Source organism: Styela clava, chromosome 4, assembly GCF_964204865.1.
Source record: "Styela clava chromosome 4, kaStyClav1.hap1.2, whole genome shotgun sequence".
Taxonomy (NCBI): Eukaryota; Metazoa; Chordata; class Ascidiacea; order Stolidobranchia; family Styelidae; genus Styela; species Styela clava.
The window spans coordinates 6,489,359-6,777,716 of NC_135253.1; the positions used below are offsets into that span (position 1 = coordinate 6,489,359).

At 34.4% G+C, this 288,358-nt stretch overlaps 28 protein-coding genes across 34 annotated transcripts; 17 read left to right on the plus strand and 11 right to left on the minus strand.

Annotated features, from left to right (window-relative positions):
- The first annotated feature begins 3,868 nt into the window (after positions 1-3,868).
- Positions 3,869-5,666, plus strand: LOC120326852 (GMP reductase 2-like). The gene has a single exon (XM_039393207.2). The coding sequence runs from the start codon at positions 3,941-3,943 to the stop codon at positions 4,979-4,981; it is 1,041 nt and encodes a 346-aa protein (XP_039249141.2). The 5' UTR covers positions 3,869-3,940; the 3' UTR covers positions 4,982-5,666.
- Positions 5,667-6,210: 544 nt separating this feature from the next.
- LOC120326071 (kelch domain-containing protein 8A-like) lies at positions 6,211-7,358 on the minus strand. The gene has a single exon (XM_039392296.2). The coding sequence runs from the start codon at positions 7,285-7,287 to the stop codon at positions 6,223-6,225; it is 1,065 nt and encodes a 354-aa protein (XP_039248230.1). The 5' UTR covers positions 7,288-7,358; the 3' UTR covers positions 6,211-6,222.
- A 7,860-nt stretch (positions 7,359-15,218) lies between these two features.
- Positions 15,219-21,530, minus strand: LOC120325843 (uncharacterized). 2 transcript variants are annotated; one of them, XM_078111533.1, is made up of 9 exons: positions 21,394-21,530; positions 18,617-19,862; positions 17,946-18,009; positions 17,684-17,855; positions 17,042-17,170; positions 16,479-16,637; positions 16,278-16,346; positions 16,067-16,195; positions 15,219-15,997 (listed from the first exon to the last, which is right to left on the minus strand). In XM_078111533.1, the coding sequence occupies exons 2-9, from the start codon at positions 19,845-19,847 to the stop codon at positions 15,902-15,904; spliced, it is 2,049 nt and encodes a 682-aa protein (XP_077967659.1). In that variant the 5' UTR covers positions 19,848-19,862; positions 21,394-21,530; the 3' UTR covers positions 15,219-15,901. The 2 variants fall into 2 exon arrangements, with proteins under 2 accessions (XP_077967659.1, XP_077967660.1); XM_078111534.1 differs by lacking the exon at positions 21,394-21,530 and adding an exon at positions 20,489-21,321.
- Positions 21,531-21,699: 169 nt separating this feature from the next.
- On the plus strand, positions 21,700-30,186 carry LOC144421930 (ATP-dependent RNA helicase DDX1-like). The gene is made up of 14 exons (XM_078111532.1): positions 21,700-21,930; positions 22,687-22,830; positions 23,329-23,473; positions 23,989-24,127; positions 24,519-24,825; positions 25,416-25,655; positions 25,932-26,036; positions 26,621-26,793; positions 27,209-27,342; positions 27,674-27,888; positions 28,373-28,555; positions 28,866-28,948; positions 29,093-29,198; positions 29,575-30,186. Exons 1-14 carry the CDS (start codon positions 21,844-21,846, stop codon positions 29,734-29,736), a joined length of 2,223 nt encoding a protein of 740 aa, XP_077967658.1. The 5' UTR covers positions 21,700-21,843; the 3' UTR covers positions 29,737-30,186.
- A 1,085-nt stretch (positions 30,187-31,271) lies between these two features.
- Positions 31,272-32,216, plus strand: LOC144421954 (uncharacterized). Its single transcript, XM_078111581.1, has one exon. The coding sequence runs from the start codon at positions 31,272-31,274 to the stop codon at positions 32,214-32,216; it is 945 nt and encodes a 314-aa protein (XP_077967707.1).
- Positions 32,217-48,390: 16,174 nt separating this feature from the next.
- On the plus strand, positions 48,391-51,057 carry LOC144422104 (U3 small nucleolar RNA-associated protein 25 homolog). The gene has a single exon (XM_078111914.1). The coding sequence runs from the start codon at positions 48,462-48,464 to the stop codon at positions 50,574-50,576; it is 2,115 nt and encodes a 704-aa protein (XP_077968040.1). The 5' UTR covers positions 48,391-48,461; the 3' UTR covers positions 50,577-51,057.
- Positions 50,897-51,998, plus strand: LOC144422105 (18S rRNA (guanine-N(7))-methyltransferase-like). Its single transcript, XM_078111915.1, has one exon. The coding sequence runs from the start codon at positions 51,019-51,021 to the stop codon at positions 51,922-51,924; it is 906 nt and encodes a 301-aa protein (XP_077968041.1). The 5' UTR covers positions 50,897-51,018; the 3' UTR covers positions 51,925-51,998.
- Positions 51,999-53,103: 1,105 nt separating this feature from the next.
- LOC144422106 (large ribosomal subunit protein mL49-like) lies at positions 53,104-54,848 on the minus strand. Of its 2 annotated transcripts, none has more exons than XM_078111917.1 (3): positions 54,342-54,848; positions 53,890-54,017; positions 53,104-53,502 (listed from the first exon to the last, which is right to left on the minus strand). In XM_078111917.1, exons 1-3 carry the CDS (start codon positions 54,601-54,603, stop codon positions 53,356-53,358), a joined length of 537 nt encoding a protein of 178 aa, XP_077968043.1. In that variant the 5' UTR covers positions 54,604-54,848; the 3' UTR covers positions 53,104-53,355. The 2 variants fall into 2 exon arrangements, with proteins under 2 accessions (XP_077968043.1, XP_077968042.1); XM_078111916.1 differs by having other exon boundaries at positions 53,890-54,020.
- A 240-nt stretch (positions 54,849-55,088) lies between these two features.
- On the plus strand, positions 55,089-60,177 carry LOC144422102 (transmembrane channel-like protein 5). The gene is made up of 2 exons (XM_078111912.1): positions 55,089-55,440; positions 56,385-60,177. The coding sequence occupies exon 2, from the start codon at positions 56,432-56,434 to the stop codon at positions 58,862-58,864; it is 2,433 nt and encodes an 810-aa protein (XP_077968038.1). The 5' UTR covers positions 55,089-55,440; positions 56,385-56,431; the 3' UTR covers positions 58,865-60,177.
- A 2,185-nt stretch (positions 60,178-62,362) lies between these two features.
- On the plus strand, positions 62,363-73,734 carry LOC144422103 (coiled-coil domain-containing protein 157-like). Its single transcript, XM_078111913.1, has 13 exons — positions 62,363-62,730; positions 63,602-63,747; positions 64,366-64,561; positions 64,789-64,927; positions 65,247-65,352; positions 65,610-65,714; positions 66,261-66,474; positions 66,854-66,995; positions 67,483-67,673; positions 70,024-70,200; positions 70,798-70,972; positions 71,965-72,194; positions 72,745-73,734. Exons 1-13 carry the CDS (start codon positions 62,629-62,631, stop codon positions 73,171-73,173), a joined length of 2,352 nt encoding a protein of 783 aa, XP_077968039.1. The 5' UTR covers positions 62,363-62,628; the 3' UTR covers positions 73,174-73,734.
- Positions 73,735-78,330: 4,596 nt separating this feature from the next.
- On the plus strand, positions 78,331-92,194 carry LOC144422018 (organic cation transporter protein-like). 2 transcript variants are annotated; one of them, XM_078111727.1, is made up of 13 exons: positions 78,331-78,667; positions 79,279-79,520; positions 79,841-79,896; positions 80,404-80,559; positions 82,706-82,809; positions 84,293-84,447; positions 84,743-84,911; positions 85,481-85,622; positions 86,100-86,260; positions 87,199-87,413; positions 87,764-87,946; positions 91,275-91,401; positions 91,746-92,194. In XM_078111727.1, the coding sequence occupies exons 1-13, from the start codon at positions 78,615-78,617 to the stop codon at positions 91,813-91,815; spliced, it is 1,833 nt and encodes a 610-aa protein (XP_077967853.1). In that variant the 5' UTR covers positions 78,331-78,614; the 3' UTR covers positions 91,816-92,194. The 2 variants fall into 2 exon arrangements, with proteins under 2 accessions (XP_077967853.1, XP_077967854.1); XM_078111728.1 differs by lacking the exon at positions 78,331-78,667 and having other exon boundaries at positions 78,674-79,520.
- A 2,424-nt stretch (positions 92,195-94,618) lies between these two features.
- On the minus strand, positions 94,619-96,214 carry LOC144422019 (uncharacterized). Its single transcript, XM_078111729.1, has 3 exons — positions 95,785-96,214; positions 95,334-95,464; positions 94,619-95,019 (listed from the first exon to the last, which is right to left on the minus strand). The coding sequence occupies exons 1-3, from the start codon at positions 96,045-96,047 to the stop codon at positions 94,916-94,918; spliced, it is 498 nt and encodes a 165-aa protein (XP_077967855.1). The 5' UTR covers positions 96,048-96,214; the 3' UTR covers positions 94,619-94,915.
- Positions 96,215-100,263: 4,049 nt separating this feature from the next.
- On the minus strand, positions 100,264-102,190 carry LOC144422278 (elongator complex protein 3). The gene has a single exon (XM_078112300.1). The coding sequence runs from the start codon at positions 102,181-102,183 to the stop codon at positions 100,540-100,542; it is 1,644 nt and encodes a 547-aa protein (XP_077968426.1). The 5' UTR covers positions 102,184-102,190; the 3' UTR covers positions 100,264-100,539.
- A 15-nt stretch (positions 102,191-102,205) lies between these two features.
- LOC144422279 (dehydrodolichyl diphosphate synthase complex subunit DHDDS-like) lies at positions 102,206-103,994 on the minus strand. Its single transcript, XM_078112301.1, has one exon. The coding sequence runs from the start codon at positions 103,778-103,780 to the stop codon at positions 102,842-102,844; it is 939 nt and encodes a 312-aa protein (XP_077968427.1). The 5' UTR covers positions 103,781-103,994; the 3' UTR covers positions 102,206-102,841.
- A 210-nt stretch (positions 103,995-104,204) lies between these two features.
- Positions 104,205-106,458, plus strand: LOC144422280 (coatomer subunit zeta-1-like). Its single transcript, XM_078112302.1, has one exon. It carries the CDS (start codon positions 105,137-105,139, stop codon positions 105,665-105,667), a length of 531 nt encoding a protein of 176 aa, XP_077968428.1. The 5' UTR covers positions 104,205-105,136; the 3' UTR covers positions 105,668-106,458.
- Positions 106,459-112,199: 5,741 nt separating this feature from the next.
- On the minus strand, positions 112,200-114,913 carry LOC144421921 (E2F-associated phosphoprotein-like). Its single transcript, XM_078111497.1, has 7 exons — positions 114,622-114,913; positions 114,365-114,450; positions 114,195-114,293; positions 113,774-113,869; positions 113,378-113,480; positions 113,193-113,303; positions 112,200-112,754 (listed from the first exon to the last, which is right to left on the minus strand). The coding sequence occupies exons 1-7, from the start codon at positions 114,696-114,698 to the stop codon at positions 112,448-112,450; spliced, it is 879 nt and encodes a 292-aa protein (XP_077967623.1). The 5' UTR covers positions 114,699-114,913; the 3' UTR covers positions 112,200-112,447.
- On the minus strand, positions 114,797-116,782 carry LOC120325892 (uncharacterized). The gene is made up of 2 exons (XM_039392068.2): positions 116,287-116,782; positions 114,797-115,733 (listed from the first exon to the last, which is right to left on the minus strand). Exon 2 carries the CDS (start codon positions 115,687-115,689, stop codon positions 114,970-114,972), a length of 720 nt encoding a protein of 239 aa, XP_039248002.2. The 5' UTR covers positions 115,690-115,733; positions 116,287-116,782; the 3' UTR covers positions 114,797-114,969.
- A 583-nt stretch (positions 116,783-117,365) lies between these two features.
- LOC120325894 (ER membrane protein complex subunit 8-like) lies at positions 117,366-118,590 on the plus strand. Its single transcript, XM_039392069.2, has one exon. The coding sequence runs from the start codon at positions 117,447-117,449 to the stop codon at positions 118,044-118,046; it is 600 nt and encodes a 199-aa protein (XP_039248003.2). The 5' UTR covers positions 117,366-117,446; the 3' UTR covers positions 118,047-118,590.
- A 33-nt stretch (positions 118,591-118,623) lies between these two features.
- On the plus strand, positions 118,624-119,355 carry LOC120325844 (ribonuclease P/MRP protein subunit POP5-like). The gene has a single exon (XM_039392008.2). The coding sequence runs from the start codon at positions 118,624-118,626 to the stop codon at positions 119,128-119,130; it is 507 nt and encodes a 168-aa protein (XP_039247942.2). The 3' UTR covers positions 119,131-119,355.
- On the plus strand, positions 119,021-121,222 carry LOC120325891 (putative proline--tRNA ligase, mitochondrial). Its single transcript, XM_039392067.2, has 2 exons — positions 119,021-119,161; positions 119,355-121,222. Exon 2 carries the CDS (start codon positions 119,388-119,390, stop codon positions 120,693-120,695), a length of 1,308 nt encoding a protein of 435 aa, XP_039248001.2. The 5' UTR covers positions 119,021-119,161; positions 119,355-119,387; the 3' UTR covers positions 120,696-121,222.
- A 4,232-nt stretch (positions 121,223-125,454) lies between these two features.
- Positions 125,455-193,975, plus strand: LOC120325845 (uncharacterized). Of its 2 annotated transcripts, XM_078111388.1 has the most exons (81): positions 125,455-125,594; positions 125,888-125,963; positions 126,498-126,634; positions 127,188-127,317; positions 127,760-127,911; positions 128,229-128,439; positions 129,156-129,271; positions 131,694-131,846; positions 132,315-132,429; positions 132,890-133,023; positions 133,438-133,569; positions 135,601-135,714; positions 136,298-136,498; positions 139,395-139,490; positions 139,895-140,092; positions 140,530-140,677; positions 141,191-141,354; positions 142,654-142,800; positions 143,367-143,556; positions 143,857-144,005; positions 144,765-144,922; positions 145,471-145,683; positions 146,124-146,480; positions 146,901-147,034; positions 148,019-148,131; positions 148,566-148,698; positions 149,049-149,247; positions 150,762-150,845; positions 150,925-151,027; positions 153,712-153,957; positions 154,644-154,811; positions 155,516-155,845; positions 156,334-156,474; positions 157,387-157,554; positions 158,272-158,406; positions 159,088-159,242; positions 160,173-160,272; positions 160,756-160,858; positions 161,963-162,186; positions 163,924-164,077; positions 164,488-164,679; positions 165,210-165,394; positions 165,627-165,794; positions 168,128-168,313; positions 169,236-169,388; positions 169,460-169,543; positions 169,992-170,135; positions 170,349-170,477; positions 170,665-170,868; positions 170,939-171,362; positions 171,618-171,784; positions 171,990-172,103; positions 173,073-173,311; positions 173,632-173,709; positions 174,035-174,197; positions 174,582-174,692; positions 175,074-175,223; positions 177,318-177,458; positions 178,150-178,287; positions 178,620-178,715; positions 179,016-179,135; positions 179,225-179,363; positions 179,556-179,713; positions 180,658-180,810; positions 181,116-181,241; positions 181,425-181,643; positions 183,127-183,234; positions 183,651-183,738; positions 184,148-184,361; positions 184,437-184,739; positions 185,152-185,336; positions 186,169-186,338; positions 186,911-187,099; positions 187,427-187,612; positions 188,352-188,546; positions 189,056-189,193; positions 189,484-189,623; positions 190,100-190,191; positions 190,880-191,064; positions 191,713-192,002; positions 192,657-193,975. In XM_078111388.1, exons 1-81 carry the CDS (start codon positions 125,547-125,549, stop codon positions 192,757-192,759), a joined length of 12,996 nt encoding a protein of 4,331 aa, XP_077967514.1. In that variant the 5' UTR covers positions 125,455-125,546; the 3' UTR covers positions 192,760-193,975. The 2 variants fall into 2 exon arrangements, with proteins under 2 accessions (XP_077967514.1, XP_077967515.1); XM_078111389.1 differs by lacking the exon at positions 168,128-168,313.
- A 516-nt stretch (positions 193,976-194,491) lies between these two features.
- On the minus strand, positions 194,492-198,294 carry LOC120326654 (uncharacterized). The gene is made up of 5 exons (XM_039392974.2): positions 197,693-198,294; positions 197,025-197,293; positions 196,630-196,806; positions 196,267-196,399; positions 194,492-195,557 (listed from the first exon to the last, which is right to left on the minus strand). The coding sequence occupies exons 1-5, from the start codon at positions 197,792-197,794 to the stop codon at positions 195,363-195,365; spliced, it is 876 nt and encodes a 291-aa protein (XP_039248908.2). The 5' UTR covers positions 197,795-198,294; the 3' UTR covers positions 194,492-195,362.
- Positions 198,295-204,496: 6,202 nt separating this feature from the next.
- On the plus strand, positions 204,497-214,207 carry LOC120326373 (coiled-coil domain-containing protein 154-like). 2 transcript variants are annotated; one of them, XM_078112242.1, is made up of 19 exons: positions 204,497-204,766; positions 205,358-205,454; positions 205,976-206,194; positions 206,518-206,691; positions 207,009-207,148; positions 207,502-207,604; positions 207,896-208,042; positions 208,195-208,352; positions 208,621-208,764; positions 209,008-209,188; positions 209,509-209,607; positions 210,075-210,210; positions 210,453-210,485; positions 210,937-211,172; positions 211,331-211,548; positions 211,689-211,843; positions 212,505-212,563; positions 212,827-213,151; positions 213,596-214,207. In XM_078112242.1, the coding sequence occupies exons 1-19, from the start codon at positions 204,549-204,551 to the stop codon at positions 213,898-213,900; spliced, it is 3,147 nt and encodes a 1,048-aa protein (XP_077968368.1). In that variant the 5' UTR covers positions 204,497-204,548; the 3' UTR covers positions 213,901-214,207. The 2 variants fall into 2 exon arrangements, with proteins under 2 accessions (XP_077968368.1, XP_039248578.2); XM_039392644.2 differs by lacking the exon at positions 210,453-210,485.
- Positions 214,208-214,463: 256 nt separating this feature from the next.
- On the minus strand, positions 214,464-231,044 carry LOC120326929 (uncharacterized). Of its 2 annotated transcripts, none has more exons than XM_039393284.2 (10): positions 230,890-231,044; positions 227,877-228,042; positions 226,788-226,935; positions 226,264-226,375; positions 221,116-221,360; positions 217,310-217,685; positions 216,944-217,194; positions 216,540-216,870; positions 216,004-216,348; positions 214,464-215,572 (listed from the first exon to the last, which is right to left on the minus strand). In XM_039393284.2, the coding sequence occupies exons 1-10, from the start codon at positions 230,933-230,935 to the stop codon at positions 215,448-215,450; spliced, it is 2,145 nt and encodes a 714-aa protein (XP_039249218.2). In that variant the 5' UTR covers positions 230,936-231,044; the 3' UTR covers positions 214,464-215,447. The 2 variants fall into 2 exon arrangements, with proteins under 2 accessions (XP_039249218.2, XP_039249219.2); XM_039393285.2 differs by having other exon boundaries at positions 215,518-215,649.
- Positions 231,045-252,547: 21,503 nt separating this feature from the next.
- Positions 252,548-263,133, minus strand: LOC120325846 (uncharacterized). The gene is made up of 17 exons (XM_039392010.2): positions 262,934-263,133; positions 262,428-262,537; positions 261,899-262,109; positions 261,517-261,707; positions 260,923-261,142; positions 260,435-260,561; positions 259,997-260,092; positions 258,128-258,354; positions 257,688-257,832; positions 257,299-257,488; positions 256,691-256,918; positions 256,147-256,316; positions 255,621-255,797; positions 255,264-255,434; positions 254,802-254,958; positions 253,999-254,162; positions 252,548-253,842 (listed from the first exon to the last, which is right to left on the minus strand). Exons 1-17 carry the CDS (start codon positions 263,121-263,123, stop codon positions 253,581-253,583), a joined length of 3,036 nt encoding a protein of 1,011 aa, XP_039247944.2. The 5' UTR covers positions 263,124-263,133; the 3' UTR covers positions 252,548-253,580.
- Positions 263,134-268,899: 5,766 nt separating this feature from the next.
- On the plus strand, positions 268,900-272,015 carry LOC120326257 (kynureninase-like). The gene is made up of 9 exons (XM_039392516.2): positions 268,900-269,214; positions 269,292-269,371; positions 269,469-269,591; positions 270,104-270,289; positions 270,557-270,712; positions 270,867-271,038; positions 271,108-271,294; positions 271,497-271,638; positions 271,839-272,015. Exons 1-9 carry the CDS (start codon positions 269,007-269,009, stop codon positions 271,980-271,982), a joined length of 1,398 nt encoding a protein of 465 aa, XP_039248450.2. The 5' UTR covers positions 268,900-269,006; the 3' UTR covers positions 271,983-272,015.
- A 3,016-nt stretch (positions 272,016-275,031) lies between these two features.
- On the plus strand, positions 275,032-278,392 carry LOC120326890 (peroxisomal sarcosine oxidase-like). The gene is made up of 8 exons (XM_039393251.2): positions 275,032-275,291; positions 275,527-275,675; positions 275,963-276,182; positions 276,335-276,523; positions 277,059-277,196; positions 277,434-277,607; positions 277,760-277,835; positions 278,065-278,392. The coding sequence occupies exons 1-8, from the start codon at positions 275,193-275,195 to the stop codon at positions 278,175-278,177; spliced, it is 1,158 nt and encodes a 385-aa protein (XP_039249185.2). The 5' UTR covers positions 275,032-275,192; the 3' UTR covers positions 278,178-278,392.
- Positions 278,393-279,130: 738 nt separating this feature from the next.
- On the plus strand, positions 279,131-284,154 carry LOC120325847 (uncharacterized). The gene is made up of 4 exons (XM_039392011.2): positions 279,131-281,011; positions 281,265-282,350; positions 282,756-282,872; positions 283,306-284,154. The coding sequence occupies exons 1-4, from the start codon at positions 279,161-279,163 to the stop codon at positions 283,972-283,974; spliced, it is 3,723 nt and encodes a 1,240-aa protein (XP_039247945.2). The 5' UTR covers positions 279,131-279,160; the 3' UTR covers positions 283,975-284,154.
- The last annotated feature ends 4,204 nt before the right edge of the window (positions 284,155-288,358 follow it).

Below are 288,358 nucleotides of genomic sequence, written 5' to 3' on the forward strand. Positions count from 1 at the left end.
TAAATTGGTACCAGACCGACCGGTTGAGGAGGGATAATTATATTGCTTCTATCACGTCATACAATGCAAAATTGCACAAATAGAATCCCATGTACAGCTATAGTCAGGGCTGCCATAACGTCCTTACTTCAAAGATTTGTCTATATTTTGAAGGTCTTTGTCTCAGAAAATATTTTTGCCCTTTTTTGAAAGAAACGTCCTCTTTTGACATGAGTCCTTATTTTTGTTTTATTTCAAGGGTAGAGGCTCTTATTCCGGGCCCTTAGGTTGGTCAATTCGAATGATTGATTTGACAAAAATTATATTAGAATCTTATTGATTGCTAGGCGCAATAATGGCAACAACAACAGCAAATTATTGCCACAATAGCCAAGATCAGTTCGTTTATATCGAACCAAAATACAACTTAGAAGTGAGATGGAACTAATAGTTTTATTAAGACTAAAGAACTCATGTAGCAAATCTTTGCTAGTGCTAAGTATGATTGGACCCTGGTCGCTCTGGCAAGAACACATTTTGGTTCATTACATTTCGTTCTTTGTTATCTTATGATTATGTTTCCCTGTTGTCCTTATGTTGGGGTTAATATCGATGGCAGCCCTGACTATAGGACTTAGGCCTGTAATTGTCCTGGTTTCAAAACATTTTCAATGTCGTATATGGATACGTGGTCCTCACGAAATAGTAGCACTGGCATTATTAATGGTATATTCTCTGAGAGTAAACTCCTTTGATTACGAATCTTATGAACTGACTTGCTCAGAGCTTATTTTGTTAGTCGGGTGAATACCTTTTTGGTAACATATTTGGAAAATACAGTATATTCCTTGAAATTCATATCCCTAAGTTGTACCGAAAAATAGACCTGAATTTAACGCTTATCGAGATGTAGAATTTTCCCCGTATTAAATTTAGGACTCGCCCATGTTTCACACTACCGCCCTTCACTGAACACAAACGAGAGATCACCGCACCACTACACAGCAATAGAAGAAGGCATGTGAGTCACTTCACAGCGGTACCGAAAAATTGGCATTTGATTACATTCGCGTGACCTTCCTCTATAAACACGTGTTTTCACTTTCGCCGCGAATTTGCGAAAACCAGCTGCGTCCTGCAGCTGTGTAAGCTGTTTTAGTGCCCAGGCCGCCATAGCTTTCGGTCGTTCGGAGTAGGGTCCACACATATATATATTAATCGAGGTATGGAATTTAGTGGGCATACAGAGTTTTAGACTATGATTTTTCAGGGGGGAAAAAAGTGTTAAGATGCCTTCATATGGCTGTGGAACAGCAAGATACAGTATCATAACGACATAACCTAATCATAATTCTGTAAGTCAGTAATTGCTATATACGGTATCCCCGTGGTTGAACATAATACCATAGATTATTAAGTTCAATTTCTAAAGTTGAGATGTGAAAGCTTTGTTTATTCAGTGATTAGCAATAGCCAATACTGCAATAGGAAGACGTTTTCAAGCCCAGTAGCTGCTGTTTTAGAAGCATCTACAATACTGCAATAGGTACGTCCTAAGCATCAACGTCGTCTTCTTCTGTTCTTGTTTCCTGCTGAGACAATATGACATTGCAGTTTTAAGTATCATTGTTATTTGGTTTATCTGGTACATATAGGCTACCATACAGAGATACAAATCAATCAAAACCAATTGTGCAATGCATTATAATATCCTGATTCGCATACAAATAATTTTTAAAGCTGGAGCTGGAGGACCTACAGGGGTGGTGACTCCTCTACGACCCATGGGCCGGGGCCACAGCCCATCTAATTGGGCCACATGGGCCGTGGCCCATCAAGCTATGGGCCGCGGCCTCGTCAGGAAAAATTCAATTATCTAATTCAACCAAAAAATAAACTCCTGTAGTATGTGTACCAGGTTAGGGTTAGGGCAAAATTTTGTTCAGATTCCTTACATTATAGTTCTATTATGAGTTTGGGGACTGTCTGTGTTAGCCAAGTGTAAAGGAACTAACTTAATGGGCCGCGGCCCATAGCCTGATGGGCCGAGGCCCCGGCCCATGGGCCGAAGAGGAGTCACCACTTCCACTCTGGAGGACTGTCACTATCTGATTATTGTATATTACCTATTAGGCTAAAGTTTGTCTTGAATTCAATCTTTAAATGGTATAAACAGTTCAGTTGGTTTTATAGAATGTGACAGCCGGGAAGTTCCAAACATTTTATTCACACTAAATTCGACTGTTATAAGTTTTACATCACTTTTTCATTAATTTTGAAATTCAAATTGAAGAATGATAGGCACCTTCTGAATCCGACAGTTTACTATCACAGCACATTTTCTCTAGTTACATAAGTTTGACTTGAGTTGTTTCAATTAAAAATTCTGAAACTTACATAGAACAAAGGAGGGGATTCCTGAACCTAAAGTATTCCTGTATTTAGTGATGTATAGCATAGGTTCTCAAAGTGCTCCGTACGGAGCCCCAGGGCTCCGCGAGAGAAACCCAGGGGCTCCGCGAGCTATTCGATTACTTTTCAAATACTGACTCAAAATTTTGTAACTGTTCAAAGAAGCGATAACAGCTCAGATAAAATCTGACAACAATATAGCCTCGAAATATGGTAAAGAGGCGAAATTGAAAAAATGACATTATTTATAATCAGGAACGTAGCCAGGATTTTTAAGAGGGAAATGGTTCAAAATTGGAATCGGAAATTTCCGCGCAACATTCTTCGCGATTAAAAAAACGGATAACGAGATTTCTGTTGCGTAAAATATTCAATCCATGACCGATGCGAGCATTTAACGTGTCTCGTCGTTATAATGTAATTGTGCTCATCGTTACTCACACTGTCGGTGCAAAACACGAACAATTGAAATTTATTTTATTGCATTCGGCTCTGTCGCTAGTTTCAGAATGAAAAAAGGTACATCGCGGATCACGTGCACAATTGACTGTGTGCGGCTCCGTCAGTAGTTTCAGAATGGGAAAAAGGTACATCGCGCGCACAATTGACTGTGTTTCGATTTCGCAGTTACAACGATGAAAACCTAACATAACACCAAATTTTGTAATTTACAATGTCTATAAAAACGTTTTCTATCTGAGATGAGTCTGCTGAAAACCAAATTTGTGATCTTCTCTTCTAAGTTTCAGTTTTAATATTTTAGAATGCCGTTTTTCAATCAAGAAATTTGAGTTGCGGATTTACCTCTTTATTAATTATTATTTTTAGCATTTCATCGCCGATGGCTATAATATGGTAACATAATTTTCACATTGAACTCATAATTCCCCACGAGAACAAAAAAGCAATTAACGTCGTCAATGTGTAACAATACATGTATATATATGCCGAGGGAAATTTTTGATTCACGGAGAATAAACACCGGCGGTAAAGATGTTTAAAGGTTCAAAGATACGCCATGCTGACGAAAAATATCGGCAATCGAACAAAATGCAATCGCGCACGTTATTAGCGGCCTTTTAGGTCTTCCAAAAATGTCGAAAGGGAAAAGATTCGACCACTTATTTATTAATGTTTGTCAAGTGTGAAATTTACAGCTTCAGTATATATATAATTTATGTTTGAAATTTAAATTTATGTATGACTTGTATTAACCCTAAGGTTCAGCATTTAAATTAAGTAAAGTACTTTTAACTTGCTCAGGAATATTAATCTGAAAGTAACAATTTTAACATTTATTTTTTGGGGCTCCGTGAATAATAGTAAACCTTTTCAAGGGCTCCGCAACACCAAAAGTTTGAGAACCCCTGATGTATAGAACTGATCAGATTGTATGAATTCCTTCAAACTGTTTAGCCAACCAATAGCATGTGGCATCTTGGAAGGGACAGCTTCAAGCATTAATGCACTGTTCGCTACATTTATATAACATATTCACTCTATGTTTCATAGTTTCAAAAAGTATTTGTAATAAACTGAGTCCGTCAACATGCCAAGAATTGATAATGACATCAAGTTGGATTTCAAGGACGTCTTGTTAAGACCAAAGAGAAGCACCTTGAAAAGTAGAAGTCAAGTCAATCTTAACCGGCACATTGTCTTCAGAAATTCAAAACAAACTTATGAAGGAGTTCCAGTCATAGCTGCTAACATGGATACCACTGGCACTTTTGAAATGGCAAAAACATTTGCTTCACATGGTATGTTTGTGGCAGTACACAAGCACTATGGAACAGAAGATTGGGCTAATTTTGCAAAGGAAAATCCTTCATGTTTGAACAATGTTGCGATAAGCTCTGGTACAAGTGATGCGGATTTTGAAAGAATCAGTGCTACAATAAAGTTGGTTCCAGAAATAAAATATATATGTTTGGATGTTGCCAATGGATACTCTGAATATTTTGTTGAATATGTCAAAAAAGTTAGACATGCTTTTCCTCAACACACAATATTCGCTGGGAATGTTGTAACTGGTGAGATGGTGGAAGAGTTGATACTGGCTGGTGCAGATGTCATAAAGGTTGGCATTGGTCCAGGATCTGTATGTACAACAAGAAAGAAAACTGGAGTTGGATATCCCCAAGTCAGTGCAGTAATTGAATGTGCTGATGCTGCTCATGGCCTTGGAGGTCACATCATTTCAGACGGTGGTTGCTCTTGTCCTGGAGATGTTGCCAAAGCATTTGGTGCAGGGGCAGACTTTGTGATGATTGGTGGTCTTTTTGCTGGGCATGACCAATCAGGTGGAGAAACTATAGAAAGGGAAGGTAAAAAATACAAATTGTTTTATGGAATGAGTTCCACTACTGCCATGCAAAAGCATGTTGGTGGTGTTGCGGAATATAGGGCTTCGGAAGGAAAGACTGTAGAAGTCCCATATAGGGGTGATGTAAATGACACTGTGAGAGACATTCTAGGTGGAATTCGTTCTACATGTACTTATGTTGGAGCTTCAAAGTTGAAAGAACTTGGTAGACGTACTACGTTTATAAGAGTCACACAACAGATAAATAACATGTATGGTAGTTGAAAAGTTGTTTTAGCTTAATTATTTGCAATACTGTGTACCAAAAATATCTTCAAGAATAATCAATAGTCCGGTCTTGATTCACAAAATTTTCATCGCTTTTCGTTGTGGTATTTTTGCCCTTAGTCTAGTTTTAATATTGTAGCTTGTTATTGCATATAATTCTACTACTACAAAAAAAACTTTGATTTCAGAATGTTTAATGTCTATCTAGATACACAAAACTTTGCATTGCTTTTGTTGTGCCATTTTTGCCGTTTGCCTATTGTTATTAATTATTGCATCTAATTCTACAATGATCAACTTGAAAAATTTTGATAGTTGGGACTTGATAAGAGCTAGGCATATGAAAATTTTGAATCACAGCCATCATTTTATTTTTTGTCTGCCGAGCGTTGAGGTAAATTCATCAATTTCATATGGAAGCAATATGTTTACAAAGCGATTCTGACTCCTTTACTCATTGATTACCGGTAAATATGTTTCTTATTGTGTGTGGATTGTGGAAGCTTAGTGAACTTTATGTTGGAGGACCCGTCAAAATAGAAAAATAACATACCATTCGACTTGCCCACTGTCAACAGTAACTAGCTTAATGCATGTAACATTCTATTCAATCACTCATTTGATAATCTTCATGCAATACATACTGTTTGTAATAATAAAATTGTATTGTAATATCAGGTTATTCGTATATGGACCCTGCTTGTAAGTAAACCCCTATTACACAAAAGATGAACGAGGTAGCGATCAGAAACCGCCGACTTAGTGTTCTAGCGGCAGCGACACCGCGTGTCCCATCACCAGTTAGTAACTTGTATCGTCCAAAATCAATAAATAGGCTTCTGGTCAGAGATATGATGAATGCAAAAGAAAGTTGGAGCAGATTCAACCTCGCTTTCGTGAGATATCGCACGTATCTAATAGACAAATACCTATCAACATACTTACTGATCAAGATCGATGTAACTGGCAGTGGCTTGCTATCAGATCTCACACCTGATAAAAAATTTCACGATTTAATATCATAACTGTGTACATTATAGAGTTCACAAGCCTATTTACACGAGTTGCATATTGTTAATAATGAAATTTCAAATTAATGTGAGAGTACTGTGGCACCATAAGTTGTTACAAGAGTTAAAAAAATTCATAATTCTGTGAAGAAAAAAATGGTTCTGGAGGCCACAAGAAAAATAGAAATAAACCATGCAAAGAAAGAAAACAAAATGTGCAATGAAATATCAACTCTTGAAAACAGCACATGCGCCACTTGGTCCTTCTGGACTGATTCCACCGAAAACGTACAACGCTCCTTGAAACACAATAGATGAACAAGTGCTGTGTGCTACAGGCATATCCGAAAGACGTTTCCATTTCTTTGAATCTGGATCGAACATTTCAGTAGAAGCAAGTGGCTTACCTTGGTTTCCCAGCCCGCCTGTAATAAAAACTTTGTTATCTATTGCCACAGCAGTGAAGTCACCCCGCTTGGTGGGAACATTCATCTTCTTAGTTGAGAACCATTCACCCTTGTCTTGCTGTTCTGTAGAATATATTTCACATGCATCTGAAAATCCTTGTTGTGCAGTTTCCTTCAAACCACCCAATGAAATCAAATATTTATCAGTCATAACATATGATGGAAATAATCTTTTGGTTATCATTTGGGGGTATGCAGTCCAACACCTTGAATCATAGTCGTATACCTCGAATGTAGAAACTGGCAATTTCCCTTGTCTTCCTCCAACAACATACACCTTGTTGTTTTTTAGAAAAGCGGACGATGCGTACCGTGCAGTCGGCATGGGTGGAAATGCTTGCCACCTCTCCCGATTCCCGCTAGAGCTCTCGACATCTAAGCATTTGAAATGATCTCTTGGGTTAGTATCGGAACCCATTCCACCGAAAATATGAATTTTTCCATCTTTTGTAATATGTGCCATTCCCATCAAAGCTTCTGACAGTGGCTGCAGGCGCTTCCATTTATTTTCATCAATTTTATAGAACTCTACAGCATCTACAGGAAGCTGGTCACACCCAATCCCTCCTATTGCTACAATTTTGTTGGATATAGCCACCGTGATGGGTGCAGCTCTTTTTGATGGCATATGTTTTAGACTTGTCCATTCATTTGAACTGGGATCGTAAACTTCCAATGTATTTACTGGTTGACCCATCTTGTCGCAACCACCCACTACATATATTTTCCCATCAATACTCACAGCACTAGAGTAAACCCGTGGGTCACACATGGGGTTTATGCTAGACCAACTAAAATTAGCCGCCATATTTTTTCTGTAAATCATTAAAATAATTTTGTCCTTGTTTCAACTATCGATTTTAAATGTTGCGAAAAATTAAACTGAAATATGGTAATCTGATAATCACTCAAAGCCAAGTTTGATGACATGGAACTAGTTACTCTTGTCTGTGGGTATTTTCATTTGTATTGCTCAAAGTAAGACCACTGGTCTGTACCTTATACAGACGCCCACACTATCTTTTCGGACCACAAGCAGACAAGACAGTTTGAGTTGTTATTTCAAAATTTTGTTTTACTTGGGAGTTGTTTGAAAATATGAGGACATTTGTCGGTTTTTGCATAGTTAGGGTCATACAGGAGCGTTACATGTATGTATGTTTATTCGTCTCGTAATAGGGATAAAAAAATAAATGAACGAATATTATTATGTAAGATGGGATGCATGCACAAGACCGTACTGGCCTAAAACACAAATGTGCGGCATGCACCCTTTTTAACAAATATAAAACAAAAAACATTAAATTAAATAATAGTATGGTCCCTTATATAGACAGTTGTGCAAGGTGGGGCAATGCGTCGTTTGGTGTGGTGAAAGTGGTAAGGGTGGAGTATACAAAACTGTTTTTACAGGGGAGTTTATAAGACAAGACAATATATATAAATAGAGACAACACAACAACAAATAAACATATACCATACATAACGCAACTCGTCATACAGTCATATGCTTACTGATGCCGTACTGCAGTGCTCTGTGCCTGCAGTGTGTTTATGTTACATTCAATTTAGACCCCGAATAATAAACGTCACTTGTGTTTTTTATATCTTTCTTTATACATGTTTGTGTGTGCTAGATGAGTAAACTGGCACATGTATTTCTACATGTTTTAAACTTTATTGAAGGTTTTCACGATTTTCCCAAACTTTTATGTGTTCATTGTTTTTGTATGGTTTTTTTTGCGGAAATCAAAATGAACTTCAATCAATCAATCAATTTTATTTGGTCACTCTGATACAAACAAAACACAAAACAACAACAAAGGGCAAGCAAAATACAGAGGACCTGGAGGACGGGCATAACTTAATAAAAAAGTTAAATGCGGAAAGCACTTACTGCCTGATATCGGCACTTCAAAAATTAAATGGAAAACGCTACCAGAGATAAAGTGATTGATTTAGGACCCTTCCGTTTTGCTGATTCAGGATAAAACGGAAAACACTTATACTAGCCATTCCTGAACTAATGCAGTAACCACAACTAATTTAATGAGTTATGTTCCGAAACTCTGAAGGCTACAGTTAGCTTTCATCATATTGCTCACTCTGTAACTTCACCAAGGGCATTTCACGTTTTCGTAGATCAACAATGCCGTTGATAAATGCTACCGGCCCAGCAGTGATCAACGTAAAAAGTGAGTAATGTACGGAGTCAAATACTAAATATAACTTTGATTACAGTACCAAGTGTAGCCGTAAATGGGTGTGACAATTTTTTTTATTTGTTTCCAGCTTTTTACTCGGATTTGCTGTTACCTTTGAGAAAATCGAGTTCTTTTTTTTCCAAATTTTGGTTTTGTAATAACAGGGGCGAGATTTCTCCAAAATCGAGTTTTTGTGAGAATTTGTAACATAAAACTTCCATTATAACTATAACCAAGATATCCGGGATCTTTCGTAGAAAGCCCCGCCAAAAAACACCCTTCCCCCCAACGCCTCAAAATAGAGGAAAATTAGTAATTATCCGGTTATTTCAAAACGTGGAAGGGGTGTTTTTCTCAAATGTCACATTTTTACACTGCTGGAGGCGGTCAGTGATGGGATTCAAATTTTTTTTGTCAGCCGGTTCCATCACAGAAGCCATATTTTTCAGCCGGTTCTGTTACAAATAGTCATATTTTTTCAGCAAATAAACTGATTAATGCTAACCGGTTCGCTGATCTCATAAAATTACGTGAGACGGTTCTATAGAACCAGTGCGAACCGACTGAATCCCACCACTGGAGGCGGTGCCATTCTACGAAAAATCCCAAACTGTACACGAGAAAACAGGTATCTCGGCACATGAAAAAAAAAGCAATTTAAGTTTTTGTTATCAGAATCACCATCTTGTTGGCGTATAACCTACTGATTAACACCTTCAATATGTATAATGAAATACAAAGCATAGTTTTATGATTTTAATATTTAGTAACAGGCCTATATCGGTATGGAAATATTCTATCAGTAGCACTACAAGTTGTATCAACTTGAGAGATCAGCAGCAATTTTCATAGATCGTGTTATTTTGTTCATGCCTGGTCGATAAAATAATCCTTGTACGCCGAATGCATTAAAAATTCCTACCAAAATAGTTTCCCTAACATTGCTTACGTAAATCGTTTCAATTTTCATTCCAACAACTGACATGCAATAATATAGGCCTACTGACATCTGCGTCATACAGTCAACGAACGATACAGTACGGTGAACGAACATGTTATTGCCCTCGTTCTTCAACTCTCTGGTTCGAAAAGAACAAGCAGCAGTTTAGAACATTGGGTGTTTAATCAATCACTCATGTTCACTTTCAACTCATTGCACGTTTAGTTGTCTCGCAACCCAGTGGCGGCGCGTGGTCATTTTGACAACCGGGGCAAGCTACTGCGGGACCAAGTCACCCCCATCTACGGGGACAGGGTGAGCGCTGTAAGTTCTCCCATCATTTTATGAGTATAAAAACCATTCCATCGGTAACAACCAATCGGCAAAAGCGACAATTTTTAACGATAAGAAAGTGTCTTTAAAACCGGTCCAAGTCAAGGGATTAATAAATATAGACATAGTTTATTTTGAAACCTCTTTCAAAAGGAAAGGCAATATTTACCCAGATAAATACAATGACATATTAAGTTTAACAGAAACTTCGGGAAAGCAGACAAAACCTAAAATAAGGTTTAAAACGTTACTATGAAGAAAGGAAAGGTAATGCAAAGATAAGGACATGTGTCGCTCACTCATAGATATATATGCTGCTAGACTTCTACTGCTTGAACATATATGCAACACGCCGCGGTATCTTGGAAGCAAAATGCTCAATAACGCGCTGATTAAAGTCATGCATCCCAGAAATAACGTCTCTGTGAATGGATAAAACAGCCAAGGAATTTAATCTATCTTGCTTCATTGTGTTTCTGAGATACGTTTTAATACGCTTCAGCGTGCTGAATGTTCGCTCTGCGTCGGCGGAAGAAATAGGTGTCGTCAAAATGATGTCCAGAAATTTTGCAGACGCCGCAAAGGTAGTTACTAGAGTGTTATCTATGAGGAAACCATAGAGCGCGCAAGTTGATGTGATGTTCAAAAAAGTTTGATTGGTGTATATGCATCGCAATTCATTTTCCAATTCACCCACGTTTATCATGGGGTAAAATTTGGAGACAGTAGCCAACAAATGGATGGGAAATTGACGTGCAAATTTTGAAAAATGTTTGGGGTTCATCAAAGAGAACGCGGCAAGGTGTTCAGTGCGCAGACGATCGCGTATTTGATTCACCAGAATGTCACAGCATTCCTTTGCAGACAAAATCAAACGCTGCGTTGTTTGCCCGCGGCGTAAAGAAGCACTCCATGTGTCGTCGTATTTTATTGTTTCCCGGATACGAGATAGCCTACAGCATCGCAGAAGTCTGAAATACACGACTGCACAGACGCTCCATCCATTCGCCTTGACTGCAATGCGCCGTATAATACATCCACGTGATAGAATATTGTGGAGAAAAAAGCGAGAAAAAATGAAAACTCACCATCTTCTAGCAGACGCTTTAGACCTGCCGCCTCCCTCACAGAGCGTTCGTCCCAAACCGGAGAGCTCTGAATGCCATTTAAACACTAAATGAGCTCAGACCTAATATCGGACACGCCCTGCACCACGCGTGATTGGAAGTTCCAACGTGTTGGTGCACAAGCTGGGAGACGGCGGCTGCATATCTGGCGAAGGAGGTCAGAGCACTTCGGCGAAACGGAAAAAAATGAAGAAAACCCCGAAACATTTGCAAAAAATATACGGACGAGAGGGGTATCAAGACACATATTTTTAATAACGAGGTTAAATTGGTGTGCATAACAATGCAAAAAATGCGCATGAGGAAAATCTTCTATTATATAAACTTGAACACCATGTTTCGACCCACTCATGACTGCCGCGCCATCATAAGTTTGAGCTATCAATTTTGACTTCGCGTTGTAAGGCTGTAACACTTCTTTCAGTACAGCCGATATCCCGCAAGCCGTGCGATCAACGATTGGTACAAAGCTGTGAAATCTCTCGGTAGGTTTACCATCTTTCACAAACCGAAAAATCACAGCCAGTTGGGAAACGCACGTGATGTCAGTTGTCTCGTCAGACTGAATCAAAAGGAACTGGCAATTCTCAATTTCCAGAGCCAAATGTTGTAAACAAATTTTATACATTGAGTCGAGCAAATCATTTTGGATATCCTTAGATGTCCCTTTCGAAACAGTTGCGGCATCAAGATGATCTCTCAATACTGTATCTAGGGATGCGGTGTATTCCACCATATCCGAAAATACTCCTCTATTAGAAGAGCCAGCCCGTTCATCGTGCCCACGGAGGGACAGCTCGTGACAACCAATGAACTTCAAAACATCTATCAATCGACCGAGAACATGGCGGTTTTTCTCGACGTTTTGGTTGTGCCGACGAATAGAAACCGCGCGTCCTTCATCCAACTGTGCTGCAATATTAACATTTCCGAATGTTCGGTATTTTACTGCATTGTCCAGATGCTCCATAGAAGATTGATGATCCCTGGCACGCTCGGAAAGATGTTTAAGATCTCTAAAACCAAATTTACACCAACGTGAGTCACGGGCGGTAGCAAAAAGTAGGCAATAAAAACAAAAAAGTGCATTTTTGTCCTCGCTGTAACACAACCATTCGTGTTTTTTATACCGAGTTTCTGCGCAGAATGTACGCCGACGCTTTCCTCCGTCATGGGATTGTTCCAGTGAACAATTTTTTGGTTGATAAGGCCCAAGACGTTGTACCTCTAATTTTTGTTCCAGCGGCAGCTGCGAAAACGGAGTGCGAAGTAGTGCATGAACCTTATTCATTATGAGGTCTAAGGCTAAGAAATGCGAAGCCGGAAAGAAGTGAGGAGCTCAAAAGGAATGTGGAAAATCGAAAGCAAATGGACTAAAGGTCTCTAACTGATTCAAATAGCGAAACAAGCGACAAAAACGAAGGCGAGGAAACTATCAACTCTTCAAGCAACCAACGAACGAGAAGGAATGCGTGAATATGTCAACACGTTGTTGTAAGAAACGTCGGCATTGTGTCGTCATAATTTCGGGGCTAGCCCCGATGATTTAGTAAAAGAAACAGAAAACAAACGCGGCGAGTGGAAGATAAAAGAGAGAATACGATATACAATGGGCAACCGGGGCAAAATCGGCGTCGCTCCGTCGACGTTCGGCGAAGGCTTTGCGAGCGAAAAATGAACCATGTCGGGAGAATATGGCTAGTGTAGACAGTCTGTGCAACCGATATTGAGGTATTTTTTATTATACCGAAAAAACAACCGGGGCACTGCCTCGGTTGGCCCTATTGACGCGCCGCCCCTGAGACGCAACCTATATTTGAGAAAACATTGGCGAAATATTTGTGCAATGGAAACGTCGGCCTGCACGCACTCAAAATTAAATATATTCCGTCATCTTCTAAGCCATTTAGGCCGTGAGACAAGGCCTTGAAAACGACTACAAAATGAATTTCGTAGCCCACACAAAGGAAATAATCCTAATATGTTCCTTAGAAATTTAGTAACAATTAATACCTTGTTCCCATTTCCAAAAGTTTCATGATTTACAAAAAAGACGTTTTTACTACAAGAAATGTGTGTAACAACATGCCCTATATCTCTACTTTTCCGGCAACATTGACCAATGAACGCAGACTTCTGCATGACGTAACAATTACAATTTTATCATCTGTGGGTGGTCGGATGAATCTCAGTTTGTACCGATCGATCTTGCACAGCATTTCCATCTTATTTTTTTAGTTCATTAGTTGGGTTATGCTAAGACGGTGTTAGCATAAAAAGTATATATGTCAGATTGATACAACCGAATTTGGAACAAGGCACAATAATCTGTTGCAATATGTGGACCAAAAGTTTGGATTTCCCTGTCTAAAAAATCAACACCACAATTCCATACAAAAGTTGAGCAATATACACTCATGTTAGCTAAATTGTCCATATTATTTTTTTTTCTGATTTAATATGGTTATTTTTTAAAATCCGCCATTCAGTTATATTAGCCAAACTAACTTGCTCTAAACCAGGGGTGTGCAATCTTTAATACAGGAGGGTCAGATACAAGGGACACTGGCTGGAACCACGGGCCGCACCTTTTTAACATAAGCTTTCTAGTAGTTGCAGGCACAACAATTTTGGTTATTGATCTTATGTAGGGTTACCATATTTTTGTGACTTCAAATCGGGACGCTTCGAAAGACAACGACCCCTTAGCTGTGATTTTATAACTTCACATTTTCCGATTTTACTACATAGGCCTACATTCAAAGCTGTCTCGGCTGTCTTTATTGCCCATATTGTTATCGAAATTTCACGCGCATATTCTCTGTCCAAATATCGGATTCAGTTCGAAAAATAGGGAGGAATTGACGTTAACGATACCGGTACAAACAATTCGAATTTAGACTAATTAGTATTGGTTTTACATGCGATACGTTTGCCATCAACGGGAAACGAACGCATTCACCGTCAGTAAGCAGGCTAACACTGCGCTACACAGAAACAACAGTAACGAGAACATGTTTGTGAATTATGCTGGAAAAGCGGGACTTTTGACTGACTTATCGGGACGGCGGGACTGTCCCGCCTAAAGCGGGACGTATGGTAAGCCAAATCTTATGACATTATTGTTTACTTATTGTCAATGAGATGTTGTTTGGATCGTGGCCAAGGGGTTAAAGTCAAATGGAAATTCGCTGCCCCGCACTACGTCGTCCAAATGACCATCCGACAAGCGAGCACGAAATTTATCTTAGTGTAACGCACTTTATATGAAGCTGCTCACAGCAAAATGTGCTTCCGAACGTGCACATTAAACGTTTTGCACTGTCGCACAGATGAGCAGTGGCTCAGTCCCCGGATCTCGGAGTCGAATTTTGCATTTGCAATGACACGTTTCGTAATGACGTTTACCATTAAAATTCCCTTAAATCAGGGGTCGGCAACCTACGGCCCGCGGGCCGGATCCGGCCCGCGACGCTTCACTAAATTATATAATAACAAAACATCTGTTTTGACGATTATATTCTTTAGACCAAATTATATTATAATCTTACAATTATATAATTCACAATTACTTGTTTAATTAATGAGCATATAATTTAATTATAATTAAACAAATAGCAACAAAACGCAGAAAAGTTGATGCTAAGTGCAAAGGGTTCAATGGCGCTGAAAATATTCAAATGGAATTTTATGAGATGCAATGAGGAAATAAATCTATACTCTATTCGAGAGATGTATCACTGCTTGATTTTTATTATAAAAAGTACCATCCGTCGGTTTTCCACCTTTCTAAAAATATGTGCGGCCCGCCAATGACTTGCAACCTTAATTTTGGCCCGCGAGCGACAAAAGGTTGCCGACCCCTGCCTTAAATGAGTGCGATGCTGACCTGGCATATCAAGCAAACTAGTTTTGAAAAGGCAAAAATGAAAAACATTTTCCTGTCCAAGCACTTTAGAATGTTCGGACCGTGTCGCAAACTCCCCTCCGTTTTCCCGACATTTTTATATTTTGAAAATCAACATAAATTTAACTTGTAATTACAACCAACGATGTTCATCAATTAAACGAAAGAAAACTGACGGCTACTTACTACAAAACAAGCGCCGTACAGCAGCACTCGTCACCACATAAACTCGCGTGGAGACAATAATAAATTTAGGATTAAATTTTGTTTTATGCATTAAAGGTCGGGCCGTTCGAGGGCCGCAAAAAAAAATAGTTCGACAACTCCCGGTTTATGGAGTTTTCAAAATAAATATAATCTGCCCATTTAATGCAGATTTCTCTTTAAAGATGTTTGTTGCATATTAGTAATTTTTAGGTATGGAAACCACTGATTGTCACTCTGTTTAAGTGCCAATTTAGGTTAAGATAACAAACTTCCACAGGATGCAGGATTATATGATCAAAAGGATAAATTGGAATGGATTCCATTTTGGTAGTAGGAAAATGGTAGTAATAAATTGAAACGTTGATAGTTGGCCGATGACTGAATGCCAAACCAAAGTACGGTAATTTGCTTACTTTGTTTATACATATTTTGAATAAAGTTGGGAATATAGAGTCATTAATTGTTTACAAATTCACATTAATTTCAATAGAATAAATATTTTAAATCACGGGTTAAAATTATCTAAAATTTTGCGGCAAATTAAAAAAAAATGTATTTGTTGGAAAAAATGAAATTTATTCTAAAACAGTGTTTATGTTTCACAACACTCTGTCATCGAGAGCATATTTGCCTTGCATCGAAAATTTTATAGTAGTATGGTTATAAAATGAAAGATTATAAAATTGAAACTGCATAATTATAAGGTATTCAATCAATTATGGTCACACAGACTTAGAACAATCCTGTTTCCTTTTATGATAAGATTCATATTCTTCTTTATATTTTGTCATTAAACTCTTCCTTGATAGTTGGTCAGCCTTTATAAAATATAATAATATTGTACAAGTTATCTTATATCTTTTATAACTTTCTATCTATATTTATACCTGTCGAATAGGTTCTGGCAATCTGTGCTTACAACATGCAAGTACAACATTCACCGCAGTATCGAGACTGCATCGATGACCTATAGACACATAAACAGGTTTTCGGCTTTCATCTGATGTTCTCAATGCCTGAAAAACAATTATAATTGCATAGCAAAGAGCAATCTAAATTAGAAAAAAATATTTTATTTTTACTGATTAATGTACATACCTTACCGAGTATTTCACCATTTTTAGTAGCAATATTAAATGCACTGCCTTTGCTTTCCATTTCTTTGATCTGAGGTAAAAATTGAGCGTTTATCATTAATACATTTATAAGATACATTTATACAGTGGAGTATTTGAAGAATCCCAGAACTACAACAGCAAAGCAAAAAAATTACCAGAATCACTGTCATGTATTACATACCTTTGCACTATGATCATCATCTCTCTCAATCCCTAGTTCTGGCATGACTAACAAATTCTTTGCGAGCCCGATACTTGGAATGTTGCAGTCTATACCAAATTTAACAGCACTACCATATTTACGCCAGTGCAGCAAACCATTGCCATCCACAATAACAATCTAGAATAGTATTTTCAAATTATTTTTAACAAAACTAATATTTATTGGGTTGGTGTAAAAATGGAGTTGGAGGAGAACACTTTCGAAATAGGGTCAATGTCATACACAAGGGGTAAAGGTGATATCCATGCTTATCCCGATTAAGGAGAAGAACGCCATTAAGGTGGTTTACTCATCTGGGAAACTACATATCATCGAAGTAATAGGAATGGTTATTTATTCACTTTACCAAAAAAAAATATGTGTACCAAAAACCATATATAGTGTTGTCACTGTTGTGTACCAAAAAAGATATATAACCTTGGGTGGTGAAGAAGACCGTAAAACACCAGTATTTACATGTAACAAGTTGCAAAGATGGAAGCAGCTAATCAGTGGCATATGTTAAAAACTTTCATGCTTACTTGAGGCATGAAATCAGTTTTTGCAACTTTCTCCAACTTCCCTTTAAAATACTGTGCTTCTCTATAGGCAAGATATCCAGAAATGTATGGCACATCAATATATTCCTCAGTGGTGTCTTCATATATGACCTGAAAATTTTATATTTACAACATTCAATGTTTTTGGCTTTGACTTTCAAAATCAAATACTTTAACAGTATGGCTGTGAGATTCAGGATGCATGTAGCATTTGAGTTTTAAAAATAGCTTGTTAAGTAGAGTATAATCCAGGTCATCTAATTGCTTTTTGGTTTCAGCAAATTTCGCTACTATATTACATCAGAAATCAATCTGCAAATGTGAACGGCGGTATTTCTTAAGATGTTTTAAGTTTTGAACACACTACTTTTGAGTGGTTATTGGGTACTGCCGTAGTATGTGTACCAGGTTAGGGTTTGGCCATAATTTTATCCCGATTTTCCTCAATTTAGTTCTATTACGAGTTCGGGGACTGTCTGTGTTAGCCAAGTGAATATACCCTCTGCCCATAGGTTTCACTCCCTTTATACAACTTGATGTAAAGTAGGCAAACGAAATTAGTTACCTCCAGACTGGTACACACACTTCTGGAGCACCAAATAAAGAATATCTACACATACTTACCTCTAAATCCGGGAACGACAAGACCACTAATGTAACACATGCTATGTTATTTCTGGTTATGTGATATGATACATCCAAGCCACCCACTCTTTCCAATTCAGAATAATTTCCACCACCTATTGCCCATGATTCTGTGTCTTTTGTTATAACTTGACCAGATTCCATCTCCATACTGCCAAAATGGTTGACAAATCTTAATATTTCCTTCATTTAAATTATTTACCATACTATGCTGTTTCCATGGCATGAGAATAATAATAACCTTCTAAACTTCTCTATCCACTCCATACGATTTTCATCAGAAAGAACAGTCTCTTGTTGAGTTTCTGAATTTATTGCAAAAAATTACAATTTGTAATATGGACCATGATGTTTACTTTTTGATGTGCAGTATATTTTAGAAGTATATTGATTGTCAATTTATCAAAAGTTGATACCGCTACTTACAGAAACAAAGAACAGGCAGAAATTACAGTGAGTGTGTGAATTATGAGAACCACAATATTGAAGAATAAAAATAAGAATAAATGTAAAAATTGTCAATACAACAGATTTGCAATATGCAAACAAACTTCTCCACACCATTTTCAAATATTAAAAATATATATTGCAGTGACAATGTTGAAGAATAAAAGTTCCAAATTTAGATTTATGTATGAGAACTTCAATAGAAGTATTTGAGCCAACTCAAATTTGACCGTTTCTAAATACTAGAGACAACTATTATGCTAACTATAGATTGCGGATTCATACAGAATGAACATAGGAAAATAAATATTTACATGTCTAAATTGTTGTGAACAGTTGTTTTGGATTTGGATTACCGTACTAATACAGTATTACAGAAATTAAAAGCATTCCTTACTAATGGGAGTATTATTTACAACCTTTGCAGCAATTAAAATTGCATTCATGTCAAACCACAGCATGTACCTTTAATATCTCCTTCGGTAGTTTTAGTTTCGAGATTCTTTTTTGGTTGCTCAACAACATCAGCCACCTGTTCCAGCACAGAAGCTTTTGTGTGCTGGTTATCAGTGGCGGAACTTTGCTTATTTTTTTTCTCGGTTGGCATACTAAAGTCTTCACAATCCTTATCAATTGCTTCTGGCATGGAGTCTTTATTTAAAGCTTTTACAGATTCATTGCTTTCAATATTAGCAGTTTTATCAGATGGGCTGTTGCCAGTATTGTCAGGGTCACTTGATCGCCTTTTCGTCCTGTTAGAAGCATGGAGTTCTGAAAAATCTCCTGTTAAGGATGAACTCATGACAGGAGGAACATCATCTTTAACCGTTTGAGTATCAGCACCAACTTCCATATTTTCTGGAACAGATTGCGGTTTGTCAACATCTTCATCCATTTTTTCTGATTGAGATTCAAGTGTTTGCCCTTGGGGGTGTGAGTCCGAGACTCCTTCAGTTGGGAAATTTTCCTCAACTGCAGGAGGAACATTATTTTTGACCATCTTCATATCAGAACCAACTTTTACATCTTGTGGGACAAATTGGGGTTTTTCTACATCCTCATCCATTTTTTCTGATTGAGATGTAACTGTTTGCTCTGGGGGCTGGGAATCAGAGACTCCTCCAGGAGGGAAATATTCTTCAACCAGACGGTTGTAGATTTCGACATCTTTTTGCATGAACAAACAAAACAATACAATATCAACATTTTTGTAATTTTTTTTCAACCAGTTTTTGGTAGTTTCCAGAGCAACATGAGCGGCAGATTCATTCGGATATCCATAGATACCCGTGGATATGCATGGAAATGCAATGCTTCTCAATTTGTGCTTTCGAACCAGACTCAGAGAATTCTCATAACAGCTGGATAAAAGTTCCGAAACTTCACCAATTGGGCCCACAGTGTGGATAACATGTTTAGAAGGCAGTTTATACCCTTTTGTAATTTTAGCTCCACCAGTTTCACAACCATTAAGACCTTTACATTCCTTTAGCAACTCTTTTCCTGCGGCCGCATGTATCGCCCCATCTACTCCTCCACCTCCAAGTAAACTTCTGTTTGCAGCATTTACAATGGCATCAAACCCAAGTCGCGTTATATCACCACGCCATAGGCCAATTCTAGATCGATAAATGTCTTTTCCTGGGGCCGCAAGAGTTTTAATTTCTTTAATAGTGACAATATGTCTAGAATTCATTTTGTCATTGCATGTCTACAATATAAAATAAATTATAATTTGAGATGTAGGTCCATTAGCAAATGAAACAATTTTGCAATATTTGATGCTGTACGATGGTTGATAACGCCGTTTATTTGAAAAATGTTTTTGAAATATTGAAAATGAAATAAAAATAACTTTCTAATTTCAAGTACAAATGTTCGATAGTCCTGTTATATCAAAAGTACAAAAATAAAGCATGTAACAATGCTGTGTTGGTAGATTATCGGGCCAATATTAGAGCTTTAGGAAGTCTTGAACCAAAATTTTTGTGTTCATACACTAGCAGGGGAAAATGCAGACTGCAGAGGATTAAAGCAGTGCTTCTGAACTGGGTGACTGCGGACCAATAGAGTCTGCAAACCTCGCAAAATCTTTCAGGGGGTCAATGAAAGCTAATGATTTTCATAATTTGTAAATCGGGTCAATAAGTCAGAATAAAAAAATCCTGATATGGAAAAGAGGTTCCAAGTTCCAAAATTAAAAGCTAAATATAAAATCACTCTACTTCTTGTAAAATGTTCACAGAAAAATCTCTGACGCAATTTTACACAAATTATTGACTCATATTCTTATATATGAGAGCAATATGTATTATTGTACTATTCACTTCCACATACCCTTGTATACCGGTAGTCATAAAACAAAAACCAGAAAACATTCACAAGTACGCTTTTCCATTGGTTTGATGTCTATTTCTGCATTTGCTTGTATACTGATATATGTTTACCATAGACGCTAATTTGTTATGCTAATCGTAAGTAATATTTATTCATCACTATGTAAAAATTGAAGACATATTTCTGTATTTACATACGGAAGCAAAAACATTCACAGGCAGACAGGTGAAGAGAGGCCCGGAAAAACCTCAAGAGGTTAATTAGCTGTGACACCCTACGAAGTATTACTGCTATTAAAAGATGATCAATAAATAGGAACAATGAAAAACTACATTAGTGAGGCATTGTTATTAAATTTCTAATGTCACAAGGCTGATGTTCAAATTGGGCACAAATAGTGACAAAAATTATTATGATACGAGGGCAAGTTAATCAAGATTTTGGCAAAATATTTTTTTTTTCCTCAAAGTTCTAAATACTAATATTAAAAGCAATAATATAGTAATAATACAACTCGAATATAAGGAATAACACATGGTCTCTGTTTTAACCTATTCATAGCCATTAAAAAGATGAATTTTTAATCGTTCACTGAATGTTGCCAGTATTCTTTCAAAGACTATATAATATACTATATAAGACTATATAATATACAATTTTTAATGCATAGATATTGAGGATTCATCGTGATTTATACAATATTTACATAGTCACAGACACAGGTGATCTATATGAAGCTTCCATGACAAGTTCTCATCCAGGGTTACACCCAAATACAGAAATACTTAATACATTTTGTTCTTTCTATTTTTTTATTGTCAATTTGAGATGGAACTGCCAAGAAATTTGCCTGGAACCAAAAACCTTGAATTTAGTTTTCGAAAGGTTTAGAGAAAATTTATTACCGGTTCTTTTCAGCCATAGGTTGACCATCTCGATTTTTTATTGATTGAAATACACAGTTCTTCACAGCGCGAACAGACTAATCATACCGGTGGGACTTAACTCAATAGTTCCCTTTTCTATGAAACGAGTCACTTCTTCTTTACTGAATTAATGCGGAAGTAGCGAAGGGTCAAAGGGTATGAATGTCGACAATTATCAAGCGAAATAGCCACAACTTAATAGCTTATGTCACAACTCACGTCAACTTTATTTTACTTTCTGAACTCGCAACCCAACAAGAGCGCTGAACTCGCGTAGACCAGGTGCGCGAGAACCTGGGTCCGAGAGTCTGCGTCGAACGTGTAGTCGGGAATCGGGATTGCATTGTCGCGAACGAGCTGCCATTTTTCATTTTCTATTGTTGCATCTCGGGAAACTGGAATAGATAAAGAACAAGCAATTGCTAAATCATGACGGCTTATGAAGAACTTGGTGTTATGCCAGAGATTGGGAAAGCTGTTGATGAGATGGGATGGATGCTACCGACCGATATCCAGGTGCTGTTCTCCTTTTATGTTTATTGCATCACATAATACAGTAATATACAGATATACATTTGCAGCTGGATTGCTTTACTTCTTGCCGCGTAGGGTGGTTGAAGTAACCGCTGGTCGGTTAAGGCTTCCTTCACCATCAAGTACATGCTTCCAAGAAAAAACTAATCCCATACCCGACATGGACTGGTAACCGGACGAGAGGTTGCGGTGCGCCATATGGTTAATCCTCTTATCGGCTTCCCTCTCCCCCGGGATAAATATGTAAATCCTATCCTATGTAACGATGTAAATCCTATCGATGTCTCAGACTTGATAATAAAGTTTACGGCCTTATTATTTATGGATTGCTTACTCCTTCAATGTTGCAACGTTATGTCTCTGTCCTCGTCACATACAAATGAAATACTATCTATTGCAGTGTTATTATGGACGAAAGAAAGACACTACTGTATAACATCATGTCATTTCACAGTTTCATAATTATTGGTATACAGTCATATACTTTGCTCTCATCAAGTCTTCGATAATTATGTTTCATGTCATATCTGCATATGACTAATCCTATCCATTAGAGATTTGCTAAAAGGGGTTATAGTTTTTGCGCATATTGTTCCCTTTCATCTAATTCTAAAATTAGACATATCATCTAATTCTAGAATATTTTCATACAGTTTAGGAATAGACGTCTGCCTGCTTGACAGTAAATGTTCATATGTTTTCTTAAAATTTCCAAAAAGTTTTTAACAATTTTTTCAGGCAGAATCCATTCCCCTCATTCTTGGAGGTGGCGATGTTCTGATGGCTGCTGAGACTGGATCTGGAAAAACTGGTGCATTTAGTATTCCTGTTATTCAAATTGTCCATGAGTCAAAATGTGAAACTGGAACGGGGGCATCACGGGTATGGTATTGATTAATTAACTTTTTTAAGCTGGTTGTGTTGTCATTGGTCACACCAGATCCAAATAACATGACTTGAATAAAAGGAATAACACATGGACTCTTCTATAAATAGCCATGGAGAAGATGAATTTTTAATCCTCCAATGAATTACTACATGCCTTGGTTTGTGGCAGCATACTTAATTACCTGCCAAGATTTTTATTTTGCTTCCGTGGTACCCCGTTTCACGCCATTGTTTGTGGCAGCGCAAAAGTCAGCGGCCATGGTTTGGAAATTCCGCCATGGTTTTGTGGCAGTCAGACGCCACAAAGTGGTCATAACTGCTTTGTTATGGGTACAATAGTAAACAACCTTACATGAAGCATGCTTTATTAATAACAACTATTGTCATCTTATGCATCATGATAATAAAAAGTGACTCAAAACAGGCTGAAGTCAATTCTGTGATAATATGAAGACTTAGGCATTTTACATTACCATTGATTACTATTTTTAGAAATATGGGGGGAACATCATCAAATGGCAAATGAATCCTCATGATCGTGGTAAATCTTTTGCTATCAACTCTGAGGGTTTGCTTTGTCAGTGTCGAGAATTTAAAGAGTGGCAAGGGTGCCGTTCATCGAAAGGAATAACTAGTGGTGAGATGACTGTGGAGTGGTATTGTTTTCATTTATCAATTTTTTGGATGTACACATAAGGTTTTAACATCAGCTATCCAAACTTTGATAGCTCCTCATCGAATCCATCTTCCGAAATCAAATAACTGGCTTACTAATACCGTACCCGACATAGACTGGTAACCGGAGGAGACGCCATATATGATTAAGCCGTCTTATCGACTTTTCTCTTCCCTGGGAGAGGCTTGTGCAAGGTCTTGTTTGGGGCACAAAAATGCCTAAATTCACTAATAGTTAGAGACTGGAGTTTGTCATGGCATATTATAGATATGTACAGCATTCACTCACATAAATAACTGATTTCATCAATGGAAAATGTCAATTTTCTTGAATCTGGCGCTGTTATTCTATTTGCCTGAGAATATTTGGATAGTAAAATAGATTATTAGCTGGAGTGAGGGAAATGCTTTCAAACTAAATGTTTGTAGAAAATTAATTACATTCTATAAAATGTCCAATAATATTTTTTTAATCAGGGAAATTCTATTATGAAGCCACCTGCAAAGATGAAGGATTATGCCGGATTGGATGGTCCACCATTGAAGCCGATTTAAATTTAGGAACTGATAAATATGGATTTGGTTTTGGTGGAACAGGAAAAAAATCATTTAATAGGTACATAGTTGTTCGTGGGAATTATTAGTCTCTTTTCATTTTTAATGAAATAATCCTTCCTTCATGTTATTATAGAGGAAAAGTATAGTATTCTTACAACGTAGATAATTTGCATATCGCCAGACTGAAATGCAAAATCTCTAACCTGTTTAAACAATACGAGCAACCAGTAAGCGATTTTAAACCATCAATGACGAGGTATTACATTGTCAAGTTATGTGCTGGTTAACTATTTTTGAAAATAATAACAATGTTGGACATGTGCCATTTACTATTGAAGGCTGGATGAACATTGAGTAAATACTTTTGAATATTTTTGAATTTGAAACCACTCTCTATTATTATAAAGCTCTGCTATCTGTTTTAATGAAGTTAATGTCACCTTATACAGGCAATTTGATGCATATGGAGAATCTTTTACAATGCATGATGTGATTGGATGTTACATTGATATGGATAATGGATTGATAAGTTTTTCAAAAAATGGGAATCATTTGGGACATGCATTTGACATTCCTGGACATTTGAGAAAACAAACTTTTTATGCTACATGTGTTGTGAAAAATGCAGAACTTGAGTTTAACTTTGGTGATACTTCATTCAAGAATAAACCAGAAGAAGGCTATATAGCTCTGACTTCAGCATCAGAGGAAAACTCAATGCCAAGTCCAAGATCAGGAGGTGCAAAATCTGGTCAGGTGTGTAAATGATCGTTTTTGTTTTTTGTTTCCATATTCCATATAATTTTTTGGGGGGTTTTAACTTTTAGCACACATAGGCATCGGGCCACTTGACTTTGTTTTTTTTTAATGGTGCTTGACCTGACCTTGAAGACCTCTACCGGATGACCAGGGTGATGCCTGATTTGCCATCTAAAATGTTCAACTTTATCCTGTTTGAAAACTATTTGTTCAGCATATAACGCTCATCACTTATACACCCATACTTGGAATTGATGATGCCTAATTTGCCCTATAAAATGCTCAACTTTATCCTGTTTGAAATCCATTTGTTTTGGATATAAGGCTCATCATTATTATGCCCGTAGTTTGAAAATTTAGTATCTTAGTATATGACTGTGAATGTGTGGCTGAGTTCGTTTCCGGCATGATCTTCAATAAGCTTTACTAAAGGCGCAATTTAAAATGAACCCAAACACATTTTTACTTGCTATTTTTATCTTATTATTTTTTCCTGGTTGAAATATGTTGGAGATAGATGTGCATGAGTTTGACTTGGATACAGCACCTGGTGCTGTTCAACTAACATTTTACTTTTTGTTTTACAGACAAAAAGGAAAGCTAACAATGCACCATATGCTGTAATCATTGAACCATCAAGAGAACTGGCTGAACAGACTTTTAATAATGTCAGAATGTTCAAAAAATATATCAAAAATCCTCCTATATCTGAAGTTTTAATTGTTGGTGGCGTGAGCCCCTCTGAACAACTCCAAATAATCGAAAATGGAGTGGATATTGTTGTTGCCACACCTGGAAGGATTGATGACTTCATATCATCGGGGAAAGTATGGCTGTTTCACCTGCTCTTGTATTATTTTTGACTGATGTCATATCTTGTGCATGTCAGAATATCCTACTGCTTATAAATTGGATTTTATATTAGGATTCTGTGAAAATATTTTATTTGCAAATTTGGGTTTAGGATGCATTTCGTAGTGAACCATTGAGTTTTTATGGAATTTACAATACGTAAGGTTGAAATTTTGGTTTAGATTTATCATTATTATTTTTTGGTGACCTGAAGACTTATTTAACTTTGCTGTCTGATTTTTATTTTTCAGCTCAATTTAGATCAAGTCCGATTTATTGTGTTGGATGAATGTGATGGACTGTTGTCTGCCGGTAATGGAGCAATGATTACAAGAATGCATGCAAAAATGCCACAGGTAAGACTTTTCTAATTGCAGACAGTTTTAGTACTGTGGAAAGATCACTTAATCAAAAACATTCACTGCATACTAATGCTTAAATAATGAAAATGGTAAGGGTAATTAATTTTGTTCGCCTGCTTTACATCAAGTTGTGTAAAGGGACTGAAACCTATGAGCAACGGGTACATTCACTTGGCTAACACAGCCGGTCCCAAAACTTGTAATAGAAATAAATTAAGGAAAATCCGAATAAAATTATAGCCTAAGCCTGGTACATACACTACGGGAGTACCATGGTAATTTGGATAACTCACCAACAACGTAAACATTATCTTATGCTGAAAACTATTCTGGACTGCTAATATTCAGTTGAGATGGAAGTACTAGCTTGTCCCTGTCGACTCCAAAACTACATGATGTGCAAATATTGAAAAAAGTGCACATTGTTAAAAATGAAATAAAAACCTTTATCTTTAAATTTCATCATGCTAGATTTCGAGCTTGTTTAAAAAATACTCCACTCTGCGAAAGAAATGTCCTGCAAAATTATGAGCCTAAATAATGTTACCATTTGTTGAATGTAAATTTTATAATTTCAGGTAACTGCTGATGGGAAACGTCTGCAGGTTATTGTTTGTTCAGCCACTCTTCATAGTTTCGATGTGAAAAAACTTGCGGAAAAAATAATGCATTTTCCAACTTGGGTAGATCTGAAAGGAGAGGATGCTGTTCCTGAGACAGTTCATCATGTTGTTGTTCCTGTCAATCCAAAGTATGCACTAATCATTGTGTATATATTCACCCAGTTATAATTCAATTTCAAATGTATGTATGGCCAACTGTGTTTTATAGCTTGTAAAAATTTGTGTGGATCTTCTTTCATGGTAAGGTATTTTGATAGGCTTCATTACTGCAAAATTGAAGTCAAAATATGCGAATAATCTCATCACAGTGAATGCTTTTCCTATAACTATGCTGAATATTATTGGTTGTACAGAAGTTTATTTTGCTTCAATTTAAGTTTGATTCTCATGAAAATATTCTTGGAATTGAGAACTTCAATTCTTGAAATGATTTTTGTGTGAAACCACTTTTTTGTGCATATGTGTGTTTGTGAATTGTCTCATTATGGAGTATTACCTGCTGAAGAGTTGATTGTCACTTTTGATTTTTTTATGTCATCATAGAACTGATAGGAGCTTTGAAATGCTGAAACCAAATGGGAGAATACAAACGGATGGTGTACATTACAATGATCGAGTTGGACCAAAAGACCGACCATCAGATGAAAAATTCTCAGAAGCAATCAAGATTTTAAAAGGTGTATTTTCTTGGTTCAAAAATCTCAAAGTAGCGCTACCTGAACATTGTGAAAACTTACATGTAAGAAGTCACTGAGATGTTGGTATAGGTTCCGAAAGGTTGTAGCACCACCCAAATTTGAAGCTTTGAATACTTGATTGCCCAAGCTGTGAAATACTGGGAATTGTGGAAATGGCAGAAGTTTGATTTTAAATAACAACAATTCACTCTGCACCAAAAATGGTGACAGTTTATGTGCTCTTGATGTCTGATTAAAATTTTGTTACATTTTAATATGCCCTTTTCATCTGTGAATCATCACATTCACGTTGCTCTTATTTTATTTACAGGAGAATATTGCATTAAGGCCATAAAGAAGCATAACATGGACCAGTGCATTGTTTTTTGTCGTACAAAATTAGACTGTGATAATATGGAAAGATATTTTTGTGCTCAAGGAGGCGGACCTAAGTCAAAAGGCCATTTGTTTTCTTGTGTTTGTCTGCATAGCGATAGGAAACCTCAAGAAAGAAGGGATAATTTAGAAAAGTTCAAACGGGGGGAAGTAAGTTACGAATAGGGTTGGAATTCAATGAAATTTTATAGTTTTGTTATATTTTATTTTTTTATACAATATTTTTAAAATATTTTTTAAGATGAAAATTATGGAAACCCGTTTCTTCTAGTTATTTTAGTATTGTGCAATTTTTCATTTATTAGTCATTTTTTTATATTGACCAATCTTACTCAGTGGGTGGAGAGGGAATTCATTTCTGAAAACCTTCGACCAGGTCTGAAAATTTAAAAGTTCTGGTATGTTTGAATGAAGAAAGTTGTATACAGAATTCTTTCAAGATATTACAATTTTGAAGTCATTTTTGCGACCTCATTTCTGTTATTTCACTTGGTAATTTCCATAGCTGATGCAGAATATCACCTATGTTTAGATTACAAGTTCATACATTTTACAAATTACAAATTACCGTACTTCTTCACACAATCTCCAAAATTTGAAATTTTTGTTTTTTTTGACATTGTGTTCTGTCCAGGTTCGTCACTTGATTTGTACTGATGTTGCAGCAAGAGGTCTTGATGTTAAAGGAATTCCATTTGTTATTAATGTTACTCTACCAGATGAAAAACAAAATTATGTTCATCGTATTGGTCGAGTTGGAAGAGCAGAGCGTATGGGACTTGCAATTTCTTTAGTAGCTATTGATCATAGGGAAAAAGTAAGTATGTTGTTTTGAATATTGCCATCAATCACCATCATATTTATGCAATGTTATTGTCATTAAAATACTTTTGCTTTAGGCATTGTCTGATACTAAATCTAAACCCCTATCTGTATATAATGTCACCAACATGATGGTGTATGTCTTTTGTTAAGGCAAATTCTATTGAATTTATACAAATATCACTAATTAACGGGTCAATTTCGTATTAATCTAGTTGAAAGGTATTATTAGTTATTCATCTCTTTAACGCATTACTAAATATGTAATTTTTCAGTGGTGTTATTGAACGAATATATTCATTTAGGTTTGGTATCATAGCAATTGCAATAACAGAGGCAAGGGCTGCTACAACACTGATCTGACTGACAGGGGAGGATGTTGCATATGGTAAACTGCATGATTTTGTTTAGGTTGGGCATCATAGCAATTTTAATAACGGAGACAAGGGACACAACAATAGTTTTTATTGGGTGTTGAGAGTAACAATTTTGTTCGTATCATTCTGCACTTGAACACGTATTCGTTTTTCAGGTACGATGAAGGCTCCTTACTTGCTGATGTTGAAGAACATTTGAAAATAACTATTGAGCAAGTATCTCAAGATTTGGAAATTCCTGTTAATGAATTTGATGGAAAGGTGTGTGTTATGTATTGGCAGATATACTATTTTTTACCATATGCAAAACTTAACATGTTTTACAAATAATATTTCTTTGTTTTGCCAACTTTCAGTTTTTAAGAAATTTATTATAAATAAATAAGTTTTAACTACCTGTTATGTTTGTAAGCATAGCGAAAAAACATCTAATGCTTTTCTTATGACCATTCTCCCATAAATTAAATGTATTTCTATTGGCGCTCTCGAAGTATGTGCACCTAAATGGCGCACAACCTGAACCTTAACCAGGTACACATACTTTGTTCAGGTTATACATACTTCGGGAGCGCCAATAGAAGTAGAAAGGTCCTTTCTATTTGAGGATTAAAATAATCCATAAATATCTTATATTCAGGTTGTTTACGGAAAGAAGCGATCTTCACAGAATAAATCATTATATCAAGGACATGCTGATGCTCTTGCACCAGCAGTCAAAGAGCTCCAAGAACTTGAAAAATCTGCGCAGACTTCGTTTTTAAAATTAGCACATGAGAAATTTTCCATGAAAGTTAAATGAAATCTCTACAAAGCATTTTGAAACGTTAAAAATGCGAAATTAGCAAATGTCGCCATTCACTTCATAGATTCTTAAGTTGGTGAATTTATAGAAATGTAGTAGGTATATGGAATAAATCCAAGCTTGTGTAATGGATCATGGGCGGGTGTACTTTATCCATCTGGCATCTGCTTGCTTATATGTGTCAGAATGGCTATGGAAATATTGACATTACACCCAAATTCACAGTAGAGAGTTGGGTACCGAGTCTCTTCATTTTGTTCCTGTGAAAAAAGGTCAATGTTTTTTATAATTTCAGAACACTTGGCTGCTCATCTCTGTCAAAATCTCTCAATAAGCTTCCCAATCAGTTTTTAGTAATTATTCACTCCTATTTTTTCTATTTCATGAACTCGTTCGGTAGAGGTTTTGACGCTCAAATCCTGAATTACACATTATACATCGGCCTCTATTCCTGAAGTATGGAAGTGAGCTTATCTTGGGGTAGCACTCGCGTTGAGAGGGAAAAGAGATTGACATGAAGATGAGTTGCAGCAAAGCAATATACTTGTATATATACTCCTTGAGGAGAGTAATAAACCTCTCTAATGTGACAAGGCAGGCATATATGCTGTATTTATCTGGTTAAATTAAGAGCGATAGATCGAAATTTAATGCAGTTGTGAAACCAAACGTGCAAATCTTTGGTCATTTGTGTTATTTTAATAATATGTTTTTGGTTGACGAATTAATGAAACTATCTCCGCACGACATGGACCGAAAACGTAACTGGCGTTTTACTATAATGAATTATAGGATCGTGGGCCAAAAAAATTGCATATCTAGACTGGCGGGCCGTGGAAGTGTGACGTAAAAGTTACATATTAGGAACAATATTCACAGTGTCACAAAAGCAACATCGGAAAACTAGGCCTATAAGCCTCGTGTCAAAACTAAATTTAATTGCAATCTTAACAAATTCCTTGAGTTGTTTCAGCTGAAACATCAAAATTCAGTTTGATTGTGGCAGCATCACACGGGCCAAATTGAATTACCCATCGTAATTTTTTTTATTGTATTTTTATAACATAAAATAATATTGCAACGAACAATATCAATCAAAAACAATACATAACAATGTCATTCCAACTAACCCTATGCATGCTTTTTTTTGGATTTCTATAAAATAAAACATTATTGCAGTAAACAATATTAATAAATACCAATTCTTCCTAAATACAAGAGAGGGATCTAGTGAAGTATACACCCGCCTGGATTATACAGGGCGGATAAGTTATTAGACGGATTATGGCACTAAACGAATAACCGCCCTGTACAAAGTAAATAACAAAACGAGAGTGACATGACAAACCGGAAAAACGTACTGCAAGCAGAGCATGAACTCACTAAAACGACAAGCTTGATGAATAACATGACTAACACGAAAAGCAACTAACTATTAACACAGACAATAGAATGTACTAGTATAAAAAGGGCTCGAATAAATGACAAAATATTTTGCAGAGAACGAAGACTGTTTGGATCGGGTGAGCAGTATGTCGAACGTAAGAAGATTAGCGGAGAAAGGAGTACTGTATGACGAAAGAGCGTGTATAGAATTTTTGCGGTATAGAGGGCTGTTAGCGACTCGGATGAAATGTGCGAAATGTGAAACAGAAATGAAAGAGGAAAATACCAAGTCGGCGAAACAGGACTCGTGTAGATGGAGGTGTCAGAAGAAAAACTGTAGGACTACCACCACAATAAGGAAGGGGTCATTTTTTGAAAATAGCAAGGCGGAATTGACGAAACTAGTTACGACAATGTATTTTTGGGCGGACGATGTGACCCAAGAGACGATGGCCAAGGAGAGCGAATTGTCGAAGAGAACTATGGTAGACTGGTGTAACTTCATTCGTGAAGTTTGTTCAGAAGACTTGATTGGTAGAAAGAAAAAGATAGGAGGAATGGATCACGTAGTGGCCATCGATGAAACGCACCTAGCAAGACGAAAACCAGCTACGAACGGACAAGGCAGGCCGGTGAAAGCTATGTGGCTTTTTGGAGGTATAGATTTAACGACAAAGGAGTTGTTTGTAGAGATAATCCCGCCGGAAGTAGGAAGTACAAAAGAAATGATGGAACAACTGATAGTGAACCATATAGCGGATGGAACGACAATCTGGTCAGATATGTTTCTATCGTACAATGACATAGAAAACCTTGGAAGAGGGTATACTCACAGAGCGATAAACCATTCGTACATGTACGTCACCCCCGAGGGCCATCACACCCAAAATATAGAATCAATTTGGGCGGATGTAAAAAGAAAATTTAAGCGTATGAATGGAGCACCACGACATTTAATTCCTTCATACCTCGACGAATATTTGTGGAAGAGGCAGTACCCAAAAAACGAACATTTCGACAGAATGTTAGAAGCCATAAGCATCAACCCAAGATACAATGTGAATCGAAAAGGAGAAGAAGACACTAACTGAATGTTTATGTCTTTTTACAGATGTTAACTAACAAATTAGGAAATTGTAAATATATGCATTCGAAAGAAGAAATAAATGGCCTGGTTGTCCGACGCTCCAGTGATCTTGGATTCGGATTGGTCAACGTTTTTCCTATTAATATTAAGTGTTGTTGCGTTGTTTTGGCATTGTTTGGTCACGTGCTACCGGTGTCGAAAGAAACGACCGCAGTTGGAAATGTGGGAACCGTAACAGCCGGTGTAGCGACAATAAATGATGCTTGGCTAACCAATGAAAACGAACTAAGGTCATCCCCTTGGAAAAGAATACAGAACACTACTTGGGAAAAACTTAGTTTGACATCCTGCTGGAACATAAGCAAAGAAAAACCGGTGTTTGAGAAACCAGGATTGTTTTTTTCCTCTAATTTTGGATATGTCGTCGCGGAAAAAAAGACATACCAAGAGAAAATATACCCGAAAGGAAGATTCTGGTCGAATCCGGACGAATTGGAAAGGAGTTGCCTATGCGAACGAACTATAAGTTATATTACGCCACCCCTAAACAGTGATAGGATGTGGAAATACGCAGAATATCGCCGCGGCACTGGACCCGATTTACGACACGTATGGAAATGGGAAGACGAATCAAGTTATAGACGATCGGAAAATTTCAAATATTTGACTGGAATGACGGTGTATAAAACTATGATAATTAAAATTTTGGCAAGCTATGCTACTGTGATTGCAAATTGTACGGACGTAAGGTATGAATATGAAAAAACTAATGTGATACCTATACTCGCAGAAGGATTGAGAGACGTTAGTTACGAACGGCAACAGATGAACACGACCTACATCTATGCGCAAGAGACTTGGGGAAACGAAAATGTGGTGACGTGGATACATACTACATGTAATTTCGCTGGAAAAATGCTGGCGTTTGAACCAACGTCAGGTGACTTCCTGATTCAAGAATGGGACCCATGGTATGAGAGAAAAAAAGTTTTAAAGTCTACAAAATATCAGGATTATGTCCAAAAATACATGATCAACGGACGAATAACGTATCCTAGGGCGACGAATGTATGGCAAAGACAAAACGCCTTCGAAGGTTTGCAGCCACTCGGACCTATAAGTGGATGGAGCCCTCGAATAAAATGGATAGAATCTACAAATAACGCGCTTAATTTAACTAGGGATGGATCAATAAAAATTAAACAAAGTTCGAGATCATATTATAGCCAGTACCCGTCGATGATGAAAGAAGACGAGAAATGTAAAAAAAGAATAAACCGGAAAAGGAATTGTGAATATCCAGTAGGCGGGGTACGAGCGAAACTCAGATTTTGGACAAAGGTGGAATACGACCCTGCGAACAACGTATCGAGATTTCCTGGAACACCCATGTGGTTGCATGGAACGGGAAATGGCGAATGGGACAATGACCAACTCAGATCGAAATCAATGTATCAAAGGATTGTAACACGAAGAATGAAAAGACAGTTCTTGGGAGCGGCGGCCTTGTCATTCGCATCTGCAAATAGGGTATCAATCAACAATCTTCGTAGTGAAATGAATCAAAGAATGTCAGAAATGACTAGTGAAATGAACGAAAGATTTACACAAGATGAAGGAAAGATGCAACTAATAGCGCAAAAATTGAACCAATTGTCTAGAACCAGTTATATTGAAGAAGAAAGATTAAATAATGTCATTGTGGCAATGATTAAAGAACAAGAAACGAGTGCCGAAAATCAAGAATGGCTCGCCGAGGAGATATCAAAAACCCAAGAAATCGAATTGGCCGAATTAGATACCTTCCTACACACTATAACAGATATAAGGGCTATGTCTTTGGCAGAATTGGCGTTGGACAAATTGATAATGCAGGTATTAAAGAATGCCACGGGAAAGCCCTTGTTTGATAAAACTAAAGGTTATTTAACACGAATACAAAACGGGCAATTGTACTTAAAGGAATACGCTCAACTGATTAGTGCACAAAAGATAGAAGTGAACGAGACGATCCAGAAAGAACTAAAGCAGGCCGAAACACAACGCGAGTCGTTGTATAATGCATCAATTAAGGAAGAAACGGCAAAGGGAGTCTGGGTACAAGCAGTGAACAATACAACGATTTTGCTCAATACGACGGGATGGAAGGAAAAGAACATAACTTTTGTACCAATAAATGACACGTTCGGTGGCGATATATTATCCGGACTGGGGACAATAACCAAAACCATAGGAGGCGTAATCACCAAAGGAGTAGAAGGGATCGGAAACATCTTAGGAAATGGTCTATATGCGATTATTAAGCCGTTTTTAAAGTTCCTGATACCCGTTGCAGTGGTTATAGTAGCAATGATTCTGGTTTGTTGTTTCTTGCAATATCACCCTAACTGTAGGAGAAATAAGCGACGATTGCCGGAAATATTGCAAATACCGGACAGGAGAGGAAAAAATTGGGCAAAAAACACTGCAAAGAAGGGGATTACGAAGACATTATTAGAAAACGATGCAAAAACCATGGCGGAATTGGCTATTTAACATGAAAATGCGAATCCAGTTGATCAAAGCTGAATTCAAGGAACCTATTTTAACTTACCAAGAATATATTTTATTTATTGAACTCTAATGTTTTGCAAACTCTATGCACATGTTTGCAGGAAGCACGGGTTTATGACCTGAGCAAACGCGAGTTGCACAATCCAATTCCCGGAAGCAATCAAAAATACTCCCTACAGACAGCTGCGCGCTCTCACGCAAACATTTCCTGAGTTCATGGGATGACTCCCGCGATGAATGATGAATGTGAGAGAGATATTTTTTTCTTTCTCGTGTACAACTATAATAAAATAACCAAGTGAGAGCAAATAAATGTGTGACTAGCGACACACCCATAGCCATATGGGAAAAGAAAGTGTGGAGAACAGACTGCACTACGTTGAAGCAGAAATTTATTAAAGGAACGAAGTTAGAAGTTGGATAAAATTAATTAGCAGTGCACTTGCGATGGGGAACAGTCTTCAAATTGAAAGAATCGAGGATACTGGAGAATATCAGAAAGTGACAGTACTTGTAAAAAAACCAAGGAACTTTACCAATGCCTTTACATCAACAGAAACTAATTTTGCAGAAAAATTAAAGGTTAATGATGAAGGAAGCCCGGCGCGAGTTGTTAATTTGGTAAATACAGCGTTAATACAAACACCAACCGTTCGATCACAGGAGTTGTCACCGGATAGAAGCAAGAAATCTGGCGTGTCGAGATCATCTGAAAGGAAAGGAGAGATTGACTACATAACTGAATGGTTGCGGACCAGTGATGATGAAGTGGCCAAATTACCGGAAACACCGAGTAATTCTCGCGCTTCTTCGAGATCGGGGAGGGAATCATCAAACAAGAGGGTTGTCGTGGCTACGAAGAGAAAAAATGAAGAACGGTCGAAACCTAAAATACAAATTAAACGAATACGAAGTCCATTGGCTGATAGGATAAGGTATCCCGAACAACCGAGTAAAATTTTAAAAATAATTAAAGAAGGAAAATGTGACAACCACTTGAGAAGAATATTTCTCTCTGAAGGAAGGAATTCAGAAAGGTGGGAAAGGTTCAAAAAATTAAAGAAAAGAGGGAGAGCAAATGACAACGAATGGAGATTAGAAAATGCGCCTCCATATCATGCCAAGAATGAAGAATATTATGAAGTAATCTCCTATGGGAAAGACTTCGTCGAACGAAAGTATGTAAGGACAGAAATCACTAGGGAAATCGGAGATTTTGGGGAACGAATAAAAAGGGACTTGTTAACGGGTGTAGTATACCCGGAACTGATAATAAGAGCATTGACGATAATTGAAGAAATTGGCAGACGGGAAGCAGAAGAGAAGTACTTAGGAGCCCCGAAAGTCATAAGCAATAAGATTATGGAATCAGAAAAACAGGATAAAGATATATTGTCATTAACTCTTGAAGACGAAATGAACATTGAATAAATCCCCTATTGTCAAAGGAACCCCTATTGTGTTACTAACGTCGTGCTCGTGGTTTAATTCGTAACTGGAATTATATTTTATTTTATTTTTTATTTTACGTAATAATATCGTGAGATTAATGGGAAAAGATTGATAAGGAACAGTGAAGTGTAATTGACTTGTATTTTATTTTTTTTGATTGCATGCCTATTATTATGTATACATATTGTTAAGTGTTTTTTTTGCAATACTTATATAATGGTGCATATCTCGACTTGTAAATTTAAAACCTTATATAAACAAAAAAATAAAAAAATGAGATATGAATAGAACGAAATGCAACCCTATACCCCGATGTTTTATTGTTAGATTAAAAGTCTTAAAATGTGTGACATATGTGAGATGAAACAGTGATATCTCGACTGATTTATATAATGTGATGTATATTGTTTTCAATACTTGATTATGACATTGATCGTGTTAAAACATGGTGGTGTTCTAGTTAAGTATTGGAGTATTTGGTTGTATTAAGATTTAAAACATAACTAAATAGATAAAAGTAGAGTAATAAAATGCAAACAAGATTGGATCAAGACTAAAAAGAACTGTTGTCGAAGTTCCGAACCAAGTGGAATCACCTGTAGACGACGAAGTCAAGCAGAGAAAACCACTTTAAAAAGTTGGCATCTCCGCTGGGACTCGAGACAACAGATACGAAGAAGCTGATAAGAAGACGCTGATAAGAAGACGCTGATACGAAAAAGCTGATAAGAAGACGCTGATACGAAGAAGCTGATAAGAAGACGCTGAAAAATGTTCAAGCGAATGTTCTCTAAGAAAAGGGAACCGGTGAGTCGCGATGAGGTGAAATTGAGGAAAAGAGTGGGACATTTAAAACTCATAAGTCAACAACACCAGGACGCGACGAAAAGCGAAGCCAAGCTAAAAAACAAAATGGCGACACAAAGCAAGTTGATAAAAGAATTACATACGGAAGCTAAACAACTCCAATCAGAACTACCCAAGCTAAAGAAAGAATTAAAAGAAGCCGAAACCGACGTCGAACGAACCCAGAAGGGGGTAGCCATCCTAACAAAGGCAGCGAAGCAAGCAGCAAAGAAAGTGTCGATACAGGACGTTGAAGCATTGGTGTCAGAGAAATATGCGTTGGGAAAAGCTCACGGCGAAGCAATGAGGCCAAGGGAAGAGCCGACGGTCATGCCTACGCTGACCACCCCAGCCGTCCTGCTGGCGAATGTTTACCCGACACTAAAAAAAGAGGCACATCAGGAAAACGGAGCAGCCTCCTTTGGAATCCAGACAAGCGACGTGAATAGTGACGAGGAAGAAGCGAGTTTCGGAAGGGAATTGAGTCACCTAAGGAAGAACAACGATAAACTACGCCAAGAAATAGAACAAACAACAAGGGAGTCGATAAGGAAAATAGAAGAGATGACGCGAAGAGTGCGGGGTGAAACACCTAATGAAAGAACTGAAGAAGAGCCTCCCGGGTATCCAGGCAATGAACGACTCAACGTCCAACCGACGGCCCCGTTAGACTGTGCGGTCGCGCTAAAAACAGACATGATGGTGAGGCCAATCGAATACGGGAGGGTGAGAGAGAACCCAAACCTTCCTTCTGGTCCTATGATGCTGGTGGAACCGGGCATGGACCACCAAGTTGTGCGAATGGTGCGCCCAGAACGATTAACCTCGACACCAAAGGGCCAAAGCATACCAACCGCGTGTTTTCCCACTGGAATACCGGGACGAGACGCAGTCACCAACGAAAGAATAAAAAATGGAATGTTAACGGGATTTTCCCGGGAATCCAACACGTAACGCCTTATCAAAAGTCAACCCTAATTCCGCGTCCACTCATCTTAACCCCCCAGTCAAGACAACAGGAAGAATTGAACCAGACGAGGGCTCAAGAAAACGAAAATTATGTTGCGGGTGAAGGACGAAGGTTAAATTCCATAGAAATTGATAATCCACAGATCATCGTCCCAAGACCAGACGAAGAGCTTGAGCCCGGGCAACCAGCAATGAAAATGTCCGAGATGTTACAGTTAATGCCCCCTCCTGGAAACCAAAATTTACTAAGATGGATGACTAAAAGCATGCAAAAGATTCCCCATGGGGAAGGGAATTTGGCAGCAGACATAATCCTGGCTAATGCGCTGCAGACGAAGTTAAAGGAGGCCAATCGAAATAAAGACGCGGAGCAAATCGCCTTGGCGTTCTCCGACCCCGACCCAAATTGGGAAGAAATTATGACATCGCTAGCGATAACGAACCCCCAGGGATTAGCTAACAATGATTTGGTAATCAATGAAGTAGGAAGAACTTATAATTGGGCAACCCAGAAACCGTGGACGGTTATAACAAAGGCGCTACAAGAAATGGATATAAGTAAAAATAGCGTAGTGGCGGCAAATGCAGATGGAAGAAGGTTCTTTCAAGTACTGAGGAACAGACTGCCGAGTGCGTTAAAATTCTTGCTTCAAGGTGCGGAGAGACTGACTTGGGCTGAAGTAACAACACAGTTACAAACATATTGGAACTCAGAAACGATGGATCGAAAGGTCGCGGATTTGACGACCGATGGTCGCAAGAGGTGGGGACGAGAAAGAACCCCGCCTGTGTTTGTAATAAACCAGGTGCCCAAGACCGTGACCTATCCGGCGATGCATCAAACTGACCAACTTGAGGTCGGGTCGCAAATGCCAAGACCGCTGAATGATAGCCAAAACAGGAGATATCCTGTAAGGGACAACAGGGGGGTGCCCCCGCAAAGGCTCCAAGAAAGAGCGAACACCAGACCACCGCGGCCGGCAGGAGGGATGGAAAATACTAGGCGACCGAGATCAACACCACGAGAAGTAGGCGCAGGACGAAGAAATACAACCCCTGGCCGACCACCCAGGGCGGAGAGTCTGCCCCCGCGCCCCGTACCACGAAATACGGAAGATGCACGAAGAATCAGCCAACAAGAAGGTAAAAAATATGATTTTTGGGGAAACCCAAATATCTATGCACCTCTAGGCCTATACTTAACACCACAGACTGGCCAAGCTTTCACTGTATGCTTCACTTGCAAATCACCTGGGCACTTAAGTCGAGATTGCATCGCAGGGGCCATATTAAGAATGAACGAGCAAATAGTGCGAGACGGCATAATTATGCCGAGATTGAGAGAACAACCGGAGAACGTTCTACGAGCTATCGGGGATAAGTGGTCTTCATTTATGAGTGGAAACAACGTGTTAAGGCGCCGGATATCGACGATAGAAGAATTGGATGATTACTTTCGATCCCAGAATTCGCCGACGCTGCAAGAAAGAATCACCTTGTGTGATGAATACTACGGAAAAAGACCACAGCGAACCTCGGATCGCCCGAATTGGATGCCGCCAATAGGAGAAACGGGGGAACCAGAGGAAAGGAGGAGATCGGCTACCTTTGCAGCTCCGGGATGGACAGAACATGACCTTGTGGCCGCTCTTTCCTTGGCGGGGGAAGAGTACGAGGGTTGAGTGACCCGACCATTCAGCTCTCAAAAGAAATATTACCTTGTAAATATGTAAATAATATATCAGAATCATTGTTACCAGTTTTCACGGATCTCATAGAAGTCGGAAGTGAGACCTTGAAGTTAAAAAACGTATTCGGAGGAGAACTAATGTTTTTAATAGATAGAAGAACCGGAGCCACCTTTTTAGCGGATACAGGTTCCGTACCAAACTTGATGAAATTAGAAACGGCGCAAAGACACTATCCCGAGGAATGGAAAAATAGGAAACCATTGGAAGGATACTTGACCGGAGTCGGAGGGGAATCCAAAGTCGACTCGCTGGTAATAATAGAAAGAGAGGACGAGAAAATCCCATTTGCAGTGGGAAAGAAAATACCGTTGAATATAATAGGATTCCAGTGGATAGGAAGGCTCCAACAAATGAACTCCATCGAAACCCGAATGGATGATCCAAATTCTTATTTGAGCAGTGCAGCATTGGCCATCGAACACGAAGGTGACGATCTTCAAGACGATGGGAGACAAAGACATCCGACGCCAGAGCCCCAGGCGGAAAAAATGGGACTGCCAAATTTCTGGGCTGACAATACAGAATCGCCGGAGTCTCAGGCGAACGTGGGACTGCCGTGGCTTTGGGCTGAAAATACAGAGTCAGAGTGGCCTTGGGCTCTTGACAACCAAGATGAGAGGATGTCTCGACAACAGGGAAATCGATCAAAAACAAAAGCGCCGGTGTTTCGGGCAGAAACGAAACAGTTAATGTCCCAGGGCAAAAGTACGGGACCAGAATTCTTACGATCGACGGACCCAAAAACCAAATCTCGAGGTAAAGTGGATGCTTCACATTTATCTCCCAATGCCGAACTAAATCAAAAGAAAAACGTGCCTGCGAAACCTAAATACTGGTACCTGTCACAACCGATAAAAGAATATGTGTTGTCAAAAGAAACTCCAGGATGGGTGAAAAGGGCATTACAGGAACTAGAGGGAGAAGCTATTGCGTTGGCCAAAGAAGAATATACGCCGACCGACTTGGGAACAAAAAAAAACGAGCTGATCCCTGAAGACGAATGGAAAAAGATTTACGAACCCTACGCAGGAGAATTGGAAAATCTCCAAAAACACTTGAATGAACCACAAGTAATGAAATATAAGTGCTCAATAGAGTTAAAGGACCCAGATACCAAACCGTTCGTGTCAGGACCTTATAACCTCAAGGGAGAAAAGCAGCAAAAGGCGTTAGAAAACGGAATCCAACTCATGAAGAATCTGGGAGTTGTGGAAACGGGATTTGCGCAATGAAAACTGGCCATTTTCGTTGTACCGCAAAAAATGAACGAACGTCAGAAACAAGACCCAAACTGTGAACAAGCATGGCGTGTAGTACAGAACCTGCAACCCTTAAATGCTGCAATCAAGGGAATAGAAATGGCCCCTCCATTGATACCAGACGTGCTCACAATGGCGCAAGGACGGCCGGTTCTGAGTCTGCTGGACCTAAAGAAAGCCTACTACCATATTGAGGTACCCGAGGAATCTAGAGAATTTCTGGGCATTGCAGTAAAGAATGAGCTGCTCAGATTTCGAAAGATGCCGTTTGGAATAAAAACGGGACCGGCGTTGTGGTCTGCAAACATGTTAGAATGCATAGAAAAACCAGTGACGAAAAACTATAGAGATCGAATTCGAGAAATGGGGAGGATGGACGAAGAAAATGCTGAGCCAATCAAAGTATACATAGACGACATGGTACTAGCGACCAAAACTATAGCAGACCACCTCGTCTTGTTAAAAGTATTGTTCGAACAAATGGTAGAAATGCGACTAACGATAAGCATAAACAAGTGTTGGATTGGAAAGAAACGGATAAACGTCCTTGGTGTAACCGTGACAGAACACGAAGTGTTGGTACAACCTGATAGAATACGAGCACTTCGAGAGATACCACCCCCGAAAAACATAAACGAGCTGCGCGGATGGATTGGCGCGCTACGATACCTGGCCAACCACATCCCAAGATTAAGCTTGATATTGACACGGTTTGACGAAAAGACGGGAAATGTTCCCTCTACGAGAGGAAAAGTCACGCCACTGGAATGGACGGAAGAATTGTTGGACGACTTTAAAATCGCCCAACAGGCGGTCAGTAATCCAGAGAAATTGTATCATTTCAAACCCGAGTACAAAACGTATCTGGAAACGGATGCAAGCGAAAAAGGATTTGGCGCCATATTACTTCAAACCAAACCGGAAACAACGATTGAGGAAATTGGACCCCATTCAAAAAACGTTTATCCTCTAGCCTATTACAGCCAAAAGTGGAAGACTCAATGCCAGAAGGCTTATGACCCTTGCAAAAAGGAGTTGAAGGCCCTGCGCGAATCGGTGCGAAAGTTTAAAGAGGTACTGATAGGGACTTCGTTTACGATACTGACGGATAACATGGGAGTCCTGGGGTTATTAAAAAAGATGCAACAACCGAAACAGCCCAGCCAAGATTTTCTTGTACTGCGTTGGTTGAATGAATTATCAGTATACCCAATCGAACAAGCAATACATAGGACTACTCACGAAGTATTCACGTCAGATGGACTGTCAAGATCGGGTTGGATGGAAATGGCCGTGGATGACGAAGACCCGGGAGTTTGGCCCGTCGCAGTAACGATCCTACCTGGACAAAAACTAAAAAAGAATGACGAAATATCCCGTTTCATAGTCTATCATCTTCGACACAAGACTTGTGAACATGATCAAAAGGGAATCCACCCGTGGACTGACATTCAATACATAGTGTGGAAACAGTTCGGAGAGTGGTTTCCCCCAAAGGAAACTCCAAGAAATTCTTAAAGAAGGAGGAAGAGTAACGATGTCAGACGAAGGCGTAGGAGCAATCTGTGGACACTCAAAGGGCGAAAACCCCGAGTATGAAAGGTACGAAGGAAACGAACCGTTATACCACATGACACAAAAGAATAAAATTATCAGTATACTGACCAACGGACTGAAGAAAAAACAGCGAAAATTTATACATCTCACCAACGACCCGAAGAAAATTCGTGGAAAAAGGACGGAGCGGTTGGAAATATGGCCGACGGAAGACCTGGGAATCATGAAAACACCGAATTCAAAGATATTCTTGGCTCCGGATACGATACCGATGGACAGGATAAGACTATTGACTCATAAACACCCGATCGGATACAATAAGCAGTAAAGCATAAAAGTGGGCGGTTAATTCATTAGACCCCAAGAGAGCTACGCACAAATATATGGACACGTCAGACCAGAGCGAATCAGTCCTTACCGGTACCTTTGACGCTACCGGTACCCTCAAAAAAGTTCTGAATTTCCAGTAGCAAGAATTTTGCAGAATCAAAACGTACAGCCAGTCATGACACTGACTAAAATCCGTGTTCCCATGGATAAAAAATAATACATCAAAATTTTAGACGAAATATCAAATTTCATAGAATTCACGCAAAATTTTGAAATAAATAAAAGTAATAGCCTTCTAGCGAAAAAATTAATCTTCAACCACTGAAAATTTCAAAGCAATTGGTCCAGTATTCGAAGAGAAAAGCGACTTTTCAAAAACGTGTCAAAGAACAAGAACAACAACATAATATTGAAACGATCGTTATGTCCATTTCGTGTCCAATAAATCAGTAACAATGTCATCCAAGAGGACTCTGTACATATATGAAATTAGTAGTTAACACAATAGTTGTAGTAACAATTATCTGTTTATGACAACGACTAACATACCGGTTTATGATAATAACATTACCGCAATCATTAAATTCAGATTCGAATATTTATTTTCGTCATGCAAAAACACTGCGCGATATGAAAAATATAATGTAACAAAATGACAAACAGATACCGGCTTGTTTAGTTGCAGTTAACGCGGGGTCGTGAAAAGACTCAGAGAGTCATCTAGTACAGGGGTCACCAAACTACGTCGTCATTTTATTCGGCCCCCCAATAACACACAAAAGTGAACAAATATTTTTCCAAGAAAAATTTTCTCGAGCATCGTCCTCCTTGTTTATTTCGTAACATTGGCCTATCAGCAAGATGCAAAAAAAAATGACGTAATAGTGGGCCTTTTGGCATCCGCTCTCTACAGACCCCGATTTGGTTTCAGAGTTCTATTTTTCATCCTTTGTTAATTAATGATATTAGTTATTTAGATATTTGATTACAAACCCCCTTCTTGTACTTTGAAAGATCCCTTTCAGTAGTCATTGAAATTGACCTCCATATTCATATTGTGTTTCAATTGTTTTTCATAAACCAAAGTTAATCCTATCTTCGTAAATCCAATATTTTAATTTTTTATTTTTTTCACTTATATTCCTTTTCATTTACCATAATAATTATCCAAATACGCTCATTGGGTATAACTACCACAATTTGTTCACCATATTAGTAATTCTCCAGACCCCTAGTAATTAATATGCATGGATCAATGATCATATGAGCGTGATAACTAACTTAAATCAATAGCCCCTTGTAATTGTGCTTTTTACAATTATTTAAGTGTATATTACTCTATAATTAGCCGTTACACTCATAGTCATCCATTACCTGGGAATCTTATGCATAACAGTGAATTTGGGGGGAGCTGACTTGGATGACCGTATGGTCGTATCGCTCCCTCCAGTCTTTACCATAAACAGTGTTTATTTATTTGTATTTATGCTTTCATATTTATATTTGTTGTGGTTGACGAATCAATAAATCTCTCTCGCTCAGACACTTTCGTCACCCTGACAGATTTTCAGTCGTGGTTGTAAAAAATACTTCGTTTTTGCGATTCTGAATGCTATTCGTTAGTTTTTGGTTGTGTTTGGGAAATTTAAGTATCAATCAAATAAGTCAATCATCATTTGCCTCTTTAGGAGTTGTAGTTTTAATAGTAGTAATGAAAAATTAGTCTAAGAAATAGCTGTGACAAAATAGGCTAAAATTTTCTACCGGGAGGCAACGTTTTCTGCGAAAGATGCACTCGCCGAAACTGTTTACGTCTTCGTGCTAAAATGAACGTCGAATGTGCATTTTGCGCTAACAGTACTGTAATCCCTCGCGTATTGCTCCAATTTCACAAGGCACACTAATTTTTGTACTGCTTAAATGCGGATATTCATGTAGGTAAGTTACAAAAAAAAAATAAAGTTCATCCGATTTGAATGAAAACTGCGCCAGTGGATAGATCTGAGTGAAAATAAGAAAACAATATCCAGTTTATAAAAAGCTTTTTTAATAAGAACTGTAATAAATATGAAAAAAACACATATCAATCACTAACCTTTCAATCTGCGCCACATCTATGGAATATTGAGACTATTTCATGATTTTATTCTGGCAACGGTCTTGACACCGCCGAAAGTTCGTCGCAAATAAACGCTGGAGTTGTGCATGATGTTTGACGGTGGTTCATTATGGGTAAAATTTAACGATGTTCTGGTTGTACAAACTCCATAAAAATTGGTAAGTATCATGTATCAAGTCAGGAAAGAAATACACACGTCCACATAATTTTTATTGGTGTCCATAGACAATATCATTAATTTGCACCACGTATAACTTGAGCGTAATTTTAAAAGCTCCGAATGTTGGGAAATTTATGCTCTAATGAATAAAAATCAAATACCAGATAATAGTTGTTTATTTTATCTAAATTATGTCGAAATTTCATGGAATTCCATGCTACAGCAGGCAGTCCGTAGTCGTGCAACGTTTTGATAACAGCTAAACTCAGGGTTGTCGTCTATATATAGAAATCTTGTATATTTGTTTTCCTAGGATGTTCTCGATCTATATTCTGCGATATATATAGAATTTAATATTCAAGTCTTCAGAAATGTAGAATATATATTGTTGAATAGATTTCCCAATTTTTGTGAATTTATTGTATTGCATTGACAAAAATATTTGTCCGGCCCGTTTCAACACAGTTTGAGTCATACCCGACCCGCGGTCAAAAAAGTTTGGTGCCCCCTGATCTAGTACATAGGTTCTTAAAGTGCTCCGTACGAAGCCCCAGGGCTCCGCGAGAAAAACCCAAAGGCTCCGCGAGAAAAACCCAAAGGCTCCGCGAGCTATTCGATTACTCCTCAAAATACTGACTCAAAATTTTGTAACTGTTCAAAGAAGCAATAACAGCTTTGATAAAATCTGACAACGATATAGCTTCGAAATATGGTAAAGAGGCGGAATTAAAAAATGACATTATTTATAAGCAGGAGCGCAGCCAGGATTCTTAAGAGGGAGGTGGTTCAAAATTGGAATCGGAAATTTCCGCGCAACATTCTTCGCGATTAAAAAAACGGATAACAAGATTTCTGTTGCGTAAAATATTCAATTCATGACCGATTCGAGCATTTAACGTGTCTCGTCGTTATATAATGTAATTGTGCTCATCATTACTCACGTTTGATTCGAGATTACCATTAGGATTGCTAAAAGGAAAAAATACTATTCTAAAATAACATAAAATATGTGATAAACTGCCAACTATATATAAATTGGAGTCGTATTTTTGCGATCTTGGGATTTGTCAAACTTGATTTGTTCTTTTGCACTTGAGATTATTTTTAAGCAAGATATCGCCGTTTAAAAAATCACAATGTCTGGGCAAAATACGAACAATTGAAATTTATTTTATTGCATTCGGCTCCGTCGGTAGTTTCAGAATGGGAAAAAAGGTACATCGAGCGCACAATTGACTGTGTTTCGATTCCGCAGGTACTACGATGAAAACCTAACATAACACCAAATTTTGAGATTTACAATGTCTATAAAAGCGTTTTCAATCTGAGGTGAGTCTGCTGAAACCAAACGTGTGATCTTCCATTTAAAGTTTCAGTTTTATTATTTTAGAATGCCGTTTTTCTATCAAGAAATTTGAGTTGCGGATTTATCTCTTTATTATTTTTAGCATTCCGTCGCCGATGACTACAATATGGTAACATGTTTTCACATTGAACTCCCCACGAGAACAAAAAAGCAATTAACGTCGTCATTGTGTAACAATACATGTATATGCCGAGGAAAATTTTTGATTTAGGGAGAATAAACACCGGCGTAAAGACGTTTGAAACTGACGAAAAAATCGGCGATTGTAACAAAATGAAATTGCGCACATTATTAGCGGCCTTTTAAGTCTTCCAAAAATGTCAAAAGGGAAAAGATTCGACCCCTAATTTATTAATATGTTTGTCAAGTGTCAAATTTACAGCTTTAGTATAAAATTTAAATTTATTTATGACTAGTGAAGTAAAGTACTTTTACCTTGCTCAGGAATATTAATCTAAAAGTAACAATTTTAACATTTATTTTGGGGCTCCGCGAATAATATTCAACCTTTCAAGTGCTCCGCAACACCAAGAGTTTGAGAACTCCTGATCTAGTAAACTCCACTTTTTTCTATGTACCGTATGTGAAATTGTGAAGTTTGCCAGATGTCCACGCGCGCCTTCTGTGTTTGTTTTTCCAGCATGTGCAACGCAGTGATATAGCGCATAGCGTACCGTAGCAGATGCTGTAGATTCGTAGATTTGCTGGTTGTGTGAGTGGGCTGCATGCACCGGTATGGTTTGGTCATAAATGAACAAGTTCAAAGTTAGTGCCATAACACCGGTATTCTGATCAGTGCCCAAATACAGAAATACCGGTACTGCGACGATTCCCAAATGCAGAAATGCGTGAGTACAGGTACCCATAGTTTGAATGGAGCACGTTTAACAACAAACTACGGACTGAACTGCGAAAGCCATATGGTTATCTTTTGTCGAGACCCATTCATTTATTTTTATCTTTTGCTGCCATGCAGCCATGAGTGGTAACTGACTCAGATGACCGTAAATGGTCGTATCCGTATTTTGTTATTATTATGTGTTTTCTGGTTGATTCTTTCTCTCTATATCAGGGTCGTCCAACCCGTGGCCTGCGGGCCACATGTGGCCCGTCGAGGAGTTTTGAGTGGCCCGCGCTGTATTTTCGAAATAAAAAAAAATTGAGTAAAACTTCTATTTTTCGAGTGATGTAGTTAATATGAAGATTTGATACAAACAATTTGTTTATTTTCCTGAAATGCGCTCTGCTAGCCCATCCCCAACTGGAAGAAATCGATACATAAATAGTAGCTTACACACTTGGGCAGAATGGCAGTTTTAATGACCTCATATTTGGCAGCACGTACTCGTACAAGCAAGTTTTTTCACAGATAAACCATGTCAAATTCCCTCTGAGATCACTAATTTCTGACAGTCATATGGAAAATTGGCTTCGCATTGCTACATCGTCCTTTTCAGTGAAAAACAGTGCCAAACTTCACACTAAAATGTCTACGTGTAGAAAAAACTTTGTTGACTTTACTGTATCTTCGTTTTCTTCATTGTTCTTATTATTGAGAAAGTTTGGTGCGAGGGTTTTGTTTGTTTTTTTATAAATTTTTGGTCAGTGTAGCAAAACTAGAATATAATTACTATGTTAAGTGGCCCGCGCAATTATTAGTAAACTAAATATGGCCCGTGGGCCAAAAAGGTTGGCCGACTCTGCTCTATATATAGTCTATATACCCCTGTACCCTAACCTATGTAGTGTTACCTACGTAACATGTGGATTTTGTTGTTATATTAGTATGCTGAATCACGGACTGTTATTATGTAATCCTACCATTAACACCAAATTTAATGAGTGATTTTTCCATGGCATGTAGATATTAAATGTTTTAAGCCTAAAATGTCAGAATCTTCATCAGAGGATGAATCTTCACATCCATATGTGGATTTGATTTCTTTGGTTAAAACGAATAATCACCAAGAAGAAATAGAAACTGATTCTGAAGATGACAATGTTATCCCTAAAAGGCAGAAGTTAGAAGAAGGAATCCTTGAAAAGAAATCATCAAGCCAGCCACAGGATGACAGTTCTAATGAATCTGAGGACAACGAAGATGTAACTGATGTTCTTATGGAAAACAGTGATTCTGAAAATGAAGATGACAATAACGACTCTGCTGAAATATTGATATTTGGTGAGTCTGATGATGAAGACAATTTTGATAAATCTAAGAATCTCAGTTGTGATTATTACAAACAACATCTTGAGACAAATATTGATTATTTTGTACAACATATAGAAAAGAACAAACCTCAAAGGAGAGATACTTTGGAATGGCCCATGCTAGGGAAGATTCAGTTTATGAATCGATCTGAAGATCCAGCAACAAATGAATTTCTTCCCAAAGTTCCAATCAAGAAAAACACAAACATTGAAACTTATAGACAAACATATCATATCAGAAAAATTGTAATTGATAATTGGATGCAATTTGATAAAAGAAATAAAACAAAGTCGAAAAAAGATAAACACAATGATTTGTTTAACTTGCAGCAAAAAGAGCTATTCACGCTATTGAGTTCATATGTTGATGTGTCTTATACAGATACAAATCTTCTTAATACGTCATCATCTATTCAAGGTGTATATTGTTTTCATGCTGTAAATCATGTCATTAGATCTCGTGCCAAAGTATTACTCAACACATCCAGATTAAGGAAAATGACTCCGGAACAACGTGAACAATCTGAATATCGAGACCAAGGTATCACAAGACCAAAAGTTTTAATCTTAGTTCCTTTCAAGGAAACTGCATTGAGAGTGATTAATATCATGTTGGAATTATTCAAGCAAGGCGATAAATTTGAAGTCAGTTATAAGAAAAGATTTCGCGATGAATTTAGCCAGAGTGAAGATGATATCGATGGAGGTTTTTCAAAAAAGCCGGAAGATTATCAATGCTTATTTGCTGGAAATACAGATGAACATTTTCGAATTGGAATAGCACTGTTACGAAACTCAGTTCGCCTTTACTCACCATTCTATTCCTCTGATATTATTGTGGCATCACCACTTGGACTCAGAACAGTAATTGGTTCTGAAGGAGAAAAACACCATGAACATGATTTCTTGTCATCTATTGAACTTGTTATTATGGACCAAACTGATGTGTTCTTAATGCAGAATTGGGAACATGTTTTACATATATTTGAGCATTTGAATATTACACCAAAAGATTCACATGGTGTAGACTTTTCAAGAGTTAGAAATTTTTCGTTGGATGGTAGAAACAAATTTTACAGACAAACTGTAGTAATATCGAATGTACACTTGCCACAGATATCATCTATCTTTACTAAATGGTGTTGCAACTATAAGGGCTTTGTTAAAACAGAGAATATTCCAGAAAAGGGTAATATATGTGCTATTGCTAAGCAACTTCCACAAGTATTCCACAAGCTTTCCGCACCAAGTTTGGTCGAGTCTTCAGAAGCACGCTTTCGTTTCTTTGTTGATAAATTATATAAGCAGTACAAGGACCCAAGCATGTCACATACCCTGATTTATGTACCACAATATTTTGATTTTGTCCGTCTTCGTAATTTTATGAGAAAACAAAAAAAAGAGGGGTCTGGACCCATATTTGGTCATATAAATGACTACAGCACACCATCCGCTGCTAACAAGACCAAACGTCGGTTTTATACGGGAAAATGCCCATTAATGCTTTATACTGAAAGATTTCATTTTTATAACAGGGCAAGAATTCGGGGAATGCGGCATCTTATTTTTTATGAATTGCCAACTTATCCTTTGTTCTATGTAGAATTGTGTAACATGGTGAGAGATTCACACCAAGGAGATGGAGTTACTTCATCTAGTTCAGTAAATGTTATGTATACAAAATTCGATACCCAAAAACTTGCTTCCACAGTTGGAATGTCCCGTTGTCGTCAATTGCAAACTTCAACAAGAACTGTTCATATGTTTGTTGCTGGGACAAATGACGATTAATATATAATTAATTATGTTGGCAATTTGTTGATTTTCCAATAATGGGCTATATTCAATGTGTTTTTTGACTCTCTTTCTCCCAAAGTTATGAAATTTTGTGTTATTTGGTGCCTTCCACACCTTCAATGAAGCCTCTTACTCATGTCCCTAGTTGGAACACGGTTTCATCCAAGCTATCCAACATCACCCGCTACTTAATTCTCAAGTCACATTGAGCATATACATTTTATTCCTGTCTGGGGAGTATATCAATGTGTTGGCTGGTGTAATAATTAAATAAAACCTTATGACCGTTGATTTTTGTGAATAAAGGCTAAAGCCACTTGTCTTAAGCAAATATTCATCAACTTAATAGGCCATATCATCTATGAGAATATATGTCATAAAATGTGTATAGAAGTGTCAATACTTAAAGTTAAACTTGGATGGACCTAATTCATTCATGGGATTCAGTAATTTCATATTTTCTGTTTTATTTAGATTTCATATATTTAATGTAAATATAAAAATGTCATCTCACAAAAGGCCTGAACTTCAGGCTCCTCCCGAGATATTTTACAATGAAAATGAGGCACAAAAATATACTACAAACTCAAGAATGATGGAGATCCAGGCAAAGATGACAGAACGTGCTCTGGAGTTACTCAATTTGCCAGAGGATAGTTCATGTTTTATTTTAGATGTTGGATGTGGTTCTGGATTAAGTGGGGAAACTATAACAGAAATGGGACATTGTTGGATTGGTTTTGATATCAGTACAGCAATGCTCAATGTTGCTGTCGAACGTGAAGTGGAAGGTGATATAATAAATGCCGATGCTGGTGAAGGCTTGTTTTTTAAACCTGGAACATTTGATGGTGTAATCAGTATATCAGCGATTCAGTGGTTATGTTATTCAAATGTAAAATCCCATAATCCTCCCAAAAGGCTTTATAATTTTTTCTCCACTTTATATTCTGCTATGAGACAAGGTAGCAGAGCAGTGTTTCAATTATACCCAGAAAACCCCAGTCAACTGGAACTTATTACAACACAAGCAACGAGAGCTGGGTTTAGTGGTGGTGTTATCATTGACTATCCTAACAGCACAAAAGCGAAGAAAATATTTTTGTGCTTATTTTGTGGAGTTCCCACTCCTGAAATGCCATCAGCATTGGGTACTGGGGATGCTTCTAATACGCAAATACACTATAACCAACAAAGAATTTCGTACAAGCAAATGAAAGGTAAAAGCGTGAAAAAGTCCAAGGACTGGATAACTGCAAAGAAAGAAAGGTTAAAGAGGCAGGGAAAGCAAGTTAAACCGAACACTAAATACACAGGAAGGAAAAGAAGATCAAAGTTTTAAAAGCTCTTTTAGCATGCATGTGAGCTTTGAAAATTTGGCTTGTTGGATAAGGCTTAATGGAATGGGAGACACAAGTGTATTTATACCCGAGTATTTTCATAGCTATATTCGAATCCTAGATGTGGTAATGAAATACCCTTTGAAATTGTTCTAATTTGCATCTGAGAGTAATTTATCTTATGTGGACAAGCCGTGTACAATAAGGCTGCTATGGCTGAGATCGACTAAATTTTTTCAGTATATCTTGCGATCGACTGAACAATAAATTTGTCACACATAAAAAAATATACGAGTATCAGGTCTTCAAATAAACCTCAAAACAGTGCCCTCTTTTGGATCACCAAACTAGAGCTGCAGGCCATACTAATTTCACCCCACTTTAACCAAAACATATTTCCCGCTAGATTCTAGGTTGTGAAACTAATTATTTAATAATAACTGTGAAATAAATGTGGGTGACCACAAAACATATGGTATGACTTCGCGATAGGATTTGTCTTGAAAATTTGACAATACCGGTCCAGACAGGTTTTAATTCGAGCAGTGCTTCGAACTCAAAGAGAAAAACACAAGTTCTTTTCCAGGCATGTTGTTTAAAGTTCACTCAAAATCAGATGCGGTCGACAAATTGGTCACCCTTGTGCTATTTCAAGGTTATGCTTAGAGGGGTTTCAAATTTTGTTATTTGTGTACATTCAGGAGCATATTTTCTTACACTAATACAGTTATGAAAAGGGCTGCAGAGCTTGAAAAAAATTATACAATGAAAGAACTAGTATTCGGTTGGAAACCGAAGACTTATCATGGGAAGTTAGGGGATCCCCTCAAAACAGTGGTCTTACTCCATAGTGACACCGTGTGTCCCATCACTAATTAATACGAAAAAAAATTTGGAGCAGATTCAACCTCGCTTTCGTGAGATATCGCGTGTATCTAACAGACAAGCAAACAAACAGACCAATACGGTGCAATCTTAATTACAGATCTTAATAAGATCGATAATTAATTAAGATTGCACCCAAATGCATACTTTCTGAATTGGTGCTATTTCTTCAAAATGCGTATACCAGTTCTGGTGAATAAGCTGTTGCGTACTTGGTCAATAGATATCATCTTGTGACTGAAATGCATCACTATCAAAAAATTACCTACCCCCTTACACTAGGCGTTTTAAACACATTCTTATGCTTCACGTTTTTTAATTTTTATTCAACATATCAGAAATATTTGCTCCAAAATTTATGCAGCATATTGTGATGATAAAAAGGCATCTTGTAACACTGGGCATGATCCTGTGCGTGTGCATACTTTGTAATTTCATTCAACCATTCTATCCAGGTTCATAAACATATTTCTCCTCTGCACAATTTTTGCGCAGGGGTGTGCGCGTCACCATTGACACTTCATAGTACAGTCGTTGATCTCTATCATTTAGAAACCCAAGTCATATAGATACTTAGTTATAATATCTTCATGTACACCTTTGATCCATATAGACTGTGTCAGTTCATGCACTCTTGTTGCGGGATCATAATCCAATTGTGGCTGTACCAGTTCAATGAGTTCTTTTTCCAGAGCCTGCAGAAGAATGGCAAAAAATGGAATAAGACTCTATGATTATGCTAAGGTGCTGTTGAGTGTCTTTTACATACATAGTAGTTTTCACTGATGCCGGATGTGCTTAATTTGATGACTTCAAATACAATGAAGCAACCATATCTGAGAGTTCTTGTAATGCAAGTTTAACAGAGTTATAGTGGCAGGTTTGAAAAACATTGATATATAAATATGCTTGTGCCCGGATGGATTTCATGCATACATTTACAAAACCTCAGCAGGCGTCACTGAAAATTTAATAAGCACATAAATGAAGCCTGAACGATGTGCATTCAGTTTGTTCAGGGAGATGATTTGATCACACTAACACTAACTAGCACAGAGAAATTGTTAGAATGTATACTTTACCCAAATATCCCCTTCAACATAACGCACTACTGTCATCCATCTTGTGCTATTTTTTGGTTTTCGCATTTCCATAACAGGCAGTATATGATATCGGTCTCTTCGAACAAAGTATGGCTTGTTTGGGGGATCTTCTGAGAAAATAAATTTTATGAACAAATTATATATAACAGTGTAAATATTAAATTAAAACATTCCAAGCCGATAATCTTATGTCATATAAAAAATAAAACAGGTTCTATCAAACAGATAAAATGGACAATAACAGATAAAATGGACAATTGCCTTACATATTCTCTGATTCCCTATCAGTAACATAAACAAGTGCAGATGTTTGAAAAGTTTCGCTATATCCCTACTTCTGTACTTGGTACCATACTGCCATATGAGCAGACTTAATTTTTGCAATTATTATGTGGAACAAATATTGTAACTCATACTGGCAATTCACTTACTTGAAGGGGCTATCCACCCACTTGGTGTGGGGTAGGTCGCATGCTCTGGTGGGGAAGGAACGATGGATGGTGGCAAAAGTCTTTCAACCCATTTAAAATCATCCTTAGAAATTTTGTAGTTTATACTGTGGTTCTCATTTGATTCAGTTGCACTTTCTACTCCACTTAAAAACCTGCTTTGGTAGGGACAGTTTGTGTGCACTTTCGTTTTCCAATTTCTGGCTGCCAAGAATTGACGCATAAAAAGATTTCTTGAGGACATTTCTTGTAAGCTCCCGATTCAGCGATTGTATAAACAGCAGCAATACGTCTCACTTTGCTGAATGCAGATTTACCCACTAACTTAGTTACCAGTCGTATGTCCGTATGTGTTGCCCAGCTATTAGAAGAAGTACCATATATATCTGTATATCCTGGTCAGCAGATCCTTGACAGATAAAATACGCGCTACCATTCACTTTGAGCCGCACAAGTAAACGGCTCGTATTTACTGCATGTATCACTAAAACGAGCAAGTGCAGTTTTAAGTATTCTGTGGCATCTGCAGCTGCCGCAAACCATGGCGGTATTTCCATACCATGGCCGCTACGGCCAAACTCATGGCAACTGACTTTTTAGCTGCCACAAACCAATATCGAGCTGCCGTTACCGCGGCAGCAAATTGAAAACCAATGGCAGGTAAAATTTTGCTGCCGTAACCGCGGCAGGTGGGCCGTAAAGACAGGGCTGTCTATTATGGTGACAAATATTGGGTAAGTTGGAACGTTTTTCCTATGGATACAGTTTTGATTGATTTGGGGTTAGGGTTAGGGTTTAAGTAGATATAATTCCACATGATCAATTAAAATCTGGTACATTAATTTGTGAATATACCGTTAATACTGATTACTGAATACTGAATAGCGCTATAAAACCATGGCAAGAGCTGCCGCGGTTCGTTCGTGGCAGGAGCTGCCATGAAGTGGTAAGAACTGCGCCTCAAAACGAGAGAGCGTTGATTGTGACCACTCCGAGTGTCGATGACTTCATGAAGAGCAGGTATTGATAACAAAGGGAGGCAGTGCTTCGGGGAAACGCAGGTTTACAAAGACGGAGAGAGGTGAGTGACGTGATTTGATATACAGATTTTACTTAGAAAATTAAAATCTATGTCTCTTATGTAAGGTAAATCCTAATGGAAGAGCATATATGTGCTCCACTGTGTTGTTAAAGTTGTTCGCTTAGATTAGATTCTGGTATTACCGTACTATTATTGGACCGATCAATTTTCTCTCTAACGTATGGCTACAGACAGACAGATAGTCTAATTCTTTGAGTAAATATGGTACCCTATACAGTGACGTATCTAGAGTGTGGCAGTTATGGCTCGTGCCATGGGCGCCGTTTGAACAGGGGCGCAAAAACGGCAAAAAGTATCAATAATAAAATGTTTCAATGAAATAATTTTAAATTGGGAATAACTGAAACTCGTATTTTTATTCAAATAATAACGTAGGAGTATTCTAAATCATAATCATTTCAAATTATCAAACAACTATCAAGGCAGCGCATTTTTAGACTTTGCCATGGGCGCCATTTTAAACCGATACGCCACTGACCCTATAAAGTGAAAGAATTCTTGGTAGTCTATAAAATCGACATTGTTTGGCAACAGATTTCATCAGAATTACCGCAAAACTTGTTTGTTGTAGTTACTGAATCATAAATTATTTTTTATTATAGGCCTACATAGTAGAAATAAAGAAAACTGATTTCACAAAGTAAACTGAAAGCTAAAACAGCAGTATATGCTTGTAAGCACTCATTCAGAGATTGAATGTACCATAATCCGGTAGTCGTATACCTGTATACAGTAACTGTATTAACGCACTAGTCTGAATGTATACATGATTGATGATACAGTAATAACAGTGTCTGCATTGCTTGTTTCATTGACTTGGTTATTTCTTCAGTTCATTCTGTACATTCTAAAAGTAGTCTGTACATAATAAGAACAATTGTTTTATATCAAATTATTGAGAGATTTTCCTTTTTATTTTGCAGGTACTATGTCTGAATATTGATAGAAATTTTGTCTTTATCACTTAAGTATGGAGGTGAATGATGAGCGTGAGTTGGATCAGTCATTTAGTCAACTGATAGCTGAACAAGAAAATGAAATTGGTTTTATTAACTATGGTGCCACAATTGAATCAGCTGGTAATGGGGCATTCGAAACTTATGAAAATCCAGCCCACGATTCTGCAGCTACAAAATCTAATAGCATTGAAGAAATTGAACTGAACGTAATTAGTCGAAATGGGGCTTCTAACGCTCAACATGAGGGCACATCTCTTGTCAGAAGACGAGTTAAAAGTGTTAAAGAATCTTCTGTTGGAATTGAACACATTCTCGATAACATGCCAAGCAGGACAGTTGGTCGAAAACATGGTGCAAAAGTGGCTGCTAATGTTAGCACTCTTGGGAAGTTTGGCTCTTTATATAGGCACAATCGCCTGGCTTCCATGTCCCCGGATGATGTAGATGCTACTGATGAATTATACAATGAAATTGCTACAACTGATGGTGATATTGATAATAGTGAACTCAGAGAGCTCCCTGTCAACATGACATTGAAGAAGAAAGTGAGAAGCAAGGCAAAGGAAAAAGTGGAAGACGCAGAAGCAATGACTTTTAGTTGGTACTCTCTCTGGAAGTTCAAAATGGCTCTTAAATGGAGACATTTCAAGGATGATGTACACAAGTTTTTATCTTCTGGCAAACTTTGGAGCTACCATTTAAAGCAGGTGGAGGGATACTTCGGAACAGGAGTTCTATCCTACTTTACTTTCCTACGGGGTATTTTTCTACTCTCGCTACCTTCCTTCCTTTTGAGTTTCCTATTCATAAGTGTTCCCCAGCTGCTTGACCGTCCTACAAAACCACAATGCCAATTTACTGGTGAAGGTTTCCTGACCGGAGCTAATTGCTTGACCAACACTATCATGTACCAAGGATATTATGTGAATGGAACAATAAACAAAGTTGGAAATACTACATACAATATGCCGCTTGCATACCTTTTTGCAACATTTGGGTATTTTATATTTTGCCTAATATGGCTTGTTCGTGTGACGGGAATATTGTTTCGTGAGAATTATATCGATGCTAAAGAGGATAGTTCGAATTTTGTGAATAAAATCTTCTGCTCTTGGGATTTTGGAACGACTTCTCAGAGCACTGCAGATATATGTCACAAAACTATTACGACCGATTTGAAAGAAGTTTTATCTGAACAAAGACGTGGCTCAGATCATAGTACCAAATGTCAGAAGTTCGAGGTTTTCTTGATGAGATCAGTCTCTTGGATTTTCTATCTTGCGATTGTTGCTGGAGCTGTTGCTTTGATTTACTTTGTCAATAAGATCTTCATCTGCGAAATCAAATCTCACACTGAAAATAACCCAATCTTCCAGGATCTCGCACTGCCATTAATAGTTTCAACTATCAATCTGATTCTTCCGTACATTATTACACTTATCACCCATTTGGAGAGGTATAAGTATAGACGCCATGAATTATATATGAATGTTTTGAGAAATTTTCTCTTCAAAATGTCCATACTTGCTGTTGTTTGTGCATTTTGGACATCCAACAATGTCCAAAGCTGTGCCAAGCAATCTAATGAAACTTCTATTTGTTGGGAAACAGAGCTTGGTCAAGAGATCTATCGACTTGTTATAGTAGATTTCATTTTTTCGATGATCTTCTCAACATTCTGTGCAGAATTTTTGGTGAAACATTTGTCGAAGCTTATCGGACGAAAAGGACCAGAGTTTTCTATTGCAAATAATGTTATGGATCTGATTTATGGGCAAACACTCTGCTGGATAGGAGTTTACTTCAGTCCATTGCTTGCGTTCATCAACATGATAAAATATTTTCTATTGTTCTATGTCAAGAAAATAAGTGTGATGCGGAACTGCAGACCGTCGACAAAAAGATGGAGGGCAGCACAGAGTCAGACGCTATTCAACATGGTTCAACTTATTAGCTTCATTTTGTCGACTGCATTTCTCGCCTATGTCATTTTTAATGAAATCCCATCAAAGTCTTGTGGTCCGTTCAGAGGCCAAAGTCGTGCTTATGACATCGTAGTAACTTTGCTAGATAACTTGGCACAATCCAATGGTTGGCAATGGCTTGCAACACTTCTAAGAATAATAACGAACGTGTGGGTTTTGGATGCTATAGTCATTGTAATATTGATTCTTGTAATTTTTGCTCGAAATAAAGCACATGGTCTCAGTAATTTGGCTGGTACTCTGGAAGAACAAATTTCATTAGAAGGGAAAGACAAGTCCTTGCTTTTCAAGTGGTTGCAGAAACTGTCGAAAAAGAGTGGATTCTCAGATGCACCCGGTCCATCAAGTAAACCACCGGGAGATGTGTTAATGGCATCCGCTGTATACAATAATGATGATCTTGATGTAATTAATGATTCTGCTTTCAAAGAAAGCTTGCCACCTACAACATCTTTGTGATAGATCGAGATATCCAACATGCTGTATATAAGTGATTGTACGACTGTTCATATTGGAGATGGATATATGAATATGTAGGATTGTTCATTTCAATGTACTCTCTGGTTGTCATACACTAGTTTTTATGTTTTCTTCTTGGGTGGGAATTTCATTTATAACAATAATCATGTAACAGCTGCCTTGTATTGAGTTACCTTTGACTGCAATTACTTCTCAAGATTCGTAGCTTTTTTCTTTGCATCATCAATTCATAATCACACTATATAAAGGTTTTCTAACATGTGCATTCTCTGCTATTAATAAGGGAATAAATTAGTAGGAAATAGAAAATTTCACAATGTGAAAGTTGAATGTCCCACGTTAGAAACATTTGTTACTAATGTTTTTTATATTATGGGTAAACGGCAATTTTAATATATGAATAACTAACTACTCTGTAATGTATAATATGTGTGCATGGTACTGTAATTTTGTGCAATCCTTCAATATGTTTTAATAATAACCCTCATTATAACATTAACATTCATAAATGATTTGTTAATAATCATTGTATCTAATATTTGCTTTGGTTAAAATAGGTCACACATCCTTGCCTTATAGATTTTGTCATTCAATCATTGAGATAACACTGCTATGATATCCCTTCAAAAATATGACTCATTTAGGTTACCTCTATATTCAGATGGTTTTAAATAGATATTTATGTTGCAGTTTGATCTGATATTCAACTTCCTGACATTATTGTAACTGCAGAATGAGCCAGTCATTAGCTGCAAATGATATACCTTATATTTTTGTAACCTGCAAATGGCGTCTTTGACATAGCACAGTCATTGTGATTATTGTTTATTATATAGCATTACCTGCAATACATTTGTTACAATTCCAAAGTTTCAATTCCCAAAGCGTAAAAAGTACTTGTCCCTTTAATTTTTGTGTTTCAAATTTATGCCCAACTTCTTGCTTCCTAATACAAGCTAACATTTCCTTGATATGAAATCATTACTAACTGTATATTAATAATAATATTATCATGTTTCACACTATAATTATGTCTTCTTGCCACTGCACTATATATCTTCCACATACTATTTGCAATATTTAGCTTGTAATTTTTGTGTTGTTGCTCGTCTTCCACTGCAAACTATTTTAATCTGCTGTGTCTTCAATTTGTATTTCAATAGTATTTCCATATTGTTTCAATAATGATAAATTGTAATCAACACTGTAGTAAAGAAATATATATACAGTTATGTAGTTGTGTAATATAGTATTAATGTAATGTGAAGATGTTGAATTTATCATTGTATGATATAGAAATAAATAATAGATTAATATCCGTTGTTTGCTATCAACGGAAGGAAAAAGACACCAGTAGGAACATAAAACAGTAGAAATGCAGGTCCGTGCGTTTTTAGGATAGGATAGGATTTACATATTTATCCCGGGGGAGAGGAAAGCCGATAAGACGGCTTATCCATATGGCGGCCATAACCACGGCCTCTCGTCCGGTTATCATTCCAAGTCGGGTAGGGGATTAGTTATATTGTTTGTTTTCGAAAGCATGGACTTGGTGGTGGAGGAAACCGTAACCGACCAGCGGTTATGTGAACCACCCAACGACGGCGAGGAGTCCAGCAAATTCAATGTTCCCTCTTATTTTTTGTAGTATGTGTGCGCAGAAATTTTGGTGTGTGCGCACTTTTTTGGAAATGACTAATATTTGTGCAAAAACCAATGAAGAAATTTTGGCGTTCTAACCGGGTAATAAGTGGGCCAACAACAAACTTTCTCAACCCGCCAACCAGGCACATTGTTACATTACATCGAAATACGTCTGTGCGCAGTAAAAGTATGCGTGTGCGCAGCCTCTGAAAGCACACCTTAGAGCAGTGGTTCTTAAACTTTTTCGAGCGCGACCCAAATCTGAGTTTTATGAATACTCGCGACCCAATCCTAAATAACGCAAAATGTGTTTTTAATGTTAGTACAGTTTGACTCAAATACAGACAACTATTTATTAGAAACAGTCCATTGACTCAGTGAGATTGATGAAACTGAAATTTCCTTTTCATTATATCTTCAATACACAGCTCTATTTTACTTAACGCAATACGCAAGTTGTCACGGGTATCGAGGCGATTGCGAGCTTAGTTTTGATAACCGTCAGTGCCAAATATCCTCGCTCGCACAAGTGCCTTGTCGCGAATTGTGGCAGAAAAGGCGTCCGCTGTCCGTCGCAAACACGACATCCTAGCTGGCCTTCGGTATCTCTCGCAATATACAACTTTTTACTCATCAAATGTGCACACACTGCTTCGTTCGCGGTAAATGGTGCCTCGAGATGAAGTCACATTTTCTCTAGATATTGAATAATCTAATGTCGAGAAGCGAGCTTTTTTATTGCGTCGTCTATTACAATTTACATTACCAAAAAGACACCCATTTTTGGTTATTTTAATCCACTAAGACGACATTCCACGCGGTCGACACAACGACAAGCGACGTGCATGGTTACCGATACCATAAAAATAATACACGTGACTGGCATATCAGAATTGTGATGTAACAATGAGCTCAAGACAGTTCTTTCCGTGAATGAAATTTTATATTTCATTATTTGCAAATATCCCAGAGTTTAAAAGCTAAATTGAAACATTGGGAAAGCTGAAAATTCGTCCTTCTCCTCTTAGATTGCCCTTGCATTGACGACCTTGTCGCGACCCATTTTTAAACCTTCCGCGACCCATGTTTGGGTCGCGACCCATACTTTAAGAACCACTGCCTTAGAGGGAACACTGCCAGCAATCCTCTCGCACTTAACCATCCCTGCATGGGATTCGAACCTGCGAACCGACGCAGAGTAATTACAGGTGCGGTGGCGAGCGTATTCCTAACGCTTAGCCCGTTGAGCCACACCGCTGCCCCTTTTCATAGCGCATTTTCAATCAACCAATTTTGTTTTGGTCGCTCGGTATAAAACAACACAAACTACCTGCAGCAATTTTGCGAGCTGCAGTTTATTTATCTGCTGAATCGAGTTTAGTGAACATGAGTGATTTTTTTCAGCATTTCAAAGTAAAATCTGGCAGTAGTGAAATAGAAAAAGAGTTGACTTTGTTCCTTAGGCCTACATGTTTACAAACTTTGAAAGGCATGAAGTACACATCAGCGATCACGATACTGAGTTTTATTTAAAAGGAGAATTTTTTTCGTGAAAGTGCGCCTTGATTTTTTTCCATGATAATTTGGAGCCGCACGAACAAAAAGTTTGGGAGCCGCGTGACAAGCTATGATTCCACGAAATAAAGTGATTCTATATTTTACAAGCGCAAGGTGGCAGCCCCGAGACGAATATCTGCAGCAAGTTCCGTGTTTTTGTTTACATCCGTCGCCATGACGTCTTTATGATCGACGTTGGTTGTGTTTGCTGGCTTCACCGTTCGCGTTACGGTATATAAGCAGTCGCGGCACTCATTCACATCAGAGTTTTGTTTGGCGTTATTTTAAGAAGTCACGGCGTTTACTCAAGTGTACTTTGCGTTTACTCATGAGTATTTGTAGCGGAATAATAAGATTTTAAATGCAAAATCAACAAGGAGTTATGTTTACTGATTGGATAGATGATTCATATATCTGTATATTGAACTAAACAGTTTTATATAAAAAATAACTACACAATCTTTTTTCAAACCTAAATAACAGAAAAAAGATAGTTGCCAAGTTGTGAAAAGTGTTTAAAATTTGATAAAACGTTAAAAGGAATGGCCAGTTTACTTGGTGGAGAGTATTGCATCCATAGTTTAAGACAGGATGTGAGTGATTTACAAACGATTCTCGATGATGTGCATTCTCGTGTTGGATTGGTAAGTTTGTGTGAACTAAATGTCTGTTTGTGATATTATTGCCAAATTCTCGATAGTTGCCAACTAATTTAATGGCAACCTTAAAATGGACTTGAATTTGTCATTTATTAGGTAGGCCTAATCATGAATCATCATCAATGACTTACAAGTTACAATATATTATTATATACCCAGTCGTCAGAATTTTTCACATTGTCACCAGATTTTGCCTATACAGGCATTGTCACTGTCCAATGTAAAATTATTGATGAATTTGAACATATGATGACTATTCTTATTCTTTGACAAGATTTCCTTGATTTAGTTTCAAGTTAGGCTCATGATAGATTATTATTTCAGGAATGATATAAATTGTATGTTCAAATTTTTTTAGTATACACGTGTTATAACACTATAGTATATGTTGTTACTTGTTAATTGTCAAGTCCGTCCTTCGGAAAACAAATAATTGGCTATCTAATTCCATACCCGACTTGGACTGGTAACCGGACGAAAAGCTGTGGTTCGCCATATGATTGGGCCTTAGCGACTTTCCTCTCCCCCAGGATAAATATGTAAATCCTATCCTAATTTGTTCTGTAGTTGCATTTCAGTACCTCATTTTTACAATATCGGCTTAAATACGAATCAAATTTGCATTGATAAATTGTTTCTACTGACATATAGCTCAATATTTCTCAACGTGGCTAAATAATATTCATATGAATAAAACGAGGCGTCAAATACAAACAAGCTCAACCATTAAATGACTTAATCACAAGCCAGATGGTTTCGAGTTAGCCAATGAGAACTTTGTAGTTCAACTATTCTAATGCCCTCGTTTCGTTGGGTTTAAGCCATTATTTTTGTTGATATACCTTGATTTTCTTAGGTTCGGTATCAATCATGGAAGTTTCCGGATAAATCATCTTGTGATGTAGATATCAAGAATCTTCTTGATAGATGTCAACACAACAAGGATGATGACGAGGAATGTCAAATGTCTCATATCATGCTATACGATTTAGTAATTGACAGGTAGGCCTACCATTAAATATATATATATACAGGTTGTTCACAAGAATCTGTTACAATCAAAGTTTTGTTATCAGGTCAGTTCTCAATATATATTTCAAACAGGTTTGTTTTATTGTAATGAGTGTTTATATAAGTTTTTTTTACATTTAATACACCTTCATAATTATGCCCATCATTATTTGTATGAACATTCTATATATATATCCACATTCAGTGATTTGTATTTTTGATAAATTTCTTCCTAATTCAATGATGCTATAATGCCAAACTTACTTGGAACATTCTGCTGTAAATTATTTCTACAACTTGTTAAATGCTTGATAGGGAGAAAATTAGGTCTAATAAGTTGCCAAGTTTCCTATTACGAATAATTATCTACTTCTATAAAACTGTTTCTTGTTTTTGAAGTCATAACATTTGTGCAATTCAATTATTGCTTTTATGTTAGCCTGGTATCCATTTATTTGCATCATTTATTCAAGAAAAAAACATACTAAAAATACTATTGAAGAAAACTAAATGTACCTCTTCTCCATCTTGATGGAATACATAATAACTAGCAATCAATTAAAAATATATACTGTATTAACAGTTAATCTTGTTTCTGTGTTATTTTAGATTGGTGTATCTTCTACAAAGTTTCATGCATTTTAATGAAATATTGTTGAATGTTAAAAATGAGGCATCACAAAATATCAGTCCAGTTTCAAGAAGAGGAAAATCTCTGAAATCGATGTCAATTGGTTTAACAACAAAGCAATGCTGGGAAAGAATAACACAAATTGCTGTGTTGTTACAAAGGCTTGCAAAAGAGGTTTGTCTATTATTTGTGTTGCATGAGTTCGAATTACACATTATATGCGGTAATACAAAGAAATTCATATCCATAGTGGTATTGTAAGAATACCCTATCATGAATCCACAATTTTTTCTTACTTTGACGTACCCATAACTGTCATACAGTAAGTCAGTTTAGTATTTTCATTATCAAGTAATATTTTCTTATCTCCTTCAATCTACTATCTTATCTCTTTCATTTAGGTGAGTGCAAAGCCTTCGAGCGCTATCAAACAAGAAGAGGCAAAGATAAGACATCATGTGAAACCAGAATCAAAAAGCGTCAAAGAACTAGACCCAGTTCATGTTAAACACAAAGAACCTGATAATTTTTCAGATAAAGGTATTATTATATCAATATGCAAATAACTAGCAGATTTGATGACAAATTGATATTTTAACCATACCACTAGGGTTTTCTCATAAATCATCTTGTTAAACCAATTTAAATTTTGTTCACGTTTTAATATCAATGAGGCATTTGAAAACTTTTCTCAGGGAAAAATTATTTATGCATGTAGTTTACATGATATAGTTACTTGTCTTCTTGTTTATCTTCCATCAAGATAAATAGGAAATTTTTATTCATGGAAATATTTAATTAATGATATTCCTTGTACCAATTGTTTATGAAAGTTTCCTTTTATATTATCTCATTTAAGATATATCCCGAGATGTTCGAACAATAAGTTGTCAAACTTATGAAACGGCGTATTCTACTTGTGAAATATGTTCTCGAACACAAAACTGTTTGAATGATGTTGGGAGGTTAGTTAGAATAACTTTAGAATGATTGTTTTGTATTGGTAAAAATATAAAAAAAAGTTTTTTTTAAAGCAAATATTGTCTACCTCATTACTTTTTATTTTTTCCAAATGGTTCAATTAATATCAATATCAATTCAAGTTGATTCTAATCCAACAGTCCAAAATCTATGTTTGAATCTGATTTTTTGAGAAATTTGAATTTTTTTTCAATTATATCCAGTTCAATAATAAGCATACTATACTGGTATATGTTTTCAGGACAATCATCGATCTTTGTAAATCTCAGAACCTTCCTACTGCTTTGGAAGATTATCAAGCAAGATATAAAGAGTCTGTTCCCATGTCACTTGCTGACTTAGTCAGGTATGGTATATGAATAAAAAAAATTGTAAGTATTGTTGTTTGTCAGTAGTCAAACACAGAGCAATTTTGATCTTAAACATTGTATTTGCAGTAGATAGTGTTATGGAAAATAAAACAAGTCAGCAACATATTATAAGTTACATTTCAAATTTTACAAAAAGCTCATTAATTTAATATGAGAGTCGAAGGTGACTTGCTATCTTTATATTGCAGAAGTTGATATAAAATTTAATCTCCAAATGGAAGTGCAAAATTTATTGTAGAAATTGGCAATTTCCATCTTTATCAGTGTACATTTATCTTAATCTAAACTATTATTATTCTTTATGAATGATTCTGCAGATAAAATATTCCATCACCAGATCATTTTTCAAATATTTATATTTTATTATTTTCGAAATTATTTACGAAATATTGCAATACTCTGTATTTTTTACTATTAGAACCAAATTTAGAGCTTCTTAGTTTTAACACATGGAATGAATGGAAAAATCCCACTTTCAAGTGATTTTGAAGCCATTGCCATTTACACTGTTTATTTCTAAGATGGGGAAAGCATCAATCAAAAGACCTATCAAGAATATGCAGGCATATGTCTCACTTGGTAAACCAAGTAACACCATTAAAAGCAGATCTGGCAACCCTGAAAAAGAGTGAACAACAAGCAAGATCAGAACTCAAGCAATGTCAATCTGTTTATGAAAGAAAAGAAGAAGAACTGAGGGAAGAATTTAGAAGAAAGGAATACATATTGAAAGAGGTAATGCAATTACATTAAAGACATTTTAACATTAATTTGAGAACTTGGTGGAATAAAATTTTAGGCTCTTTGACAGTCATGGAAATATCTTCATCTCAATTTCTTCTTCTGTTTAATCTATTTAATTTGATATTGTGGGGCATGCTTTTCCATCACAAAATCATTGTTCTCATATCATCACAGTGGTTGGCTAAGCATCAAGTACACACATACAATCGCACCTTTGCAGGTTTCAAATCATCTGAAATCCATTTGATCATTTGAATATACATTACAGTATATTTAATTCACAAGCTATATATGCTACAATAATAACACACTGTTGAGTTTTAAATCTATATATAGCCTACTTTCATGGTTTTAAACTTGAACTGTTCAGAATGAAAAAGATTTGAAAAGGAAGATCTCAACATTAGAAAGCATCAGGACAGGAATGCAAGAAGAAATTGACAAATGTCATTGGCAAATATCAGAATTGAAAGATGAATTACTGCAAAAACATAGAAATCAATTAACAATGGGTCAGTAGTCAACAGTATTTCTTTATCTTCCATATTTTTGATAATATTGTTTGCTATCTGTACTCGACTTGTATAACCCACTAAATATAATATTGCAAAATCTTGTGAACAAAAGTGGTGTCCCTGTTTAATTCAATCTAATTCTTAAATAAGATCGGGAGCAATAAAAAAGATCTAAATAAGATAGGGTGGTTCACCTAACTGCTGGTTGATTAAGGCTTCCTCCACCATCAAGTTCATTTATCTGAAAACAAGTAACTGGCTAACTGTCCCATACCCTACATGAACGGGCAACTGGACAAGAGGCCATGGTTCGCCATATGATTAGGTCGTCTTATAGACTTTCCTCTCCCCAGAATAAAAGTGTAAATTCTAACTTATCCTAAGCAAACTTTTTCATCTTGAAAGTTACACATCGTGAAAGTTACTTACCAGTCCAAAAGTTTTTCTGCATAAAAATATCCTGAATTTGCCACATTTCTAACAGAAACTGGAATGTCTCAGCTCAAAGAAGAAGCGATAGAAGGTCAACAATATAAAAAGGATGCTTTAAAATTCAAAACTGAATTGTCTAGAGTTCAGGAGGAACTCGATGAGACAAAGAACTTTCTCAATCATAACAAACAGCTGTACGAAAGAGAATTAACAAAGAATGAAAATGTTTTGCAGCATGAAAAAGTACTGTAGCTTGTTTTTGTGCATCTAATCTATAGAATATCTATTTTCTATATTTGTCTCTCTTTGTGAAAGCTATCGAATTAATTGGTGGTATTTTTCTTGAATTCTTGATGTTAAACAGTGGTTCCCAACCTTTCTACCCTGGCGGACCGGTAGAATTAAATTAAATATACTCGCGGACCGGCAAAAATTGACATGACCGGAACAGAAAAGAATAACATAAATTTGCGTAATATAATGCAGTGTCGGGCACTCAATATGCTTCTAGACAAAAAGGCACACTCGAACAAATTTCACACGAAGAAAAACTATCAAATAATGTAGCCAAAAATTGAAATGGGTGAAACAGAAAACAACCCCATATGTTTGCGTAATGAAATGCAGTGTTGGGCACCCATTATGCGTAGGAAAGGCACACATAAAACATCTGACATAAACAACATGTACAAGCCAAATCATGAACAAACACAATTAACTCTAGCGATAAATTTGCTGCTGTTTCGTTTCCAATATAGGATTGCAAACGAGGCCTCAAAGAAGTTTCTGCAACACGTAGCTCTTCACCGGCGTGCGACCGATTTCTTTGCTTTGTTTTAATTAAAGCTAGTGATGAAAATGTTTGCTCGATTACTAAGCGATGCGTATTCGTTATCAAAAGATATCCCAAATTGGGGCAGTGATTCTTTTTTTTAAATCTGGACTGTAAAGTAGAATCACAAATATTAATCAAGCTTTTTCTTTTTTATCGGGTTTATCATATTAATCCCTCTGCAGTTGATCGACGTCTCAAATGAAATGAAATTACAATGACAAGTCGTCGGTAACTTGACACCAGGATCAAAATTCTACTGTGCCTGCTCAAAATACTGGGAAAAATCTCTGCAGTCGATGCTTTTTGCGCGTCTCGTGACTACCTGCAGGGCTGCAACAAGTTCCTGTCTTACTGGAATATTATACTGTTCTTGACAGTTTTCTGGTTTAAACAAAGATATATGCATAACGTTTTATGTGGATGGTCATATTAATCAGGAAAAGGACGCAGAACAGAAAAAGCATGCGTGCCGATTTTTAGGTTTCTAAATCTTGCGAGATTCGAATGAGCGCATTTGCAATGAATTGGAGCCGAAAAAGCGAAAAGTGTGATTACTCGGCGCCAAGATGTCGCGGAAGACGTCGCCACGATGTCGCGAAAGACGTCGTAATATGACGGCGGAAGAGAACTTGCGTAATAAACCAACGCAAACTCGTCTTCGGTACAGCGATTGAGACGACATAAAAACAACTAAATTTTCTCGCGGATCGAAAAAAAAGCTTCGCGGACCTGCACCGGTCCGCGGACCGGCGGTTGAGAACCACTGTTATAAAACACTGTTTCTTCATTGCAACAGCTCTTGAAGATAAGATTGGGTAATTGATATGATAATACATATTCAATGTATTAAATCATATAGCTATCATAACTAGGGCTGGGAATGGTTAACCGATTTCAGATGGTTAACGGTTATGATTTATTTTAACTGTTAACTGACATCTCAGGTACAAATCAAATCTTCATGCCGTACAATATCGTCAAATATGATTACGTCATCGCAAATTTATCTCTTGCGGCGTTTAATTAAAAAAAATATTACTATCTGTGTGGGAAAGGAATCAATAAATGTGAAAAATATTAATAATGGAAAAATAAATAAAGTATCAAGGTTGCTGATAATGAAAATTTACAATGATAAATTCAGATTCAGTTTTCGGTCGATTTCGAAATATATTGTTCACGACTTCATTGCAAAATCGGATATTCAATGTCATACAACAAGTGTGCAGTTGATGCCGTTTTTCTTTATGATATATATCTCGAAGTAGAATTTGCACATCGAACACTAAAAATTTGTCACATAAATGATGTTTAACAACAGAATCGGGTTTTCTAAGATATTTACACATGCCCGAACCACGCTGCCTATCTTTTGCAGCAGAGGAATCATGAAACTATCTCGATTCGTGAATAATTTTGAGCGATACCGATGAGAACACGCGAAATTGCTTTATAACCATTGTGACGTAACAAGCTGAAATTATAATTATTACGTGAAACGTCACGCTGCGGTTAACCGGTTAATTTTACCCGGTTAACGGTTAAAGTGTTTTTCCTGAAATTCCCAGCCCTAATCATAACACAATTGAATAAAACCAGGAATGAAAGTTTAGTGATCAAATCTTTATTTACCTCAAATCAGCATGATAGAAATTTCTTTGGTTGTTCGAAGTCACCACTTACTACTTCAATAGTTTTCATGGATAAAAATATTATTTTGATAAAAATCCCAACGAATAACACTGTTGCTGTGTTTAGATGCTTCAAGAGAAACAGAAAAATTTGTTGAGTAGAATGGAGAATATCACTGAAGATTGTGAAAAATTAAGAGAACAGATTCTTACACTCGAGGAAGAAAGAGATGTTGCAATAATCAATTTGGAGGAATTTGAAAAAAATCGAAATGATGAAAAAATGGCATCTGTGCACAATAATGTATGTGGTTCAATCATTTTTGTTTGTTATAGACAATGCTTGCAATAGCTTTGGTTCGGTAAGCTCCAATAAAACCCGTTCGGTAAGCTTCAATAAAACCCACTTCTACCATGGTATGCCTGGCAGTTTAGTTTAATTTTAATTTAGTGTCTTTTTCCGGATGCATTTGAAGCATGACCTTTAGCATCTTTCCTATATCAATCCATCTGGCCGGATCTAATAACTTCAAGCTATATAATCATATTATTTTGAAAACAGCATATTATTCTTATACTTTGAATAGTGACATAATCAGATCATTTTATTTGTTTTTGTCTGTTATTTATTGATCAGTTTGATTGTACCGACTTTTTTCTCAAAAACCACTTGAATTCATTATGAGCAAAGGTAAAGTAGTCATAGACTATTCATTGTTAATTGATTGCAAGCCCTCCCTTATGCATGAATGTGTTTAGAAGTTAGAATTTATGTATATAACTTCAGTCCTTCAATACCCACACTTAAACATCCATCATATTGGTGGATTTTAGTCTACATTTGGGTGGATTTCACAGATTTAGATTGACTTGAGTACTATCACAGACTTTTATTTCACAGGCCATGGAACATGTACAAACTGATGAGGTCAAGTCCTTGCAACAAAGTTTAGAAATACTGCGTTCAGAGAACGAAGAGTTGAGATCAACTGTGAATCATTATATTGAGAGAGAGAGATTGATTGTTGCTTATCCTGATCTTAATCAGGCAAACGTTTCATCACCTATGGTACAAGGTAATTAATAAGCAATGTTTTGCATTTATTATCTGAGAAAATATTAGACACATAAAGCATTTACCCTGGATAAATGTGCAAGTCCTATCCTATTTAACATATTGCCATGAGGCTTTTATTTTCAATATGATAGGGCAGTGGTTTCCAATCTCTTATGGCTTGTGGCCCCCTTCCAGAGCACCCGTGCACTTTTAGCACATTCTAGAGAACTTTTAGCACTCATGGCATTTGGAGTGTTATTTCTATGGGTAGATTCCAAATGCCATTATGTTCAAGCAACCTATGCTCAACAAAAAATCAAATCCCTAGCATTTTGGCCCATTTCCAACTGCTCTGTGGCCCCCTTGGTGAGCCACAGGCCCCCGGTTGAGAACCGTTGTGATAGGGATATATAGATTGGAAAAATGGATTTGTAATTTGTGCTTCGTTTTAACCACTATGCTCTTCAAATAATTAATACAGATATGTAATTATATGCGTAGTAATAGTATGTTCACCTCGATTATAGGAAATTAACAATATGGAATTATATTCTCCATGATGGGGAGATTTATAATGCTTGGAAACCATAATTTTCTTTTTGATTTGATATGTTCATCCCTAAAAGTGCTTTTTTCTTTATTTTTAATATTGTTTCACAATCTCGATTGTTTATAAGCGATATTAGGCATATATAATTATAGCAATTTTCTGTTTTAAATTACTTCTCTATTTAAGTGATTGACGTACTACTGTCTGTCGGTCTTGTAGTTATAATTCATGAACAGAACTTAAGACAATTTACTTCTGAGCCAAAGCTTCAGCTTTTTTAAATTATGGATGAAATAGACAACAGGTCAAAATCTTACTGATGCAATGACTTTGCAGTTTTTCAAAAAAAATGAATTAAAGTAAAATCTATTTATTAAAAACATATTGAAAATACCTTAAATTTTGCCCTACAAAATTTCATTAGATTAGAGTTGAAATAAACATCTTGTTTTTTTAAACAGGGAGTGGGGACATTTTTCTTGACATGCAGAAACAAATAGAAGCGAATGATATTCGAAAGCAAATCCTTGAAAAGGAGAATGAAGCTCTTCAAAAAACGCTTCAAAAAGTTACAAATCTACCAGATGATAGCTATGCCAATTCGTCAAGAGAATCTACCTTAGAGACAACAACCTATCGCAGTGATTCTGGTATTCATATCGGCGCTCTACAAGAAAATCTCTCCACACAGGTGGTTCTATTTTTTTGGTGATGTACCAATCATACTTCTATTGCATAATTGTGTTGATTGAATTCGCCTACCATGTCTGCTATAACATAACACTAGGTAGGTAGACCACTTTTTGACGTTAAATACCCTGCCTCTTTGAATCCATGCCTGAGTGTTGTTTCGCAATTGCTGCCACCTCGCCACTAAGGATGGACATCTCTGCTTTCCATTCCATCAACTTGCAACACCAAGGTTAATTTCATGTTTAATGAACGGGTCCACATAACACAACAGAAATTCAGGCAATAATGGTGTTCAATAAGTATGCCAAAGTGTTAATAGTGAATTGATGTGGTAACTCAGTCATAACAATAACACTGACATAAGCTTGAAAATGCATGTGATTGTTTACACCAAAATGTTAACTGCTCCGTTCGTGTTGTGTGCCCGTTGGTTTGAAATCAATTCTCAAACTCTATTGATGCAGTGACTGTTTTCTCTGCTCACAGTTGTTGAATAAGTAAAAATGTGTAAATTTTTTGTTTCATTGCTCATCATTATATATATACAGCCTATTCAGCTATGGAAACGATCAGATCTTTCGACCCTTGACAGCAATAGTACTGATGGAACTGAAAACAGTCCTGAAGCAATATGGTATCGGAATCGAAAATCAAGATCTCCGTCAGACAGAGTTTCTGCCAGGTCACAAACTTCCAAACCACCATCTGGTCGACAAAAAACAATGGTATTAGGTCTGACAAACGAAGCAAACAAACATGAAGATGTTCCAAATAGGAATGGTGTACGTATGGACAGTGGAATGGACTATTCCTGTAATAGTTTAGAAGCCTACAAGAAAATGAAGCAGCAGCAGCACAGAATAGGTTCAGCATCGGCCACAACTGTAAAATCATCATTTACGGTTGGTTCAGGTAAACGCCCTACGTCAGGAAGACCATCATCTGCAAAAAGTGCCATGTTCAAGCCATGGACTTGAATTGAAAGAACTCCTTACTCTTCATAGTTTTATACAAAGAATACAGTGATACCTCGATAGTCAAACTTATTTCGTTCAGGATTAGTGTTCGACTACCGATTTGTTCGATTACCGAAACTTTTTTTGCCTTAAGAAAGAAACAATGGTAATTATTTTAATTCGGTCAAATGCTCTCCAAAATACCCAAATATTAACAAAACGTGTAATACTTATTTAAATGTGTACATAATGAAGATAAAAATATAAATAGTTTTGTGAAGATTGTCGTACCGTTATTCTGCATACATTGCATATACGTACTACTTCGTTTTGGCTTTCGTGTCCATATATTTAATTAAACATCGCTCTCTTGTTGAATGCTCAAGATGCAGCAGAGATCCGCAGATCGGGTGACGTCATTTCACTCGGTGACGCTCGGGTGTTTGAGCACCGAATTTCCGTTCGAGCACGGCAGCACCGAGGTATTACTGTATATTGAGGAGATAGCACTATAATATTTAAAACGTAATGGACTTGAAAATAAATGCTTTCTTTATATTCACTTCATTCATTCAAACATTTTTGTACATGAGGTAAAAAAATTTTTTAAATAAAAAAAATATTTACAAATAGCTTTGTTAATATTGACATGTGCAGACCAAAGTGACTATAAACCAAGCGAGAACATGCATTGGTAACGTTATAAGCGCTCGTGTGACGCCACACCAGCCATTTTGTGTCCAGAATTCTATGGCTGTATGATCCCAACTAAATGATTTAAACCTGCGATCGTTAAACAGCTGAATAAAAAAAACGATGCTCAATAATTTGGACCAAACTTTCGCAGCGGCAAAACGAATGAACATTCTCCTGAAAAATTAATTATTCGCAGATGTTTCTCGGATGACTCGGCTCGGCGGTATGGTCAGCATATACGAAGTTAAGGTTAAAGTCATCCAACTTCACTCGATAAATCAACACCCAATCAGACCTAAATATTAAACAAAAGATACATATTTTATTATAAAATTCCTGATGTAAGTATCGCTACTTGCACAAAACATATTTAAACAAACTGACAGAACTACAATACAAATTATACTACATAAACTTGCACTATTTTTGCGGTACATGTCATGATATTAAAATATGCGTATCGCAAATTTTTAACAAGGTGTACATTGCCAAAATAATATTAAAAAAATATACTACATGCATGGAATGGAGGATAACGGCGTATATCAAGTGTACAAGAACATCTTATAATCTGGAGTATATAAAATAATATATTTTCTATTTGACTTGAGCTCTTGCCGCAGGTCTACTAGCATACGGTTTTTCAATAATTTTATTTGTCTCCTATTTCGCGTGAATATTTAACCTTAAATTGAGAAAACGTTTCAAAGTTTTAAAAGCGATATTGTGGCAAGATGGGATATTATATTTCAAGCAACTTTATCTGTCAAAAAAGTAACAGGCGAACATATATTATGACAGGCATTAATATTGGTGCGAAATATAGTTTATGCTTTGCGCAAAAATACTATTGCTTTTTTTGGATGGGTGGCATAAATATTGGGTAAAACTATCAATTTTCAAATATTTATCATGTGTGTAAGACCTAAAAAGAGTTAGTTACGATTGTGGGCATTCGTCGGGATTGACACTTACCATAGGAGCAAACAAACAATTTGAACCCCGTGTCTTTATAGCAGTGGTTCTTAAACTGGAAGGGGGGGGGGGGGGGCGCAAGAGGTCACAATATGGAATCGGAAATTTACATGTAACGGCTCTTGAAACGGTCTCCGCGTTCATTAAAAATACCAGCTTTTTCGTGTTATAATAAATTTTTCTGTCTCGTAATAACTACAATAATTTAAAATGTCTCTCTATTTTAATTCATTTGTGTTCAAGGTAACTCGTGGTTGCGGCGACTCACGACAAAATAAACTCATTACCTATCTAAAATACCACGCCAATCCGCGTACATAATAAAGTGTGATCAACTGCCCAGGAAGAAACCCAGGAAACACATTTGTGCGTGTAGGATTAAGCCTAACAATGTTGGTCCCAAGCAGCATCAAATTTCCTAAAAATAAAAACGCGTGACAACGATGGGCCACAAGGCGGACCATCGTTGTTAACCTTTTTTATTTTCTTTCTATCCAATTTTTTTTTTAATTTTTTTTTTTTATTTTTTTTTTTTTTCAGTTCTTTTTTTTTTTCGTTTTAATTTTCAACTTTTTTTTTTCAGTTCTTTTTTTTCAATTATTTTTATGTTTTTTCACAACTTTTTTTTATTTTCGCTTTTTCATTTCATTTTTTCATTTTTTTTTTAAATTTAACGCGTGACAACGATGGGCCACCATAGATCTGGTATAATATCCAAGAAAGTATAATTAATTTAGTACAATTAAAATACATGTAAAGTATATTAGTAGATGAAAAATACATATTCATCGAAACGAAATCCCCGCGGTACGGCTTCTGAGTCAGTCCTCGAGATTACGCCAGTCGTTAAAAGAGCCGACTTTTTCAACGGATATGTAATGGTTTTTCTGTTAAATAAAATATTCAATCCATGATTGATATACTTATCTAAAATGGTTGCTTTATTCATTTAATTGTGATAAATTAAAACTGCGATTGCGTCGATAAAATAAAAGCACCAGTACTTCAAAATAACACGGTAATCCGCAACCATAAAAATGTCGATTACATTTTGTTTTGATTTGTATTCTTGCCAATTTCACCAATATGAGCTGTCCCTGCAACTCTTACTTCGCTCTATCTCAATAACGCCACTCGATTAATTTCAAGATATCACCGTTACAGATAGTCCTAAGTCTGCGATCACACGAAGTAAAATTTATACGCGGGGCGCGGCTCAAAAAGTTTAAGAACCACTGCTTTATAGGATTACCCCGGAAACATCAAGGCTACTTTTAAAAAAATCGAAATATCCAGCCAATAATAAGTTGATAAGAGCTGCAACACCAGTCGCGGCGGCTGGTTTTTAAATTTTATACCTTATAATGTACATGCTTCGATGAAATTCATGAGGCCGCACAATGTGCTAGCCATGAGATCGTTTACATTGTAGTCGCTTTTTCAGATTCCTGTTCCGGGAGAATGTATCCTCATATTTGTACAAGATCGAGTACTTAGTTGATACCTTTTAGTAATTACTTGTACAGGGTATTTGTATTTGAATAATTGAGTATTAGATAGTTATAACTTGCAACTCGTTTCGAATATTCTAAACGAGATCCCTGTGCAGTAGTTGTTTGTACAGTGCTTATTCGTAGCAAATGTGTGGATTCATAAACTACACTGTTCAGTACTTGCGCAGAGACTAATTCGGAGCGAATACGTTGATGAACAAAATTCTAGGTTGGGTATAGGATTTATAGCCATTTCGTGTTTAATGTAACGGAGAAGGTTTGTAAATCTTGTCTCAAATATTTTCCGTGTAAAGGGTTGAAAAAATGAAATACGGCACAATATAGGAATTTGTTTAAATTTGAAAAACTCTAGTCTTACGCTGATTTCATTTAATTTTTCATTTTTGGGGGAAAAAAGAAAATATCGATATATCTACATATTTAATAATTTATCTAAGAAAACAACGAGCGAGACTTTATATTTACTTTTTTCAATCCCCTTTTTCACTGGTTCATTTATTTGAAAAAATGGTACGAATTTCATTTATGAATAAAAGTAATCGATGCTTCTCGACTTGAAACGGTTATTATGACGTCCGATATTCTGGTGTCATATTACTACAGTCTTGAGTTTATCAAGTGTCGTTAAATTCAATTTACTGTCCACTCCAATCTACCTAGGTGATTTGCGTACTTATATTAAATAAAATTTCGTATTTTACACATTTAAAAATGTACTCATGACGTCACAATATATTTCACAACCGTGCAACATTTCCCAAGCGGGGACGAATTTGCAAATTTTTCGGGAGAAAATTTGACTTTGTATGTGCGTGAAGTATTACTAATATTTTTAGATATTTAGTATTATTTTAATACATATATATGTATACATTATAAACTCTTCAAAATGTACAAAAGTCATAGTACAAGTTGGACGTATCTCCAGCAAATGTTCTATTAAAGGTGAATAACAAATGTAAGTAGAGTTTTTATGCGTAGTTGGGAAGTAGAAGTTCAAAAATAGGCCAAGTGTGAATGTGTCAAAAAGGTTGGGAACCACTGCTGTAATGGAGTCCATAAAGCAATATTAGGTAATTAATAAAAGAATGCCCACAAATGACATAACCTAGGGGTCTCATCGTCCGAATCTGGCTCTGCATGCAAACCATTTGATAAACGGAAAAGCATCTGAAGTACTGAGTACCGAACACATTAGAAGCATTAAAATCCAAAACAGTCCATTGACCATATGTCCATTATGAAATCTTTAATACACTGTTTAAATTAAATATCGTAATTGTGTTTCCACGGAATTGGATTACACATACCGTAGATCGGAATATTATTAACAGTGAAAAAACAACGCTAAATTAACTTTGACAAGGAGACGACTTCTCTGATCTGTCTCTTCCAATTTTGAGAAACGATTAACACCATTGTTTAGCTTTGACTTTAATTGCTGGACATAAAACAGAGAAATACTCATCAATGACCTTCTATTAGCATCCCACTGTTAATTGATTACAAAATCACTGACCCTATTGATTCTTCAGCATGGTAGGACACTCATTGTTTTTGTATGAATACAATCGCTTTACTAGTTGTAGTTAAATTATGTATGTTTGAGGAAGTCTGACCTTGGTCCAAGAAACGTTACATAAATAAATATATTTGTGTTAGAGTGCAGCAAGACTCTTGAATCACTTAAATAAGTTTGTTTATTTGTCCTTTATTTCTATCGCGTATGTATTTGTTTTGTTGGATCGAATTGAAATGAACTCATTTCTTATCTATCCAACTCATAGCATTGACCTACTGAAAGACGTAACCAACGGGTCAAGCTTAATTAATGACTTTAATTTTAGAAATTGTAATTTCAAAGTGTTTTATTTTATTGATATCCGAGTATATATGAAAGTCTCGTACTTCCATTAAAATATATGGTTTACCAGGGGCAGCATGTATACTATTCCTGTATAATTCGCGAAAATGCGAGAAGTGCAAAATAAAAGATAATAAAACGGCTTAACTTTACAGCAAACCAATTCATTGACTTGTGTGCGGTATATTTGTGGTCGTGTCCAACAGCTGTTTCGTCCATAGCTACATGCATGTTTAACTAGCTTCCAATCATGTTTATTTAATTTGGTCGTGAACTCTCTTCTATCATATCCTATATATACCATGTTCTCAAATGAGTTATCGCATTTCCAAAGGTGATGAGTGAGTTAATGTTTTTGTCGCTACGCTTCGTTTCCTATCGATAGATTGTTGAAATGCGACCATGTGCTGTGGATGAATGTAAACCGCCTCCGCTACCGCGGTTTCGCACTCTGGGGAGAGATATGGTAAGAGATGTAGTGCACAGAGTTTAACTATGTCAGATCGTGCTCTTCTGACTTTTTTTTATACGAATCAGCTTTTGACAAACTATTATTGAGCAAGCTAGCAATAGGATTATTATAGTTTTATCGTCGATAGGAACGTGTTTGCCGTCGGACATGCATGCGATCACATTTTTTGCCTTCAGGCCTGAATCCTGCGGATTATCTGCCAAGTAATTACTTTACCTCCCATGGGTGGTGACCGCTGGTCGGTTACAGCCTTTTCCCTATCGAATCCATGCTTCTTAAACGAATTTTGGTAGCCTGGTGGAACAATGGTTAATCATATTTTCGAGCCCGTATCAGCTTTCCTCTTCCTAGATAAATATCAAATTCCAGGGAGGTCAAATGAGTTAATATTACACCACGAATCTAGAAATGTTAGAAAATCTGTGTAACCTAATCAGACGTGTTCTCCCGGTCGCTGTTAAATTTTTATTTTATATCACGGTGCTAGCATGGGAGCCAGGTATATATAATTAATTTCTACTAATTCACCATTTCAACGCGTTTACCTTTTCAACAATTGCTTATTTATAAGAAGTAGGTTAATCTCGAATAATCAGATTTTAAAGTGCAGATACGTTTTCTCGGGACATGTCTCCTTCAGCTTCTGGCAACGAAAGATATGAGGAGCTAATGAGACAAGTCGGAGAATTTGGACGATTCCAAAAGAAGCAATTTTTGTTAATGGCGTTGAGTTGTGTCCCGAATGGTTACTTTGCATTAATAATGGTATTTGTTGGTCGTTCACCAAAGTTCGAATGCTTTCATCCCGGAAATGATTCTGCGGGAAATATTACAGCAACTGATGCACGTGAGACCATAATCATAATAATTACGTTATTTATGATTTCGCATACGTGAGTTCACTTGCTCTTTGTGGACATTTGTCGTTATTTAAAGAAAAAAGTGTTTTGGTTATTTTGTAGGGCTGTATGCACTTATCTGACAGTGTATAATAGCTATTGGGGGTTTCTACAATTTCTCTGTAATATGTGGGCCAATCGCAAATTCAGACACCTCACCATGTTGATTCATGCAAACGATCATAGATTATTGTTGACATGTCAGTATTCTGTTCGTGGCAAATTTCCATTTTGTTTTTTCCGACTTTGATGTTTACCTTTTTTTCAGTTCCAGTTACATTTCCAACTACAGAAAGCTATGTACCTTCATCTACCTCCAATCAGGTTGGCAAATTATTTTACAGGATGAACCATAAAAGCGGAACACATACAATATGTTCCAAATTGACTGGGTTCCTTCCGTTTTTGGGCAACCCTGTATCTAGAAGAAGTTAATCCTATTATGATATAATATGCCATTATTATATGATTATATATATCATTATTTTTGAACCTTCAATGGTGATTCTTTTTATTTTGATGGCGAATCTTTTATTTTGAATATCAACGCCCAAAAATGTTTGACGTTGTTAGAGGGTTATTATTTTGTTTTTAAACCGTTTTCCTGCATGACTCAGCATTATACACGATGCCTTTCCGTTGTCCTGGGCAAAACAAAAGCCGGGTCGTCGGGTCGTGTTGCAATATCATTGAATACTGAAGGAACGTTATTATCAACAAATTTTGTTGATAAAACAAATTGCTTTTTGCAATGCCATCTCATCAAGCATGAAAATCCGATGAAAATGTTTTTTCTTAGCAAGGTCGTCAACAATGTGTTTTTTGTTCCAGAGTCTTTCATTACCGCCATCGTATGATACATACGATAATTGCGGGGTTTTCGAGAATATTACCAGCAATAGGACGTCCAACGGCACTGACGAGAAGTCTTGTCCTTTTGGATATGTCTATGACTTTGAAGAAGGGAGGAGCAGCATTGTCACTGAGGTTCGTATTAGGGTTGTTGGGTACTTTCTGGCATGCCAGTTAACTGAATTTATATTGCCAACATAGCTGCCCGCATTGGATCCGAATCAATCAATTTCACATTTGAAAATGTGTATGTGGTGTGAATCTTTTAATAACGCCAATAGATAAATGATTCAAATGTTATTATTGCAGGTCCGAGTACTAAAGCTAGTAATTCTTTTTTCATTGACGATATAAAACTTGAACAGGAATTCAAATTTTTCCTAAATTTCAGATGGGCCCTACAATATAGGATACATCTTAAATTATTTAAAATCACTCTTGTCCATCTTTACTCCGTTCCAAGAATATTCGATTTTGTGTGGGTTAATTTATGACCTCAAATAGTTAAACGCACTTAACGTTTGTGAATTATTTATATCATCTACGGTTTTGTTGTGGTTATCTGACTGTTAAATCTATCAACACATAGCTTATTATTCAATGGGAATTATAAATATGTGAGAAGGCTACAATGCAATGTCTTTTCTACATTAATAGTTGAATCTTCGTGATTTTCAAATGTGCTTTGTTGCTCGATGAGCTGAGTCGATATAAACGTTCCAGCAGGTTGTTATTGTTCGAATGATTTCGTTAACAATAAACAAAGTTTCGCGTCTGAAATTTAAGTCCACGTTCACAAACAATCTGTGTCAACAACTGTCAGTGGAGACTTGTATACATTTGAATCATAACTCTACTACCTAAGAATTGCAACGTTTTTCAATCTAAAATTTACATTCATTTTGGAGTGTTATACGACATATTCGTAATTTTTCAGGCGGGAATTTATTGTAGTTTTAATTATATGCCTATATGTCAGACTCCATTTAAATCTGTTTAAACTGGACTTATGTTTATTTGTTAAAATGATCCAATCTGTATTCTTCTCTGGTCAAGGTCGTTGATCAGTTTAATAATTTGATGGTATATTCCTAGCGGTGTCTCAAAAATGTCGTTGCCCATTTACTACCCCCCTTTTTAGCACACTTGTCGTATCTGTCACATATATCCTACACTTATCCCACTGTTCCGAATTCGTTGTAGGGCAAATGATTAAGGTAAGCATATGAAATAGAATTAATGCTGTGTTTTGGGTTAGAATAGCAATAATACTTAGAATGTTTGACACATGTACACATGACATTTGATACATGTAGCTCAGGGATCGGCAACCTTTTGACACTTGCAGGCCAAAATTAAGGGTTGCAAGTCATTGGCGGGCCGCACATATGTTTAGAAAGCTGAAAACCGAACAGATGATACTTTTTATAATAAAAATCAAGCAGTGATAAATTGCATCTTAAAAAATTCCATTTGAATATTTTCGGCACCATTGAACCGTTTGCACTTAGCATCAACTTTTCTGCGTTTTGTTGCCATTTGTTATAATTAAATTATAAGCTAATTAAACGAGTAATTGTCAATTTTATACTTGTTAGGTTTTATTAAAATTTAGTCTACACGCGTCTCGCAATAAATTCTGTTACGTAAAGAATATAATCGTCAAAACAGCTGCTTTGTGACTATAATTCAGTGAAGCGTCGCGGGCCGGATTATATTACTCCGCGGGCCGTAGGTTGCCGACCCCTGATGTAGCTGTATCTAATGTCTAATAGGCGTGTCCGGAATATTTTCGTTTCCTATAGATATTTTAATGTCCTTTCAAATAAGAATCGTTTTTGTCTGTCCGAGCATCCCCGCGAGAACCTGTTATCCACTTTTAAATAAAATGGTACGTTATTGACAATAAATCATCTACCAGCTTATCTTTCATTGTCATATTGACTGGTATTTGTTTGAATGTAATCGAATGTAGAAGCGATTTGAGATTTCAAATTATGGGAGTTTTCCGCTTATTTTTGAGATAAATACTGAAGAAAGTCTATGTAAAATATCCCCCAAATCAATAAGAATTTCAATAATTGTATTCACCATTATCATATGACCCGTTGGTTCATTTTTAATTTTAATTGGAATATCAGTTTTAGAAGAGAAGAACTGTTAGTACCCATACAGCCTTTGACCAATGAATTGTGAACTTGATCACCATACATTAATGCCAACCGATGTATAATTTTTTTTTACGTAATTGGATATAACATTAGCACGTTTGAAATTCCAGTGGGATCTCGTATGCGACCGAGCATGGATATTGCCTCTTATTACAATGTTATACATGAGTGGAGTTCTTGTTGGTTCACTTATGGGAGGATCGTTATCTGACAGGTTCGTAACTGTAATGACTATTTATGTAATCCTAGTTTGAATACTTTGCAATATTAACATAAGCGTAAGAAAGATATTACTATCTAAAAATTTGAAATGAACGGCGTTCCACTTACTCCCGAACAAGCATCATAAATTCCTGCGGATAATATAATTTGACTTTCTCTCGTGAGAAGGATTGTTTTTAGATTCAATGAAGTATGCTTAGATAACGGTCGTAACGTATGAATAGTAATGAATAAAACGCTTTTCTTCCTGTAAATAATTGGCCGATAAAAACCTTTGAATGTTTAAAATGCAAAAGAAAAGGTACATTCACGATGGGCAAATATTAGCCTTATCGTGTCGTTTTTGTGCGAATTCCTGTTTGAAAGATTAAACTAGGCTTAAGATCACTAATATTTTAACCCTGTGACCCCAGCGTGAATATCCTGTGAAAATATTTTTTAAATTTGCTCAAATGGTACCAAGATGGTGAATTTTGTAGTAAATTCTGACGGTCGTTCCATTATTTTAAAATGCCTAGATCAGTGGTTCTCAACCTGTGGTACGCGTACCTCTAGTGGTACACGGGAGCTTTTCAAGCGGTGCGCGAGCAGATTTGAATTATTGCAACAATTAACCTTTCAGTTGGCTAAAATATGCCGGCAACGCTTTATCTTCCTTACTGTATGTATTCGCTGAACAGCGTTTATGTATGTTTCCCTGAGCATCAGTTTTCTTGTTTATTTCCGTAACTATAACCAATCAGCAATAAGTCAATAATGACGCAAAACGTAACAATTACAATTTCTGCACTCAGCCGCTTAGACACTTCTGTCGCTCAAACAGATATTCAAGCATGGTTGCAAACATTGCCTCGTTTTTGTAGTTTTGAGTGATATTTGTCAGTTTTCAGTTGTGTTTCAAGAAAATAATAGTGAATTTATTAAATTAATTGTCATTATGTCCTCCGCGGAGCTTCACTTTAGTTGCAGTGATCGAAAGTGAATCTCGCAAATGCTGCGATGGACAGGGTTAAACTTAGCTATATCAGTACCTGCAAACGGCACATGATTGATTAATTTTAATAAAAATTATGGTTTTAAACACGTGTTCCAGTTTATATGCGCCAAAATACCAAAACACTCTCAGAATAAGCATAAAGTTTGCAATAGTAAAGTATAGTAATTTTTCCGGGGTCAATAGTCGGGAAACGTCCATGGCACTGGTGTGCTGTCGGTGCTCTATTGCCCACTTTAAGCGATATGGGCATGTTTTTGTTTGTTTTGCGTGTTACGCCACAAACGATTTAGTGCCACATTATAAAATACACACATAGCATAATAGCATGTTTCTTGTGTCTCTTTCCCCACGCCAAAAAGGAGCTTTGTCGGTGGTACGCGGCCATAGTAAAAAAACAGTAAAGTGGTACGCGGTCGGTAAAAGGTTGAGAACCACTGGCCTAGAGGATTGCCCCAACCTGTTTAATCTTATATTTCAGGTTTGGACGAAAGCCTACATTTCTCTTCGGTACGTTGTTTATGTTCGTCTTTCTCGGATTGTGTGGCGTTTCAACTTCCCCACAAATGTTTGCAGGGTTTTTATTCTGTGCAGGCGCAACAGGATTCATCAATTATCTTACGGCATTCACTATATGTAAGTGGTTAAGTAAGCTAGGTTGAAATGTATTTATTTTCTATACGTGATGCGTGTCTTGCACAATAAAGACAGGAAAAACATTTAGTAGCTTCTCATCCATGATAGTACAGAGCCATCTTGCAAGTGTATAAAATGCCGCATAATTAATTTATATAGTATGTATCTGAAGTGAATATCGAATTATATCAAATACTGTAGTAATGTTTATGCCCACACTAGCTTGCGCGAATTTGGAAATACTAATTTTGCCTGTTTCAGATATATATATATTTATATGTGTCGTTTTTTCCAGCTGCCGAAATCATAAGCACAAAAGATCGAGTAGTCACTGGTACGCTAACTGTTGGTGGTTTTGCGATTGGTTACATGATCCTACCTGTCTTTGCATATTACATCGGGAATTGGAGAGTGCTCTGTTATGTACTGGCATCTCTTGGTGTTGTATTTATTCCGTATATTTGGTGAGATGATGTTTATACTATTCGTTAGGCCCGCGTTCGCATTTCTGTATCAAGCAGTACTTCTCCAAATTATCATCGACAAAAATATAAATATGTGTTCCCTTCCCGATTCAGAGGGGTGGGATTTATTTTGGAAACTTCATGATATACAAAGTTTGTCTGACTGAGTAAGGAAATGACTGACAGTTTTTGCAACACAATAGAAATGAACAGTTTATTGGTGAAAGTAACACCAGGTCGCTTTTCCAGTACAACAACAGACAGATCTGGTTTACTTGCCAAATGTCTCAATTTAACCCGATTTGAACAAAATTCATCTCTGACAGATAAATTTTATTCACTTTCATTTTGTCTCACTAAATAGCTCACCTGAGATATTGTATTGATCATATTATTTTACCCTGTCCTGCATTTGATTTACTGTTGCTATACTTACGCAATGAGTTGAGGAGTATTCAAAACATATTTGAACGACCAAAATCGTTTCTCGGTAGTATTACCAGTATAAAAGTAGTGAATTTTTCTAATCTTTCCAATCTAATAAGTTACCAATATAAATCATGTTTCAGGTTAGCAAGCGAGTCTCCCCGTTGGCTGTTTACCAGGGGACGAAGAGAGGAATTCATTGCCCTTTTCATGAAAATTGCTGAAACAAATGGACTCGGCAAAGACAAGGCCAAAAGTCTGATACAGAATTTCTTTTCTGCAGAGGTGAATTAGACCAACTGTATCTAAAAACAGATAGATGTGTTAGTGCTCAAACGACTTATATATGAAGGTGGCGGATACGAGCTTCTGCATAAGGAGAACTACGGTTGATTTGATGATGCGTTGGTGGCGGAGGGGGGAAGTTGTAATGCGCATCAAACAAGCGTGGTTCGGTGGCTCAACTAAACATAGTTCAAAGGGTGTTTCGTTATTTCAGGCGTCTGTCACGACAAGCCGTTGTAGCCTTGCTATTAAAGAAATACTTAATAATCCAATTGGACGGACGGACGGACACATACGAGAAAAAATTCTTTAAAAAATATTTGGTTGCTTTTCATATTGTTTTGTCCACCGGAGTATGATTCTGAGCGTTGTTGGTAATAGAAAGTGTTTACTTATCTCCCTATTTGTAGTGTAATTATTGCTGTATTATTGCATTATCGATAGGCTTATCTCCATACTCATGTTCACGTTTTGCAGGATTCGATGCAAGAATGTGGTCTGCTCAGCGAAAACGAGATCAAAAAAAAAGATGAACCAGATCGCGTAGTAATTCGATCGAAACAAGAATCTTTTACATACATCGATCTGTTTCGCACCGGTGTTGTACGATCAAGAACTCTAACAATGTGGTTTACCTGGTGTGTATTTAATTTTTAAATCAGTAGTAGTGTTTCAGTTAATATGAAGTTGAATTTTTGTTCTTTCGCGTTTTGTATATTGGAGGTGATTTTCGTCATTGATACCTAACTCCGAGCCCAATCAGCACACAAATATAATCGCTATTACTTTTTGTCGACATTATGGGGCATAAAAAGAAATTTCATTCACTATTGAAATGAATACTGAACAAACAGAAAAACTAACAACGAAACTGTGGAAAGCCTGCTGTAAATTTTCCAGTATTTTACGGTGACTCTGTAGGTCCTCATGACATTGTCTTTTATGTAATTGAGCAAAATGCCAAGCATATGTCTGGTCCATATTAGATGTGTTCAAAAAAGCTTACAAATTGGATCAAACTGAATTGGAAATACAATACTTGACAAAACCCCTTTTCTCTGTATCGTTTCTACTGCGTAGTTGTTTTAGTCTGGTAAATATTATGTTGAGTAGAATGTTTAGTTGCAGTCCATCGATGAATATAGATGCAAGAAAGCTTGATAATTTTACAATAATGAATGAAAATACAAAAGGTATGCAAAGGTGAGACTAGTCGTGTGTGATTTGGACACAATAAACCACTCGTCTCCATTCTCTCTACCTTCAAAAGAGCAATAATTATGCATTTAGATCACTAAAATTTGACGAAACAAAAATTCTAATTTACTCATTCATTCAAATCAAAAGTCGCAACATACCACACAATGAATATCCCAAACATTATCAATAGTTATTCAATCCTTGCGTTGGATCTCAAGTCCCATGATTTTTATTTTTGTATGAATTAGTAACTCTGTATACTGTATTTTGGAGGCGTTTTTGTAGTACGGGCTTTTATTAAAAGTTATTGCTGCTTCATAATTTACTGCATGACTTAGATAACTGCATATAGTGCTTCAACCAAACCCGTTTTTAGGTTCGTGTGTTCAGTTGTGTATTACGGTGTGGCGTTCAACACTTCAAACATGGGAGGGAACCCCTATATCAACTGCTTCGTGGCCGCCGCTGTGGAGATACCGGCGTACGCCATGGTCATCGGTCTCCTGAAATGGCGCGGTCGGAAACCAATCCTCATCTCTACTCTACTGGTGGCAGGCCTGTCATGTTCAGCAGTTCCCTACCTGAAACAGAGTACATACCTTCCTCTGAGTTTTATTGTTTTAGTTACATTATTTATTATCGGAGCGATATTCCCATCCACCGGACAAGCAAAGATAGCTTTTTAGTCATCTATTTTGAGCACACCAATAACGAATTTTTCTGTGATTTGACGTAGTTTAGTTATAGCATTCGCTTTTGCTTCAAACAGGTAAGTTCCTGTTTGCCCCAGTCAACGTTCAAGCGTTGCACACTAAAACACTCTTATTTAAACGCCAGTGTTCCATTTAATGGCCAATTTTTTATTAACTATGATTACCTATTATTTTGAAGTGCATTAAACTATGGTATACTATATCTTTACCTGTTTATTTATTTCTCAGTTAACCAAGATATGGCAATCACGTTTGCGATGATTGGAAAATTATCAGTGTCTGGAGCATTCGGCATTATCTTCATTGTCTGTTCAGAACTCTTTCCCACGCTCATGCGCAGTATGGGAGTTGGTTCGTCGTCCATGGCGGCGAGAGTTGGAGGAATGGTTGCGCCTTATATACTTTATCTAGGTAAACTTTTTATTTTCTTGTCTACTAAAATACATAGTTGTTGATCTTTTGCTATTCGGTTATAAATATGATAAACTTTCTTCACTTTCTGTACTATCGTTTTCAATCACCACGAGCCAATCGTTTGTTATTGAAACATAAGAAAAATATACAGGGTTGTGCTGTGTTTAACTTCGCAGTGCCCCGTTATTTTACTGTGGAACATTTCGTTATAGTATAAAGCAGACATGGGCAAAGTACGACCCGCGGGCCAATTCCGCCCCCCTGGGTAATTCAATCTGGCTCGCTGGATGCTGGCACAACCAAACTGAAACCAAATTATGATGTTTTAGTTAAAAATAGCTCAAGGAATTTGTTGAGATTGCGGTTAAATTTAGCTTTGGCAGGTTTATTGTTTTCATCTGTTGCTTTTGTAACAATGTAAACCTTGTTCATAAAACATGGCTCTTTACGTCATACTTACATGGCTTGCCAGTTTAAGTGGGAATTTTTTTTGGCCCGTGATCCCAAAACCGTACCCACCCCTGATATAAATTCAATTTAACGAATACTCCCAATGTGCATTGGTATTCAGCAAAACTATTTATCATCTACGTCATAGGTTCTCAAAGTGCTCCGTACGGAGCCCCAGGGCTCCGCGAGAGAAACCCAGGGGCTCCGCGAGCTATTCGATTACTTTTCAAAATACTGACTAATTTTGTAACTGTTCAAAGAAGCAATAACAGCTTTGATAAAATCTGACAACAATATAGCCTCGAAATATGGCACAGAGGCGGAATTTAAAAATGACATTATTTATAAGCAGGAGCGCAGCCAGGATTCTTAAGAGGGAGGTGGTTCAAAATTAGAATCGAAAATTTCCGCGCAACATTCGCGATTAAAAAACGGATAACGGGATTTCTGTTGCGTAAAATATTCAATCCATGACCGATGCCAGCATTTAAAGTGTCACGTCGTTATAATGTAATTGTGTTCATCTTTACTCACCTTTGATTCGAAATTACTATTAGGATTACTAAAATGAAAGAATACTATTCTAAAATAACATAAAATATGTGATAAACTGCCAACTATAAATAAATTGGAGTCGTATTTTTGCGATCTTGGGATTTGTCAAACTTGATTTGTTCTTTCGCACTTGAGATTATATTTAAGCAAGATATCGCCGTTTGAAAAATCACAATGTCTGGTCAAAATACGAACAATTGAAATATATTTTATTGCATTCGGCTCCATCGGTAGTTTTAGAATGAAAATGGTACATCGCGGATCGCGCGCACAATTGATTGCGTACGGTTCCGTCGGCAGTTTCAAATTGGGAAAAAAAAATACATCGCACGCACAATTGACTGTGTTTCGATTTTGCAGTTACTACGATGAAAATCTAACATAACAGCAAATTTTGTGATTTACAATGTCTATAAAAGCGTTTTCAATCTACGGTGAGTCTGCTGAAACCAAACGTGTAATCTTCCATTTTAAGTTTTAGTATTAATATTTTAGAATGCCGCTTTTCAATCAAGAAATTTGAGTTGCGGATCTACCTCTTCATTAATTATTATTTTTAGCAGTTCGTCGCCGATGACTATAAAATGGTAACATATTTTTCACATTGAACTCATAATTCCCCACGAGAACAAAAAAGCAATTAACGTCGTCATTGTGTAACAATACATGTATATATATGCCGAGGGAAATTTTTGATTTAGGGAGAATAAACAACGGCGTAAAGATGTAGGTTCAAAAACACGCCGCCATGCTGAGGAAAAAAATCGGCGATTGTAACAAAATGCAATCGCGCACATTATTAGCGGCATTTTGGGTCTTCCAAAAATGTCAAAAGGGAGAAGATTCGACCCCTAATTTATTAGTATGTTTGTCAAGTGTCAAATTTACAGCTTTAGTATATATAATTTATGTTTGAAATTTAGATTTATTTATAACTTGTATTAACCCTATCAAAAAAGGTTCAGCATTTAAATTGAGTAAAGTACTTTTAACTTGCTCAGGAATATTAATCAGAAAGTAACAATTTTAACATTTATTTTGGGGCTCCGTGAATAATAGTCAACAATTTCAAGGGCTCCGCGACACAAAAAGTTTGAGAACCCCTGATCTACGTTATTATTCACCACTTGATTTTCCCACGTGTATTGGCTTAATGACCATGCGAATAACTCCCAAATACCGCCTTGTTATCTTGAACGACGATGTTCACATTTTTGAGATAACATTATAAACATGACCATATTTTCAACTCTGTGCCAATATAGATTTACAATCAAAATAACGTGAATTCGGTCAAACAATTGGCTATATGCTATTCGACTGACATTCTATTAAATGGTATATGATAAAGAATACTCGATGGAATGTAACAGTGAGCGATATTTACTTGTTTTGGAACTCCTTAAATCAGGGGTCGGCAACCTTTTGTCGCTGCGGGCCAAAATTAAGGTTGCAAGTCATTGGCGGCCGCACATATTTTAATTAAGAAAGTTGAAAAACCGAACGGATGGTACTTTTCATAATAAAAATGAAGCAGTGATACATCTCTCGAATAGAGTATAGATTTATTTCCTCATTGCATCTCATAAAATTCCATTTGAATATTTTCAGCGCCATTGAACCATTTGCACTTAGCATAAACTTTTCTGCGTTTTGCTGCCATTTGCTTATTAATTTGCTTATTATATGCTCATTAAACGAGTAATTGTAAATTATATAATTGTTAGGTTATAATTAGGGCTGGGCATTTAGAATCGAATATTCGAATCGAATAGTAAATTATTCGAATCGGTTCAGAGCGAAATTTCGAATCGCCGCCATCTTGTTTTTTTCCTCTCCGTCAATTGTCGAGGTAAATTTCTCAATTTTTTTTTATGAAGTCATATTTTTTCAACGCAATTCTGACATAGGACTCTTTTCTGTAGTGAGTTATTGATAAAAACGTGTTTTTTATCGTGTGTGAACGCTCAGCAATCAGTCTGAGTGATGTATTTTACGTTTCTAGTAATTTTTGTGTATAGAGGACCAAATACAAGAAGAAAGTTACATACGATTATATATATCCCAAGTATTCGAGATTCGATTCGATTCGAAAAAAATATTCGATTCGATTCTGAAATCATCAGGTATTCGAAAATGCCCAGCCCTAGTTATAATATAATTTAGTCTGAAGTATATATTCGTCAAAACGGATGTTTTGTTACTATGGGTTAGTGAAGCGTCACGGGCCGGATTATAGTGCTCCGCGGGACGGATGCGGCCCGCGGGCCGTAGGTTGCCGACCCCTGCCTTGAATGAACGAAAAATTTTATATTTACAGGAAAGACATATCCAAGTGCACCATACCTCATAATGGGCTTGCTGTCGTTATGTGCAGCCATAACTAACACCCTTCTACCTGAAACTAAAGACGCTGTGTTGCCAGAAAAAATTGAAGATCTAGAGCCGTTAGTATATTCTAAATCATTTTGTATAATACAACTCGATCCAATATATTCAAAGTTCTGTTGAATAAAGATTTTATAAATTGACATTTTGAGCAACTATTTAAATCTCTATTTTTCTGAAGTATATTATGTATTTTACATTGTCAATGGTAAAATACGCCGTACCAGAGCGCATTGTCGACTTAATCACATCAACTACACTTAGGTATTTTTTTAAATCTCTAAATTAAAAGGATTCATGATTTTGTCAACATATTATGGAATGGTCTTTCTTCCGCGATCACTACAATTTAACCATGAAGTGGCGATTTTCCCCGGGTCAAGACAGCATTTTTTTTGTTTAGGATTCATTTTCTGCCTTGCGTCAAACTCAAAAAGCTGAGGAAAAGAAAATTAGAATCAAATCTATGTTGACAACTACGTCATCCGGAAAAGACATTCATTTTTTTATTATTTCTCCTTCTTTCCTTTTTTATTGAGATTTAGCAGTGTAGACAATTTTGGTGAGGCAATTTTGACAGGAAAATGCAGTGGACGGGCGCAGTGGTACTCGTCATACTTCTCAAAGGTTCGCATGTGGTCAAACCATGCTTGGGAAAATTTCTATGTTATTCTATTTTTATCATCCTTTTTTGTGAAGTTTTAATTGTGATAAAACCGTGACCTAGCAATATCAAATATTGAAGGATTATGTTTGACTGTGAATGTTTATATTACAAAAGTAAGGTGAAATTTTTATTATACCTCTTTACAATTCTTAAGGGAATGGTGTTTATACACAGTTTTCACAAGATTTTTTGTCTGTTCAATTTCAGGGTTAACCGATCAGAGTTAGGCTATTGCTATTTCATATGCCCATGCCATGTTTAAATTGCGCTCATCTGTAATTAAACTGAACTCCATAATTACTTTATCGTACTTGTGTAGACAGTTCAAACATTATTTCACTTTAGATATCTTCATACTACATGTAGTTTTTGTACCAAAATTTCAACCATGCACATCTGTACGAAATGTTTGGTGTCAGTATCGGCCTACTTGGTGCTGTTTAGAAGTATCCTGCAGTTTGGGAAATTTGGCCTTTGCACGTGCTTGCAGGACTGACTTATACATTCCAACGTCGGGCGCTAGTGTGGCGAAGTGGAACTATCTTGAGTTAGGGTTAGATATTAGTTTGTTCCTGTGAATTAGCCATGAGTTACGAACTACAAATATATATATATCGCGTATTTGGTTTTGATACCTCATTAACACAGAAAAGTTCGGTGAAATACGCAAGTGGATATTTGCTGCAGACTAAATTAAATTTACATTCGTATACTTATTAGTGATTTGACACTAAATGAGGATATGGATGATTGGCTAAAGCGTTGTTGTTATTCCGGTTGTTGGTGCGTGCGCAAAAACTAGTTTTCTCTGTAACTAATGGATCAGTCTGTTTTCATTTATCAGTACTGCGTATTTTTTCACTTTTCCTATGAGATCCTATTTTAATTCACGTGGGCACTGTTTTTATCTCGTTTATCTACATTTCGACGTGGCTATCAGCACTGCAGTAAGTTTTGACTCTTTCGTGTCTGTATATTTGATTGCGAATGCATTTCCATATTCCGTATGGGCCGCACAGACACCGGCACAGCAGTTAGTTAGGACACCCTCGTGTCTGCATATTTGAGAATTGCTCCCTTTTTTTTTATAAATTCAGCGAACAAGAGAGCTTATTCCGGCATTTGCAAAGACAGTCGAGTGAGAAATTATACGACAGCGTAGTAAATCTCTAATTATCACTCATTATTTAATCATTATGTGCTTGAAGTTAGTCGCGATCTGTGGAAAGTTTTAATTCTAGGCATGTTTATGACATTTTGTGGTGAAAAGCATTTCTGTTTTGCTAAACTTCCAGGCAGAAATATTCCCCGACCGGTAATGTCTCGGATCGTTATCTATCAATTGCCTATACGGTACTCGTTTTTGCAAATGAACGGAGTAAAACAGCTTTGTAGGCGGTCCGGTCCTTATTGTTGAAATTTGTTCAATCGCATTCACGGATTTATTGTTTCATTTGTTTTTAACAGATGTCTAGAAAAGAACAACGCGCTTACGTCGTCCGGGTCAATAAAAATTCACAAATATTAGTTACCATCTACATGCAATGTAACTATCTCAATATTATTCTTTGCTTGGCAATTGTGAAAAAAAGAAATGCCGTGTTGATTTTATTATATGTCTATACATAATAAACAAACTCACTTGTTTATTTTGGGTTTCTTTTTAGGATAAAAAAAAATATCGCGTAATTCTTTTAAAAGGGCCTCTGTTGTTGAATATCGTACGGATATTATGATAATCACAGAAAAGATCTTTGTTTGTTGTACTTGTGTATACAATAGAATATTATATACACATGCACTCATTCCTAGCAATTTGCGGCTAAACGATTGTGTGGCTGGCATTATCATAACAAAATAGGAACCGAGGAAGGGGTGAAACAAAATAAATCGTGATTGTATTTAAATATATAAAAATAAAAAACCGTTTTGGTTATACTTCAGCAAGTTCATTTACGGGCGTTTACCAGGAACTGTTTCGATAATTGTGTCTTGTAAATAAAAGATTATATATACATGCGCGCACGATACAGAAACTACTTTAACAGCGAAAGCCAGGTTAACCACAAAAGAAAGTATACTCATATATATCACAATTATCAGTTGGGCCATCACGTATCCAACGATTTCTGAGTTTGATAGGAGAGGGTTTAAAAAATATATGAGAGTTATGTATTAGGTTTGGAAAAATTAACATTTTAAAAATATGACAAATATAATGATAAACAATAATACAATAACTGTTACGACACGTTGTTTAAATGTAGCGCAAATAACTTTATTCTATGCAAATAGTTCAGCTTGATTTACTGTTGATATCATTATGAGCCTGACTAAGTATTGTGAACCTGGGGACTCGTGTTCATACAAAAAATGTGAACGGAATGCAAATTAGGGGAACACTGCTAATCTCAGGTCGAAATGCATTTACTCGAAACTCTTGTCGAGGAGCAACGCCAATCACCATCCACAGACAAGGTGACATATGATCGTCGTCCAAATAATCTCTTTTTAAATAGCTGTATTTTATTGCCCGCTAAGACCTTTTTATATTTACGTTTTCTTATTACTGCAGAACAACATTCTATTAAGTGATGACGATGCTTAAATAATACAAAATTTGATATATTCAAAGTATTTCCAACGTAATGATAGCAACAACACAAAAGTGAATATTATAACTAAAATTTAAAAAAATGTCAAGGTTTCCACTAATAATTGAGCAATATACTTATCAGATAAAATCAAACAAGTTGCCCGAATCATTCAGAGCTCCTCAATTCTTTATTTTTTGCCGTCACTACCTACACCTTTTCCAATGCCAGCCCAGATTCTTTGAAAATCTTTGATTTGCCATAACTGATGACTTTGAATAAATGTCACTGCAATGAATCTACCTCATTATCCTACGGCCAGCAGTTTTTCTCGCACAGTTTGCAGGATACGTGTAGCCTCATCATACTTTTTGCTCTTTTTCGTCCTGTTTCATACCAAGGAGCCGATCGTTTGTCTAGAAATATATATACAATGTAAATACTAAAAAGAAGGGATCTTATACAGAACCTACAAAAAATTATGAATGGAACAAAGTTTTATGAATGGAAAATGCGTTATCAAATAATTTTCAGCTCAAAGCCATAATAGTTTGAGCATTTAATTGAGTTATCAAGCTTTTATATTTTTATATGTCCAACACGCGAAACGCCAACCGGGGTTATTAAAAAGATTTTTTTGTGCTTGTTACATTTTTTTATCAATCATCTGTTCAGTTTTTTTGTAATGTTGAATGATAGCTATAAAAATATTAATACAATCTTAAAATACCTCTTCCAACAGTGGCATCATCTGTAATGCTTCTTTTCGACAAAAACGAAACATGGCATCTGTCATGGATTGTACTGCACGCGTTTTCAACCACAGGTCCACATGCCTTCATAATGGTTTCGTATATTTTTCTGTGAATTTAATTATTAAACAGTTAAACAAAATAAAAGATGTAGTTTTTAAAATATTTATAGAGCAAATCTACAACATGCCAAATGTCACCAACTACTGACCAAACTGCCGGTATCTATATTATTCCCTGTTATAATATGATTGATTCTAAAAAATCCCGTTCTCCATATTATTTTATTCGAAAATAGTACGTTAAAAGATAAAACTTATTATTATTGCATTTATGCAAGTAAGAAACGCAGACTCGGAATGAAAATTATTGTAATTATTTTTCTGCAATGTTGGGACTCTCAATTATAATAATACCGTTATTGCTGACCTGCGTCTCTGTCTCTCTGGTCTATGAGTAGGTTGCAGGGTTGTTACTTCTGGTGCTTCCGTTTCTGCTGATAGGCGGATCACATGTGCAATTTTTCGTTTTGACATGGCGAATTTCTTTTGTAAGTATTTCATTTTATCAAACATATTCATCTGATTGAAATGTCTCACATAAGCAGGAGTTGCATCCATAGCTACCACAACAAACACAATTGTGATGGACAATATTAATAACACCCTTTGGCTTGTAATAATAGTCGACATCTTAGGTAACAAAAGACTTTTAGTTATTCAAGAGATAATTTTACCGCCAATATCGTCTCTAGAAATTGCTTCGTTCAATTGCCTTGTTGAATTTCTAATTAGCTTTCGATTGTAGCCGTAATTCTAAGGAATTATATATATACACACGCTGCGTTACTTCTTCCGTCGAAACGTATTGCAAAATAATTGCCTCCAGCAAATTGCGACTCGTATTTAAAGAATTTCCATCAGGCGTAAAAAAGGGAATTTCTAAGAATATGCACTACCATCAAAATTGGTTTCATTTTTGCGTTATCTATGAAACATGTATGGCGGTTGATGTAAGGATTTATATCTGATGGAATTTGTATGATAACCGAAAACAAATACATATATTTGCCTAATTTTCGGTACAGGTACTTGAACAGATTAATATGACGTCACACTTTCACGTCATGAAATCGCAAGTGATAGCTTTCTCAATTTGCAACAGACTTATATCTGCAAATTGCACAAAACAAGCAATTACCAAACCGAGATTTGGCAGGTGCACAAGCACAACAAATTTAAAGATATTGACGCAATTCATTAAACGAAGCGAATTATTGAGCAACATACATTTCGTAATTTTGTATCGCAGAAGGTATTTTTTCCAGGTTAATGAATCTTTAAGATTCAAGAAAAAAAAATATTTCTAGTCTTCTTATTACAAACCATATTTTTCCGTAAGACTGGCATTATTTTCAATTCTTGGACCGAATTTGGATATGCATATATAATAATGTTTTTTTCCATTTTCGTCAGTGCCTATTTCTATTGTACATTGCCTATGATTAAAATAAAAACTATGTGATTTTCCTGTTTTCTTTGTGCTGTATTCAGGATCTGTTTGCTATTCTAAATATGTCACAAAATCAACTGTGGATTGCTCTGAAAATTTGAGTTTTTTTGTAAATGTCAAAACAAGAGCTATCCCTCTTGTTTTAATACAAAGACAGGCAAACAAACGACATACACATAAAATTGAACAAAACAAGTGGATCTTTTCAAACAGATTTTATGATCGTTATTGTCTTCGACTCTACGTGACTGAGATCAGGGTCAATTTGTGTAAATAACTCTTTTGCACGGAGGCGTGGAAATTTATTTAAGGTTAGGTTATTGAAGATTTGTTCGCGCGAAATTGCATATAAGATTAAAATATATTTTCAAATTTTGAAGTGGCTCTAGCATCTTTTCCTCATTTATACCGAAATTATTTTCATTGTAACCTATTTATTAATCAATATGTTTTCGTATTTTTGTTGACTTAATAATTAACTCTCTCCATGAACTCTCTGCCTATAGGTTTCACTCCCTTACGCAACTTGATGTAGAATAGGCGAACAAAATTAGTTATCTCCATATTGGTACACACACTTCTGGAGCGCCTTTTGCATTGTTACAACCTATTTAGTTGAGTATTCTAACATTATAATTCAAAATATTGATGCTAAAATATTTGCTACTATTCAGAAAAAATACAATATCAGTGACGTCATTTTCTACAATGAATTGAAGGAGTTGCTCGGCATTTTAGCCTGTACTGGTCCTACACTGAACATATTGTTTCAAAAACTGTTGTTTGTTTCATTATTAGTTTCGAACGTGACTGGATACTCGAGATAGTCGTTTGAACATGATATTTTATGTATAGGCTGTATTTTTAAGCTGAAGATTTATGCGATCGATTTTACTGTCCGACAAAAAAGGGTTTTCTCATGGTGTCTAAGATGTTTTAACCCTTTTTTTCTGACAATTCGAGGGCGCTGATCCCAGAAATGCTGTTACTTCTTCTCTATCAGGTCTAGTTTTTGTGCTATCCTCTATATATTCCTCTCTGTGGGAAGCCGATAGCTACAGTAAAAATAGGCAAATTGAGGAAACAACATTTCTTCTGTAATTTTATTGAACATATTCATGGAATCTAACTAAAATATCCACAATTAAAGCTGGAAGTTGTAAAAAATGCTGACTTTAGATGTCATCAGCTATAATTGACGTATCACTGAACTTCTAGAATGGGAGGCATCATCGCGCTTTGATAAACCAACAGTGGTCTGCAATCATGGTGGCATCCCAACGGCCTTGATAGAGAACTTTCAAGTCGCTGAAATCTTGCCGGAAGCGCTCTCCTTGCTCAGCGCTAACATCACCTAGATTTTCTGGAAACGGGCAAGATGGCCGTGCAAGATTTTAACTTGATGCTCATATTTGCACCCAACTGACGGAGACTTGTGAGTAGTGTTTCAACAAGCCATTTGTAGTTGGGCGCCTTTGTTTTTCCCGATGATTCAAACGATGTTCCGGAAGTATTCGTACCAAGATGACGCATAATCAGAACAACCCCAACCTGGTACACATACTACATACAGGTTTTGCGCCATCTTGGTACAAATACTTCGGAAGCACCTTGTAAACGCCGTCCAAGCACTTAAAGATGGAAATTTTTTGCAAATATACTTGAGACAGACGCCAATCTTTCTCAAGAGCCTTCACAAAATGTTTCATGATGCCAAGCTTCATGTGAAGAGGAGGAAACACAATTTTGGAACGCTCGACCAAAGAAGGAGCCAGAACATTGAGAGAGCCAGGAATCAACTGCGCATAGGCCAATAATTGAATAACCTCGGATGTAAATTACAAGTCGGTATTTCTTGCGAGTAATCTCACTTACCGGTCCCGCAGCTTTGTCAAACCTTTTTTCTTTTTTTGTGTATTAGAACAGTGCAACGTAACACTTTTTATATTACAAACTGTTTGCGAAACACCAAATGAAAATTGAAGATTTTCTGGAATCAAAGATTCCAATCCCAACTAATAATATTCTTGATCCTATACTTAATAGGGGAATCACAAAGAGTAACGACTCGAGTTAGTAAAACGATTAACATATCAGCTCTGCAATAAGCTAAAATTACAAATAAATGTTTTTGAAATCGGACCACAGTATAAGTATGACTCTATAGTGACACCGAGTGTCCCATCACTAATTAATTAATAACTTGCTAATTATACGACATAAATCGTCCATCGTTAAAAATCAATAGACTTCTGGTCCGAGATATGATGAATGCACATGCAAAATTTGGAGCAGAGTCAACCTCGCCTTCTTGAGATATCGCGTTCATCTAACAGACAAACAAACAGACATACAAATACCTATCTACATACTTACCGATCTTAAGATCGATAAGTAATAACTGATTATAGAATCGAGAGAGCAAACAAAACCTCAAGTGAGGTTTGAAGCGTACAGATTTTAGATGGAAAGGTATTGATAAAAGAAGTAGTACGTGTTCGCTCATCCAAAAGTAAAAAAATAAGTCGAAGCACGAACGCACACACTCATCGAGACATGATGAGGTTGGAAGTGAAAAAAGCGAGACTTAAAATCAATTAAATTACTCGGTAAAAGGAAAATATAAAAAAAAAATGAATAAATTCTGCTGCCACATCAAATTAATAATTTTATGAGGATTGTCAAATTGGATACCGACTTAGTCAACAAGAGTTATGTACTGTGGATAGAAAAACATTCATCAAAAGATATCGTCAAGCTGAATATAATTGGAGTCGCCTAATGCCAAATTGCTCAATCAGAATTGCCAAGTTGGATGTATGAAGAAGGTGGGCTAGACCTGCTTCACTCACCAAATAGAAGCCAAAACTAGCCACATCAACGTCCAAATTATTATAAATTCTATTAATCAATAAAAGTACCGGTAATTAAAATTAATTAGGGCGGCTTAAATATAAAAGAGAATTGTTTTGACGGGCCAAAAGCTTTCATCAACAATATTTAGGCTTGCTTGGACAAGAACCAAATTTCCATTTTGCGATTGAGGGGCGACAAAGGCGTAAGTAAGACTGGGGCCACGATCCTCGTCGTCTTTCGCCTTCAGTATAGTTTTAAATATCTATCTGCCTTGGCAAAGGTAATCGATGTAAAGCGCTGACTTATAAGCATTGCTGTTACAACACTTTCTACTGTGCCTATATAGTCGTACTTTTCACACGGGACTCGAACATAATGAACGAATTGAATAACGTTTGCAAACTGCCTTCCTCTGACAAATCCTAATGGCTAAATTTTTGTTATATCTTAAAACCTCATAACCATAACTGATACTCTTAGATGTCGAAGGTAGCGATGTTGAATTTTACTGTCACGCAACAGACTCCATTTGAAACGAAATATTCTTTAGTTTGTTTAATTTGTTTTCGATGAAGAAATAGGAAAAAAACAAAAAATTTATAGTAATTCTGAATCAAGGAACATTCGGTTCTAAATGCCTGTTCATATTATGAAACAGTTTTCTATTAATAAGGCAGTCGGTAGGAAATGCCCATAGAAAAATTTGAGGGTTAATATTACAGCATTAAGCAATGCAAGTCTGCTATCGCCAGTTGAGCCAATGTAAAACACATTTTCAAGTCAAGATTCATATCGTTATTGCAAACATTTTTCATGTCATAACACCTTGGCCATATATGGTCCTTCCGTTTCATAACCAAGTTTTCTGTAATAGTTCCGTGTACCAACACCAGAGATGACTAGAATCTTAGTTGAACCATGTTCCTCCTTTGAAATTCTTTCTGCCTCTTCCATCAACAAGGTCCCGAATCCTTGGTGCTGAAACTTACCAGGATCTCTGCAACTCACTGGAACAACACTCCCATAAACATGCAATTCTCGAACAATAGAAACACCTTTTCCCTTGACTTCAGGTCTGGAAGAATCGTCAGAACATTTTCTCAACCTCAATAAACCAATCAAAATATCTTGCTCGGGGTCTTCATAGCTTAAAAATACTTCCCAGCCACCATTAGCATAATAGTCTCTTCTAATGAGCTCAACTTCGTATGGTTGTACTTTTTGGTGGATTTCTTGTATTCCTACTTCCCTAGTGCGAACATCTCTGCATTTGGTGCCAAAATCTTCCATCCGAGCTAATGCGAGCTCTCTCAAGTTTCCATGTTCCACTCCCGATGTTACTAGAGGCATGGGAATATCACGCTGCACACGATAAACCCTGGTCCATGGGGGTACAAGAGCAAGAATGCGAGCAACCAAGTCAATTAATGTTGAAGGAGGATAACTTTTATATCTACCAGTTTTCCATAATTCATATAAGCCCGTACCACGGATGACGAGAGTGGGGTACAGTTTTATGCCATCGGGTCTGAAATTTGGATTTTCAAAAAATTCAATGAATTGTTCGATGTCTCTTTCCAAATTAACATTAGGTAAATCTGGCATCATATGTGCCACTACTTTAAATCCAGCATCTTTAGATAGTTGGAAACTTTCAGTGACCGCTTTCACGGTATGACCACGATTTGTGTCTCTTGCAATATCTTCATACACACTTTGAACACCGATCTCGAGTCTGGTACAACCATACAAAAGCATGTCACTCAGATGCTTTTTTAAACAATAATCCGGCCGTGTTTCTATTGTAATACCAATGCACTTAGTTATACTTTTTTCTGAATACTTAACGGCCTCTGCAACATCATTGCTAGTATGGCCGGACAAAGCATCATGTAAATTTCTTATAAAATAGTCTCTATACGATTCAGGCAAGGACATAAATGTGCCTCCCATAACAATGAATTCAACTTTATCGACAGAATGTCCTAGTTGTTTCAGCTGCTCAACGCGATGTCTTGTTTGCAAATAAGGGTCATATCTTGCCCTTATGGCTCGCATTGATGTAGGTTCATACCCTGTGTAAGATTGAGTGGAATATTCAAAATCAGAGTCTGGTCCACCTGGGCAATACACACAAATATTTCCTGTCATATTTATATGGGGACATCGATGAGGTTTACACATGACTGCAACTATTGCAACACCACTTGCAGTCCTCACTGGTTTGGCACGTAACTTGGGAAGAAGTACTTTTTTATATTTATGTGGAACAGCAGCTATAATGTCTGTTAGTCTTGGCTGAGATGATAATCCATATTTGCTTGATATTTTACATTTGAGCTTGTTTAAATTTACATCCTTTTTTTCTTTGTGAGCTTCGATCAATTGATTGATGATATCCGCAATGGTAACAGCCATCAATTCATTTTGAGTGGCTGAAGAAAATTCATTCTTCCCCATTTTAGAAATTGTTAAAGTATAATTTTTCTGCAAATAAGGATAGATAATTGACACTATTAAAAAAAACTAGTACATATATAAAATTTTTGAATCATCAGCAGAAATATTACAATTCTGTTTCAACAGGCTTCCTCCCGCAGAAGAGTAGGCTATATTTAAAAAAAAACATGTTGGCTATATAATGTTCAAAACATGAAATGAACATAACTGTATGAAGTGCTCATGACCATGGAATAAAGAGTCAATGTCAAAACTAGATCCGTATGACAATTTATTTAAGTTATTTGTAAAAAATTTATAATTTTAAAGTAATATCACATGACTGGAATTAAAGGTTTACCTCATTCATTATATTTATATACTTGCAAAATAGTGATTTGGCTCTTATCATAATTATTATATGGAACCCCAAAAATTTAAAATTCATAATAATGAACAATTAGGTATAACCCAAATAATATTATTTTATAAGATAAGTTGTTAGTATAAGTCACAAAATCATGCATAATAAATACAATACAACAATCTTCACAAGCCACAGCATCAGATACGAAAAATGAATTATTCAACTGAAATATACAAATACATCTTCAATATAACGAGGACTGTAATTATGAAAACTGCAATAAAAAAAAAAGTTCAGTCTGATTGAGCCAAATTAACAATTTACACTTTCTTCCATGCTTAGATTACTATTAACTATTTCACGTTTCTCCCTCAGCTTTTCCAAGAAATAATTGATACGTTGAACTTGCAGAGATGCATCTTTTGAGATCTGAATGCCATTCAGATCCTGGCAGGTAGAAGATGCATCTGCCTGTACACTGGCCGTCTTAATATGTGAATAGGCATTTTGGTAAAGCAGTATTGCACCATAGAAATCCCATATTGAAAATTCGGGCCACAAAGCTTTGAGAAATGATAAATATGAAAAAGTGCTTTGCCAAAGTAAGAAATCACTCAAACGAACTTCTCCAGAAGTTCTTATCAATAAATCCACGGCTGGAATTTGTAATGTTTGCGAGATCAAGTTCTGTGAAACATCACTGGGTAATAGAAAACCCATTTGCACACCCCAAGCAATTTCTCTTGTGGCCTCGGTCATTTCCAATCTTGATATATATGCTACACATATATTAAGCCGACACTTATTGTGTGACTTTGTCATATTTTGTATTTTAGCTGCCATTTGTCTAAGATCGAGAGAAAGCATGTTAAGTTCTCCAACTATTCGTACTCTCACACCATGAGCTTCCAGTTGATCTTTCTCCTCCAGAATTTTAGCAAACTTTTGGCGAGCTAGCTCCATCAAGCTATCAACTTCTTCTTTTGATCTCTTAAAATTTTCAGCACTGAAAGCATATACTGTGACCTCCTCAACACCAAGATCTTGACACCATTTCAGAGTTTCCGCCAGCTTGTCAAAACCTTTTGAATGTCCCTCAATCCTTTGGACATGCTTTTTCGCTGCAAAACGTCTATTGCCATCCATGATAAACGCAACATGTTTTGGAATAGGTCCATATCGAATAACTTTTAAGCAAAGCTTCTGAACCCATGACAGTTCCAATCTGTCATCCTCAAGTATGAGCGACATATCGACAACCAGGCAACTGCTTGAAAGAGAACTGCATTCACCTAGCGAAAAATGACAACGAAACAATCCAAAATTTGGTGGATTAACTCATACGGTGTAATCAGGTAACGACCGATATAAAAATGGCTTAGCTAGAAAAATTTCGATAAGTATTCTTATAACTGCCTTTTTTCAGATAAAAGATATAACTAATTATAAAATAGCTTTTGTTAACTCTTCCCCGTCCTATCATTGAAAAACGTCACCATATACATGTGGAAATCTTGACGACATCGCATACACTGAACACTAAAGGCGCTGACGCGCCACAGACCAATGCGTCGACACGTCATTTCGGTGTTCGTATCTCCCTTCGCAGGGTCTTGAACTTTTTCTATATTTTGCGCTGCCTTGACTGAAGTGTGATGGATTTTGTTACATTCATATGAAGTCGAAAAAACGCAATGTTGGCAATTCGAAAAAAGACTTTACCGAAAGGATACTCTAGGAAAAAATAATATAATATATAAATGAAAATTTGGCGTTTAGCTAATATGGACCTTTTAAATATTTGGACAACTGCAGGTTGATGCTGTAATTGATAAGCGAAGTTTTTAAAGATCAACCAAGAAGAAAATTACCCTAAAATACTGTTATTTGGAGTTCTAAAACTGCTCAAGGTTTAGTTAATATTATTTTTTGGCTTGGCAATTATAGTTGTTTTCATGCATAATGTATTGAATAAAAATATATTTGTAGTTGACATATTTATTGAAGTTGATTAATCCTTTTGCAAATATTTAACGATAAATGTGCTGTAATCTTATTAATAGCATGAAATAATAGGGTGGAAAATTGTCAGGGGGTTTCCATAATAGCTCTAAAATCTGTTATTCGAATTATCTCATCGACTTGGGTTATTATCGAACTACTGTTATACTATATATAACGGAACATAAGTAGTGAATATTTATGCACGGATTTTAAGTCACGATGTGTTGTCATATTGCTTGCAGCTCTTGTAATCTGTGAAGATCAAACAAATTGATTGGCTGATTATTTTACAATAGATATGAGGTTGGTTGTTCTTCAAAGCATCCCTTTGCTACCTATCCTAATTTCCAATGGCTGAAGGGTACGATAAGGCTTAATAAAATGACTTGAAATATATGTTTTGCCTATGTATGCCACATGATTTATTTTTAAATAGGGTGTTTTAAGATTGTATTTTGCATGCAATTAAATTTTGATTTCAAATATTCTGAAGCTAAATTCATTGGACATTTTTAATGCTACTTTTTGAGGATATATATCTGATCGTAAATTGTTTTCAGTTACAAAAGTATTATTTGATTACAAACAGATTATATAATAATTATGGAGGGCAATCTTTTGCCATCTCTAGACACTATAAAAGCTGTAATCATCTTGGATAATGATGGAGAAAGATTAATTGCCAAATATTATGATGACACCTATCCCTCATCAAGAGAACAGAAGTTGTTTGAGAAGAACTTGTTCAAGAAGACTGCAAAATCTGACTCAGAAATAGCATTATTGGAAGGGCTGACAGTTGTGTATAAAAACAATGTTGATCTATTTTTCTATGTTGTTGGAAGTTCACAAGAAAATGAGCTGATGCTTATGTCAGTTCTCAACTGCATATTTGACACAATGAATATTATTTTGCGCAAAAATGTGGAAAAACGAGTTCTACTTCGTCATCTCGATAGTGGGTTCCTGGTTGTTGATGAAGTCATCGATGGGGGTGTCATAATGGCAGTGGATCCAACTTCTGTCGCAGATCGAATAATCATGAGAGGAGAGGATATACCACTCACAGAACAAACTGTAGCACAGGTTTTACAATCAGCCAAAGACCAAATCAAATGGTCCTTGTTGAAATGATGGATTTGTCCCATGGTATTGTTTATAGAAGATGCCTGATATACAGGATCAAAATGCAATAGACTTACTCAGTCAAATCAGAGCTACAATTACAAAGTTGGATTTAATTTTGTTTGTAGCTTCTGGCTATTGAGGAATCAAATGACTGATACATTTCTAACAAAACAATAGGAATGCTGTAAACACTCTTTATTAAAAATACAAACTTGGTGTAATAAAAAGTATTTTTTGAAAATTAATCTTACCACATACATGCATCGTATATGTTCTCATCATATGGTCTCTTGCGAAGAATTTCACATTGAAATTCGGGTGTTGTCTAGCACATTTTTATTAGCCTATAACATATCAACAATCTTACACGTAAAGATTTATGATGCTTTTGAATTAGTTTTCATTCATGGACTGACTAGACTCCTCCAGTCAAATGACCCTTTTATAGGTAAATTCATAAAACGTCTTGTAATATCTGGTACTTAATGGCCCACAACTCTTCATTTTGGGATGAATACTGACTTGTAGAATAATGAGTATTGAGAGTAAAATTTAAAAAAGAACTTGGGACTTTGAATTTTTTTGCACATATTCGAAGAGCCAACAACCAGAGATGCCCCACAGCACATTACCTTTGCTAACAATCAAGAATAATTTCATTTATCTAAAAATTTGACATTTCAAGGTCGAAAGAAAAATAAGACTTGAATTTTGACAATGTAGAAAATAAAAATGTTCATTTTCATTATTGTATGTATGTATATATAAATACAGGAGCAGAGATTGGATATATATCATATATTTTGGTGATTTTCTGTTGAACTGGATCCTGGAAATACAGTGATACCACATACCAGTAGTCTAGCATAATTCTTGTGACTACCTAAACTTATTTGCGCCCCTCGCGGCAGTGAAGATTGCTGTATGGTTACTGTGACAGACCCATTCTACTTCGTATCCGTATAGATGTGCGGTGCTCTTGGCGACTACTGAATTGTTAAAGTATTGAGTCGTTCGACTACAAAGGCAATCCCTGCTAAAGCTGCAAAAAACAGACCAATTTATTACATTTGTACAAAACCTATATTTACTGTCAGAGGAATTAGAATATAATATAAAGAGTTCTATTTGACTGAAAAACAAACTGTATGCAAATTAAATGCTGCTCAACAAAACGAACTGTCAGTATTAGGTTGCGACTTTGCTATCTATTTCGAATGCATTCAAAACTAGTCATATTTGATATAATAAATAATTTGAATTTAGGAAAAATTTAGAACAATTTTGATTAAAAATTAGGGATTTGAGTAGTCAAACTAACAGAAAACCATAACCTTTTATTTATGTCGTTTCAGGTGGGATCAACATAAAGATATGGTTTTTCATTTAATTTTCCACATAAAGTCTGCCCCAATTATGAATGTATTTATATTCAAAATAGTAAAATATTCTGTTTTGACCATCCCTATCTACAATCATTCCATAGATCACAAACTTGCTTTGAGTGAATTTTCATATTGTGTCATAGCCTAATTTCAGCAAGTTTAATTTCTTATTGAAGATGTACTATTGGGGCAAGAGATGGATGATTGACTTTGATTGCATTACGGTCATATTGTTAGCAGCAGTCTGTATATTACGCTACCCATGGTGATAGATAGAGATTTTCCTTCAGTGAAAAATTTACACCTCTTAACAAGGACTATGGCATTTCAAGGAGAAATTATTAAAGCTTATCATAAAGCCATGCATGTCTGGTTATTCCTCGAGGCAACTTTCCACAAGCATGTTATGGCACATCAGCAATATCAGTGGCGAAATGTTCACCCTCTTTCATCATATTCCAAAGCTTGTCTTGCATTGTGTTCATATCCTTGGCCTCAAAACAGAACGGCTGTATTCCATCTTCTGTCTTAAAAGCACCTTTTGTACTTGATGACCCTTTGCATGTGTCAACGTCCCATTCAAGTTTTGTGATGTTTTTAAAAAGGCTACATATATATTGGTTTTTAGAAGTGACTGTTACTAACTCTTTCAATAGAGATAGTTGTTCCTCTAATTGTAAGTCAATATCATCCCGAGTTTTCTGAAGACGCTGCTTTTCTTCAACAAGCTTTTCCATCATTATTTTTTCATCCTCCTTCTCTGTAGTCGCTTTTTCAATTTGTGAAGTCAGTTCTTCATTTTTTAACTTCTGGCTCGATTTAGCTTCATTCGAAGGTTTTTGAAGGTGGCAAACTGTTTCATTTATCTTATTCGATAAACCAGCTAGTTGAGAGACAATTGAAGTCACATCAGTATTGTCTGGCTCCTCAATGCTTGGTGTTGTGAGGATTTCCAATGCTGAATCATATATTTGTTGACGTTTGGTTGATTTGTTCATTATTTAGTGTGAACTAGGCTATGTGACAAACAGCTGCATTATTAATTCACGATAAATAAATTTAAAGACTAAAGTACAATGGTGAGTAGGCTACTAGAATATAAATTACACTGGCACCAGTAATATTTCTTTGTGGTCTTTTTAATTTGTCACTATTCCTGTATACTGGTATAGGCTAGGTGAAGGCTTGAGCACTCGCAATATTGCCATTCGTAAAGCATCACATGCAGACGTAAGTGAATATTAAATTACTGTCATATAGCAGTATAGGGAAGGAAACTCAAGTATTGAAGTTAAGAGGCGCAGTTCTTACCACTTCATGGCAGCTCCTGCCACGAACGAACCGCGGCAGCTCTTGCCATGGTTTTATAGCGCTATTCTGTAATCAGTATTAACGGTATATTCACAAACTAATGTACCAAATTCTAATTGATCATGCGGAATTATATCTACTTAAATCCTAACCCTAACCCCAAATCCATCAAGACTGTATCCATAAGAAAAACGTTCCAACTTACCCAATATTTGTCACCCTAAGGGACAGCCCTGTCCTTACGGCCCACCTGCCGCGGTTACGGCAGCAAAATTTTACCTGCCATTGGTTTTCAATTTGCTGCCGCGGTAACGGCAGCTCGACATTGGTTTGTGGCAGCTAAAAAGTCAGTCGCCATAGGTTTGGCCGTAGCGGCCATGGTATGGAAATACCGCCATGGGGGTCTTACTACTTACTGAATACAGCGCGAAACACCGCAAAGAGCGCAAAACAGCGCGAAACAGCGCAAAAGAGCGCGAAACAGCGCAAAATAGCGCGAAACAGAGGAAACCAGCGCGAAACAGAAGGAAACCAGCGCAAAACAGAGGGAAACAGCGCAAAACAGAAGACGCAGTCATTACCACCTCCTGCCACGAAAGAACCACGGCGCCTCTCGCCATGGTTTTATGGCGCTATTTACAAGGTTATGTACCGGAGTATAGGTCATCACGCGGAATTTTATCTACCTTTTTGGTGCTCCAGAAGTATGTGCAGCAAAATGTCGCACAACCTGAATCCGCTTCACACACACATACTATTTTTAGGTTGTGCGCCATCTTGGTGCACATACTTCTGGAGGTCCCTTTTTACCTAACCCTAACCCTAAAGCCAACCATATCCATGTGAAAAATGTTCTAAATTATGGTACCCAAAATGTGTCTCCAACAGGGGCAGACCTGCCATTACAGCATTACTGGCTACATACGTTGGTTTGTGTTTTTAATTTGCTGCCGTGGTACTCCAACTCAAAACAAGGTGCCCCGAACTCATTGCAAAATTTTTTTCTGCTTCACACTGTTTCCTTCTGTTTTGCGCTCTTTCGCGCTGTTTTGCGCTGTTTCCACACTGTTTTGCGCTGTTTCCCTCTGTTTTGCGCTGTTTCGCGCTGTTTTGCGCTGTTTCGCGCTGTTTTGCGCTCTTTGCGGTGTTTCGCGCTGTATTCAGTAAGTAGTAAGACCGCCGCCATGGTTTTGCGGCAGCTGCAGACGCCATAGAATACTTAAAACTGCACTTGGAAGTTAAAGGGTAAGTCAAGAATAACGATTAATTTCAATGGTTTATCAACGATGTTTTAGTGACCTGACCAACTGACCATATCCCTATCAATTCCGTTACTACAGTAGTCTACTACTGTACTAGAAGTTGTGAGAATTTTTATTGTGTTTTATGTTTGATTGTATACCGGTACGGTACTAATGACTTGATGATGATCAAATTTTCACTATCTTACAGTCTTAATTAGGGAACCTGATTCTGATTTTTCTAATTTGTGTGCAAATATACACTTCTTCCGTCTGTAAACTGTGCTATGATATTATTAAAATATTCGTACTCTTTCCAATTCTAGACTCTTAGGTATCATGAATAGATAGTAGTATGTAGTACAAATATATTTGCAGATAAAATATCAGCAGCACAACAACTCAACCCTGTGTCGCATACTGCGGCACATAGAACTGTAGAAGGAATTATTGTAAACAACCGCACTACCGAAAGGAGCTTGGCGCTTCCACTGAACTATTTGTGTCCACAATCAAAACAATTTTACGCGCTCGAAAATTTTGAACACCAGGTGTCGCTATAATACTTAGGATATTCATATTTTTTATTGCATATATTTTTTTTTTTATATTTTCATCATGTTTAATCTTTATTGTGTATACATTTGATTATTGTTGTTTGAATACACGGTTTGTTAATATTTGAGCATTTCAGAGTGCGTAAGACCAAAATAAAATTGTTGCTTATGGCAAACAACTGAGTTGTTCAAATCCTTATTGGAGCAGTCGCACACCAATTCCTGAACTAATTATGTTTCGTTTATCAGTGCGATTCTGAAATGATATTTTTTAATATTTGGACACTAAGTAGGACTTTACATATTTTTAAAATGATTTTTTTCGATAACAGTCAATATAAATTCTTTACCGACTATCAAGGGGAGCGCATCTTCAAATTTCGCCACGGGCGTCACTTTACGTAGATACGCTACTGATCAAGATAAATTTTCAGCAAAGATAACTCCTGGAAATTTTATTCCTCTCATTCTTTTGATTTCATTACCATTGAGCAGTAATGGTCTCGTATAACTAATTTTAGGTTGTTGTTGTTGTTTTGTTCTTAGTTTGCAACTGCGAATAGATCTTCCAAGATTTTCCCCATACAGATTCAAATCAGTGTCATCAGCTAACATGATCGACTCTGAGAATTTCAGACACCTACACATGTCATTAATGTAAACTAAAAAAAATAATGGGCTAAAACTTAGCTCTTCGAGGATCTTCACTTAGCCGCTAAGTGAAGATCCTTGAAGAGCTTCATAACACAAATACAACTAGAGAATGAATTTTTATTTGCACAACTTATTTTCTATCTTGCAGGTAGCTCCTGACCCAATTAAATAGGATTAAAGGACTGGTCAATGATGTTAAAAAGCTTCAGAAATGGCACTTCGCCATAAATTTAAGTTCCGCATATGCTTGCTCCTCCGGCGAAAGCTAAAATTTAATTATGGAACAATTCGCATCAAAATAACTTGTTCACAAATCTGCTTGTACGAGCTTCTTGGTTGTGGGACACTGATGATGTTACCCCCTATAACTGTATCGCTTCATCTTGAAGCGATTACTCGCCCTGATAATGTCGTTTTTTTGAAGACAAGCTCGTTAGTGATGTTTTTTCCCACACAAGTTTTCTTTGAAGCCATAATCGATAAGGCGGGCTAATCATATGGCGAACCACAGTCTTCCGTCTGATTACCAGTCCATTTCGTGTAGGCCCTACACTGTGGGGCAGGGGTCGGCAACCTTTTGTCGCTCGCGGGCCAAAATCAAAGGTTGTAAGTCATTGGAAGGCCGCACATATTTTTAGAATGTTAAAAATCGAATGGATGACCGATGAATCACATTTTATCACACAGATCAAAAGTTTAATTTTAAGCAGCGCGCGAAGACTGACCATTTGAATATTTTTTGCGCCATTAAACCATTTGCACTTAGCATCAACTTTTATGCGTTTTGTTGTCATTTGTCTAAATTATAATTAAATTATATGCTCATTAAACGAGTAATTGTGAATTATATACTTGTTACGGTATAATATAATTTAGTCTACACGTTAATTCATTTGCGTAAAGAATATAATCGACAAAACAGCTATAATTCAGTGAAGCGTTGCGGGCCAGATCCGGCCCGCAGGTTGCCGACCCCTGCTGTAGGGGATTGCTGGCCAGTAATTTGATGGGGGAGGAAGCCGTAACCGACCAGCGGTTACGTGAACCACCCTATTGCTGCGACGAGTCCAGCAATCCTCTCGAACATGAATACCGGTACCCCTGGATTCGAACGGTTTTAGCGTGCATTCATTCTCGAGTACCGGAGTCAAATTTATACATATTTTAGTGTCGTTGGCGGGTACCGGTATCGGAAATCAAGTAAAACAAACATTTCGAATAATAGTCTTGTAATTTAGAGTGAAGATCACTATGATTTTCCATACCAACCCGACTTTATTGATGTTTATCGCCTGGTTAACAGTCCCGATTTGCGTAATGTATTTTTGTCTCTTCAATTTTTCCAGATGCTTGGACTATGAAGCAAGCAGAAACTGAGATTCCAACGGTGAATGGTAATTGTCTGGGCTATTTATTACACACCCATTTCAGTCATTGTCAATAATATGTCAAATTTAATATTATAAATCAACATGAACAGTAACACTCTGTGCTTACTGAGTAGGTAAAGGCCTTGTGTTCCACTGAATCAGACTGGGCTTAAAATACTTATCAAATACGATCAGATGAAAGGTCCACTCATAAAGATTCACAGTAAAAATTATGGTACAAATAAATCAAGATATTGTTTATGAATCCTCAGGCATATCCTGATAAAACATTGAAAAAATGATAAATTTCCTCAAAATCATACACTGCCACTTCAGTATTACACACAGAACATTTTACAGGATGGTAACCATCAGTTCTATTATTGGATTGGTTATCAGTTCTTGAAAATGCAGACGAATCAAGTTCAGGATCCTCAGCTTGTGCAGATTTTGCTCTCCTTTTGTGACGTTTGAATTCTCGTTTCTTCTTCTCTTTGTAGTGAAGCAGCTCATCATACTTGATGTCACAGTTCATTACAAACATCGCACGATATTGGTTTTGATATACTGAATGTCTGCATATTTAAGATAAAAATAAAAGTAATAACATGCATTTATTCCTGAAATCTGTGACGCAATAGGATACGATTTACATATTTATCCAGGGGGAGTGGGAAGCCGATAAGACTGCTCAACCATATGTCGAACCACGGCCTCTCGTCCGGTTACCATTTCATGTCAGGTATGGGATTAGTTAGTTATTTGTATTTCGGAAGCATAGACTCGATTGTAGAGGAAGCTGTAACCGACCAGCGGTTACGTGAACCACCCTACGGCAGCGAGGAGTCCAGAAATCCTCTCGCACATAAACCCCTTGCATGTGATTCAAACCTGCGAACCCACACAGAGTAATTAGAGGTGCGGTGGCGAGCGTATTCCTAACACTTAGCACGATAAGCCACACCGCCGTGCCAATGCTGGTAAGCGAATAGCAAAATAGTTATTTTACAAACCTTTGACAATTAACACACAGGGTTGTCATGCATGCTGGACATGTAAGAATCGCATCACTTGTTTCTTGATTTTTGCTGGCTGTATTTGTTGCATTTTCATTATTCGAAGGTCTAAAATAAATATATATAGTATAGTACATATACTAAACTTAAAAGTAATTTTCTCTCCTGAAATAAAAATTCACCTCTTTGTTTGCATATCAATCCACTTTTGATCTTCATCATCAGCACGAGGGTCGTAAAACAGTTCATCATCTGTCATCTTCTGCTTTTTGCACTTATCTTCATCTAATGAAAGAAAAAACACATCCTTTCCATCAATATTAGAAGCATGTATATCGAGATTTTATCCAGTTATGTAGTAAATTATGTAGATGTGATATTTATGAATTTGAAGACAATGTTTCTCATAACCTAAATATTAATTTCCTTCTTGCTAAAACTTCCTGTGAACTGTAATCATCAGAAATCATAACAGAATTTTTTTCACATATAGTTTACATAGTAGTTTCTCAGCTCAAGGATAAAACCATATACGATTAGGTTAACATGGTTCAATGGAAAAAAGTATAGAAACTCACTCTCTCCCTCATCTGAATCAAAATATATGTCATCATAATAGCCAGGTTGTGAAGACGTGGCAACAGATGTTTGATTTGGGGGTTGTTCCTTGCTTACTGTTAAAAAACATTAATTCATCATTCATCACGGAAAAAGAATAAGTCTGTCACAAGACATCAGAGGGAAAGTTTTTGAATACATTTAGTTAACATTAACATATTAACATATTGGTGCTCTATGCAAGTAATATAATAACACATGAGTTGGAAAATGAGAAAGAGGAATTAATGGAAAACTATGACTGTTAATAAAACATAATATGATTCAGCGTACTTTTTTTCAGTTACTGTCTCAAAATATCGGGTTATTGCAAAAATCAGATCTAGAAGTGATGTGTTAGAATTATAATCATCATGGTTGGCATACTTAATGATATTTCACCTGATTTTTTCCATGCGCTTTCCATTGCCTTGACTTTTGCTTCCAATTCATCTTTCATTACTTTTTCGAAATCATCATCAGATGAAGAGGCTTCATCACCTGCATTACGTAATATTTAACTCACATATATTTGACTTATTTCCCCAAAAAACGAGCAGAAAATTACAAACCTGTGAGAGATTTCAGAACTTTTCGTTTCTGTTCTGGTGTACCGCGTAGAAAAACATTTACTTCATCCAATTCTTCTTCATCAGAACTATACAAATACAGTGAGGAATGATAAAAAGAAGTGAGTAATGGTGAGCCACCAGTGATTGAGATTAGTTGAGCGAATGTTTTAGGAACTATTCTGAATATGTCGAGCATTTTGAGAATTTCTTCAAGAAAATTATCACTATTTTGAGAAAAAATTTCTTCTCAAACTAACCTGTCCTGTCGAATTTCGTCATCATCAGAATCATTGCTGATATAATAACTATATCCATCAATTTCAGAATTTGTCATCTTGTCTTATAATTTGCCTAATAGTTTCAGAGAAAAAGTAGTCAGAATGTGAATTAGAGCATGCAATCATAAACATGAATGCTAACTATGGAAAAATATCTAACAGAGACATGAATATTAACTTCCTCATACTTTATAGGATGTAAATGAACATGACTTGTACATGATTCATGACATTGATTTTATATTAGGTTGGGTATCGACAAGTGCATATAAAAAAACACAAAAATGTTCTTACTACCACATACTAAATATGGCATGAATAAGATTTTTAAAATTTGACAATTTTCGGCTTTTTTATAATCGGTTGTGCATTTTTTAATTCGTCGTCACTTTCATATAGAGTTATTTCATCATCTACACTGACATGTTCGAGTTTATTATTATGATCACAACCACTGACAGATCCAGTTAACCGATAAGCATTAACTTCCCCTTTAATTCGCCTTTCGGGGCAATCTCTTTTATAGTGGTCAACTGAACCACAAAGTTTACAGCAACCACCATTTGGATAAAGTCCTCTAGGATTGTCTGGGCAAGTTTTCGAAAGATGACCTTCTTCCCCACAAATAAAACATTTTGCGAATGCAAATTCATTTCCATTTTGTATCTTTGCAGTACATGTATGCGACTTATGTTCAGTTGAACCACACTTGAAGCAAATCCCTGTCCCCTGCTCATTATCTTGCTGCAATTTAGGACAGTCTGCCATTCCATGTCCGGGCATTCGACAGTGAAAACAAACCATACCATCTATTTTACGCCGATGTCTCTTGACTCTCCTATTTTCTGATCTTTTATTCTTCTTGATCGCAACTTTTTGGACAGCATTCCTTTGTACATTTGAAATTGATTTCTGAGAACCGACTCTGAATTTAGTACTTTGATGGCCAGCAAAGTTAGAATTTGAAGCATGTTTACTCCCAATATCTTCCCACTTTGAGCCTTGTTCAACCTTCTGGCCACTCTTAGATCTAGCCCACCTCGTCATACTTGAATAAAACTTTTTAACTCTTCCAAATGGATTATATGTAGCTAAAAAAATATTTACCATGGTCAACAATTTAAGGCTTCCGAATTCCCACCAATTTCAGAATTTTAATGCAAAATAAATTATGGTATTGCTTTGTCAGAATACGATTTCCATATTTCAGTATTTAGCTACGGAGGTGAGGAGTTTAATGATCATTTCATACATAATTGCTTTTGGCACACCATGCAAAGCGTCAGGAATACAACTGTCACAGCACCAACGATCATCCTGCCTGGGTTGGAGGATACTGGACTCTTTGTCGTGGTGAGGTGGTTCACCAGAGTTACTCCAGCCCACACTCACCCTGTGGTCAATGGGTTAACCAACTATTTTACTCACTTTATAAACGTTATTTCAGAAAACTCCATAATACACACAATTTATAAATTGAGAATGCCAGGGCGCAAGAGCAAAACATTTAAACCAACTCACCAGCACACACACACACACACAAACCTTGTTAAACAAGACTTGGGTCAGAAATAAACGTATTGAAACGATGAAATTTTGAAACTTAATACGGTACCGTACAACCGAAAACTCCGATTTTCATACCTCAAGTCCAGAAGTCCGTAAACTCAAATTGTCATGTCAAAATTTCCGCTACCAGTAAGCTACGGTACCGGTATGTCCCTATTAAAATGGCTACCGGTATGCTTTTGCCTACATGGCGAGCATAGCCATTTTATAACTAGCGGTACATAAAGACAGAAAGACGTATTTTCTGCGATTCTGTGGATCCGAATTTCGATCTACAGACAGACAGGAGATTCTGCTGCTCAACGCTCAACGATATCCGTGATAAACCACGTGACTGTATGTTTGGAGTTCCAGTTGTCCATTCCATACGAACGCCTGAAGGGGTTAGTCGTTCTGCAGGCGCTATTTTGCTACAGTTCTAGCTACATTTTTGATTAGATTTCATCCTGAAAAACTGGGGTTGCACTCTGATGGTGAAATATTTGGATAAATGTTTTTTGCGTTAGTTACAAATTTACAACTTGGTTCATAGCTTACGGTACCTTATTTTTACAGCTTCACGGTAACTACATTTTAATAATATTTACCGGTACTCTTTTCTCATTGTTCAGTAAGTTTCCTTTTGAGCAAATACTGAAATATGTTTATTTTTTTGATAGGGAGGGATTAAGATACTGGTACTGTTTATAATTTTACCCTTATAACTGTATAATTTAGTTACCAAGTTGTGTGTTCAGTGAACATGTACCGGCGGCGGTGTGGCTCAACGGGCTAAGCGTTAGGAATACGCTACTCTTCGTGGGTTCGCAGGTTCGAATCCTATGCAGGGATGGTTATGTGCGAGAGGATTGCTGGACTCCTCGCCGTCGTTGGGTGGTTCACGTAACCGCTGGTCGGTTACGGCTTCCTCCACCACCAAGTCCATGCTTCCGAAAACAAACAATACAGTAAATCTAATCCCATATCCGACTTGGAATGGTAACCGGACGAGAGGCCGTGGTTCGCCATATGGATAAGCCGTCGTATCGGCTTTCCTCTCCCCCGGGATAAATATGTAAATCCTATCCCCGGCACCACTTAATTTGGCAGCCTCCTTTTAATTATGTACGGTACTTACCTTTATTTCGAACCCTTTCTAGGCTTTGGCACATCTTAAATATCGTATATAATTCGTTTACATTTTCTTAAGTCTATAAGTACTGTAATTAAATTAGACACACAATTAAAACTTTGCAATGGCATCGAGAACTATTGAGGTTTCTTGTAAAGCTCTTACAAAGATCCAATTACATGCTGCAAAATATCCACATTGTGGAGTAAATGGAGTCCTGCTTGCATGCAAACATTCATTTGCAGAAAGCAAAATATTAAATTTTGTGGACGCAGTGCCATTGTTTCATCAAGCATTGCAATTGACACCAATGCTTGAAATTGCTCTGATGAATATTGATTCTTATTGCTCATCTCATGGACTTTACATAGCTGGATACTACCAAGCACCAAAGTATTTGAAAAAAAATAATGATTCGCCTGGAATCTTTACATGTCGAATTGCAGATAAAGTAAAGGAGAATTTCGGTGAATCTGTTCTTGTTATGATTGACAATCTGGAAATTCCAAATAACAAGTCATTGAAATTTTACGAGCGAGCATCTGATGCTAAATGGAAGCCACGTCAATCTTCTGTTTCTTTCGAGGATGGAAGTGAAGATGCCTTGCAGGACTTTCTAGACCGGAATGTTCATAAAGATTTGGTAGATTTTGACAATCATCTTGATGACATTTCTTTGCATTGGTTAAACAATGATATCAACCAATTAATTGTGATGAAATGACAATGTCAGAATGCGGAATTAATAAGAATCTGATAGCTGATGATTTGCATTAAAACTAGAATCACATACAAATGATAATGCTGAGCAACATTTTTTGTTTTGAATTTTCCCATTAAAGGGAGTCTATATGATTTCACATTTAAATTTCATTCATTAGTTCTATAGCAGGTGGTATAATCTTGTTAAATTTCTCATTTTTCTCAAAGTCTTGGAACATTGATATTCAAAACTAGTTCAGTATTTTGTTATATCATTTTATCATAATATGCATTGCAAAAATCACATTTTGCATAAAGTGGTATCCTTGTCTGCTGTTACAGTAATTTCTCATTGAAATGTTAACTAAATGCTTTTCATGGTACTATCTGTCATGTTATGTTTTTATTGAATAATAATTGAATATTTATTGTGTTGTGGTGTCAGTTTGATAGAAATAGAATACTTTTTTTGATGTTATTATTTTTGCTGCTTGAATTATCTATCATATGTCCCACGTGCATTATACAAAAGTCAAAATGTGAATATTAATATTGTTAAATGCAGATGCAAAGATTTATTTACCAATAATAGCGTTATCATGGTCCGGTTGAAACATCGTTATTTTCTAATTAGACTTGTGTTTGATGACCAAAAGTTTGGACATAATATTGAACCGTATCAAATATATGGAAGGATTAAAAATGCTGTGGAGACAATACATGGTGATCATGGACTAGCATGTGTGGATGTTTCACTTAGTGTAAAGTACATTAATGTGTACACTAATATTGTGCTGATCAAGACTAGAAGACAGTTTCATAGACTGGTTTGGTCTTCATTGCCATTTATCACATATGTAACCGAAAATCTTGGAAAGCGACCTAAAAAAATACCCTGTTTTCTGCACACTCTTCATGTTGGTGGATCAATCAGAAGTTGTCAAAAATTTTTAATAAAGTACCATAGAAAGAAACTGGACTCAATTTTGGATCAATGTTCAACTCCCGGTGAAAAAAGGAGAGTTAAAAAATCAATTGAGAGTGCTAGTCTGGAAACAGAAGATCCTGGCAAAAACTCTGAAGAAGAAAGCAGTGGCAGTGATTAGGACATGTCGGAGAGCAGTGCTTTCTGTTAAGGTACTAATTATACTGCGAGTCCAGTTGCATGTAGTTGGTTTGTTGAAAAATCGACAATTATTTTTTATGTTGAGATTTGTAATTGAAACATTTTAAAGAAACCCCACGATTTGTAACGGTACTATCTATTCAATTTTTGCATTTTAAATGTGAATGCCATATTCAATGGTGATTTTCTTTATTTTATATTTAGATTTAACTGGGTTGAGTTACAGTTGTGGACGTCATGAGGCTTACTCCTTATATGCAGAGGCATAAAGTGTCAAAGTACATGATTGGAGGTGTTTTGGATAAAGATGCCTCTATTGTCTCAACATGCAAAAGCCATCGCTTGATGCTGCATGCTCAACTTATCAGTTCTTCTGGTACTGGCTCATATAATATCCTTCCTATGGGCCTGAGAGCACTTGATAAACTGTATAAGATAATTGACAATGAAATGTTGAATATAGGATGTTTGAAAATGAGTTTGTCATCTCTGTGCAGTGCAGCACTTTGGAAAAAATCCAAGAGATGGGAAGCTTTTGGAGATGAACTCGTGAAACTTAAAATGTCCAATACTGAATATTGTTTAAACCCAACACACGAGGAGGTTGTGACAAATATGGTAGCATCCACTGGATTGATTCCAGCAAAAAATTTACCTATGAAACTTTATCAAATAACATCGAAATTTAGGGATGAGCCTCGGCCTCGTTTCGGATTGTTGCGATGTAGAGAATTTCTGATGAAGGATCTGTATACATTTGATAAAGATACAGAATCAGCAATGGAAACCTATGAACTAGTCACACAAGCATATGAAAGAATACTAAAAACATTGAAATTGAAATATATAAGAGCTGCCTCATCTTGTGGCAACATGGGTGGAAAATTAAGTCATGAATATCTAATTCCTGCTGATATTGGAGAGGATAAAATATATGTATCTGAAGATGGGGATGCCTGGAATGCTGAATACGATGAATCTTTGGCTTTGAAAAGTTCTCAAACAACTGAAATTCAAGCCATTGAAATAGGCCACACATTTCTCTTAGGCCAATTGTATTCTCAGATCTTTGGGGCAAATTTAATATCACCTGATTCAACGCGATTGCCATTACAAATGGGATGTTATGGGCTTGGCGTAACAAGGATTCTAGCTGGATGTGTTGAACATTTCTCTAATGATGATAGCATTCGGTGGCCATATGCAATATCCCCTTTCAAAGTTTGCATTATCCCTCCAAAACAAGGAAGCAAAGAACAAAAACACTTTCAGAATATGGATATTGACCCTTATAAAGAAATGGAGGAAAATTCCCTTTTAGAGGGTGATGTCATTATTGATGACAGAGATAATTACACAATCGGAAAGAGATTACATGATGCCAAGTTTATTGGGTATCCAGTAGTTCTCATAATTGGCAAGCATATCTTAGATGAACATTCCAAAGTTGAAGTCTTATTACAAAACAAAAATGAAAGTATATCCCTTCCACTATCAGAAGTGGTGCCGGTAATAATCAAAGAATTTGAAGAAGATAGTTATTAAACTGACCATATTGTCAATTTATGTATTTTTGCCTATTTGATCATTTGAAATCCTGGAATGAAAAAACGTTCAATTACCAAAAACAATTGCATTGTATAAGATGGTTGCAAAGTAATTCGGTGCACCTGTGAAGATGAAATCAATTTATCAGAGATTATCTCGCGCAGGTGTGTAAGTTTTAATGGAACAATCCATTGACCAGCTCGACTTTCCATAGTGGTCCATTACCTGATGTGGGCAGGTATTTCCTAAATCCCAACTATCGACCATGAGTCGATTAGCAATGCTCCTGCTAACCAATTTATTTTTCTGTTGTTGAAATGATAATGATGGTGGAGAAGAGAGGTGAATATGAGAAAACTGATACGGTGTGGTGGTGTGTATCGAGCAGGCCCGGGCTATTTTCACATGAGGAAATTCATTAATTGCAGCAAACATTTTTACCAAACTTGAATCTCGGCCAAGTTCTGATTCAAGTAAGAATTTCCGTAATATATAAAAAGCAAGTTTATTCACATATCAAGTCAATATTTGGTTACTGGGTAGGGCTGCGCGCACGGCAATTGCGGGCTGCTGGATCTACGATGTGGCGCATCGTGGTAAGCGTTAGGAATACGCTAGCATGGATACCCTTCGTGGGTTCGAATTCCGTGGTGGATAATTATGCGTAACTCGCTGGTAGGTAACGTCGTCCTCCAAGTCCATAGTCTAAAACTGGTTCTCAAACGTTTTAAGCCACGACCCCTTTTTTGGGTTTGTCAAGTCTCGCGCCCACCTCAAAAATAACTGGCTAATAATATGTTACAAATAGTATAGTAATGAAAATATGTTTTATTAAAAAAATACGTGGATGGAACTTAAATATCCGAAATAGAGAAACGTAAATATCCAAAATAAGACGGGCAAGATCTAATCTAACAAATATTTTCATTTTCTAATTAGCTTTTTAGGCCCCTCGCGCCCCACCGTCTGATAACCACTGTTCTAGACGGATCCGATAGGCTTGACAATTTGGGAACAACATACGTGAACGGCGTACCTCTTCTCACGAAAAGAAATCCCATATTCCCCGACATGTGCGCCCTCATTTAACTTTAGCCCAGTCATCTAATCACTGATGGAATCAATCACTCTTACTTCAATTTTTTGTCATCTTACTCGACATTTTTCTGTAATGTACAAATGATTAACCTAAATGTCAATTAGACTCAAACTGTTTTAGTGTATGTGGTAACACCTTTTATTCTATGTTATCGCAAATTAGGCTGAAACAATAATGGAAATATTAGGTTTATTGCAAATAATTCAAGACTTGGAAGCGAACTATTCATGCCCTCTCCTTATTTACCAATCATTTTATGTATAAAGAGTGTTATCGGCTTATCGCACCGTCCAGTCGAATTCAACTTTTGATAGCCCGAACACTAATAAATATTGAACCCCAAGAGAAATGAACTTCTTGTTGATATACTACGACAGAAAATTGGGAACAGTTATAATATTGCTATTGGCCCTGCAACTACTATTTATTGTTAAACAGGCAGTTAAACTTTACCTGCTTTGCATTTCAATTATATATATATATATATATATATACTATAAATCTATAATATGCGTAGCGGACATGACTATGTTTGCCTTATCAAACAGTAATCGACATACTTGGATAACATTCTGACTTTTGCATGTACATGTTTACATTTTAACATGAGCATAATGTGCGCCGATGTTGCGTGAATTTCAACAACTTTTTAGTGGGCCGTTTAGTGAAATTCGAAACATCAATATGGGTACCTATAATAATAAAGTAACGTTTCTAAGATTTCCGAATGGACCTATTAACTTGAATATGAAAGAACGCTATCAAGTCAATTCTATCAAATTTTAGAACGGATACGCAGTGACGAATGTGACGACATTTCAGAAGTTTTATTTAAAGCAAGAATAACATAGACACGTTAGAAAAATACAAATAAAAAAAATACAACGAATGCCAGAGCCAGGAGCAAATATATTGTTCACTTTTTTATTATTATTTTACGGTGGCGATAAAGACGATCACAACCGTCACGAAAGATAATAATTAGAATGAAATTAATTTGGAAATTTGGGTTGCAATTCCGTTCCCAACGACTCGTCGACAATGATTGCACGATAGCTTCCGAGTTTGTCGTAAAGAACTCGCACCTCGTTCTGCGGAACATAAATAATTAACATCGATGTCCACCAGAGCGCATGACGTGATACATGTGTGCTAAGGATAACCGACATTAGGATATAGGGGGCACCAAAATCACAAAACATACTTTAGCCTATGCCCTATATCAGTGGTTCCCAATCTTTTTTTTTGCGACCCCAATTTTTTTAAAATCAAAGCCCACAGATACTCGCGACCCCACAACTAGAAACGTTGAGCAACTTCAGAAATCAGTACTGTGTATCATTTTAATTACCTCAATGGGAACAATGTAGCCTACCTGTATATCAACTGAAAGTGGACGTTGACGGTGAACATTGGCCCAAAAATATACGAACGAGTTCGGCAATGCGCCGGAAAACTGGGGAACTTCGGAAGATTTGATAACACATGGCATTGTAATGAAAACCACAGTGTAAAAATCTCTTAGATCAGAATTATAACGCTTCTTTCGCAAAGCATAGACGGACTTGATAAAATGTGGTAGATTGTAAGAAAGCTTAAGATACCTCGGAAATAGTAAGATTCGGAGATAGTAGGATGCTTCTAATTATACATAAATTTTAAATCTCATTTAGTATCTTCCAACAGTGTCTTTATCATTTTTAGTACAATGTTAACATATTACAGATTGATCCATTATTAATTTCAAAGTAAAACAGAGCATGAGGGTAAAATAGGAAAAACATGTACAGAATCACATCTTTCTGGTGCCTTTCATTATGCTAGAACTTATTGTAGTTTTGTGTTTGACTACTCGGAATGCGTCGATTCTTATTCAGTTATACGAGTTCCAGTACCCGTGCTTTAGTACCCAACTAGATTAAAACAAAGGTGATTGAAATTCAAGAAAGAAAAAAAAAAGTAATCCAATCCATTTCTAATCACAATAATTAGTAGGTAAAGATATATTATTATATCTGTTCAACATTCCCATAAAAATAATTTTGTGCAAGTGAAAAGTCCCCCAATTAATATTTTGTTGAGGTCTATTAATAAGAAATTAAATTCCCTTTTATCCTTTTACTCCTTTTATAACTAGCATAATTGCGTTCTAGCGAATGCGTATTTAGGGTTAATATGAAACTTATATCAATTCGGTTGTTTTAGAAAATACGTGTAAATTTAATAAAATTAAAACTCAACCATAATGCAATTTAAGCCTGTGAAAGCACAAAAAGTACGACATAAAGTGTGCAAGAATGTTCATTTTTTCAAACTCAATAAAAAGTGGATGAATGTGGAGCTAGTATGGCAAAATATAACGTAAAGTATAACATATTATTCTATTTTTGTATTCCATGACTTTCGTTTTGTTAAAAATATTGTCCCAAATATTATATGCAACAAATAACGTCATCCGAAGTGTGTAGGGGATTACCCAGGGGAGCTTATCAGTTACAGACGTTTCTTTTTCAACATTGCGCAGATGAATTATGAAGGGAACTGGTTTTATATTTTTATTCAATTGACTTATGTGCTAAACTTGTTGCTAAAAAGTGAAATCGGATAGATGATATTATATCTGTATAGTGGTTAAAATCTGCCGTACACGGAACGCGGGAGTTCTTTTGAATCCGTTTCGCATGAGTAATTTTTTGTTTCTCCACAGACTTGTGCTGGTTCTATCAGCTGACTATTTCCCCAGACAATCGAATTCAGTTGCAGCTGCTTTCTGGCGGTATCACAGGTTAACTACCTAATTAGTGAGACAATGACAGAACTGGGTTAGCATGCGTTAGAATTAATTTGTACAACATTCCGATATAGCCTTTTGAGTTTACAGGTTCATAGGATGTGAAAATTTCACAATATTTCTCTATACAAGGCTGTAAACAAGCTTTTGAGTCCTGCACAATCTGACTGTGTAAAATTTAGGTATTGTTGTTGAGTCACTCGCATATGATAGTCTACTGAACGGAGAGCAGAATTCAAATACTGAAATGTTTCCAAGCATAGGTTTAACTGCTTATAACTGTATAAGTTACATCAGTAATTGCCAGGTTGGGGAATACTGCAGTACTGGATAATAGGTACCAAATGCAACATGCTGACATGGGACTTTCAATCTGACATCTGATTTCGTGTTTCAGATTTTATTTGCATAAACGGTCAAAACTGACTTAGATATTTATTTCTGTATTTAGGCCTACAGATTAATGAAAGAGATATACCCATATAGGAAATTAAATAATATATAAATTTGCAATTACAGAATTATAGGCTATTTATATGTTCTGGCATTTAAGGTTATTTGTATGGTAGAGTAAAATATAAACAAACTACTTACTACTGTACTACAGTATGGACCATAAACTGTAAAATTTAGACTATAATTTTAATGATGTTTGCTGATACTACTTTTATTTTATTGCAAATATACAAATAGGCTATTTGCCTAGTTACCGTAGAATTATGCAACCAAACATATTGTATATGATAATGATTTCTTTTCTTTTGGAATAATCTCTCTATTTTCATAATATTCTGATAGTACTGTTTTATTATCAACAATGTGATTTGTATCTAATATTATTTAGATTTTTAAAATTAAATCTCCTTTTTAGCATGCATTGTTCATATATGTAGTTGCATGTTGCATAATTGTATACCGTAATTTTGTGGAATAATTTGTAAAAAAGTAATTGATAATAATGGATGATGAGGAGAGAAAAAGAAAGCTTGAAGCTGGCAAGGCAAAGGTTGGACGGCAAAATTTCTCTTTATTATTGATGTAATATTTTCAAAATGGTTAAATTTTCGAAATGCTAATAGGTTACTTTCAATTTTCCCAGATTTTCCTCGAGTCCCATGTGGCCTGATATTTTACCGCAAATTTAGCTGAATTCTAAAATTCACAGGCCCATCTTTATAGGGCTTTGGGAATAAATTTTTTGAACATTGTATTGTGGTGGCATGTGGTTGGTGAGGATATTTGTATATCACTGTAAAATGATTTTATCTATTTATTTGGTCTTATTACATTTTTTTTCAGCTTGCAAGTTTTCAAAAGAAGAGAAGAACTGGGAAATCCCCTAGAGTCAAACGACGCAAAGATAAAGATACTTCAGGTATGGATATGGTTCATTTCATGAATATTGCATTTCTATAAATTGATTAATAATTTCAACTATAAAATGAATAGTTGCTTAAAATTGAAGCACCAAGAAAACATTGCTTTTATTACCATGCCTTTTTATACTACAGATTTATATAAACATAGCAGTTTTTATTTGAACAAAAATTACGGTAAAACATTGAAACTTTTTCTGTTATTAGCCCACCACTAAATTTCATATCTTTTTTCTAATACCGTAAGTAAAAGTATCGATAAAAAAAAACCATGGGTTTGAATCTATCCTTAGCTATGCTAACCAAACCTAGGAACCTAATTAGTATCAAAGAAAATTTGTGATGGTAAATAACAGCATAGTAACCAAAATTGTATTGAAAATCAGTATCCAAAATAGTATTGAAATCAGTGATGCAATTCCCATTTATGTATATCAAACTCTATTTTAATAATATGTCAAAAACTTAATATCCTCTTGAATGATGCATTTTTGTGCTGTTTTACCTATATGTATATATTTTCACAATAAAAGCGACTGATGAAGCATTAAAATCAGCTGGAGCGGGTGATAGTATTGCGGTGCAGACTGGATCTGACAATACTGAACATAGATTAGCCTTATCTGAAGATTCCGATGTATCTACAACAGCTGATGAAATTTCAACAGAGGTAGATGAAAATTTGGTATCTCTCAACTTTTCTAATTGTAAATGCAATTTGATGCTGTGAAGATGATCAAAAGATATACCTAAATGGATGCAAATTTCAAAATTGATTGGGAATTTTCTATTTACTTTTTCTCAGTAATGAATAATAGTCCAGTTTGTGATGATATTTTTATATATTTGAATCTTTAGACCTATGAAATGCAGGCATCTAATTCCCACTATTAAAACCAAATCAGAGTAAATGACAATATGTTATATACAGGATGACCCCAAAAAACAGAAGCCAGGTCACCTTGAACATATTTTAGAAGGAACTAAACTTTTTTGGGTAACTTAAAACATTTTAGATTACTGAAACTTCTGGGTAATATATTACACAAATATAAGTTCAGGTGGTAAATAATTTTTTTTTTATTTTCATTTAATAAGTGAACATGATAAGATTGATTCAAGAACTTTATGGGTCACCCTGAAATGTGAAATATTTCTCCAAAAATGAAACAGTTCTATTGCGCACTTATAGTTTTTGACAAATAAAATATACTGATTTTTAGGAAGAAGCAAGTTATGCTGGAGGTCTTTCTCCAAGAGAGAGAATTCAGGAACTTGAACTAACTGTATCAGATCAACAGATTGCGTTGCAAAAATTAACATTGGAAAATAAGCAGCTTCGAGATAAAGAAGGTAATGGATATAATCATACCATTAAATTGATGAACGGTAAATTGAAAATATTTAATTATGGAAGCGATTAATGTTCTACCCCCAAATCTGACATATCTTTTAGATAAGGAATACTCTTTGGGTAAATTTGTCAAATGAGTTTGTTTGGGTTTAATTTCAGTGTGCAAAAATGTTGTTAACAGCATTTTTTTGGCTGGTAGTTCAGTGTTTGGGATTCAATTGATAGGACCATGTGAAGCAGTTTTATAGCGGTATACGGTATCTATTATTACCTTAAGATAATAAATGCAAATATTTCGAATTATTCCTAATAGTAGGCTTGATCAACTTTGAAAGTTCTCTTATATGTCTTGCATCAAGTTGTATATTATTGTCTTTTGAAATCAGTAGATGCAAACAACTTTTTTAATATTTGTGTTCTGACTTAATTTTTCATTTATAGGGGAACTTGAAGAGACATTATTAGCTAGAGACTCTGTGATTGGAGAATTAAGAAAAAATGTTTCAGAAACTGCTTCTCATGTAAAACAACTTCAAGAAAATCTTTCCAGTGCTACAGAATCTGTACGTGCTTCAGATGGTGACCAAAACGAGGTAGGTCTTTCTAGTTATGAAACGATTTTTGCCAATATAGAAAGCTGATGAATTCGATTTAGTGGTATTTTATTGAATCTTGTAATTGCTACGTACCGTGTTTCCCTGTCTAGATTACTGAAACTTCTTGGTGCAATCATACACAAACAGAAGTTGAAGATTTGAATATATTTTCTTCAATTTCTTAGAAATAATTAAGAAATTTATCAGTTTTATTTTTTTCAAGTCACCCTGTACATGTTGGATTTTACTGTATATGTTTTACTGTGTAACTTCATAATATATGTTTCAACTGAATCCTTATCATTAATAAACAGATTGTGTCTCAACTTGTGGAAGCCAGAAAAGATCTGAAAACTTATGTTGATGCTATTCATGGCCAAGAAGAAGCAATGAAACAAATGGCATCCAAACTTGAACAAAAAAGTATAGAAGCTGAGGAGGCTCATGAACTATGCAGATCACTTAAAGTTGAATTAGATAAAACAAGACCAACTCAGACATTCAGCATTGATGATACCCAGTCAGGTTAGCTGCACAACCTCGTTTTAGTCTATAGCCTACATATATAAATAAATGTATATCTTCGCATATAAGCTACTAAAACAGCCCTAAAACGATGAATTTATGGAAATTCGCATATAAGCCGACCTTACAAATCTTAACATGCCGTATGCACCTATCATATCACATAGCGTAAACAATCAAGCGATCATGTGTATGACAACCAATCACACACTGTTATTGCTGTCATAGTGTAAACACGCACACGATTTAGTTGGGTTTTATCTGCACACAGCTATTATGATCATTTGCAAATATAAGTTGTTTATTTACTATAATCCTTTTTTTTCTCGGTTTTATGAAATGACTATTATGGATTGCTGTCCAACGAATTAAGTTTAAAAAAAATAATTAATTTTTGAAAAAGTGCAATTTCAAAGATTAACATAAATTATTAAAATCTAAATTTTTAATTTATGTCACATTTGTGAGGTCAGATTTAGCTTATGTATTCAGAATTTCCATTAATCAAAATTTATTGTAAAACAAGAGCATAAAGCATTGTGGCACAACATTGCGGATGTATCTTTCGCTTCCCTCAGATATAAGTTTTTTCATCATTAATAAACACTGCAATTAAGCATTCTGAAACTGAACAATTGCATGTGTATAAACATATTATTACATTTGCATCAATTTTTTCATGTATCGGATAAATAAATATATTTTTTTATTTTAAGATGCTATCCAGGCATTACGCTCTGAATTAGAAGAACAACATGGCCATCAAATTGCTTTGTTGAAGAAGGAACTTGATAAAGCTCGTGAAGAGATTACTGAACTACAAGAAAGAGAGGTTTGTGTTAGATTTTTGCTACAATGTGCAATGACTATCTCAGTATAAACTGATTTATTATATTTCATAAATATTCAAATCGATATAAAAGTTCTGGAAATTTTCAAAAAAAATGACAAGAAAATATTAAATTTTTGAATAAATGAAAACATTGGTAAAAATAATTAAAATTGTAGTGTATTTATATTAAACTGAAAACAATTTGAATTCAAGTCCTGTTTAGATTTTATGGCTTGGATGACACAAATTTATTAATTTTATATCAATCATTCTTAGTTTGATTTTTGGTGCACAGAATGGGATTCTAATCTTTCACTACTTTAGTGTTCTGGTTAACAATTTCTACCGACCATAGTAAATAATATAAACAATACATCTTTTCCCACCTATTATTTTGTTGATATTCTATACTTAACAGTCCTATTACCACAATACAATCATTGCCTTTAAACTGAAAAATGTCCGTTGGCTTTTATGCTTCAGTGGTAACTGATCTGCCTCCTGTATCAAAACAAGGTTGTCACGAATCACGCTGTACTATCTTTTTGTTTTTTAAGTACTTTTCGGGTTATTCTAATAATGGTGAAAAGGTATTTAAGTTAAAGTCACAACTGTATTATAAACTTAGTGTCCTATTCAATTTTCCCTACCAGTCTTGATTTTATTTTTCGCCCAACTTACAGAAAACATACATATACATAATATGACTATGATTTTAATAATAAATTGAATACTTCATATTTCCTAGTTGAAATTGATACCATATAAAACCAAAACTACAAAATATCATGTTCATTTCTATTTTGCGTTTTATAATTCTCTAACTGTGATTTCAAGTATTTAGATATTTCTTATTGTAGTAATTTTTATACATACTGGTTATATATATATATATATCTATATGAAGTAGGAGCTAACTTGAACAAATTCATAACAATAAGACTCGACGCATGCCTGTCTAGAACAAAATTTATAATAAGGACACTCAGCTTTTAACGGATTCTTCACAACTTCACAAATAAGGATTTAAACTGTCTAGCCCACTTGACCACCACTTATACAATTTCGAAACTCTTTTGCGTAATCATATTTGAGGATTCCAAACCTTTAAATATTGTCATACTTGTTAAAAAATCGAGCATTTATTAGTTATGGCCACACTTGAGGGATGGGTATATCGTCTTTTTTCTAAATGATCTAATATATGAACCATACTTGGGTTTGAAATGAAATTTATACAAATACGCATGGGGGTTTGTTTTTATAGGGCAAACATAATGATATTTGCACACTTTTACTATCACCGGTCTTCAAACAGACTTTATTGTTTAACTCCCTTCTTAAACACATAGACGCTTTAAAGCTGTTGTTAACGTCTCAAGCATTTCAAATATAAACTTCTTTCTTTTTGGATCGAGTTTCATATTCTTTTAATATTTTCACAACTGAAGCGGACAATTCAAATTTGAAAAACACAGCAGGATTTTGTTTTGGGTTTTATTGTTTGTATCGCGTACAGCATCTAGTAAATGTGAAATAGAGAAGCGTGTTTTGTATCAAGATTAACCTATCCTATTGGAACGAATAAGGAATTTTGAATTGATTGTAAAATTGTTACTGCTGTTGTGCTGTTGATGTTATTTGAAAGTTTATTATTTTTAATTAAATGTTATAGATTAGCAAGGTTTAGTTTGTTTGTGTTCAATCAAGTTAATAGGCTTTAGTATTGGAAGTAGATATTTATAGGGAAGTTTATAAAATTACTGAAGCGCAAAGCGTAAGCTATGATTTATATGTGCGGTATAGAGGAACTTGCAGTGTATACTGTAAAGTGTTATTTTATGGTCGATATAAAGATTGGTATTTTAGAAAAAATGCGTTTAAATTGTGCATTATTCATTATTTAATAGTTGCATAGTCATTATTATAGTTTATAACAATTTGGGAATACAATTTCATGTATTACTCGATTTCTACTTCAGATTTATTGTTAATATAATATTATTGACTTTTTTGATATGTGCGAACTGGATAAAGGTAGGCTGTGATAATATGTTTGGTATATCTGTAGTAGTTTGTTCTATATTAAATATGGACATGTAGGCTATACATTTAAGCATAATGTTATTAAATACTTTGATTTGCTTACATACTGTCATTGACTTTTATTAAACTACCGGTATTTTGTTTGTGAATATTTTTTACCATTAAGATATTTTCTTGTATATATTTGTTATTAATAGACAAAAGTATTTTTATAAATTAAATTAAGTGTTTATTCATTTTTCACATCCCCTTCTATGTACTGCTGTAGCCTACTTGGGAACAAACCACCATAAGCCTCTACATAATTAGTTGCCAATAATTCTGTAGTTTAAATATTTTGTAGTTATTAAATTATTAACACACTTAATATTTCCAGGAGAGGAGATTGCTTGAAGATAACGATTTGTCATCATCAACAATGGATGAATCAGATATTCGTGCATTCAAAGAGCAAATCTCTCAATTGAGTTTGCAACTTGAAGGTTCATTCAGAGAGTTGGACAGACAGAAACGAGATCATGATATTGAAGTAAGCTACTATTTTAAACTTTCTAGTATAAATTGTGTTATATACCTTGTTCTAATAGACTTTAAAGACAAGGCTTGATATTTGAAATATTTGGGGATATTTTTTTGTAAAATATGGAATTTGCCATGTCCCTGATAACGGAGGAGGGTCCAGACATTTGGGCATTGTGGGTGAAAAATCTCGGCCTCAGCTCACATGTCCAAATCCTCACCTTAGATGTGTAATGATCTTGGCGGGGAAAGCCCTGACAATGTAGGTCATGTTAGAAAAATGTCAGTAAAATTTTTTAGTTTCTCACGTAACAGTGGCTGCTTGTCTGGAGTCTTGTTTAGAGTTAATTTATGGAAAATCTTATAAAAAAAAAGTTTTGTCTAGCGGTTAATATGTTTAATATTTCACAACCCAAATAGTGTTTGTTTAAGATTGTTATTTCAGCTGGTTTTCTCATATCTGTTTCATTGTTTTTAGGTTGTGAAACTAAATCAGAGATTAATTGGCACAATAGATGAATATGAAGCCAAAATTCAAGCTGAAAAAGAAAATGTTGCTGAATTAGAAAACAGACTTGACATGTCTGACACTGGTAATTGTCTTAGATATCAAATTTCTTTTTCTATACTTAGTCCAGCGTTTCATACATTTTTCAGTTTGTAACACACTTTTATTGTCAATTCATGAGAAGTGCTTCCTCGAACAGATTTTGAAAATTTAGCTCGGCCATGTCACTGTGTTAAAACACACTTGATTTATGAATCCTGTGCAGCTGTGCTATTTGGTTATATTAATATCATCACCTCCCAGACTTGCCAAGTTATCTGGGGATGTTTTTCGTCAAGAAAATTGGTATAACTTTCTCAATCAATCATGTTTATTCGTTTTGGAACGAAAATAACAAGTTGGCTCATACCTGCTGCCAATGAGACTATTTCTTGCTTTTTCCAATTATTGTAATGTCAATGAAATCGCAATATTCTGCAATCCTATGCTTTATTGAATCTTCTTGGATTGCAATCAACTTTTGCTCAATTCTACTTTCTTTTCAGTGAGTTCTGAAATTCAGTCATCGTTCAGTAAACAGCTTCAACAATTAGAAGAAGAAAGAGATGAACTCAAATCACAATTGAGAGAGGCACAAAGTGCAGCGAGAGAAAATGCTAATTCTGCCAAATTAATTGAAGTAAGCTATCATTTAAGTTAGATGATTTATTGGATCGATTTGCTTAATGTTCTTGTTTGGGTTATGAGATTTTGCTTATTTAGACTGGTAATACAGCAATCTATTTTAATATGCAGCATTGAATATGGGAAAAGAAGGATATGCTAGCTAGAGCGCTTTTAATTTTTTTTCCAATTTTCATTTGCGGGGAGCTGATATTTCACTCCAAATTTTGCTGTTTTTTATAGTTGTCACCTTCATATGCCATCCGGTACATATTTTCATATGACATCTTGTATAATTTTTTTAAGATTTGCTGTAATTTTAATGACCTTGCAGCAGTCAATCAATCCCCATTTTAGTAGATTTAAGTACTTGCTCCACTGAGCTATTTTTCGATATTTATTATACTTTTATATTATTTACTTTTTTTAGGATCTTGAGGACCAATTAACCACATACAAGGCTGAAGTTGAAGAAACAGAAAAAAGATTGGAAGAAAGAAATAAACAAAGCAGAAAACAACAAGATGAATTGGACAGAAGGAAAGATGAAATACATAAGCAGGTGAATTCTTTTAAAGTTCTTTATCTTGTTTGGTTTGAATGTTAAAAAAGTTTTCACATTGGTAAGTTCAAGAGTGTGCCAAAAGTATGGAAATGCAAAGAATATGGAAATGACGGTTGGGATAGAATATTCATATTTATCCAAGGTGAGAGGGAAGACATAAGACGGATTAATCATATGGCGAACCATGGCCTCCCGACCAATTATCAGTCCATGTCGGGTATGGCATTAGTTAGCCAGTTATTTTCTTTTAGATGCATGGACTTGATGGAAAGTCATTACTCGACACCTCAAAACCAAACAGTGCTAAGTCCACTTTTCCAAAAAATGACATTTTTCAATTGCTGATTTTCCTGGACTTAGCTCTAGGTGCTCTAGATCTCAAGACAGCTATGGACATAACCCTGCTTTTTTTAGGGAATTTGAGAACTAAACAGAGCTGTGTCTACTATAGTGGACTTAACTCTGGATAACTGCATTGTAAGTTGGGGCTAAGTCCGTTTTTTGGACATAGCTCCTCTCAAAAAATATAATACAAAGCGCTAAGTCCATACCAGCCTCTATAATAACATAATAAAGGGGCCCTAAGTCCAATAAAATTGTTTCTGGTCCAGAAAATTGAGAGCCAAAAAGGGTTAAGTCCAAAAAAAAAAAAACCCCCAAAAAATTGGGGCGGAGCACAAATTTTTTTATACCATCCAAATATGGCCTTCATTGTAACTTTGGTGGACCATAAAAACTAGACATCCTCGATGTAAGGTATTAGAGAAATAAAAAAAAGAAACAAAAAAAAAACGTTTTCTGCGTTTTTCTCAAAACTGGAAAAATGGACTTAGCCCAATTTGGATTTCATGCGTCGAACTGACAAGTGACGCCGAAGAGGTAACTGTGGCGGTGAAGAGTCCAGCAATTCTGTCGCACGTAACTAACCTCGCATGGGATTCGAACCTGCGAACCCACACAGGGTAATCAGAGGTGCTGTGACGAGCATATTCCTAACGCTTAGCATGATGTGCCACGCCCACACCACTGAGCCTGTTATTCTATAGTGTTTATATTATAATATTTATAAATTATATATACTTTTTAGATATCAGTATTTGTATCTTAATGCCTTATTTATGTTTTCTATTAATTGTTTCATTCTTACTTTGCTATTCTGACAACAACAATAGCATCATTGTTATTAGGATTTGCCATTTATCTTTATTATTGATTATAATTCACACACAATGTAAATAATAAAGAGTTTGTCTGTGTTTGTTTGTGGATAAAGACTCGTTGTTGTTTGTGAGCATTGCTAATATTTCCTGTGGAATGATTATAACTCTTTGATTAATCATTAAATATCTTGTCTCAACATGCCAGTGGTAGTCATAGAAATTATTGAAATATTACTTTGAACACTGTTTGCTGTAATATAATTTGGTAAAAGTCATCAAAGTTGAACTAGATTCTGGGCTCTGGCATTTTGCTGTATTATTAATTCCATAAATCAACACGTCGATCGCCGCTTCTCGGGTAGTCGATCGCGTTTGATGTTATGTGAATTTAAATTTACCCTGGGTGCTATACATATACTATCAAATTAAATGTAACATAAAAAATACAAATTTTTTATATTCACTAAAGAATTGTGCCCACAGAACCGAGATTATTAGCGGCAATGGAATTTTTGTGAGCGTGTGTTTAGTTATCTGCATATTCAGCATTCAATCGTTTTTGTGTATCACCTTATTACCGAACAGTCAATTGCGAGCTATTTTAAAAAATTTTTGTTGGTCACAGTCAAAAAAAGGTTGGCTTGTATTATATCATAAGATTAATTTTTTGAAATAATTTTCCAAAAAAATCATGATGAATTTTAGTACAGTAATAAATACGGTACATCTGTTTGTATTCCTAATAATAATCATTCGCCAATCGCCTAGCAATTGTTGAGCAATACATCATGAACAACAGTGTAAAATTATGGTAGATTATAGAAACTCTGCAAAAATATATTTAAATGAGTCCAAATTTTTCATGCAGGAGAAAGAAACCAAAAGACTTGTTGCAGAAATTACAAATATGAAAGAAGAAATTTCAGAAGTCAAAGATAAAGTCAGAGAACAAGAAGAGGAATATAATATTTTGATTCAAAAAGTTAGTTGTATTTTAGAACATATTGTTGAAAAATTAAATCATTTTTTGTATTATCCAACATGCCAATAAAAGTGCAAAAAGTTGAAATTTTCATGCTTGAATTATGACTTCATAATTTGTGTCCACTCGCTTAGGATATATTTATTATTGTATTCCACTTCTGTTCTGAATAATTTATGCCAATGTTTATTGAAATTAAATGTTCACAGTTGACGAGTTGAGGAATGTAGTTTTGGTAATTTACATCGACTAGCAGATAGGCGGTTTTAGCCATTTTTTTTATTGATACCATTGACAGAGATGCCTAAATTGGATTTGGTTTTCTTTTCTAGTTAAGGTTAATCAAAGGACTTTATTTTCATTGAAATCATAATATACGTCTTATTTTACTATTTCAATGGTTTTATCAAGTAAATGTACAATTTAAAGGTTGATTTGATTTATTTTTAGAATTTTTGGAGAACTTTTTTAATACCACTAATTGATAGCAATTTTTCTATTTGATTTCCTGTACATTTTTAATTGTGAATATTTTATTATCTCTCATTGTACATTCACTTTACAAAGCTTTCATTCACTTTAGCATGCATCAGATATTGAGTCTTTAGAAGAACAACATCGACGTAATATCGAGGAAGTTCTTCAGGATTCGAGTCAACAGGCCGATGAAGACATTCTAATCGCAAAAGATGAAGTGAGAAAAGAAATGGAGGAAATAATTCAAGAAATAAAAGATGATCATTCAAATGAATTAAAAGCTGTTCAGAATCAAAATCATAGCCAGGTTGGTAGATAAATATCATCTAAATAGTTTGGTATATTTTATATAGATTTTGTTTTTTGAGGGGCGATAATTACATCTTGGTAAGAGTTGATGTATGTTCTATTTGAAGTTATCTGGGTTGGAACACAATATCTCCAATATATAGCTCTTTTGCTTACAATTACTTTTATCTATGAAGACCCTGAGCACTTTTTGACGCATAGGTAGTCAGAAAGCTTAGGCTTAATGACTGAGTACTGCAGTTGTCTGAGAAAAATTTAGTTTACATCACAGTTTCTTCACTGTGGCATCTTTGTTCGCATTAGAATTTGCTTTAGACGAGTTATAAAAGTATACATAAATGTAAGGTTGGAAGGTCTGTTAGTAATATAGCAGCAATCATAATGTGCTGCATTCCAATATTTGAACTTGATGAAATATTCATTAGAAAAAGTCAGGAATAACAAATTAGTTTTATCTGGTTTATTGTATATAAACAAAGTGATAAATGCATTTAATGTGGGATAGAAATGCATTAACAACGATTTACTGAACCCTCCTAGTGCGGTGATTATTTCCTCATGGGATTCGACCTGCGAGCCCACACAGGGTAATCAGAGGTGTGATAACAAGCATGTGTAAGCTGTATTGTATTGACACCAAATGTATGTCTGATCTTATTCCATTATTATTTTGTTTCAGCTGAGGTCGGGTTACCATTTTATATGAAATATTCGAATACTAAATTTCTCTTCTGTGGGTTTGCAAAGTAAAATAACCATCTCATTAGCAAAATAGCTGCTTTGTTAGTGTCTGATCATTTTAGGTCCTTAGTTAAAATCCTCTGTGAAAAAAATGTTAGATGTCTTTTTGTTGTCGTTGGGGATTCCCAGATACAAATAATTTGGTGGTCTGAATTTTTTTCATCATTCTTTCATTTTTGAATATTTCTCATCTAAAGTCAACTTTCAAGAGGATAAGTTATGTTATGTGCTTCATTTTACATGAAAATGTAATTTCAATTGCCTTTATTCTCAAAATAAAGCTTTCAACAATATTTCAAATTTCATGTAAATTTGTTCTTTGACCTCTTCAGCTGTCACTACGCATGGTTTTTAAATTTTACTTAAGAAAATTGATAAAAACAAAAGTCATTTTCATTTCTGTTTTCATTGAATTCCAATTACGTTATTTTTTTTTATTAGAAATACAATATTCATGATCTTTACATACAGTCACAATTTCTTAAGCCACCTTGCGTTAAATAATTGATTATTCCTTGCGAATTTATTATGCAGGCTAATTTTGAAAAATTCCCAATAGCAGTTTGCGCTTTAGGCTTTCATTTAGTTCTAGTCAATTTAAAGCTGTTGTGTATTAGGATGTAGCTAGATTTTGAAAGTTTTTATTAGGGGGAATGGGATTCTGGTTGAAGGTTTTCTACTTCAGATTATAAATTTCACTATTTACTGATTCACTTCTGGGTATGGAGACTTTAGTGAGAATTAAAGTGGATTGTCAAAGTGATATTTTCTGTTTGTATTTAACAAGCTCCAGCTACTCACAACAACTACCTAGTTTAGGCAGTATTTTAATCTTTTTTTGTTAATTTCAATTTTGAGAACACAGAAAACTTGTACTTTGTGCAATACATCAGTTTAAAACAGTATTTCTGAAACATGTCTTTCTCAATAGAGATTTGAGAAAAGTTGAGCGGCAGGAATTTAGAACATATATGTCCTAAACAAAAATAATCTTATTCATATTCAATTTTTTAAATCTCGATTACTTTCAATTATCAAAATTTTCATATAAAAAAAAAAATGAAAGCAAAAAGAAAGAAATTGAATATAAATTGTGTTAACATGTTCTCTGCTGAACATAACCAAATTTGAATACCGGTATATTCAATATTTCATACTTTTGGCCATCCATGGCTTAGAAATGGTGAGCAACAGATGTCAAGGTTTAAGTTTTGCTTCACGTTTGCTAAAAATGGAATAAATTTTAATATGAGTTTTATTATTTTATTGCTCTTTAAACTGAAAATAATTTTGTTAGCTAGAAGTAGGTATTATGCAGTCAACAGAGATGGATACTTCTCAGTTAGTTTCATCATTTCTTGAGACCGATCGCTCAAGTGAGGTTTCAACCTCAGTTCATCATTGTACATTATGCGGTTGTTACAAAGTAGTTTCTCGAACTTATAAAAGTGAATTACAACTGGTTAAATATGGAACTATGTGTGAAACGGAGACTCAAAAACCTAGTGATCTTTCAACTCCTTTCGCTCCGAGTCCAGTGTCTTCTATTTCGTCATGTGACGGTAGCACTGGTAGTTGTATTTGTCACGGACATATAGTTGTTAAAGAAGTCACAAATTCCTCAAATTCAAAATCGTCTGATAGTAATAGCAGTAGTTGTAAAAGATGTAGAAAAACATGCAGAATATTTCTTGGAAAAGTAGGTGTTATATCATTTGTTATAGAACTGCTAAGCTATCATATTTGTTGGGTCTATCAATTGACTACTTTGTTTATATTCATGTTAGAATTGTAGTCTATTCGGTTAGATGAATTAGTTCAATCTTTAAATGATTGACTATTCTGAATAAAGAAGCGAGAAAGCAAGAAATGTTTGGGCTTTTATTGGTTGGTTTATTTCTGCTTAAGAATTTTGGGAAATATTTAATGCGTAATATAGTTGTCGCAACTGTTCATTTATTTCTACATAATTTAATATAGGTCAAATTTCAATTGTATTGATGAGGTTTTATGATACTTTTATTTACTGTATAATCAATTTGATATTGTCGAAGATTATGCAAAATGTATAGTAAATTTTGGATTAAATATCTGTTTGGGTTTGTACATCCTTATTTGTTATACTGATGATCAGGTTGAATTATATCTTTCAGATGGATGAATTTAAGAAAGAAATGGAAAACAAACTACAAGCTGTTAAGGATACTCTCGAACAGGAAAAGAAAAGTCAAATGGGAACAGTGAAAGATGTATGTGTGGTTTTTTAGTTCGATTTTGTTTTGTTAAAGATTGGGTAGATAACAAAATCCAACCGTAATCATTATTTTGAATAATTCATTTTCATGTTTGCTTTACATTACATCTACAGTTTTAGCAGAGTTCAAGTTGCTATTTATGGTACATTGAAAAGATGGTTTAAGGAAGTCCAACTATACAAATATGATTTTGTTATATATTTGTGCATTGCACTCATATCCTTTGAGCTCATAATTATCCAAGGTTTAACTTGGCTTTGGATACTTTAGTTTGTTAATGTATGGAAGTGTAATTGTTACAGTTCAGTGTGCTTATTCTTTCAGTTGTCCTACTTTAGTTGTCAAAATTTTATATTATTTCAAATACTGACTGTGAATTTTTATTTATTTATTTTCAGGTTCATGAGAGAACTCGGGAAAGAGAGTTTGATCAAATCAAACAAGCTCATGAAGAAGAGATTGCGAGAATGCAACAAGATTATGAAACAGCAATTGAGTCTTTGAATCAGGAACATGAAAAAGTATTGGAACAATTCAAAGAACGTTTTAATGAAGAGAAAATACTCGAAGGAAACCGAATTCGCAGAGAAATGGAGGTTTGGATTTTCAAGTTTATTGATTGAATCAAGCAATGCTACGGAGTTTGTGTATCAGTCATGAGTCTGAGTTTTTCTTGTCTCCTCTTGAGTTGGAGTCAGAGTTGATTCTTCGAACTCCCTTGAATCATGAATCCAAGTCAGAATCTCAGAAATTCATTGCCGAAAATCGAAGGCAAAATTTTCTACAAAAAAAATCAAACAAATTAAGGTGGAAATGCTGAGGTATATTTCCAATATTTAGAAAGTTATTTGTTGGCCAATCAAGTAGTAGTCATACTGTTGAGTATTTTTGAAACAAGATTCACTAAATATTAACTAAAGAAGGCTGGTATGTACATGATTTTCACAGTAGTTAGACTAATACTCTGATTATTATTGACTTTTAATTGTTGTATACGTTTTTATTGTTCCTTGTTTTTACCATCTTTTTATAGGAAGATTTTGCCTCCAAGATGCAGCAGCTGCACGAAGAAAATGAGCAACAGAAAGAAAAAGACATCGACAGCATAAAACTTGATTTGCAAGAAAAACATGCAGAAGAAATAAATCAGTTGGAGAAAATACATTCATCAAGAACTAAAGGTACAGTGAAATATATTTTATGTGCCGTCTATTATTTATATAGATGTATGTTTTATGTGTCTAATGTTTAGAAAATTCTATATTTCCATTACCATGATGTAGCTGAAAAGGTCTGTGCAATCCGTGAAAAAATTCTGGTTTGACACAGTTTTTCACTTCATGTGCCTAGTCTCTGTGGTAGAAACTGAGCCAATTTTAGTCGTTTGAGGTGTAGTTATACAAAGGGCTAGTTTCCAAAAGCATTTCGAATCGAGCCATTTATATTTTTTGCTCATCCAGGGTGTTTTTATGAAACGAATGTCGGAATGTGTTGGTTGAACACCCTATATAAAGTAATTTTTCACTCAACTGGGTTAATTTGAGCCAGGTATAGAGTATTTTAAAGTGGGTTTGAAGTCAACTTGTGCTTTTCTAATGTTAAAAATAAATCTTCGCAGTTCTATTTTCACAAACAAAATTGAGTTTGCTCTGTTAGAACATAAAAGCTCAAAAAAAATTTCATGATTTTTTTAGAGTCGGAAGATGATGTTCTACAGAAACAAAATGAAATGTGGGAAACTAAAATAAGGGAACAAGCAGAAGAACATAAGGAGGAATTGGAAAATTTAACAAAAGAACATGAGCAGAGTAGGAATCTATTACAAGAAGAACATCAATCAAAATTAACTGAACTTGAGGTGCTTTTTAATCTTTCAATTATTGTGATTTAAAAAAGCAATTCTCCTTAAGCATAAAGACATGACAATTATTTTTTTCCATAAGATCGTCAGTAACTTTGCTCCGATAAAGGCACTGTATAGTAATAGTCTAGTAGTAAGAATGTTGGACTTAACCAAACTGCTATTAAAACTTGTTGTACTTTACCCAGAGTATAATAAATTAAATATTGAAAATAAATCAAATACTGGGGAATGCATATTTAGAAGGATTCTAATCTTTAGAAAAATAGGAACGTAATGCGAATCAGTGGCGCCGCTTTTATATAGCCTTGTTCTCAGTGAAGATACGAAAATGCGACATACAAAAAATCCTAATCTCTGATTTTGATGATGACAGGTTCAATATTAAATTAGCTTGGAATTGGGATTATATATTTCAAACCATCAGATTCAGGAATGTGAAAAGCATTCAATTCAAATAAAATTTAGTCATAATCCTATTTTCAAAAAATTTGTTGTTAAAATTTAAATATCATATATTATTGTTTTACTGCAAAATTGGTCTGGTTTATTATTTGGAAATTGAAATCAGTTGCAGCTGATGCAGAATTATAGAATATTGAATTAGTTATTACCCTGATTACCCTGTTTGGTTCAAATCCCATGGAGGATAATTACGGTATGTGCAAGAGCAGGGGTGGGCAACTTCTCTAGTCGGCGGGCCAGGTGTGGTAAAATGAAGTTCTCGGCGGGCCGGATTATAACATGAATAGTATTTAATATCTTAACACATATTTATTCGCTAATGCAAGAAAGAAAATTATAAATCGTGTTTAAAGTTAAGTTTAAACTACAAAAAAATAGAGACCAAAAACACATAATGAATTTATCATAATGTACTAAAGTATAATAATGTAATATAATAATGTACTGATGTACAGTCAACGGGCCGGTCAAAATCTCGTCTCAGGCCTGGACCTCGGCCCGCGGGTCGTATGTTGCCCACCCCTGTGCAAGAGGATTGTTGTTCTCCTCATAGTAAGTAGTTAGGTGGTTCACCTATCCGCTGGTTGGTTACGGTTTTCTCCACTATCAGGTCCATGCGTCTGAAACAAATAACTGGACAACTATATCTTTATTCAACATGAACTGGTAACCGGACGGCTTTCCTCTCCTAGGTGATAAATATTAAATTTCCATAAGATATAAACACTTTAGTGAAAATGCTTTCTGAGATAGGCCTACAAGCTAACCACTAAGATAGTTTGTCCCATTTTGTCAAATGAATTAAAAATTCTAATATATAAACGTTTGCAGAACGAGCATAAAACAAGATTGGAAGCGAGAGAAGAGGAAATGAAAAAATTACTACAGGAACAGAGAGAAGAACAAGAGTCGGCAATACAGTTGATTAAAGATGAAGGTTTTGCTCGGGAACAGAATGAAAAACAAGTTGCAGAGCAGGTATTGAAAAAAATTATCTAAATTATAACCTATGAATGACTATAAAATCCTTTACCTTCCAATTGACACTTTTCAACAGAATGAGCTGGTCAGTTCGAAGTCTCTTCTGAGTTTTACCATTCATATTTGAAAGTTGATTCAGATTTTTTAAATTTTATTAAGAATTTTTGTTCCATTCGAGGTCTATGTAAAAATCAGAGTCACTTGTTTGTATGGCTCTTGGTGAATGGTCATATTCAGATGTGATATGTTTTTGACTCCAGACTTCTGGTTTGCCCTCGTAATAAAATCTTCTTTCTTCTCCAGACTTCTCTCCCTTGAGATAGATGCAATATGCTATTTGATTTCCAGTTGTAGTTGTCTTCGTCAATGTAATTAGTAATCTGTACCCAACTGTTTAAAACTGAAATAGGAGTTTAAAATTCTGCTTCCATATTGTTTGTTTTTCTATCTTTCAATAGTATTGTTATTTTACTGTAAGCTTAATAGTATTATTTCATTTTTATTATTTTGTTCGAGTCTGTTACAAATTTTTATATTGTATAAATATCTTTTTATTCATTTAGATGGAAGCTCTACAACTTCAGTTAACAGAAGCAACTGTTAAATTAGAAGAAGAATATAGTGAAAAATTATCTGCCTTGGAATCAGAACATAAAGACAAAAAAATAAAATTGGAAGAAGAATGTCACAGATTAAAAGAAACCGTGGATGAAATCAACAAAGAAAGAGAGGAAATAATAAATCAAGCTGAAGGTAACTATTAGTATTCTAAAGATTGAATGAGGATACTGCATTTGGCCCAGAGCAGGGGTGGCCAACCTGCGGCTCTTTCCCCGGTTTCATGCGGCTCTTTTTGCCCTGGATATTTTAATGAAAGAATTACTTCAAATACAGTTTCTCTTAAATATGTTTCGATTAAACATCTAATGCTAAGTAATTATGAAGCTCTGTTACTTGAATAATTTATTTGAATTATGATTCTCTTTTAAATTTATAGACAATGGTTTCTAAATGAAATTAAATCAGCATTATTTTGTTGATGTTTACCTTTAGAAAGTAGAAAAAGATTGGAATCGCTTCATCATGAAGAAATGTTAGAATTGAGAGAACAATTAGAAACTCATGTGCATGAACATAAAGAAAAGTTAAAACGAATGCAAGTTGAAATGGAATCCAGTCGTACTTCTAGATCTCAGTTACAGGTATTTTAATTTGAATTTTTGTGGTATCTCTATTTTGACTATTTGTTTTTTTACCCATTTAATGAGATATTACATCTACTTATACTATTCTCTACTTATATATAATTTCATATTTCAATCTCAACTCACACCCAGCGTTTAAAAAATTGCGTTCTATGCCAAGGTTGTTAGATGCTGTTTCTTCTCACTAACTCTGTATGCGTTGCGGTTGCTTGCCCTGAGCCTTACATTCTCAAAACTATGGTTGAAATGAAATTATCAGTTAACAGAAAGTCTTGATAAATTTAAAAACCATAAAATTCAAGTTCTATTTCTATTTTTCAAGGTACTTCATTTCTTATTGCTGTTATATTATGTGAAACAGTTGGTGATATATTAAATTGTGTATAATATTTATATATATATCGTTTGTAGTTTTTATACCAACTCTTTAACTATGAATACGTGTTTTTCACATTCATCTTGAGAGGAAAGGCAATTAGACGTTCTCATGTTTGATTACCAGTCCAGAACGAATATGGGAATAGTATGGTATACAAGTCTAATGCATCGATACATAGACTCAGATGGTTGATAATGTCGTAACCTACCAGCAGTTACCTGCTCAGCAATGCTCTCATACATACTTATTCTTGATGAGATTTGAACCTGTGAAATTACAATGCATGGTAATCATCATCGATAATGCAATTGTATTCTTAAAATTTAGTACTTTGCGCGAACCGGCAAGCCAAATCATCGATTCTTTCAAATTTTTAGGAACTGAAGGAAGAACTAGTTGCTCGAAATGCTACTGTTGAGCAAGTGGAATTACTGAAATCAGAATTCAACGAAAAAGAAAAAGTTTTGTTGTCGGAACATGAACAGTTTGTTGAAAATTTAAAAGAAGAACATGAAGCAGAATTATCAAGCATGAGGTTTGAAAAAATGAATTTTTTTTTGCGTTTGAAAATATTAAATCATTAAACTATATAATTAAATCATGCTTGTAGCATGTTTGAATTTTTTTTTATACATTTGGCATGTTTTGCAAATTCACATTTCAAAATGGACATAAAAGTACATTTTTGGACATTTCTGACTTGATTGTGAATGGATTTTTATTGCATAAATTAGGTATGTAAGCATGCCAAATGAATAACATTATGCACTGCAATATTTTAAGTATTGGGACCTATTCATTTGAGGTGCTTTCTGAAAATCATCAAAATATAAACGAAAATTTACTTTTTCTTCAGAGTCGTAACTATATTTCTTATATAATTTCGTGTATCTGTAATTTCAATGAAAAAATTGTAACCTAACTGTTACTCAAAAAACAACACTACTTCAAAAACAATATTTTTCTTAAAATCCCTGTTCTTCGAAAAACCAAATTACTATTATATGAAATATATACAAAATTATAAAACAATTTTTAAAATTCAATTCAACTGCAATTTTTAAAATTCCTGCCCTCAAATAGAAAGCAACTCGAAGCGAATTTGCCTTCTGAATCTGGTGATTACGAACAATATAGAAGTGATCTCGAGAAAGAATTGATTGAATACAAAGAAAAACTTGCTGCGGCACAAGCGAATCTTGCATCAATATCAGCATCATCACCCATGAGACCAATGTCATCTGCTTCTGATTATGATCCTGCTAATATTTCTGCAATGAAAAAAGATATAAGAAAGTATGAAAATTTATCATCAGTGTTTTTATAAACTATTCAACGATTGGTAAAATATTTTTTTGCATGAAATCTCAATTTGAGCGAATCATTTCTGAAGGAGAGGAAAGCCAAAATGGTGAACCACGGCCTCTTGTTTGGTTACCAGTCTATGTCGGGTATGAGAATAGTTAATAGTTTGTTAGTTAATTTGTTACAGATATGCAGGCTTCATGATGTAGGATACCGTACCCGACCAGCGGTTGGTTACCTGAACCACTCTATGACAGCGAGGAGTCCAGCAATCCTATAGTATATAATCATCGCAACAAACTGGAAAAGTTTTGATCCTTCCAAAATAATAACTCTTTATAGCTTTTACATGGCCTTGTTTGGAGTAAAAGTCACAATAAAACATTGTATAAAAATTCTTGATGTTAATTGCGACTTTGCTTTTCCATTAGTGCTTTGACTATCACTCACATTTCTGATGTTTCTGGGATTGGTGACGAACTTGAGGAAGGTGTTCTTCATATGACAACCGAAGATGAGGAGATGTTGGAAGAGGGAGAACTTCCTACTCTAGAAGAGGGAGATCTGATTGAGAGCAAGGAGAGTCAAGTAACAGAGCAGGAGAAGGACGAAGATGAGTCATCTTCATCTTCTTCTTCTTCATCAGATGAGGATTCTGTTCATGAGGAGAAAGAAGAGGTAGTTGCTCAACTGCAAGATTCACAACAACTCGGTGAGAGTGTTGATATTGGAAATGAAATTGAGATTTTAACATCAAAAGTAGAGGAATTGCAGAATGAGTTGCTTCAGTGAGTAGAATATATCATTGCTTAAACATGAAAGATTTTTGGAACCAAAGTGTACAAAAATTCATTTTCTTCAACAAATGAACTTTTAGACTTCGAATTTTTTGTACGGATTTTTGTTAACATTGTGGTTGTCATTTTTCTTTCATATCTAATATCTGGTCATTGCTCTATAGCAGACGTGGGCAAACTACAACCAAATCCAACTAAATATTGTTGTAAATTTTATGTCACACTTACATGGCCCGCCAGTCTAGGTACGCCCCGGTCCATAATAACCTGTTTTAATAACGATTATGTTTTGTTTATTGCTGATTTTGAACTGTAGAACTGAAAAGAGACAATCCAATAAGTACTTCCCTAACGTCACACATCCTGTTTTCGATTATTTTCATCTTTTATGATATCTATTTCCTATTTCAGAATGACGGATTCTCATAAATCAGAAATGCAAGAATTGATGCAAAATTATGAAACACAATTACAAAATAAAGACCTAGAATTTGAAGAAAGCAAAAATCAAGCTTTGAAAGAAATAGAAGATCACTATGTTGCAGGTAAATAGGAGGAATAACTAAATAGTTGCAGTAATATTGTGTCCGTAAATTAAAAGGTTAAAATACTGAGTACGATCTCATGGTTAAAGCATTAGACTCAACTATGCTGGCATTGCTGATTAAAAATCTTGGGTTCAAATCCCCTGTCCACCTCTCCGTTCAGGGTGTAATAAATTGGGTAGGCAATGCCGAACCAGAGAGGTTCCAGTGCTCCAAAACTTCAGTATCTCCTTACTTAGAAGTGCTCGCTTGTACAAAGCCTTGTTCGGAGTGAAAAGCGTATAAATAAATATATTGTATAAAAATACATATCAAATATTCATATACATTTGCTATATTGAAAGATTTTAGGAATAATTCAAAATTGTTTTATAAAAAAATTTGAAATTTTATAAAGAAATTTGAAATTCAATGTGGAGACTGAAAATAATCTTCATTTTTTACTAATATTCAAAAAATTGCAAATCAGACTGACGTTTATATTTTTAAGCTCATTTCAAAATATATTCGATGTATGATATTTTCAAGTTATTAGTTTTGACCATCTGAATATATTTCTTTTACATAAATCTCTATACGAAATTAAAATGCCACTTTAGGGTTTCAGACGTACTGGTAATTCATTTATTGTGAAGTTTTTAAGTTTTTTAAAATTTTTATTTTAGAAATAATCTAGAATAGCTTCATTTTCAAAACTCATCGTTGTAAGAAATTGAAGTCTAACAGCATGACCGAGGATGGCCTCATATAACATCTGAAAACTATTCGCCCAATCAAATCAGTGTTTATATCAATTTTCTTTATTTTCAAATTCAAACTCAATGAATACGCGAATACATATATATAATGCATACAGATATACATACAGACACATTTGATATTTAATATTCGGATATTGTGTTTCCGAATGTATTTAGAATATTGAATTATTGGATTTTGACCCTTCTTGGTCGCTTTCATGCTACATATTTTGTGATCAATTAGAAAAAGAAGATCTTCTGCAAACACATGCAAATGAGATTAAAACTTCACAAGAGCAACATGAAAATGAAATAATGCAATTGAGATTAAAATGTGCTTCTGAAACTGCTAGTCAGGTAATTAAAACAGTTTTCATTTTCACCTTTCTTATTGTATGCTTTAAGTCGAAGAAGTAAAATGCTGGTCTTTCCAATTTGAGCATTCAAGTGCGTGATTGTCCATAGCTTTAATTGAATGAAATAAATTTTAAGTGATCGAACATGGATAGTGTAGTGAACAGACATTTTTACGAAATTTACAGAATTCTTTTCGTGTTTCCTGCTACTTATTTTATTTATTATTTATTTATTTTTGTTGTAATATTTGTAAAATTAACAGATTGAATTGGAACCCTTCGAATGTCAAATTTTTTTCGAGTGTTTTCAATGTAAAATATCCCTAAGCCATATAAAATGTTGTTTTTGACACACCAACAAATTTCCATCGTATTATTTTGCATTCACTATTTTAATTGTGAAAGTATTTTCGAGACTATTCACTATTTTTCCAGGTTGATGATGAACTCAACAAACTTAGAAATGAACTCGAAAATATTCACAAAAATGAGATTGAAAGTTTGAAGTTAGCAATGGAAACTCAGATGAATGAAAAAATTCAGGAAAAAGACGGTGAAAAAGAAGATGGTATGGTATTTAATAACTTTTATTTCAGAAAGGTCTATTATTTTCAATAGTTAGTATTCCAGTAATCCATAATTCGCCTTCACTGTTATATTAAATATAGTTTTTCTGTTTTTTCATTTTTGGACTCAGAGTGGACTGTTGTTTTTCCATTAGCTTAAATTCCATTAGTTTTACTTTTATATTTTTTCTGAACCTGATGTTTCACACCAAATTTTGTTGGTTCTTGTATCTCACTTTCATGTGACATTTTATATAATTTTTTTAATATTCAACTAGAATGTTGCTTGCAGATTGCTATGCCATATTATTGCGGTAGTTATTTAACCTTCATGTCCTTTTTAAAAATTCAGCTTTGTCAAAACTCTCTGAAGAACACTCGAGCAGCATGCAAGAAAAAATATCCGTTCTCATGTCTGAATTGTATGAACAAAAGCAGGAAAGTTTACAGAAGCTTTCTGATCAACATCGAGATGAATTGAAAAAAATTCAAGATAAAAATGATAAGTTAAATGAGGAGAGAACTGAAAACCATCAGAAGGAGATTGAGAGGTACATATAGTTATTGTCAATGTGTTAATTTAATTCTTAAACTTATATTAAATACATTTAATAAACTCGGAAGAAAATAAAACTTCAAAAAGAAATCCCAATTGACCACTACCAAGAACTGGACTCAGTAATTTGGATTTGACCAAGAAAAAATTAACTTAAGGTTTTTAGTCTCCATTTTTCATGTGACTCCTATAAACGTCTTTTATATCCATCAAGGCCCTAATACTGGCAGCCACTGATACCTATGTGAGTGAGGAGGTACTATTATTTTGGAAGAATCAATGTCCTTTGATTTGGCATTGCATAGTAAATTTATTACCCCCTGCCCTGAGTGAGGTGGAATTTGAACCTCAGATGTTTGTAATTTGTAATTTGTGATGTCGACGCATTAAGTCTAACGCTTCAATGGCTAATCTGCCGTCTATCAACACCTGTACACTTACTTACACTCATATTGTTAACTTAGCATGGAATAAATCTATAGTGTTGTTTAATACAACGCACAATTATATAATTACTACTCATAAAAAAACTTCAAATTCTGTATTCTTATTCCCATTTCAATATATTCTATATTGAAAGTTGCTGTTGTGACTACATTTGAATGATTGGGGTTAAATTTCATTGATATAGAATCTTATTATTTGTACATGTATACTGTTCAAGTTGTTTGTATTTGTACAACCAAATCCCTTTACCAAAACGAGAAGCAATGATTATTTAATATGGTCTTATCTTAAATGACATCCTGATTAGTTATATACTTCAGCTTATCAACAATTATGTGCTAACTTGGGGTCTGTAATCAGATGTCTTTCAATCACAGTATTGCTTGTTAGTGAATAGGCTATGGTTAGGGATGTTCTTAGAATTTTTTTTTTCATAATGAATTGAAAATTGTGGTATGAAAAAAGTTTTTGAAATTCAGATATCCCAGCCTGGGAATAGTTTATTTTTTGAACAAAAAAATTGGATAAATAAATTTCATTTTGTAGAAAAGTTGAACCGTGATTTTGCTACTAAGTTTTTAACTATGGAATAGATTTCTACATGACCAAACTATTTAAATGTATACATTGCTTGTATAATTTTCTAGCATGTTTTGCTCTAAATTAAGGGATGTTTTACTTCTGAGTCATGAATAATTTTCTTATATTCACTATTGCTGAAGTTACATTGTTGGCTAAATAATTTACTGGAATAGTTATTTTTTTAAAATGATTCATTTGTTAGTTTAAAGAGGAAACAGACGGTTGAACTTAATAAGACATGCAAAGTTATATAATCAAATATTATTAATGTTTGAAGGATATAAAAAGACTCATTAGCAATTAATAGGCATTGAGTTTTATCTTTATATCCTTTGTTCTCTTTTTAGTACAATAGTCAAAATAGATGGATAATATCAGCTTCTTTCCTAGAATTTTATGTTTTTGTATTAACATGTGAAGTATTTTTACCTCACTCATTTTCTTATTATAATGTCATTTGTATATATTTTGAATTTCTAGATTGAATGCTGATATACAGAATGCTAAACAAGAATATCAGGAATTACTAGGTAGTTTAGAAGATGGTGACAATGATCATATCAAGTATGTCTACTCCTTTTTGTTTTCAACATCTATTATTTTTTTGGAATGATTTTCATTTACCGGTACTCAAATTTTGCAGAATGATTGAAGATCAACACAAAAATGAAATCGAAAAAATAAAGAATCAACTTGCAGAGGAAAATGAAATCAAATTGAGAAAACAAGCAGAGGAATTTGAACAGGTCAGGTTTTTAAATAACTTTTCATTTAACTGCAGAAATTAGATCTTCCAAATTCAAAAAATAGTGGAAATCATTTGTTGATAACTTCATCAGAGCTTCAAAAAAAAGTGAAATTATATATTATTTTCTTAGTAGTGAATATATTCTACCATTATAAATAGGGATGTCTAAAATGGATCGAATTCTCAAATAGGCCTACATTAGAAGTTGTAAATATTCGATGTAAAATGTACTTAGTTCAACTTTTGACATTGAAAAAGAGAAAATGTTAGTTAAAAGGTTTATCGTAATAATTCTGAATTACCATTTTTTTTATGAATTCACAATTTTCAAATAATAGAACAAGGTAGAAATGTTATACTGAAAATAATATATCAAACAGTATATGGATTTATAAATTATTCGATTTTGGCCATCCTCTATTATAAGTATTACCTTGTATTGTTTGAATGTTAATCTTATTTTTTTAACTTGAGACATCAAAAATACTAATATAATATAAAATTGTTCTCTTAGAATTACGTTACTAATTTCTAATTTAAAAACTCAATTAGCCAATTTCAGTGAAGAATCTTGGTATTTATCAAATTTTACTTCATAATATTTGATGTAAATCATGATTTTATTCACTATTAAAATAACGAGTTGAAAAATGTCAATTTTACTATCTTAGTTGAGTGAGGTTTGTCTAGAAAAAGTCTTGCTTTGTCTGAATGAAACGTTGGAGAAAAATATTTGTGTTAGTGTAGAACAAGACTAATGAATCACTTTTACAATATGGCTTCAAATATCATCTGTTTGTTTATGTAAGAAGCATAATTTATTCTGTATACTCCTGGATTTAGAATTTATTTAAGACCTTTGTATTGTTTTGTTACTTTTCGTGATATCTTCCATGTGCCAGAGTATCTAATTTTATATTCTTCAAAATTGTCAGTTTTATCAACTGCCTTTTAATGATCGAGTTAGAATCCACAATAATACACTCAACTTTGTTGACACAAGCATTTGATTGTCTGCCACTAAACCGTTTTATAACCCTTCTATTCGTCTAACGGTCTGTTCTGTGTTGTTAGTGAGTGCTTATAGTATATTATTTTATGAGTGCTTGGTACATAGACAATAATAGACTTGTTTCATGTCTGTTATTTTTTGAATATTTTGAAACTTGAGCAGAAAGGTTATTTCGTCATGAGTTTGCTACAGGGTAAAATTTGTTATGGTAAAAATGTTGAAGATTGTTAAACAAATCAAATATAATTGAGTATGAGGTATTGGCAGTTGAATACATTGTATCTATGGCTCTTTATATACCGGTATCCATATATATCTAGTAATGCATTGCAAAAATAGGCTATTTAACTTAAGGATCATTTTTCACATGCAATGCTCTTAGTTGCTACTGGGCAAATATTTCAATATGATTTTCTTATTAATCTCTGAGAAAAGGAATTTTGATAAGATGATAATAATATGGTGAACCTGAACTGTGGTCTTTAGTTGGGTATGGGGGTGGGAGATATAGATAACCGTTTTCTGTTCATGCATGGACTATAATTTTAGTTTAATTGTGGTTTGATGTATATTTCTGAGGATTTTGTAGATAGTTTCAGTAATAAAAAGTTCGGTTAAAAGTTCAACTTTGAAATATTATTGCTTATTCTTGTGATGAAGAAGTAAACTCATTTTTTGTCTGCGTGTTCTGATGTTACCTAAGAAAAATAAACTAATTCGATAAACTAGAGGTCTGTTAAAGTAAAATCTCGGATTTCTTATTATTTTCTGTGTAAACCCAGTGGTGAGATTCAGCCGGTTGGCACCGGTTCCATAGAACCGTCTCACAGAATTTTATGAGATCAGCAAACCGATTAGCATTACTGGCACTGTCAATGTTCTGTTTGTAACAGAACCGGCTGTGTACCCACCACTGTGTACACCTGTCAGTTTGTGCAATTATGCAATCTAGATTTCTGCTAATTGGAATTGAAATAAACTTTAAAACTATGCTCTTTTCAATTCACTACAATTTTAGAACCAGGTCTTATTTGAGGTTCAATGTTCGAAATTGTGAATTCATGTGTAGATGAAGTAGAATGTGATCAGAATTTTGTAACTTTTTCTCTTGAATAAGCATTGTTATACTTAGTTTAAAATTGGAATTTAAATTGGTTCGCTTTGCCTCGATATTGTTATTAATTCTTAATTCCGCAAGTAAAATTTTTGGTGCTCCAGAAGCGGTGCACTATTATGGAGGGAACTAATTTTAATCGCCTACTTTACATCAAGTTGTGGAAATGGACTGAAACCTATGAGCAGAGAATATATTCACTTGGCTAACACAGACAGTTCCCGAACTCGTAATAGAACTGATTAACTGAAATAAGGAAAATTGAAATAAAATGTTGGCCTAACCCTAACCCCACACTACGGGAGTACCAAATTTTTTAATATAACAGCTTTTGATTTTACTAGAAAAACTTTTTACAGAAACCTTCCTACGTTCAAATACATGACATGATGAACAATATTTAATTAATTGGTAAATTAATACTTTTTATTTAATTTAGTAGTTTGCCCAGTTTTTAGGTATTGTCCTACATTTGCTTTCTTAATATTCCTTGATAAAAATTGATTGTTTTTCAGTGGTGTAGTGTAACTCTATTTATATTTCAAATTCTTTTCAGTCACAATCAGAATATGTCAAACAACATCAACAACAAATAGATAAATTTGTAAATGAGAGAGAAGAAGACATTCGCCGAGTGGAGGAAGCAAAACAAAAGGAATTAGATGAACTTGATCACAAATATAAAGAAGAAATCAAAAATCTTCAACTGAAATTAGAGGAAGGAAAATTGTCAGAGCAATCTGAAATTGAAGACAAATTTGAAGAAGAAAAAAATAAGTTGAAAGAAGAGTTTAATGAAGAGGTTTGATTCATTGTGTTTCTAATGAATGTTCAGATAACATTTAGTACTAGACTAACTAGGATTTACTGAAAACTGGACGTTTCCTGGCTCGCTACCAGTAATCCTTTCACCAAATGAACCAAACGATATAGATGAAAATTCACGCTTACCGTAATAGGCCTTGGATAACTTCAACAGCGAGGTACGTCTGTAGAGCGATCCTTCAAGATAGTGTTAGATATCAGTGGCTACTTTTATCTGGCTTTGTTCAAAACAAAAGGCACGAGTGAGCGTTGTATAACCTCATTATACAAAATCAAATTTGCCCCTCAAATTTTGGGCTGGCTACGCTTTTGGTGCTAGGTTATGCAGAGTGCAGAAATGATGGGATAGATTCAATAATTGAAAGTTAGTAAATTCTGTGGACTTTAGTATATTTGGCAGTATTAAGTTTTCTTTTAATGTATTTGGAAATTTTTTTGAAGGGTTTGATGAATTGGGTAGGCTGATATTCCTACAAACTATAGGATCTTTCTACCTATCAGTGCATGCTTGTCCTGATTTTTGTTCAGACTGAAAAGCTTTCAAAAACGTTGTATAAAAAATATCGTCTATCGAAACTAAACTGAATGCTAGTATGGCTCAATCAATTTTAAATGCATAGATCATTTCATCAACTGGGATATCTAATTGATATTTTTCTGCAGTTGAAAGTAGTTGCAACTAAACTTGTGGAAATTAAAGAGGAAAGAGATGAATTATTATCACTGAGAGATCAACTGCAATCTCAATTACAACATATTGAATCAGAACACGAACAAGCACAAGCTGAATTGAAGGCAGCTCTGATAGCTCATCATATGGAAAAATTTCAGGTATGGCAAAAAGTATTATTGTAATTCAGAATTCTATAATTATATTCAGGGGAGAGATAGAGAAAGGATATATATTAGGAGGATGTGAAATATATTTATTTGGAGAAACTTCAACTGTGCTTTTTAGGTTGTAAGCCATACAATAGTTTGTATACAAGTTATAATCAATTTTGATTTTAAGGGTGGGTTGGTTTTAGGAAACTGAAAGTATATTTGTAATGTACATTTGTGAACATGAAATGATTGTAATTAAGTTAGAAACAGTCATGTCCTATTTCTCTACTTTTATTATTGGTTGCTTTAAACTGGGAATAGAATTAAAATTCCTGTTTCACTGAAAATGAATAAATCTTCAAAGATTGGTATTCCACAATCCTTGTAATCTTGTAATGTAGAAATTAAATGAACTGTGTTGACATTGCATGGTAAAAATCTTGGGCTCAAATCTGATACCCACCACCTCATCGAGGGGGTGATCAGTTGGGAGAACAATGGTGAGCCAGAAAGATACGATTTATTCAAACTATAGTTGGCTCCTAGTTTAGCAGTCGATGCTTGTGCAAAGAATTTGCAGTGAAAGGTTTATTGAAAAATTATACATAAAGTTAATGCCCAAAATCTCAGCAATTTCGGCAGTTTTAATTAAGGATTTTTATATTTGCATCTTAATATAAATTAGGTATTTTTCTTCATATTTCTATTAGGCTGCTATTACTGAACTTGATCAACATCATTTGGAAGAAATGGAGAAATTACGACAAGATCATGAGAAGGAGACTGATCAATATAAAAAGGTTGCAGAAGATCTTATTCAGAAGATGAAAGATCTGGAGGAAGAATATAAATCCAGCATTTCATCTTTGAAGGAAGACAAAGAATCTTCTGTCCAGAATCTTGAGATGGAATACAGAGAGAAATTGGAAGAAGAAAAAATAGAACATGGATCAGCCATTACATCAATGAGAGAAGCTCATGAAGCTCAAATGCTTGCAATTCAAGAGGAACATGATGCTCAACTCAGGTTGATTGAAGAGGTATTGGGAAATTAGACAACTTGATAACTCATTATGTCCAATACTTATAAAAATGCGACGACGTTGCAGTTAAGAGTTAATATCAATTTACTAAGTAACTGAAGTGCTTTACTGTTAACATACACAAAAAATATTTTTGTATTTTATTTGTCCCCTCAAAGATATTCTAAGTCTTTCATACGAGTATTCAAATGTTATTTCATTTTTTTATTTCCTCATTTTGAATTTCAGTACTTACTATGTTTGCTTTGAGATTGTAACCTGGACACAAAAAAATTTAACATTATTACCTCTTGTTCACACTGACAAATCGTTTGAAAAAATGCACATCTTATAACCTTGCTTTAGAAGTTATATTTAGTTGTTCATAGGAAAAAAGGTTATTTTCTATATATCTAATCAGGGAAACTTGTAAATATCTGAACTACTGTTATCCTTGACCTAATTTTTTGAAATTTATTCATAAAATTGCTTATTATTTATACCAGGAAGTTGCAACACAGAATATGAATCACAAAGAAGCACTCAATAATATCTTACAATCACAAGCAATTAAACTTGGTGAATTACAACAACAATTCGATGTTGCATTGAATGCAACAAAAGCAGAAGGACAACAACAGGTTGAAGTAAGTTGAATTCTTTTTCTGGTAGGCTACATATAGAATGCAAAATAGACTTTTTTCGGTGCTCCCGAAGTATGCGAACCAAGATGGCGGACATCGGAACGTAACATGGGTAACAGGTTAGGGTTAGGCGATAATTTTTTTCCAATTTTCCTTATTTTAGTCATATTATCAGTTCGAAGACTAGCCAAGAGCCTCCCGTAGTATCTATACCTAAAATTATGGCCTAACTCTAACCTAGTACACATATTACATTCCGATGTCCGCTATCTTGGTTCGCATACTTCGGAAGCCCCCTTTTTTCTTATAATAGGAAATGTGTTTCAGTGATGTAGAAATTTATGTTGTTCCATCTAGCTAGTATTTCATTTTAGCTAGTATTTATCAATATTGGGGAAAGTATACATGTACAAGATCATACTGTATAATCATACTCTATAACACAAATTTGCGCTGTACACCTATTTTGATAGACATCGGACAGAACTAAGAATGAGAGGCATATAGTATTGTCATGTGTACATATATTAAAGGGCTAGAAGGCAAATCATTGGCCAGATGATGGGGAAGGGTAAAGAATACAAAACTGTTAGTGGGAAGATCCATAAGAAAAGTTTTATGGTGATAAATTGCAGTGTATCATGAACTGTAACAATTCTATGTCATATTTATGAATATAAGATGGAATTAACTTTATCATCCATGACCATTTTAAAACTTGTTAAGTTGGTATAAACAAATTACAATCCTAAAACCTCGTTAAAAGTTAAAAAAAGGGGGATATTCTCCTGAATTGTGAAATTTTTGGCCGCGTTGGCCTGTAAGTAAACATTTCAACAAGTTGTTCTTCCTAATAGCAAAAATTATTTCAACTGAGCTTTTGCACATCCTAAACATCAATTTTAATCATTACAGTTGTTGGAAGGAAAAGTAAAAGAGCTTGAGAATAGATTAGAAAAAGCTACAAATCTTCAGGAAGATCTCAAAGCTGCAAAGTCAGAAACTGAAAATATTGAAGCTGAAGCTTCTTTACAACAAAATATCTCAGAAAACCTAGAAGCATATGAAATTCAGCTTAAAGAGGTTTGCATCCTACTTTTATTAGAATACCTAAACTTCTGCTGTTTGTGTATGTTTGTCTTCAATAGTTCATCAATAATCTGGGAAACTTCACACAAAGATTATGCTCTCTCTAGAATATGTTTCGAATGATCTGGGTTCTATTTTTTCTGGGTCACCAAGTAGATCGAGTATATAATGATAATAACCATTTCTTGATATGGTAAAGACTTTGGAAACTTCACATTGCTGTTCAGAAAAATTTCATCAGGGCATAATTTTATGGAGAATTTTATTTTTTTTTACCATATCATGTTCTAATGATTTTTGAAAAGGTGGCAAGTTGAATTATTTTGTCTATATCCTCAAAATGGATATATGCTGGTGGCAAATGAAATTTGAACACACGATGTTGTTGAAATTTTTGACTCTTATTTGGTATTTTGAACTAACAGTATTGTAAATTTGTGGATTTTCTGATAAATTTTCTATATATTCAGTAAATAATAGTTATTCAAGCCAAATATACAATACCAAATCAGGCAAAATAAGATTGTAGGGCCTATATAACGTGTTTCCCCCCAAATCAAATCAATTATTTCAATTTTCTTTCGAAAAAATAACACTAGGTCTTATTTTCGGGGGAAACACGATATATCTAGATTGTCAGTATTGTTCAAAAAATTTCTTCAATATACCGTAATTTACATTTTATTATTCATAATTTAATTTTGTCATCAGCTCACAGAAGAACTTGAAAAATCCAAAGAAGAAATCGATTCAATGAATTCGAAGATTGAGTTTGAACGAGCTGAATATGAATCGGAAATTGATCAATTGCAAGATGAATTAAGAAATAAAGAAGAAAATGTTAAGGTGATTTACCTTGGAATGAGTCATTGTTGTTGAAAAACATTCCATTGTGTAAATATAAATAAAGAATACAATACTTTGTTTAAAGGCTTATTGCTTGGGAAAATTACATATAAATAAAGCAATGCTCAGACTTATGATCTCAATTGTCTAATACCTACAGCAGCAAATTTTCTACCAAATGTCTAATAAAGCTGCATGCTTGGTGCCACATAAAGGTGTGCTTGTGAAATATGGAAAAAACCCCAGCAAAATTAACGATGAAATATCAATTCATGTGGGACGCATAAAAAATTTTCATCTGGGGTGAGACAGTGGGGTGTGTTCAGGCTCAGAGAAAATTCGAAAAAATTTTAGTAAAAATTCTTTCGTCTTTGAATGCTGAAAATTTGAAATGGATTGGTCCATTAGTTTAAGGAAAAAGCGGTATTTCATATTCCCAACATGCACACCAACAATAACAACAACATCGATTTAGCAAAATGAAACACAGTAGCCTACACTCCATATCTACTTAATTGAGAATATTCTTAAATATGCAAATCTTTCCAATTATATCACTTTGTACAAAATCCTATTTTTAATTGAGACTCCTTGCTTTAATTTCAGCTTTCATATTCTATTTTCATTATACTTTAGTGCAACAGCCTTTTTTAAAAATTCATTTAAATCTTCCAATCACAGGAATTGGAAAGTGAATTATCAAAGAACAAAACTGCCATTGAAAAAATGAATGAAAAATTTGAAACAATAACTTCAAGAAGAGATAGAGAAGGAAAAGAAGAAGATAATTTGATTCATATGTTGAGAGATGATCTGGATAGAATTAACGAAGAAAGGTAAAGTAAAATTGAATTTTGAAAAAAACATTATTGTCCTGATAGCTTGGCAGTTAAATCTTAACTATGTTGGCAATGTAGATTTTATATCTTGGGTTCAAATCTTGTAATGTTGTAATGCAGGAGTGTGCAATCTGCAGCCCGTGGGCCAAATGCGGCCCACAAGGAAAAATTGTGCGACCTTTTGTGCCAATTTTGAATGGTGTGCGGCCTGCAAAATGAGTTTTTGATTTAGTTTATTCTGGAGCATGCGAATAATTCCAAAGCCTGTACCTGAGTCCTATGACGTTACAATGCCCTAGCAGCAAGCTTGTGCGAAGCGAACAATGCATGTCATAAGATCAATAACCAAAATTTTTGTGCCTGCAACTGCTACAAAGCCTATGTTAAATAAAGGTGCAGCACACAGTTTCACCCAGTTATTCGTATCTGGCCCTTCTGTATTAAAGGTTGAACACCCCCTGGTGTTATGAATTGGGTAGCCAAATCTGAACCAGAAAGATTCCAGCCTTTTCAAATAATAGTAGATCCTTACATTTTGTTAGATATTAGTGGCTGCTTGTTTGTGGCCTTGTTCTTAGCAAAAGGTGTGAGTGCGATGGCCCAGTAATTAGAGTGTTTGACCCGACTATGTTGACATCGCAGGTTAAAAACGATCTCTCATTCAAATCTCATGGCCGCCCATAGTTTAGTAAGCTCACATATCGCATTGATTAAGTGTATTACGGTATATTATATTATGAAAATTTTCCTTGTCATAAGTCGATGTTATGAAATTGAAAATTTTATTCTGATCTGTCTTGATTCGTATTACAGAAAGCTCTGAGCTTGAAAAGATTGTAAATCTCTGAAATAATTTATGACTTTTTAATAATCTGTCTAAATATTATTGTTTTTGCATCGTATTTTAACCTCATGCTATTTTTCAAGGGACCAACTTAGCAATGCAAATCAGCAACTGCTTTCAACTATAACTGAATTAGTTCAAGCAAATCATAAATGTGAAGATATAATAACAAAACGATTACAGGTATTGATATTGTTTTTTTGTCTTATTCTTCATAACAGGTTGAGATTCTTGGAGCAAATGTTTGTTATTTATTACTGAACTAAAATTAGGAATTTCTCCGAGTAGAGGAAAGGTGGTGAGATATTTCAGTGATATGGCAAGTAACAGCCTCTCATCCGGGTACCAGACCAGGTCTGGTATGGGGATATGATGCAGGAAGCCATACCATGAACAACATTCAACACCCATCTTATTGTAGTGAGGAGTCCAGTAATCTTTTCTCACATAATTGTGCTCTACAGCAGAGTAATCTTTACATCACAAGGTAGTAGGTTTTATATTGTCAAGTGCGTACCTAATGCCTAGCATGATGCTCAAATTATTGATTGAAGGATTGGATTTAGCCTTAACATTTGAAAAATAATATCAAGTATTTCTATTTCTTGTCTATTTGGCGAACTGTTGTGATATTTTTGTGAATTTAAACATTTTTATAACTTTTAGACATTGCCTGGGGATCGAAGTAGAGATTCCACCAAGCTTTCTCAATCTGATTTAAAATCGAGGAATGTAACTGAAAGAAAAGAGGAATCCTCATCATCTAGTGGTGAGTTCACTTTTGTATTTGTCATTAGCTATCTGAAAATGTTACTTACTGTTCAATCACAAAGTTGTAAAAGTTTTTGCTGTCGACTGCCTTTTATTGGTGCCTTTTTATTGGTTCAGATGTTTCTAAGTCTTTTATTGCATTTCGTCCATGTAGGTAGCAAGTTCATACTGCTGTGTTAATTGTATGATGAACTGTAACTAATTAAGATTCGTAATTTCCCTTAAATCTAGTATCTCTGCAGTTTACACACTATGTTGACATCGCAGGGTAAAGTGTCTCAGGGCAAAAAATTTTCAACATTTTTTTAAATGCAATCTTGCGGCATTTGCAGTGCAACATAAATTCTTACACTTTTTCCAACTATTTATGAATGATTTACTGAAAACTGAGTTTTCCTAACTTGCTATCAATGACCCTTTCACCAAATGAACCAACCGAGATAGATGAAAATGCGCGCTTGTATACATTGGATAACTTCGAGAGTGAAGTAAGTCTGAGGAGAAATTCGCTGGGATATTATTATATATCAGTGGCTGCTTTTATCTAGCCTTGTTTGGAGCAAAAGGCACGAGTGAGCGTTGTATTATTACACCATTATACAAAAAAAATTGGTTTTCCCCCCAAATTTTGGGCTGGCTACGCTCTTGTCTCAGGGTCTCACCCATGTCCTTCAACTCACTCACTCTTTGAAATATCAGTGATTACTTATACGTTGTTTAAAGTGAATTATGGAGAAAAATGTCTTGTAAACTATTTTCTACTACCGATTTCCCGAAAATAAGACCTAGCCTAAATTTTAATAAAAATGATTTTAATATAAGCCCTCCCCTTAAAATAACACCTATTTTTTTTAAAAAAAAAAAACTATTTATTTATACTTGAATAGGAAATCGGTTTTCAGATTTTGTATATTTAAAAATCTCGTAATTCTTTACTTTGTAATTTTGTTTTTGGCCCTGTCTTATTTTTCGAAAGAGAATTGAAACAAGAATGAGACCCTGTCCTATTTTCGGGAAAACACGGTATCAACAGCATATATGCTAACCGTTATTAGAGGTATTTGTCTTTAATTATACTGTATACTATTATCTCTTTATCCAGAGTCTGATCCATCTACTACGCCCTCTTCACCTAAACTAGAAGTCAGTACGGGCACAGGCAGTTTTGTTGACGAAGGGCTTGATTTATCACAAAGATTAGCTGAATCTATGTTTGCCGGTCCCGAGCTCGATACTTCAGCAAGGGATGTTGCAGTTGGATCAGGAACAAGATTGACTCAAGCTGTAGAGAAGTTAATTGATGCTCTTCAACCTAATATTGAACAGGTAACTTTATTTTTAAAATGTATAAAGCAGCGGTTCTCCAACTTTTGCGTCCCATCGCTTTAGAACTTCTGGTATAAACACTTGATAAACTTTATTTAAACATAATAAAACTATATAATAACAGAAAGTAAGTATTCTAGAAGCTATTCTCATGAAGATTTATTTGAGAACAGTTTGAAAATAATAACCGAAAAACATGATTGGTATTTAGAAGTAAAACTTCATTCCCTCTTTTACTATATCACATGTAGCTGTAGGATATTGAGCCAAATATTAAGGTGTTGATTGAAGGCAAAGCCTCTTTTATAAGAATAATATTCAGTATTTCGAAATGTGGAAGTTTTGACAAGAAAAAGTATAAAAACACATGAATGCATTTTGGGTATGCCTAAGTTAAGTAGATTCTTTATCAGGCAGATTGTGCTACCTTTGTTTTTTCGCAATATTGGTACTTACCATTGATTACTCTTATGCCAATATATGTGTAAATTAGTATAATGCAAAATAATAAATAATTAAAACCTTTGAAAACAAAAATGGGTGCCTCTTGTCATATTAATGTGGTGTTTGTCAATCCTATTCCGTATTGTTTATTGTTTTCTACCTTATTCTAGAAATTGTTGTTTGAGCAGGTTATGATTTCATAATACATTAATCCTCTCTCCTTCCCACATTTTGCGTCACTGGAAATATTTCAAATCGGTTGTCCAAATATGTGTGATTCTACTATTTTCTCATTTAAAAAGTGTTCCCCAGGATATTTTTTCTAATTGACTTGACATCCTAGGGTTAACAATTGATAATAAATATATTAAAATCCGATTTTATATTGATAATAAAGCTATAAGAATAATAATGCTATAAATTAGTGTTAGGTAATTTTTATTTGGGAACACTTTTTTGAACTAGATTGACACGACGAACTTGGCATTTGCGCGTGCGTTTCTTTGGTTAAATAAATAGCCTAAGGCTTCTTCTGTTATATTAGAATGCTTCTCGAACTTCAAATTTAACAGCCAAATTATCTCGAATTTTCGCGGCATGAGGTATCTTATATCAAATTCGAAATTATATATCTGGAATGGACATGCTTCCGTTAATAATATGTTGCGCAAGCGAAAAATAGCTATTTAGGTATTTGCTGTGACGCTGTTTATTATAATTGGTTTTCATCATCTGTTAAGTATTTTAGCTATTTGCATTCTTATACATGCGGGTTGTTGTTTAGAAGTGTTTTTAAGATCAAGACTTCTGTTGCAATTTGGACATAACTATGAATATTAATTTTTTTTCAAAAAGTTAGCTCCAAAAGCTTTGTCAATTTGAAAACTGAAACTGTTTCTCCGCATTAAAATAGTTTAGCTTCTAGTTGAGTCATGGATTTCATGTGTTTTTCTGATAAAAATTATGAAGTTAAAGTTCGAGCTGAAGGTTCAATGAATTCTGTTTACTGGCATGCTAATGGAGACTGGATCACAGAATTTGTTCAAAAGGTTGGAAGACAAATTATGGAAATGAGGAAATTATAAAAAAGAGTTTTTGCTATAAATTAACAAATCAAATATATTGAACTGTAATTTGAGAATGGAGATTGGGATTTTAAATATAGATTTTGTTGTTTACTCAATTTACTCAATATACAAGCTTTGTTATGTGCAAAATAGTTATTATTGAAAATCTATAATTTTTTTCAGTTTTTTTGAATTTTTTCGTTTTAAATATTGCTTTCTTTTTCAGTTGAATGGAACACAACAAGCGCAACTTCTTCTTGGAGAAGATTTTGACCAGGATAAAAAATCTCAGAAGAAGAAAAAAGAAGTTGAAGACGATGAAAGTGATGACGATTCTTCAAGTAAAACATCAGAATCTGGAGATGCAAGAAATGTGGAAAGTAAAACAGATGGAAATTATAAGATTTTTTATTCTGTTTTTCCCAAAATAGTAGTATTTTACATAATAATTTCTATCTGTGAGGAGCCTGGTTCGATATGATTGCATGATACACTGTATAAAAAGAAATATCAATTACTGTGTATGTCTCATTTCAACTGCTCTAGGCTTCAAAAATTGGGCAGTTTTGGGTGACCTTATTCAGAGAGGATTTATGGAATATGTCATCAAAATTCTTACTCGTATCAAAAATTTTAATTTAAAATTTGACGTAAATTATGAAATAATGTTTCAATATTTTTCTGGCAATTATCATCAGTTGGAAATAATTCCAGCCTTGATTTAAACTTCCAATTAGAATCATTTTGAAATATTTATCATATTTCCCTTTTTCGTTTAACTTTTTACCAGCTGTCCTGGCCGACTACATGAATCAACAGATCGATTTAGAGAACAGGATTCAGGAACAAGAAAAAGAAACTGAGAATCTTAAATCTGAACTCGATAACTTAAGAACACAGAATCATAAACTACAAGAAGAACTCAATTTATTGCAAAAACAGAAAGAAGCATTCATGAAAGAAGGAGACGAAGCAGAATTGAGTATGTGATATTGAGGATGGAAGATCTTGTTTGACCGATAAATTTTTTTTCTTCTTTGTTATCTATCTATATGAGGAGACGCCCTGTCTGATGCAATGATCAATTGAATTTCTGTGAGACCAACTTGTCTTGCTTATCTTTGATGCTTTTGACACGATGGATGCATATACGTAATCGGTATCTTGAAAATGTCATGTCCCACCTGCCCCATGTGTCCCACTCGGTCGATTTGTCCCACATGTTCCCCTTGTTTCATGTGTCTGAGGTGTCCCACTTGTTCTCTAGGTGTTTCATGTGTCTTTACTTGTCATGGAAAAGGTGGTCATGTAGGACACAACATTTTTGAGACACCCCATGCATAATCATATGATAAACCACATCCTCCTATCCGGTTACTAGTCCATGTTGGGTATGGGAATGGTTAATCGGTTATTCCTTTCGCATGCATGGATCGATGGTGGAAGAAGCCCGTTTCAACCAGTGGTTATGTAGAGAGTCCAGTAATCCAGCAAATTTCTTCTCATTTTCAGGTCTTATTAAGCTTACTGAAGAGCTTGGAGCTGAGAAACAAGCTATATCTGATCAATATGAAGCATCAAGAATACATTTTGAAAAACAAGCTCAACAACTTGAGGCTGTTTTTGAAACAGAAACAAAGAAAATGGAGGAGAAAGAGAATGAGCTTAAGATGGAAGTAGATGATCTCACTACTCAAGTGAGAAACATTGAGAATGGAATTAGTATCCTCGTTTTAAATTATTCAGGCATTACTGTGACCGTAGGCGTATTGGACTTGATTATGGTGACGTTACAGATTAACGAGCCAATTAAGTAAAAATACCTGATCAAAAAACGGGATCAATCCTAAACTGTTATTGATTGTTAACCATGATTTCCTTTTTTATTCAATATCGTAGGTTTTAGCTAATATTATTTCTTTTTTCAAGATTGAAGCACTTCAGAAACATGTATCGTCAAATTCCAAGTTTTCTGCAGAACAAACAAATGAAAGAGAAATTGAACGAGAACAGTTTCAGCAGGAGATTGATAACCTTCAAGAAGAATTGAATAAAAAGCATGATTTACATCGATCTGATTCTAAATTAACTGAAGAGGTCTGTATTGAGCAACAAGATTAGCTCAAGCAATTTTTACCTAATTTGAAACTCCCATATTTCATTATTTAAAATGTGGTAGGCTCATCCTGTGTAATGATTGTTGTATTACATGTTACAAGGATCTTTTTAATTGGGGGAATAGCATTTCAATTTATTATCTTATTCATTTGAATGCTTTGGTAAGTTCAATAATGTAAGAGGACCAGATATAACTTTGGTAAGTATAGGAATAATTAAAGAATGGAATTGGAAGCTGGATTTCAAAAGTAGTCTGTGGCATTTGCTTGGATACCTTCATTATGGTATATTATTTCAACCACCAATTTTTCTCTACCTAAAAAAGGAAATTTATCTTCAATTGTTTTATATTAATTGAATCATGCAAATGGCAATGCAATGATGTAATCTTGTAACGCTTTTGGGCTATGGTACGAGTGTTGCGATTACGTCTCTTAAAATATCTCTTTTTTGCAATACCATAATTCCCTGCTGGCTGATGTCTTCGTGCTGCTAAAATCTGCTCAGATTTTCATCCGGTATATAATTTTACTTTATTAGCCTGGTGACAAAAGCAGTGACAGTTCTACCACTGTTTCCGAATCTGGTGCATCACAGGTAACATTGTCAGAGTGCAAATGCAAAATTCACCACTCAATTAGTCATGATGTAATTTGCTATAAGCAATAGATTTTTTAGCTATTAACTAGCTAATTCTTATACAGTAAAGAAAACCATTGCATGTAATGTCATTTGTTTGTCATATCTGATGCAAAATAGCCTTCTTGATTGCGCAAAGTTTAGAAGATTTCAGCAGACATATTCATATACGTCATGCCTTTTGCATACATACACGTATACAGTTCACATTATAGCCTGTCTGATGTTCTGAAATGCATGACAAGCAATAGTACCAACATGCATAATGTAACATATTTAATTCAGTGCATGTTGTTATTTGAAGATGAAAACTTAAAATTTAGTAATTGATAATAGTATATCGGATCAAATACTGTTCATCAACAAAAGATAATGTGTTTGAGTCAAATTGATGTATGTCCCTTCATAAAATTAACCAAATGATATACACATCTCACAAAAGACCACATCTTAAACGAAGAAACGCCTAATTTCGACAATTTCGCATGCTTACTGTAATTCTTTAATAACAGACACGGCCATTTTTCAATTATTCACTCAATATTTTGATTTTTCAATAATGATCGACTCTTCCATGCTTGATGCTTAATATTTTAGTGGTAATTCTACTGTATTTATTTTTATAATAATATTTCTAATATTATTTACTTATATCGACACTAACGCCAAAAATTATGAATAACTAAACTTTGTTCAAATCATAAGTTGAACAAAATTGGCAATATTCAACTGAATATTGCATTTAACACTCTAACCATAACTTATGTATATGTAAGTTTCTCAAAATGACAAATTCCAATCCAAGAGTCATAGGTCACAAAATTAGGAAGATTCGAAGTCTTGCTTTGATTGTAAGAGAAAAAAAACCAAGTGCTAACAAAAGTGCTAAAAGGAAAACAACTGCTGAGAGAAAACAATAGCATAGCTTTTATAAAAATGTGTGAAATTATGACAGAGTGCAGAATGGTACTCTTTTTAGTTAGCACTTCTGAAAATATTTTATCTATATAATACAGAGTAAGGCAAGAAAGGTTTCTTTTTCATATGAAGTATGATACAGTTATAATAGTTTTTATGTTTGATCAGCTTTGATCTGAAGCTGAATTTATTCATTAAGTTTGGCCCATAGATGATGATAGAATATAATTACCCAGACATAGCTTTAGTAAGGCTGCCTAAAGTTGACATATTTGAGTATAGTGGAGTGTTGTTGACTTTAGTAAATATGAGTATTATGTGGTTTTGGTGAGAGGGATTTAAAAAGTTCTTTAAGTTTGCTTGACGTGATTGAAAAGTTAAATATTTGACGTCAACTTATCAGTGTCGGGGTGCTGATATTTCTTATGCATTGTATGTTAGTAGTTGATTGATTGTAGTATTGTATGTTAGTTTAATACAGGTTTGCTGTGCTAAATACATTTGTGAAATTTTTCGTTGGAAATTGTTAAATTTATAGAGATTAAAAAACAGAGAATTTATTTTACAAAGGATTTAAACATTGTGTTTTATGTAGAATCGGTATTTGCTGAAGGTAACTGTTTTCAAAATTGCATAACTCTCAGTCTCAGATATTTTTACGTTTGTTTGAATTGAGTATAGTACAGGCGATAGATGGTTTTACAGACAAACAGTTAAGACATCCTTATTTTCATCAATTTTTATTTATTTTGAAGAGTGCAGAAATGTCTAAAATACTTGAGCAATATGAGAAATTATCGAAAGAAACAGAAGGTCTGAGTGAAGGTCTTTGTTTTACTCCTGCTGCAGTGAAGTCTAGCACTCCTGTTGGGATATATAAATTGTCAAGGACAGGAACAAGTGGTCAAGTAGGCCTGGGAGCATGTTCTATGTTGAATGCTGTAAGTTTATAACAAGATTAGAATACTAATTCTGCAATCCTAACTAATTGTAAACAATATAGGATTTTTTTCCAATAATTTAGTTAGCTGGAATTTAAACTTAGATTTCAAAATTTAATTTTGTGATGATATTGCCAGTTGGGGTATAGGGCATTGTTGGTGCCTTATTTATGTATATTAAACATAAAAAGGCCAAAATATCAGAGTCAAAACGAAATTTAATACTTTTTCAAATTGCTTTATTAATATAAATATGTGTTTTTCATGAGTGATTCACGCAGAGTAGTAAATAATGAGTCAGTCTTACTGACAAATCTCACATTGAAAAAAAAAAATAAATAGCAAATTAACTCTCTAGGATAATAAATTGCTATAAAATTTGCCGTTCTAATTATCTCAATAACTCTTAACTAGCTTTATTTTATGAAATCATAAATTGGATAAACAATAAAAAATTAAATTATGCAAATTTATGTGTAGGAATCAAATCATGTATTGGTTCAGAAGAATATTGTTACTCATTTCATAATTTTTGAATAATGCCTGAGAATTATAATCTTCACGCCTATGAGCTACTTTAGCAAATATGCTATCTAATATAGTACAATATAATTATGATGAAGTTAAAATCAAATTTGAAAACGTTCAATTTTCTCACGATCCCGCAGTAAATTAGTCATTGAAGTTATGGTAAGCAAATCTTGATTAAAATTCTACTACTTAAAAGTGCAAATCTGTGTGCTATTGAATATGTGCTATTTTCCATATATTACCACATGGTAATTGCGATTAAGACATGTGATTTTTAATACGGTCTTCATTTCAAACAGCGCACTGGCCTGATACCTGTTTTTGGATACCTTGGGATCTACTTTCTGATTAATATTGATCAATGTGTTTAATTTAACAAATAACGTTTCAGGTTTCTCGCCTTGAAGAAGAGATGGAGGCAAGGGAACTTGCTCATCAGGAGCAAATTTCTAAAATGCAAGAAGAGGAAGAAAAAATGAAGAAGACAATCCAGGAATATGAGGAAAATTTACAGGAATTGAGAGGAGGTTCTGAGCAATCCGAGGCATGTTTAATCATTGATTGTTCTCAAGTTTTATTAGGTTGAACACTTGTTTAATACTGTTTATTTTTTAGATTGATGTAGTGAAAGCTCAACTGCAAGATATGACAGCGGAAAGAGAAGTTATCCAACAGGAACTGTATGATAATCTTCTAAAGGTAAATCCAGCTACTGTCTCATACGTCAGATAAGAATTTGCTGATTCTGAGCGTTATTTTCACACCACGGCTCTGTTCAAATATTATGTCAAGAAGAAACTCAAGTTTAAAAAGCCTGATTGTGGTTCAATTAGTCCAGTTCAATACACATGCACATAACACACACACAAATGCAAATATAACACACACACACATGTACATATAACACACACACACACAAATGCACATATAACACACACACATGCACATATAACACACACACACACACATGCACATATAACACACGTGCACATATAAACCTGTGGAAGATATTGTCCAGGCATCAGCAAATTTAGATTTCCTTCTTGAGGTCGAGTCTCAAGCTCGATAATTCTTTGTATTATGTAATGTTAATCATTTGGGTTTTCAAGTGGCCAAAACGTCTGATTCGAAATAATTTTTTGACTAGGTTTCCGCTCTTGAAGCTAAACTTGACCAATACAAGCATAATGGTGACATGCCAGGTGGTGGTGCTGGAGATCAAAGTCAGGTTGAAAGACTTAGAATGAACTTGGATCAAGAAAGAGAAGCTCACGAGTCGAAAGACAATGAGGTAAAATGTTATCTTTGACAGATTTGTCTGCCTTGTTTTCCATCCTATCAGGCTTTTAAATCTTGATAGAAGGAGCTATCTTCTGCTTTGATTATACAGACTGTTCTGCTTCGATCAAATTAAGTGTCCACACTCTGTATAGTATACTTGATCTTATGTGCAAATTTATATGTATTATTAACGTTCGTTATATTTATCGTGTTTTTTGTCCAGATTGAACATTTAGTTGGAGTTCATGCACAGTTGAGAGCAGAAATCATCGAAAAAGAAGATGAAGTAGAACGCTTGCTACATGAGATTGAAACTTACAAAGAATTAGAAGCTGAAAATATTAAATTAAAAGTAGGATTTTGGAAATGTTATGTAAAGTAAATATATCAAGCCTGTATCACAAATAGATTGAAACTAGTCTAGAGAATAAAAATGGACTTTTATACATTGCTTTTTTATGTAACACATTTCCACAATGATTGCCACCCAAATAATCTTTCACCATCACTAAAAATTAAATTGTATTGTGATTTTACAGGAGGAGCTGAGAGTGAAAGAAGCTGCGGAATCCTCTGCTGTTGCACCTTCTCGTGCCGAGGAACTTGAAGCTCTCTCACGCCAACTCCTGGATGAGAAAAATGCAGAAATTGATGAATTACAAAATAAAGTCAAAATGCTTGAAATCAAAGCAGAGAAAGATGATGATTCTTCTTCAGAATCTTCTGATGATGATAAAAAAGAGGTACGATTCTATATAGTGATGATTTATAAAGAAAATAAAGATTTTTAATATTTTGATCTTTTTTATTTAGGATGATTCAATGCAGAAACTGAAGGAAGAGAATCTTCATCTAAGATCTAAACTAGATGAATCAGAGGAAAAGCTGGAATCGAAAGAATCCTCAGAGAAAATGGAGGATGGAGTTTTACAACAGAAGATGGATCCAGATAAGGATGTAGAGGAATCTCATCCTGCTATGAAAGAAGAATTGGAACAATTAAAACAAGAAAATGAGAAATTGAAGAATGAGGTACAGGAGATGAAGAAAATAACAGAATCCAACGTATCTCTTCTTGGAGTATCCCCAGAAACCAAAGAAAAGATTCATCATTTAGAGGAATTGTTGATGGAAGAAAAACCTGAAACACAAGAAGAAAAAGGAACATCAGAATCAGAATCAAGTTTAGTTGAATCTGTATCTGAAGGAAAACCAAAACATTCGGAAATTATTCAAGGTTTGTATGTGTGTATTAAAAATTGTTTTCACTGCTCCAAACATAGTTGTGTACTAGGTCGCTTATAAATACATGCTTTTGTGCCATTCAGTTTACCTATTTTTTTACACCATCGAGGGGAATAACCGAACAATGAACTCATCAGGGTCAAATTGGAAATATCCAATCGTCTATGTCAGCATAGTAATGGTAATTTTAAATCCTGCTTTCCTTACATAATATTGTCAAATTTTCATAATGGTATACATTTTGCAGAAAAACTTCATGAACTTGAAAATGAATTGAAATCTCAGCCTAACAGTATTCTTGGAAGGATATTAGCAGAAAAGGATGACAAAATACAAAAACAAGATTCTAAAATCAAGAAAGCAGAAGATGAAATGTCGGAACAAAAGGATAACGTTACTAAACTACAAGACAAAGTATGTTTTTTTATACAACGCTTATTTACACCTTTTGCCCTGAACAAGGCCCTGTACAAGCAGCCACTGGGCAAGGTGAGGGGTATGGGATTTGAACCCGAGATACGCAATCCTACATGTCAACCTTAATAAGTCTAACGCTTAGCAGCTAGACCATTGTGATGCCTTTTTGATTGTATTCTGACTAATAGTACTCAAATTCTAGATTTCAAACTTGGAGGAGAATTCTTTGAAACCAGACGTCAAAGTACGCATGAAATCAAAAGGAAAGACTTCGAAAGGAAAGGAAGGAGAACAAAAAGATATTGATATTGAAAAGGTGAGACCAGAAAATATCAAGGAAATATCTACAGTTGTTAAACGTGTGAAGATTATTCGAGGAACGCCAGTCGTCACGAAAACTGCTTGCACTGTCAGATGCAATAAAGTCGCTATTTATTTCTGATCTCAACACAAGAGGAGAAAGATCATGAAAATGAAAAAAAAAAATCAATAAATGAGCACCCTATACATGTCTCTACATATCTTCTCCTCTAATTCTGATCACTGTGACTCTTAAAGAATTAAATAAACTTTTTCATCAATCTTTTTTCTCTATACTCTATATTCTTCTTTGGCCCGAATACAACATTGCCTATTAAACCCAGAACACATATATCATTCCCATACAAAACAATACATATTGTTCCATAAAAAAATTTTAATATTCAACCTACTTTATATGAATACCATGATTATTTTCACTGTTTTTTTATTATCCTTTTATTAAATATAATTATCATTATTATTATGATATTTTTTTGTATTCTGTTGCTATGGTTTACAAAATTGATTGAATGTTAGATCCAAGCATTTGGGAACGCTTTATATCAACATATTGAAATAGGTATTCGTGATATAAGATATATTGCCTGCGGCATTGGCACACAAACTATACTATACCGCTAGGCTGCAGCACAATTTTTGTTACGCTTCAGTAAACACAGACAGCCCTAGGGCATATAGAAACATGTGACTAAATTTAAATAATTCTGCGCGCTATATTTTCAATGTTTTATTGCAATGGACAAATAGGATAGAACCAAAATGGTATATGTAGAATAGCAACATTGTATAATTTTCAGACACTGTAATTAAACTATTTTTGTAACTGTTTGCTGAGACTTGATGCAAATTGGTTGCAAATGGTAAACTTATCTGGTAATTTGATATTATTTTGTCTTCTTCGTGTTTATCTGGTTCTTCAATATAAGCATTTCCTAATTCTTTGCATATAAATATTCTTTAGGATTCTCGGTCATCAGCTGCATCATCATCAGATGAAGATTCTTCAGTTTCATCTCTTGATCAGGAGACATCGATCACAGATCAAGATGTTCATGATGCTCCACAGGAAAAAGTGCAAGTAGAAAGCGATGATAAATCTCCAGAAGAATTGAAAATTCTTGTCGATCAGCAGGAGAAAGATCTCATACATAAAGATGAATTGTTGGAGAATCATACAAAATTACTTGCAGACAAGCAACAGTAAGATAATTGCTATAATTTTTTATTTTAATTCTTGTTGTCAAATCCATTCTAGGGATGAGGGTATTGAAAGCTCAAATCTAATGTTTGTTGAATTTCTTCTTTTTGCGTCATGTGCTCTATATGTGAATGTGTTTTCTCAGACATTCATGGCCTAATAAGAAAGAATGATATGTTTGGTGAAATTACTGTGTTTTTCATGTCATTCACTCTCATTTCCTTATTCGCCTCTCTTTTTTTTTCAAAATTCATTGCCAGATAAGACAATTCTATGTAATTAATGATTTCAATTGTCTTAATGCATTATAATCAATTTTCAGGGAATGCTCAGATCTACTTGATACGATTGCTGTAATGGAGAAAACATGCAAGGAATTACAAGATGAAATTGAACAAAGGTAACTTAGACTCTAATGTTAATCAAGAATTGCTGCTAAAATTTTCCTGTATTTATTTTTAAAGATTTGTTGGCGATCTATTTCAGGGGTTCCCAAACGTTTCATGAAATGGAGCCCGTGAGGAGGTTGACTATTATTTACGGAGCCCCGAAATAAATTTATAAAAATGAAAACAAAAAACACATTGTTACTTATTGAGCAGCACCTTGTGAACATCTGATCTATTTAATTTCCAGAAAATTATTTTATATGTCTGTTTTAAATTTTTTTTCTTTTGGGGATAAGTTGTTAGAAATGCATTATTTTAAATCGTTTTGTTTTAAAGAGTAAGTGAATCACAAAGTGAACCTGGGATTTCATCACTTGCTGAAATGACAGAAGAGGATATTCTAAATTTACCTGCTGTACAAGAGACTTTAAACAAAGCAACTGAAGATTTAGAAAAATCTTTGAAGACAACTGAACATGAAATAGCTTCATCAAAAGAAGTAATTTCCCATCCCATCTCTGTTGTTTTGACAACGTATATATTACAGAAATTTGATTACTATGATTTATTTTATAACTCTTTTAGCAAAGCTACACATTTACCAATGTGCACAAAAACAAACTTTTGCTCGTACTAATTTATCATTGTTAAAATCAAAATCTTTTCCCACTGCATTTTAATTTATATGAGTCTGGCAAATGTAGCAACTTTGCCATAAGCAATTGCCCAATTGGGGATTTTATGATGATCCATGTTAATGCTATAATAAAGCCATTATGCTATATGTGACCATATATTGTTTGTTCTTAATGATAAGTATTTATTGGACAATGGGAATAAAAATCAATTCTCTGTGACTAACATGTTGCGCTCGTTTTTGTAGGAAAAAGAAAGGCTTGTTTCTGAACTTGGCGATGTACAGCGAGAATATATGGCTCTTCTGAATGAAAGTAAAGATGTTCAAATGATGCAGGAAAATCAGAATATATTACAGGTAGGAGAAGTGACCAATTTCTATATTGACCGAGTCAGTGGTTCCTAACCTTTTGTTTCAAGTGACCGATAATCAGAAATTTTTTTAAAAACTTGCAACCCAAGGATATGCTCAGATACTATGCTGTATGGAAATGCTTATGCCTTATATGCTCACAAAATCAACTGACTGATATTAAACAACCATTTTCTTAAAAATTAACTTATGAAATTGTGGTGTGGCTTTACTACCGTAAATCAAAACAGCAGCTGCCAAGTTTTACGCTGTAATACATCCCATATACACAATTATTATACCAAGTATTATACATTATGTTTACTAAGAAATATTGATTTACATTCTTTGGAATCTATTTCTTATGTGTTTGATATTGAATTGTAGGATAAAATCAAAGATCTAGAAGGACTCGTAGCGGAACGAGAATCAGAATTACAACAGGCACAGCAAGAATATGATGAATTACAAAAACAAACTCATCAGCTGATGCAGGATGTTGAAATCCTAAAACAACAAGATCCGGATACTGATAAGGTAAGATAAGGCTTTTCTACTTGCTTTGACAACTGATTAATTCTGATAAGATAATAATTTGTACCAAGAATTTTTTTTGGTCTTTTTTGCTTTTCTCTCTTTGTAAGGCTCGCTATAAGCCGTTAGGTACACTTAAAGGACCTACTGAGTTATGAAGGATTGTATCTTTTATGTATGGCATATATATTACACATACTCTAACATAGTAGGTATTTTTGGGATGAACAATGGGCTCACCAGGGTTTGAACATGAAGCCTTTTAGTTGATTTTCAAGTTACATGTGACATCACAAGAAAGTAACCCAGTTAAGAAATATAATATTTGGATAAGCTAGCGGAAATAGGTCGGAGTGCTCATCTTTGAAACAAAGTAAAAGCCTTTGTGAGTTCAAGACTTTTTTTTAATTATCTAAAACAGTGGTTTTCAAACTTTTTAAGTCGCGCATCCTTTTTAGAATATGTCAAGACTCTAGCTCCACCTCAAAAATAACTAGCTAAAAATAAGCTATAAATAACTGATAGTAAGGCGGAAGTATGTTTTATTCAAAAAACACGTAGGGAATATGTGGATGGAGCGTAAATAATGAAATAAATGGAAAGTTTTAAAAACAAGTAAGCTGGGCAAGTTAAAATCCAACAAATTATTTTTTTTTTATAATCAGCTTCAAGCCCCTCGAAAAATTGTCTGCTGTGCCCTGTGGGGCGCGCCCCACTGTTTGAGAACCACTGATCTAAATGAATTATGAATACGAATACTTGGTTTGGCAGGTTTGGAAATGCCAGGCCATGGCCAGCTTTATTATTTAAACAACTTTAATCTCTGTCAATATCATTCTCAATTTTACTGGCATTCCTTGGAAACACTAAACACATATCAAAGGTTTTTTATTTCGTACTTCAAAAAAAAATGTTAAATTTATGGCAAATTAAATTTTTATTTAACTATTCTGTGTTTACTATTTTTAATGTTATTGGGAAGAGGAGCGTTTTTGTCATAAACCTGTCATAATATTAACAGCTTATAAATCCCAAAATCCCAACGGTCACTAAATTGAGTTATTAATTAACTTTTTTGAAGTTTTTAACCACCTGGTTTAATTTACTAAACTTGGGATGGTGATACAATTTTTTAAGATGTTTGTTATTCCCATGGCCATGCTTGCTTGTACTAGATTTCAAATTTTTTTGGAATAGTTTAAAGTTTTTATTCTATTTACAATTGGCTTATTTATGTGTGCTTCAGTTTTGTTGAAGTATTATGAAGTGCTTCATGTTATGATTATTATTGATACTATGAGACGGTTCGCTTTATGGAGTTGGATAAAACGTACAGACTAGGAAAGACTAAAGAACTTAGTTAGGTAGAACGTTTTAGGTTTTGAGATATTAATAAGTTGGCAGGATTTTTATGAGAGTTTTTTGCACACCTAACAAGGCAATATAAAAGATCCACTGGTATATGGGAAGCTATAATGTAAAAATAAAACTAGAATTTTTTAGTTTGGAATTGCCTAATCAATTTAATACAATCTGGTTATTGGGTTTGAAACCAAGATATTTGACCTTCGACTCTGACATAGATGATTCCAATGCTCTAACAACTATGCTGCCACTCCTACATTAATATTAAAAATGTGAATCAGGAAAATTAGCTCTTTTTCTTATTGTTATTGTTTTATGATTTCTGTGATAATTTTATCAAGGGAAAGTTGGTATTCATGTTACTATTTATAGAGCAATGAAATTATATTGAGCCTTTGAAATAGTTTTTTGATATAGTACATACAAGTGATCTAACAAGCAATAGTTCTTTGTCTCAAGCTCTTCGTCAGTCGGTGTCAAAGTGTAATAACTTTGATAGGCTGTGGTGAACTGAAGAGATAGGGACTATTGCATTTTATGGTGAATGTCAATTTGTTATTAAATGTCTTACATATTATATAAAGATGTAAGAAAGACGCCACAGCTAATTTTTTTTTGAAGCTTCAAACATGGAAGTTTTTAAAAAAATTTACCGTTAAAAAGTGCCGAAAATACTGTCTAACATGACCATATATATATATATAACCTAATTTTCATACAATTTGTTCTCAGGATGAAAAAATTGATGAATTAGAGCAAACATTGCAGAGGAAATTATCAGAATATAATAGATTATTACAAGAATTACAACAAAAAGAAGAAACTGTAGAAACTCTGGAACAACAAATTGAAAATTCAAACCAACAATCAAAGGTGATTGAATTTAAATCAAAGAATTTTAGAATCCTACTTCATTAGTTAAGCTGGCTGTTCTTCATATTGAAGATTGTCATTATGTGGAATAGGATGAGATAGGATTTATATATATTTAACCTGTGGAGAGGAAAGTAGATAAGATAGCTTAATCATATGGCGAACCACAGCATCTCGTCCAATTACCAGTCCATGTCAGGTATGGGATTAGTTGTTATCCAGTTGTTTTCGGAAGCTTGGACTTGATGGTGGAGGAAGCTTCGAATTTTTAATCAAATTATTTCCTAGAAAAATATATGTACTTAGCCAGTGATTTTCAACCTCTATTGCTAAAATATTTGCAGTCCCACGATTTTGAACTCTAGGCCATTGTGCCCACCTTACTCATTTGTTCTTTTGAATGAAAAGTCTGTATAATTATGAGACGGTTAATTTCAATGTAGACCGGAGAATAGTTTTAAAAAGAGAAATCTTTTTTGTATCTGATCTGTTTTGCGCTTTGGGTCAAAATATTGGGCAAGTTGCACTCAGAGAATGATATCAACATCTTGCCTCATGAAATCATTATTAATGCCTAATGCGAAGATAAAGTGATTACATTTCAACTTCACAATTGAGAATTGAATACTGTATTCTATCTGAGATGGGAATTCTATATTTTCATTTTGTGTTCTTTTTTTTCCCTTTTCAGGCCCATGAAGATGAAATTGAATTGTTGCAAAATGAACAACAAATTTTAAATTCTGAAAACGAGAAAATTCAGCAAGAAACTGAACAACTCAAATCTAAAGTAGAAGAATTAGAAAATATGGTTTCTGAAAAAGAAAAGGTAAGAATGGGGATTTGATAGATAATTTATTCACTTTTGGGAAAATTATGTAGTTTTGTTTTACATCTAGTTTAATCGAGGATAATAAGAACTAAAAATATTGTTTAGAAGAATTCTAGAAAGCCGAGATTGCAGAGAGTATGGAAGTATATTTTATGTATTCTAGATTGTGTGTAATATCTGATTAAATAATTTGTCGATTAAATTTTTTTGGATATGACTTTGGTATAATTTTTATAATTTGTTGTTAACTTTATAATTCTACTATTTGGAATGCTTTTATATCAATTTTTTCAATTCGGTTTTCCTGAAATTTTAATCTATCTTATCAGGAAATAGAAAATAAAGAAAAAGAACTTGACACCATCAAAAAAGAAAGATTTATTGAACCTCAATCTGCAATGCTATTTGAAGAGGGTTCCCTTGAGGTATAGCATTTTTGACCCTAAATAGTCACTATTCTGTTAGTTAGTGTTATTCATTGTTCACATCTATTCCTCTATGGAAGGTGTATGCCATCTGCAATTGATTTATACATAGCTACTATGCTATTTTTGTATTGACAAGAGTCTTTCTAGTTTGTGTATAACCTACCCAGTTTATCATACCCCAGGTGGTGGACACGTGGTTTGAATTGAGATACATAACTTTTTTATTGAATTGAAATAATCTTCTAAAACAGCTTTACCGGTATTTTACAAAAAATCCTTTTTTTTTCATGCAACCAGGAGGAAGATGCATCCAACTCATCTTCATCATCTGATGAGGAGGAATTGAAGCAGGTGGATTCAAGTCTTTCTATAGAGGAGATGACAAAGACTCATGAAGCAGAGATGGAGAATTTGAAGGCATGTTGATTTGCTGTACTTATTTCAAAACTTTTCTTTGACGACAATTTGAGCATCTCTTATTAAATAAGTATATCTTGCTCTTTTAGAGCAAGTATTCTCAAGCTCTCACTCGAGTTGTTGAGGAAACAAGAAAGCAACTTGAGGAGGAACATGAGAAGCAGATGAGTGAGATGCAAAATAAACACAAGAAGGAAATTACGGAAATTTTATCAGAATCATTTAATGGTAAATTGTCTGCTTTTATACTTGTTTTGTGACTATAAATTATCTGCATCTGTGTGAAAATTGCCACAGCCGTTTTGATGATCATGCATTTTTTAAAAACAGTCTTATGATGTTTATACCAAATTTGAACATGGCTTTGAAAGTTTTCAATTTTTTTAAACTAATATGGAATTGACAATTTTTCATTTTAAGGTGAAAGTGAACTGGCAAAGAAATTGAGAGAAGAGTTAGATTTGGCCGATCAACTTGATCAAAATTTGATGGGTCATCTGGCTTCTGGAGGAGTGGACGATAATGAAGATGATGACGTTGATATCTCTACTAAATTGCAGGTGAAATCAAATATAAAGGTAAAATCGAAAAAATAGCAGTGTTTTAAAGAAGAAGTGACAGAAATTTACAATGAAGAATGGTCATGTATTGCTCATTTATAATGTATTGTTCGTTACATCATTCTCTGCTGTTAAGAAAGTTGGTGTGAAATGAGGCCGTATGTATCTAAGAAGTTCTGTTTCAAACAGCCTCGCATTCTAAAGTTCCGCTTTAGAATTGATTTGTATATACCAAAATCATTATTCATAATTAAAATTATCATTACCTTTCATTAATTAAAACATAATTCAGGTTATCAGAAAGTTTTTTCGGTAACAATTTTCAAATTTTCTAAGTCAATTTTTTGAGCGTTCCAATCGGAGAAATCTGGTATAATTCCATAATAAATCCATAGTCAGAGCTGAAAACCTGAGGCAAAGTTTGATTTTTGTATTGTGGAATAGAACGGTAAAAATAGTTCAAATAACTCATAGTTTAAATTTTGTTCTGGCCATCTGGCCAAGTCCTAACCAGACTTTGACAAGTCTGACCAGAACTGACCAGAAGTCTGATTTTGATCTGACAAAATGTGTAATGCAACATATTAATTGCTCAAAAAAGTGCTTTTAATTCTTTAATTTTACAGTAAGTACCCTTGTGGTGTGTCAGATTGATTAATGTACTGGTTCCCACCTTTTTTTGATATATTCCTTCCTTTGCTCATTTCAGAGCCCATTATTCCTCCCTCATTATGCATAGTTACATTATTTCTTCAATTTAATTTAAAAAAAATGCTTAGCCAGTAATATGCCGAATGCACAGTTTGGCTTCTGCACAATTTGAATAGTTTATAATGTTCGCATAAATCTGTATTACAATAATACTAAATAAGTAAAAAAAATTGTAAAATTACTCTGAATACAGCTTTCTATTGTTTGTAAAGATCATTTATTGGTTCTATTTGAGTTATTTTTTATTTCAGGGTCTTCTCGATCGTATCCATAAGGAGGGAGTTCAGGTTTTATCGTTATCAGAACTTCAATTTCTCAAATATCATCAACAACATCAACCAACAACAAGAACAAGCAGTACAACACCACCACCTATTCCTGCTACTGTGGAAGAAGCCCAACAGGTTCGATTACTCGTTTTGGTAATGTTCAGTGGGCATTCTAGCAAGGTTTATGTGACTGAGAGAAATATTGTTATAGGTACAATGATTACCAGAATTGTAAAGCAATACAATTGAACATCAGGCATTCCTTGTTCAAAAAATTTAAAATTCTAGTTCAAGTGAAATCTTGATTTAATTCTTTAGAAATGTTACATTTGCAGAATTATCATATTGTTCTCCTTATATATTATAACAAAGAGGTGGTGTAGGCCAACTTATCATGATTATCGACTATATGAGACTAAAAGGTGTCAATTTTTTTTCAGACCTCCATGAGATTAGAAGAAGACATGAATCAACTAAGGAAAACATGGGAGAATGAAAAACTTGCTTTATTAAATGCAATTCAGGCATTGAAAGAATTATGTATGCAAACAAATGCTGATAATTCAGTAAGTAATCATAAACTGCCTCTATATTCTACCTGATTTTGATCTTGTGGAAAAGTTAGTGTTCCTATATTAAATGCCTGACTAACAATAATTGGTTACCTCTTAGGCTTTAGATCTATATTTGTACATAAAACATACCAGACCATTTTTCCCTTTTTCCATGCTACTTTGTTTGTTATTTAGAATGAGCCATTGCCTGAAACTGAAGATCCTCGAGGAGATCTGATTCATGCAGTTTCCGATGTATTTGAGAAAGAACGTGACGCTCTTATTGCTGAATTACAAACAAGTGTTTTGGAAGCTCAACAGCAGAATGCAAGAAAGAGTCCTGGTTTTGATGAACAAGAAATTAATGTTGCAAAAGAAAAATTACAGGAATTGGAAGAGAGGATAAAACAACAGGTTGGTTTGTACAATGAATTTAATTGTTTTTTGACAATTTAGTGGGTGCTATGGCCTGGGTGTAAGCATTAGACTTAGCTGTTTTGACATGCAAGTTACACATCTTTCACCCACTCCTCACCCAGGGTTTAATAATTTAAGTAGCCAATGCAGAACTGGGATTTCGTTATATGAGAACACTAGTTACATGTCTCTGGTTCAAATTTCATACCCAGGGATCAAGTGGGTGAGCGAGGCAGAATCGGAAAAGATTCCTGTTTTTCTGAAAATAATTGCTTCGGACATATCGTTAGATATCAGTGAAAGCTTGTACTGGGCCTCATTTGGAGCGAACGGTGTGAATAAGCGTCATGTAAAAAAGTTTAGCTATTGAAGTTCACTGTTTTTAAATACATTTTGCTATTTAATTCACTTTATGACTTGTTTTAAAAGTTTGGGTATAAAATTTGGTATAGATTAATATTATACCTAACTGTTTGCGAACTAGGAGACATCATTTATAAATATTTAGGAAGAGTATTTTGAAATATCAAATTTGGGATAGAGCTCTTAGCAATCTCGATTTGTTTCTATCATAGCACATCATTGAGAGCATAAACTGGATATTATGTGAAAAAGAAAATTCTAGAATACCTAATTGTGCAATCATGGGAACATTATTTATGAATACCCAATAACTATAGACACAAAGAATAGCCATTTCAAACATCATTAAAACATTTTCCACTTTATTATCTTGTCATTGGAAGATGATGAGATGTCGTTCATGTGAAGATGATATGAAGATGAGATTGGATTTTGAATTATTAAGATATGATTTACGTCATCTCGCTTCTGTTATTTCAAGCAATATTAGGATGGTTTGTTGATCATCAATGTTGTAGAAATGTTGTATCGAAATCGTTGTAAAAAATTCGTTAAAATTTTGTTTTGAGAATGAAGCAGCATGTGTATTGCAGATGATGTATACCATGTGGGATTTTATAATGATATTACCTTGTTACCACTTTGTAACTAGACCTAACATTGGCAAACTATGGCTCCTGACCAAATCTGGCCGTTGGGTAATTCAATCTGGCTCGCCTGATGCTGCCACAACCAAACTAAAACCGAATTTTGATATTTTACCTGAAAAATAGCTAAACAAATTTGTTGAGATTGCGATTAAATTTAGTTTTGGCACAAGTCTTCTTGTTTTCCACTTTTGTTCTTGTAAAACTGTAAATATTGTTCATGAAATGTAACTTTTACGTCACACTTACGGGTGGGCTATATTTTTGGCCCCTGGTCCAAGAACCTTGCCCACCCCTGATCTAGCCGGTTTCCCCACACCAGTCGCTTGCCTGTATTTTGCATTACTAGTTGCTTGTTATTTCATTGGTGTAAAAACAAAAATGTTGATTTCTAGTGATTACATGTGCAATGTGGATGCGTTACATTGGTATTTAAATTGAATTTTCTGATTTTCCTTATTTGTTTTCAGGGTGAACAACATACTGATGCAATTCAAAGATTATTGACTGTTGAAAGAGATTCATTAATAAATGAAATTAAAGATTTGAGAAACGATAGAAAACAAAATTTAAAACAGGTAGATAATTTTTTCCTAAATTTTGAATGTTTTCAAACGATTTTGTCAAATTGAAAGTTGGCACTTAACATAAATTAAAAATACGGGTACTCCTGTAGTGTGTGTACCAGGTTAGGGTTAGGCCATAATTCTATTCCGATTTTCCTTATTTTAGTTCTATTACGAGTTCGGGGACTGTCTGTGTTAGCCAAGTGAAAATACCCCCTGTCCATAGGCTACAGTCCCTTTTCACAACTCGATGTAAAGTAGGCGAACAAAATTAGGTAGTTACCTCCATATTGGTACACACACTTCTGGAGCGCCAAAATACCAATCATATGAAAGCCTCTGATTCTATCATTTTTGATAAGTTTTTACAGATGGGAAAAATCCCAATTACAGATATATTTTTTTGATTGTGTTGATGCTTTTAACAGGCTGAAGAAAGAATACATCATCTAGAATCTCAACTAAGTAATAATGGAAACTCTAATTCTCAGAATGTTCAAATGCTGCAAAGTCAAAGTAAGATATTTATATTTCAATTTGTGAGATTTACTGAACAGTTACTAATTTGAAGATCGTGGTCCACTGAAGATGTTTGAATGTCATCTAATTGTGATTACATATGCATTGCCATTGTAACAGAAGGATTACTGTAATTAAAAAATAACTGCCGTTTCAGATTTTAAATAGAAGAAACAACGTAATCTTCAGTATTTTCTTGATTTTAAACAATAAGGTTTCCAATTATCGAACATGCAAGCGTAACAAAATAAGGATATGATTTTAATATTTATCCTGGGTGAACGGAAAGCTGATATGACTGCTAATTCATACAGCGAACCACAGACCCCTGTCCAATTGCCAGCCCAAATCAGGTGTTGCAGGTGTATGGATTTGAGTTTTATTGTCTATCTTCATATTTTTACAGTTGAGCGACTTGAATATAAACTCCAACAAGAAAGAGCGTTAGCAGCTGATGTGAGATCTTCACTTGAAGCCGAGAGAGTGCGAGCCACCGATCATCTGCCTGCTTTACAGAGAGAACGAGATCGTTCCGTTGAATTAGATAATGAAATCGGGCGTTTACAAAGAAAATTAGCCGAAGATGCTGAAGCTACTAGAGCTCGAACAGAAGCCTTACAGTAAGTAGACCACCAGGTGGTGTTTTTTGTTTGTTTAATATGCGCTTTTTTAAAATTTTAAAACTAACTTTTCAGGGTCGAGCTTGATGATAATCGAGGACATTTAGAAGATTTGCAAAATAAACTTTCCGAAGCTCGTGAAAAATTAACGAAAGCAGAAGAAGAAGCGGGACAAGTGAAGCATGATCATGACAAAAACAGATCTCAAGATGCTAGAACGATACAAGATCTCAAACATGCATTGATTGCGGAAGAAAATAAACGCGGAAACTTGGCAAAATCATTAGAGGCGGAGAGAAATAATGTCGCACAACTACATGAGGAATTAGCAACACTGCGTGCTGATTCCCACCAAGAGATTGAGACTGGAAAAATCAGGTAAAAATAAAGTAACGGAAATTTGGATTATTCAGACAACTTCTCTTAAAACAAGTATACCTGCTCAATCTAAGGATCGCAATAAAGCATCTTCTGATATGTAGTATATGTAGCTGTCATTTTTGGTTGTGGATGAATTTATTTTGAATATGGCTCTTAGTTTTATTCTTTTTCTTTATAAAGAAAATTTTGTCAAAATGAGGCCAAGCTCACTCACTTGGAAATTGATCTCTGACATAATTTACGTACAACCACTGAAGCTACAAGAATTCTAGAATTATGGAAAAGCTTTATGCGTTAATTACTTACCCAAGGGTCCGAAACCTACATTTGTAACATGCAGTGCCTATATAGTTAGCTCTAAGCAATAGCTATCACACCCACTGAAATTTAATTTCAATTTCAACATTAGATTGGCTGATATGGAAGACACAGTTGTTGCTGAAAAACGAAAATGCGATGATTTGAATGCAGCTCTCCAGAGAGAACAAGAGACAAGTGAGAGATTGAGAGGAACAATAGAAGAAGAGAGATCATTGGCTAATGAAGGCAGACAACATGATCGTGACACTGTCAATGATTTGCAAAGAATATTAGGTAAATTAACCTCAGATATTACATATTTATTGTTTATTGTCTAACAATGCGGACTCAATATTTTCAAATGCGATTGAGTCTAACTTTTATTAATATTTCCAATATCTTAAGTAACTATTGTTTTTTATTGAAATTTACCAGTTTTTGAATAAAATATTGATTTATTCATTGGTTAAATTGGATTTATTTAGCTTGGAGATTCTTAATCTATCTTCCATCAAATAACCCTGGATTTAAAAAAAATTTACCTGAACCCTCAGCAGGCTGAAACCAAATCAAGTGGTATTATATTAACACTCAGTCAACTGAACATGAGTAAAGATTGCGTCCGTTTGTTGCCAATGATATTTGCAATTTGGGAGATGTGTTTGACAGACATGGTCTGCCATTTGAGTACCGCTGGAAATTTTGTTCCATCACCTCTCGAGGTTTGAGAATCCTCGATTTAGCTCATCCAATGATGATTGATGGGGTCATTTGGAAATTGATAATTTTGGTCATACAGGATGAGCCGAGATGGCCCAATCGGTACACTAGTAGTACCCTCACCTAATATTTTCCTGCAAGCGCTTGTAGTCTTTTCAAATTCATTTGTTGAAAAAATTCTATCTTCTCTGTTTTATCATTGAGAAGTATTTTCTTCTCTTTGAAATGATGTGATTCATCAAGATATTTAAGATTTTCAAACAAACATCCTTTTAAAATCATTTGTATATTTGACTTGACATTTGGATTAATTTTAAGAAATCTAGGCTGAATCTGCCGCACGCACTACTGCATCTACTTACTTGACAGTATTTCTCTACATTCTTCTTTTCCTTTATTATTACAGATGATGCGAAAACTGAAACAGAAAAATTACAGAGGAAAATCGATATTTCAGAAAGAGAAGCAAGAGTTGCAAAACAACAATTAGAAGACGCTCAAGCTATACATCATGATGCAATAGAAGCTGAAAGAGCTGTCAGAGACCAATTACAATCAGCCCTCGATAATATACAAGTAATATACATATTATAAGTAATATATTCAGTTTTGAATATAGCTTTCCGTATTTCCTGAAAATGGAGAAACTTGCCTCAGATGTGCCAAATATATCCTAGACAGCAGAGTTTTATATACTGGGTCACATAAAAAACATATCCCATAAATTTCTTAATTTGCTTATATGAAAATGTAGAATATTTATTTGCCACTTAAATTTCTGAATGTGTATGTATAACCAAAAGTTTCAGCAATCTAAGAACACTTTGTACAAAAAGTTCTCTCTCGAATATCTCTTAGTTATATCTCTCTAGAGTCCTGTTTTTTTGGGTCACTATTTAAATGTATAAATTAATTGTTGCAAATTAGATGTGTTCTACTATTACTGTACTACAGAATCATAATTGTTACATTATATATCATGGTTGTATTTTTTGCTTCATTGAACTTCCCTCAGTTCTTATATCTTTTAACTTGCACAGTAATCTTTTGATCTTCATAGATTTAGTTGAGTATCAAATAAAAAATTTGGGACAATGTGAATTTTTTTTATATCTGAGCTATTATCTACAATCATTCATTTCAAACAGGAACAAAAGCAAGATGCTTTGATGAAATTACACAATATGGAAGATCAAATGAGAAGACAGAATCTAGAGAATCTCATCACAAATGCTGGAGTACCTGCATCTTCAACTACCAATGATGGCTTGATGGCAAATAGGAGACAACTTGAATCTTTAAGACAAAGATTACAGATGGAATCAACTAAATTACAGGTACATTTATAGTTTTGTCCTAGATTTATAATGAAATTTTGATGAATCACTCAAATATACAAACTATATTTTGATTTGAACTCTACTTAATTTCGCTGGCAGTGGAAGCAATTAAAAATATCAGCCTAGTAATAAAATCTTACAATATTAATTTTGTCTGCTTTTATACTCAAAATTTTCATGTTGCCACATTTTGTTAATATTCAATGTTTGCGTCTTCAAACAAATAGATTAAAAAAACTGATGCATACGACTGCACAACACGTAATGTAGTAAACTTTATATATCACATTCCGAATTAGCTCAATACTCATGGTTTTCTTGCAGGATTTAATGTCAAAAACAGCGCAACGACTTCCCGTCACCCTGCCTACTGATAGTTTCAATCAACCTGATGAAGCAGCTCGTGAACTTGCATCTGAAATTGAACAAGTTGATTCAGTGAAACGATCACTTGCTGAAATGCAACAAGAATTAAGAGAAATGTATTCAACATTATCCGTGCCACAAAGAGTAAGTAAAATAGGATTTTCAAATTTGTCTTGGGGGAGTAAAGACTAAGGCAGCTTAAGTCTATTGCGAATAACGTTATCTCGTCATGGGGTCATGTCAAATATGGGACAATGGTGGAATTGATGGGTAATTTACCACCTGTACATCAACCACCCCATGATGACGAGGATTCCAGCAATCCTCTTGCACATAATTATTCCCCAAATAATTCGACTCTACAAACTTGTGCAGGGTAATCAGAGGTATGATGGATCAACCCTGTTTTGTTATTCATAAGCAAGCAATGTTTATAGTTGTTATACTTTTTTTTGTACTATCTGATATATATTCATGACTTTGTTGGATATCATAGTATCATCATTGTGTAGAAAGGTGACTGTACATTTGAACCCACGTACATTTGAACCCATGTGTATATCCGCGGGTTCAATCTATATGCGGGTGCTAAAACCCATGGGTTGGGGTTAGTATGGGTTCAAATATCTGCAAAACAAAAAAAAATTCTATAGGTGCAATAGTATGCAGGTGCAATTGTCATGGGTTCAAATGTACGTGGGTTCAAATGTACGGGAACCGTGTAAAAATTTTCAAAGTGATTATAACATTAGTTAAGTAAAGCCTACTTACTGAGTGTGTTATATTGTATGATATAATTTATCTACAATTTTGACTATGATGTCATTGCCATGTTTTTATCTGCTTTTCTGAATGAGTTTGACTCAATTTTCATTTTTTCTAGGAAAAATCTGGAATTCTTTCAGATTCATCTCCATTCAACGATAGATTGATGGACCAAAATGCAGAATTAGTTATGTTGAATACTAAGCATACAGATGAGAAAATTGCACTGAGAGATGCTTTAAGAAGATTGGAAGAAGAAGTTTGGAAAGCGAGAGTTAGCTCTGAAGATAACAGTAGAAATGCTGATGACACGGTACCTTTTTAATTGTCATTTTCTCTTCACTTGTTAAAATAGAAGTTACCTATATGAATGTATAGTGAGATCAAGAGAGAAAATAGAACAAATGAAATATTTAACAGTCATTAAAATATCCAAATGTATCTATAATAATTAAAAATATTGGTTAACTTATTTTGCATCGTAAAATTTCAGCTTATCGGAAATGAATAATATCGAATAATAAGTGAAACAAAATAATTAAGAATTATTCGGTGTTCGATCATACATATACTCATACAATCCTCACAATTTCCTGTGCCAATCCAAGACACAATTTTAGACATTTTAAAATACTTTAATCTAATATTTGCATTAATTTTTACAAAATGTTTTCATGACACTTCTGACGAGACGCAGTACGCAGCATTTTAAAAATGTTGCTACTGACATTTGGAATAATAGAAATTTTTCGGTTTTAAATAGCCTATATAATTAGTTTCACCTCAAATGAGTGTATTAAACTGTTTGTTTTTGGAAAATAGAAGCAACATCAACAGCAAGTACAAGAGATGGCAAGTAGAATGCATCGTCTCTATGTCAGATATTTAAGAGCTGAAAGTTTCAGAAAAGCACTTGTCTATCAAAAGAAATATCTTCTGCTACTAATTGGAGGATTCCAGGTAATATTTTATAGAAATCACCATAAAAAACTTCTTCAAACATAAATCCAGTTGTACTGATGGCATGCTTCATCAGTGAATCATTCTCGATTGCATTTAGTTTGACTACCGTAGTTTTTTTTTTATTTTTAGAAAATGTCTATGTTTTAAATATTGACCTTAAATCAATGTGTAACAAAGTCTATATATGCCAAAATTTTTAATTAGATTGGTATTTAACAACTAATTCTGATACTAATTCTTAACTAACTAATTTATTATACAGTCTAAAGTGCTTCTTTTTATTCCAGGAATGTGAAGAAGCCACTCTTGCATTGGTGGCAAGAATGGGAGCTTATCCTAATGATGATTCAGACCATCGTCCTTCACATAGATCCACAGCTTTCAAAAGATTCAGATCTGCTGCTCGCGTTATTATGGCTGTATCTAGGTATGCAATTAACCATTGTGTAGTAATTGAGTGGCACATCAGCTCGGTAGTTCATCTGTAAAGTTAGGTTTGGGATCAAGGGCTCGAGTCCCTTGTCATATGGCGAATAATTACAATCTCTGATCAATTTGATATAAATTGAGTAGGCTGAATTAAAAAATATATCTGCCCCCTTTGACCAGAGATTTGTGTGATATTTGGTGACAGCTGTCCTGACCATTGTACATAGTAATATCTACAAGAAACCATTTGTTTCTGTCAAATTTGTTGATTATTGTTGTATTCGATGAGAAGCATTGTCTTATCAGTATAACGCTCTTGAATTAGTTTTAAATGCATCATAAACATGATATTGGAGGTCAGGCAATTGGTCTTTGTGTAAGATTATCAATAATGATACTTGCATTGTTGTCTGTTGACTAAGGCGCCCATCACACATATGTGCCCTAGCTCATTTGTATCAATGTAATTTTTAGATTGAAATTCTTGGTTCGAAAATGGAGTCGTACCAGCAGTTCGATTTCTGCTTCAATTCAAGAAAAACATGGAACTGGTCCAATTACAAATGGTAAGTTTATTATAATTTAAACATTTATCTGGAATTTTTTATGGATTTTGGGAAGAATTTATTTTCTAGGTATTCGTTGATTCAAATTTTGATCACATATATTCTAATGCTAATAATAGTATGAAGAATGATTGATTATGCAGTATTCATATGTGATTATCTCAGTTGCGCATTCCAATCATACCATCTAAAATACTGGTAATGTTGCAATTGCTATATATTTTCACAATAAACTCCTATTGATTAGTTTATTTGTCAGATCAGTAACTGATCTGGGGATTCAGGTTTCTAATCCACAATCATCATAATGTGTGTATATATATATAGAGTCATCAGATCTTGTTTGTTATATAATTATTGGAATGTATTTATATGTTGGTTGCATTCTTCATATTTAATCCACATATCAATCTTCTTACATTTTTTTAAATCTTTTTACACAATGCATCACAAAGTCTTGTTTCAGACAGTTCTACCATTACAAGTTGGAGACCTCATATAGCCAAAAGCAACATTATAAATGAAATATCCTTCTGGTGTTTTCTCAATTAACTAGTAATTTAAAAATAATTCCATTGTATTATAAGGCTCTCAAGCCAGATAATTATCAGATCCTCCTGAAATGCCAAACAAATGTTGTAATGTCCTAATTTTAACTATCAACTAATATTTTATTCAATATTTCCAGGACACCATGCTCCTCACTCTTCCTCACATAGACGACCTAGTCGTTCTACATCACCTCATCATCTTCGTCCTATGTCATCTACCTCAGCCCACACATTGGGTGAAAAGTCACCTAGTCCTACTCCATTACCTAGATATAGAGGCGAAAGCTACGACACTCATGTACCATCATATGAACCATACAGAGTAAGTTTGGATAAGATGTATGCATTGGATTGAGAGATAACTAACCAGCTTCTGAGATAAAATACTGGACCGAGTGTCTGTCTTGTTTTATTATGGTAGTCTATATGATATGTTAAAACAATCTTTTATTTCTGATTGAACTGAAATTTTAATTGTAATGTAAATATCTCTCTAAAGAATTTTGATGCTTGATTTTGGTTGAATTTGATTGATTTGATTGAATAACTATATAAGTTATATTAACTTTTCTGAGCAAAAATCTTTAAAAAATTGTTGCATTCATTATTGAATAGTAGTTTAATACAATCAATGAGATTTACTGTTTGTTATCTGAGGTAAGAAACTCAACTAGTTTCTATGTAGAATATAGTAAATTATAAGATACAAGACCTGGTACTAGACCCAGACCTAGATCTTACAGAGGACAGAATTCAGGAAATTTAAATTTAAAACACCAAATTTAAAAGTACTACATTGGCAATCTGACCTTAGGACATAGAACAAGAGTGAAAAAATATGATGACTGTTTGATCGGGGTTTTAAACTGAGCATGTACAGTGGTGTAGATGAGGAATATTAATATCATATTATTTATGTTACATTAAGCAAATTAGGTTTTCTAATATTTGTTTAAATTTTATTTTTCAGCAAACTCTGAGAGCCGCTGCTCAACACATGGATACAACTCCAACAAAACTTTCAGAATCACCTTTATCCCCTGTTGGTGCTTACGGTGCATCATCATCGTCTGGTGCACGGCCAAGGAATGCATATACTCGATCCACCACGTCACCCTATCTTAATTCATACGGTGATCAGCCATCTGCAACAGCATTACGATATCTTAATGGAAGCGGTAGACCTGGTACTAGACCCAGACCTAGATCTTACCACACTGACTATAGAACTCCAGATTTGTCAGCAATGTCCTATTCAAGGTGAGTTTTTTAGGAAAAGAGACTGCAGTGAATTTTGTTAAATTGATATAAATAAATATTCCTAAATATTTCACAAATGTTTATATACAAAGTATATAGTTACTCCCATAAAACACGAACAGAAGTGAGCGTCTAAAAAAATAATTAGTTAACAATTCCCATACCAGACATAAACCGTTTTATCGGCTTCAGTCTGCCCATGGGATAAATATGAAAATTTTGTCTTATGCTTTTACTTTGAACACCCAAATCAAGAAACCCTGTGTCCCACTCGTTCTTCATACTGGCTCATCGTGGTCATTCATCCATAGCTGATGACATCACACACAACTGCTTATGCTTTGCTATATGGGTAAACAATACAATTTCAAAAAATTCAATTAACAGACATAAAGGAAAAGATGTCAAATGCCTGAAACATGCTGAACTGTTTTTTAGGAAAAGTGGTGGCCTTATATAAATATTCTAGTGGGGACTATTGGGCTGCCTTGTATAGAAAAACACTGTGGCTCTGTACATTTTGGGTAAATTTGACATTATTATTATTCTGCTGTGCAAGAGGTGTATTAATAATATTAGAAATCATATTCATTTCAAGCAGGGTTCAGGAATAGATATTGTATAAGTCAATTTGTACCGATTTTTTAATTTCAGAACACAACCTGGAGAGTCTGATCCATCCTTGAATGAATATATTCAGAAATTGGAGAATCTACATCACAGATTAGAACAAAATCCTCATCGCTATCAGAGATAGATCCATCAATCTTTCAACTGCAGAGATTGAAATGATCTATTATTTATTCAAGATAGCATTTGTGATAAGTTGAGGTTCCTAACTTGCAACATAGAATCATAGTGCTGTTAGATGATCTGCTATGAGACAATCATCTTGTTATGGGAAAAAATTGTCCAATGTCCATCCTACAATAAGCGATTATAGGACTATTGAATGGTTGTAATGGTCTTCATTATTGCGTGATCTGATTCAATCACACTGGCTTGCTTAGTGACTTTTTCCTGGGATGCAAATACGAAAATCCTCATTTATTTGAATTCCTATAAATTCTGAAATAAAATTTCCAAATTTACCATATACTGCAGCATGTTTATTGTTATAACAAAATATATATACTTTCTTTAAAACACTATATTTTTCTGAATGGCTGGTACTAGTACTTCTCTACAGCTTCTGCAGATTTTTGTAACTTGTAGTACATTGTAGCAGTGGCAAAGTGTTATTAATATTATAAATATTAAGCTTCAAAGACATTATATTTACTGCTGATATCTAGGTGTGTATATAAGATTGTTTATATATGTATTATGATGAACATTGTGTAATATAGCTTTTGCGAATTCAATCTATCTTGTATGCTTGCTTAAGTTCAAACTATAATAACTAAGTGAATTTGTATTAGTTTTTCATTTTGACACCACCTGTATATTTATTGAGTAATGCCCTATTTCATACTTCGTTCATAGTCACATTTTTGTATGGCCTTTCCCATTTTCAACATTTTTTTTTGATGTACATATTTTTTGCCTTTTTCTTTTATAAATGACAATACTCGTGCTTTAGTTGTAAATATTTTTTATACCAGACGTTAAATTTTTTTGATTTTTTCTCTACACAAATCTGTGCTGTTAATTCACTTTATCTTTGGAACATGTATGATAATCGCACAAAACTTTACATCTTCAGTAGTAAAAATATAGATATATTATACAGCCATGCTAGTTAGAATGCAATTCTTCAACATTATTTGATGCAAATGTGAGCTGCGCTGTCTTTGTGCTTTAAGAGCTGAACTGAATATATATAAATCGCTATTTGAAGCTTTTGTACGTTAATTTGCAGATTCAAGGCTTTTTTTACACAATATTTTGTTTATTTATGGTATTACAAACAACAAAAAAGCATGTTACAGATTTGTTGATATCAAAATAAATTTATTCATATATTTTTAAAATTTTGTTGAATTGATACTACAGTCAGGTCAAATATATACTGCCTTTAAGAATGTTGGGCTACGAAACTAGCTGAATTACTAGCAAACCTTCTGTTGTAATATGTTGAAGATCCGTTGTTATTTTATATTAAATTACTACACAAAGAAAAACAGATATTTTACTGATCTCCTAGATATATATACGTAAATACTATATTATATAAATGTCATGTTGAAGAAAGACCGGCTTATTATTCAAATTATGTTACAATCACGCTGATTTTAATTTTATGAAAAAAAGTGTAGAAGTTTATCCCCAAATCCTCAGTAGATTAAACTTTTTGGGCCAGGTATGGCCATTGATAGATCAAAAACCCAGATATAGCCAATAGATCAAAAACCTATTGTCACAGGCCTTGCATGCTTGAGTGGGATATTGTTAGGGGCATGCATGCGAGTCTGACCATGACTTTGATTAATTTGTGACATGTAACGCCGTCAATTTGATTAAAAGGAACTAATAAAGGCAGATTTCATGACTTTAAAATTATTTTAAAGAAAATATGGGCGGGAATTGTTGCTTAAGGTTCGATCAAGGATTCATTCCGCCCATTATTCCAACGGGTTTTCCAAGTAGTTATGAGTTCCATGAAGGCAACAAGTGCAGGTAAGCAACCTAATCATTTCGCGATGTTATTGCATCGTAACTTTAGTAGTAAATAATTATATTTATGACATATGATGGAACACAGAACCAGGTCATGGAAAGCGCGACATGACCTACAACGGTGACAGAGTAAACCATGATCACATGAGAAAAAAGAAATTTATTAAGGTTATGGCAACGAGATAAAAAAGTAAAACGAAAACATTACTTGAAGATAATGATGCAGTGAGTAAGGCTGTCTAACTTAGTTCATAGTACTTGTGTTCTATTGAAACATACAAGATTCATTTTGCTTAAACCACACAAACCAAAATGAATACCAATCGAGCTTAGTCGAAACAATAAATTTTCTTTATCGACGAATAAAATTGTCCATCAAATAATAAATTCTCTACAACGATATTTACTTTGTACCACCGTGTGTAGACCTACTCCAAAACGCCGAACTGAGAATAATGTTTTGTTCCTTACGATATATCAATTGTCTGCGACTGACTCAGGTGGTAATATTTATATTTGATGTCTTTCAGATTTCATGCTAAAATATAATGACTGGCGCTTGACTTGACAAAGAAATTGGTTCCTGAGAAGCAAATGAAGTTACCGTATCATATATATTTTAAACTGGGAGGCTTTATGTTGACTTTCGTAACATTACAACAATCACATAGGGGAAAATTTGACCAACACCGCTATACCATAAATATATTATTATGTTTATGAGTGTCGCGGGGTTAAATGTCATGTTGCAGACGAACTTCCACTTTCGCCATCTTTTTCATCATCTTCATCAAACCCTTTCAGATTATCTTTATGTTTTCTTTCCCCCTTATACAAACAACTTTTTAACATTTCATTTGCTTCGTGTAGTTCTTTGAGTCGTTTTTCAGTGGCAGCCATCCAAACTCCGTATTTTTCTCCCCATTCCTTTTTTATCTGTTGAAAATAGGAAAATAATATTTTTTACTATAATTTCGTGGGCTATTCACAGTAATTGAGTATGTGTTGTGTGTTGATTAAGGAAATAGCGCTTTCAGCTAACAAAGGCATTTGCTTTATATATACTTTGTACCAGCGGTTAGCAAGCTGGGGACGTCGAGTCTATTGCGGCCCGCAACTATAATAATTTTTTCGGAGTTTCGAAAATCTCATGTCCTACTTGTCCCATGTGTCTCACTCCCCCCCTTGTCTTCATTTGAATTAATTCAATACTATTGTAATGAAATAACTCATATATACACCAATTTTCACAACTTTGGAACAAGTAGGTCACGTGGAGCAAGTGGGACACGTAGAGTAAGTGAGACAAGTGAGATAAGTAGAACGAGTAGGAAAAGTGGGATACGTGGGGCAAATGAGACACTTGGGACATTTTTGAGACACCCGTTATACGGCGTTCGTACTGTAGTAGCCTAATTACCGATGCGGTACCGGAAGTGTGCATATTTGGCCCACTAGTACATAATAAATACACTAAAATAGGTGTGGTGGGATATTGATAATATTTTGCTGAATATTATCTATCTAGATTTTACATGCATGCCCACCTCACCAAAGATGACAAAATCGGGCAAAATGACTGTGATAAAATAGCCTCGTTCGTATCCATAGTCGCGATAAAACTTTGAAATGTAATAGGTCTTACTTCTACTTTGTATTTTTCTTCTCTTTCCGTCCATTGCGCTTCTTTAACACTTAACTCCAGGTATAAAGTTTCAATCTTTTCACGAAGAAATGCGTTGTCGTTTGTCAATTTTGTAATATGCCCTTCTCGATCTCTGAATAAATCGGTGATCAAGAAGATAAGATTTGTGGTATTGTTGACATTCATGTCATGTCAAAAAGGTGTCTTGTCGTTAGCAGACCGGGCGTCAAAACTAGCCTCGCCCGCCGTTCGGTTTTGGCATTATTAGTACACGAAATACCCCAAAATTGTTGATTCAATACCAAGTTTTCACGGGCAAATATCTGGAAGTCAAACTCTAAGACAAACAAAATAATTTCTTACGTATTTTCCCTGCCTTTGTGTTCTTCTTGCATTGCTTTTATTTCTAATCGTTCGCGAAGTCTTTCAAGTTCGGTTGATAAATCTTCAGCCTCTGCTGTCTTCTCTCGAACTTTGGCTTTGCATTTCCCCAGTTCAATTTCATGATTCATCTGAAGACTATTCACATCAGCTTCTAGCCTAAAAAAAGTTTATATAGAAACTTGTTAGTACCTGTCACTGAATATACACATTCGACTAATTCTAATAGGTTCTTTGTAGCATTTATCACGGGAGTCACTTTAAAATTTGTTCTCAGCATAGATCCCATCACTCTTGGGGGTTTTTGTGACTTTACTTTGATCAAATATTTATGCGGTTAATCCGAACATTTCTGAGTTATTAATTAAAAAATTTACTCGTGATATTTTTTCTTCCACATTTCGCTCTGTTCTTCTGTTTTATGTTTTGCTAAATCTTTATTTTTTAATTCCTCTTTAAAATCGGACAGTTCTTTTTTTAAAGCAGCATATCTTGCTTCAGAATCTGATAATTTCTTCTCCAGCTCTTTATATTTAGACGTTTCAACTCCCACAGGCCTTCCTAGAGTCGGTTCTCCCACATGTATGACTTCTCTTTCTCGTTTCAAAATAGTATTATTTTTCGCTTTTCGAAGTTCATCCAAACGCTGAAACCATATTAAAGAATTAAATTATTTAGAAATGTTCACATAGTTTTGTTCGCTATAATATTTTGAAATATCCTGGGTTCACCTTATCATATTGGACTCTGGTATAATCAACATCACTTTAGAAAACGACTGTTCTGAGACAGATATTGTCACCACGATTATTTAAGATAGACTAATACAAATCATGCCGAGGAAAGGGAATAAAAATGAAGTCTCAAAGTATACCTATAACTTGTTTATAAATCTAATAAATATACTGGTGCCTTTCATAGGTACATGATGTCAATTTTAGCTAAGTCACATTGTGCACTTTAAATCGTGTAAAATGGCATTTACGGCCTCCACCATTATATTGAGACTAACAAATATCTATGTAGCAAATAACGTATATCTCACAGCTTTTAGAGTTCCGACTTCTCCTTCTAAATCTTTGATTCTGTTTTTCAATACCGTTACATTTTGATCAGTTGGATTTCTGCGTGCTGAATTTCTCGACATCGTAGATTTATCGAGTAGCTATTTTATATTCTTTGAAACTTCTCAATACTATATTGTGTGAAATATTACAAATATTTAACGATAGTAACGTCACAATGACAGATGCATTGAATTGACCAATGATGAAAATCTTGCAATTGCAGTAATGAAGAGATTAGTTTTGCTCGATATATATATATTGTTCAGTCCAATATAGACTATTAGAAGCGATGTAGGTGGGGTAAAATCTATTTCAGTAATTTTGTATACAAACTTTGCAGCATGCTAACAATCTTCTTACTGAATGCTCTCCCACACTTTGTCCACAACTACTAATCTCGCGGTCCTTTATTTTCTGTTTTTCCTAAGTGCTCCCCGATTCCAATTGAAATTAAATAACAGCATTATAATTTGGATTCGTAGAAAAGCAACAACCAGGCATATACTCTTATTTTGTCGACAGACGTTCCACTTTACCCGCTTCTTGAGTGGGGGCGTTGGTAATGCCAAACCCTCTACAATCAAGGTGCTATCCTGGTTGATTGAATAGAATATTTTACTCAACTGAATCTAGATTAACTCTACAACCAGGTTGCTTGACAAACACCGCGAAGCTGTTTATCCAAGGTTTATTAAATCACAGTTGATCGCTAAACAAAGAAGAAGCTACGCGCCACGAAAACAAGAATGTTGCGAACTAAGCCTACACACTATCTAAGAATAAACATTGAAACTTGAGAGTGCGCAAAGTGTATTCAATATGAAAAGAACTTCTGGCGGTTTAAGCCATTCAACACTCGATCATAATTGTGAGCAGAAGTGTGATCCTATAAGGTTGAGTTAATAATCGATAAATGTAAGGACCATCTTTGACTGAGACCATCGTCTGAAGTGGTCGACTGTTCTAATAGAAAATGAAGCCTGCTGAAATGCTTTGTCATTCTTTATGTGGTAATCTTATGGGGATATTCCGTTACAACTTAATCTCTTGATTATGGTGGCTTTTATATACCTTGTTCAAACCGGAGGAATATTATAATAACCAACTACAACGATCCCTATAAGTTACATGAAACTGCCCTTCTATCTATTACCAGAAAACGGTTCCATTACATTTGAACCCACGTACATTTGAACCCATGACAATTGCACCTGTATGCTATTGCATCTATGGAATTTTTTTTTTCCGGATAGTTGAACTCATACTAACCCTAACCCATGGGTTTTAGCACCCGCATATAGATTGAACCCGTGGATATACACATGGGTTCAAATGTACGTGGGTTCAAATGTACGGTCACCCCAGAAAACATATACGCAGCTATCAATATGCTGGATACACAGATAACATAACGATGTTCATATCAAAAGCAGTTACCGGTATTTTAATTAAGATATGAAAACCATGTCCAAATAATTCACGAATTGGAATGTAGTTTCACTATATTATATATTTTACGTATGGCAAAGCAATAATGCAATGCCGTATCTCGTGTTCAAGGACGACTACATCACAACCGTCCGAATAATAGTATAAATAGCGACAAAGACATAACTTAGCATTAATGAGAAATATCGTTTGAAAGGTATAATATATATATAGTGTCCAATAGGTATTTTGTAGAGTTTCCCACAGTTGTATGACCCAAGCGAATGAGGCATTTACCTAATTAGAATTGTTGGTAAGTATATGAATCTTTTCTATTGTCTAATTCTTGTAACGGACGAGAAACGTGCGCTTTTATAGTGTCACTCTTTCATATATATATATACATACGGTATATATATATATTTTTTTCTTTTGTTGAAATTAAGTTATCAGTCCTAATGGTACGCAATGCAACCCAAATACAATATACGAGTCGGATAAATATTGAAAACCTAATTCTTATCTCGGCTACTTCCTTTTACAAATTTGACGGAGGAAAAGAACTGCAAAATGTTCTTTCTAGGGTTACATAAACAATTAATCAAATAAATTACGTATTTGAGATATTTTGTTTCATTCGTTTAAATCATAGTATATATATAATTGTTTTAGTTTATGTCCCATATATATATAAAATTATTTTATTTTTTTATTTTTTTATTATTTTTTTTTTTTATTATTATATTATTATATTATTATATTCGTCATTTTTATTTAAAAAAAATTATAATCTGTATTAAATATTTTTTCAGAAAAATCAGAATATTTTGTTTGAGCTTTTATCAGAGATCGACGCTACAGGAAAATTAGGCCACGAATGTTTTATTCTATAGCACAGAGATTTACAAAATATGACTATGAAATACATCTGTATATCTATATGTCGGTAGAAGAACGTTGAGCTTTGAAATGTAATCAAACATGAAAACATATATTACCATTTCTTTGGTGCTCATAGTGAAGCTTCACTCTGTATTTGATGTATTGTGCATTCTAAATTATATTCAGCGTGTGAATTATATAACGTTTTTAGACATTTAAAAATACATAAAAAATTTGCTTATGTATATATATATATATGAAAAGTTTCCGTCTTCTATGTCAAGCTATAGTGTCAGGAATTTTGTATGACGTAGTCTTTCTGAATCAAAATGGTATGGATGGTTTGATTTTTTACTGTTCTACTGTAAAACACCGCACCGTTAAACAAGAACTTGTGCACTTATTCCCCCATAAAAATCTTAAAAAAAGTTGACATGATATAAAATCAGAATTTACTAGTGATCTCTTTTCGAAAGAAAATTTTAGTTAGTACAAGTATAGAGGGTCAACATAGAGGGTTATCATTCTCTGTGGTACAAAAATGTGGCCTTCATCTTACGATAATCAAACGTAAGTGGATATCACTGATTTTCTTGGTTGTATCCGTAACAATGGCTTATCAGCAATACGATAACTGTGACGTAATATTCCAAACTTGGTCACAATCTCCGGCACTTTTCTCATGCGGACATACTTTTTGAGCATAGTAGGTAAACAATCTCTTTGGTGGCCTGCGGTTGGGGACTGTATATCGACTGTCTAAAAAGAGGCCAGTGCTGTGTGACCGAGCAATGAGCATACACCAAATTATGCTATCACAATATGTTTACTCGCCAAAGCGGGCGGTGCCTGTGGGGCGAAATTCTTTGAGTAGTCTATCTTGCATTAGCAGCTAATGTTAGATGTTGGAAACCTGCTTAGGCCCAGCAGTTTAAGGTAGATTTTGCAGATGAAGAAATAATTGACGGGTGGACTAAAAATTTTATGATTTGGTATGCTTGTATCACAAGTACTCTTTTCTAGATGCTTGGCTAGGTTTGCCACAATTTGACCACATTCTGAACCAGGAATCAAAATGATGTAAATAGTAACATAGCTAGCGTTAGGATGCTACTTTCATCGATCCAATTGGTGCAGAAATCTTGTAGTGTTTCTCGTTAACTAGGTAGGCCAAGAAGTCTTATCGTAGCTTACAGGGATTGTACGCAGTTACTTTTCTCTTTTTTTAAAGATTTTTTGGGGTTTTTAGCAAACGTTGTCACCAAACATTCAAGTCAGAAGTTTCAGACTATTATTCTTTTAGAATTTGGTCGAAGAATGTAAATTCTTTGAACTTTAGGACTGGCACTTTATATCTCCTAAGCACGGAGACTCGAATATACCATCTAACATTTTGTATCAATAATTACACATTGACTAACAGTTTGATCCGTTTATTTAATATAATATTTATTGCAGTCGAATTCCTTTATACCATTTTCACCACAAAAACAGGTCTCTAACATGAATAAATTTTTCAAAGCGGGAAAATTACAAACTCATGAATGCATCAATATCCATTATTATTCAGTTAAACTATAACATAGCTGTCCATTTGTATAGCAACAACGGCTATTTATACCTGTAATATGTAATTTTGTTTGGTATGTCGGTGGAGACAATATAATGACTAAGCCACATACTACATGTTTTATTGTCCAATCGCGAAAATACTGTTCATTTACAAATATTGCAAAGGGATGGTTTTTCTGTTGAATATGATTCCCAACACAATCGCCTTTGTCGGCAATGTCACCGCATCTTTATGCTATTACGAAACGGTCTTCTTCAGAATTTTTGCTGTACCAAAAGATACATGTTTAGTTGAATCGTTTACTTTGAGATGTCGGTAGATTTATTGTTTTGTTTGGTAGTCAACTGGTGACAAAAGAACATTTGTTTGTACATGACGTCTTACAAGTTATTCGCAGTCTGCGTCCCGCAAATATTGATGAACTAATAAAAGTTTGTCTATTTGCTAGGCAATAATGTCCGAGGTGGATAGAAGTGGCTTAACACAGGTATCCGATATTTCAATTCAAAATTCTTATAGAGATTATGGCAACTTGAAACAATTCAATCATCCATGGTTTCGCAAATTCAATGAGACTAGTTTATTGTAAACAAGATATCGCATTACAACAATCAGTTCATATGATTCGTTTCAAACCGATCTTTTTGAAATGGTTACGGCAGGTGTGGGGATTGAATGCAAGTACAGATTTTCAGTTCTAACTTCTCTAGTATAATAGTGAAGCGAACAATTTTACCAGTGTCGCAGCAATGTAAAGTCTTTTCCAGTTACCACTAAGTGAGTAAGGTAAAGGACATAATATCCGCTTGCAGTAAGACTCAATTTGCCAACAAGATTGAAGAGTTTTGAGCCATACACGAAATCACTTACTGTTCTATACGCACTACTCATTTGTGATAGATATATGCTTACTATGTCAGCAATATTATTTTTAAATCGCACTTGCCGGCGTTATACGTAATGTACATTTTTCTTCCACTATACTGTTTTTGTTATACCACGAATGTACCGTACGTATATGAGTAACCTCTGAGTGTTCTTGAATGTGGACGGGTTCTATTCCACTTTTATTTCAGTCGTATATAATATTATGAATAGGTTATCTGTGACATTTATTTTAAACTGACCAACTGACCAAAAAATATTGCCTTGTTGTTTGATAGAAGACTGATGATAAATGATTGAAGTATTTTCTACGAGTCGGAATATATGAATTTTTAATGAGGTTGAAGGATATCGACAAAGATAACGATTGGTGGACTATTTACGCGAAATGTATTTGGAGTCAGTTTTACATTAGTTGGCGATCTTAATTACATTGCTTTGTGTTGAGCTTATGTTTTTATCACAATAGAACCAGAGAGTGTCGTTCAAAGCATTGTCAGAAGTTCTGACCGGCGAGCAAAAATATTACATTTGTAGTCACAACTAAAATTGTTCGTTACAAGACTTGCAACAGTTCAATTCCTTGCGGTGTAGATCTCAACAGAAGCGAATTAAATCGAGAAATTCGTACAGAAAATTTGTTCCTGTTGATGTCTTGGTATAAAAGCCAACAGCTAATCGAAGAAAATGGCAGATTCATAAGTTCCTATGCAAGGAACAAACAGTAGAACAAGGTTTATTGTCTGGTTATAGTCTACAAAAGTTGAAGATAGATTTTGTGAAAATGGAAAAGCTTGGCGCCGATTTTAAGTTATCATAATCTATGAACGAACGGAAGTTCGACTTGGTTTAAGTGGGAGAATGATTTTTCAGGGCGAGTCCTTAATATTTAAATTGGAGTGGTATCTAGGCTCAATGGGGATTGAATAATCATGTTATAAACGCCATAAAACATTAAACAACAACAACAAATCCTAATCAGACGATTGTTATAAATTGCTGTTTTTTTTTCATTTAGATTGACTTGATTCAAGTTAATACAGTTGAAAGTCGTAGATAAGTTATATAAGAGTCTGTCAAAAGAAATTTTTAAAAACTCGTTATGCTATTAAAATTTAGATAATTTGCATCATATCTTTTGTGGCCGTGCACATTTTCACAAACGTTCATTTTGACGATACTTGAATTGTTCATTCACTTTTCAGAAGGGCCATCAGCTACGACAAATAATTCACGAATTTAAACTATTTGTACCATCTTGTCAAGCATGAATTCACTATAAAAAACAACACTTTCCAGTCTGACATAAGCTGTCCTTACTTGTTGTAATATAGTGGACACATATAAGCTTAATTGTACTCGAAAAGTCGCTGGACCAAGTAGTCTTTGTAATATGTAATGAACGTCAGAGGAATCATTAGCTGTTTAAATGATAGTTGTTAGATGATGATAATATTTTATTTTGAACCATTGCTATGGGCAACCATGATTGTACTGATCTGCTATTTGTAAGTTTGTATTGGACTGATGAGCTCGTCTAACTCAGTAGATCCTCGTTTTTTCTAATTGTAAGCAAAGACAGAGTGTGCCTATATAGTTCTAAGTGCGGGGGTGATGCCAGCCAGAGTGATCTTATCTGCTGAATAATTCATCTCATAATATGTTTAATGCATTTTATGTTCAATTTTAGTATGAAAAATGGGTTCTATGCATGTGAGGAATTTTGTTAATATATTAATGAATATATAGTTTTTATTATCTCGATAATTAAATATATATAACCTTTTAGTGCGTAATTCATTTCATTGAATTTGCATATTTCTATTTTGTGCTTTAATACCTAGTTTTTCTGGTTTGATATAGAATGTTCAATAATCGCACAGTTGAATTTATTATAATTCCACAGTAATAGTAGCATGTGCTGCATTTCTGGCAATTTTAAACAGCTAGCAATAAAAAAATACTCATATTTTATTAACAACGGTCTTCATTTTATATTCACAAATATAGATCACGAGTTTACACTAATTCACTTAGCCAGTATCCCACATTTTGGAAATTTACCAATGCTAACCAGTGGCGTTATGGTTGGTGGAGGAAATCAGCGTCACCGCGTAGGAGTTTTGCCAGGTCTTCCTGGTACTGCATCTAGTTCGGCAAATTATGGTGGGGAGGGACTTCGATCTCCATTACCGCAGCTCGAAGCAAACCATAATAATCAACTCGTACCTCTTAACTCTAAAAATTTGACAACATGGAATGGATCAGCGGTATCAGAATTTAGGTGAGTTACGTTATCCACAAAGCTAATTTATCGGCAGATCGTGGACCAAATTTAACAGGATGGACCGACTATTAAAAATAATATAATTTATTTAAAGTATAAATGCACAGGAGCAGTTTTAATTTTGGGGAGTATAATATTGATGGAATGAGGCGTATGCTTCGATATGCTATGCGTTTCGAAGACGATTTTTTATGTGAATGTTTAAAACTATTATTTGTATTATTGGAAATTATTATTGCAAATTATATAATATTAGTTTATGCAGGTTAATTGTGTTTTTCTATTTATATACTTTTATACATATTCTAAAACGTTTATGCATATTTCAATAAAAAACTTGATGAAAGAAAAAATATAGATCATGTGACTTGGACTATTTTTTTTTATCTCGTTTCACCAATGTTTGATTTAACCGCTCCGCCCTTTTTGATTACTAATCCGCGATCACAACTACTTTAACATGTCCAATTATTGGAATACAATGTGATTTATGACTTTCGGTATGAGCCGAAAATAATTGTGTATTTTTCTAAGGTCGCAAGTGTTTCAAAGTTTGATATAGGTGTGATTTGTCATGTTCTTTCGCAGATCAAGCGGCCAAGATGGATTTACAATGTCTGAACTGAGAAATGTCGTCAATAAAATTTCCGTTATAGAGGAAGCAAACAAAGCAATATTAGAAGAAGTAAGTTGTACCTTCAAATCAAATAATACTTATGAAAAGTTTTGACGCGCGGCGGGTGGAAACAGGGTCATTTTATTTAATGAAGGTTGTACTGACTAAATTTAGAATGCTTATTTAACACCAACCAAGCTTGATTCGACATCCAATTTTATTACAACTATGAACAGGCAAAAAATGAAAGCATGCTTATTCAGAGATTAATTACATTTGGCGGTCCCACTGATAGACCACCAACAATAAGATAGTGATATTTCCTCATATTTTTGATTATTTCGTTCGTTGATTGGCACAACCATTAGAAGGTACCGTATATGCACAATAGAAGTAGCCTACATTCGGAAGTTTTGAACTAGAATGAGCTTACGGAAAATTACCAGGTTTGTGCACGAATTAGGTTAAAATTTGCATTCAACTGTCACTCATTGGTAAATGTAAATTTTAGGCAAAAATAAGCATTGCGAATATGAGATATTGAAGTCTATCAAAATCATGAGCATGTTTTAAATCTTTCCCTTTTTCAGGTTTATAGATTGCAAACTTCTGTCCGGGCGACTCAATTGGAAAAGAAAGGAGATAAAACAGATGAGAGAAAGATGCAACACGAATTAATGCAGACTATAAGAGCAAGCAATGACGTCGTCAGTGAGCTGACGTCCCGAATGAGACGAGCGGAAGAAAAATTACACATTGACAAAGAAACAAGAAAAAATATGCTAGCACAAACAAAACAATTCGAGCAGGTAAAATACGCGTTTTCGAATCAATCAATCAATCATTTATTCGTTGTCACAAAAAACAACAAATGCACAAAAAATTGGTACAGGAAATAAATGTAATGATAATGTTAGTTGTGCCACAGGATTCGCTGGGACCTTGTTAGGTCATCGAGCAGCGATACCTAAATGGCTTGTCTTATTCCGTGTATTAATTATCTCAAACTTAAACGTATTCTTCATATACAAATCAGGTTAATCGTTTTATAACCATTCCAGCAGCTGTTTCATGGGGGCAACAAGAGTGATCTGAAATCGAGTTAGTGATCTTCTTTTTTCCGTGCTCACAGGCCCTTCTGAATACTCAACAAGAATCCACTTCACAGAGAGAGAAGCAAAAAGCACAAATTGGCGAATTACGTCATCATTATGATGACTTAAACAGAAAATACGACAGAAGTGAAAGAACTTCATCTACTTTGGTTGATGAATTCAGACAAATGAAAACGAAATTAGAAATACAGGTGGGTTTCTAAAATGTTATAGTCGTCGTAGCCTGATGCCCCATTGAAATTGGTAGTCAAAATACTATCCTTGCTGGCGTTTGTCATCGTTTTGCATTCATCGAAAAGCCGGTTTTAAAGTAGTCTATCCTGCACCTATGTTTCATTCACAAAATGTCTGAAAAATACAACTATACCGAATGATATTTATAACAAGTACAAAATAAACCTGAAAATATTCTCATTAACCAGTGCCAACTTTTCTGTTCAATTTGTTATTTGAAGTCTTACCTTGTTAGCTTGTTATATTTGTCATATCGGTTCAATTTTCATTCCAGGCAATGGATTTTACACATTTACAAACTGAATTGCGACAGCGATCAAAACGATTGGAAGAAGACACGAAACAAGCCATGTTGGAAGCTCGATTTCAAAAAGACAACAACAGTCAAGCAGAGCAAAATAGCCTTCAAACAAGGTACTATATAAATTTGAAATAATTTCCAATATCCACATCCACTGGAATCCAATTTTTTTTCTATAATTGGTAATTCAGCTTGTTTACCCGAGAAAGCAGCCGCGTAATTTCTTGCTAAGGCTTAGATATGAATTAGTTTATTAAAGACATAAAGCTAACTTTTGTGCTCTTGAATTCGGTGTTAAGTGATTTCCATTAGGATATGCTCAATCCACATATATGCAATTCCAATTGTGTTTTGCCAATATGTGCCTTTGTGAGTCAGTCCCTCAACAAACTATCAGACTGGTATATATTTGGAATTATTTGTCTGATTACTATTACCCGGCTGAACGTGTTTTTTTAATTTTCAGACAATTCTTTGAAGTACGTATCAACGAGCTTCGTGACGTCATTGCTGAATTGCGAAATCGAGTTGGAAGAGCCGAAGCAGAAGCTCACTCTAGTTCACAACATGTAATAGTTTGTATTCAGTTTGATTTAGACAGAAACTAGACTCCTGTCGACCATTTTTTGATTAGTATTGTATCCCACATTTATATATCCCCCTTCCCCCTTTTCAGTTAAGAACTTATTTTGAGGTAGGCAAGATTAGTATTAAAGGCTACTTTACAACACCAATTACATACTACTTGCTATATTTGAAAGTCTTGTTTCTCGTGAAATTTCAAATGAGCTAACATGCAATTTTCAGTCACAATATCAGTTTTTCTATTCTGTTTAATATTTAAAATGACTATCATTCAGACAAGCGCCAAACTGAATGAACTCCAATCTTCCATAAACGACCAATCGCATAAGCGACAAGAAGATATTCAAGCTTTGGAAAGAAATCGACAAGAACAAGGGCATGTAGAGGAGAACGAAAGAATGAAACTACAAGGAAGAATAAAGGTCGGTTCTTACATCGTAACCTAAATGTACATTGTGGTAATGTAACCATGTTTTGAGTGTTCTCATGCCAAACCTTCATTTTTCTTCGTGCTATTGGAAATACGTCTTAATGTCTGTTCGAACTGATTTTCATGTTAAATCTTTTAATTTAGGAAGCTGTTGAAGAAATGAGTGACAAATTACTGAGTAAAGAAGTTAGATTGAGGGAAGAAGCATTGCAAAAATTTATTGAGGTGGAAAGACAAGTACAAAGAGAAGAAGGTTTAAGAATTCAATTTGAAAAACAACTACGAGAAGATAATGACACAAAGTATGTTGTGTATTGAACAACCATTTAGCTGAACATACATAGCCTACTTTACACCAAGTTGTGTAAAGGGACTGAAACCCATGGGGGTATATTCGCTTGGCTAACAAAGACAGTCTCCGAACTCACAATAGAACTAAAATAAGGAAAATCGGAATAAAATTATTTCCTAAGCCTAACTCTAACCTGGTACACACACTACGGGCGTACCATTTTCACCCCACACGTGTTTCTACTATATAAATGACAGTGATATACACGTCTAATACAGGTGGAATCTCCAACAAAAACTTATGCATGATGAGCTAAAAGCCATGAAAGAATCTCGTAGATCAGAACGAACTAAACACGAGGCAAATATGAAGCGATCTGAAGAATTGATTCATATGCTGGATAGAAAATTGCAGAGAGAAAAGTAATGTTGAATTGAACACTTTAATTAATTAAACACTTCAAACACATAATATTTTAGAATCAATGTAAGCATTTATACAGCTAACATTTCAACCGCGAAATTGTAATATTTTGATTTATTTTTATACTGTTATTATTTGTCTGCATTTTCCCCTACTTTTTTCATGATATGAGTCGAATTTCGTATGCAGTTTGTCTTACTTTTCAATGTATTTATTTCATATTTTTTCCCAAATACATTTAGGAAAGCACTGGAGAAAGTACTGCTTGCAGAAATACAAAAGAGAGAAGGCCAATCAACAAACATATTATCTCAGATAGACTCTCTCCAAGAACAATTGAGAGTTGCTCTATCGTCTTTGCAACAAGCTATAGGTGGAGTACAATTTCAAGTGTCACGTGATAGAGAACAATTTTCAAATGAGGTAGTTGGATATATGGTACTTGGGTGATTGACTTTAGTGTACTTTTGTGATATTTAATAACTTTTGTATATAAGAAAAAGATATTTGATATTTATCCCAGGAATAAAAGATCTATCTATAAGTCAGCATAATGATATAACTATCCACAGGGTTTCTTTCGATTACGAGTCCTCATCCAGTATGAAAATACCAGATAAGATCAGTAGACAATAGCTTCTGAAATTGTTGAGGTTTATTTAACTTATTTGAGACAATAATTGTATGTACTCTGTGTGTATGATAAAAAACATAATAAAAATATCAATATTAATATATTTCAGATTAAAACACAATTATCAGAAGAACATCTCAGAGTCAGTAGAGCCGTATCAGACGCTGATTCTAGGTTAACGGCACTTTCTGCTAGAATCACTCAGCAGGTCAGTAGAAGTACCCAACATTTGTCTTTTTTTTGAATAAAACCTTAATAAACATGTAAACATTAGAAAAATGAGGTTGGACAATTTTTTTTTATGAAATAAGCAATCAAATACGAATTAGTTGTAGTTTTCATGTCTTTATAGAAATGAAAATTTATGGTTTTATATTTGACAAGATTGTTGCCCAGTGAAGTCAAACTTTCAAATGTGAAATTGGATGAAAAACAGATGAGGCTTGAACTTTAGTTCAACTGATAAATCCGCTAGAGAAAACATTCAAAAAATAAGCTGAACGTCATACTGTATATTTTATTGAACTACTGGGAGCAAAGTCATGGCACTCATAAGTGAGGTTGCGCAAAATATAATGAATGACGAAGTTTTTGTAGAAAACGTCGCGTGATCTTTTGAATTTGGGTCATTCATCTAATATATCTTTAGAATATATTACTTTTCTTATCAACTAGGATGAGACCTATGATGTGAAGATCAACGAGATGGCAAGTTCATTACGAGATAAACAAACTGAACTTTTGCACGATTTTCAAGAATGGAGAGAAAATACAAATAAAGATGTTGCAAATATACAAGAAATACTGAAAGGTTGGCTGTTAGACCAAAAAAAAATTTCACTTTTCACATTGCTAACTTATCATTGGTATATCTAACTAAACTATGTAACTTTTTAATGATTTTTCCTAAAATCCTTTCAACATTAAATGCATTTTTTCCAATTTTCCTGTGACCGTGAATCCGGAGATTAACGTTTTTATAAGCTGATTCAGCAGTATTTATTTAGGTAATTTTGCCATTAATAGTTTATTACGTATTATTTTTTCATTAAGATCGCATCGTATTCAACACAATGCGTCGAATAGGTAAAAAAGCACAAATATTTTAGAAACGTTTTGTTTTTGTCAAGATAAAGCAATTTATCTTGTGCACAATGTGATGAATGTACGCACAACACTTTTATTTCGCATTTTTTCTCCAGTCCGTTGATAGCTAGTTTTGTTTCTGTCCGATTTCATACTGTAGCTTATTTTTTCTACGAGTGATAATATAACCTAGTCATAATATATTTGCACGAGCTATAGGTAAATCTCTTCTAACCTATACGACCTAGCCAAGGTAAATATTAATCTGAAAGAAACTATTCTATTGTTTTATCTTTGAGCATTTTTCTGCATGCTAGTGGAAATAAGTCTTAATGTCTGTTTGAATAGATTTTGATGAACACATATTAGTTCATTTTGTTTGCCCTTTGAACTTTGGTACCAAATCAATCTATTGGATTCTATAATCGATAAATCGTAATGTTTCTACTAGAATTGCCACAAGAAAGCAAAGAAACGCAGGAAAGGGTGAATAGGTTGAAAGACGATGCTGAGACCCGAGTAGAAATTGAGAACGAGGCCAGAAGAGTAGATGCGGAAGCGACCGAAAGTAAAATAAGAATGCTTGCACAGCGTGCAGATACGATTGAAGCTATAACAAAAGAGGATCACAATAGAGTAGACGACTTACAGCAGCAACTTGCCACCGCACAAGGAACTCTAAATCAGGTACATGGTTGTACATGTTACACGGTCACTTGTATATTTTATGATGTGTCTTCACTCCATTTTTGAGCAAATCATTGCCTTTTAAATACAAATGCCTGCTGTTAAACAAAATTCTCTACAAAACACAACAACCTATTCTGCTTCTTACAAAAATTCAGCTCACACGCACGATAACTGACGTCCGGACATCACACAACGTCAGGTTAAATTCTGAAACTAAAATGAGGTTAGAAGAAGCGAGTGGTATAAAGAAGGAGTTGGCAAGACTTAGAATGGAAATTCAACCCTTGCTTTGGAAAGAAGCGGCTGGCTCGAGGCTATTTGTCAAGAGAGGCAAATCGATTCTCAATGAATGGGGTATTTATCAGTGTGCAAGGTAATCCATTTTATTATATTTATCTTGTTTGTCGTATTTGTGTTTTAAATTCATCAAATAGCACTTTATTATTGTTATGGATTGCTTTGATACCCTCCGTTTTTTCATCATGTCATATTGAATTGATTTCATAAATCTAGATGGTACGACATTAAAATGAGGTGGCTGCGTATATTACAACGTGCTAGAAGACGAAAAAGACAAGAGAGAATTGCAAATGAGCACGTCAGAACTCCATCACCTGGTCTTGATGAGGATTATGCTTACGACTTACCGCACCCAAGTGCAGAACCAGGTTTTTGTACATTCTTGTTGGGATCAAAATTTATCTTGAGTTTACCTTTATGAGCTGATGCCTGAGTACAAAGATCTGCGTTCAAGTATATACTTATATTTGAAAAACGTAATATTTAAGTGTGAAGTATTAATAAATCATGCCGGATACACGATCGAAGATAAGAATCGAATCATGTACCCGGAAAGCCAATATATATATTATTAATGAGTATTAATTCATATTTTGGATTAAATTTATTATTATGATTGTTTCAAGCTCTCTTGCTTTAGATGTGTCTCAATTTGTGATGTTAAGTGCTATATAAAATGTTCTCCGTTGTTGTTGGACACGAAGTGGACATAACGATCGTTTCAATATTATGTTGTTGTTGTTGTTGTTCTTGTTCTTGTTCTTTGACACGTTTTTAAAAAGTCGCTTTTCTCTTCGAATACTGGACCAATTGCTTTGAAACTTTCAGTGGTTGAAGATAAAAATTTTTCTCCAGAAGGCTATTACTTTTTTTTCTCGCTATGACGTCATCAAAATTATTGTCATTGGGTGGCGCTACGTGTCCATATATTTGAGCACAGCTCTCTTGTTTAAAAATATGATGCTTTTTTCATACTTTTTGTTACTGTTATCCCATCACTCGTCACGTGAACAACATTATTTTTTACAGGTCGAGAAGCATGGAAATCTCAACGTACTACTCCTGCTAGTTTTGACGAAATGCAGGCGGTATGAATCTTATTATATTATTTACCTATTTATTTTTTAGAGGATCCGGGTTATTTTGGACCCCACCATGCAAGTGAATCGTATAATAATCGTAATTTCATATCAAAATGTTATAATTAAACTTATGAACGAATAACAAACAAAAATAAGGGATTGAATTATTACGTTTTTGAAGCGCACGTCGCCGATGCAAAATAAATATTCATTCAAAGTTTAGTACAATAGTAACTACAAACTAACATAATTATTGTTTTAACCTCTAGGGGTCGCGCCAGAGTAATCTCGAACCATCTCAATTCGACGACAATGATGAAGGATTCGGTTTACATGGAGATACCGCTAGAGCTCCATCTGATGTATACGGTGGGGAACAAAGCCCAGCTTCTGTAAGACTCGGCGATGAAGATGACGAGGACGAATCCGCAGATCCGACAGCTTGGTTTAACCAGGATAAAGTTTCTACGGAGCTAGATAATCAACAACACCAGGGAAAACCAATAGATCTTACGCAACGAATCGATACTCCTCGCCGTCCGTCGGTACCTGGCAGTGCCACGCAGAATGTTACGCCTGAAAAGTCCGCCACAGGTATGAGGTTGATATATTGCAAAGATATATAAACTGAAATGTTTTTTGTTGACATGATTGATTTGGTGTCTATAAAACGTTATTTTAAAAACTCGCAAGTAAGAAAGGTAGTTTAACATATCCTCTATGTATACGGCCATCAGTTATTTACAGCTTGTGAGTTGAGCCGACCAGCGGTTATATGAACCACTCTAGGAAGACGAGGTGTACAGCAATCTTCTCGCACGTAATCATTCACGACGAGATTTGAACCTGCGAATTCACGCATGGTAATCAGAGTTGCAATGACACATAGATAGAAAGCATGATGCGTTGAAAATTAATGCCGATCCCTGCTGTACGTAAGTATGTCACTGCTTTGGTGTTTGGAAGTTTTTCCATTTATTTCATTTCATTCATCTTCTAATTTAATTAGTTTTATTTTTTATTTTTGCAAATATATAGGTTCTCGACAGAGTCTGCGACATCCTAATTCAAGGCGGGCACCATCGCAAGCCTCAAATCCCCAACAACCTGTATCTCGTGCGAGCAAACCCCCTTCAAGATCTCAAGTCACACCTCGAGCACCTTCCAATGCCAGCAATCCTAGAAACAGTCATGCTCAGTCACGACGACAAAGCAGACAAAGCCAGCAAAATAACGAAAATAGTCAGGCTCAGTCAAGACGGCAGAGCAGACAAAGCCAGCGAAATAACGAAGATGAGCAAAATAATGCAAATGATGGAAATAACACAGTGCAGAACAACTGAATAGCGCGGCCAATGTTGAAGATCTTGCAAGAAATTAACTTGTTTTCAACAACGTCACAATCGGAATATAATGAAACCGTTTTTGTAACTCGAATGTTATGGCTTCAATTATCTTGTGCTGGTCAGTTATTGACTTTGAATTGATATACTATATTGCTTCACTTGGAAATTCTTTTTTTTTAAGTTCTTCTGATCGATTGTTAATATTTTTACATTTGATTTTTTTTACTATTTGTACAAAAATAATATTTTCTATTTTGATTGAAATTCCATAGTATTTTTAACAAAAATATAATATTTATATTTAACAATATTCTTTTTCTATTTTTCGGTTGTCGGAATTATAGCGTTTTCATAGTGTTACTACATCGCCGATTTCCTACGATGCATTTATATTCTAAACCTATCTGGGACTCGCTGTTCTAAAACGTCTTTCCACAGCCGAGCTTTTGGGCCGAGTGTAGTTATTTTCTACCAAAATTCTGTAAAATTGTAGAAGTTTCGTTTTAAACGCGTCATTTGTTAGACTCTAATATGATTTGAAAGAAAATACAACGGAAAACCTTTAACGTGACGAAAATTTATTATTTCGGATTCAAGTATACACAAAAAAACGAAAAAAAGAAATAAAAGTGTAGCTGCAATCGAGACCAAATCACTTTTGCATTGTGACGAGGAAAACAAAATAACAATGCAAAGGAGGAAAACTAGAAAGCCTAAGTAGTACGGAATTGGCACAAAAATCTGCCTATATATAACATTGTAAAAACAGGAATGGCAGTACGCTAAGATAGTGCGACGTTGCAAAAAAATATTATTTATGATAAAAATATTCAAGAAACAAAAATGGCAAGCAGATGACACGATTTACATAAATATTAATATTGAAACGTAACAATGATATTGATTGAATTCGGCAATGATCATACTTCAAAAGAAAATATCTGCTTAACAAATCGGCTGTTTGTAAATCACTGAGTATCTTGGTGAATACAAGTATAAATTAAAAAATGTTCTGATAAACAACAGTGCATCACACTAAATATGCAACTTCAGAAAATCAATGTTAATAGTAAGATAGGCCAAACCATTTTGATCCGTTCATGACTTGTATATTTAAAAATAACATCAGTGTTGTACACCTTTTTCCGAGTGAAATAATAATTCAACTGATGGTTGTAAAACTTACATTGAGTAGGTTAATATTGCTCTCTGTATCAGTTTGCTCTCTAAAAGTTTGAGATATATATTCGGATAACATAAAATATATTCGTATTGAAAATATCTACTCGACTAAATAATTCCACTCTACTTATTTTCATGTGTTTTTGTGTGTCTCCGTCCAACCGTACGTGTCAAACGCTCCCAGCATTTAATCTAGTGATTTTCTTTCAATCAAGTTTGATATAGACATGTGTTATGCGTTTCCGTGATTTTCATCCGGTTATTTCGCAGTACGACAAATTGGTACAGTGGATGTATTCAAATCGACAATTCATTTGTCCCAAGCATTTCATTTCATGCAGTCTTTCTTAGCAATGAGCTTCTTAGTAGGCTGATTGCATACTTGTGCTTGATCCTCCAACTGAAATAAGACCCAGTGCAGCACTGTGCTCTCGTGACTTCATTCTAAGTGCAGTAATTCCAGGGTTTTCATATTCAACACCGTTCCCTGTTGTGTAGTAGATACGATGTGATGTTGATTTATTCAATGAAGTGTTGAAGGTGATGGAAAAGAAAAAGAACGACCTAATGAATTTATTAGCGGTATTTTGATGATATTTTAATCATGGACAAGTTGCATCACACATGGAAATCGTCATTTTTTTTAAAATTGGACTAAACCTATTGTTTAGAAAAGTTTATTGTTAAAAGTTTTGGTAAATTACTATTGCAAATGTGAATACAACATCTCTGCAATATAACAAGTCTAGTACCCAGCAGTCTACGCGATACAACCCTTCACGCGATTGATTAACTAGGTTACATTTACACCTTCTCTGTTATTTTAGGTTATAGCCTTTCTCCATATTGCCAAAAATGAAACATAAAATCTCTTAAACATAGCGAGGAACAATTAATTAATGTTTGGATTATAATTACCTTGGCCATATCCTGAGTATTGGCACGATGCAAATGGATTGTGAGATGCATATTGATGAGCAGCTGCCGCCGCCATATTTTGATCATGAGTTGCTCCAAAACCGTTTACTGCTGAGTACGCTGCCGTTCCTGCGGTTGTCGAATGATCTGATCCGATGGGGGTTCTATGTGAAAAGGGCGCAAGCATTTGCTGAGCATCAGCGTTACTCGTCAATGGCTGCTGTGGAGCGTTGTTTGTGACATGCTCACCGCCGTGCGCTGATCCCAAATGGCGAATGTGGTTGTTCGCTGTTTGCTGATGATGATGCATTCCACTGCTATTTCCGTACGTTGTTTCTGTAATATCTAAACAGTAGAAAAGTATTACAATACTGCAAAAATACAATCAGAGCTACACGCGACGAAAAGTGCCCAGTCTCAGCTTTCAATATATTTGAATTATCGTGACCTAATTCCAAGACATAATTAGTTTGAATCAGTGTTAAAAGAAGCGTTTTTTAGGTTTAGGGTTTGCTAAAAACAAAATAAATATTTACCTGCTGCTCTGCTTTCGCTGGCCGATGTTGGTGAACCTGCAACATTACTGACTGCCGTCCTTGACATACTCTCGTTCGCGCCATTCGAAGATGTCGACCTCCCTTCTCTGTGTTGCATATTTGTTTGGCCAATACGAGACTGGTGGCAATTCGTTGGAGATGAGGCAGATGGAGAGAGATCTTCTGTTGGTTGATTAGAACCTCCTATGGCAGATGACGACGACATGCCTCTCTGACCGGTGCGAGAGTCTGAGGAATGTCTTCCATAATCAATGGGAGTAAGGTCAGATCTTGCGTTGGTACTATCGTTTGTTCCGTTGACACCAAACAACTAAAATATAATATATCTCGTTAGTTTACAGTATTAAATACCAGTTTCAGCAAAGTATAAAACCTATACCTACCGAATTTTCTTGAGTTAATGTTGGGTGTTGATAAGCATCACCAAACGCTGATGAGGAAAACTGATATCTCGCAGCAGCCGCGGCAGCAGCAGAAGCGCCAACTAATCCATATCCAGCTGCAGCGGCAGCAGCGTTTAGAGCCACGTCATGTGCTCCTCCGTCATATCTCATACTTGTTTGAGAGTACGGATGGGCGTGGTGCAGTGGAGAAGAAAGTGGGTGATGTGTGTGTCGGTGCATTGAAGTCAAATCTTGAAAAAAAAAAGATATCAATATCATTGAATATAATTCTGAGTGAACATTTAGATGTACATCGCGATGTAATTTTGAACTATTCTGTATTTTAACAATATCAAAAGCACTTACCATGTGCTATGGGTGGCGTGAATGATGACTCGAGAGCTCCAATAGTTGACGTTCCTGTGGCCGAATTAGAAGTCGACATTGAGGGATGTCCATGTACCGGGTGGTGAGGATAGTGAGATGATTGGGCGTGGTGTGAAAGAGGATGCGAAGATGATGCCGTTGGCTGATGTTGTTGGTGTTGGGCGGCTGCGGCGGCTTGTAACATGTAATTATGAGCGGACATGCCTGCTCCAGCAGCAGCAGCGGCGGCAATTGTTGGATGGTATGCTCCAAGGTGGTGAGGTAAGTGAGGGTGAGTATGGTGTGGGTGAATTGGTGGTAACTGTTGAGCAGCCATTTGTTTCCTCCATCTCGCTCTTCGGTTACTAAACCAGACCTGTATAATAGAGAACAACTTTTCAGATGATGATCAATTACGATAAACAAATTGTTCTTTTGTTCATTCATCAAGGCCGAAATATTTAAGCATGGTAGTCCGGTGTGTCATTCCAGCGCGAACAGAATATCATACCGCAGTTATACTCTCGGGCAATTTCAATTCCGAGTGTTTTTTTGGTTGGCGCAACAACGTTGTTGGAACGAGATTAAAAGTCACCTTACCATAGGTTAACCTACGGGCATTCATGCCATACCTAAATAGATTATTGACAAAGAAAACTTATCTTATAACGAAATCAAATTGTGATTCATGAATGAGAGTAATTCAAGTAAAGAAATCATAGGTTTGTTATTTGAAAAACACAAAAACACGAACAGTATTACAAAACTATATTTCTACTATAATAATAGTATCTGGAATATTTACACTGCCATTTACGATATCTTTTAAAACTAAAAATTACTACCAGATCATATTAGAAAGGGCATAATAGTGAGTATAGGTTCATTTGTACATTTTCATTAACTACCGTTAACCGGATAACTGCGAAAGTGACAATGATTAATGACCTTACGAACAAAGTAATAGTTAATACGCGTAACTCGTGTAGATCAAAATTTCGTCAACAAACATATTATTCAATGGCAAAATACCTCCCAAGAAGAGTAATTAATTATAATTTGTCGATGTGTCATATCATTTCTGAAAAATCGCGTCACTCTCAATTCAAGGTGAATTTAAAAAAGCGTCTCCCAGTGAAACTAAACGCTGGGAAGTTTGACGAATGGTCGTTGATGTTTATTTATGACACATATTGCGTACTAATAATATTCTTGACTGTGATGTAACATAAACATGCATATTTGAGAATAATGGTTTGCATTGATCATTCGCCATAAATGTTCAGAACAACTGCTTATTTGGGACTCCTCTTGTATATTTGACCAATTTTATCCATTTTTTATGCCTTGACCTTTGCACATTATAAAGACTATTGCACGGAAAGTGTAGATTTAATAATATTGTATCGTAAATTGCAGTACTATGCATCAAATAACACTTGTAAATACTGTTGCTAAACCGTTGTTTTCAGGGATTATTGAACTTATTGTTGTGATCTGCAATGTATTGTTGTATTACGACGTGGAAGATAACGTCTTTATTACACGCGTCAAAGAAAATTCCTTTGCGTAGAAATGCGTAGAAAAGTATAAAATTCGTGGTATATGATATAACATCCAATATTGTGGTCGTCCCATGCCAACGCAGGTACGCGATTTAGTTTTTGATTAAACTTATGCGAAAATTATTAAATGCACTTAAACTGACTATTTATTTATTCCCGATGATAATCTGCGGTTGTTTTGCCCTGAAACTGCGAACATGCGATTATATTAAAAGCCGAATATGCTCGATCACACAAGATCAATATTCAATGCATGTTGTCTTTTTTAACCTAAACGAAATCGGTTTGATAGGCACGAATAAACAGACACAAATTATCTATAGATGGTTGAATATTGTGATTCTAAACCTCGTGCCATATTGATATGAATCAACGATAGTGCTCAAAAAGCTTTTTCGGAATCAATTCATGGCTAGAGCCAATTTTATATTCAGTTGGTATGCGAGAATTTTTGTCTTATAACAAAAATAAATTTTCAATTACAATTTTATCTTTTTGATTAACATATTTCACGCTTTGCGTTATCTTTAATTTGATATTCAGTATTTGCCTTCAAATAGAATTAAAGTCTCTTAACTGAATCCTCTACTTTATTGGGATTCTCAATAGAGTTCTTTCTTCAAAATACAGGATAATTTACACTTTCTTTTATGTAAATTTATGTGAAATGCGATACTAAATGCGGGGAGAACACAACCGCAATTGCTCTTGTTTGAAGTCAAGTAATAATATATTATAACGTCACCAACACGTCATCATTTATTCAGCAAGAAATCAAGTGAACAAAGAAAGCCGATTGTTTGAAAACATTTGATCCAAATTGTTAATAATTAGAAAAGATTTGAAATATCAAACAAAAAGTTGTGAATTTCGTTTTAATTCTTTTTTTCAAATATTCAAGTAAGAGACCAATTTTATCTTGAAACTAAATGAAACTAAATGCATTTCTGTATTTTTTCGGTGACACTTGAGCAGACTTGTATGGGAATTTTGACGGAAGATTGATGTAAATTATATATTTTTTTTATTATCGAAACTGTTTATTTCGTTCAAGACAGTTTGTTGTTAGATTCATTGTGTAAGGTGTGATTTATGTACAATTTCTCGGTTAATAGTAAATAATTAATTTTCAGAAGAAAATGAGTCAGTCATTTTTTTATGTGATAAGATATAAAATTTTCAATTCCATTTTTTGATTTTACATTTAATTTATATTCATATTATGTTCAGAAAAAGATTTAGATTACCTCAAGTCTATTGTTTCTAAGTAAATTAATATTCAGTAATAAAGGCCGAGAAATTAAGAAGTTGTTTACGCCTTTGGGCGTAGCTAACTTTATTTAGGAATGCCTTGTATCTAACTTCCGCAAGTATTCGTCCGGTAGCAGTGTGTACGGACAAACAAAATAATAAATAAATGCCAACTTTGTTGCTCCGACGATGTTCGGATGGTCGGGGCTACGAGAGGGCATGGCGCACATACGCCACAATATTCGTGACTTGTCTTAACCAACCATAATTTTGTTTAAAATTACTTTCAAAGTAAGCAAAAAACAGGCTCAAAATTTAATTATCTTACCAAGTTACTTAAACAGAGCAGTGTAGGTACCATGTTTAGATTAATTTATTGACATTAGCAAATCACAAGATGACAGCTCATTTCTAGTGAAACTTTTGGTTTAATTTGAAGTCTCTATTCTCCGTAGTACAAAAACACCTTTCCGAATAAGGTGTCCTAATTTAAAATTTATTTTAAAGATCAAATCATAAATTATGATCAAGTCAGATTTTTTCAGAGCCACACACCTTGACGGTAGCTAAACCATCAACCACAGTGTTTTGATTCTCACATAGGTACAACACGTTAATGATCCGTGTCTAATATCCGTTATTTTCGCATTTCATGTGACCTCTAGAAAATGGCGCTTCATGAATGAAACAATGCCCAGAATTCTTTTTATAACTACGTCTATAGCCACTTGTGATGTATATAAAACATAGATTTTGATACGGCAGTTAGCTACAGCCTATTTTTTGTAGGAGGCTAGATTTTTAGATAAAAGATAATAAAAACACTCAATTATTTCTAGATATTTTGTTGTATCGTCAAGATGCAGCTGCTATTTATAATATATATAATTGCTTTTTTGAATATATTTCTACAAAAATAATTTAGACTTCATTCCAGTTTATTACGTTAATTCTATGGAATATAATGAAATGTTCTCATGGCAAACTCACCTGTACTCTCGCTTCAGTGAGATGAGTTCTTTGCGCCAACTCTTCTCTTGTGTAAATATCAGGATAATGTGTCCTTTCAAAGCATCTTTCTAATTCTTCGAGCTGGTCAGCATTAAACGTGGTCCTGCTTCGCCTCTGTTTTCTTTTGAGAGGTAAATCGGGCTCTGATTCGCAATCTGACTCGCCGCCCTCACCGCTACCATTGCGATCTCTGCCTTGACCGTTGCTGCTAGTGTCCGAATGTGCTGCAAAAACAACAACAAAAAACTTACAATTAACCAATTAGCGAGATAGAAAATAGTCTTGGTATTTGGTAACGACCACACATGCTTTACTTTACACGTATGAAAGATGTGTCATATCAAAGATCGAATCGTATACAGACGGCGCGTGTCGCTTTACTTCAAATTTTCAAGTTCAGATCAAGAACAAAGTTTGTGCTTTTAAACTGATTACATACGTTTCAATTTTGGAACTTTATCTGAAACGCAAATCTTTTATCTTTAATTAAATTTGCAGAGGTGTGCTTTCGAGTTAAGTGGTTTTGTCTGAAAAACAGCTTACATGTGTTTATCGTCTGTTAAACTAGCGCCACCTTGCGTATTTAACAATATACTACAGCAATGTCGCCAAGTAAACGCGAAAGAACCCTTCAAGGACTTGTTTGTTGATTAGTGTTAAATGCAGAGCAAGCGTTTTCTAATATGATTTTATTACCTACTCATGTGAGAATTAGCCAATATTCTTTCGGCGACGTTTTTCAAGTTTTTTATAATCTAGTCAACAAACATGTTCCGGAAACAACCTTCTCGGCAAACTTCAAAGTTTAGGCACACCGATTTTACTAAATTTAAATTAATTCCCGAGCTTAATCCGCGACAACTAAAAGCATGGTGTATTTTGTTTATTTATACCGATTAAAATTTCGATTATATCTGATCGCTTGATTAACCCAGATTTGAAAAATCTTAGATTGTATTGTGAACTGAACACGTAAAAGGATAGTACATGGATAATGCAACCAATTCAAACTGCTTTATAAAATGCAGGAATTTTTTTTAATAAAAACAACCGTTTGCAGTATTGTCATTCGTTTTTTCGCTCTACCACAACTTGACTTTTTGGTATATATATATTTGTCTGTAGAAAAATTTCCAATTGTTTAATTTTAACCGATAATTTTTTGCTTATATACTTTTTTAATATAATCGTTTCCAAATTCCTGCAAAAATTATACAAAAATTCGTCATTATTTAACCCTGTTTTTAAAACCAAATAATTTCACATTTTATTTTGACATCAACGATTACAAACGTGACGCGTCTTTCAGGTACCCAAAACTTGTTTTCTGTGTGTGGTAATCTTTACAAAACAAATCTAGTTGATCACCCGGAAATAAACGAAAGATAATCGTAACACAAATGAGCAGTGACCAAGCAGGAAAAAATGAATAAGAAATATGGCTGGGGGTCATTTTCTGATGTGTATATGTTGTAGTGACAGTACGAAACAAACTTGGCCTTTAGAACGGAAGGTCGTTGTCATTTCCTATGATAATATTTGGACATGTGTGGGCTGATTATTATTTTTCTCCTGGCACTGCATGGTCTCAAGAAATCAACTAGGCGGTCAAAAGCGGGCATAAAAGATCATCGCCCCTTGGCGTCATCAGTCTAAAATTTACGTGGATGGAGTAAGGAATTCAGATGACGCATTATGTCTCAAATCTTTGTTTTGATCATTGTTACAATTTCCGCACCATTGTTTTATTATTTCTCTTCATTTTAATATAAAGGCTACTGTTTGTTAATATATAAAAGAACCACGCCATGTAACTCATACAATCTGTGATTTGGCTAAGTTAAGTAAATCGTTTAAATATATGTGAATTGGACTCTAAACTCGGGACTATTAGGGAAAATCAGATATTACTTCGATCGAAAAGACAATTGTACTTGACCTATTCCCGTGCGACTTCGGAGGGAATAATGGAATTGCGATTTCATGCACATCTGTGTCGCTTCAACCTTTTGGTTCAAATCGTCCAAGTCCAACTGAACTTAGCCAGTTTGATCAACAGTAAACAAAATTATTTGAAGGGTTCTGGTCAAGGTATTTTCACCAAAATGGCTGATTTTAAAGCAACACAACATGGTCATGGGTGTAGGTGATGCCCCAACATGTTGCAAAAATTAATTTTAATTTGAGTCGTATTATTTTTTATAGTAGTATAAGAATATAGATTTAGAAAACATAAAATAGGGTTATTCTTATTGTTTCATATCCCTAATTAGTTCATTTGAAATTCAAACTTCACAAATTGAAAACTTTTGTAAGTGATTTTTACAAAACAGACAAATAAAATGAAATTTTCAAAAAATTTCGGGTTTGAGAATACCGTTAACAACAATATACTATGGCGAAGAAAAGTGTTTTATTTTGCCTTCTAACATAAATATTTGATGGTCTCAGAAGTTGATACTAATAGTTTTAATAATAATAAAAACATGAAAACAAAAATATTTTCTGAGAAAGCTTTGATATCGCCGCTAAGAAAGCACAAGCATAGTTTGCCGCTGGTCTTTTTATTCGGAAGTGTGAATGGTTAAGACCTTCCGACTTACAATGATCACAGCAGGTGTTTTGGCAGCCAAGCTCCCTTTCGGGATAATCTTCCAAACGGGTTCTTTAATGATTGTTACTCACGATTAAGATTCGCACTTTTAAGGAATATATATCATTGGAAATTTTATAAATAGAGATATAAATATTACTTTCAATTGTTCGGATCAGAATAACTAATGTTTTTCCAACTATGGGAAATGAATATTGTAGTAGTTCGATCAATAGCCCATATTATGCCATATAATTAACCACGAGTAGTGATTTTGGTTATGTAAAATAGAAAGGAAAAATAAAATAATGGCTCAGTGTGAAAACGAATTTGACATAGCCTTCGGCATTAGTCGGTGTGAAAACAAGGTTTCAGCTGTGCTTTGGCTCAGCATGAGTTCCGAACAGATCAAACGGTTCGACTGAATGTTTGGGTAAAGAACAATGGGACTCAGTGGCAAAGTACATTCCACTCGCTTTTTATCTTAACCTCTGCCACAAACCAGCTGAAGTTATTTCCGAATCTGGTTTAAAATTTAATTTATGGTTATTTCACTTTGAAATTTTAGTTCTTTGAAGGTATATTAATTTATATTAGTTTTGAAAAATGTAAAATGCGGTTTGCTGTGCTTTTGAAAGTGAATTTTTGTCTTGTACAGAAATATATGTTTCAATAGTTTGTAGTTTAGAAGCAAATACAGAATTAAAATTTTAAAATAACTGAACTAATGCTCGTTGTTTTTTACTTTTTAAACATTTTTGCATTTTGTGTTTAAATTGGTCATTATATATCCTGAAGAATATTGATTGAATAAAAAATAATGTATAGTTTTAATTCGCTACCCAAATAACTTTTGCTACATTCAACTCCAAACGGTTTAAACAAGCTAAGGTGAACGATGCTGAAAACAATGGAATAAAAATGACTTTTTTCCACGCATGTGACTCAGAAATAAATCTATAATACAAAATGGCGGAGAAATGATTGGCAAAGTGTTTTGAAGAAGACGATGCGGATCACTCGACGCTGATACGACAGACATCTCTGCCAAATAGACGACAGTTACAAGACCGTTATGGTCAAGTTTGGGTCAGATATGTAATATTCTCAATGGCACATTTTATGTAAATATCAAACTCGATTAAAGTCTAAAGTTCTATTTATATACAGCAAATAAAGTTGGATCCGTTCTACGTCATATTAGACATTTAAAACTATACGCTGGTTGGTGTTAAAAGTAATTTTAACGGTTAAAAGACGGGAGCACAAGCAAGTGTCATAGAAATAGAAAAGTACACGTATTGGACGTCATTGATTCTGTTTTCGACAGCATTATTCAACTTCACGTTTTATTATATTATGTTATATATTTCCCTTTTGCTACAAAGCAAGCCATTTTTAAAATTCCAATATGTCCACTGAGTACGTGAGTCACGGGCAAGTTGTACGTATGGATTGGACAGGAGGTGGCTAGGGAATTCGAGATTATTATTTTTGTGTCCTGCAAGGGGATTTGCTAAATGTTGGACCGGCCGAGATATGTATGAATTCCACATTGTAAATATCTTTTTCAAAAGAGGATGCAGGTCACCATGATCATAGCCAGTAATGCCATACCATCATAAAAAAATTGATGGAAATGAGTCATCGTTGACCATTTACAGGGCATATCAAAATCTCGTGCTAATGCTTATGTTACACGTTATTTGTTTTAATAAACAACATATGGAGTAGAAACAGAAAATAAAAATTTACAAATAGTATGCAAATTAGATGCATTTTTTGGATTTAAACATTGAATTTATAATTTAAACCAGTTTTCAAAATTTGGCCATACATATTAAAACGATCAGAAATAGGTGATTTTAAAAAACAGTCATGTTGAGGTTACATGATATTAGGTAATATAATTTTTTTGTTTGTTTAATTTATATGGATTAATATGAAACCTATTTCGGCATATAATTTTGTAGCTTTTGGCAAGTTTTATGGTTGGGAACAACCAAAAATAATCAAGCATTTATACGACTCATGCGTGGCCACAGTGTTTACTCACGATAATATCACTAAATATGAGAATCCCACTCACAGTACCCTGCGTGGTCGTTAATTAGTTTAGGGCGCACACCACAGGACTACCCACTGTGTTCAGTTATTAAAACAGCTTTGAACAATGTCAGGGTTATGAAAAACCAATATCACACTGCATTTGTTCCCAATTTCACGAGCTCAAATCTTTATAGGATCCTGGGAGAATGCAAACTTTTTGTTGTGTAAGATAAAGTCATTATGTTTGTTTCTGCATGTTTTGGACGGGTTATTAAATCCAACGATATAAAATGTACAGAATTATAATTTAATTAAATTTAGTGATTTATGATAATACTGCAGAACCGTTTTTTTTTACTACGATGGTAAAAAGTTTACAAATAAAAAAAGTTGTTGATTTTGAATAGCAACATATCAGTATATAATAGAATCTTCAGGGTTTCAAGAGACTTTTTTTACAAATATCTAAGAAGCTATGATCCTACCTTCGTTCTCTCCATCTTCCAATGATTCATTAGAAGTGTCGCATCCTTTAGCTCTCAAGATTCTACTGATTGCACTGACTGTTGGTGCAGAACTGCGATCACACAATCCTTCCTAAAGTAGCACGATTAGAAATATTCATGGAATTAAGCAATAACCTAAATATTTTGATATTGGGAATATACCGTGAAAATGAATAGGTGCTTCTGAAGTATGTGCACCAAGCTGTCGCATAACCTGAACCCTAACCTGGTACTCAACCAGAGTTCAGGTTGTGCGCCCTGTCGGTGCACACACTTCAGGAGGTCCAATAAATAAATATTCGAATTTGCATGAACTATTATAAAATCGTAAATTAATAGATATGCAAATTAGCAATTTCATACAAAATGCCATTTTTTATATTTCTTTTCGTGTATATAAAAGCATTGTGTTGATTTCTAGTGGTCACTCGATATTTGGAAGGCTAATTTGAAATAGTCTTTTGGGAAAATAAGGTATCAAATCTCAGTTAGGTTGGTCATACCTTGATCAATTGATCCCTGATCTCCCAGCTAAACATCGATGGATTTTCTTTCTTATATTGCTCAACTTTTGACTCAATTTCCGCATTTGTCACTTTAGGTTTGCTACCACCAATTGCCCCGGGTTTAATAGATCCGGTCTCTTGATATCTGAAACGAAATGGCAGGATTTAAGAAAATAATATTGTTAAAGATATCTGCTAATGTAGTTCATTTGTTTTGGAAATTTATCCAATATATTTTTAGTCAATATCAATGGAGATTTTGAGATTTTTAGTCGTAAATTTGTACTTTTACCAACAAAATTGGAATATGTATCAAGAGATTCATACTTTTGTTGTTTAAAACTTTTTATTTTATCAGAACGCTTTTTAAGTATTCAATATATTTTGAAAACTGGACCACCCAAAAAGCATAAAACGTTTTTAAAATTGTTCCTGCGAAACCGCGCGTATATTTCATTTTTTTAGAAAAAAAAAAGCCAACTCAGTCACATAAAAAACGCTAGTTCCTAACCACTAATGACAAAGGTCATTTCGATTTCATCAATCAAGATCCCTTTTATGGACGAAAAACGTCTTGACGGAAAAAAATATGTCTTTATATCATATATACGTGTAAAAATGACATGGATATGTGGTGTAGATCGTGCTAAGATGGCTACCGAAGACATTTTGGAATTTGTTCCGGAGTCAATTGTCGAAATAGCGTGATGTTTATTGAAAGGATAAGAAATAAAAATGGAGAAACTTCAGCAAATGGAATTTTTGTGTTTACTATATACTAGAATCGCTGACAAAATGGTGAACTATGTGATTGATCTATGTTTATTGAAAAAAAAAATTGTATCCAGTGGCATACTAAATACGCCTTTTATAAATATAAAGTAACAATTTCTCACTCACTGTCGGTTAATAAATACGTGCATAGGTATATCGTAGTAGATATAGGGGACACTTTATTTTGTCAAATATTTTTAAAATAATGTTGTTCAATGTATTTTCCATGGTTTATTGCAAAAATTTCATCACATGGTATTAGTTCCAAGTAAACAATCAGGATATTTTTACCTTGCAAAATAAATAGCTTACCTGCATAAAATTTTGCTCACACATCCATGAGAAACCCTTAATTGTCTGCTGATGACGCAAGGTCTTATACCATGAGCCGCCATTTCCACAATTTTGTGTCGAATGTGATTTGGAAGAGGTCGACCGTTGATGAAAACTCCTCCTAGTTGATTGACACGACCTTGTCCTAGAATATAAACAAGAGGTTGAAGATAAATATATTTAATCCAAGTAACAACTCTTTAAAAATACGTTATACTTTATAATAGTAAGTAGTAGTCAATAGATTTGGATTTGGAATAAATACCAAGCCAATATGCTAATTCTAACTTTGCATATAACCTGTTTCAAATTATTTACGGTTGGTAAAAATTTAGTTGTTGATAAATTTTTATTATAGGACTTGCGTTCTTAAAACAGAAAATATATAGATCTAAGAAATATTTAAAATTTTCAAAACAATATTTCAACACAATTAAACGCGTATGTAGTCAAACATTGAGGCACGCCTCCATTATCGCATGTAGTCTTTATCTATCGCTTTATCATATCTGATAACTGGTACCAATTAAAAGCAGATTAAAATCGATTTGAACGCGACACAAAGCGACATCGGAACTTTGTGCTACAAGTGTATTTACGTGAAAGTTATCGCCACGCAAACAATGTTGACTTGTTTACTCATTATTTTATCGCTTTGATTTTATTTGATGACAATAATTTCTTTTTGGCCGCTGGCGATTGGTCACTCCTACTGTTATTTGCGTTACCCAACAAAACAAGTGCCATATTCGGCCATGGACTATCGCATAAAAAAATATAACAAAATAATTTTTTTAAACCCGAACATGAAAAGTTATGAAAATGAAGCCCCAATGCATGGTTATTCAACAAAAACGCATTCTACGTTATCAGTTGAATCATAAATATAGTTTATTCAATTTTTTTCAGCTTTTTTTATTTTTCCCAAATTTGTATGGCTGAAATTAAATATATATTACCAAATAACAACATAGTTAATCAAAATTTTGGAATATGTTTTGTATGTTTATGAAAAGGTATAATATATATTTTCTTTTCTTCCTTATGTTTGACAATGAATATATAAAGGTAAATGATAGGAATAGACCAAGAAAAGATGACCAAACTGATTGATGAGGTAAACTAAACAAATTTATGTTTATTCTACAGGTGTGAATGTTTATGCACACGACCAAGTTTATTTTTGTAAACTGTTTGAAAAGAAATGACATTTTGAATCTAAACATCCGGATGAGCAAGCATCACAAATCGTGGGAACGAATTAGATTTCGAAACATTCAACGAAACAATTTATTTTTTGGTGCAGGGGGGGTTTGGTAAATTTTTTATACAATATTTGATACGAGCCACATTAACGAATGGAAGGCTACAATTTATATGCATCCCACGCTTGGAAATTGAAAATTCGATATTATTTTTTTACGGTATCCAGACAGAGGCTAACATTAAAGACCGTTTCAAATCGGTAATGACTGTCCATCCAGTGTTTAACGGGTTTCTCACGGACCGGGAAATAGTGCTAATAACTGTAGAATAGACCTAATAAAGGGCAGTAATTAACAAGTGAGCGGGTATTGGGGAGATCTAGACGTCTGAGGCAAACAGCAATCGCTTCATGATCAGAAGGCGGCAATTATCGATTAATAGTTGGAAGAGGTGATATCGACCGCCTTTTGCTGGCTAAACATCTTATACGATGAATAGTAAATTTCTTGATGAACTGAAGCAACCTCATTCATAACGGTTTACAAAATTAGTGTTTATGACTGTACATTGATTATTATTGATCAATTTTTTAAATTGCTGGTCGTACCCCAAAATCATGTTGTGACAAATGTGAAAAGACGCCATAAAAGTGCCAAAACAAATAATTTAACTTAGAAAATCATTCTTGAAAATGGATTTTCACTAGCACTTTCCCCCTACATTTGACTTCAAGATGATTATTGTGACTAAAATCAAATTTTAACAAGTTATGAAAATGACGGAATCGTGTAGCCGTTTCACGGAAACAACAAAAAATACTTTAAGCATCAATGCGCTTCTCCGATTGTTGTTTTGTTGCCAAAACTGAGGATAATCCGTTAGTTTATTGGTCTTGCGGAAGACTTGTTTTGGAAGAGACGCCATGAAATTTACGCAGCCTAAAGACTGCTCTTTTGATCTAAGTCAAATATTCAAAAACTTGCGAAATGCAGTTGGTTTTATGTGTAAATTATGCGGTTTAAATGACTTGTCGCCTGAGGTATGAGCCAGAGAAATTTACCATTTTTTACACTTTGTATTGGAAAGGTTAAAAATGGCATAAGACATGCGGCTTGTGTTTGTTATGTGGTAATCAAAATTGGCTATGTTACATGTACAATCGGCGTCACTTTGCCGTGCCTCAGCCTAAAAAATTCATACTATCGTTTAGTGGAAACGAGAAAGTCAGACGCCGAACTTGAAACTCTTGTGCGGTAGGCTATCTCCTATTTTAGTAAACATAAATATACAGCAGACAATGAAAACAAGAGTACGTTCATAATTACTTGTAATATTACCAAATTTAGTGCGAATTTTTATGAATATTCTTCGACGTAGGTAATACTAACATGTTGTCAGATTATTTGTAATTTTGGGAAGTTTCATAACGGTTATATTGATCAACAAATCTTTAACACTTGGGAAACGAATTTACGATTTTGATTCTAATCAAGACAGGAATCAATGTTTATCACCATGTTGTATCAAATATGTTCATATTGTCAGGATGATAGGCGCCTGTATACTGTTGTTGTAAGTCGACATCACTCAATTTTGGTCTTCTATAAACCATCATCGGCACTTTGCGTGTTTTCTAGACCAAATTAGACCAGCGGGCGTCACAAAAGTAAACTATTCTTTGACTAATTTTAGTAAAGTTGAATTATGAGGTTCATTAAGAACGTATCTGTATGATATATCAACCCATTGTACAGCATTTACATACTGATATAATTACATCACTTACCTTCAAGAGGAAATGCTGGTCGAAACGTTCCTGGCCTGTGCATCATGGTTATGTTTTGGTTGACAGAATTCTCGAATATTCACCAGATTTGTTTTATATTATAGTTGGGAATAATATTGAATTCCTTTACTTTTGCTATACTGTATACTATAATCTAAGTAAAAATTAAAACAGATCATTAATTTGCACTAGATATATACAAGTGGTACATGTAGGTGAACGCGATGCCCGTCATCGAGCGTCCCGTCCCAATGCATTCATGCGTGGAATGCATGCGCCATTTTGGTCAAAGGGTCTTTCATTTTATACTTGTATATTTCAGTGAATTCTAACGTATGCGTAGAATCCAAACGAAAAAATTGAGAGAGAGAGACCAACCAACTGCGTTTATCAAGCTATAACTCACTATTTGGTAGAGAACATCAAAGTACATATTATGTTACGATCAACGTAACCTATATATAAAATATATAATGAGAAACTCCACCATTCTTGTACACTGCATGATATTTCATATGAAACAACTAATAAACACGTTGTTTCATACTTGAAATACAGAACAGACTGACTAAATGGTCTAAAATAAAAGTCTACCAAATACCAATATATGAAAGATATGCTAGGTGACCTTCTGTTTAGGTTTCTGAACAAGTGTTCGACATATTCAACAGCATCGCACACAAGTATTTATACAAGATTTGCCACCGACTCATGAGTTAAGTCAAAGTTAAGTCAAATGAGTTAAGTCAAAGAAAATTATAAAACTATTGAATAAAATTTATTTTTATTGATATTTTTGATGCATACATGCTTCAGAACAAAACTCGCCATTTTGAATTTGCGTACGGCAGGTGTGAAGCAGAAACAATGTCATGTTTGCGATGTTGTCGTGCCCACATAATGCCTCAGCTGTCTCGTTACAAGCCCTTAAAAGAAAAGTGGTGTAATTTCCCTATTTGGTGTCAGAATTGCATTCTCTGCGTTCCTGAAGCTCGATCTTTTTCTGAATTATCCCCATCCAATTAAAGTTCATCTGAAACATGCTACTGACTGATTAAAAATTCAAGTTCAAATTAGAAGCAAATTGATATCACGTATATTGGGGTCTTTCATTATATTCATCTCTAATTCTATTACAGTTGCTTGCTCCGAAGCCTTGCCCAAGTGAACTCTACAAAATAATCGGCGGAACCTCTGATTTTCAATTTGATACGGTAGCACGTAAGATCCTATCCTAATACACCGTCACATCGATTACGAGATTCTGAGACATCGACACCTGATGAAAAGTATCAGCTAATGTGCTAGCCATGCAAATCATAATATGGCGTGGCTAACCATTGCATTCTAATCATAAATTTAGGATTGTTCTTTATTATAAGCGCGTCCCGTCTCGAGCATTTTTTCTCCTGGCCTGATTTTATTGTATTGCCTGATCCATCCCAGCGCTTCAGCTTGAGCGACTCCATTATCGCTCATTAACCACACTTATTAGCTACTGCCGGGAATTACCAAATGAATGTTTTTCGACGCTATCCCTTTTTCTCTCTTCCGTAAACTTGATCTCGTCGTTCGTTTTCCGTTTGTGATGCGGTACTCTCGCCGCTCATGTTAAACTTTTCTGCCGAGCATCTCGAGCTTCCCCTTCGTCCGATTTAATGCATTTTTGCGGTCACTTCTGTATTCAGGCCAGTCCCGAATGACTTCGACTCTGTCCGCCAAGTAACGTTTTCGTGGTTTTGCCAATTACGCGCAATCTGCATTAGTATGCTATTCAAAAAAGCCATGTTCATTCACATAAACCATGTCAATTTACTTTTTTCGTATGCTGGGCTTGGTTGACATTCCAAAATTAACTGTTTGGAGAAAATATTTCATTAATTCATTCCGTTCGAGCAAGTGCTCACAAATCAGACCCTAGTGCGAAATAATAGATTTTGAATGCTTCCGCTTGTTTGCAATGTCATAAATACAGACCGTTGATATATTTTTTCATGGCCGAACAATAAGATCTTTGTGCCCGCCAATGCTAAATAGGCCTTCCATCCTTAATTTTAAAAATGGTGAATGAAGTTGAGAATATGCGAGGACAATATTTTCTTTGGGAATGAAACAAATGGTGACTTTTGCAGATACCATGATATTGGTGACGAGTTAGGAAATACATGTACCACAATCATGATAATATTCTTGATGATATTGTTAATATTGCTCATAATTACTTAGACAAAGACCATCCATATAACAAAGATGAGTCTAGCGATGTGTCGCACGCACAGATCGTCTGAACCATCTCTTCACTGTTCGAAAAAGAGCGGTCTGCGCTGATCATTGGAATCGGATGTAACACGGCATTGTTGCGTGTGCGTTGGGCTTCCGTGCATGCCCAGACCAGTAATGACCGGGTAGAGAGCTCAGACTGTCTGCTTACAAGCTTGATAATTTTCATGTAATCGATGTGTTCAAACGAGCTCGGGTGCAAACTGCAAGTCTGGTATAATATTTTCTTGTGACAAAATCGAAATATACATATCGTGCGCAAATCAGCAATGAAACACCAACATCTGCTCGTAGTAAAAAGTGATGATGTAAGTCGATTCGGGATCGAAAATCAAATTTGTGTTGAAGCTTGTGTTTGAATTTAACCAATAAAAAATTTATAATAGTTATTTTGAATCACACACCCTAAAAGATTATTATCGCGACGAAATACCGTACAAACAAAATATAGCGCTCAGGTAAGACTTGCGAAAATAAAGATGGACCTCACGAAATATACTGATAAAAAGTATAGCTTTTTCCCGAAACTCCACGTTACTTTTTGCAACTAAATCGCCTCATAGGTTCGGTCTGTATAGCCTATGAGTTCAAATTTCAATTTATTTTAAATATTGAGTTACCATTAAGTAGGATAAACTAGGTTCTGCGCCGGATTGCACATTTACCCAAAGGGTAAAATATTTCCGATTTGTGTCAGCGTCAATTTCAAAACGGATGTCGCATCGACCCTGGCGGCGATTTAGCGTGACTTTTGGCCTTAAGGAAATTAGGCGTGAAATGTGTAGATTCTGGTTACATGGTGGTTTCTTCTTGAAAAGTAAGTAAAGTTTGACCGGCGCGTTTGCTGGTCCATGACACGATAAAGATAGCATCAAAATCATATTTTAAACTTTATTGTAACGTTCAAACGCATGACAATCTGACACATAAGAAACGCAATAAAAATACACAAAATGTTGTAAAAATTGCAACAGACGTGTTTGATCAAGATAATGTCCACAAGATACAAAAAGAAACAAAAATTGGGGAGGAGGCCTTTGGAAAACATGGGGTGTTGAAGCATTAATTTTCAATCCGTGTGCGGCACCATGGAATTGCTAATTTCGCGATGATTTTACGCCGCGTAGATTGTTGTCACACTGTAATTTTGTACTCCCGGGGCTGCTGTTTCTTCATGCAATATAATGACATTTTCTTCATAAAACGCTCACAATCTGCATCTGAATGCGTGGAATCAGATACTCAAATCAAATACCGTTAGCCTTATTCATGAGAGTTATCGCAAAAGCTTATAAATACTTATTCATCGAAGAATATTCAGTAAGACTACAAGTATAACGACGAAGCATCGGATATATTTATTTCATATTATTATTGGAGCTACATGACAGACCTACCTAACAACCAGGAATTTAACCGCATCGCGTTGTAAAGAATTTGACTTTTCTACAAGGTATGTGTAATCTCAATTACCTATTTTGAGTAGTTTTCGTTTGAGAATTCGTTAAAATTGATTTGCTTTCTCTCTATTGGTACGTGGTATATATTTCAGCTTCAACCGGTAACGAAAAGCATTAAGTGCGAGATGAGCACCAGATATTCAGTTTCCTATTTCAAATCATGGTTGCTCAAAATATTTCCAATTAGATCCACAATTATTTAAACAGTACCATCCTTATAGTATTTATTATAGCGTATCACGATGACAAACTTTGCAGTGCAATTAACAATAACGGTGAAACTGATGTATATTACCATACCCAGCCATTCGTGTCCCGCAGATGAGCAAAAATGGCCATTTAATACGATCATTAGCACCTCAACCGTATTATGCATATCGTCAAGTCATTTGTGAGAAGCCGAATTTAAGTCGTACTGACAATATCGAGTAACACAAATGACATCCTCTCACGACAGGGGGCAGATTAAACACAAAAGTGAATATTTATAAAGAAAAGTGAAAATATCCGGGTCATTTACTTTTTACTCTACTAATATTACTTCTTTTAAATTGTCCCGCGGCAACATTTTGGTGTGGCGCAGCTGTTGCGTGCTCGAGAGTAAGGGTATTAAAATTCCTCCAACTGTTTTAAAACAAATAATAGAAGCCTCACAAAACTTTGTATTTATACGTAATAAATAAAAAAGCAAATACTCGTTTTTCTCAAAAATTTATCACAAACAATCGTATTACGAGGCGTTAGTCAATACTAGTACAAAACACAAAGAAAGTTGAAATTTAGCTATCTCCTTGATGAATTACAGTAATATAAGGATCGATAACATTGTTTTTGCCTGCATCGAAGGATTGTCGTCAAAATTCTTTTTTTAAGATTTTTGAAGATTTTTCACGCAATGGGACACAATTTCAAATGCTCTGTTTCAGTGACCCGTTTTGGATGTTGAAATTAAAATTTAAGCAACTTCGGAAACATTCTCTGAAACGTTTTGTTTTGATAAATTGAAAAGTTTATAGAATCACATATTTCTCCAATACATGAACGTAATTATATTTATTCAATTAAATCTATGTATTTTTATTTTAAAAACTGATCATACATGACATTCAGCAACATTGTCACACAGGGTAGAAACACTCAGCATCGGGGGGAAGGTGAACATTTTACTGCATGGCGTTGAATACAGCTCAATAACTCGTTTTTTTTGGTGTCGCTGCTCAATCCAATAATATGCAGATGTTTCGAGAGAATTACTCATACCCTGATAAGCATCAGAAAACTCCGCGAGACACATCCGAATCTACGCATTCGTTCCGTTTGGAAATCAATATCGGTACGCTACCGTCTTTCGTGACGAACGAGGACGTTCACTCCATTTGCGAACTGTACAATATCATTTAACCGCCCGAGTGACACTTTTGAAATATCTACAAAACACCCGCCGTACATTAGCCTACTCAGGCGTAAATCCTTAGTTATTGACCGATTTGGATAAGTATTTATCTCTTTGTGATATGTCTTTATAGAATAAATTCTCAATTCAATCTGAATCGTAGAACCTCATAGACAATTTTTGATTTTTGTTGGGGTACAGTAAGGAATCAGTAAAAAACCAAATATGCATTCAATACGAATTTATGTAATGATTCAGAGATTGGGCCCAATGGTAACATACCTATTTTTTACAATTCTATCCAGGAAACCTGTTGCAATAAATAATACAATGCAAATTATTCAATGAATAGACAAATGAAAACGGAATATCATGGTGATATATACAAAATGTGCCAAACATTGTTCAATAATACAATAATTTTATTCTGTACAATATTTTTTTTGTTTAAATACCCTGTGTTTACCAGTCATTTACAGCATGCTGAAAGACGTATAAAAGTGTTTAACCACATTTGACAATGAGATGACCAAGAATACTGTCATTAGTTTATATTTCGTCTTTTATTGAGTGATATTTCATTCAAATATGTTTTGTCGACAAACTTGGGATCCTGTACGCTCTGCTACGTTATATTTTTTCTATCACATAGTTGGAAATGGTAATTCAAAATACATGTGGTAGATTGTTGTATTATATTCACGTTCCTCAAAATTGAATTGAGTTTTATTCCATTCCATATTTTTGCATATTCGCGTTACTAATGTATAAGTATATGCGAATATGTTGTGAAGGTACTGAAGAAGCACAATCAATCTATAATTCATTTGCTTTGTGATGCGTGTCTAGTGAAGATGCAATGCAAATTCACAAATGATGATAGCAAAAAATGTTCAGTCATGTGAAAAAAATTTTCAATATCGACAAATATAAAAAACATGAAATTTATAAATAAAAGTGTTCTATTATGACTCACAGGTTAATAATATCTATAGATATTTAGAGTCAGCTTCACAAAACAAGTAACGAAAAGTCAAATGAAATGAACTGGGAAAGTAATTTTGTTTGACTATGATTATTGAAATATGATGATATAATTAGGGATTTCATATTTCAATATAATTAAGCCATAAACTATTTGTTTGCGTTTGCCAGACGCGTGCGATGGAATTATACACGGGTAATTGGGCCCGATCAGCATCACTTGTTAATGGCGCAATTGACCCCAACGACTTACAAGACTAATCATAATACTTGGCCGTGCGTAATGTGTTATTAACTCGTGCTTTCGAACTATGACTTACTCCTTACCCAAGTTCGGTAGGTCATGAATATTCATTTCATCTGTGGTTCGCTTAATTTTAGTATATGTTGACCTTTTGTACTCTCTGTTCAAAGTCAAATAAACATGTTTCTCTGAAATTAATGATATGTATCATGGGCCAATTAATATTCACGGTGAATTGGTAAACTCACATTTCATCATTATTCCTATCGTGGGTGATTTAGGGCCAATTTAACATATTTAATTTGAGTTTTGTGCATATCAAAGATTACATTGCAAAATCGTGGGAAAATTGGGCATTGGGTTTCATGCACGGTTTCTTATGAAAATTCATTAGCGATAATATATTTGTGATGATGATTTTGTTGGCGAAATATTCGAAATTTTATATGTTTGAAACTGATCAACACACAGAAAATATTACTTGCCACTTAAAACTAGTAAGCATGTTAGAATATTACAAAAATTAGTTATTGATAGGATCAATCCGAATCGACAAATAGTCAACTATCCACCAATCATACATGGACTAGCAACTGAAAGGCCCTGGTTAACAATATGATCAAGCCGTCATATCGGCTTTACTCTCCTCTGAGATAAATACGAAAAACATAGAATCGTATCATAATTTGATACCAATCATCAAAATATGATTTCATGTAAACATTAATATATCATGTTACTATCTGGAGTGAATTCAACTTTTGAACGTAATATAAACTTCTCATTTCACAAATATAACTAGCAATATGGTTGAATATAATTCAATGTGTATTTAAATTGATTCCCACGACTGCAGCACACAAGTTCACAGCAGCATGTCTTTGTTTCATTATCAACAAGTAATAACTTAAGAAGATAATCATTTCATTGTTGCATTTGAAGTTCTGCTGTCAATTACCAATCAAAATACGATTGTAGTATAGTGTATCATATATAGTATTATTTGAAAGTCATATTTTTCGATATCCCATGTATGATTGGACGATACGTTTAGTAAAAGTCTTTCGCCCAGTGCAAGACAATGAAACGAATTAAAAGATTTCCCAAAGGATGAGGTCAAAGTTATAAAATAACAATGAACTTAAATCCGTTGATCCAATATACTTTAATCAACTTTGAAGGTTGGAGTAGCGAGAATTAACAAAGTTACCATTCGGACAGTAATATTGTTCCGTCATGCAGAAGTTTCAATTATTTAATCACAGAAAATATATTTCTTTATAATGCGATTAAGCATAGAGAAAGGTAACTTGAATTGAAAATCAAATTTCAACATTAAGGTCAAGCTACTTTGTGTTCCGGTAGCCAAATCCAATCAAAACTTCGCGCCGGAAATCATCTCCTATGGAAATATATTATTTCCGACAAATAAATGTGAGAGGATTTGAGGCAACTTGAGAATATTTTTCGATTCATACCGTTAATTGTAGATGATCAGAAAATCACTTACTGTATAGTTAGTCTCATTTACCGACACGACAACATTCACGTTCACAACATTCACGACAACAAAAACTAGACATTTCAGAAAAATCCTGACGCGTAGCCAGATTTATATGACGACATTTCGAATAAAAATTCATCGTTATTGTTAAAATTATCCTAAATCCGGAAAAATATGAAGTCACAAACCGGACGGACGAATGAGTAACGCCCGGTTGTCTATGTCTAACTCTTTTGTGAGTGATTGACAGTTTTTTTAAAAACATAAAGTTGTGTTCCTCATACTACAACAAAAAAGATAAATATATGCACATAAATTGAAATGTAAAACAAAATCAGGACGTAAAAATTAGGATTACTTTGGATTTAATATTTTTGTGCTATCCCAATCACGAAATAATAAAAAAATAAGAATTTGTTCAAGTTCCAAAATAGAATTAAACTGCATTGATTTCGAACACGATGATGGTATTTGAAAAAATAAAAAAAATACTTTTAGTTCAAATCGGGTTACCCTAATGTCAAAAAACCTCACACAAGAATCTCGGTTAATTATGTACGCAATTCATTTTAAATATTTTGTAGAGTATTATTTGGGCCTTGAGCCATATTTATGACATGTTTAACATCGCATCACATTTCAGCTTTCAAGAAATTCTCAGCTTTATTTGGAACACGCAATTTGTGGAATGCGGCCCCAGAATAGTTGATTTTATAACATCACGCGCGACACGGTTGTAGTCCCAGACATCCATACTCAAATAAAGCCGTTTCCGTGTTAAAACAAAATGCATATAAGTCCAAGGTCACCTGCGCTTAAAATGTGAACTTGATGTTTACCGTCAACAGCTGTGATACATTGCACAAAGGAAAGTTGTCAATGATAACATTTTAAGCCCGAAACAAAAACAGCTTAAAGTTGTAAGCTGCGGATTCTGGCAAACATACTGTTTGTTATAATGTTATAGGTTAATATTTTTTTCAATGCGTACTCGTATTGGTTTTTGAACATGAAATCACGTGCCTATATAATTATTTAAAAAACTGGAGTTTACGAACTATTTTGTACTCCTATGTAATAAAAGTGCTATGTAACAGTACATTGGTCAAATACAACCTGACAATTTATGGAACTTGAATTGCATAAGATAAAACTCAGGGTAAAAGCCAAAATATTCCCAAAAGGATGTTTTCAGTACAAATTCAAGTCGTTGCGCGGAATTTTTGGTAATCAATTACCCATGTTTTGTCAACTGAAGAAAAATATAGAAAAGTATAGAAAAATACGGCAACTGAGTTTGTCAGGTTGAATATTGACCTTCGAACTTACCATGGGATTTTTTCAACAAAATTTAGATGTAACTTCGTTTTCAATCGAGGCATCCGCATGGGGGCGGGCTGTATTGAAAATGTCAAATATTTTAATTTAAATTTTTGGCATGTTCGATTTATTTCCTAACAACAGAAAAAATTAATGACCATTCGTATACTCTATTTCACATATTTTTCTTAAAATAATATCGCAAAACACAAATATTGAATGCCGCAAGATACATACGTGGTATGTATGATATGGTTGGCACCACATCACAAACAGTTTTAATGTTATCTTGCAACGATAGTCACACTAGCTACCAAAACTCAGAACGTATCATAAAATAATGGGATATCAACTTCATCAGATAGGTTATTGATTCGACTGGAGTGAAACGTATGTAACAGTAGGGATCACTTCAAAAAGACAGAAATTAATTCAACAAAAAAAATTAAAAACAAATAAATAGAAATAAACTAAAATCAAGAAAGCCAAATCAAAAATGAATACAACAGTACCATAACCGACATAACGTTGACGCTTATTTGCAGAGTATATTTTGTAAATTCAATATTAAGGAGGCTGATATTTTTGTGGGAGTAAATGCCTATTATAGGTCGCTCAATGGCTGAGATCCGTGTAGTATAATTGCAAAACCTGACTGAACACTTCTCTTGCCCAAGGCTTTCACTTACATTTTCAGCTTGCTCACTCACACTTGCATCGACTATAAGTATGTCGGGCGACTGTAGAAATAGTGATCAATAAGATTTTATACAAAATCCGGAAACTCTCAAGAAACAAATTCAATTTAGAGTAGTTCCATATTGATATTAGCTATCGAAATTTGGACACTATTAGCATTCCTAATTTACACAATAAGGCAATGATTTGAATCGGATGCAATGTGAGAATGTACGATTAGGTCGAAACTATTCCTCAGATTACCATATCAAACCTATACGCAGAATTATTATGGTATACAACATTATGCATAAGTTTATTTTTGCTTTAACTTAGTTTGTTGCTTTTTTTGCTGCATGGTGTTTTGTTTGACATATTTAAAAACCACAAATTGAAACTAACATGAAATTATGCTATTCTCGAAGAGTCGTTGCCAATAATGCAAACCATTTAGTTATTTCTGGAAAGCATCCTTGACTCATAAAAATTGCCAAATTACCCATTTGGGGGTAATTCCTCCAGTTTGGGAACCCATGGACTCTATTTGTAAAGGTTTGTTACCTTATTAATCCAGCAAGTCATTTTCACCAAAATAGGTATAATCAATATTTCTAAAAAATACCGAAAGTTACGTAAATTAGATTTCCATTTTACTTGTTTATTTATGAAGAGTTTTCTATTCCTAATTAAACATGTAAAATTATGATGAGTAAGTTGATTCCATACTGTTTAATATTCCACTATTTGATCCACACATTCGAATGTTTAGTGCAATTGCTTTCAACGATCTTATTCTATTTACCTATAGATTGTCAGATAACAACAGGTGTAAACTATATCTGCCATATCCAATTTATCCAGTAAAATCAGTAACAGTAAATCCGGTATTTTATTATATTCCATCCATTTTCATATTTATATTTACTCGAATATTCCATTTTTGTAAATGTCAAAAAACTTCGAGTATAAAACAAAATGAGCAAAAATAGAGCAATAATTGACCTAAGTTAACTGATAACAAAATTTAATACAAAACTTCCGGACATGTGTAAAAACCTTATCTAGAATATTTACTAAACTGTGAAATTCGACTTGAACTGCAAATTTTTGGCCTTAACAAATTTGACTGAATCGTTTTTGGGTCTTTTATGCGCAGCATATTTATGAATATCAATGGTACATGAGGTATTGCTCGCCTCAGCATTATCAACTCATTAAACTCTTTCTGATCGATGCCATTTTGTAAAAAAAAACTCGAATTCAAAAGGGCATATGTGTTGGGCATTCCTGCATCTGTATTGTTTACCAGACCCGCAAAAAGTCGATTTCAGTGTGGCGAAACAATTTCACGGTGTCATTATATTCATGATTTCTTTCACCATAACTGGTTATTTTATATCACGGGAATCTGGAAGAAAATATATATTCTTTAGTAACTCAATATCTATGAATTACTATATTTTTTTCTAAAATAAAATGACAAAAAACGCGGTATATCATTCACAAATAACAAAAGATATTATTTTAGAATTTAACGTTATATTTTGAATAAATCATTTTAGAAAAGATCTCAAAGAAATACCTGCTTAAAATTTTATTTGTCAAAACTGAGTAAATTATAGAAAAGCAAAAATATATATTGTGCAGTATTTTTTAATAAAGATGGTAATAGAAATTGTTGAGTGCTTTACTAGAAATAATCTAAAAAAAATTCAGCTTACTCTTTTTAATATTGTAATTGATTATTATAATTTGAATAGTTATATTGTCGTTTTGGACGCTAATAGCTCTTCATTTATATATTCTTTTGAGCAGGAGCAAGTGAGTTAATAATTAAACAAGAATTATTGTGTGAGATCACCATTAATTATATTATACGTTTGGGTAGGTGAGATATATATACTGCAACTTCTTACAAAATGTTGTCATTTGATTATATTTATATATTATATTGCAATTTGGAACATAAATTGCATAGCAAAACAAAATGATTTATTATGGGCATTTACATTCATGTTGATTTGGTTTACTTTAATTTAGATGTTTTTAGTTAAGTGATGAACAAAATGAAAAATATTAAAAAAAATATGTACGGAAAGCAATGAAAAAGAAGAATTATGATGATAACTGAACGCTGTTTAATTATGATTACTATTTATCTATTTAATTTCAACTTCATAAATTCATTTGCTTGGGAATAGAATATTTTCAGAGTATTTTCAGATATTTTCGTTTTTTTTTTCTATCTAAAATAAATAAAGTAATTGTCATAATTGCAGTTTATGTAACAATTGAATTATAATAAAATTTTTATAAAATGCATAAAAACTACATTACTTTAGTTTTATGTGAATAAAACTTGACAGCAACGAGTTAGATGGTATTCGTGTTTTTCTGGTAACGCCCGCGGCTATTTATTCTGACTGTGTTTTATGTTATACGGCTTGAAAAAGGCAAAGGTGTCGTTGGATCGCTTATCAGTGCGAACGCACTAATGGGTGTGACGATAGTCCAAACTATCGTCAATTTAATGACAACCATGTTTAACCATTTTCTGACTATCGCATTATTTTCCTTCTTTTTGTGTCAATTTTACTGAATCGTGGGTGTGGAAATGGGTTTGAAAATTTACGATTTTATTGATAATGCACAAATTAGAGAAAATTTCTCATTCAAAAATAGGCTTAGGGTTTTGGATCTTTTTAAACTGCAAAAAATTCGAAAAATCACTCAATTTACTGGAACTATTTTAATAACATTGGGAAAGTTTAAATTACATTATATTTATTTAATAGCTAGCTGAAAGTTTATAGATTTGTGGTTTTGAGAACGGTATACAGTGAAAATGACCTGTTGCCAAAACCGTGCAAATAAAAATTATAGAGAAATTTATTAAAGAATCAATAGATTTTTTGAGAGTCCGTAAAATTGGTGTCTGTCAGACGCCCGCTTCGTAAAAGCGTGTCAGAAACAGTCCTGACTTTACTACCAACGGTGTCCACCTGACGGTCATTATTTGACAATTTTGAACCGCCTTTTCGTCACGGAAAATTAGCTACTCAATAGGATAATTTCAATTCCAGATCTCAAACAAAAAAGACAAATTTTTTTGCTCATAAATAATGCTACTTATTCCTTGTTCGAACAAAAAGAGGGGAATGCGATTTCATTTATAGGATATAAAATTCTAAATAAAAAGATGTACTTTTCTAAAATTACTCTATTTCAAGTGAAATTCGTTAGATGTCCTAAGGTATATGTAAAAATAACACAAGAATGATATTTTGTTCACAAATATTTTCAGATCTAATATTTGTAAGTTTTAATAAGAATAGAAGTAAAAAGTTAGTCAAGGTAGCCTGTTTTCGTCCTTTCTACATTATACAAAAATGGGAAGGTAATTGCAAAATGGGTTTTTCATAATTATTTCTCATAAAAAAATTTTCTTAAAAAATATTTTTTTTAGGTAGATAAAGAAAGATCAATAACAGATTATTTTTAAATTATCTCTTAACATATCAGGTAAAAAATTTCTTTGTTGTTTTATCATCTCTATTATTTGCATTTTAAAACTGTATTATTTAATATAATAAAGTTTACAGATTTTTTTTAGATATAATATCTAAAACATGCATATCTTCATTATAATGCAAATTTACAAATAAATGCCCTTTTTCTGTGAATAAACAGTATCACCCGACTAACTAAAGTAGAAAAAGAAACATAATGAACGAAAATAATATTGAAATATTTATAAAATACAAATTTTGGTCTCGAACACACAGAGAGCGTGACGACTAAATTTTAATCAGAATCTAAACTCGGCACTTTTGAAGAAAATCTTGAGGTTACATTTGCTTCAAAATAAACTCATGGGACATTTAATCAAAATAATATCTTAAAAACATCTGGCTCTGAACTCTTCGGAATAAGTATCATAAAACCTCTGCATACATACTTTGTTTCTTACTTTTTATAAAAACTGATAAAATCTGCCAAGTATTTTACTGCTCAAACTTGACTGTTTAATGTACAGATACAATCGTTGCAATATGAAATTCGGATATTCAAGACTATTGCTGCTAAGCTTTAGTTACGTCTATATTTCTCGCGGTAGTTCTGAACTGTTTGCTACACCGCCTGAATAATATTCATACTAGAATAACGTTTAACAACTCCTTAAATATGCAATACTGCTGCAATTTTCATTCAATTTTATCTGTTATATAACATCAGCACAGCACTCGAATGGTGCAAATGCGCCATTTTGTATTTAGGCGTCTCGAAGCGTTTCAACGACTGTTATTGGGTCTTCGTTTTTGACACCTGTAAAGTTTTATCAATAATTAAAACACAAAAATTAATTGGTGCTCTTGGAATGAACTTTTCCTCTTCACTTTTTTTTTTACTTGGCACCAGAGTGCAACTAGCAGAGACACTCCGTGATAATAAATGTAATTGATCAATTTACATAACTGGTAAATTATTTGTATGGTTTAAGTTTGTTTATTATTGTTGTTCGTTTTTACTTTATTTTGGTTTGTGTTACCATGTACTATAGAAACATCTGTTTAAATAGAAAAACTGTTTAAACACACAATCTCTCACTCAAAATCCGTGTAGCATCGTCAAAGGATTATTGGAGAAACATAAAAAATTCATTAAGTTTGAAATTTAAACTGAAACAAGGAGGTAAACAACATCTAAGTGGTATTAATCCTTGTGGGCGGAGTATTAGACATTTGTTTGTAGGAAAGTGGAAGATATATGCAAATTTTTGCTTCTGCAACGTTTAGAAATAAAATATTTCGATTGTTCTTGATACCACTAACCAGACAATACAAAGTACAAACCACTAGCCAGACAAATTTGAGGTATCTGATATTTGTGTGTTATAGACAGTCTAAGTGAAACATAAGCTTATGGTAGAAATCTGTAAATTATGTGTAATAGATTTAATGCTTGCCCCTGCTATTGGAATACCCTTAACTGTATCTTTTGGTGTTCGAAATACAGGCAAAGCATATATTGTAAAAAATTAATATTAATAATATAATTAAATAATATTTATAACATAATGACGTCTCCATTTATGAAAAGTTGATTTTATCCTATGTTGTTATTTAAAATATGCCCTTTTTTAAAAATGCGTGTAAACTTCTCGTCATTGACTGTTTCTCAATTAGAAAGGTGTGGCCTACTAAAAATTATTGTTTGTGTCAATTTCAAATATAGCCTAAAACTTAATTAGGCAACTCAAAAAAAGAAAGTCCATAAAACAACAACAGAGGGAAGTTTAGTTATGAAAGGGGAAGATTACTAATACGAGTAGAATGTATGCTCATGGAAGTTGTGATTGTGAAGTTGCTTAAAATAAACATATCATTTTTCTGTTCGTTACTATACTTACTCAATATAATGTAAAACACTTTTTCCATAAAGATTACTTTAGTGCATTTTTATTCTTTGTTACTAGCCTAAAGACAATTTTTTTGAATGTTTAAAATTCCGTTCAATCATTATTTACAAAATGTTTACCCTTTTTCACGTTTTCACCAAATCGTAAGAGTGCCCACCGTTTAAACGTATCAGTGAATATCAGTGGGTTAAGAATTGGGATATCGAGGAAAACCTGATTGAAAGGCTTTAAACGATTTACTGCCTGGAACGTTTTGTATCTAACCCACAATCGACCGGTGTCACCAGTTCTTTCAACGCCTTTAAAATAACAAGAGAAAGTATTAACAACGTGGCCAAGATTTTTTTTCAGTCAGTAAAATCACCCATTGCAATTTTATTGACAAACCGCGCCTGTTTGAAACGCCATTCATTTATTTCTAAGATTCTTGATTTGGTATTTTCATGTATTTCCAATATTTCAAAAAATATATTGATTTTGTTATGACGTTTTGACATAACATGTTACATTTTAAATTCACCCAATAAATTCGCATTGGTTGTAAGATAATACACCATTATATCAACTTGGATTTTAACAAAATTCTATACGTCAGCTGCTTCAGTGTACGTGAGTATGTTTTTTGAGTGGGGGGTACTTTCGTCTTAGATTTGATTTTTTTTATAAAAACCATACGGTTGTTCACAAGAAAAATAGTTTACATCAAAATGAACAAAGTTACACATGCTATCTATGTATCTATGCATTCAACATAATGACTTCGTTGCGTGTTGTGATATAGATACTTTCATCTTTGCTATCTTACAGTTTATAGAAGAAGGTAATATAAGCAATATTTGTCTATTGAATATCTTACGAAACGAAACATATTTTTTATCCTCCATTATCTTTGAGACACATTAAAACGTTCCACGTTTGTAAAATGTCACTTTGATTAATCGGCAAAGTCGTTAAAACGGTATAATATTAGCTAATGTGAGTCGATAAGTGAAAAAGGCATTTCAAAATGGAGGGTATCCGAGCTCGAGGTTAATATGTAATGATGTTTTTTTGTGGAATATAATCCATCTGATGCTTATTACTTAACGCGAATTAGGTTTTTCCTAAAATAGTTTTAGTTTTGTCTAATAGCTTACAAACATTGCTTCAACACATTTATCGCCTTCAATCAATTGAATCAAACTTTTAGCAATAATAAAGCATATACCAACCCTGTGATTGTTTCTTTTTAAATTTCAACACACAATTTGAATTGAATCTATTAACTGGAGCTAAAACTTTACAATTTAATTGATTGAGTCTTTATTTTTTAGGTATTTTAGTGTATATCATTAGCAAATCGCAAAAATTTAGATTTGATAATATTAACAATTTCAACGTTAGGCTTAATTAAACGAAGATGATTCAATTAGGATATATGAAATATTGAAGTTTTTAATCCGAATGATCTTTTTACCGCTTTCAAAAAAACAATATATATATTTAAGTCACATTTTTGGCATATAAAGCAAAAAAGTCTCGTATCTTGTTCATCACAACAGGTGATGGAATTTTAAAAACACTAAAGAGGGTTGCGGCCATGTTCAAAATCTCTGTGTCAGATGGTGACCCAGACGTTATCAGTTTGCTATTTCTTTTCATTTCCACTTCCTAATCGAAAGTGGTTACATGTAGAAAAAAAGCTGGTTGAATTTTATTTTATAATTTCACATCAAGTACCAAATGATAAAAATAATGTATTAAATCATGTGCTTATAAGATATCACGTTTATCGCATAATCCTTATCTCACGCGAGGAAATTTCACGCCCAAAAAGAAGTTATTACTTTCAGTGCATGGATGATACCTAAAGCCTTCGTATATCTGAGATTTGATCAACCCAAAAATCCGTTCTGTTTGTGACCTATTCTACTTGCTTTTTTAAAACTCCATCTTCATAGACGACAGAATTGGACTGCGCCCAATGTTGCACTTGAAAGTAATAGCAGTACGTTCACGAATTTTTTATTTGATTCATTTTTTTTAATTTTACGCACTTATACAAATGTATATGCTAATAAATGAACCCAGTTAGGTTTTATATCTCATAAAATAATGAATTAAAATAAGGTATATCCCGTGGCAAAGTATTAAAACTGCAGGAATAAAAATGGCAGTAAGATAGTTAGATAGATTTTTCTGCGCAAAGGCAACCCTCGAAAAACGATAACAAAATTTTGACATATTATGTAAAATTTTATAATGCCGGTATATTGTATCCAGTCAAAAAAGGGCCTAATTCAAAATTTGTCGAATAAAGTTCGAAAATATTCCAGAAACACAAATTATTGATTTCACAAGATATATATGGCATTTTTTATATCTTATTAATTTCACATATATATAAAATTCTTGAAAATTTTTAGAATGTAGGACTGTGGAAATTTGTATTGATTTCAGTAAAGCCTGTCTGTCAGCACTGTTCCGTAACAAAAACATTGTTTCGAAGTTTCCGTTGATATGTTTACCAAACTTTACACATTGTAGGGTGCCGCTAGGGAATTGAGTGTTGAGAAGAACAGAAGCGTTATTAAAAATCGATATCAGGTTATTAACGAAACGAATCAATTAAAGCGTACGGCGGCATTCGCGTGGATTTGTTTAAAAAGCCTGACCTTGAATCTGAATTCACCCACAATAACCTTAGACATTTTGCTGAAGTATTTTAAATTTTTGACTTTCATCTCTCTATTGCAGTAAACATACAAATGCTGCCGGCATATTGTATTCATAGCATATTGTTTTGTATTGAACTTACCTCATTTTTTATTTAATTTCGATTTAACTTTTTTCGGATATTATGAATACGGTGTATACTGTGCTGACTCATCATTTAATTCGTGTTTCCAATAAAACAAATTGCCACAAGAAGTATTTGTAAAAAGAAAATAGATTTTATGTTTTTTTTTTCAATACCAAAACTCAAAACAATCTAACCTTTCCCACGCCCATTATTACCAATTCCACATAACTAAATTGGAATAGGAAAAATACTTAGTGTTTGATCTTAGTCCAGCTCTTTGTTGATCAGATTACATTTTTGAACAAAAAAATAAAAAAAGTAAGAACCAAACGAAAACAGTCAAAAACGTCATTATAGTATAAGTATATAGATAACAGAGGCCACTTTTGAGAATACATAAAGAAACAACACACATTGTTGGAATATGCTTATTGAAAGATCAATTCCGATTAGTTCAAAGTTTCAGATCAAGACATGCTAAATAAAATGTTTCTCGTAGGATCAAAGGGAAGAGATCAGACGTATCTTTCCGACAAAAGAAATAAACTTGTGTATTGTCGGTTATTTAGTAATTTTTATTCTTTATCATGGAATCCATTCTAATTTTTTCTATATTATTTCTTTATATTAATAAAGTGCTGCTGGAGAGAAGACGTTTGGAGCGGAAAACTCGGCGTGAAATTTAATGCGACACGGTACTGATGCTGCTTCCGAATGATGACTTCAAAATCAAATCCTACCAGATGTCAGATATGTAGGCTATGAAATTATAAAATGGGCATCAATTTCACTCATTTTCGATAGTTATTCAAAATGTAAAGATATGACTTGTTCCATATATCGTACAAGAAAAAAGCTATAATTGTTGTCCCATGATAAAATGATTCAAAAAGGAATATGTTTAATTGTGGTTTGATCAATACCTACTTTTACTTACTTTACTTTATTTAAAAATAAATATTTACAGGGCGGATGTATACATTTTTGTATTTTTTTTTTCATTTCTATCTCATTCCTGACCCTGGACTATGTTTGGACTGGGTTTGTTTATAATATCAGTTTTAAATATTATTAAAAGTAGTAGTAGTTTATTTTAACTTGTTGTTCAAATCTTTTAAAATTGAAATATAGAACGGATAACATACGAAAAGCGTGAACAATAACATCCCCATGTCGAATTATTAAATAGATTTTTGCTTTGATCTTTTTTTTTTGAAACATAGTCAACAAGACGATGCTGTGCTCTGATAATCAATGATTCTGTAATTCTTCTCTTGCTTTTGTAATTTTTTATATATTTGTATTTAACAATATATGGATGCTATATATGGATTTGTATATATGGATGGATGTGCCTGAAAGATGGGAACGTTTTTTGAATACAGTTTGGGGAATCAATGTTTTACATTGCTGTTTAGTGTATATAAAATCGTGAGCTTTTATTTTGACAACTTGTACATTATGTAAGAATTTCTTTCAATTTTTTTCTCCCCTTTTTTCTTTTTGAGTTGTATTTTTTGATATATGTATCTATTTATAGTTCTATATTACATTTATAGTACATAATTTTGTAGTTGTATCGCAGTATATGATCATGTGTGCTAATATTAGGTAGCATGTGAACAAAATAACCTAATTATTTTTATAGGGAGGAATACAAAAAATCCTTCATTATGCAAATCTTAAAAAACATCCTATTGAACAACATTTTGCTATTCTAGTTACAAACCAATTTTTTAGTATAAGTCTTAGTTACCGAATAAAGTATAATTATGATACACAATCAAACTAATAGTTATTATATTGCAGCCTGTTGTTTTATAGGCTTCAGCTAAAAAATACGTTGTGCGAATGCTTCACCTCCATCTATGATTAAATTTTAAGATTTTATAATACCTTCTTTCACATTACAAGTTTCAATGTTATATTATTCGGAATTCTATTTTTATCTCCAAGACAAACTATTTTTTTAAGTGAAGCACAGTAATTTTGGCGAACAAGAAAAAGAAAATTGAGTGAGAAACATGGAATTAAATATGCAAATATATTTTGATTTTGTTGTGTATGCAACATAATATCCGTCAGCAATTACTGCTCAAAAATAAATCTTCATCTTAACTGTAAATAATCTACAATTATTTGTGTAGCTGGAAACGTTATTTTAATGTGGCGCAAAGCAGCTTGCGCATATTCAAATCGGTGACCAATTGAAAGTAAACACTTAATTCTACGCAACCAACCAAAGGCGTGAATGAAAGCTGTTTTTACAGGTGCATAGGCTCATATTGTGGCTCCAGGGTGTGCGCTTGGACCACGAAGTTTATGTTTGATTTTATGGTACGTTACACGGCACGCCTGAGATGCCTAGATCTCGTGATTCTGCTTCCAGAGTCCTTGCCGTGAATCTTCGCTGGTGGCTTTTTATGGCAACTACCGGTAATCACTTTGTCTAACGAATAGCATCAGAATTTGTATAAAATTGTCAAAAACAGGAACACCATTTTTTCTTATAAAGAGACAAATAATTTGATAAAGTATCGATATTTTTTAACAATCCCGAAATAAAAATATTCAGCAATTAACCGAGTGAATCGAAACTAATTGAATTATAAGTCAAAATATTTAACCATTTTTAAGTTTCTTAGAAATTATAAAAGTTGAAATAATAAAAACATTACATTTCAAGGCGCAAATGAGAAGTTATTTCAGAATACAAACAAATTCAGTCGTTATTTGACGGCCATTTTGTCGAACGTTCTCATCAATTCCCAAGAGATTATGTCAGATAACTATTTTTTTGATATAAACATACAGAAATACGTCAATGCATAATGACAAAAACCATCCTGCTGCCCATTCGTATGAGTGTTGAATGAAATACATTCACATAAAAAGTATATCAGCAGTTACTCTGCTTATGATATCGTCGAAATTTTACAAGAAAAAAATTACTACCCGTCTAAATTATCGTTGTATTGGCTCACTTACTTTGTATGCCAGTAATGTGGATAAACAGAACAACAAAAACATGTTTTCAAGTTTTTGTCGTTAGTTCGTATATTTCGTTGAAAACCGGAACAAAATTTAACATTTTCATGCTACCAGCACCTTTTACGTTCCTCCAATGTATTGTGGAAACCGATTGGATGTTTGTTTCAACGGTTGGATTTATTAGAAGATATATATAAAAAATTTAGGAACTTATCTAACTTTATCAGATAAACATAAAAGAGGAAATGATGTAGTCAAGTATTTTGAAAATTCTGTGGAGTTAACTCGATACACTGAGAACTTCCACCTTCTTTTTACAATGTTGACAAAAGGTTACCTGGGTAATGTTGACTAGGTCACGGATAATCGTTATGATTCGATGCTCTAGCTCTTCTAGTGTCTTCTCTAGAATAAATCTTTGGCAATCGGAATGAGTTAAAATTTTGACACGAATATTCTATTTATTAGTATACTATACTTTCTTTAATTGATCTCAATTGATAACTGTGCAGTCTAGTAAACATCAGATGTACATTTACACATTCATTTATTACTTGAAAAAGTTACACAACATCAATGAAATATATACAATGGTAAAAGTTTTATTTATAATGAAAACAAGTACTTCTACAAATTTTCCAAAAATCAACACAAAAGAGTTTAGACTTTAGATCGAAGAATTCCTAGAAGCAGAAAAAAAAAGGTTGGAAAAATTGCTGATTAAACATTTGTACCGTAATAAACTAAACGTAGAAAATCAGTGAGAAGTGATCTTAACTCAGAGAGAAACCACTTTACACACCCACCTACGTTAACTATTCTGCATTATTTTTACAGAATCATAGCATACACTAGCTACTGTAGATTATTTTTTAGCTCAAACATTTTATTTGGTTGTTTTTTCAAAAACAATAACCACAACTATTAACTGTATAAAAAGCAACTCATATACCACATATGTTCTGTAAACAAGTTACAATGGGTGGGCTACTATTGTCAACTAAGTCATCAATCATTTTTGACGTGTCACCAGCAAATACCAGGTGTACCTGAGTGATTGGTTGATAAGATACAATTCTTCTAGTAAACTAGCCGTGGCGATTTTGTCACCGATAAAATTTTATTAGTGAGGTCGCAAATTGAACAAAAATTTTATCACGATTGTTGTTGTCATTGATCATCATTGATGATGAGGCAACTTTGACTTACGCAAAATTTCACTTTTAAAAATAATGAAACTCGTGACGTCATATTTGATGGCAACAAAAAGTGAAAATATTATTGATATGGCCTGTCAAACTATAAACAAAATGTTTATTCCCCAGTGCGATTTTTTAATAAATTTCCCTCATAAATGTAACAACTACAAATATGAAAGCAAAATTTAATTTTTTAGCTCATATTTCGCGGTTATAAAAATTTATCTGTGTACAGTACAATAAGTAGAAGATGTACAATATAAACCAAAATCACAGTAGAATATCTTTATTTTATTGATATTTTTAGAATTTTGGCTCTGGACTTGAACTGAAAAACAAAGCAAACTAACTAATAATATACATTCATGGCCAGATGTAAAAAGTCACAAGATAATCAAAATATATAAAAATAAAATACTAAATGTTATTATTTTACTTTAAAGTTTGGTACGTTGTGCGACCTCCGAAGAGTTAAATGCATGATTTTCGTTGCCAGAATTTGTTCCGCAGGTCATTTCCAGAGCTTCTCCATTTTGATCTCTGTCTGCAGTCTCGTTTGCCTGGCGCTTTGTTTTTCCATTTCCAGATTTTTCACGACTTTTTACTTTTGATTTTGCTTTCGATGTCTCATTTTCGTGATTTTCCGCATCAATTGTATCGTCAAATGCATGAAATTCTCCTTGTGCGTTTGCTTTAATTCTAATGAACGATGAAGACTAGTTTTTAACACTATTTGCCAACTTTGGCACGAAAGCAGCTAACTAGCCTAATACAAGATGATAATATAAGATGAAACTATAGGATGTTAATTGCAGCTCTACAAGTACCGTATTAGCTCTAACACTATTTACTTACTTTCTGCACCAGACAGCGACAGAAATCACAGTTGCAACAAGAGTGATGGCTATAGCACCAGCAAGACCAGCAATAACAATTATAAGATACTTGGGACTCTCATCCAATCCAGCTTTTGCTCCATTGCTCCATGGCGTTTTAACTTTTGGTTCTTTTGTGCGAAACTAAAAAAATAACAAAGTTATTGGACACAAATTGGACCTATGGGTCGTTTTGTTATTATTTCTCAGTTTCTTTTTTTGGTATTATTTTAATTCATTAACCTCTGGCGACCGGAAGTTCATGAGGTCATGCCAAGGTCATCAATTGATAGAAAGTACTTTACGTAAGATGTGAGCTGTTTCGAAAAGTTCAAACGCCCCTTAGACTACAGGTATTGTTGAAGTTCCCATATATCTGTATTTATTGATTTCTAGATCTTTGTATTTTGAAAGTTTTTCAAATATTTTTTTAGAGGTGTTTCTTTCGGATGGTAAGTATGGCCACATCAATTAACAGACAGGATTTTGAAAGGTAAGGAATAGTTTTGTCAGTGTGAACAGTAAAATCCCACGAAATTGTTACATTGTTATTTTCCTTTACTGACGCGGCTTGTGATTGTCCCACCTGTCTTCTGTAGATATTAAGTAGTGTTTGCAAATTTTACAATGCAAGTAGGATGCGGTTTTGTTATGACTAGAAAATTTGGGTAAAAAATTTCATCTCGGTCCTCGTGTCTTTATATTTGAACATTGCTCTCTTGTAATAAGAGGCATGACAGAAAAATAATATTGAAAAACTGTAAAATATTGAAAAGTATTTACCCGTTGACAAGACTCTTCATTTATTTGAGAATTGATTCGTCTTTTTATTGGCTCTTCATTTTGATTGCCTGAATTTTGTCTCAATTTTAAAGGAACAACAGCAGAGACGCAAACAACATACGACGTGTCAGGAATAAGTGTTGACAATCGAATTTCTCTGCAAGAATATCAAAGAACTTTCGTTTTTAATAACATTTGATATAGTCCATTAAAGCATCATAGTTTACTTTTTTTTATTACTCGTCATTATTCACGGGGAAAAAGCAAATCATAAAATTGGAATGATAGAATTACTTTCAACGTGAGTACATCATCATACTTAGTCTGGCATGAAATATACAAAGAATAGATAGAATTAGGTCTCAGTCCTAATGAAGCATCAATGTAAAATTGAGGTTGTTTGAACAATAAAATCCGATAAAAAACAATGATTTTTCAAACTCAAGATAGTTATATTGTTACTTGTGACTTCGCTGTACTATGGTTACGATTTCCTCATGATCTCCAATAAGCGGAACGTATGATACTTTATGGAAAACATTGCTACCCTGTCTTCCAACTGCATTTAAAGAAGGCAGAGATACGACAACTGAGGTTTCATCAACCTCGACGACTTTGCTTTCAATACATTGCCTTAAAAATAGAAGGGAAGAGGTAATTTTTTCAAATATATTGTTAAGGAGTTTCAATATACAGGATTGGTTATTGAATTATTTCTCCTATTTTAAAATATGCTTTCACAAAAATCATAATAACAAAAGTTTCATTCGGGATATTTAAACAGTTCAGATATCAAATTATTTGCAGGAAGTTAGTTACCCGAAGTCTCCTAAACGAAGATAATCAAACGATTTCCCATTCAATCTACCCGGACCAGCACATTTTAATTTCGAACGATCTTCAGTTGTCACTCTAGCTCTGTGCCCATCAATACCCAGAGAATACCACTGCATGTTACAGTCACACATCCATGGATTTCCAGACAAGTAAAGAGTCCTGTAAAATGTATCTTGACATGACACTACCCAAGGAATGAAACAATATGAATTGCCTGTCATGGTTCTCATTGTCATTTGGGTATATAACTGCTCAATTATCTTTATGGTATCTCCGATTCAAGTTAAGTGATATTTGTATAAAATGTAATTCGCGGAAGGCTCAAAAATTAATTTTGATATAGCCTCGCCGCCTCCCTCTGGTGGAGACCATCTTATTGCGCCCGATGCACCTTAGACTACTACACAGAACTAACTAAACAAGAGAGAATTTTTTAAAAAACTCAATAAAATGCTATTTTAGATAGTAATCATGAACTTTGCTTATATGTGCAAATTTACTGATATACCTGATAGCGGGAAGAGCGGGGAATAATTCTGTCACATCCATTGATGTGAGTTTCATATTATCAATTCGAATCTCACGTAAGTTGTTCAAGCCTTCAAAATCTCTAGCTGAGAGATGTTCAATGGGATTTCCTGTCAACTTGATTACTCGAAGTGAAGTCATGTTTCTAACCTGCAAAGCAAAGAAATTGAAAAAAGTCGGCATGTTTTGATATCAAAATCCATGACCATGAAGTAACATCATGATTGACAATTTTCAAAAAAGTTTGTAGATTTTCTCGTCAATATTTGTTTCTTAGATTAACTATTTTATTAAAATTTTAAGGTATCTGAAAACTGCAAAACCAAGTCAATGGCAATATCAGTTAGGTGCTTATTGAAGATGGTATACAAACATTTTCTGTTCACGTAATTATGGAAATTGCTAATCAGAATTATATCAAACTTCGGATTAACGCTTGATCCCGAATTAAAATAAACTACAGATCTTGAAAAAAATTGTGTTGATGAGAAATTATCAAAAATACAAAAGTAACACAAACTCACCAGTGGCGGAACATTTGTTAGTTTGTTGTCCAATGCAAGATTTAAATATTTTATAGCTTTCACATTTCCAAACACTTTGGAATCGAGTGATGTCGTTCCTATACTTCTGAGTAATACTATTTCTAGTGCTTTTGGCCCAGCAAGTGCATCCACTGGTAAATTTCCTACCGGGTTGTTACAAAAACCAAATCTGGTTAACTTATGGTTTGATGTCAACTTTGGAATGCTCTGTAGAAAATAAGATTTTTTTTACCATCAATGAAATTGCTCAGATCAATGAAACAACTCGAGGATTTTCTTTTTACACTCAAAAGTGAAGAAAGTTCTTTATTTCTAATATTCCCTTAAAGGCAGTTATGAAGCCACCAACACGTGTTTCCCGAGTTAGGAAATTTTTTATTACTCATCAGCTGGCTACTGTGAGCTTCTACTAAAAATGAACTTGAAAAATAAGCTCGAATTATATTAGATAACATTAACACATGTCATTCATGTTTGTTTTGAAGCTTTAATTTTAAAAAACTTTCAGAAATATTCCTCATTGCTTGCCTTGATTTGAAAGTGAACTGATCAATTATTAAAAAATGAATGAGGAGAAACATCAATACCGTTAACTTGTTGAATAGTAGCATCAAATCAGTGAGCTCATTTAGAGGTTTAAAAGTATCTTCGTCAACAGTCAACAGTCCATTTCCATTTACCCATAACTTTTTCAACGCTTTATTATCAGTAAATACATTTTTATTCAATTGTTCAATTTTGTTACGATTTGCTGTAAACTCTTCAAGATTTGGAAATCTGATAAAAAGAATATAAAAAATTAAAACTTGTGATGTATAAATTAGAACAAGGTGGCTATATCGTTTTGTGTTCAAGCAATGTCTATTTCCTCATATTTGTAAATTGGACGCTCAGGAATAAGATAGGAAAGCAAGAAAGTATACAAGTCGATACTTCGTAATAGCTTTCCTAATACAAATTATGGCCAGTTTCCCACCTTTTCAATGTCCCATTTTCAACACTTGTTAAATTATTATTACACATATACAATCGCTTCAAACTTGGAAGATCCAGTGATATATCTGGCAGTAATTCATTTATCTGATTTTTCTTCACGTTAAGTTCTTTTAGATTTTTCATTTCTGAAGAAAATTCAAACATACGAGTATTTCACTTCTTTTATTTAAGCACAATTGTAGTTTGCGTAGGTCTACATTACTTTTATTTTTATTGCGAAATGCATCTAAAAATAAAATAAAACTGATTGGATAGATAAAACTGTTTTACAGCGTCGAAATAAGTTAAGAAAAACCTAAACAATTTGATATCTGAATTGACAGAGTTTATCTATTACTATTCTATTCTTATTTTGGAAAAACGCCACAGATTACAATGTATGCTAAAATGTGCTGTAATGAAAAATATCAATTTACATACCCGATATAGATGAAAATTTAAACTCGTCACTTAAAAGATTTCTGGATATATTCAACGATGTCAAATTTGTCACTTTTTCAGCTAAAATTGGTGGTATGTTGGTAAACTTATTTCCAGAAATATCAATAGAAGAAAGTGCTGCTGCGTATCTACTTCCAAACGCAGATGCACTTATCTCAGATAAGGAGTTATTTGCCATTGATAGTTTTTTCAAACTTCGTAGCGAGCTGAAAGGAAAAACAATACATCGTAGAACAGGGGTGGGCAATTACTTTCCTGAGTGGGCCGGATGCGGATAATAGACTGGATTTCTGGGCCGGATGATCAAAACTCAATATGATTAAAAACGGTTTATTTGCAAATTCGCAACTCGCAAGTCTATCAGTCATTAGTCAATCGCCTTTCCGTTTCACTAATCGAGTTTAAGTGATGTAAAGCATCAGGTATTTGGAGCAGGGAATATAGTAAATAACATTGAAATATTAGCGTTGAAAGAACATTGAAAATGTCATGAGTACAGACAGAATAATTTAATTACTGTAAATCATGTACTGGACCAGTGGTTCTCGAACTTTTTTTGCCCCATACTGTACTTTTAACGTTATCATCGCCCCCAAAAACTACAACAAAACATCAAGTTACAAACAAATTTATTGGGAATCAATTAAGAAATATTAATGAGATGGAGGAATTTTAGTCAGGTACAATCTAAAATCATCATCAATATTACCATCAAATATGATGTTAGAAATGAAAGAATCAACAATTTTACTTGGTCAAAAATGTCAGATGACTTGCGGTTACTATATTTTCAGTACATTCACAGGGGAACCGAGTCATCGCGATCACGACAGTCATTATAATTGCCGACTTTGTCACCGATGATGATTTTCTGTTGCGTAAAATATTCAGTTCATGGCCGATAAGAGCATTAAAATTGTCTCGCGATATTAATTCAATTATTTTCAACGTGAATCGCCGTTGCGCCGAGTTACAATAAATGGAAATTTCACTATTCTGAAATACTACAATCTGAATTTTAGTTTAAGATAATTTTAGAATATCACCGTTTGCAAAATCCCAAAGTCTGAGTACAATTTAATACGATAAAGTAAAAGCTTTATAACTCTAATGCAGTAAACTGGCGCCGCACAAACAAAATGTTTTGGAACCGCTGGACTAAGCAATAGTTTCCGATTGAAAATTTCAAGATAATTTAGTTAACCGACATAATTTCGATGTTCTCGGCTTAAACACCCACGTCAGGAAAACAATCGGTGTTTTTAACTTGATTTCACTCACCAAGAATGCGCAATTGCCTCCTGCCGCCCCGTTTCTTATCTCTTTTGCCCCTACTTTGGGAATCGTTGTACTAGATTAGACAAAAGGAAAGAACATATGTTGGGGCGTTCACAAACGCACGAAAAAATTTGCAGGCCCAAATGCTGATATATCAGGAGCTTGAGTTTTTTTAATGACTTAAATGATTCGGATGGATGATTTTTGCACATCATATTCAGGTGCTTATAATACGAGATGAAATACGGTATTTACTTCAGCCGACGATCAGTTTCAATTTATATCATCGATATTTTCAACGAATATTTATATTCCTAAAAACTATGGTCATAATTTCAGCGGGCACAGGTGGGCCGGATGAAATACTCTGGTTGGCCGGATCCGGCCCGCGGGCCGTAATTTTCCCACCCCTGTCGTAGAAGGTTATGTTTTGAAACCGTTTCATAATAGAAAAATTAGAAAATATAAATAAAATAAATACTACTCCTTGATATTTTATCCTCTGCTTCAGGCAATTTTAGTAGAAAATATTTAAATATTTTTTGTAACAAATTTATTCCCGTTGATTACCTGAGTGTGAGAGGAGCTAAAGCAAAAATTTTATTGTTGTTCACGTTGATCTCTTCAAGATTGAAATTTTTTGAAAACTTGGGTAGAGTGCTGAGCCTGAAAAAATTTGTGATAAAAATGAGTTATTAGTTAAGAAGTGGAACTATGGACCGGTTCGTTGTTATTATTGTTGTGGTATTTGTTGTTGTTGTTGGGTAAGTTTGTTGTTGTTGTGAGAGTAGCTGCCTATCTCCGCAACTAATGAATCACTTGATTTAAAATTTTTAGTACTCGATTTCGAAATAAATCGCTAAAAGGATATCACTTTTGTACTTATTTAAAACAATCCTGAAATTTTAGTAGTAAGACATCATCATATTTCAAAAAAATATCGCTTCAAACAATGAATAAACTACAATTCACAACAAATGGTTAACTTTTTGTATCAGAAAATATTACTTATTATTTTGTAACTCTAGTTTCTTCAGACGTGAAAGACTTGAAAAAGCTTCGTCATCGATGCCAGTTATTCCACACGAGCTAGCAAATATATTTTCAACTTCTGGAATCCCTCTAAACGCATTTCCTGTAACATGGTAAGATTTATGGTAAAGAAGTCTGGAAATAATTTCACATAATATGCTATGCTGTTTGTATACTTTTAGAGAATATGGACGCACATGCTATACATAACCACGCATACGCTGATATAAAATATAACTTTACTGATACTCCAAAAAAGTTCAATTTAACATTTAAGCTCATTGAAGTCTTATGTCGATTTATCATTTTATCATTATAATATCTGCCTACATTTAAAATAGGCGAAGAAAATTTGAGTAAAGTTAGTTTGCAAATGCTAGCATGGTAAAAATGAGCTCAGTTTCACTACAATTCGGATGCCGTGATTTGTAAAAGAGAGAATAACAAAACAAGTTGTTTCTCACCACCAATCGCATCAATCGGGTTTCCACTTAACTTGAGAGTTTTAAGTTTTCTGAACCTTATACTACTTAAACCAGTTCCAGATATTTCATTTTTAGCGATATCCAAGTACTCAAGCGTAGGAAACCATAATATATTCCCAGGAAACGTAGATAATCCTACATCTGTCAATGTAAGAGTCTTAAGAGAGGAAAGTTGTCTGAAGTCGTCTGAACGAAATATCTGAAATACAAATATAAATATTGATATAGGATTTTGGAATATACAAGGAGGCTGTTTTTAGCTATTAATCTCCAAAATAAAACATATTGCTTCGTAAATTTTATTATCAATAGCACGAAGAGCCGTTATATAAATAGTATGTAGACTATGAATCACCAGACCAAATTCACAATAGCAGTGAAAGTTAATAAATCTGACTTGAAAAAAATTTTTTTTTTTTTATTGACGGAGGGGTTTCTTGAATACTATTCGACCATTCGATACTACGAAAATGTTGCCAATATTCACTTTACCTTCCAAACCTAATTAGTAAAACAACATGGTATTGGTGAAATAATTTAAATGATATAGTAAGGCTATCTAATATACATTACCTTAATAGGATTATAGCAAAGATTCAATGTTTCAAGGTTAACCATTTCCCCCACAACTTTTGGCGTGTCGTGTAGTCTGTTTTTAACCAAGTTTAAAACAGTGAAGTTCGATACTTCGGCTGGGAAAATACTTCGTGGCAAATCGGATATTTGATTCGATTTCAGATGTAATTCTCTTAACTCGTTGTTTTCTGTTAAAAATTGGAATGCTCAAATATATATATATACAGAAATAAGCACCGAGTACATACAAGTATTTTTCTTCATACACACAATCAATTATTATCAATCATTTAATTAAATTAAAGTAAGTCACCTCTCAGTTTTCTATTCCTATAACTTGGCACATTTTAGATTAGATGAAATAGTTTCGCAGACTCACCTTCAAGAGCTTTATTTGGTATCATATTGATGTTGTTATACGATAAAGATAATATTGATAGATGTGGATTATTTTGAACATTTGGGAACGTCGTCAGTTGATTCTTATTCAATTTCAGTTCTTCAAGATTGGGTAATATTGAAAACACATCGTTCTCGATGAAATGAATGTTGTTGTCTTCTAGAGATATTTTTCTTAGTTGCTTTGCTCCCTATGTTACATAATTAAACCAAATGTCAAATTTTCAGTTTATTAAAACAAGACATAACCATGTTGGAATGTTAAAAGTACTTGCAGGTTAAGCTATAAATCACTTTCAATTAGGTTTGGTAAATATTAATATACTTTCCATATTAATTTATCACATATATATTAAGTTGAATATAGGGCAGCCTATTCGTTCATTTTCGCCTACTTTTAATTCAAAGTATTATTATCTGGTAAAACAAAAGTGGAAAACATTTGGAAAGACTCATTATTTAGTTTAATTGTAGTATATATTTATTTTTCTTATTCAAATTTATACGACCTTGAATGCTCCATTTTCGATAAAATAGATTTTGTTGTTGTCCATATCGATTTCTTCCAACTTTGTTATGGACCTCAGACATCCAGGAGGTATGTTTAATATGTTGTTATCTGGGAAAAGGTAAATAATAAAACATTTTTATTCGCTTTAGAAATATAATTATGATGTCGCAGTCGCACTTCATAATTACGTAAATACTAAAAACGTAATCACTTATTTTCAACACAATTTCCCTAGCAATACCGATCCTTCTGGAAAGCTTATACTTGTTCCCATTTTAATTCCTATAGGGCATCAAGTCTTATACAATTCAAATTAAACACGAGTAATATTTTTTGTATTATACCATGAGTACATGTAGGCATGCTTAAATAACTTTTACTATATTTACAGTAACTAATACTGAATTGTACTGAATAATTATGCTCTGAATAGGAAGGTACATACCAATAAGTGCCTATATTAGCATCCCTATACGTCTTAAATTATTTTCTACTTTTAGTCACCTGAGAGATCTAGAGAAGTAATATTTTTTGGAAATATATATTGAGGTATTGCTCTTGCAGCTGGAAATCTGCATTTTAACTTGTGATCGTTGTCATCACAGGTACATCCACTAGGACATTTTGAAAGTGTTAGGTTAACACAAATTAAAAATAGTTGAATGATTATAAGCAAGCTAAAGTACCAACGCATGATTCAATTTATACCTGTAAAAATTAGAAATCCATATGTTAATTCTTGCAATGATATTATGGACAAATTAAATTGAAACATTTTCTTAGTTTGTAGTCATTCGTTCATATTCTTCACTCTCTTGAGGCGTTGAAAATATGTTTGAACCACCAAAAAACTCGTTAAAACGTGCAAAAATTGTCAACAACCTAAAACAAAACTCGCGAAAACGTCCTAAAACCGGTAACTCACCTAATGTGGTGTTTTATTGTAGGAGAAAAATCGAACTTCATAAAGAACACACTTGAAAATGAATAACGAATGAAAAATAAGTTAAATAGTACTAGTATCAATATTATATCTATTTTCAGTATAAAATCACTTACTGTACTTAGCAAAACCCTCTAAATGTTTTTCACTCAATTTCTTATTTTGTCTTTACAAACAATGTCAAACAATTTGGAAAACAATAATACATTTCAATTATTATATATTGTTCATAAGGATTCGAGTTAGCTCAAAGGTATACAGAATAACATAAAAATTATTAGACACCTCAGACAAATCTGAATATATTGATATATGTTGGGGATAAATTGTAAAGTATGGACGATCCTTTGTCTCAAAATATCATCTCAAAAAATCATTTTGTTATTCTCTTTTCACAATTTTGCATCATTACCAACTTCTGGTAGTTTCAGAAGTTATAATTTCATATAAATCCTTACTATACAGACTATCATAAATTATAATATATATAATATTCTATAAAAGTTTAAAAAGCGATAGCGGAAAAACCTCAACACCAGTTTGATGAGTTAGAGTTTTCAAGTATAATATTGACTCAATCTACATAAGAACTTTAAAAATGCCTAATTAATTACACAGAAAGACCAGTTTTGAGGTCTTCTATTTTTTCTATTTGCAGAAATGCCATAGAAATATATATAGTGGCGCATTTTAAAATTGTTGTTTCAAATCATTTTCAGGTTCTATTATAATTTATTCATTGTTTTTTTTTAACTGTTTTCAGTCACCTACCTTGAAAAAGTAAGGAGCAAAATATTAGATTAGAATAACTTTGTTTCCATTATTCTTCCAAAGTCTATAATGGCCACATAAACAAATTTTATTCCTCATATCAATTCGATTCTGACCCCAAATACGTCAAATGTGATATGAATTCTATTTTTCTACCAGATGATTCTCCACACTGATGTTGGTGGTATCTAATATTTATTTAATTCCAACTTAAACTTTCACAGAGTCTTCGTTTATCGATGTCCCACAAGACAAAGGAAGAGCAGAGGAAGAGAAAGAAAGAGTAAAGCTAAACGATATCTATACACCACTCAATTTGAAAGTATACAGTAATTCTGTATTGATTTGTGGAAACTTTATCATTCTTCATTTCGCTGTCGGTCGAGTACAACATGAAATCAAGAGGTACTTGAACCAAATCAGTTATTGCGCACTATTACGTTTGAAGTAAAACCGAGTTATTATTTGTGACAAGATTTTATTGTTTAGCACAAAGCTGAACTCACTTCACTATCTGTACAACAACTATCACACCAAAGTTGCCAAAAAACTCTTGCACTTATATTTGCGAACATTCGAAATCTAATAGAAAGTGATGGAGTAGCTCTCGTTGACTATCCGGTTTGTTTTTGCTACATAGTATATTTGTTACTGAATTTTTTCATGGAACCGTAAAATTGTACGCCTCTTAGAATAGAAATAAATACATTTAAAACCAATAACAATGTAAATATGTACATATATGCACCAGTTTATTGAGCCTTAAAACTTGAAAGATTTTTACAGGACATCAATGAAAATGAACACAAGACCTAAATGGAACGAAATTAAATATTCTATTTCATAGACATTCCTTAACATACGCATACTTAGCATAAATTTATATAGATGTAAAATTAGAAAAAAATTACTGTATGTGTACTTTTAACTGTATGGCAGGCCTGCACAACTCAAATTACCACGAGGGCCGCAAGCATAAATTTGAAGGACCGGCGGGCCGCAAACTTTGCCACATACATATTTCACAAGATGAACTACAAATCAAAATGATATTGTGAAACAGTTAAATTTAATGAAACACTTTCATTACTGGGGAGCTTGAAAATATGAAGAATCTTATTTTATTGAGTAAAAACTAGGTACAGTATTTTGCATATGAGATGGCAAATATATATTTAGTGGTTCATCATCCTTGAAAACCCACCCTTCATTTTCAATATTTCTTTTTTATTAGAATTAGGTATTGCCTGTTGCAGTATAAACTGAGTGCAGGAAAATATTTTACTCGGGTTCAGTTTTGTAAAATCGTCCCAAATATATGTATGACAATTTATTTAGTCGTATCTACCATTATTGGATATTTCCATTGTAGGCTAGACAAACAATCCGTTTAGTAGCAATAGGTCTTCCTCTGTTGTACTTTTTCGACTGCTAAATTACATTTTTCTACAAAATCTGCTCCAATATATTTGAAATTTTACAATAAAGAGCAATATCCTTTGTGCGAGAATTTCTGCACTATTCATAAATGAAGAAATTGTTTTTTACGGTAAGTTCTAAATTTGAATCAAAAAAGAAACTTCAGTTTTATAAACTGCTAGAAAAAAATAACGGGGTTATTAATATGTTGCTAATATGCACTAATGGGTGTGAGATTGTATACCGATACTGTTTTGAGCATGATTCAGTCTGACTACTGAGATATCTAAATCAGGGTTTTGCAAACTGGGGGGCGAGAGGTCGAGCGACGACTTTTAAGGGTTGCGAAGGGCACACCAATTTCACACAAAGTTTGATATTTATTGAAACTAGTGTAAAACAGAAATCTCACGATTTCGAATATGATCGGAGTAGCGGCGCGCTTGCATACCAATGCCGTGTTTGATTGTTAGACCCGAGAAGTGGCGTGTTTCCAAATCACCCGCGGGCCGCACAGAAGTATCAAGCGGGCCGCATGCGGCCCGCGGGCCGTATGTTGTGCAGGCCTGCTGTATGGCATTCAGAAAATAATCATAATCCCATCTTGTCTTATCTAAATAACTCTTGACAACAATTTTAAAAATACTTATATCTTAGTTACTTATATCATACTTCTTCATCATAATTCTTACTTATATCATACTTATACAAGTTTGCATACAATTTGGTTTTAGGAACTTTGTTAAACATTTTATTCTAACCGTTTTCTTTCCTATACATGATAAGCTCACGTAATCTATAGAAAACCGCTTAAAATAAATCCGTCATAAACGGGGTCGTTCTACTTAATAACAATTTGTTTTCAAGTTTGAAGTACGTCAGCAATAGCTCTTAGCGACTAGCATAAAAGCGACGTTTTCGAGTCAAGTGGAAGAATCCTACGAAACATACAATGATTTGTGAATAGAAACAAGTGATGTTCTATAGTATCTTAGGGTGTTTTGTTTCTTATATTCGATAGTTTGGATTCGTCTCATCCTAACCTCTTATTTATGTTGTTGCAAAGTACGGAGTATTTTGAAACGCATATCTGTGCTTGGTAAACCGACAACAAATTCATTCATCCAACTATACTCACCTAACTTTCAAACTAATTCAAAATAGTGATAACAAGATAGTGACTTGCGTCTTCTTATAATATTTCAACATGTTTTCTCATTTTCCTATTTAAGTAATAAATTTTGCTCAAATATTTGAATAATCTTCTGGAAGATATATTGTCACTCAAATGTTTTTCATTCCATTGAAAACTAAATTTAAATTAGATCCCAGAAGCTTTTTAAGACCATTGCCATTTTGTATAAATATATCCATTGTACATACAAACAAATACGCTCCAGAAGTATGTGCACCAAGATGGCGCACAACCTTAACCCTGACCTGTTACACATACTCTGTTCAGATTGTGCGCTATCTTGGTGCATATACTTCTGGAGGTCCCAAACAAATAATATTATGCTCATAAGGTGCAAATTCAATTTCAGCGAAGGGAAACGCAGGGTTGAAAATATCCGTGCCCGACAAACAATTCAGCAATATTCGTATATACATTTTATTTGTCATGAAAATGAAAAACAAATATCATCAAATACAATGACTTGTAACCTGATTAAAAAAACATCATTTTTTATTAATCACCGGAATTTTCGGTTAGAATAATTCAAATTATCAACAAAAAAATCTTTTTTCAGTAAACGCGTCTACGCCGATTGATGTCGACAGATGTCGCTAGAGGTCGTTATAGTCGGCGCCATCACACCGACATTGATATTATAGTGAAAAAAGGGTCCCTATCTGCGTGTCCTTACTCCCGTTTTATTATACACACGTTACCGGAGTAAACCCCAATTGACTCCTACAGGGGTCAATGAGCACACAATATATTGTAATATAACTGCTCGTACATTATGAAGTCGAATTGAATCCAAACAGATATATTGTAATATATATACACTTACTTAAATCTCAATAACAGCTATACGGTTGAAATTCAAATCCGAAAGCAACACAAAAACATAAAAAATACTAAATCCCAAAGAACGCTGGATACAAAGAAGCATAAAGATTAAAGCTTTTGCTACGATAAATCACTATCGGGAGATTGCTAAAATGACCTGTTTTCATTGAATTAAGCATGCTATTAATACAACGGGGTTGAAAAACATTAAAATCTATATTTACATTCCACATTCGCTACAATATATTGTATTTCTAATAACACAATGTTTCTGCTTTTTAAATAAAGACTCAATATTTCTTCTGGGCTTCAAACCTAGTTTTCAGAATCCCAGTCGTAGCTATTATAATGTAGGTTACGAAACTATATATTTGCACATCCGGTCAGAGAATGAAGAAAGATACCGATATGTTACCCTTGAAAAGAAAAAAGAAGAACCAAAATGGTGGTTCCTACAATCTATCAGACTTTTTCATAGCAAAACATGTATAACGGGACTTTTATACGTTTCGAATGTCTAAATAGACATATTTCTGTGCAATCGTTACTGAAGTGTTGGCAAAACTCATATCTTTTTTTACCAGTTGTGCATGTTTTACTACAGGCATAATTTTCCCAATTTTGTTAGAATATCTTTTTGGTCGTTCAATATTGCCAGCAAATAGAAATGTCGATAGTAGCACGTGCTATATATATTTGTTCTCAGATAAGTACTAATGGAGATTAGTCACATGTCTGATGGAGAATATCGATATGCTCATTGATCATTGCAATTTGACCATCTTGATAAAACACTACGCTGCTAATTGCGATGACGTAATTCAGGAAGTCATAGTTTATGAAAGCATTTAATTAGCAAGCGGTATCGATTCGCATGACTGCATATCTTGTTTAAACAACACAGCTAAAAAGCGCTTGTGGTTTCGAGCTCACTTTTGTTTGTATAGGCTGAAGCTGGTAATGAGAGGAGTTTTGCATCGTGGACAAGTTAGATGTATATTGTTATACATATACAGTATTTATATAATAATTTATAAGTAATGTCCAGAAGAAAGCAATAAATCTCTAAATCTAAAGCAATACCATAGGAAATTTGAGAAGTAAATTTTGTGAACATTTGTGCCATCTTACAACCGATTGTCACGACCTTATTGAATGTAAAGTCAGAGTTATTATGGTCAAATAGTTGAAAAAGATATCAATTCTATTCAGCTGTGAGTCGTTATTAATCGTGTAAAGAAATATGATTTACCTTGTGTCCACAATGGAAATAAAAAGTTATAGTTTGATTGCAAATTATAAAAATGGTTGAGATCTGGCGATTTTTAGCATGTTTTTAGTTAAATAATGATATATAATTTATTCTATACGAATATAGTGTGTGGTTTCTGATGAAATCCGCAAACAAATACCAATGAATAGCAGTCATGACACAAGTGCACAACTTTCCGGAGATGTCATTCAGTGGTTTAGCAAAACGAATGCTCGAACAATCACCACAAACAGTACTGAGAGAGTTGTCAAGGAGTGCTAAACATGATGTTATATCTACAGCATTTGCTCGTTACTTGGACGAAAAAGACGAGATGAAACAGCTGAAGGAAGAATTTGTTTTTCCAACCTACGTTTCAGAAGGTATGGCACGCCTGCTTCTCTGAATACCTTTTAAGTTATGTACTGACAGTATGATATATTTTTATACCTCGATCTAGGTAAAGAGAAGAAATACATATGCTTATCTGGAAATATTCTGGGTCTGCAACCGAAATCAGCAAAGCCATTAGTCACAGCGGTAAGTATTTTAGAATTTAAAAACTTCAGTTCGCGAAAACGACTCTAATAGTAGGCTTATGGGCAATACTGACTGACAATTTATTTATGTTACCAAGGTTTTAAATTCTTGGGCAAACAAAGGGGTGGAATGTCATTTCGTGGATCCACTTCCAGCAGCATCTTGCGAAAAATACGTTTCACAACATCTTGGAAAACTTGTACGTGCAAAATCTGAACAAGTGAGTCTTATACCTAGCTTTTAAAATATTTCCAAGTTTAATGGGTTGAGTGGATTTTACATATTGTCCCGTTTAAAGCTCAATCATTTTTATATGTATTTATTTTCAGCCTTCTATAGTATTCTCATCATTATATAAAAGCTTGCATTATATAAAGTAAACGGACATTTCTAGCCATCACACCCAGGTTTAGGTTACCAGTAGCCTACCATATCATTATGCAATACTATTACATCTTTTATTTCCATAATTATATTGTTTTAACATTTTTATATAATGGTGACCGTACATTTGAACCCACGTGCATTTGAACCCACGTACATTTGAACCCATGTGTATATCCGCGGGTTCAATCTATATGCGGGTGCTAAAACCCATGGGTTAGGGTTAGTATGGGTTCAAATATTCGCAAAACAAAACAAAATTCCATAGGTGCAATAGTATGCAGGTGCAATTGTCGTGGGTTCAAATGTACGTGGGTTCGAATGTACGGAACCTTATATATATATCAGGTTGTAGCAATGAACACAGTCGATGTGGATCTACATCTAATGTTGGTTTCATTTTATCAACCAACCACAAAAAGACACAAGATATTGTTTGATAGCGAATCAGACTATGTAAATATAGCTAAATCTCAGATATTATCTCATGGATTTAAAGTATCTGAAAGCTTGGTATCGGCTCCATATCAGGACGTAAGTGTTTATTACTTGTTGTCTACTTTTTGTAAATGAATTAATACTTGGGTATAATTAACAGAATCTAAAATCGTACTGGTGTATGGAATCTTGCTTATAGTCATTAGAAAGCGAAATTTGAAACTGAGATATGACTCCTCAGCTATTATGACTAGTTTTTATCTAACGCATGAAAATTCTGTAAAGATGCATCTGAGGTAAAGCTGATTCAAAAATTGTTCAATACGTTTCATAATATATTAATTATTTTTATTTTACTTTCAGACGTCGTTTTGTTTAGATATGGATGATTTAATAGATTTTATTGAACAAAATGGAGAGTCAATAGCAACCATCTTATTGCCTGCTATACTTCGAAAATCTGGCCAATTTCTGGATATTGAAAGAATAACAAGGACTGGTCATAAAAAAGGATGCATGGTATGTATGTACGCTAATGGAAATTGCTTTTTCATTTAGCCTGTTTCCCTTTTTGCCATGCTTTCACTGCAGATTTTAATTTGAAAAGGAGCAAAACACTGTATTCTTATTCCTGATTATCCGAATTGTGTCTCTTTGAATATTTTTTATTTAGGTTGGATTGGTGCTGAATGATGCTGTTGGAAATGTAGATCTTAAATTAAACGAGTGGGGAGTTGATTTTGCATGCTGGGATACAGGAAGATACATGAATGCTGGACCATCATCAATGGGATGCACATTCCTCCACGAAAAACATTCAAAAAATCATTTTCCTAAATTTACAGGTAGGATAGATCTTTTATCCTGGAAAACGACCTGAGAAAATTATATAATGCTCAATTCTTAATATTTAGGTTGGTGGAGTCATCAAATGTCTACAAGATTTGAAATGACCAATGAACTTGATAGAACACCGGGCGTGAATGGATATAAATTATCCAACTTACCTCCAACAAAAATTGCTCAGATAAAAGCGGGTTTAGATATATTTGGTAAAATTTCAATCGAAAAAATCCGAGAGAAGTCAATTCTGTTGAATGGGTGAGTTATGTTATGATACGGTATATAATTGATTTTGCAAATTATTCCTAAAGGAAACATAACCACATAGGCCTTAGCGTTCTACTCATAGTTTCCACGTGTATGATGACATCTGATAAAATTTCTCATATGAAACCTGTTGAAAAAAGCTTTGAAAGTGTTCTTTTTTCCTTTTCACACCTGTGTCACCAATACATTTCAGGTATCTAGAGACTTTATTGCAACTGAAGTACAAATGTACCGAGGGTTATATGGATTCCGACCCAATCCGGATGATTACACCATCAAATCCTTCAGAACGAGGAGCTCAACTCTCCTTCAAAGTTAAAGAGGATGCCAAAGATGTAAGACTTATTTTCCAGATTGCTCCACGATTCAGGAATTTTACTAAATATTTTTTACCGTATATTAGTTATGAGTTATAATTTGAGACATAACACTTCTCACAGCTTCATGATTACTGTCGGTTCGATTGAAAATTAAACCTACAAAAAAAAAATATCAGCCTACAAGTACCAGCAATGAAATTCACTCTTTTATTCAGATTTATGAAAAATTGAAGAAACGTGGAATTATCTGTTCATTCTATTCTCTTGATGTATTGACGGTGTGTCCAGCGCCTTTGTATTGCGGTTTCCAAGATGTTTTACTGTTTGTCAATGCTTTATCTGAAATTTGTGAGCTTTGAGCAAAAGCTTTAAAATAAAAGTTGTAAATTGCATATCGTTTGAGTACCCTATTTGTTATACATATATTTTTAACGGTATGGTTGTTGGGAAATAATATGAGAATATATTTTCGATGAGTAGTTAAGTACAAGGCTTGCCTATAATCGAAGAAGATGGAATTTATAAAGTGTAACAGCACTTTTACACCCACGTACAGTTGCACTTAGATTCCATGAACTCGTACATATCCGTATGCTCAAGAGTATACAGGGTAAAACGTTGTGGGTGCAGTTTATCTTCTTACCACGGTGCAAGGTACATGACTAGAATTGCTTTATTTTGGACTAGCTGTTGTTCGTTAAGGAGAGTTTTGTCACAACTACTCCACGGTACGATACCATATATGATACAAGAATGAATAGTAAATTATTTTCAGAGCATGCAATGTCGAATAATGTCTACATTTGAACGTAATTCCAGTCACTCTTGATAACTTTCTATATAGGTATTCTATGTGAGCATGCTATTTAAATTCATTGTCAATAATTATATTATTTCATTCATTACACTTCAGCTAACATTTTACCATCAAATGATACACGGGAAACTTTGCTTATATTTGCTGTAAGAGAGCATATAAGTCGATTTAGAATAATTTATAGTTAATTTATTTACTCTCATCCAAGCACCCACTTAACTTATTTCACCATTTTTGACAACTTGGAAAAGTTCATCACTTTGGTGATTTTTAACGATACAGGTGTCGCCAGCAAACATTTTCATGTCACTATTGGTAGCATTTTTTAAATCACTGACATGAATTGTGAAAAGTAAAGGACCCAGTATTGAGCCCTGCGGAACTCAATAACTACATTTACCCGTGATTCAAAAATATGAAACCTAAAATCTCGTGACAAAAGTCAATCTCGGTATTGCATTTTAGCACATTGTTGAATAGTCATTAGCTGCTTTAACTTACTAAATATGAAAGTTTATGTGACTGGAACCCTATATTGAAAATCAAAATGATTGCGCGTCATAATTCTTTTTTCTAATGAGAAAAATGTTATTTTTTTTGAACACGGCATGTCAAGTCGGGGCTGATGTAATAGAGTTGGCGATCCCATGGCTAATGTTATACGTTTAGGGGCTGGAAACATTATAGCGATATATATGAATCGATAATCCGACTATTTCAATATTTAAATGCCACTACCCTTTCGAGCGCCAGTTAGCTTGGTCGACGAAGACTTGAGGCGGGCACCCAATTTCAATGCTTTACCCATCCAAACTTGCAGGCTAAATTGTCTGTTGCGCAAAATGGAAAATACCTCTACGATCGACCGTCGATGTCGGGCCCTCACTTTCCTCGAGGTTCGAATAACAAGAGGTTTTCATAAACGCTCTGTTCGTCGTCCCCCTTTGGACAATTTATGGATTTTCCACAGCTGGGCACCCATTAAATTTCCTCTGAATTTGTTAAACACTTCAAAATTGATTATATACAATAGTTTAGTATGAAAAAGCCGCGTGATTAGAAGTAATGAAAGCGCACAAACCTGTTCATAACAATGTAAGCTTGAACATTCCAAGCCTAAACAAACACTACAATGTACTAACTAATAATATATTGGCTGAATAAACCTTGCAATCCTAATGAGATCGACGAGCCTGCTTTTTAGCAACAAGTTCGTCAATACGAGATGAATCATCAGCAACAGCACAACGAAAAGCCGGTACACGTATTTTGAGCTGTGTTCTGTAGCGAATGTGGAATGGTTAATATGAATTCTTCTGTTCATTTAACCCCTTTGTGCTACTGGGATATTCGAACTGGTTTTCTTGGTTCTGATTCATCCGTGACAAGCTTTTAACAGTGTCGCGCTATGTGCCGATAAGATTGGTGACATATTTCCGGCCTTCGGTCGAGAGTTGGCAAAAATTGGTTTCTGATGTATTCTTTGTTTACAGTCCTGATTTGGATCTCAATCATATATTTGTAATAAGGCTTTGTAATAAGGCAGTGTTTTTCGATATAAGTTATTTGGGATAATTCAATTCGATCGTGCAACTGTACAATACTTTTCCGAACCCATCTCTCCCCATGGATTCGTATGCGTTTCGATCCCAAATGCGAATGTAGACTTGATAGTTACTGTAGTTAAAGCTACTACTGGGGCGATAATGGGACTTGCCGTGAACTCTCAAACACGAGGTATTAACATCAGATGATAAAAACATTTTGGGCAGATTAGAAGTTACGGAAAGAATATTATTATGCTAAATGCTATCTGTTGAAAAGTTGAAATGTATCTCGTGGAGTACATGTACCCAAGTTTGGGAATCCCTAGAATGACAAATAAGTAAACTCATAACACAGAAACTAAATTCAAACTTATTTCTACCAAGATTGGTTCAGCAATTGGATATATATATTTTCACAGACTTCAGTGTACTAACCGTTGCATTTTTGAAATTTCTCGCAAGGAATACAACAATGTAAAAAGCACCAAAATTAACCTTTCATTCAATAAATGGGAATATTTAAGATTGATGAATATGTGAATGTTTTACTGCTTACGTTTTGGACAAAAATCTAACAGTATTAGGGAATCGCTGAGCCTTTTTTTTAATAGTGTACCTAGGGCTGAAGCCCCACCAGCCCCCACATTAATCCGGCGTTAAGGTTAGACAATTTTTACTGAATTTTACTGAATTTTTACTAAGTAAAAATTAATAGCGTAATATGATAAAGGAGGGATAGCGCCTTTCGTGTTTGCCTTGTTCAGAATGCTATTATACATTCCTGAAACGACGGGTAAACCATTAACCACGTTCAACAATCCCTTGCTGTCTGTGTCGGCAAGAATTAGAATCGACCAATTCAGTTGACATTGGCGTTGTTCAAACCTACGTTGCATGGTACCAAATTTAACAAGCCAGTTTGCAGATAATAGTGATATATGATGACAACCTAAAAACAGATGTGTTGCGTGTATCTAAATGTCTAGCTCATCCACCAAACTGAGAGAAAATTCAGGGATACAAATAAAAGTGTACATGGAATAGCCGTACGTTTTCGAGGTCTATTGCGTTTCACATTTTCGCGTGATTCAATTTGGGTGTGTTGCTTCGATAACCCTGATATATTTCGCGATGCACCTCTTTTATATATATTATGCTATCAGGATTAATTTGGCAATTTGAACTCACTTTAATAAGCGATTTAAATGGATGCGGATGTTATAGTAGTCGGTGGTGGGATTAATGGCCTTTGGACAGGATTTCATCTAACTCATGAAGGAAAAAAGACTATTTTATTCGAGCAGGTAATGATTTAACCTTATGTTATTGTTGCACGCGAGTTATATGATCAACACATCAATATTTTCTATTCAACCAAAACTTGAAGCATTTCATACGGTAATTATAGTCGGAGGAAAGTATAAAATATTAAAAACAGGCAAAAAATAAGAAATAATAAAAACAACGTAATTAGGTGCCATGGCTGGAATGCTACATTTGGAATGCTAAAAATTATAGTCATAAACATCTTCTTAATAGTTTCCCTATCCACATACTCGAGGAAGTTCTCACGGGCAATCTAGAATCACCAGGTCTTCCTATGCATCAGAAGAATATGTTGCAATATTGCCTGAAGCAAACAAACATTGGAAAGAACTTGAGAAGGAGACAGGAAAAAAATTGTACTTGTGAGTACATCCTATTTATTTTATTCTTGTTGTAAAATGTTATTCTGATAGTTTTAGAATAACAGTACTCGAAAATAATGACACTTGAAATGACACCGATCCTTTGAAATAATATTGCGGCTAACAGATGAAAAACAATTTAATTGTTGTTAATGGCCGAACATTCTCCAAGCAAATATTATCCAAAATACGATTGAAATCATAATATATTATAAATTATATTATAAGTCCACATTTTTCAACGTTGATGAACTAACGTTAATTGAATGTGTGAATATTATATTAAGAGATATCGGTTGCATCAATATGTACAACATGAAGCAAACTGAAGAAGAATTCAATTCTATCATTCAAAACTTGAAAAAGCACCAAATCAATCACGAAATTATACCTGGTGAACAACTGTCCGAACGGTTTCACGGCATTAGCAATGATTCGCAATACAGGGGGATATTTGAGACGAATGCTGGTTTATTGAGAGCAGATAAATGCCTGTCCGCTTTGCAAGTATGAAAGCATAACTTTATTTTTGTGTTTGAGAACTATAAAAATAATGGGAATATGCTAATTCAATTTCTCTTTTTGTCCGTTCATTACAATACATATATTTTTTTTTATCCAATATCCATTTAATACTTATTGCAATATGTGCGACGTAGGAAAGCTTCAAATCTCACGGTGGGGAACTGCGAGACGGCGAGAAGGTATTGTCTGTAGTTCCAATCAACCAAGACAAAGTTGAGGTAAAGACCTCCATCAAGACATACACTTGCAAATCCGTTGTTTTAACGTGTGGACCATTTATAAACGATCTTTTGGCTTCTGTACATTTACGACTACCAGTACAGGTGAATATTCATGTTGTAATCAAACTGTTCTTATTTTATTGTGTCCTATTGTTTATCGCTGACCCCAAAAGTGAAAATCCGATATAGAGGGTAGCCCGTTATGGTCCATTGTCCTGAGAATCAGCGACATATGTATTATATGTATATGTTAGTATAGTATTTTTAAATTTGAATTGATCAAAGGCGCAAAAGACCACTGAAGTTATAAGCGCCATAAAACATATAACAACATGTAATATTCATTAGGTCTAATTACACCGAATATTAAAATATTGCAATTTGTGGTCAAATTTATTACATGTTTAAAAGTATCAAAATAAGACTATCGTTGATATTCATTCCTTTTTGTTATTTGATGACGTTACATTTTAATGTATCTGGTACGATTTTTAGAAACGAAGTGGGTTTAATTAGACATTTCCCGGCAAAAGGGAATTCTGTGGTTGTTACTTTCATTACCGTGATTGGCGCATACAAAACATATCTCTTTGTGTTGTATACGATATGCATTTTATCTCTCAATACCAAATGACAGCCTATCAAGGTGACAGCTTACTATTGGAAAGAAAAGCCAGGCTTTACTTATTCGATTGCTAACAATTTCCCAGTAGCAAGAGACGTCTCGGCTCGAGTATACTTCCTTCCTTCGTGTGAATATCCGGGCCTGGTGAAGGTAAGTTTTTGAGCATAAAAACAAATTTATTGTCCAACAAGCCAATCGCCTTTTTAGCGACAGTAAACTGTCTATTCATAGCTGTGGGAGAAATCAGAAACAAATAATCCAAAAAATGTTGAGTTGAAATATTGTCAAGTCCCTATTATTTGTAAGAGCTGGGCAAAGCAATCGTAATCGTTAATCGTGATAATCTGAGGCAATTCCATCATATTAATCAATTAATATATTATTAAGATATGCAAGCATTCTGGAGTTGCGGTTGACGATCCGAATACGAGAGATGTTATTACTCGAAAAATAGAAGAGGAAGAGAAGAAAGCACTGGAAGAATTAAAATCAGATATCGGAATTCGTTTTCCCGGAATTGACAACAGTAATCCAGCAATTAAAGAAACCTGCATGTATACCGTGAGTTTTTATTATTGTATAGTAGAATAGAGCTGATTTGTAAAAAGCAAATCTCTGACTTAAATGTAAAAATTTAACAATGCTAATTCAATCAGTTAATTAAAAAAATACTGCGATATGTGTCGAATAATTTTTTACATTTAATTTTTCAGGATTCTCCAGATAAGAACAGTATCCTAGATTTTCATCCCGAACATTCGAATATTGTTATTGGAACAGGATTTTCTGGTAATGGGTTTATGAAATACATTAGAATGTTTATCAAATTAAAACTGACAAAATTTAACTGAATAATACTTAGTGCCACAATATTGAGCGAATAATAAATTCATCCTAAATCAAAATCGATATTGTTTCGAAAACAATTAGAACAATTCTTTCCAAAACACGTGGTAAGATAACATAAAAACTTATTTTTTACATTATCTATGTCAAAACTAGACAAATTTATATTTAGGTACCGGATTCAAAACTTCGCCTACAGTTGGTGGAATACTGGCAGCGATGGCTACTGGAAAACAATGTCCATATCCTCTTGAACCTTTTTCATTAAATAGGTTTAATCAATGATCATTCTGTGAACATAATAAGACAAGAAAACATGAATATCAGCGGAACATATGAGCTTTTACTAAATATTTGTATTTGAGCTACAAACTTATCTGTTAATTCTGCAGCATAATCTGCCTACATCATGTAATATTTCGGTAAATTTATATTGTTGCTTCAGTATCCAAAGATGTAGTTTTATAGGTGTGATACATTTGTAAAAATTGCATAAAATATGACAATGAAAATAAAACAGCAATAATCAAATCTATGAACTCGAAGGTCAAATGTTTGTCATGGTCACGGCGTTGTTAGTGAAATCCCAGTCGAATGTAAAAGAACTCTACCGTGTGTCACAGGAAGGTGTGTCCGTGAATAAAAAAAAAACGAAAATGTGTGTGATGAAAAATGTAATTTGTTTATTTCAAAATATTAGCATTAACATATTACATAACAGACGTTGAATCAAAAAATATAATGAAATACCCAACACGGTTTTAAAAACTCCGACTATTAACCCGTACACACAGATTCACACGACAATACGAAATAAATAACAGATAAAAAATATAATAAAACGCAGTGAAAACAAGAAAGTGAACATTGATAAATATAAATAGAGCATAGTTCTTTGTTATCCCTCGAGTCCAGCACATAGTATTGCATCATATTTTAGACCACGTCTTGCTATAATTGGCTTCCAAACCTATTCAGGTCCTAAATACTGCAGAAAATAAATACACTTATCTAGTCTAGTATCAGGTTAATCGGCTCGGTAAGTCGCTTCGATAATTTTTATTTTTATCATGATAATCGTAGAATCTTAGTTGAGTCTTAAAATGTAGTTATCCCTGGTCCAGACGGCCATGAACGAAAAAGAGAAAAGGAAATTGTGACGTCACAATATCTTACTTATTTAATAACAATCGATATTACAGAATTAGTAAATACGGAAAATATTGCATTTTACACCATTTGCGATATTGATCTGTGAACAGGTAAAAATGTCGTGGATTTTTGAGTTTTTGCACTCAATTCTGAGAAAAAGAATCAAATTTTTGATTATCGGAACCCGCTTCTTGCTAGTTCTTACAATCTTCTTATGTGGACTATTATCCTCTACCGGGGATAATTACCGGGAAAAAGGAGATATAATCGTCCAACAACCGCAACACTTTCCAAGCAGTATTGGAGTGTTGAATGAATCGTACGTACACTGGATTAATGTCAGAAACGATAATACTTGGATGCCGTTTGACGAATTATGCAGGACATTTAACGGGTGGTCTCTCTGTTGGTGGATTGTCATCGTCCCAATGATCTTTAGAACGGTAAGATGGTTAGTTATTTCACATAATAAAAACAAGTTCTCAATATCAGCCATTGCTGAACTTAAAGAACAAGCTTCCGACGTCATTATAAAGTACAAAATTCGAAGAAGGTTGTACAAAATTTTGAAGCTGCTTGTAAGAATTTGGTTTCGGCGTTTCCGAGGCTATAAAAAATCGAGAAAAATTGCTAAAATGAGAAAAGCGGCTTGGAAGTATGTTCGTCAGGCTCAGATGCGACAACATAGAATTGCATCAAAAAAGTCAGGACAGAGAAACGGCAAATTCATTGGGAATGGCTTCCAAGTGCCTGCGAGTAAACATTGTTGCATAAAATCTAAAGAACCCAATACTGATGCGAGTTTGTTGGGAAAGAGAGAAAGCGAGGAAAAACTGACCAGTTCAATGCATGAAGCATTACTGGATAACGATGGTTTGAATGAAAAAAATGAAACATCAACAGATAATCATATACTAGGTGATAGAATCATTGTTAAACAACAATCATCATCCGAAAATCGGTCGATTCGGAGACTTGCCCAAGAAGCAACGTTACCACATGTGGGCGAAACAAATGCGTTTCAAAATTCTTCTGAGGATCAGCCAGATGAAAATTTGGGATTAGAAAGTCTTTTCGGTCAACAACCAGAAGACAAAGTTATTGAAAATTTGAATGTGCTCGAACCTACTGATGAAAATATGAAGAATTTTGAGATTGGCGAAGTTTCGAGTGTGCCAGAACAAACACATGAAACAAATTCTAGTCGATGTAATTCAGATATGTATCTTTCTGATACACCGAGTTTTGATTCTCAAAATACCTCAGATTGTGATTTACCATCACATCTTGAATGGACTGAAAGCGAAAACGATTCTGACAACTTTTATAAGTATGAAGATAATTACCGTCGTGTAGCTTCCTCTTCGTCATTTGAAAGGCCAACAACTCTCCCGGAATATTTGAAACAACAAATATCTAAACAAAACGATTGTGTTTATGATGGAACGTCATACGGAAGCATTGTATATAGTGATGATTCATTCCCGTCTTCCATATCAATCAGATCTTATAATTCAAAAATTGAAGAATCGAGTTTGGAAGAAATATCGTTTGAATGCCCTCAACGTATGCCGTCCGTAACTTCGGGAATTTTCCTCCCTACATCGGGAAGCAAATTCGAGCAAATTCAAAATGGGAAATATCTCCCGATGCCTAATTCGCAAGTTTGCAAAGCATTAAAAATCAAAATACCCAGCGTCAGAAGAGACAGTTGCTCGGAATATTCCGAGTCAGATTCTCGGTCAGCGAGTAGCAAATTATCATCAAGTGCTGATGTAGATTTATCGACAGCAGGAAAAAATGCATCTCCTCAAAACCAGGATAATTGTGACAGTATCAACAAGACAGAACTTGAGTCAAATGAAAAGTTGGAAGAGTTTGACGAAAATTCTTGCACATCCAGTATTGTGATGAAAATGCAGCAAGAAAAAATGTATTCAAAAAAGGAAGAAACTATAGTCAGTAACGTGAGTATTAAAATGGAATTTGTTGTCAAATTTGTCGCGAGACTATTTTACTGCAAACCTCAGAAATAGATGGATGGATTAGGTTTTCATTTGGAAAATATTTAGATCTGTAGGAGGCTTGAATGATAAAATAGATTATTTATATGATACATTTTATAACATAGCAGATTTTAGTACAGCTTTGGTATGTCTTTCATGATACAAACGTTGTAGTACATAAATATAAGTTATTTTTCATTGATTATTATTGCAGAAAAACAATGGATCTGTTCTGAAGTACAATCTTGAAACTCTCCGTCATAATTTATCACGAATGGATGACAAACAACGAAAAGAATTTATTTTCAAATATGAAGTTGACACGTTACCACATGTGGGCGAAACAAATGCGTTTCAAAATTCTTCTGGGGATCAGCCAGATGAAAATTTAGGATTAGAAAGTCTTTTCGGTCAACAACCAGAAGACAAAGTTATTGAAAATTTGAATGTGCTCGAACCTACTGATGAAAATATGAAGAATTTTGAGATTGGCGAAGTTTCGAGTGTGCTAGAACAATCACATGAAACAAATTCTAGCCGGTGTAATTCAGATATGTATCATTCTGATACATCAAGTTTTGATTCTCAAAATACTTCAGATTGTGATTTACCATCAAATCTTGAATGGACTGAAAGCGGAAACGATTCTGACAACTTTTATAAATATGAAGATAATTACCGTCGTGTAGCTTCTTCTTCGTCATTTGAAAGGCCAACAACTCTCCCGGAATATTTGAAACGACAAATATCTAAACAAAACGATTGTGTCTATGATGGAACGTCATACGGAAGCATTGTATATAGTGATGATTCATTCCCGTCTTCCATATCAATCAGATCTTATAATTCAAAAATTGAAGAATCGAGTTTGGAAGAAATATCGTTTGAATGCCCTCAACGTATGCCGTTCGTAAGTTCGGGTATTTTCCTCCCTACATCAGGAAGAAAATTCAAGCAAATTCAAAATGGGAAATATCTCCCTATGCCTAATTCGCAAGTTTGCAAAGCATTAAAAATCAAAATACCCAGCGTCAGAAGAGACAGTTCCTCGGAATATTCCGACCCAGATTCTCGGTCAGCGAGGAGCAAATTATCATCAAGTGCTGATGTAGATTTATCGACAGCAGAAAAAAATACATCTCCTCGAAACCAGGATAATTGTGACAGTATCAACAAGACAAAACTTACGTCAAATGAAAAATTGGAAGAGTTTGACCAAAATTCTTGCACATCCAGTATTGTGAGGAAAATGCAGCAAGAGAAAGTGTATTCAAAAAAGGAGGAAACTATAGTCAGTAACGTGAGTATTAAAATGGGATTTATTGTCAAATTTGTCGCGAGATTATTTTACTGCAAACCTCAGAAATAGATGGATTAGCTCCTGAAAATATCTCATAATATATACTAGTTTCATAAAAATTATTTGGAACATTGATCTAATCTGTCTCGTTTATGTTATTTGGGCGTTGGGTACTCGCGTCAATACTTAAAAAATTCTCGCAAGCCAAATAAAATTATAGAAGGGAATGACACACATTTAGGTTTTCATTTGAAAAATATTTAGATCTGTACAAGGCTTGAATAACAAAATAGATTATTTATATTATACATTTTATAATTTGCATATTTAGTTCAGCTTCGATAATGTTTCATGATACAAACGTTGTAGTACATATAAGTTATTTTTCATTGATTATTAATTCAGAGAAACAATGGATCTGATCTGAAACACAATCTTGAAGCTCTCCGTCGTAATTTATCACGAATGAATGAAAAACAACAAAGAGAATTCATTTTCAAATATGAAGTTGACTCGTATGAGGTGAGAAAAATCTACAGTAATCACTGCTTGGAATTTTTCACTTTTTTTTAGGTTATTTCACCACAGAATAGAATATTTTAGAAACACAATTCACAAATAAAATCTTTCATTGAATAAATTGTATGCGAACGAATTTAACCTGTTTCTTGAGGATTCGTTTTGGTTTGTTCATTTGGTACCAAATGTGTATTATTGATCCGACAAAAATGACGTAGAAATTAATTGAACTGAAAGATCCACGGGTTCAGTCGTTCTATCACTTATATATATATCTAAATAGCATACATTAATCAGGAATTACTGACAAGAAATCTATTTTGGTAACCCCGCGTGGAATTGTTGTAATGTATATACCCACTCATAAAAATGTTTTTCGAAACTGGCAAATACTGAAAACACTTTGCATCAATACTTGAAAATATATATTTTTCAGAACTTGATAGAATTAGAAGAGGAAAAAAACACACTCGTTGAAAGGATAAAATCTTTAGAGAAATCCCGGATCAAAACAAAAAATCCGTTTCGTTTTTTTCGAAACGTCATTCGATCAAAGTTTAGTTCGAAATCAACAAAAAAGAACAATGTTTTAAAGAATCATCTCAAGGCGTCGTTAGCTGATCTTCAAATTAGAATGGAACTGGAACAAAAACAAAACAAAGAATGTAGAAAAATTCTTCGTCAAATCGAGGAAGATTACGAACGAAAAATCCGAATCGGATCTCAAACATTGCTGCATCTTAAACATTACATAGTTAAGGACGTCATACGAGCAATGAAACTTCGAAAACAAGTTAAAAACCATCAAAACAGACCAGGATGTAACATCCATTGTCTCGATTGTATTTCTGGTTTGCATTCCAGAAAGACGTGTGAAAAATTCATTCCAAATTTGAGTAATTCAATTTTAACTGAGGAAGACGGATTTCTGTCAACTTGTCCAATTACCCAACTCATAAACTGTAAATACAAAGAGTTAAATTTGGATGATAATGAGCTAACTATTGAATTTAGATTGGCTGAACTCAAAAAGTTTCAAAAACAAGTACAATCGGCATTATTTAAAAAATCCTATTTAAAGAGTGGCCAATTTATATTGCCATAAACTTTTGTGTCTGTTCCGTGTGTATTATTTTTGAAACTTGAATGTTATTTTGTTATATGTGATGGAATATAAGTTTATGCTTTGTTCTATCAATACTATTTTTATTTATTAATATATAATTTAATTTACAAATTGTCATATATTGTTTCTCGTGTATAATCTAGGACCGAAACGAATGTCCTTTAAAACAAGAGACATTGATCAAATATATGGGCACGAGATTTCACCCACAACTTCCCCACAAATCATATTCTAGACGAATTCGAATCTATAGACCATCGTATCTCACTAATACCGGTACCCGGACTGATCTAACGGTACCAGGTTCTGTGACGATGATAAATCATGAGTATAGTGTCAACGTCAATTAAAATACCAAATAATACGACTCAAATACAATTATAGTATCAAATCCTTCACAGTACCTTACTTTTTACAGTAAATTATTTAACGTACCTAGTCTCTAGTGCGTCACCAATAACGATCAACTACCGACTTTCGTGTAGCACGAGTTCAAAACGAAAAACAGCTGTTGTTACGCTTGGCGGATTAATAACCGTTCTCCCATTAATTAGAGATAATACAGAAAAATTTTGAATAATCACATCTCATAGGCTTCATAGAAAATTTAGAAATAAATAAAAAATGAAGAAGAAGTGAAAAATACCAACAAGAAGAGCAACAACATAACAAGAGAGCAATGCTCAAATATATGAACACGAAAGCCAAAACGATATATTTTACTCACAATTTTCCCCTAGCTCTACCAAGTCCTGTAACAATGATGATTCATGAGTATTGTACCAACGTGGATTAAAATTATAAATATTTCAACTCACAATGTAGTATTCAATCATTTACATTAGATAAAGAGAAAAACGATTTATTTTTACAAGAAGAAGGGAATACTAATAAGATGATCATCAACACCATTATATCCAAACATCCTTATGTACACTTCGTGTTCAACAAGAGGAGGATGCTCAATATATGGACATGAATGCAAAAACGAAATAATACGAGTACGCAATCTGTCACGTTCGACAGTCTTCACGAAACGCGAAAACTGAACCGCCATAAGGTGCGCGATTTTGATTTTCAATCGGCCAGGTGAAAAATATCGGGTTACTTCTTAAATTTTTGCAGTATTGAGGTCTATTTAATTATTCTCATTTACCCGGGTCTAGATGTTGCTCTCGATTTGGTAATTGTGTCAAGCGGTAGGACCAAAACTAAAATCAAAACCGGAACCGGTTCATTGATACAGATTGAATATACCTTCATACTCACCTCAATGACCACCACGAAACAATTCGTGACGAGTTGCAAAATGAAAAAGAAAATATTAAATTTTAACACCTGATGTCCTGCATGTGCGAATTAAAGATCCCTGATATATGTACACGAATACAAAAATAATTATATTTTAAGTAATTCACGTTGAAAAGTTTATTATTCTTTCCTAAATTATATATGTACTTTGTGTACTTTCGGCGTGTGAAAACTAAATTACTGACGGACTGACTATTAAACATTTGGCTTTTCAGTAATTTTTGAAAAATTAATCAATTTCAGTTCTAAAAAATATTTAAAAGACGTTAGTTCCGTGGATGCCGAGTTTCGTATCTTCGCACAATGATTAAATAGATAGTCCGTCCCGCGTTAATGAATATGAGACAAGTTATGCCGAACCCCAAATTTCCCGAATTAAGTTGGAATGGATAGTACTGGTGGCAGACCCAGGTTTCAAAACCATTATCCTGAACAAAATTACTATTTTGGTTGTGGTTTCAGCGTGAGCGTCGTCCGATGCGACACTTATCATTCATCAATCATTTCATTTGAGTCTTCTGATAGAGAGCCTAAATCAAAACAAAACAAAACCTAAACGGACAAACAGAACTCAGAGATACCGGAACATAATTGATTTTGCTTAAACAAGCAAATAACATAATATTGCAGGCTATCGTGGGTACGAAAACAAAATCCCTTTAATCACAAATTTAGCAAAATAAGGAATACGTGATGCATTATCGCTCGTACATTAGCAGTCTGAGTTTATTTTTGGGCCCATATTCCTGCTAACAGTGTTGCAATAAAATTATATTTATAAAGTTACAACATGAGAGCTATGCTCAAATATATGAACACGTAGGATAATATATCATCACTTCACCGAAATCCATAGGGTATCCTGCACGAAGATGAACAGTGAAACTGACTACTACCATAGTACCCGTACCCAGTACGGCACAGTTCACCTATTTCCAAAAAAGTCCCCATAATAAAATACAATAATTATATCTGTGACTGTAGGCCCCGCTTTCGAGAGACTATGCCCCATATTAAAATAAATTGATTATAACTGTGACTGCAAACCCCGCTTTCAAGAGCTGTTTGGGCTTCCGTCCCTTTCGGCAAAGCGGCACTGTTACACGTACACGTATGTAACGATCAATCTTTCCTTTTTTAAATAATAACAATGTCATGGTTCATTTAACACCCATTATGACATCACATAGATGTCACGTGACGCGAGCCCGCGTTCGACCGACTCTGACTCAAGGTCAGCCCGTTGCTTCAGGTTGCGTCTTGCATTTGGCGGCGCCTTTCTAGTTTATGTTTCTGGCTTTGCTTTACCGTCGGTAGATTCCATTTTAGGTGATTAGCTAGTATGCTGCTTATTTATTTAGTTTGTTGTTAATTCAAGCATGTTTGTCCTACAGATGTAGACTTGTAGTTGGTAGCCCAAAAAATTCTTTAAATATACGGTATACGGCACACGGAATTAGAATATAATTTACAGTACACCGTATTATCTTTCGTCACTCAATAAAAGAACTGGATTAATTGGTTTCAAATAAATTTAACACATTGCAAGTTAGTGGCAATCATATTGGACGAAGGAATTTAGGAATACAGCCAGCTATATAGTCTACAGGCCGGCCATCTCGGTCGGGACGTATTTGTCGCCTTCAAATATCATCAGGTTAAAGGGCGTCACTTACATCGTTTAAAGAATTTTGTGGCATTGAGTGGACAAGCCACTCAACGCATTTAGGATTGCCCAGGCCACAATTCAAGATTGACTTGTACAAATAAATTTCACTGACTGATTATTGTAAATTCATTTCTCTAATCATATCATTTATGATGGCTTCAAACAGTTCAAGTGCTGATTGGCAAGTTTTTGATGATGCTAAAAGTACTGCATCTAATGGCTCGCATTGCAGCAGGATGTCTAGTGTCAGCCAGCGCTTGGAGCGTGCTCGTTTAACAAAGTTAAAGTTGGAGGAGATGGAGAATGAAGCCCAGCCCCAAAGACGCAAAGTGGAAATGGATCAAAGAAAAGTGGAAATGGATCAGAAAAAGGTGGAAATGGAGCAGAAAAAGGTTGAAATGGAGCAGAAAAAGGTTGAAATGGATCAAAGAAAGGTGGAAATGGAGCAGGCAAAGCTTGAAATTGATATTAACTTGTCACGCGCTAAGGCATCCATGATAGATGAGGAATTAGAATCTCTAGCGTCCGCCAGTCGGGCACCTTCATGTGTAGGTTCTATTTCTTCGTTACGACAAGATGTAACTCAAGTTTCAAATGTGCCTCCCGCAATGCCAAATAATGCATATGGCGAACAAGTTAATGCATGTCTTGATGAAGTTGAACCAGCGTCAGTTTCTCATGAGCACCAGACCAAGCAAACTCCTTCATTTCAAAGTCATCCTAGCCCACCTATTGCGTCACAAACATACATGAACAAAGATTATCTCCCTAGCATACAACAAGCAAATCATCCTTATCTTGGTCAGGTTCCCCAGTCGGAACAACAACGCTACTCAGGTGCTGAATACCACTCACCGGGAAGACATAACGAGCAATGTAACATTAACCATACTGCTGCGGACAGATATCACCCAGTCTATCAAGCACCACAAGAGATGCAATATAATTCATCTTTTACATACAATAGCATTCTGCAACCTCAACCAAGAAGACAGGAGTCTAAACATGTTCCTGATAGACAAGTTTTTATGCAAGGTAATCCAACTAGCTATAGCCATGGGCCTACACCAGTTTCGGTTGGTGATAACCAAAATTCAATGAGTCTTGCTGATGCTCTGTATTGCATGGCATCTTCAATTAGACAAGGACCTCAAGAAATAGAGAAATTTGATGGAGATGCATTGAGTTATCACAGGTTTATTCAAAATTTTGATGATATGTATGATAGTAAAATTGCAGATCCTCGTACTAAACTTAACTATTTGATTGATCAATGTACTGGAAAAGCCAGGAAAGCAATCGAATCGTGTATCATTGTAAAACCACCTTTGCAAGGTTATCTTGATGCTCGCTCAATTCTTAAGCAACAATTCGGACGAGATT

Excerpts from the sequence above, each read along its gene's own strand:
- LOC120326852 (XM_039393207.2), top strand. The coding sequence starts at position 3,941 with ATGCCAAGAATTGATAATGACATCAAGTTGGATTTCAAGGACGTCTTG.
- LOC120326071 (XM_039392296.2), bottom strand. The coding sequence starts at position 7,287 with ATGATTTACAGAAAAAATATGGCGGCTAATTTTAGTTGGTCTAGCATA.
- LOC120325843 (XM_078111533.1), bottom strand. The coding sequence starts at position 19,847 with ATGAATTCTAGACATATTGTCACTATTAAAGAAATTAAAACTCTTGCG. Across the intron at positions 17,171-17,683 it reads TGTCGTTCCCGGATTTAGAG|GTCATATATGAAGACACCAC; the intron begins GTAAGTATGTGT and ends TAAAATTTTCAG. Across the intron at positions 16,638-17,041 it reads AAACTGATTTCATGCCTCAA|ATTGTTATTGTGGATGGCAA; the intron begins GTAAGCATGAAA and ends ATACTATTCTAG.
- LOC144421930 (XM_078111532.1), top strand. The coding sequence starts at position 21,844 with ATGACGGCTTATGAAGAACTTGGTGTTATGCCAGAGATTGGGAAAGCT. Across the intron at positions 21,931-22,686 it reads TGCTACCGACCGATATCCAG|GCAGAATCCATTCCCCTCAT; the intron begins GTGCTGTTCTCC and ends CAATTTTTTCAG. Across the intron at positions 25,656-25,931 it reads ACTTCATATCATCGGGGAAA|CTCAATTTAGATCAAGTCCG; the intron begins GTATGGCTGTTT and ends TTTATTTTTCAG.
- LOC144421954 (XM_078111581.1), top strand. The coding sequence starts at position 31,272 with ATGTCGAACGTAAGAAGATTAGCGGAGAAAGGAGTACTGTATGACGAA.
- LOC144422104 (XM_078111914.1), top strand. The coding sequence starts at position 48,462 with ATGTCAGAATCTTCATCAGAGGATGAATCTTCACATCCATATGTGGAT.
- LOC144422105 (XM_078111915.1), top strand. The coding sequence starts at position 51,019 with ATGGGATTCAGTAATTTCATATTTTCTGTTTTATTTAGATTTCATATA.
- LOC144422106 (XM_078111916.1), bottom strand. The coding sequence starts at position 54,603 with ATGTCCTCAAGAAATCTTTTTATGCGTCAATTCTTGGCAGCCAGAAAT. Across the intron at positions 54,021-54,341 it reads TGGGTGGATAGCCCCTTCAA|AAGATCCCCCAAACAAGCCA; the intron begins GTAAGTGAATTG and ends TTATTTTCTCAG. Across the intron at positions 53,503-53,889 it reads ATGTTGAAGGGGATATTTGG|GCTCTGGAAAAAGAACTCAT; the intron begins GTAAAGTATACA and ends ATTCTTCTGCAG.
- LOC144422102 (XM_078111912.1), top strand. The coding sequence starts at position 56,432 with ATGGAGGTGAATGATGAGCGTGAGTTGGATCAGTCATTTAGTCAACTG.
- LOC144422103 (XM_078111913.1), top strand. The coding sequence starts at position 62,629 with ATGGCCAGTTTACTTGGTGGAGAGTATTGCATCCATAGTTTAAGACAG. Across the intron at positions 66,996-67,482 it reads TAGAAATCAATTAACAATGG|AAACTGGAATGTCTCAGCTC; the intron begins GTCAGTAGTCAA and ends CATTTCTAACAG. Across the intron at positions 70,973-71,964 it reads TTCATCACCTATGGTACAAG|GGAGTGGGGACATTTTTCTT; the intron begins GTAATTAATAAG and ends TTTTTTAAACAG.
- LOC144422018 (XM_078111727.1), top strand. The coding sequence starts at position 78,615 with ATGAATGTAAACCGCCTCCGCTACCGCGGTTTCGCACTCTGGGGAGAG. Across the intron at positions 85,623-86,099 it reads AGAATTTCTTTTCTGCAGAG|GATTCGATGCAAGAATGTGG; the intron begins GTGAATTAGACC and ends CACGTTTTGCAG. Across the intron at positions 86,261-87,198 it reads CTAACAATGTGGTTTACCTG|GTTCGTGTGTTCAGTTGTGT; the intron begins GTGTGTATTTAA and ends ACCCGTTTTTAG.
- LOC144422019 (XM_078111729.1), bottom strand. The coding sequence starts at position 96,047 with ATGTCGACTATTATTACAAGCCAAAGGGTGTTATTAATATTGTCCATC. Across the intron at positions 95,465-95,784 it reads CCAGAGAGACAGAGACGCAG|AAAAATATACGAAACCATTA; the intron begins GTCAGCAATAAC and ends TTAAATTCACAG. Across the intron at positions 95,020-95,333 it reads TGATGCCACTGTTGGAAGAG|ACAAACGATCGGCTCCTTGG; the intron begins GTATTTTAAGAT and ends ATATATTTCTAG.
- LOC144422278 (XM_078112300.1), bottom strand. The coding sequence starts at position 102,183 with ATGGGGAAGAATGAATTTTCTTCAGCCACTCAAAATGAATTGATGGCT.
- LOC144422279 (XM_078112301.1), bottom strand. The coding sequence starts at position 103,780 with ATGTCGCTCATACTTGAGGATGACAGATTGGAACTGTCATGGGTTCAG.
- LOC144422280 (XM_078112302.1), top strand. The coding sequence starts at position 105,137 with ATGGAGGGCAATCTTTTGCCATCTCTAGACACTATAAAAGCTGTAATC.
- LOC144421921 (XM_078111497.1), bottom strand. The coding sequence starts at position 114,698 with ATGACAAATTCTGAAATTGATGGATATAGTTATTATATCAGCAATGAT. Across the intron at positions 114,294-114,364 it reads AGTTCTGAAATCTCTCACAG|GTGATGAAGCCTCTTCATCT; the intron begins GTTTGTAATTTT and ends TACGTAATGCAG. Across the intron at positions 113,870-114,194 it reads AAGCGCATGGAAAAAATCAG|TAAGCAAGGAACAACCCCCA; the intron begins GTGAAATATCAT and ends GTTTTTTAACAG.
- LOC120325892 (XM_039392068.2), bottom strand. The coding sequence starts at position 115,689 with ATGACGAGGTGGGCTAGATCTAAGAGTGGCCAGAAGGTTGAACAAGGC.
- LOC120325894 (XM_039392069.2), top strand. The coding sequence starts at position 117,447 with ATGGCATCGAGAACTATTGAGGTTTCTTGTAAAGCTCTTACAAAGATC.
- LOC120325844 (XM_039392008.2), top strand. The coding sequence starts at position 118,624 with ATGGTCCGGTTGAAACATCGTTATTTTCTAATTAGACTTGTGTTTGAT.
- LOC120325891 (XM_039392067.2), top strand. The coding sequence starts at position 119,388 with ATGAGGCTTACTCCTTATATGCAGAGGCATAAAGTGTCAAAGTACATG.
- LOC120325845 (XM_078111388.1), top strand. The coding sequence starts at position 125,547 with ATGGATGATGAGGAGAGAAAAAGAAAGCTTGAAGCTGGCAAGGCAAAG. Across the intron at positions 129,272-131,693 it reads CTGAACTACAAGAAAGAGAG|GAGAGGAGATTGCTTGAAGA; the intron begins GTTTGTGTTAGA and ends TAATATTTCCAG. Across the intron at positions 190,192-190,879 it reads AACTGGTCCAATTACAAATG|GACACCATGCTCCTCACTCT; the intron begins GTAAGTTTATTA and ends CAATATTTCCAG.
- LOC120326654 (XM_039392974.2), bottom strand. The coding sequence starts at position 197,794 with ATGTCGAGAAATTCAGCACGCAGAAATCCAACTGATCAAAATGTAACG. Across the intron at positions 197,294-197,692 it reads AAGTCGGAACTCTAAAAGCT|CGTTTGGATGAACTTCGAAA; the intron begins GTGAGATATACG and ends ATATGGTTTCAG. Across the intron at positions 196,807-197,024 it reads TGGAAGAAAAAATATCACGA|GCTAGAAGCTGATGTGAATA; the intron begins GTAAATTTTTTA and ends AACTTTTTTTAG.
- LOC120326373 (XM_078112242.1), top strand. The coding sequence starts at position 204,549 with ATGCTAACCAGTGGCGTTATGGTTGGTGGAGGAAATCAGCGTCACCGC. Across the intron at positions 206,692-207,008 it reads AAACGAAATTAGAAATACAG|GCAATGGATTTTACACATTT; the intron begins GTGGGTTTCTAA and ends TTTTCATTCCAG. Across the intron at positions 208,353-208,620 it reads CGAGAAGATAATGACACAAA|GTGGAATCTCCAACAAAAAC; the intron begins GTATGTTGTGTA and ends CGTCTAATACAG.
- LOC120326929 (XM_039393284.2), bottom strand. The coding sequence starts at position 230,935 with ATGATGCACAGGCCAGGAACGTTTCGACCAGCATTTCCTCTTGAAG. Across the intron at positions 217,195-217,309 it reads CACGCCACCCATAGCACATG|ATTTGACTTCAATGCACCGA; the intron begins GTAAGTGCTTTT and ends TTTTTTTTCAAG. Across the intron at positions 215,573-216,003 it reads ATACTCAGGATATGGCCAAG|GGAACGGTGTTGAATATGAA; the intron begins GTAATTATAATC and ends ACTACACAACAG.
- LOC120325846 (XM_039392010.2), bottom strand. The coding sequence starts at position 263,123 with ATGCGTTGGTACTTTAGCTTGCTTATAATCATTCAACTATTTTTAATT. Across the intron at positions 260,093-260,434 it reads CTAGAGTTACAAAATAATAA|GCTCAGCACTCTACCCAAGT; the intron begins GTAATATTTTCT and ends AAATTTTTTCAG. Across the intron at positions 254,163-254,801 it reads ATGAAGAGTCTTGTCAACGG|TTTCGCACAAAAGAACCAAA; the intron begins GTAAATACTTTT and ends TTATTTTTTTAG.
- LOC120326257 (XM_039392516.2), top strand. The coding sequence starts at position 269,007 with ATGACACAAGTGCACAACTTTCCGGAGATGTCATTCAGTGGTTTAGCA. Across the intron at positions 270,290-270,556 it reads TATCGGCTCCATATCAGGAC|ACGTCGTTTTGTTTAGATAT; the intron begins GTAAGTGTTTAT and ends TTTTACTTTCAG. Across the intron at positions 271,039-271,107 it reads TCATTTTCCTAAATTTACAG|GTTGGTGGAGTCATCAAATG; the intron begins GTAGGATAGATC and ends CTTAATATTTAG.
- LOC120326890 (XM_039393251.2), top strand. The coding sequence starts at position 275,193 with ATGGATGCGGATGTTATAGTAGTCGGTGGTGGGATTAATGGCCTTTGG. Across the intron at positions 275,676-275,962 it reads ACAGGAAAAAAATTGTACTT|AGATATCGGTTGCATCAATA; the intron begins GTGAGTACATCC and ends TATTATATTAAG. Across the intron at positions 277,197-277,433 it reads AATATCCGGGCCTGGTGAAG|ATATGCAAGCATTCTGGAGT; the intron begins GTAAGTTTTTGA and ends TATATTATTAAG.
- LOC120325847 (XM_039392011.2), top strand. The coding sequence starts at position 279,161 with ATGTCGTGGATTTTTGAGTTTTTGCACTCAATTCTGAGAAAAAGAATC. Across the intron at positions 281,012-281,264 it reads AAGAAACTATAGTCAGTAAC|AAAAACAATGGATCTGTTCT; the intron begins GTGAGTATTAAA and ends TTATTATTGCAG. Across the intron at positions 282,873-283,305 it reads ATGAAGTTGACTCGTATGAG|AACTTGATAGAATTAGAAGA; the intron begins GTGAGAAAAATC and ends TATATTTTTCAG.